The sequence below is a fragment of the Oncorhynchus mykiss genome, chromosome 19 (genome assembly GCF_057628025.1).
Source record: "Oncorhynchus mykiss isolate SJ-2025 chromosome 19, ASM5762802v1, whole genome shotgun sequence".
In the NCBI taxonomy this organism is placed as follows: Eukaryota; Metazoa; Chordata; class Actinopteri; order Salmoniformes; family Salmonidae; genus Oncorhynchus; species Oncorhynchus mykiss.
In genome coordinates this window covers 56,662,878-56,951,235 of record NC_143040.1, presented here as the reverse complement: position 1 = coordinate 56,951,235, position 288,358 = coordinate 56,662,878, and the positions used below count along the sequence as shown (strand labels likewise).

At 42.8% G+C, this 288,358-nt stretch overlaps 5 protein-coding genes, 2 long non-coding RNA genes and 1 pseudogene across 14 annotated transcripts; 4 read left to right on the top strand and 4 right to left on the bottom strand.

The window, feature by feature from the left end:
• Nucleotides 1–3,195: 3,195 nt before the first annotated feature.
• LOC110498039 (SR-related and CTD-associated factor 8) lies at nt 3,196–44,964 on the bottom strand. 3 transcript variants are annotated; one of them, XM_090211425.1, is made up of 21 exons: nt 44,768–44,935; nt 40,288–40,371; nt 38,333–38,424; nt 18,583–18,627; nt 18,277–18,438; nt 17,803–17,959; nt 17,465–17,592; nt 17,056–17,238; nt 16,795–16,874; nt 16,539–16,647; nt 16,170–16,274; nt 15,833–15,951; nt 15,512–15,705; nt 15,261–15,361; nt 14,922–15,035; nt 14,555–14,711; nt 13,273–13,415; nt 11,291–11,429; nt 7,382–7,438; nt 7,026–7,238; nt 3,196–6,865 (listed from the first exon to the last, which is right to left on the bottom strand). In XM_090211425.1, the coding sequence occupies exons 5-21, from the start codon at nt 18,400–18,402 to the stop codon at nt 4,677–4,679; spliced, it is 4,314 nt and encodes a 1,437-aa protein (XP_090067551.1). In that variant the 5' UTR covers nt 18,403–18,438; nt 18,583–18,627; nt 38,333–38,424; nt 40,288–40,371; nt 44,768–44,935; the 3' UTR covers nt 3,196–4,676. The 3 variants fall into 3 exon arrangements, with proteins under 3 accessions (XP_090067551.1, XP_090067552.1, XP_021430259.3); XM_090211426.1 differs by having other exon boundaries at nt 38,333–38,421; XM_021574584.3 differs by lacking the exon at nt 38,333–38,424 and having other exon boundaries at nt 44,768–44,964.
• Nucleotides 44,965–45,099: 135 nt separating this feature from the next.
• On the bottom strand, nt 45,100–122,976 carry LOC110498042 (connector enhancer of kinase suppressor of ras 3). Of its 3 annotated transcripts, XM_036954967.2 has the most exons (26): nt 122,875–122,976; nt 122,722–122,796; nt 101,889–102,052; nt 95,589–95,791; nt 94,488–94,575; nt 87,483–87,524; nt 86,160–86,279; nt 85,852–85,911; nt 84,463–84,531; nt 84,111–84,257; nt 80,885–81,021; nt 80,037–80,230; nt 79,856–79,942; nt 69,693–69,955; nt 66,517–66,554; nt 64,975–65,017; nt 56,457–56,510; nt 55,336–55,375; nt 54,693–54,862; nt 54,178–54,251; nt 53,939–54,010; nt 53,783–53,844; nt 53,491–53,615; nt 52,629–52,980; nt 46,483–46,673; nt 45,100–46,249 (listed from the first exon to the last, which is right to left on the bottom strand). In XM_036954967.2, exons 2-26 carry the CDS (start codon nt 122,780–122,782, stop codon nt 46,043–46,045), a joined length of 3,063 nt encoding a protein of 1,020 aa, XP_036810862.1. In that variant the 5' UTR covers nt 122,783–122,796; nt 122,875–122,976; the 3' UTR covers nt 45,100–46,042. The 3 variants fall into 3 exon arrangements, with proteins under 3 accessions (XP_036810862.1, XP_090067553.1, XP_036810864.1); XM_090211427.1 differs by having other exon boundaries at nt 122,722–122,930; XM_036954969.2 differs by lacking the exons at nt 64,975–65,017; nt 66,517–66,554; nt 69,693–69,955; ... (11 more) ...; nt 122,722–122,796; nt 122,875–122,976 and adding an exon at nt 58,197–58,369.
• A 20,224-nt stretch (nt 122,977–143,200) lies between these two features.
• LOC110498038 (molybdenum cofactor synthesis 3) lies at nt 143,201–149,043 on the top strand. The gene is made up of 13 exons (XM_090211428.1): nt 143,201–143,402; nt 143,732–143,864; nt 143,950–144,042; nt 144,299–144,419; nt 145,098–145,175; nt 145,355–145,469; nt 145,619–145,727; nt 145,811–145,873; nt 146,179–146,342; nt 146,718–146,765; nt 147,346–147,442; nt 147,653–147,760; nt 148,412–149,043. Exons 1-13 carry the CDS (start codon nt 143,313–143,315, stop codon nt 148,567–148,569), a joined length of 1,377 nt encoding a protein of 458 aa, XP_090067554.1. The 5' UTR covers nt 143,201–143,312; the 3' UTR covers nt 148,570–149,043.
• Nucleotides 149,044–149,079: 36 nt separating this feature from the next.
• On the top strand, nt 149,080–217,711 carry LOC110498037 (serine/threonine-protein kinase D3). Of its 3 annotated transcripts, none has more exons than XM_021574579.3 (18): nt 149,080–149,579; nt 150,116–150,876; nt 187,572–187,710; nt 194,434–194,565; nt 197,079–197,242; nt 198,006–198,195; nt 198,331–198,408; nt 198,509–198,689; nt 198,925–199,126; nt 203,117–203,393; nt 205,067–205,122; nt 205,467–205,539; nt 206,848–206,954; nt 213,602–213,763; nt 214,444–214,542; nt 214,649–214,916; nt 215,500–215,585; nt 215,737–217,711. In XM_021574579.3, exons 2-18 carry the CDS (start codon nt 150,568–150,570, stop codon nt 215,908–215,910), a joined length of 2,697 nt encoding a protein of 898 aa, XP_021430254.2. In that variant the 5' UTR covers nt 149,080–149,579; nt 150,116–150,567; the 3' UTR covers nt 215,911–217,711. The 3 variants fall into 3 exon arrangements, with proteins under 3 accessions (XP_021430254.2, XP_021430256.2, XP_036810852.2); XM_021574581.3 differs by having other exon boundaries at nt 149,135–149,570; XM_036954957.2 differs by having other exon boundaries at nt 149,304–149,575.
• Nucleotides 217,712–221,592: 3,881 nt separating this feature from the next.
• On the bottom strand, nt 221,593–223,394 carry LOC149975248 (uncharacterized; annotated as a pseudogene).
• A 7,011-nt stretch (nt 223,395–230,405) lies between these two features.
• On the bottom strand, nt 230,406–233,865 carry LOC149975247 (uncharacterized). The gene is made up of 3 exons (XR_016489024.1): nt 233,108–233,865; nt 231,586–232,862; nt 230,406–231,366 (listed from the first exon to the last, which is right to left on the bottom strand). It is a non-coding gene; the product is annotated as an uncharacterized LOC149975247 (long non-coding RNA).
• Nucleotides 233,866–233,969: 104 nt separating this feature from the next.
• Nucleotides 233,970–253,296, top strand: LOC110498035 (hepatocyte nuclear factor 3-beta). Of its 2 annotated transcripts, none has more exons than XM_021574578.3 (2): nt 233,970–234,175; nt 251,715–253,296. In XM_021574578.3, the coding sequence occupies exons 1-2, from the start codon at nt 234,134–234,136 to the stop codon at nt 252,897–252,899; spliced, it is 1,227 nt and encodes a 408-aa protein (XP_021430253.1). In that variant the 5' UTR covers nt 233,970–234,133; the 3' UTR covers nt 252,900–253,296. The 2 variants fall into 2 exon arrangements, with proteins under 2 accessions (XP_021430253.1, XP_021430252.1); XM_021574577.3 differs by lacking the exon at nt 233,970–234,175 and adding an exon at nt 250,523–250,954.
• Nucleotides 253,297–255,249: 1,953 nt separating this feature from the next.
• LOC110498033 (uncharacterized) lies at nt 255,250–274,145 on the top strand. Its single transcript, XR_002469762.3, has 3 exons — nt 255,250–255,575; nt 270,574–270,807; nt 272,441–274,145. It is a non-coding gene; the product is annotated as an uncharacterized LOC110498033 (long non-coding RNA).
• Nucleotides 274,146–288,358: the final 14,213 nt, after the last annotated feature.

The following is a 288,358-nucleotide window of genomic DNA, read 5'->3' as shown; positions in this document are numbered from 1 at the left end:
TAAAGTGTCTGAAGGTACAAACTCTACCTTCCCAGTGGGCCTAGAGAGCAAATTAAGTGCACTATAGGCCTACTGCTGGCAAATGGGATGGCACAGATGACCGTGTCTGCAGTAACGTAGCAGGCATAAAAGAATGCTACAGCAAAATTGATACTGTGAAATTTCAAAACGTTTAAAACCAAATGTTTTGTAAATAGGCTGTCATTGTAAATAACAATTTGTTCTTAACTGACTTGCTTAGTTAAATAAAGGTTACATTTAAAAATAAATATATAATTTAAAATGTCTAGACACTGTCAACGAATACAGCAAAGAGATGCTGCTTTTATGAGTGAGTTCATGTTTAAGTTCTTACTCAGCTCTGTCAACACTTTGTATTCAACACTTTTAGAAGCCCTAAAATGTGCATTCTTCCTATTTCCACTCAACGCTACAACAAGCACTGCAGCAGTAATGAACGAGTAGGAAAGTGTATCTATAGGCTTGCGTTTTTGTGATTATTAGCAGTTTAGGTGTTTTTTAATATCAAGGAACATTTCACTTTCTCTGTTCATATGAGTAACAACATGAATTTGTGCATGAGGCAGAAATAATGCGGTGCGACTTGAGTTTCACCATCATCTGAAAGACAGTGTCCCTTTTTGGTCAGTGTCAGTGGAGGACAGGGAGAGCGGAGGGATGTTGAGAGGCGGACCCTCAATCTGCTGCTCTCTCCCTCACCTGAGACAGACCATCAGATACAGGCACCATCAGCACAGAAAAATAAAAAGCTAATGATTTAAATGTATGCTCACTCAGCTGTGCTTCACAAGTAATACAACAATGGATCTATTAATGGTGTGATCATATAGCATACCTCAAATTTCTAAATATAATTTTTCAAAATGGCCCGAACAACAATGCATTGGCAGGGCAATTCAAGCAAAGCCAATATGCAGTGATAATGTATTGGGCTTACTGCACAAACCTCAATGCTACAGTACTGTTTTTAAATTAGTTAATGTTGCATAGGCTTATGTAAAAAAAAAAAAAAAAAAGTAATTAGTGGTAGATCTCAGCTTGCATTTTGACTCAGTGATCTTGACTCAAATGGTTGGTGACCACTATCAACGTTTCCCTTTACTGTGGCAATTGTGATCGAATCAACCCAATATTAGCCACTTTCAATGCAACATACCGAAACAAAACAAACTATGCAAGAGATTTTTGTACTCCGCATCGGAGTAGGATTCTATTGCATTGACACGCACTACTCAGCCCGTACTCTACACAGACCAGTGCAGCATAACCAATCAGAGCTGCAGTAGGCCTATATGCAAATAGACAACTGCCATATATGGATCTGTGCAATTTACTTTGAACTGGACTGTGCTTACAGCATGAGTGCTCGTGAGTAGATGTGCTTGTTGTGAGAGCTGCATGCAGCCACGTGTGCACATTTTGTTAATATCCTTTGCTAGTTAGTGAGTTTTTAGCCCAGTTATAGATAATTTGTAGTCAGCAATAGGGGAGTGATTGCTTCCTATAAGAGTATACTAGACATCTTTGAAAAGCGAGTCAGGTAAAGAGCTTTTTTTTTGTATTAAAGGAGCAGTGTTGTATTTTGAGACAGGCTTGAATAAGCTAAGTAGCCAATAGACGGTAGAATCATGTCTGATTCTTTGTAATAATGGTATGGGAATAATGATGCATTTTACTTTGTAAAGTGGTTTCCTGCATCAAACACACACAATAATTGGATAAACAGGTTCATGTCAAACCCTGCATGTTTTTTTCTGAAGTCTCATGGAATGTGGCCTACATTGAAAACCACACGTTGTCTGTTACCATAGGGGCGGCAGGTAGCCTAGTGGTTAGAGCATTGGACTAGTAACCGAAAGGTTGCCAGATCTAATCCCTGAGCTGACAAGGTAAAAAAATCTGTTGTTCTGCCCCTGAACAAGGCAGTTAACCCACTGTTCGTAGACCATCATTGAAAATAAGAATTTGTTCTTAACTGACTTGCCTAGTTAAATAAAGGAATATATATAAATTGATGGAACAGCTATTTCCACGTGAAATGTTTTTGATGGTAGGCCACTTTGGTAGGCCTACATTATGATCAAATAGTCACAGTAGCCTTCTTGGCCTCTGTTGAAACTGTAACTTAAAGCAGGTACAGCCTCAGTGTTCACAGTAAAGGCGCGCTAGAAGTTGCACAGAATTTTCACAAAGTGCCAGCACACCTGAAATTTGCTCAGTGCTTAAAAAATGAGATGGAACATTGGAACTCTTCTTGGTTTGGAACCCCTTCTCCGTTGGCGCCATCATTATTATACCTCCCCCCCCATCCCTCGTAGTCTCTATCCCTCCCAGTCTTCCTTCTGCTCTGCGTGCATATGTCTACGGCCAACACCAGATAGCTGGATTATGCTCATCTTCAGATCACTCTGACAGGAATCATTCTCTGCCATGTCAATATAAAACTTTCTGCATTATGTACTGTAGCTAGTGTTATGTACTGACCTATCACTCACACTGCAACAGTGTGAGTGATAGGTCAGTATTTCATCTCACTGCTAAAACATGACAGTACTGCGACACCTTTATTGGTGTAGGTGTGATGCAGATCAGGGTTACCTAACTGGCGGCCAAGTTTTGTATTTATTTTTTATTGTTGAACATAAAAACACCAGCAAAACAGCTCCAAGTGATTTTAATTTTGAAGATATGTTCCACAGTATTCCCACACATAATATAGAGGTAATGTGATTGTATACAAATGTAAACAACGTTAGAAATGATTATGTTTTAGTCAAATATATCTGTTTGGGCTTCTTGCAGTCAATTTGCAGTCTACAGAATTATTTGTAATTATGTTCCAGCCTCCCTGACCATCTGTTCAAGAATGAAAAAATCCCCTCTGCTGAATCTAGTTCATGATCCCTGATGTAAACAGTGTGGAATTTACCTTTGTATATTTCTGCCAAGTTTTATACGATACGGAATAAAAGTCAAACTCTTGGTAATGTCCTTGATTGGGCCTTTTGAATTTCAAATGCCAGCCATGAAAACATGTGGAATGCCTTCTGTGTTCTAACTGTGCAGCCTGATCTATAGTCCAGAGGCTAAACCAGGGGGTGTAATGGTGTGGAACAAGGATCCTGGTCCCTAATCTACCCAGATTAGGATTTATGACAACAAGGGAAAAAAATGCTGATTTACCTTCAACTTTATTCAACTTCACAACTCTTATAACATTTGCTTCTCTGAGAGAACTTCAGACTATTGAACCTGTCCTGGTAGTATAGTGTCTCAACAGAAATGCACTGAAGAAGTATGAAGTGAACAAGACAAAGGAGAATAAATGGCTACAGGCCGGCATGCACACAACGATGGAGTAAACAGACTGGTTGGTTCCCCGTATACATAGGCTAAATGGTGTATAGGCTGCTCAGCTATGATCACACAGACAAAGGAGATCATTGTCTGTGTTGTCAGCTTGCTGGACAGACTGCTGTCTCTGAGGGGTTGTACAGCCTCAGGGAAACCAAAGCAGCACATTGAGCATAGTGTGGTGTATTTGGTGACATTATGCTGAACAATAATCAAATCAAGAAGGCACAATCCGATCCCAAAGTCACTGACCAAACAGAAGTATAGGGAAGTACAGAGTGCGCAGAAGCTAACATAACAAATTAATCCCATGGTCGCAAACAACACATTTAAGAGCGGTTTAGATAGAATAGATTGATGTCAAAGTACAGGCACTTTTACATCCTGCCTGACTTAATGGGGTACGACAACATCAAGTCAATGGTCTAACTACTGAGTGACACAGCTGTTTGTATGTGACACCACCGCAAAAAGCATATAGTCTGTGTGTAAAACATTATTCCACTGGTCCTGGGTCAGAAAATACAGTCCTAAAGCATTTGTTAACAAACAAAGCATGTTTATTTCAAACTAAAACAGAATGCACCCAACATCCACCATCCTTTAAAAAAAAAAACATATATATATATATTTATATATATATATATTTTTTTATCTCTCTGGCTTACTTTGTCCTCTGAATCACTGCATTATGATGAACAAATCACAGACATTTCTTTTGGGGATAACACAGGTCATGTTTTTAATCTTTTAGGATGTTCCTTTTTAGAAGCAACTGTACGGTTCTTACTGTATGTAGGCTATATTCTGCTTATAGACCAGAAGCATATATATAGGACACCACAAAGGCATTCATTTAAAACTTTGCTGCAGCATATTTTAAAAGAAGAGAAAAAAACAGGCCAGTGACTGCAGTTTTCAAGTATTCCCTCATCTGGATTCAATTCAGTGGAAACAGCCAGGATCCGTACACTCTTCCATAGGAAGGTCAAAGCTCTTTCTCATTTACAATTCAAACATTTTGGCAAGCAATTTTCATTCAAATTCACCAAGCTTTAAATCGTGGGGTGGCATTACAACTTAAAAAAAAGAAAGAAATAAAATATTGAAAAACATAATCACCTACCATTTAATCAGCTAGCGAGCCATCTATTGAAGTACACCGTTATGTGAGAAATAAAATTGGTTGTTAGGTCATCAGACAATATTATGCAAATTACTACCCAGGGTCCCGTGGGTGGCTGACATGAGTACAGAGAAGAGACAACTTTACAAAATGATCTTTACCTACTGAGTGATGATTATGTCCCCTCAGTGTCAGTTTGCTCTACCACTGGCTGTTTCTCAGCTTCCTCCATCGGCTCACTCAGTCCATTGTCCTTAGGGGAGGAGGAGGCATGCTGTGGTGGTTGCTGCACGTCCAGGGGTTCTGGCAGGCATTGGGGTTCCTCAGAGCGATGTGTGAGGACCGGTGACATTGAGAGTGGGGCTGGAGTGGGGGAGAGGGTAGGGGTGGGAGCCCGTTCAGGTGTGGGCTTAGCCACTATGTCAGTGTCCATCCTCAACCCCGTCCCATAGACCAACTGAGATGGAGGTTCCTCTATTGGTTCAGGCTCTTCCATGGGTTCTTCCTGGAGTTTTTCTGGCTCTTCCTGGGTGTCAGTGATCTCCTGGTGTGGCGACGGGGCCTGGGGTGGCGACTGTGCCGGTGGTGGGGACAGGGCCTGGGGGGGCGACTGTGCAGGTGGTGGGGACAGGGCCTGGGGGGGCGACTGTGCAGGTGGTGGGGACAGGGCCTGGGGGGGCGACTGTGCAGGTGGTGGGGACAGGGCCTGGGGAGGCGACTGTGCCGGTGGTGGGGACAGGGGCTGTGCCCATGGCGGGGACTGGGCCTGGGGAGGGGACGGCAATTGGGCCTGAGAGGAAACCAGGTTTTGGGGTGATGACTGGTTCTGAGGAGAGGGTTGGTTCTGGGATGAGGACTCAGACTTAGGGGAAGCATGGGTCTGGGTAGAGGACTGGGACTCTGTCTGGGGCTCAGGCCCGGGGAGGGCTTCATTCTTGGCTTGAGTTGGAGAATGGGATGGGGCTTGAATGAACTTGGTTGGGGCTTGAAATGTTGACCGAGTTAGGAGGGTTGGAGTTTGAAGCAGACCCGGTTTAGTTAGGAATCCAGGTTTAGGTTGAAGCCTGGACTGTAGTTGCAGCAGGGCCTGAGATTTGCCTTGGGTCAGGGAGAGGGTTGGGGTCAGGGCAGGAGTAGGAAGTAGGGGTTGTGGTAGAGGGAGAAGAGGTGTCCAGGCTCCACGCTTGTTACGGTCCCGCTCACGTTCTCTCTCCCGATCCTTCTCCCTCTCCTTTTCACGCTCTCTCTCCCGATCCTTCTCCCTCTCCTTTTCACACTCTCTCTCCCGGTCACGCTCCTGCTCTCGTTCACGGTTGTCACGCTCACGACCATGGTCCCTCTCTCTCTCCCGGTCCCTCTCTCTCTCCCTCTCCCGGTCTTTCTCGCGGCTATCTCTCTCACGGCGGTTGCCGTTCATCTCCTTCCTTAAGTCAAATTCCCTGTCGTCCCTCTCCCGTTGCTGCCTGTCCCAAGCGCGCCGGCGCTCATCCAAGTCCTGTGGCATGTCAGCATCAGCGAACGGTGCTGCAGCTCCACCACGACTCCACGCCGGGCCCCCTCCAACACCCCCGCCACCAGGACCACCAGCACCTACTCCTCCTGCCCCAGCGCGGTTCTGGTTCTGAAAGCGGTTGGGAAAGTTCTGCCCCTGGTTGAAGCCAGGGCGCTCCTCCTGGAAGCCCTTGGAGACCCCGGCTGGTGAGCCCCGCATGTCACGCTCATCAAAGTCCCCTCTAGGTGGCCCCCAGCGACTCTGGGTCTGGGGGGTGAAGCCGGCGAGGGCCTGAAGCCGCCCTACCACGCTGTCTCTAGCTGGCTCCCTCACTGGGGTCTGCAGCAGGGCAGGTCTGCCTCCTCCTCCACCCATAACCCCACCACCAGCTCCCCCACCACGTCCACCTCCACCCATGGACTCTCTGTGCTCCAGGGGAGGTGTCCTCAGCAGGCCTGTGCTCTGCTTCTCCTGGGGCGGGGGGAAGCGGTAGTCTTGGTCCCTCCCCTGCTGGCTCTCGTCTGCCCGAGAGGAAGGCTGGTCTTCAGCCTTAGACATGTTTTCATTTGGGGGGTTGGGACCCCGGTTGAAGGCCCCTTCGGTCCTGTTGAAGTGGTCCATCTGGGAGGCCGCTCTGGCGCGGGCCTGTGCATGGAGGGAGGCATCCAGGATACTCTGTTGGGACAGGCCCTGCTGCATCAGGAGGGGGAAGCGGGCCCCGGCTCCCTGGAGCATACTAGGCCGGAGGTCCAGCGGCATTAGCCCAGGCATCCTCTGGCCAGGCAGGCCCTGCTGTTGTAGGGGGTGGGTGAGGGAGGCTGAGGGGTGCATTCCCAGAAGACCCATACGACGACCCATTGCATTTTGCATACCTAGAGAGAAGAGGAACACAAATTATTTAATGGCAAAAAACAGGTATCAGCAGCAAAGTCTTGAGAAAGTGAGACATTTTTCAAAAGATTTCGAAATGGGTCATTAAGAACAGACAAAAGAATGGCAAAACTTTCACCTGAACCCTAGATTATAGTTTACCTTGCAGTACTAACTCTGCAGCAGCGTCCATGCCATCAGCAGATTGGCCCGTCTTGTCATTGGCTCCTTGCTGCGTCTGGACTCCAGGTTGAAGCGGGTTGAAGACCCCTTGTCCAGGGATGGCAGAGGGCATGAAGCTTCCTGGGACAGTGGCTCCGTACGGGGAGTCCTTCATGCTGTCCTGAGCCTGCGACATGGAGGGCTGCACCAGAGCTGCAGGAGAGGAACAGAACAAACCATATGTCAGATTTGTCTATTTTAAATAAAGCATATCACATAACATTTTAATATTATCTGGCAACATTTACTCAAAAAGTAATGCAACATAATGGTTTCTATAGACATGCTGTACTTACATGTAGGAGCTGAGCCCATGCCTGCTTGCTGAGGAACACCTGCTGCCTGCATGAAACCTACAGGGGGAGATACAACACACCATTATCATTACTTTAACAATAAATCACTATTTAGACCATTCAAACTTCCTTTACTGTTAAACGGATGCCCTGCTTCACGTTTCTCCCCTTATTGAAATATGTATAATTTGGTCAATTTATGCAGTGCTTTGTTCATATAATGCACTGTCCACTTTCCCTTGAGGATTTCCCAAGCTGATGCGCGAGAATCAAAGACCAAACTGCCTCAGATCACTCACTTGTCATGTTTGGGCCTTGGATTGGACAGTGGTACACACTGTGGAGATGTTTCATTTATCTTGCATGCCAGCGTAGCTGAAGCCAGCGCAAATTCCTAGTATTTATGTGTCCAGGATAAACGTGGTGTGGCATCCCTCATTACAAACAGTCGGTTAAATTCACGGTTAATGCATCATTTTCTGACCTATTAGAAGCAATTAATACCTGAAACAATAACGTCATCATGGAACAAAACAACTGGCCAGCGATTAGAGCCCCGTGTCACGTAAAAATCTCCCCAGAGTGAAATACTTCCCAATCGTTCTGATTGTGACGTCATGTAAAAATTCTCAGTATGAAAATGTTCCCAGTTCAATAATTGCACGTGCGTCTCTTTATGTGGATGGCTGAGCTCGTACGGACATTTCTCTCACACTCTACCGCAGCGCCCAAGTCTTTGCAATTGCCAAAAATCATTCCTCACACCAACCAGTGGTGTAAAAAGTACTTAATTGTCATACTTGAATAAAAAGTAAAGATACCTTAATAGAAAAGGACTCAAGTCAAAGTGAAAGTCACCCATTAAAATACTAGTTGAGTAAAAGTCTAAAAGTATTTGGTTTTAAATAAACATAAGTATTAAAAGTAAATGGAATTGCTACTTAAGTATAAAAATAATAATTTCAAATTCCTTATATTAAGCAAACCAGACGGCAACATTTAAAAACATTTTTTTTAAATTTACGGATAGCCAGGGGCACACTCCAACACTCAGACATCATTTACAAACAAAGCATTTGTGTTTAGTGAGTCTGCCAGATCAGAAGAAGTAGGGATCACAAGGGATGTTCTCTTGATTAGTGTGTGAATTGGACCACTTTTGGGTGTCAGGAAAAATGTATGGTGTAAAAAGTACATTATTTTCTTTAGGAACGTAGTGAAGTAAAAGTTGCCAAAAATATAAATAGTAAAGTATAGACACCCCAAAAAACAACTTAAGTATTTTTTTTACTTAAAGTACTTTACACCACTGACATCAACCCTCAGCACTTAAGACGCGCAGGTCCGGGTGTTTATATACTGACCTCACGCCTCAACAAGCTTCTGAATTGGTCAGTGTCAATACTCATGGCCACCATTGACTGGCAGATGTGTGATGCAAATGCACATGCCCACAGAACAGTTTTTCCAGGTCGAGGAAGGGTGTGAGAGAAATATCCGCACGAGCTCAGCCATCCACACATAAAGAGATGAGCTCAGCCATCCACACATAAAGAGATGAGCTCAGCCATCCACACATAAAGGGATGAGCTCAGCCATCCACACATAAAGGGATGAGCTCAGCCATCCACACATAAAGAGATGAGCTCAGCCATCCACACATAAAGAGATGAGCTCAGCCATCCACACATAAAGGGATGAGCTCAGCCATCCACACATAAAGGGATGAGCTCAGCCATCCACACATAAAGGGATGAGCTCAGCCATCCACACATAAAGGGATGAGCTCAGCCATCCACACATAAAGGGATGAGCTCAGCCATCCACACATAAAGGGATGAGCTCAGCCATCCACACATAAAGGGATGAGCTCAGCCATCCACACATAAAGGGATGAGCTCAGCCATCCACACATAAAGGGATGAGCTCAACCATCCACACATAAAGAGATGAGCTCAGCCATCCACACATAAAGGGATGAGGTCAGCCATCCACACATAAAGGGATGAGGTCAGCCATCCACACATAAAGGGATGAGGTCAGCCATCCACACATAAAGGGATGAGGTCAGCCATCCACACATAAAGGGATGAGCTCAGCCATCCACACATAAAGGGATGAGCTCAGCCATCCACACATAAAGGGATGAGCTCAGCCATCCACACATAAAGGGATGAGCTCAGCCATCCACACATAAAGGGATGAGCTCAGCCATCCACACATAAAGGGATGAGCTCAGCCATCCACACATAAAGGGATGAGCTCAGCCATCCACACATAAAGAGATGAGCTCAGCCATCCACACATAAAGAGATGAGCTCAGCCATCCACACATAAAGGGATGAGCTCAGCCATCCACACATAAAGGGATGAGCTCAGCCATCCACACATAAAGGGATGAGCTCAGCCATCCACACATAAAGGGATGAGCTCAGCCATCCACACATAAAGGGATGAGCTCAGCCATCCACACATAAAGGGATGAGCTCAGCCATCCACACATAAAGGGATGAGCTCAGCCATCCACACATAAAGGGATGAGCTCAGCCATCCACACATAAAGGGATGAGCTCAGCCATCCACACATAAAGGGATGAGCTCAGCCATCCACACATAAAGGGATGAGCTCAGCCATCCACACATAAAGGGATGAGCTCAGCCATCCACACATAAAGGGATGAGCTCAGCCATCCACACATAAAGGGATGAGCTCAGCCATCCACACATAAAGGGATGAGCTCAGCCATCCACACATAAAGGGATGAGCTCAGCCATCCACACATAAAGGGATGAGCTCAGCCATCCACACAAAGGGATGAGCTCAGCCATCCACACAAAGAGATGAGCTCAGCTCAATGAAGAGACATGAGAGCAGTTAGCTGTTAGCTACTTTTCGTCATTCTAAACATTATTGTCGGTGAAATAATCTATCCTGTCTCATATTTGACTAGATTGAAACACTTCTGACAATGTTATGATCTTAGCCAGATATGACTGCACTGAGCAGCAGAGCACTAGCAAATGTTAGTGAACAATTTTGTGATACCCGAGCCATGCCTATACCTTAGTTATTGATGGGAAAAAAACTGTCCCTACCCCATCCTTAACCCAATGTATAATGTTGTGGCCCGTCAGGCTCGGGTAGGAGAGCTCTAGCATTCCTCAGCAAATATCCAGTGCAAGCTGATAGTATTTTTGACAACCAAATTGAAGTAAAAATGACTGGCGACATCGAAGTGGCAGCTACATGGTGATTTGCGATTCATAACTTACATTTTACCGGTAGACTACTGCCTGCACAAAGACGGAATGTGTTTGAAGTTATCAAGCGGCGCCGAGAACAGCCCGAATATTCTGTTAAATGCATCGGCAGTGGTATGCACACACTTCACACCGATCACGTTAGGGACTTTTCCTGGCAACCGGAAGAGGCAATCGAAGGAGGGTGCGATGAGTGAATTGACTGTATAGACCTTCTGGCCTCGAATTTAGTAAAGCTTCATTTCTTCAAAGTAAAAGCCTAGTCTGATAGGCCTATTCATAATTGTACTAATATTTTGTTATAGGCTATAGGTAATGAACTCATTATACCGTAACATTTCATTTGATTACAATTATTTGTCAATCTATATTGAATTAGAAAAACAAATATTGTAGTCTATTGCACTATATACAACTTAAATGACGTTTTACCCTGCAGATGATCGGGATTGGATTGCACTTTTTACAGTGCTGCATTCATTGGACAGACCTAACTTGAATGACTGTCCCTCTTTATATACAGTAGCCTATTTCTACTAGAAAGTGTTTGGGGGAGGGGGATTCTATATATTTTTTAGCTCGCTCACAATCTGTTCAATAGACCTTACTTTTTTTGTGCAATACTCTTTACAGACTGCTGTGTCTTACCTGGAGGAGGCTGGGAGGCGTTGAACCCTGCTCTGAGGAAGGTGGGCGGGGGGCCATAGCCTGGCGGGGGCATTGTCATGGAAACAGGGAAGGATGGAGGCACAAGACCCCCAGCAGGGACAGCCTGGGCCACAGGGAGCTGAGACAGAGGATAGAGAGGAGAGCAAACCAGTGAAATGAGTGCTGGGATGAATATGCATGGTTGAGATGTGATCACTGTAATATAATTTAACAATCAAAGAATTTGGAGGAACAATATTTTCCCACTGATAATCATGGTTTAAGACAAATACTATGAGAAACAACAACATTTAAATGCTTTGAGAGTTGAGATGTATTAAACAACGGGTGGGTCTAATCGTAAATGCTGATGGGTTAAAACCACATTCCATTCAGTGTCTCTTCCATAAGTTACCACTGGCTAAATCTATGACGTTAAAATGCTTATTTACTCTGTTCCATCTGACTGACTGTCTCATCAGCCCAGCCAAGCAATTTATAAACTTGATCTCCACTATAAAAAGCATCTAGACATTATCTCACATTTCTTTTAGACTAACATTTAGTTATCAACAGCGGAAATTTGTATAAACCTGTCTCTCCGACATTTGCAACATTGTTTCAATATTGAAATTCAATCTCAAGCTGTCTCATAGTAAATAACGTGTCGGGACGAGACACAGGCAGGCAGCATTTCACAGCCAGTCAAAATCATGAATCAGCTGGCATAATTTTTATGAATATACACAAAGAAAGGTAAAACGAAGTGTAGCTAGTTTGTAGTCTTTCCAGCTCAGTTTGAAGTGATTGTGTTCACTGTGTTGTTGGCTAGCTCCTCTGAACAACAGTGTCCTGATGAGTGAGAACATTTTCTTTGGCAGGCGAAATAGCGCCCCATTAGCTCATTGTTATTGATGCATGCAAATAAATGTCACCAGAAAACAGCTTAAACAAATGCGGCTACTTTGCTGTTATTCTGGCTTTTTGAAGTGACCGTAAATTAGCCGTAGTTAGCTAGCTGGCAAGCAAGGGATAAGAACGTTGCCAACCAGTATGGCAATGGAACATTTAGAACGAACGACTGGGTTGCATCCACAGATTCAGAACAAAAAGACTGAACGACGGTGTCCCCTCTCTGGCAACCTAACCGATAGAACGAACGACCATCCAGCTTGGGTAGCAACCCTAGAATTGTGTCGGGCCTATATCTTGTGGAAGGATGAAATAGTATAAATAAATTCTATGAAAATATGTCAATAAATATTTGAATATGTTGGTAACCGGTTGTATAAAAGTGATAATGCCCTCGAAGCCGGTGTTTGGAGGATATATTGGCAAGTGCCAACAACACCGATGCCAATATATTCTACAAACACCGGATTTATCACTTAAATATCTGACTGACGAGTTGAATAAGGCGTGTGTGGGTAAATTGCATGAATGAGTTTAGTAGACAGATTAACTCAGACAGAGGTGATTTTCTCTGAGCTGAGTTGTATACTAATCCCCAGCCTAAACACTTCCCCCACCCACTGAGCCAACCCTTCTCATTAGGCCCACCCACGAGCAAACAAACACAGGCCGTGCATCCTGCATTCACTGAACAACCCCTCTCAACCCCGTCACAAAGGACTGAATACTTGAGGCTAAGCACCCCATAGACAGGGCAGGAGCTAGCACCAATCACAGGAAGTTTATGGTGTTCAGTTTCACATCACTGACTGACTGGCTCCACGGAAGACACTCAGTACAAAGGAAATGGGAGAGGAACCATAGAAACGTGAAGGGCCCAGTGAATTCATGTGTGATCAACTTGTACCCTAACAGTTATTTTGTAAAATAACCAACTTCACAGCCACATCATGTGTGCATGGGAATTGTAAAGAGTTGATTGATATCAATTTCACAGTGGGTGTTCCACCCTCCGGCACGCTTTCTCACAAAAACACACAACTCTAGTTTTATATTAGATGTTTGGGTACCTGCACAGGCATCATGGAGACTTGTTGGATGAAGGCCTTTTGTTGGGTCTGTTGGGAATTAGTGGCTGCCATGGGTTCAGTGCTAACAGCCTGGCTCACCGCTTCCTTCACTGGCTCTGGTGCATTTTTGGCTGCTTCCCACTCTACAGTTAAGAAAAACAGAGGGGGTTAGAGAAGAAAATTCACTGTACGACACAGTTACATTTACTTTGACCTGCTGGGCTGTATCTCTCCAGTACTATATTTCTCCGTGGGACTTCCTACTCTGATAAACTCCAAATAACCAAACGGCAGTAAATATTTGTGGTTGGTGTTCAGAGAGTTAATGTGAGTGTGTGACGCCTGTTTATGAGTGAGCAGTAGTGTTGGGCTTGTAATTTCTGTGCCTGTCTAGTGTGTATGTCTTTTGTTTGTGTATATATATATATATATATATATATATATATATATATATATATATATATATATATATATATATATATATATATATATATATATATATATATATATATATATATGAGTGAGCATGAGAGTGTTTCTCAAAATGCATACTAGGGTCGGAGTATGAGTCCAAATCAAAGTATGTGAAACTGTGCGCTATTTGGACGCGTACTCCGTTGGTAAGTATTTTGAAGCATGCATCGATGCAAGCTTCAACTGAAAGTATCCACAGAAATATGATGCAACCATGTAAAAAAAACAACATTTATTGAAATCAATTATTTAAGCTGAAGTTAGAAAATAAACCGACTGAATTAAATGTTGCCCATTCACATCTCATATGTTGCCTGACTACAATATTTTATTTTGATACATTAATACATACTCTGTTCATTTTGGCATGTTTACCTGCCTACAATACCCACTGTTGTGTGCATAGAACGCAAGCCCAAGTTAATAGGGTTAATGTTTACTGGTTAGCTACTACTGTTTGCTGGCTAGATAGCCACAACGAATTACCTTGTATGGCATTAGTTTTAAATCATTTTTGCCTGTTAAACTATCTGGTTAGATTATTACGATTCACATCTAGCTAGCTGATAGCTTTGTGTATATCTTGTGTCGTCTCTATTGTTGCCATTGTCCTGGCCGGAAGAAGGTCCAGTGAATGGAGAGGTGCAGCGTGAGGTAATACAGTAGTGAATGTTTTATGCATTCTCAAGAGAATGTCCTCTGAGAATGCACTTGGAGCATGAGTGTGGTGCACGGTAGTATGCATTTTGAGAAACACCCGTAGTGTTAATTTCTGTGTGTGCCTGTGTCCTTTGCTGCGTCTGCTCACCGGCGTTGACAGTCTCCTGGTCGATCATGCCTCCCTCAGCGAAGCCGTCCAGGTCGTCCAGCTTGACCTTCTCCCAGGGGATGTAGGTGACCCCCAGGTCCATGTCCCACAACTGCTTATACTCCTGCTTCACTCCCTTATTCAGCGCCCAAGCGATCTGAACACAAATGTCAGCGGATACATGAAAGAGCAGCAATATCAAGGGTATTTAAGTAGAAACAGGAGAGTAGGAAATATGTAACGGCTGGGTTGCTATGAGGTCAGTGGTATGCTTAGCGAGCCACCCAAGAGATTTAAAAACATTAACACACACAGAGGACATACCCTAACCGCAGTGAAGTGGCAATCACATCACGCCAGACTTTACCTTAATGACCTTGGAGACGATCTTGTGTGAACCAGTGCTGAGTTTCTGTCTGGCTTGGTAGGCATCCTGTCTGTGGACCATACAGATGTAGGCACAGCCACGGGGAGGGATCATCTATAGAATGAGAGTGAGAAAGGGATGTACAGAAAGACAGATGGTCAGAACTTGCTAATGAGAAATGCCTGGCCTGGCTTAAAGAGCAACGGGTGAGTCCTTTAAAGTGGACTGTCAAGATAATAAATATTTCCCTCCGGTCAGAGGTGACAGAGCTTGCGTACCCACATAATGAGCACCAGTTAATGAAGTCAAGCTCAGACAGACAGCGAGTGCTCTACTTACATTGATAGACTCAATCTGACCAAACTCTTCAAACAGATTGGTGAGGTCCTGCGGAGTGGCCTTCTTGTCTACCTGTCCCACCCACAGAGTGGTGCTGCACACTGGGGACACACAGAGAGATGAGAGATGGAGGGTTAGAACACATTTAAGGTACCAAGGATGATAAACAGTAAAAGGAGATTGGAGTTTGGAGTAGTGATACACTAAAACATTAAAAGGTCAGTGAAGCGCTAATCGGGTGCTGGTATTACCACTGAGAAACTTGGATCGGATTGGAGGCAGCCCTTTCTTCTGACGCTCTTTCTCTAGCTCGCGGGCATGTCTCTCGCTGGAGTAGGACCGCGACAACTTCCTCTTCCGTTCTCTGGAGCGTGACCGCGATCGCTTGCGATGTTTCCGTTTCCGAGAGCCTGACCGTGATCTGGACCGTCTCTTCCTGGGAGATCTAGAGTAGAGGGTTATTTTGAAGGTAGTTTGATGCCAGCAGTTGTGGTAAAATCAACATGCGCCTCTACAAGGTGTCTCAAGATGCCTTGTGGACGCTTTCTCTCAGAATGGGTCCATAGACTCACCTCGATCGTGACCTGGACCGTGTTCTTGACTGTGTGTCAATCGTCTTGGACTTCTTGTCCTCTGGCTCGAAGATCTCTTCGTCCATCTCTGGCCCGTCATCCAGGTCCATGTCCATGTCCTATAACACAGGCATCATTACAACAGAGCTCTACTTACAAATACAACTACCACAGAGCTCTACTTACAAATACAACTACCACAGAGCTCTACTTACAAATACAACTACCACAGAGCTCTACTTACAAATACAACTACCACAGAGCTCTTACAATTGCAGTTATATATCCGTTTTAGTCACAGAGAAGTTCATGAGTCAGTGAGGGAAGAAAGGCTTACCTGCTGCTGGTTTTCAATGGAGTCATCAATCTTGTTGTCTGGCTCCGGGTGCTGTGATTGGCTGCTGCTCTGCTGGGGTGTGTTCTCAGACCCAAAGATTCCATCCTGATAAATACCGGATTGGTTAGTGTCCTCGCTACTTTCCTCACAATGGTCTCAAGAGACGAATGTATGGGAAATTAGTAGGAAATTAAACAGGTAGGGGTTCGGAAAGGAACCAGGGCCGCTTTGTTTTGGGAAGTCAATTCCTGTGCATATAGAGGTGATGTAGCAACCTTCTGCTGGTGCTGCTAGTGCTCTGGTATGGATAGGGTGGGCCGTAAAGGAAGGGACTAAGGGTGTCTGTGAAGGTGTGTGTTGTGTAGGTACCTTCTGCTGGTGCTGCTGGTGCTCCATGAGCTGCTTCTGTAACTGCTCTAGGTTCTGCTGCTGCAGCTGCTCTGCCAGCTGGTGGAAGATGGAGTCAGACACCATGGGCCTGGAGGGAAACAGGGAGACAGACAGGGGTCAAGAGTTCAGTTAAATGCTGTGCGTCACACAGGTAGTGGGGAGTGAAAGTCCATACACAGAACCTGTGACATATTCCGCAGGGTCTCAGATTTGTAGATAAAAAAAACATGCTTACATCTGGGATGATTGCGAGTCCTTTTTGGATTCTTCAGAGCGTTCTGAATCATTCCCAAAGTCAAAATGACCCAACATTTTCTGCAACAAATGGAGAAAGACGATTGTCGTTAAAACATAGATTTGAGAGTCACACATAGTAGAAGATAGTTACCAACATCACACAAAACACACACAAATGCGCATTAACAATTTTAAAAAATGTACCCTTAATATCACGGGGACTTACTTCCACTCCATTTCTGTGGCCTTGATTCCTCACCTTGTTGAAGGAGGAAACCCTCTGGTCCAGGGGGTTGAGGTGCATGGGGTTGGCTGAGGCGGCAGCAGTGAGCTGGGCCGTCAGGGCCTGCAGCTGGACCACCAGGCCTGCATCCAGCGCCTGCAGCAGAGACGGCTGGGGCTTCTGCTGCTGCATCTGCAGACTCTGCACCAGCTGCTGGAGCTGTCACACAGATAAAGACAGCCATAGAGAATGATGCACAAAAAGTCTACAGTTGGTCATTTGGAAAGGAAGGAGCACCAGAAAGGTCAGAACACAGACTCAACAAGTGTAAAAGTCAAAACAAAACTAAAGATGCAAAGAGACATTCAGTGTCATTCTCTGAGCTTCAAATTTGATGTTGAGTTAAATTGACTGTTTGAGGACCATGGATCTTCTATATACTGACCTGTTGTCCCTGTGGACTCTGCAGGATCTGGGCCACAGCAGCTACAGTGTCTGTGTTGGAAAACTGAGACGCCCAGTCAGGCAGACTGGACACGATGTTGGCTGGAGTGGCCGGGGTCACTGGGGTACCTGGACACAAACACACAGAGAAAATCCATAATGAGAAATCAATATGAATAATACAACAAACATCTACAATTGAAGTTGATTAGAGAGCAATGCCTGGTCACAAAAAAAGGCCTCAGAACATTGTGTCAGTTCAGGAGAAGGACTGTATTTCGCCACCAGGTGTCAGTATAGAGCTGAATGTGTATGCATGTTATATGTTGGGTGACTGACCAGGCGTAGCGTTGTTGACCGGAGCATCCCTGCTGGTCATGACAGGGGTGACACTGGGAGGGGGTAGTCCTGCAGCCATGTCCAGCAGCGGCTGGATGATGTCACTCTTGAAGACGGCGTTCTTCTGCCACAGGTTGAGGACTCTGACAATCTTACTCTGGAACACAACGGAAGGAAGATCAGACTGACACACACAACCACTCAATCAAAACAAGACCACTGCAGCGAATGAGTCACCGCCTAAAGTTGATGCTGTATACTCTACAAATGTGGAGTATTAAAATAGTATATTCATTGATTTCATTCCCCACTGACACTGAATAATAACGTTTTTCAAACAATGCTACAGATCAGATCTATCACTAACAACAATAGAGGATGTGTAGTCAAAGGTAGAATAGAAGGTGGTAAACTAGAACAGTGTTTCTGAATAGAGAAACCGAGAGAGCCGTCTCTGTTCCCACTGTGACCCACCTTTTCATCTGAGGGGCAGCGGTAGAGGTGCTGGAAGGTTCCGATGATGTTTTTGCTGAAGCGCGGGGCGAACACATCCTTGTCCTGGCCAAACTGGTGTCGTGACTGCCGCACGATGGAGTCCATGACGTACAGGCCTGGGACCTTGTACTCTGGCTTGCACTGGATTGCACAAAAAGGTGAGCGTTTAGCATCTCTGTGGTGATGGGCAAATGAGTGGCAAACAATTCCAAAACATGATTTGCGTAGTACAGATTTTTTATTCTACTTGACTCAGTTTGACTGGTGAAACCAAAATAAACTCACTTTCTGAACAAACTTCTCCACGCTCTGGACAACATGTTTGTAGTACTGAAAGAGAAGAAACACAAGAAAAGACATTGTGATACCCCACCAAAACTACAACCACAGCATCCCTGGAGACAAAGACCTGAAACTGGTCAAAGATGGCGGTTATAGCATTATCAACAGCAGTATGTGAAACCATGAGCAATTCCATCATGTCAAGTGACACAAACAAAATCACATAACACAGAAGTATCCACATTAGAGCTGCTTTACTCCATCAGCTGAGTAATCAAGCATTTTGTGAAATACTGAAATATTTTGAGATAAATCTAATTCCAACACAAAAACAAAACAATTGACGGGGAATTGAATTGATTTCATGTTTTTCTTTCTAACAATGATATAAATAGACTTGTATATGTTTGGATGTCTCAGCCTAGTTATTTCTCGCTCCTTGAAAGGGAAAACACTGGAGAACCCAATAACTTGATTTTTGCATAGTGTGAATCAGTTATCTAATGACCACAGCTCGAAAAATAGTTGTTATACGTTCATTGGCATTGACTCAATGCAATATGCACTGTTACAAAATTAATTCCTTTGCATTCAAGCCATGTTCTCAGCTGCCTTCCGTCAGATTACAGCGTAATTAATTCCTTTGCATTCAAGCCATGTTCTCAGCTGCCTTCCGTCAGATTACAGAGTAATTAATTCCTTTGCATTCAAGCCATGTTCTCAGCTGCCTTCCGTCAGATTACAGAGTAATTAATTCCTTTGCATTCAAGCCATGTTCTCAGCTGCCTTCCGTCAGATTACAGAGTAATTAATTCCTTTGCATTCAAGCCATGTTCTCAGCTGTCACGTCTAATCAAGGTGGATGGAATCAGGCGCAGAGAGCAGATAGCGATATAAAGTTTTATTCTCCGGTGAACAAAACAAACACGGTCAACCCAAACACACACAGGGTGAAATTATCCAACACAGGATAACAGACTAACCGGAGAATAAGAAACACAAAAACACCGATAGACGAAATGAATGACAACATAAACAATCCCGCACAAAACAAGGGTGGGACAACCTACTTTATATACAGACACTAATTAACTAAACAACACACAGGTGCAACCAATCAGACAAAACCAACAGATACACGAAAAGGGATCGGTAGTGGCTAGTAGGACGGTGACGACGACCGCCGAGCACCGCCCGACAGCGGTGCTTGGCTCTCTCCACCGCACGGCAGGAGAGCCAACCTCGGCGGAAGTCGTGACATCAGCTGCCTTCCGCCAGATTACAGAGTAATTCATTCCTTTGATTAATTGTCGCTGTAGCATTTAAGCTATATCCTGGTAACATGGGAAGGAGAGATGGGGACTACAAACACTTTTGGGATGACTCAAGTATGGCGAGAGGTAGGCAATGCTGCCTTAAACATTATGCAGCATGTGTATTTGAAGACTCCACAGAACGTAGGCTATTGGGCAGAATCATTTCACAGGAATTATCACACCACAAAAAGAGAGAAGAGAATAATAATGGAGAGAATGGAAACATATATTTTGGGCCATTAGCAAATAATAGAGATATTAACATCATTATTGGTTTGAACTAATGAGTATTTCTAATTGATTGTAATAGATTACTGCCAACTCATGATGCACTACACCTGTCCCTTCACAGCAAGTGGTGTGTTTACTGCAGTGCTGCTGGGATGAAAATATGTAGGAAAGCATTTACATTTTTAGTCATTTTGCAGACGCCCTTATCCAGAGCAACTTACAGTAGTGAGTGCATACATTTTCATACGTTTTTCCCCCATTCTGGTCCGCCGTGGGAATCAAACCTACAACCCTGGCGTTGCAAGCACCATGCTCTACCAACTGAGCTACATGGGACACCAGTGCTCAACTACTGTGCTTCTGGCCAATAGGAATCAATAATACAGTGTGCATCAGTGAACGCTGTGTAAAGACACTGTGATGTCTGTCTTACACACAATGTCTTTACACACACAGTAGCATTTTTACCCATCTTATTACAGAATAAAAAAGTAAATAGTGCAACATCAGTGAACGCCCCCCTGTGTGGTGAAGCAAAAGGCATATTCTCATATTGGTGTATAAATAAATAAAAATAGGCTAGACCTATGATCTAATCACGCATCCCTTCTACCATCTTTATACTCACAGTAGCATTTTTACCCATCTTATTACAGACTAAAAAAGTATATAGTGCAACATTTATTTCATAAGTGAAAGCTCTCAATAGCTTGTATGAGGGCAAAAACAAGTGATTCAAACATACAAGCGCATCAAGTCAAAGTGGACCACAGGGCTATATGGGATAACTGGGGTCATGAGACCAGCACTAGAACTGCCAGCATGTGGCGCTAAAGTTGCCTTATTTCTCCAGATCACAGTAAGGAGTACAGACTACTCTATGGTACTATACTGTACAAGAATAGAAACACCACATGTAAAGTTTTGGTCCCATGTCTCATGAGAATAAATCAAATGTTCCACATGCACAAAATGCTTATTTCCCTCAATTTTTTTTGCACAAATGTATTTACATCCCTGCAGTGGTGTAAAGTACTTAAGTAAAAAATACTTTAAAAAATACTACTTAAGCAGCCTTTTAGGGTATCTGTACTCTACTTTACTATTTAATATTTTTTCCAACTTTTACTTTACTACATTCCTAAAGAAAATAATGTATTTTTTACACATACATTTTCCCTGACACCCAAAAGTACTCATTACATTTTGACAGGAAAATAGTCCAATTCACACAATTATCAAGATAACATCCCTTGTTATCCCTACTGCCTTTAATCTGGAGGACTCAATAAACATAGATGCTTTGTTTATAAATTATGTCTGAGTGTTGGAGTGTGCCCCTGGCTATCCATAAAATAAAAAATAAAAAAATATGTATTGTGCCATTTGGTTTGCTTAATATAAGGAATCTTAAATGGTTTATACTTTTTACTTTTGATACTTAAGTACAATTGAGCAATTCCATTTACTTTTGATACTTAAGTATATTTAAAACCAAATACTTTTAGACTTTTTCCACCACTGCACCCCTGTTAATGAACATGTCTCCTTTGCCAAGATAATCCATCCACCTGAAAGGTGTGGCATATCAAGAAGCTGATTAAACAGGTGCGCCTTGTGCTGGGGACAATAAAAGGCCACTTTAAAAGGTGCAGCTTTGTTTGTTATATTTTTTTCAGTATAATTCAGACTACAGTTTATCACTGTAAGACAAAATTACCTCAACAGGTTGTCTATACTTTGAGAAACATGTATAACAGTGTCAGCACTTTGGGCACAAAGGTGCTATAACAAAGTGCCAAGTAATTAATACTTGGATACCTTGTCCTGCATGTTGTTCTTAGTTAGAGCTAGTAGGTTTATACCGCACTGTGAGATCATCTCCAAGACTGTGACAGCAAATACACATCTCAGTAACCTGCACACATTCCACAACCAAGTTCACATCCATTCCCAGAGCTGCTAGACATCATATTACAATAGTTTGGCCTAATATTTGGTTGGTTGGTTTCACTTGCTAAAAAAGACAAGGAGGCACACATATTTTAAAAAGACTTGGAACATCACAGAATAATAAAAAAAATACATTAAATGCATAAGAACAGAGAGTGGAATTCCCAACAGGGTAGCCATGTAGAATAGCTAGGCTACATTGAGGGAGGGCTTTGAATGGGACAGAATGCAAGTATCGCAAAATTGAGACAGACACTGCTCACAGCTGCTAAATAACAATTCAGCTATATGATTGAGGTATGTTGTTAAACTACAATCTCCATAGGCCATTAAAACGTTGAAATAACTGCAAACCAATGAAGCAGATAACATGTAGGCTGGATGAGCTCATAGCTCCATCTGAAACTGGTTCAGTGTCAGTGAGCCTGAGGGGCAGATGGCTACAATCACCCCAGCAACGCAACATACAGTGAGAAAGTTATGAAAGGGAGTTTAGTTTAAGCTGTAATGATTGTATGGAATGTAAAAATTACATTTGTTTTGGTCAATCCTGCCAATGTTTCTTGTACTTGGGTTTCTAAACTTGTACTTGGGTTTTCAAAACTTTGATACATGTAATGCAATGCAAACACAGTATGGCTGGGATTTGCCAGGGACCTAACGATACAATTTTATCACGATAATTAGGTGCCGATACCATATGAATTGCGATTGTCACAATAGTATATGTATTGCGATTTGATACTGTGATTTTATTGCGATTTGCTGTTCCAAACATATTGCTCACCATGTCTGCTGTAGAGGTACAAGAGAGAGCCATGAGAAAACAAGTTTTGATCCCTATTTAAAAAGATGGCAAACAAGCTATGCAAAGTTTTGCCGCAGGTACAGCCAACTAGAGCAAAAGTAATATTGCAATAATATCAAAATGAATTATCTTGTAAAAAATAATATATCCCGATATGTAACCGCATCGATGTATTCCCCCATCACTACAACACAGTAAGGCTGCGTTTATATGGGCAGACCAATTGTGATCTTTTTTTCCACTAATTGGTCTTTTGAGCAATCGGATCAGCTCTGAAAAAGATCTAACGTGATTGGTCAAAAAAACAATTCATGAGGGAACTCCCGAGTGGCGCAGCGGTCTAAGGCACTGCAGTGCTTGAGGCGTCGCTACAAATCCAGGTTCAATCCCAGGATGTGTCACAGCCGGCCATGACCGGGAGACCCATGAGGTAGCGCACAATTGGCTCAGCGACCCATGAGGTGGCGTACAGGTTAGGCCAGCTGGAATGTCCTTGTCCCATCGCGCTATAACGACTCCTGTGGCGGGCCGGGTGCATGCACGCTGACACGGTCACCAGTTGTACGGTGTTTCCTCCGACACATTGGTGAACGTGGTTAAGCGACCAGTGGCAGAGTTGTGTTTCGGAGACACATGGCTCTCGACCTTTGCCTCTCCCGAGTCCGTACGGGAGTTGCAGCAATGGGACAAGACTGTAACTACCAATTGGATATCACAAAATTGTGGGAAAAAAGTATTATTAATGGAAAAAATATCCAAATTGGGCTGCCTAATGCAGCCTAAGAGTTGTTTTTCACTCCCTAAGTTGCTTTCAGTCAAGTATTGTAGCAAAAGCAGGAGGCTAGTGTGGAGCAACAAACTCCCATATATTTAGCCCAGGCTATCATTATCATGTTCTAGGAATAAATCCTCAAACCTCAAAATGGCTGAATGCCAACTTCCAATTCACACAATTCAAATATTTGCAAAACATCTTCCACTAAAATCAATGCATGGTTTATGCAAAGGTTCAACTTCTGTGTGCATTAAGTTTGGAAAAGCAAGGCCTTATCTTTCGTTGGAAATCAGGACAAACTGGGTTACATTTAGTAATTGTAACCCCTTGAGAATAGCCCTACAGTAAGGTCAAAATATTGATTCAAATGTTATGGTCATAGAATTTGATGCAACATGATACTTTTTTTCACTCTCTGTGGGCCTGTGTATGATTCTGGCTGGAGTGACGCCCCCAAGTTAAGACCGAGGCTAGGGGGAGAGATCTCGTGTCAAATGTCATGATGACATTTATTCAAGTTCATCAGACTTCAATCGTGGTACACATTCATTTTTGAAGACATGAGCAAGACTGGGTTGACTAATAAACCTAAATGAATGTCATTAACCAAATGAAACACACTAATGGAAAGTATTACTGTGTTATTCACAACTGACCTATTATGCCGAGCAGAAATATAATACAATTATATCTAAACACGAAGTAAAGTTTTTCAAAGAAAACAAAATAGAGCCCATGCTATATGTCAACATTCAGACAATACAGCTGGTCAAGCCAAAGGGACAAGGACACACAGGAAGAGGTTTCGCGGAGGTCACATGGGGTCAACTGGGGTACGGACGTAACAACCAAAGTACCTTTGGCACCGATTACAGCTGTGAGTCTTTCTGGGTAAGTCTCTAAGAGCTTTCCACACCTGGATTGTGCAACATTTGCCCACTGAGCCCCCACTATGCTTGAAAATATGGAGATTGGTACTCAGTAATTTGTTGTATTGGATTTGCCCTAAACATAACACTTTGTATTCGGGAGAAAAAGTTAATTGCTTTGCCAAATTCTTTGCAGTTTTACTTTCGTGCCTTGTCGCAAACAGGACACATGTTTTGGAATATTTTCATTCTGTTCAGTCTTCCTTCTTTTCCCTTGTCAATTAGGTTAGTATGGTGTAATAACTACAATGTTGTTGATCCATCCTTGTTTTATCCTATCACAACCATTAAAATCTGTTTTAAAGTCACCATTTCACCATAGTGAAATCCCTGAGAGGTTTCCTTCCTCTCCGGCAACTGAGTTAGGAAGGACGCCTGTATCTATGACATGAATTTTATATTCATCACAAAATCTGGACGGGAGCCATATAATCCAACAACAAAAAGTTCAACTATGTGTGTTGTTATTGCTTGAATTTGGGCCAAGTTGAACTGGTTCCAATGGAGTCAGGGAGTATATTAGAGGTATAGGGAGTAGGGTCATGGGGTAGGGCTGAAGAGCAGTCAGGGAGTATATTAGAGGTATAGGGAGTAGGGTCATGGGGTAGGGCTGAAGAGCAGTCAGGGAGTATATTAGAGGTATAGGGAGTAGGGTCATGGGGTAGGGTTGAAGAGCAGTCAGGGAGTATATTAGAGGTATGGGGAGTAGGGTCATGGGGTAGGGTTGAAGAGAACAGTCAGGGAGTATATTAGAGGTATAGGGAGTAGGGTCATGGGGTAGGGTTGAAGAGCAGTCAGGGAGTATATTAGAGGTATAGGGAGTAGGGTCATGGGGTAGGGTTGAAGAGCAGTCAGGGAGTATATTAGAGGTATGGGGAGTAGGGTCATGGGGTAGGGTTGAAGAGCAGTCAGGGAGTATATTAGAGGTATAGGGAGTAGGGTCATGGGGTAGAGCTGAAAAGCAGTCAGGGAGTATATGAGAGGTATAGGGAGTAGGGTCATGGGGTAGGGTTGAAGAGAACAGTCAGGGAGTATATTAGAGGTATGGGGAGTAGGGTCATGGGGTAGGGCTGAAAAGCAGTTAGGGAGTATATGAGAGGTATAGGGAGTAGGGTCATGGGGTAGGGTTGAAGAGAACAGTCAGGGAGTATATTAGAGGTATGGGGAGTAGGGTCATGGGGTAGGGTTGAAGAGCAGTCAGGGAGTATATGAGAGGTATAGGGAGTAGGGTCATGGGGTAGGGCTGAAAAGCAGTTAGGGAGTATATGAGAGGTATAGGGAGTAGGGTCATGGGGTAGGGTTGAAGAGAACAGTCAGGGAGTATATTAGAGGTATGGGGAGTAGGGTCATGGGGTAGGGTTGAAGAGCAGTCAGGGAGTATATGAGAGGTATAGGGAGTAGGGTCATGGGGTAGGGCTGAAAAGCAGTTAGGGAGTATATGAGAGGTATAGGGAGTAGGGTCATGGGGTAGGGTTGAAGAGCAGTCAGGGAGTAAATTAGTCAGGGCTTCCCTCAACCCCCCCCCCCCCTCTTCCCTTGTCAAAGAGGCATGTAATACCTACTCACAGACACACACGCTTTAGCCCTGGCATAGTAGCACTGTCTCCAACCAACAGGCCTGGTAGTAACCTAGTGTTGTGACTGCAGACTGCAGTGACAGTTTGTGAAGGGATGACTGCTGTATGACTAGGACACCTCAGTACATGATGAACCACTCTCTGGGTGGTGGAAGGTCAATATGCACTTACTGAGTACATACATGCCTTATGCTAGCATCAAATAGGCTTCCCAAAAATAACATAGTCGCTGTCGTATAACGTTTCTTTTGATTGCAGACTTTCTGCATTTATCCCATCAAGTAGCCTGATTTCAGATGTGTCAATGTAAACAGCGCTTCTTGCAAAGCATGTTGACGTTTTAAATCAAACTATTGGGGCTATATTAATCCAACTATCCACAATAATCATACACCGAGTATACCAAACATTAGGAACACCTTCCTAATATTGAGTTGCACCCCCCCCCCACTTGCCCTTACAACAGCCTAAATTTGTCAGGGCAAAGACTCTACAGGGTGTCGAAAACGTTCCACAGGGAATCTCGCCCATGTTGACTTCAATGCTTCCCACAGTTATGTCAAGTTCGCTGGATGTCCTTTGGGTGGTTCCTGATACACACATGAAACGGTTGAGTGTGAAAAACCCAGAAGCATTGCAATTCTTGACAAAAACCATACCCTGTTCAAAGGCACTTAAATATTTGTCTTGCCCGTTCACCCTCTGAATGGCTCACATACACAATCTATGTATCAATTGTTTCGATGCTTAACAATCCTTCTTTAACCGGTCTCCTCCCCTTCATCTACACTGATTGAAGTAGATTTAACAAGTGAAATCAATAAGGGACCTTAGCTTTTACCTGGTCAGTCTATTTCATGGAAAGAGCAGGTGTTCTTAATGTTTTGTATACTCAGTGTATTATTGTGTGCATGTATCCGTACTCACTGTTTGCTTCCTGTACATTTAGAACGGGTTAAGAAGGAGCAATGGGACTGAGTGTAGACTACTGCAGAATACTGTATATTATTCAAGCTCCACCCAGGCCTCATACAGGTTTCCTATTCAAGATTTGACACAAAAGTAGATACTAGCTATAATAGGACACTAAATATACCTCAAGCACATGGAGAAGTGCCAAGAGAAAAATCACCTCACTGTATTTAGCTGCAATTGGTAAGCAGTAAATGGTATACTCAAGATACTTCTCGCTGCAAGGGTTTGTGTGTGTGTGTTTACGTGCTAGAGAGCAAGCGGGACAAGTGCAGGCCTGTATTGAAAGACAGCCAGCTCAAATGCGACATGTAATTCATTTGATAACAGTGAATGAACACTGCCTAAATCATGAATGATAAAAAAAAATGGCATTGTGACAAGAACTGAATGATCAAGGAGTGGCTCAAGCTCAAATTGTAACACAAGTAAGGCTGTGACGATTATGGAATTTTGGATAAAGATTATAGCTAGTATCTAATTGTCATGCAAATCGCCACGGTTATTTTCACAATTGTCATTTTTGTTGAAAAAAGTTTTGAGCTTGTAATGCTCAAAAATGTCCTACAAAATACCGAATAAATACAACACAGCTTTGAAGACACTTGTCTCAAAAACTAATAGTTTTGACTGTTGGCAACTTTAGGAAATTATGCTTCTCTTCCCAACCCTGCCGTTCTGCTAGAATAATGATTGCCACAAACTTTACTCACTATGTAAAAATAAGAAAAACTGCTAATCCGATAAACTAGATCTACTTGAAAATAAAGTACAATCCCCCCTAAAATAACTAAGGTTATTGCCCATAATTGTTGGTTACATGATTATGTGATAATTGTGCCAGCCATAACAATTGGCTACATTTCATTGACGCTTTCTCCATCAACTTTCAATTTCAGTCAAAATATCCAGTTTCAATGTTCTCTATATCTTTCCCATTGCATCATATATCTTAAACATGAACAATATTTTAGAAAATATAAATTGATATTCAATTCACTAGGTTTATATCCATACCTTTCATTGACTGTCAAATCATTTTCATATATTCGATGCCAACAAAGCATTCCATGGCAGTACCTGCCAGTATAGTACAGTATCAACAGCATTCCATGGCAGCACCTGCCTGTATAGTACAGTATTAACAGCATTCCAACGTAGCACCTGCCAGTATAGTACAGTATCAACAGCATTCCATGGCAGAACCTGCCAGTATAGTATAGTACCAACAGCATTCCATGGCAGCACCTGCCAGTATAGTACAGTATCAACAACATTCCATGGCAGCACCTGCCAGTATAGTACAGTATCAACAGCATTCCACAGTAGCACCTGCCAGTATAGTACAGTATCAACAGCATTCCATGGCAGCACCTGCCAGTATAGTACAGTATCAACAACATTCCATGGCAGCACCTGCCAATATAGTACAGTATCAACAGCATTCCATGGTAGCACCTGCCGGTATAGTACAGTATTAACAGCATTCCAACGTAGCACCTGCCAGTATAGTACAGTATCAACAGCATTCCATGGCAGAACCTGCTAGTATAGTACAGTACCAAAAGCATTCAATGGCAGCAGCTGCCAGTATAGTACAGTATCAACAGCATTCCATGGCAGAACCTGACAGATTAGTACAGTATCAACAGCATTCCATGGCCTAACCTGCCAGTATAGTACAGTATCAACAACATTCCATGGCAGCACCTGCCAGTATAGTACAGTATCAACAACATTCCATGGCAGCACCTGCCAATATAGTACAGTATCAACAGCATTCCATGGCAGCACCTGCCGGTATAGTACAGTATTAACAGCATTCCAACGTAGCACCTGCCAGTATAGTACAGTATCAACAGCATTCCATGGTAGAACCTGCTAGTATAGTACAGTATCAACAACATTCCATGGCAGCACCTGCCAATATAGTATAGTACCAACAGCATTCCATGGCAGCACCTGCCAGTATAGTACAGTATCAACAGCATTCCACAGTAGCACCTGCCAGTATAGTACAGTATCAACAGCATTCCATGGCAGCACCTGCCAGTATAGTACAGTATCAACAACATTCCATGGCAGCACCTGCCAATATAGTACAGTATCAACAGCATTCCATGGTAGCACCTGCCGGTATAGTACAGTATTAACAGCATTCCAACGTAGCACCTGCCAGTATAGTACAGTATCAACAGCATTCCATGGCAGAACCTGCTAGTATAGTACAGTACCAAAAGCATTCAATGGCAGCAGCTGCCAGTATAGTACAGTATCAACAGCATTCCATGGCAGAACCTGCCAGATTAGTACAGTATCAACAGCATTCCATGGCCTAACCTGCCAGTATAGTACAGTATCAACAACATTCCATGGCAGCACCTGCCAGTATAGTACAGTATCAACAACATTCCATGGCAGCACCTGCCAATATAGTACAGTATCAACAGCATTCCATGGCAGCACCTGCCGGTATAGTACAGTATTAACAGCATTCCAACGTAGCACCTGCCAGTATAGTACAGTATCAACAGCATTCCATGGTAGAACCTGCTAGTATAGTACAGTATCAACAACATTCCATGGCAGCACCTGCCAATATAGTACAGTATCAACAGCATTCCATGGCAGCACCTGCCGGTATAGTACAGTATTAACAGCATTCCATGGCAGCACCTGCCAGTATAGTACAGTATCAACAGCATTCCATGGCAGAACCTGCCAGTATAGTACAGTATCAACAGCATTCCATGGCCTAACCTGCCAGTATAGTACAGTATCAACAACATTCCATGGCAACACCTAGTATTAACAGCATTCCAACGTGACTCAGCTGGATTCCTGGATACCTACACAATGCCAAAACCAACACCACACTTCCCACATTACAGGCTGTTACTAGCGGGTGATTTATTTCATTTAACTAGGTAAGTCAATTAAGACCAAATTACAAATTACAATTACGGCCTGGGTTAACTGCCTTGTTCGGGGCGCAGAAAGACAGATTTTCACCATGTCAGCTCCGGGATTCGATCTAGCAACCTTTCGGTTACTGGCCTAACGCTCTAACCACTAGGCTACCTGCCGCCCCAAATATTTGATATTTGACTGGCAGGTACTGCCAGGGAATACTGTTGATACTGTACTATACTGGCAGGTGCTGCCATGGAATGCTGTTGGTACTGTACTATACTGGCAGGTGCTGCCACGGAATGCTGTTGATACTGTACTATACTGGCAGGTGCTGCCATGGAATGTTGCTGGTACTGTACTATACTGGCAGGTGCTGCCATGGAATACTGTTGATAGTGCACTATACTGGAAGGTGCTGCCACAGAATGCTGTTGATACTGTACTATACTGGCAGGTGCTGCCAAGGAATACTGTACTATACTGGCAGGCGCTGCCACAGAATGCTGTTGATACTGTACTATACTGGCAGGTGCTGCCAAGGAATACTGTTGGTACTGTACTATACTGGCAGGTGCTGCCATGGAATGCTGTTGATACTGTACTATACTGGCAGGTGATATTTGTCTCTGAGATACAGAATCCGTCTTGTTCTCCAGGTGGGATATATGTAGGGTGTGTGAAGAAGGCAGTGTTTCCACTAGGAATTTTTCCAGCAGTGGTGGCAAGGGTAGAGGAGGAGGGGAGCTGCACATTGCTGCTAGTGTTAGCTAGCTGTTCCCATAGACGTCCAGTCATTGAGCCAAAATGAATATAGGAGAAACACTGGCAGGGATATGAGGGATAATATAAAGGGATATGAGGAATAATATACAGGGATATGAGGGATAATATACAGGGATATGAGGGATAATATACAGGGATATGAGGGATTATATACAGGGATATGAGGGATTATATACAGGGATATGAGGGATAATATACAGGGATATGAGGGATTATATACAGGGATATGAGGGATAATATAGCCTAGTCTTGCCTAGAGCAGTATTTTCTTAAATCATTTTGTAATGTCAAAAGTCATGGTGTTGTCCATGAACTAAATATCCTATGCTGAACATTTGGAGGGCATCATCTTCATCGGGTGGTATAAACCAACTAGAGGTCGACCGATTAATCGGAATGGCCGATTAATTAGGGCCGATTTCAAGTTTTCATAACAATTGGAAATCGGTATTTTTGGGCACCGATTCTTCTTTACACCTTTATTTAACTAGGCAAGTTAGTTAAGAGCACATTCTTACTTTCAATGACGGCCTAGGAACGGTAGGTTAACTGCCTTGTTCAGGGGCAGAACGGCAGATTTTTATCTTGTCAGCTTGGGGATTCAATCTTGCAACCTTACGGTTAACTAGTACAGCGCTCTAACCACCTGATTACATTGCACTCCACGAGGAGCCTGCCTGTTCCGCGAATGCAGTAACAAGCCAAGGTAAGTTGCTAGCTATCATTAAACTTATCTTATAAAAAAACAATCAATCAATCATAATCACTAGTTAACTACACATGGTTGATGATATTACTAGTTTATCTAGCGTGTCCTGCGTTGCATATAATCGATGTGGTGCGTATCCGCGAAAAAGGACTGTCGTTGCTCCAATGTGTACCTAACCATAAACATCAATGCCTTTCTTAAAATCAATACACAAGTATATATTTTTAAACCTGCATATTTAGCTAAAAGAAATCCAGGTTAGCAGGCAATATTATCCAGGTGAAATTGTGTCACTTCTCTTGCGTTCATTGCACGCAGAGTCAAGGTATATGCAACAGTTTGGGCCGCCTGGCTCGTTGCGAACTAATTTGCCAGAATTTTATGCAATTATGACATAACATTGAAGGTTGTGCAATGTAACAGGAATATTTAGACTTATGGATGCCACCCGGAATGGTTCCGTATTTCACTGGAAGAATAAACGTTTTATTTTCAAAATGATAGTTTCCGGATTTGACCATATTAATGACCTACGGCTTGTATTTCTGTGTGTTATTATGTTATAATTAAGTCTATGATTTGATAGAGTAGTCTGACTGAGCGATGGCAGGCACCAGCATTCATTCAAACAGCACTTTCGTGCGTTTGCCAGCAGCTCTTCGCAATGCCTCAAGCATTGCGCTGTTTATGACTTCAAGCCTATCAACTCCCGAGATTAGGCTAGTATAACCGATGTGAAATGGCTAGCTAGTTAGAGTATGGAATTCACAACTAAATGTTTGCCGGCTAGATATCTTATAACTTAAGTGAATTTTCTAAAATGTGCTAAATTCTCTGCAGTTGTGCATTTGGTTTGCTAACTTAGTAGCCTTGCCATCTAATATTCGTTTTGTCTGTGCCGCAAACAGTGAGTAGCATTTTGAGTTCCTTGAATAACTTTATGAGCTGGAATGTCTGTCCTGCAAATAGTTTATATCAGAGACTGTATGAAATGTTTGCACGCATTCGTTAGCATTTAGCTAGAATTCGCTATGGGATTTTACATGTACCTGTTATTATTGCTAACATTTGGAGTGAAAATAGCACCCCTTGGGTTCAGTGCTGGTATTAACGAATATCCAGGGATGGCACAAGGTCAGAATGAAGGTATGACAATCTGGATACTGCCCAAGCCTAGTGCTGAAGCACAATTTTACTATGGTGTAGGTTATATGAAAGCAATTGGGAGCAGCATATGCAGTGCTTATTCAGCAACATTTTTGAGTAACAAAGTAATGAAGCGTATGAATGGCTACAGTCAGCTAATAATTGAAGCAGCCTGAAATGGCTGTGTTGTGTGGATAGTTCTTATGGAAGAAACTTGACATGACTCATCTGCTGCTCATGCTGTAGCCACTGATTATGCATTTGTTAGAACTATTATGAAGCCGACTAACTTGAGACTTGATAGCTAAACAATTGCTGAACTAATATTCTGCAGCATCACACCAATTCAGAAGAGACCCAAATACATATTAAATCAATTAACTGACATGTAAGGTTCTTCTCTCAATGCTGTATTCCAATAAAATTATCTTGCTTATCTTTCAGCCTGAGTAGACTGTTTCAAGTTCTTCAAAACTGCTAAGACTAAACAAACTGACCAAGACTCCCAAGCAAAGAGGCCTCCGCCTACTCTGATCATTGTTGCTGTACTACAATCATTTTGTAGACTACATGTTTCAAGGGTTCAGAGATATTTAGGTCACCTTTGACCCACATTACTCTCAATACTGGCTAATATAACTTCAGCTGTCGGATATTGGCTTACTAAGTATAGGCTCTGACAGTAGCTCATAAATTGAATCTAGCGTACATCAAAACAAGATGTTATATCTGCATCTGAGGCATCAAATATCCTGCCCAAACATATTGTGTGACTGAACATACAACTAACTACAACTTCCATTCAATGCGCCAGGCTTTGGGAATAATAGAGAAATTCCCTTGTGTAAGTGTTTACAATGCCAACATTTATCCATATCTACAGCTGGATGTTTACTGAGGAAGTTGAGCCTTGTGTCAAGGCAGAGCAGCAGTGTGCAAGAGTAGAGCAGTAGAATGCACATCCACAGGAATTTGAAGTGAAAGGCACAGACATTCAGAGTACGTTATTTGTAGGTGCATTGTAGATTTGCAAAAAAACTCCCGCGCACTGCTCTTGCAAAGTATAACTTATGATACTTTGGTTTCGGCCTTTCGACAGTCTTTCGACAGGAGGTAAGAGCTATATGACGACAGGCTCATTGTAATGGCTGGAAGGGAATAATTAAAACAGAGCAAAACGTGGTTTCCATATGTTTGATATACCATTCCAGCCATTACAATGAGCACATCCTTTTATAGCTGCTCCCACCAGCCTCCTCTGGTTGAAAGGCTGAAATGTCTGCACAATGCTAGCAAAAAGGTATCCTTTGTTAGTGCAGTGTGCAGGAATTAGGGCTGTGAATTGCCAGGGACCTCATAATACTATATTAAAATGATACGACTGTGGCAATACAATAAGTATTGTGATTCTCACAATTCTATATGTATTGCGATTCGATACTGGGGTTTTATGGCGATTCAACGTTCCAAACATATTGCTCACTATATGTAAGCTGTCCCATGCAACAACAAAAATAATAGCTGAAACAAAAACGCTGAAAACAAATTGGCTCCCTATTTAAAAAGAAGATGACAACAAGCTATGAAGGAAAAATACAGGAGTTTTGGTGCAGGTACAGCCAACTAGCGCAATTTTTTTATTGCAATATTGTCACAACGATAAGATACATAATCAAAAAGAATATTCCAATATGTAACTAGGGCTGGCACAATTTCCGTTTTGACTGACACTTATGGATGAAGATTTTATTTTTGCGAACAGCTGACTGAAGACTGGATGGATGGTTGAGTTGAAACTAGCAAACGAGTCTTCGATGCACTAACATTTATTGCATAAACACATTAATTTTCCATTCTAAACTCAAATCTGCTGCCTCTCTGAACTGGATCTGTCTGAGCAAACTGTGTGTCTGTGTAAATTATGAATATGTCTATGGTGTATGCAGGCACCTGAACTGAGCAATAAGGGAAACTGGGCATCTATAACCCCATTATCAGTAAGGGGGTGGCAATGTTTGCCCCATCACTAGAAGGAATCTCCTGACAACAGACTACTTTTTAGTGGTTAGAGCTTTAGGCCAGAAACCAAAAGGTTGCTCAATCGAATCCCCGAGATGACAAGGTAAAAATGTGTCATTCTGCCCCTGAGCAAGGCAGTTAACCCACTGTTCCCCGGGCGCTGAAGACGTGAATGTCGATTATCGCAGCCCCCCGCACCTCTGTGATTCAGAGGGGTTGGGTTAAATGTGGAAGACACGTTTCAGTTGAATGCATTCAGTTGTACAACTGACTAGGTGTCCCCCTTTCCCTTTTCTTGAACACCAGTGGTGTAGTGACATTCTTCTTTTTAGGTACGGGATCTCCTCAAAAAAATATATAATTTCTCAAAGTGTATACCGACAGTCTGTTGAATATAATTATATATATTATATATAACACGCATTAAATTCATCCTCCAATTGCAATGTCTGCCTATGGCAATACATATTCTCTCAAGAAAATGTACTTTTCTATACCCTCAAACATCAAGTTAGGCATACATTATTTCAAAATAGGCCATTATCACTGTCAATCAAAAATGACAATTTACAATCATTTGATCTCAGGGGGTTTCATGGGAACATTTAGATGTTCTTGAATTACTGCTTCGTGAGCAATTACAGCCGATGGTGTTTGTTTTAATCAAAGCATATATCCTGCCCAGTGGCGGGCTCTGCTGAGTTTTGGCCGAATGAGAAAAGAAATGCGACTACTCAGCTTCAGCTCCTAAAATCTCACTAGAAATTAACGTTAGGCCTACTATGCTATTCGGTTCTGTTATGTAAAATACTCAAATTCATCATCATGTGATCTTGAGGGACATTGATTCAGCTTCTGAAATAATTTTTCTGAAATATTTTACCAGCTTGGTGTATTCTCAATTTGAAAAAAGTGCGGGAAAGCCGCTCCCTCGCACTTCGGCAGCACTACATCCCCAATGAACATCAAGCCATGCCAGCCTGACTATTTCAAAACTACAAACAACATAGTGTATTCAAAAAAGTATTCAGACCCCTTGAGTTTTTCCACATTTTGTTACGTTACAGCCTTATTTAAAAATGGCCGTTTCCACTTATCAATCTACACACAATTCCCAGGGATGCTGGCCTTATGCCTTTTTCTTTGCAACTGCCTAGAAGGCCAGCATCCCGGAGTCGCTTCTTCACTGTTGACGTTGAGACTGGTGTTTTGCGGGTACTTTTTAATGACGCTGCCAGTTGAGGACTTGAGGCATCTGTTTCTCAAACTAGACACTCTAATGTACTTGTCCTCTTGCTCAGTTGTGCACCGGGGCCTCCCACTCCCCTTTCTATTCTGGTTAGAGCCAATTTGCGCTGTTCTGTGAATGGAGTGGTACACAGCGTTGTACGAGATCTTCAGTTTCTTGGAAATTTCTCGCATGGAATAGCCTTCATTTCTCAGAACAAGAATAGACTGACAAGTTTCAGAAGCTCTTTGTTTCTGGCCATTTTAAGCCTATAATCGAACCCACAAATGCTGATGCTCCAGATACTCAACTAGTCTAAAGAAGGCCAGTTGTATTGCTTCTTTAACAAAGAACAACAGTTTTCAGCTGTGCTAACATAATTGCAAAAGAGTTCTAATGATAAATTAGCCTTTTAAAATGATAAACTTGGATTAGCTAACACAACGTGCCATTGGAACACAGGAGTGATGGTTGCTGATAATGGGCCTCTGTACGCCTATGTAGATATTCCATTTTAAAACATCTGCCGTTTCCAGCTACAATAGTCCTTTACAACATTAACAATGTCTACACTATATTTCTGATCAATTTGATGTTATTTTAATGGACAAAAAAATGCCTTTCTTTCAAAAACAAGGACATTTCTAAGTGACCCCAAACTTTTGAACGGTAGTGTACGTATTCAGACTCTTTAATCAGTACTTTGTTGAAGCACCTTTGGAAACGATTACAGCCTCAAGTATTTTAGGGTATGTCACTACAAGCTTGGCACACCTGTATTTGGGGAGTTTCTCCCATTCTTCTCTGCAGATCCTCTCAAGCTTTGTCAGGTTGGATGGGGATCGTCGACGCAGCTATTATCAGGTCTCTACAGAGATGTTCAATTGGGTTTAAGTCCGGGCTCTGACTGGGCCTCAAGGACATTCAGAGATTTGTCCCAAAGCCACTCCTCCTCTTGGCTGTGTCTTGTTGGAAGGCAAACCTTCACCCCAGTCTGAGGTCCTGGGCGCTCTAGAGCAGGTTTTCATCAATAATCTAGACCAGAGAATCTTGTTTCTCATGGTCTGAGAGTCTTTAGGTGCCTTTTAGTAAACAAGTGGGCTGTCATGTGCCTTTAACTGAGGAGTGGCTTCCGCCTGGCCACTCTTCCATAAAGAACTGATTGGCAGAGTGCTGCAGAGATGGTTGTCCTTCTGGAAGATTCTCCCATCGCCACTGAGGAACTCTGGAGCTCTGTCAGAGTGACCATCGGGTTCTTGGTCACCTCCCTTCTACCCCCGATTTCTCAGTTTGGCCGGGCGGCCAGCTCTAGGAAGAGTCTTGGTGGTTCCAAACTCCTTCCATTTAAGAATTACGGAGACCACTATGTTCTTGGGGACCTTCAATGCTGCAGACATTTTTTGGAACCCTTCCCCAGATCTGTGCCTCGACACAATCGTGTCTCTGAGCTCTATATACAATTCCTTCGACCTGATGGCTTGGTTTTTGCTCTGACATGCACTGTCAACTGTGGGACCTTATATGGACAGGTGTGTGCCTTTCCAAATAATCTCCAATCAATTGAATTTACAACAGATGTTTCTACAACTTGATTTGAGTCCATCTCAAGGAAGATCAATGGAAACAGGATGCACCTGAGCTCAATTTCGAGTCTAATAGCAAAGGTTCTGAATACCTAGGTAAATAATGTATTAGAAAAATATATATATTATACATTTACAAACATTTCTAAAAAACTGTTTTCGCTTTGCCATTACAGGGTATTGTGTGTAGATTGATGAGGAATCCATTTCAGAATAAGGTTGTAACGTAGCAAAATGTGGAAAAGTCATGTGGTCTGAATACTTTCCGAAGGCACTGTACCATTACTCAAGAGAACTAACAACATGTTTCATCTGTCAGTGATAAAACATCCCCTTCATCTGCAGTATTGTTCTGATGCCAACGGTGACCACCACCACTGTGCAATGCATGGCTTCAAACAGCTACTTTGCATTAGTAACAGGATTTTAAATAAGATACCATTCTTAGTCCACCTTGGTCTAACAGACTCTAAAGAAGGGGGGAAACAGTAGCTGGGCAGTTTAACTCAGACACCCGCATAACATTATTTAGCCTACACTACGGACAGAACACTGATGGACAACTTTTCAAGTTCAAACAACTTAAAAAGAGCCCGAAACAGCTCGGTCTATTCAACTCTGTTCTACCTCAGTCAGAACTGAACCACGTATGAAAGCCAGAGAAAAGAGAAAGTGTTGCTGGGGTAGAGAGCAGGGACTCGAGGAGCCAAGAGCGCCCCAGCCATCCCAAGCTCTCTCTATGAGGGAGACATTTGTGTCTCCTTGGTTTGGCTTCTTCCATGTTCCTTGTTTGAAACAGCCCATCTCCTACCTAAGCTGGTTAGGGGTTCCCTTATCTCTGTTACTCTCTCCACCCCATCCTCCTGCTTCACTTTCAGTGCTTTGGGGGAGCTGCGAGAGCTGCTGAGGGAAGGGGAAACAGGAGTTATTCACAGGCAACACAGGCACAGCAACACCAAGATCACACTAATTCGTACAGATTCAAAAAACAAAACAAAAATAAACATTGATTGACCATCCCCAAAAGTGGTTAGCAATGCACTTCATCGTGGTACAGCTTATTTTGTTATCCGCTGTTAAAAGGTAAAGGAGCTGTTCATAGAGACTGAGAGAAATCTGCGAGAGGTATAGCAAAAGTCATTGGAAAGATGGAGAAGGCAACGAGCGATACGATTATTTTAGCGATAAGATGTCTTTGTAAGATTGGTCTATGACTTGAAAGTCAAGGATTCTTTCTGTTTAAGTGTAACTACCCAGGAAATGATTGATTAGGATGCATACAGATGACTACTATGAAAGAGTTTGGTTCAAGGTTTCAGCCAGCAGTGAATTACCAGCACTGTGAAAGTATGGGAGCTCTTAGGAAGAGGACATCCTTCTTAGATTGTAGCCAATACAAAAAAGAAAGCATATTTTGTGTTGGGACTACATTTCCAAAGTTGATGCTATGTTCATCTCCCTTTTCTCCTCTGTCTCCTGAATGTTCATTGCCTGTGTTTGTTTTTGGTAGAAGTTTGAGTACTGCTCTGCAATAGATGATGCCCCCCAGAGTGAAAAGCTACTCCTACTGTCTAACATGCCATGCAAAACCCAGGAGAGCCCGTCAACTGGTTGTCTCTCTATTCAGAGAGCAACACACATCCTGTGGTGTCTGAGCTCACATCACAGACACTAACTAACTTCACAGATGAGTTATCAAAGTATGGCTGGGCAGGAGCTGGCAACACAATCCATCAAAGGTTATGAGGGTATATGAAATGTCCAATCAAAGAGAAGCAGCTTATCAGCATCAATCTGCATGTCAAGCTAAAATCTGCTTACACTAGTGTTTCCACCCATTTCTAGTAATCAGCATTAGGCACCGTCTGTCATACCAGTATGGAAAGAAAACAAGAGGACTTGAACAGATACCATAAAAGGTGAGATCTCATGGGAAATAAGGTTGTGATTTAGGCCTATTGAAGCACTCATCAGTTCACCCGTCCTGGTGTTTTATTCATGCTCTTGCTAACTCAGACAGCAGAAGTAAATTACTATCTAGCGTAAGAAAATACAATCGCTTCTATTTGAGAACAATGTTTGCGCCGTGGCGAACACGAGTTGGAGTTTAAGTACTGCCAACAACACCTGACAGTAGCACACTATTATAATTAGGTTTACAGATAGTGCTCTCAGTTGGAGAAAAATTCATGGATTCACAGGAAAAGTGTAACAACCTCTCCATTACCAACCAAACATTTAGCTTATCTACGTAGCTACTGGTAAGTGGCTACCACCTCAAACGGAATTATCAACATTGTGGCACATTCTTCAGTGGCACCTTCAACTGTATTTCATCAGGCCTAATTATAAGCATGTTATACCAGCGTTAGTGACAGCACAGTTTATGACGCATTTTGAAATTAGTGTTATCAAATACAAATGACACAGAATTGGCCAGTCTGACAAAAAGGCACTACATTTATTTTTTTAAATGAATGGCTAAAAGTGTTATATACATATATTTTGGTTAGAGTGAATAGGACGACTGGTAAACTCCCAAACACACCGGCTGACATTTATATTACTTCCAAAGATTGGGTTTTATCAGTTTATGCAAATTAACCAAAGAGTGCATTGCATGAACATGTCAGAATGACTAGGAGCTTAGTTAGTTCGGGTAAGACAAGGATTGATTGAAACCCAATCATTGTATGGCTGGGAAAGAGGCTCGCTGTCTGCGATCACCCCAACTCTGTCTCTTTTCATTCATTTCTACATACTTACTTTTATAGCTTTTATTGCAGACTTGGTAATATTGGTCATCTTGGCCTTGGAGATCGGAGGCTTGTACTCATTCAGAGAGTAGAGCTGAAACACAAAAAGCGATGGAAACAAACCCTTTAAACATCTAATATAATATACAGTCATTAAATCAGACAAGAAACAATTATCAGGGCTAAGGCTTCAGAGAAATGGCAAATATTTAACTTGAAATGCATTTGAAGAGTTTGTACAGTAGGCTACATAGGCCAGGGAAGGAGTGTAGTCAAGTGTTTTAAGACACTTGGGGCTTCCTTTATTATGAACACAAAGATCAATCAAGAAATAGCCTCCAGTCTACTATTTACTTGTTTTTTTCAGTAGCTGAAAAAGTAGTTTGTGTGTTGATACTATTGTGGATGATGCTGATCTTTTAATTTTCTGTATGTTGTCGATGGTATCTGATTTAATGGTTCATGTTATGTAATTCTACACAGGCACACCATGTCATGTGGCCACATCCCCAGTTGTAAGGCTTGTTGCAACATCAGTCCTAATTTTGCATGTCCGTTATCCAGATCATGAGTATCTAGCTATTGAGTGCTAGCTTACTAGCAAGCTAGTAAGCTACACCACAATTCAACACCAGTTGAATTGTGCACTGTCGGACTAGTTTAGACATGCATTATTGCTATAGAGTTCTCAACCAGATAGCTGTGTGTGAACTAGATGGTAATTGTACATGAAGTACAATTAGTGGGACTTCCTTTACCATTTAAAAATTATTTTTGTGGTAGAATTTTTTTTTTTTTAAATGTACTATTTAAAGCAAAGCCGCATTAAAGTATTTATGGTTTTGAAAAATGTCATAGTAGTGGTAGTGTTGGTGACTGGGTATATTTGAAAAAGTAGGTGGATGAAAAGTTAGGATAGCCTGAACATATTAAAGTTGGTTTGCTGTACCAAGCTTGAACGGTTCGAGGTTACTGTTGGTGGATTATGTTATGCTAATTTATGCACATTTATATAGGATAGTCTGGAAAACATGTTTAGTTGGGATAGTCTGAACATGTGAAAGTTGGTTTGGTGTCCCTAGCTTGAACAGTTCAAGATTGACTGTTGGTGAGTTATTTTATAAATTGCTACCTCTGTATTCCTGTGGTTCTCATTCAAACTCATGTTAATTTATGCACACTTTAAGCTTAAAGTTAAATTATATACAGCATCAAAAATATTTTGACAAGCAATCTGAGTAGAGAGCGTTAGTCTGGAGTTAATAGCTTAAGCACTGAAACAGGAGATCTATGATTTTAGATTAGTTTACAATTCTAGTCTATGGCCCTCTTTTTGCCATAGCAAGGGCTGCTTAATGACGCAATATGAGAGAGGTGTTAGTTGTTGTTAGCTATGTGCTTTTCGTCACTCTAAACTCTGACAAACAGTTGTAACCCTCTACCCTAAGTTTGTGAGAGTATCCTTTGCAACAGCTCCGCCTGAGTTGCTCAATGATGAGACATAAGAAAGCGTATTTTTTCGGCACTCTAAACTCCTACAAACACCTGGAACTTTTTATTGGTAGAATATATTTTTGTTCAAAAGCCAAATTTGAATAGCAGTGAAGTAGAGGAGTTTGTCTGACTTGTTAGAGTGGTCAAAACAGCAGTGTTCAAAAATACAGTCAGAAAGAATTCAGACCCCTTGAATTTTTCCACATTTTGTTACGTTACAGCCTTAATATAAAATTTATTAAATTATTTGTTTCCCCTCAATCTACACTGTCTATAATGACAAAGCAAAACATTTTTTTTTTTAAATTGTAGCAATTTTTTGTTTATTTTTTATATTTTTATACATTGGGCTCCCGAGTGGCGCAGCGGTCTAGGGCACTGCATCTTAGTGCAAAAGGCTTCCACTGCAGTCCCTAGTTCGAATTCAGGCTGCATCAGATCTGGCCGTGATTGGGAGTCCCATAGGGCGCCGCACAATTGGCCCAGCATCATCCGGGTTTAGCCATCATTGTAAATAAGGATTGGTTCCTAACTGACTTGCCTATTTAAATAAAGGTTACCGTAAATAAAAATAAATGTAAACATAATTATTCAGACCCTTAGCTATGCCACTTGAAATTGAGCCCAGGTGCATCCTGTTTCCATTGATCATCCTTGAGGTGTTTCTACAACTTGATTGGAGTCCACCTGTGGTAATTTCAATTGATTGGACATGATTTGGAAAGGAGTTCACCAAAAGACCTAAAAGACTCTGACCATGAGAAACAAGATTCTCTAGTCTGATGATTCAACTCTTTGGCCTGAATGCCAAGCGTCACATCTGGAGGAAACCTGGCACCATCCGTACAGTGGAGCATGGTGGTGGCAGCATCATGCTGTGGGTTGGTTTTTCAGCGACTGGGAGACTAGTCAGGATCGAGGAGAAGATGAATGAAGCAAAGTACAGAGGTCCTCGATGAAAATCTGCTCCGCAGCGCTCAGGACCTCAGACTGGGGCAAATATTCACCTTCCAACAAGACAACGACCCTAAGCACACAGCCAAGACAAAGCACGAATGGCTTCAGGACAAGTCTCTGAATGTCCTTGACTGGCCCAGCCATAGCCCGGAACCCGATCATACATCTCTGGGGAGACCTGAAAATAGCTGTGCAGCGACGCTCCCCCATCCAACCTTGAGAGGATATTTGATTTTTTATTGTATTTAACCTTTAACTAGGCAAGTCAGTTAAGAACAAATTCTTATTTACAATGATGGCCTACCAAAAGGCAAAAGACCTCCTGCGGGGACAAATACCAAGCATGTAGCGTCATACACGAGAAGACTCAAGGACTTAATCACTGCCAAAGGTGCTTCAACAAAGTACTGATGAAAGGGTCTGAATACTTATGTAAATGTATTTTTTAAATACATTTGTAAAAATGTATAAAAACATGTTTTTGTTCTGTCCTTGTGGGGTATTGTGTGTAGATGAATGAGGGGGAAACTATTTAATCCATTTTAGAGTACGGCTGTAACACAACAAAATGTGGAAAAGGTCTGAATACTTTCAGAATGCACCCGGTTTAGTCCGGTCAGTGTTTTGCTTGGCACTTGGGCCTAACAAATCCTACCACTTAGGCATACAAGCATAGTTTTGTGATATTTTATTCAGTTCCAACCATGGCCGTTATTGGTCCAACTGGGATTCTTGGGAGGTCCATACCCTATTGGATATGACATTTAAAATGGTTAGGGTTACGGTGGAGGTTAGGGATGTCCCATGGATCCCGGAAGGCACTAACTACACGTGTTTGCTTTGTCATCATGGAGCATTGTGTGTAGATTGATAAATAAAAACATTTCAGAATAAGGCTGTTAAGTAACAATGTAGAAAAGGGTCTGAATACTTTCCTAATGCACTGTAGTTAGAGAAAATGTTGATGCTTTTTTTTGTCTAAATCGTTTGCGAAGTGATCAAAGCTGAGGAGTCAAAAGTTGCATTGTTTACAGTGAGTGGTGGAAGTGATTATGTAACAATGGGGAGCTTTAACATGTTGAAAAAAGTCCTATTAAAGTTAATATGGACAAAGACAAAGTGTTTAAAATGTATAAATATCAAAAATAGCATACTATTCCAGACCAGTCTTCACATTTTAAAGTTTGAATTTTTCCAGTTTAAATGGTGTAAAACGTGTCGCGTGCAGAAGAATAAGAATGAGGAAAATGTAAAGTTGGGACTTGAGAAACCAAAAGTCCCATCTAATTACTGCATTCCAGTCAGACGAATTGTGACTCGACCACTTGGCTGCACGAATTGTGTGCGCAAACTGGCAAGGCGCTAGCGCACGCGCGATGTCCAGGGAAAATACGTTTGGATTAAAAATATATTTGCTAACTTTCTACATACAGTGTAGGTACAGTCAATTATTGGTTTGCTGCATAATTTACTAGCTAACTGCACACGGCCACCACGCTAAAACATAACATTAGCTACATGGCTAACGTTAGCCATTTTACCCGGCCTTGCTAGGCACAGCTTGGCTAACATTGTTAGTTAGCTCGCCAGCAAACCTTCACAGTTGAATGTGACAGCAAATAAATGAACTAGTTAACTAAATAAGATTGGGCGGTGTACACGGGTTGTAGCTAGTTATTTTTACGCTTTTTGAGTTAGCTTCGCTGAGTGAGTTTAGCTATTACGTCAGCTAACATTAGCTAAACATTCTTAGCGCACTCTGCCAGATTACAATGTGGCTAACAGTACAGTAGTTGGTACAGTACCTAGCTACAGTTAGCATAATTTAGCATAGTTATTTCTGACCAAATGACGAGATAGCTTCGCTTACACGTACAAATACTAAATGGGTGGTAAATATTCATAGGCGAAGCAAACCGTGTCTACTGAAAGGATGAGGCCTTGTATCTAGTTGCCCTTCTCCCCATTTTCTACTTGACGCCAATCATACAATTCGCTAACAGTCACTTCCATTGAAATGGGGGAGAAATCATACAAACCTCGTCGTTGAATGCTTTGACTGCCTCCATGTTGTTGTATTTTGGGTTCGCTGTAAAATGTTTATATTGTTCTCAACAACCGGCTTGATGCATACATGCTCTGGCTTGGTGAGATGGAGGAAATTGCCAATATGGCGCACAACCACAACGAAATCCAATACGAGCAGTACACAGAAACCAGCGAACCCTAGTGTCACACATTGGCATTGCAGGTCCAGTAGACATATGAAAGTAATTGGCGACGACTCGTGGCCAAAAAATACTATAACACCTCGATAGTTTATTCAAAAAAGCATACGCTGTCAGAGGAATAAAATACAAAGACAAATATATTTATAACGCAGAGCATTTAAACGCTTTAATACTCTTACAGGCAATTAATGACAATTTACCAATTCAAATATAGAATTTTACACACCTTACACTTATGTACAATTATTTTATTTAAAATATTTACCACAGCTAAATCATCTCAATTACAATTCGTGATGAATTGTTGCTGGCACAAAATGTTATGATTGCATAACAACATCTCCATGAATCTGAATGTAACATCTATCACATACAGCAATGTTGAATGAAAATGTATCTAAGCAAACCCACAAAAGTATCATGATCCTAATGTAAACAAGATAAGTCTAAGTCACAGTACTAGTCAAGGCAGTACTAGTGCATGTCTGTGGCACTGTTAGAAAATAAAACCTTGTCCTATGGGCTACTGACCATGTTGCAAAATAAACACTTGGAAATACATTTTCTGAGAGATGGTTCACATGTACCCAATGTTCCATCACTCACTACTTAAAATATCACAAAAACAAGCAAACACAAATACTGTACACATTAAAACAGAATTGAAAAAAAAAAAATGGAAAATTGTTAGATCTCTAAACATAAAAAGATAAATTACAACATTAACAATATAAAACCATATAATTTAATCCAATCAACCAAATGTTTGCATCAACTCCATTTAAGAACTTTAAAAAAATATATACATTATTCTTATCATGAGTCCACTTAGTGGCAAGACAACATGAGCTGCTTCCTACTGTATATAGTTTGATAAAAACGCAGCCTAAGTACAACTATTAGTGCTACTGGGTTATGGGTAGACAATGGCAGTGAGTCTTATAAAACGCTCTGAGTAAAAGTTGCCCTTAGGCACAGGTCCACAATCAGCTCATCCATCCCAAATCCTATTCATAAGCATTAGTGGGAGAAACTCAAAACTGACATTAGATCAGTGTTTAGGGGCAACTTCATCCTACTCCCTTATAAACTGGTCTCCACAAAGGAGACAGCGATGGCATTGGCTGCTGCTGCGGAGGGCTCTACCTGTGCTGCCACCTGGTGTACATGCTTGAGACAGATCTCCTGGAGCAAAGGTGTGTTGGCGTCTTTCCATTCCCTGAATCTGGGCGAGGTGAGGTCAGGGTCTGACAGCACCTGCTCGATGGTCAACAGGTCTGCCTCCTTGGCCTGAGTCAAAGGGGAAGAGAGAAAGAGAGAGAGAATGAGTGTGAGTGAGTGAGTGAGTGAGAGTAACTATGCTCAAGAGTCTCAATACTTGCAATACTATTCAAAATGATGCATAAATAGCACATACAATTTCTGCAGAAAACAAGGACAACAATTTGATACTGCCACCTATGTGGTGATAAACTGATAAAAACAAAAGCATACAATAATTCTAGTCAAGTTGGCAGATATACCTTTAGCGTGCTGTTGAGGGTCCTGATGAGGTGCAGTTTCTCGTTAACGTCCTGGTTTTTGCATCGCTTTATAAAGGAGGCTCTGAAGTCCCTCTTGGTGGATGGTTTGCGGTCTCCTATGGGAGAGAGGCTGGCCTGCTTGAGGTGGATGTACAATCTCTCCATCTCATCAGACGAGGCTTCGTGGTTCACTGCAAGAATAAAATGGACCTTAACAACTTTACATTTTAGCAGAAAAATATTGGTATTTTACTACTTTTCAAAAATCCCTAAAGATAAAGTAGGATGAGGTTTGGGGTCAATTTCCTTACTCAAAAATGGTTAAACAGAATATTAAGTGATTTAAAGCTCATTGACAGTATTAACATAGTTTTGACTATAACTGCTTCGGTTAATCTTTTTTTCCAACTGGTTAATTATAAAATGCACTGTATTCTTAGTGCAGGAGGCTGCTGAGTGGAGAACAGCTCATAATAATGGCCGGAACAGAGCAAATGGAATGGCATCAAACACCATGAAACCATGTGTTAGATACCATTCCACTTATTCCGCTCCAGTTATGACTACGAGCCCATTCTCCCCAATTAAGGTGCCACCAACCTTATGTGATTATCCAAAACTGCGAAAACAGGACAATAAACAGCAACTTTTCATGGCTGTTTATTTACCACCACAGACAAATGCTGGCACTAAGACCGCACTCAGTCAGCTGTATAAGGAAATAAGAAAACCACTCACCCAGAGGCGGCGCTCCTAGTGGCCAGGGACTTTAATGCAGGGAAACTAAAGTTAAATAAATTTCTATCAACATGTTAAATGTGCAACCAGAGGGAAAAATAATTCTAGATCACCTGTACTCCACACACAGAGACGCGTACAAAGCTCTCTCTCGCCCTTCATTTGGTAAATCAGACCACAACTCTATCCTCCTGATTCCTGCTTACAAGCTAAAATTAAAGCAGGATGCATCAGTGACTCAGTCTATAAAAAAATGGTCAGATGAAGCAGATGCTAAACTACAGGACTGTTTTGCTAGCACAGACTGGAACATGTTCCGGGTTTCTTCTGATGGCATTGAGTACACCACATCAGTCACTGGCTTTATCAATAAGTGCATCGAGGACGTCGTCCCCACATTGACTGTACGTACATATCCCATCCAGAAGCCATGGATTACAGACAACATTCGGACTGAGCTAAAGGGTAGAGCTGCCGCTTTCAAGGTGCGGGACTCTAACCCGGAAGTTTACAAGAAATCCTGCTATGCTCTGCGACGAACCATCACAGGCAAAGCGTCAATACAGAACTAAGATTGAATCATACTACAACGGCTCAGGCGCTTGTCTTATGTGGCAGGGCTTGCAAACTATTACAGACTACAAAGGGAAGCATAGTGACACGAGCTATATCACTTCTATGCTCGCTTCGAGGCAAGCAACACTGACGCATGAATGAGAGCATCAGCTGTTCCGGACGACTGTGTGATCATGCTCTCCGTAGCCGACGTGAGTTAATCCTTTAAAACAGGTCAACGTACACAAGGCTGTGGGGCCAGACGGATCATCAGGACGTGTGCTGACCAACTTGCAGGTGTCTCCACTGACATTTTCAACATGTCCCTGATTGAGTCTGTAATACCAACATGTTTCAAGCAGACGACCATAGTCCCTGTGCCCAAGAACACAAAGGCAACCTGCCTAAATGACTACAGACCCAGATGATGCAATCTCTATTGCACTCCACACTGCCCTTTCCAACCTGGACAAAAGGAACACTTATGTGAGAATGCTATTCATTGACTACAGCTCAGCGTTCAACACCATAGTACCCTCAAAGCTCATCACTAAGCTAAGGATCCTGGGACTAAACACCTCCCTCTGCCACTGGATCCTGGACTTCCTGACGGGCCGCCCCCAGGTGGTGAGGGTAGTTAGCAACACATCTGAAACGCTGACCCGCAACACTGGAGCTCCACAGGGGTGCGTGTTCAGTCCCCTCCTGTACTCCCTGTTCACCCACTGCTGCATGGCCCGGCACGACTCCAACACCATCATTAAGTTTGCAGACAACACAACAGTGGTAGGCCTGATCACAGACAACGACGAGACAGCCTATAGGGAGGAGGTCAGAGACCTGGCCGTGTGGTGCCAGAATAACAACCTATCCCTCAACGTAACCAAGACTAAGGAGATGATTGTGGACTACAGGAAAAGGAGGACCGAGCACGCCCCCATTCTCATCGACAGGCCTGTAGTGGAGCAGGTTGAGAGCTTCAAGTTCCTCGGTGTCCACATCAACAACAAACTAGAATGGTCCAAACACACCAAGACAGTCATGAAGAGGGCACAACAAAGCCTATTCCCCCCCAGGAAACTAAAAAGATTTGGCATGGGTCCTGAGATCCTCAAAAAGTTCTACAGCTGCAACATCTGCCTGGTACGGCAATTTCTCGGCCTCTGACCGCAAGGCACTACAGAGGGTAGTGCGTACGGCCCAGTACATCACTGGGGCTAAGCTGCCTGCCATCCAGGACCTCTACACCAGGCGGTGTCAGAGGAAGGCCCTAAAAATTGTCAGACCCCAGCTACCGCATGGCAAGCTGTACCGGAGTGCCAAGTCTTGGACATAAAGGCTTCTCAACAGTTTAACCAAAAACCATAAGACTCCTGAATAGGTAATCAAATGGCTACCCGGACTATTTGCATTGTGTGCCTCCTCCCCCCAAACCTTATTTTTACACTGCTGCTACTCTCTGTTTATCATATATGCATAGTCACTTTAACTATACATTCATGTGCATACTACCTCAATTGGGCCGACCAACCAGTGCTCCCGCACATTGGCTAACCAGGCTATCTGTATTGTGTCCCGCCACCCACCACCCAGCAACCCCTCTTTTACGCTACTGCTACTCTCTGTTCACCATATATGCAGTCACTTTACCCATATCTACATGTACCCACTACCTCAATCAGCCTGACTAATTGGAGTCTGTATGTAGCCTCGCTACTGTATATAGCCTGTCTTTTTACTGTTGTTTTATTTCTTTACTTACCTATTGTTCACCTAACACCTTTTTTGCACTATTGGTTAGAGCCTGTAAGTAAGCATTACACTGTAAGATCTGTTGTATTCGGAGCACGTGACAAATAAACTTTGATTTTATTTTGATTGGAAGACTTGGATGTTTTGGTATTCAAATCTATTAAAGAAAAACTCCAAGGGGGCAGGATGTGCAGGCAGACATGCAGACTAACTCACATCTTCAGATATACACTGCTCAAAAAAATAAAGGGAACACTTAAACAACACAATGTAACTCCAAGTCAATCACACTTCTGTGAAATCAAACTGTCCACTTAGGAAGCAACACTGATTGACAATAAATGCATGAGACGGAGTCTACAACCCACACAAGTGGCTCAGGTAGTGCAGCTCATCCAGGATGGCACATCAATGCGAGCTGTGGCAAGAAGGTTTGCTGTGTCTGTCAGCGTAGTGTCCAGAGCATGGAGGCGCTACCAGGAGACAGGCCAGTACATCAGGAGACGTTGAGGAGGCCGTAGGAGGGCAACAACCCAGCAGGAGGAGCACTGCCAGAGCCCTGCAAAATGACCTCCAGCAGGCCACAAATGTGCATGTGTCTGCTCAAACGGTCAGAAACAGACTCCATGAGGGTGGTATGAGGGCCCAACGTCCACAGGTGGGGGTTGTGCTTACAGCCCAACACCGTGCAGGATGTTTGGCATTTGCCAGAGAACACCAAGATTGGCAAATTCGACCACGGGCGCCCTGTGCTCTTCACAGATGAAAGCAGGTTCACACTGAGCACATGTGACAGAGTCTGGAGACGCCGTGGAGAAGGTTCTGCTGCCTGCAACATCCTCCAGCACGACCGGTTTCAAATCAAATCAAATCAAATTGGCGGTGGGTCAGTCATGGTGTGGGGTGGCATTTCTTTGGGGGCCCGCACAGCCCTCCATGTGCTCGCCAGAGGTAGCCTGACTGCCATTAGGTACCGAGATGAGATCCTCAGACCCCTTGTGAGACCATATGCTGGTGCGGTTGGCCCTGGGTTCCTCCTAATGCAAGACAATGCTAGACCTCATGTGGCTGGAGTGTGTCAGCAGTTCCTGCAAGAGGAAGGCATTGATGCTATGGACTGGCCCGCCCGTTCCCCAGACCTGAATCCAATTGAGCACATCTGGGACATCATGTCTCGCTCCATCCACCAATGCCACGTTGCACCACAGACTGTCCAGGAGTTGGCAGATGCTTTAGTCCAGGTCTGGGAGGAGATCCCTCAGGAGACCATCCGCCACCTCATCAGGAGCATGCCCAAGCGTTATAGGGAGGTCATACAGGCACGTGGAGGCCACACACACTACTGAGCCTCATTTTGACTTGTTTTAAGGACATTACATCAAAGTTGGATCAGCCTGTAGTGTGGTTTTCCACTTTAATTTTGAGTGTGACTCCAAATCCAGGCCTCCATGGGTTGATGCATTTGATTTCCATTGATAATTTTTGTGTGATTTTGTTGTCAGCACATTCAACTATGTAAAGAAAAAAGTATTTAATAAGAATATTTCATTCATTCAGTTCTAGGATGTGTTATTTTAGTGTTCCCTTTATTTTTTTGAGCAGTGTATATAGAAAAGTTATGTGGACACCCCTTCAAATTAGTGGATTTGGCTATTTCAGCCACACCTGTTGCTGACAGATGTATAGAATCGAGCGTACAGCCATGCAATCTCCATAGACAAACATTGGTAGTAGAATGGCCTTACTGAAGAGCTCAGTGACTTTCAACGTGGCACCGTCATAGGATGCCACCTTTCCAACAAGTCAGTTTGTAAAATGCCTGACCTGCTAGAGCTGCCTCGGTCCACTGTAAGAGCTAATATTGTAAAGTGAAAATGTCTTGGAGCAACAACCTATTCAGCCGCAAAGTGGTAGGCCACACAAGCTCACAGAGCGGGACCGCCGAGTACTGAAGCGCGTAAAAATCATCTGTCCTCGGTTGCAACACTCACTACCAAGTTCCAAACTGCCTCTGGAAGCAACGTCAGCACAAGAACTGTTCGTTGGGAGCTTCATGAAATGGATTTCCATGGCCCAGCAGCCGCACACAAACCTCAGATCACCATGGGCAATGCAAAGCGTCGGCGGGAATGGTGTAAAGCCATTGGACTCTGGAGAAGTGAAAACTCGTTCTCTGGAGTGATATATCACATTTCATCAGATGGAAGTCTGATGGACGAATCTGTTTGGCGGGTGCCAGGAGAACGCTACCTGCCCGAATGCATAGTGCCAACTGTAAAGTTTGGTGGAGGAATAATGGACTGGGGTTGGTTTTCATGGTTCGGGCTAAGCCCCTTATTTCCAGTCAAGGGAAATCTTAATCCTACAGCATACAATTACATTCTAGACAATTCTGTGCTTCCAATTTTGTGGAAACAGTTTGGGGAAGGCCCTTTCCTGTTTCAGCATGACAATGTCCCCGTGCACAAAATGAGGTCCATACAAAAATGTTTTGTCGAGATCTATGTGGAAACACTTGACTGGTCTGCACAGAGCCCTGACCTCAACTCCATCGAACACCTTTGGGATGAATTGGACTGCCGACTGCGAGCCAGGCCTAATTACCCAACATCAGTGCCAGACCTCACTAATGCTCTTGTGGCTGAATGGAAGCAAGTCCCCGCAGCAGTGTTCCAACATCTAGTGGAAATCCTTCCCAGAAGAGTGGAGGCTGTTTTGGCAGCAAAGAGGGGACCCACTCCATATTAATGCCCTTGGTTTTGGAATGAAATGTTCGACATGTAGGTGTCCACATACTTTTGGTCACGTAGTGTATTTTTACTGTCAGCTCTATTATGCTCCCAAAGACCAAAGCTGTAACATTATACAACCAGAGGCAACATGAAGTGTGGTCTACTTGCACTTCTCTTATCCACAGGTCTGATAACATAAGAACAAAAGGCATCCAAAGGCCACAACTACTGCTCTCACTTTTCCTTAATATCATATAAATTGTGAGATGGGTGGATTTTCCATTTTCTTCTCAATTAATTAACTAATATGCTACCCTTATTTAAGTCAACAATTGTTTAGAAAAAAAACAGCTAAAGAAGCCTCCTCACCATCTTCTGTCCTTATTTCTAGCACAGCCAAGTCCTCTGTCTGCTCCCTGGAGTTAAAGTCTTCCCTGGCTGTGCTCCCTGGGGGGTCCTGGAAGGACGAAGCCTCCTGGTGGTGCTGTAGGGGCCCCTCGTTCCTCTGATGCTGTGGGGGCTGATTTGTGTGGACCTGCACAGAGCACACCACCGTTTCCCCGGCAACAGGAGAGGCCTGCGAGACCAGGTCCAGCCAGGACTGACGATGCTTGGCCAGAGAGGACACGGAACTCTGTGATGTTATCGTGCTGACAGGTGAGGAGAAGGATCCATTGGTCTCGCTGGGAGGGGAGAAGGAGTATGGGGGAAGGAGGCTACCCTGGGAGACATGAACATTAAGGGTGTTTCAGCAGGGTTAATAGATGTCCTCTAGTGATTATTTTTTACTTTTACTGTTGAAAAGCGATAACCCAAGTATAAATACAGTAAAGTACACCCACTAAAAGGGTAAAAAAAAATGTTAAGGAAAATAATGTTAAGACAACTGCAAACTTTAAGGAGTAGGGCATTCAAGGAGTTGGTCTGATGGGAACCTGTGATGTCATTGGCCTCCCCCCTTGTTTGCGGCGTAATAGACAACAAAAGAAAAGCCCAACTTGTGATGTCATGACATATCTGGACCACCTATTGAGATGTGCCTTTTGTTAAGTAAATCAGGTGTTAAATGAGGTGAAACGACTGGAGTGCCACTTTAATGCTCAACACTTTGCAGAAAAAATGCAACACGGTGTAACTAGGGCCCAAAGTTTTTCTTGGTCAGGTCACACGATTAGGAAAAACTCCTAGCCCTAATTACCAGGGCTTCCTCAACAACCCAGTGCCTACTGACCTGATGTCCACTGCCATGTGGACCACCCACATCCGCAGAGTCCTGGCTCATCTGCTCTGAGTATGGGGGAGGGGGAGCCTCTATTGTCTCAGCCTCCTCGTGATCACTCGCCTCGCTGTAGCACTCTGAACAGAGTCAAAATGCCATTAGGCTACATACTCCCCAGTCTTCGCTTGACAAACAGTAATCAGCAGTGATACTGAGGCAATAGTAGTAAAGAACAGAGTGAGTCAGTTGGTGGAATTGACTGATAAATGATAAACCATTCTGACTGATCAACATGAAAACCTACCAGCAGTGTTGCCCTCTGCCAATTCATATTGGATTGAAGCGAGCCCAAGCTTATTCAACCATCTGCAAAAGACAAAGAGAAACGCTCACATTTCTCACACTGCTTCTATGATGACACTCTTAACTTGACTTACATGACTCTCTTCATGTGACTTACATGTTCATCTCCTCGTAGGTATCAGCTGCAAAGTAAAACATCATGACTTGTGGGTGACATGCTTTGATGGCACTGCAAGAGAGAGGTGAACATTTACTTTCTCACTGTGTTCAATCACTCACACTCTGCTCAGACTGAAAAAGTGTCAGTAAATGTTCAATGATTTCTTGGAATAGACTATTTGACATTTTTACACCAACAGTAGCATGATTTTGTAAAATAAGAAAAATGTTAATTACAATTTTTTCTTGCACTCCAATGCTCTGTCGATCATGAAGTCAGTCAGGTTAATGTATCCCTCTGCTTTCTCTGCCTAAAAATAAGACCGGATTGACAGATTCTTAGCATTAAAGCAATAAAAAAATGAAACACTATTCCATGCACCATCACCTAATTCATAACACCTTAAATTCTTGATATTGATTACTGCATTGTTGGGTTTGGAGCTTGCAATAAAGGCTTTTCACTGTACTTGTGCACGTGACATTAAAACTTGAAACACCCGTCACCTTTTCTCAATTTCTAGTTCCCTCAAATTTGTTTTGACACATGGTAAACACAGGCTTTATTAATTCCTCCATCACGCCAATAAGTCATGCAGATCACGTCAGCCTCTGTAGAAGAAACTGACACACTGACATTTCCAGCTTCAGGAAACACCATGTCAAACTCCAACAGTGACGAGAGGCAGCAGGCAGCTGTGGCAATGACAGGATGACTCTGCGTAGCGGGCTAAGTGGTGAGCGTTACTCACCAGCGGATTCGTGTACCAGTACAGAGAAGTCTTCTTCAGCACAAACCAGTACTTCTTCCATTTGAAGCCCAGGAAGCCCTTTCCTTCCTTCTTCCTGTAGAGCCAGCCCTGGTGGTCAGATTCCCCCAGCTCTTTAACCGAGACCCTCCGCCTGCTCATTGCCACATTACCTGAACATAGAAACACACACAGAGGAGATAGTTCCTGAACATGCATCGTGGTTGGATGCAACAATAAACCCTCCATTTCAATGTATTGCAATGCAGGCATTTTAATACGACACTTTGATTGGTCTCATAAATAATTTTTATGTACAGCAAATTCAGAATCTCTTTTAACCACTTTCAGCCTACCTGTGTCACATGTAAGTTGTCAGACAGGAAGTAGTCAAAAAGGTCTTCCAAAGGATTATATCACACACAATGAAGCACAGACTGCTCAGCATACAGTAACTGCCCATGAACAGAAGGCTAATAATACTGGGCTCTCTTGCTGAGATTGGTCTTAAGGCATTTGCAACACAACCCTCCACACACACACTCTAATCATCCTGTCACTTCACACACGCCCACATCAAGGGGCCAAATTACAATTGAGCTGCACAAACAGCAAGCAGCAGAATCAGGCCTGGATAACAATTTACCTCCTCGAGTCTTCCTCCTGGACTTCTGTCTCAGGGAAACCTTGGAGAACAGAAGGTAGTAAGAGGTCAGATAGTCACTAGTTCAGGAGATGGGTGATTGAAGGTAGTGCTCAATCAGACAGTCCCTCACCCAACTACCTCAAATATAGTCTCTGGAACATCCTGTTTCACACCAAGTGTCAAATGTGTCTCTCTTGCTCTCTCTCGAAAATAATTATTTGTTGACATCTTGTGCGTGCATTCTCTCTCTCAAACATTCTGTTCTGTTTCTTTCATGTTTTCATTCTCTTTCTCTCTCTGATATTGTAAATGTGGTATTTACAAGAAATAAAAAACGTATTTTTTATATATACTGAATAAAAATATAAACTCAACATGCAACAATTTCAAAGATTTTACTGAGTTCATAAGAGGAAATCAGTCAATTGAAATAAATTAATTAGCCCCTAATCTATGGATTTCACATGACTGGGAATAAATATATGCATCTGTTGGTCACAGATATCTTTTAAAAAAAAACTATGGGCCTCGATCTTGTCACGGTTTTTCTGTGCATTCAAATTGCCATCGATAAACTGCAATTGTGTTCGTAGCCCATAGATTATGCTTGTCCACCATGGGGCACTCTGTTCACAACGTTGACATCAGCAAACCGATTACCCACATAGTGCAATACGTGGCCTGTGGTAGGGTTGGACGTACTGCCGAATGCTCTAAAACCACGGAGGCAGCTTACGGAAGAGAAATAAACAGCATGCCAATTGCACGCTCCCTCAAAACTTGAGACATCTGTAGCATTGTGTTGTTTGACAAAACTGCACATGTGTAATGATCATGAGGTTTAATCAGCTTCTTGATATGCCACACCTGTCAGGTGGATGGATTATCTTGGCAAAGGAGAAATGCTCACTAACAGGGAAGTAAACAAATTTGTGCACAATGAGAGAAATAAGCTTTTTGTGTGTATGGACATTTTTTGCAATCTTTTAGTTCAGCTCTTGAAACATGGGATCAACACTTTACATGTTGCGTTGATATTTTGTTCAGTGCATAAAGTTAATTTATATATTTAATGATGACATCATATAAGAAAGGAATTATAGATCATCTCCAGTACTTACAGGGTTGTAGTCATCAGCTGCCATGGAGGGAGCCAGAGATATAGGGAAGGCAGCCTGCAGAGAGAGACCTTTTTAGTTTATTCACAGACCTTAAAATACTAATGCACCGTCGTTGGATGCAACAAGAAACAAAACATTATTTACCCTCCATTTTAAATCAATAGACTGAGTACAATACTAAAAATGTCAGAACGTCAACTTGTTCTCTCTGGATTCAGAAAAAAAGGGGGAACTGCCTCACATCATGGATGAGTAGGTAGCCATTTAAAGCATGTACACTGTAAGTTGCATTTCGCCCCCATAGGTCAATTTTCACATGATTGTGTCAGCAGGTAGTCTAGCGGTTGCTGGTTCAAATCCCTGAGCAGACTAGGTGAAAAATCTGTCAATGTGCCCTTGAGCAAGGCACTTAACCCTAATTGCTCCAGTAAGTCACTTTGGATAAAAGTGTCTGCTAACGGACAAACAAAAGTGTAGTCAGTCCTTTTCATTACAGCAAAACATCTTCAAACCAAACATGGAAACCGACATTGTCACAGGCAGAAACACAGTTCTATGCATTGACATTATTGACCAACTTCCTCATAGGATACTCCCTCAAGGGAACTGGGTTCCAAACAGAGAATAACTGAAGGTTTCGATGGTGGGACCCTAACAGACCCCATAACCACACAAACCAAAAGGTACCTTGCAGGTGATAAAAGCATGTCAACTAAGGAAACACTCATTCCAGATCCATAATAGATCCATAGTAAATACATCCAATTCAGTAAGATGTATGAATTGAAAACTATTTTTAAGTACTGGCAGCTCAAAAATCCCATTCCTATAATACCATACTACATTAATAATACAACAAATTATATCAAGATGGTACATTGTTTATAAATCAGTACCTGCTGCTTTCAAACCAGGTTAAGAGATATACACTTCAGAGTCCTGCTTCAGTTAAACTACCTGCATCGTAAGGCTGGTCCTCACCAAATGACACATATCACAGAAAGGAAATCTACCCAGCATACACTTCTCCCTCAGTCTTGCTCAACACACTTGCATTTCAGTCAGCAACATGTTTCCGGTTCGCGGTGACCATGAGCTAAACTGAATGATACCTCACTGTTACCACAGCTGCAGCCTTATGCAAGGTCTATGAACTTCACTCTATGGATCCACTAACCACAGCTAAACAGATGAACTAACTGCGCCAGTTATCAGATTACAGAAACTATGTAACAACCAGCTCTAGAGAGCAGCATAACCACATCAGAGAGGTCAAGAGGGGCAAAATGCTTCCACACTCAATCACTGCTGGTTAGTGCTATCTGGGGGATCCATGGGACTTCCCTACCCTAAAACCTAACCTAACTCTAACCATCTTCAATTTCAATAGGGTAGGGACCTCCCAAGAATCCCGAATAGGACCAATAACGGCCATGGTTGGAACTGAATACAATATCACAAAACTACGGTGTAGGATTTGTTATGCCCAAGCGCCAAGCAAAACACTGACTCGACTAATCCCGGGTTCAGTGAACCTTTTTATGCCTAGCCATTTACTAAAATGTGTGTCTTTCTATGATGTATTGACTAGTTAAATTGTTTAACCAAACCCCGTGTTTGTGTAAAGATCATATTGGCCTATAATAATGCAGTTTTAACTAACAGGGCAACGAAAAAAAACAATTGGTGTTCAAACATTAAATTGAGTCAAGTACTCAAATATATCACCCCAAAACATACCTGCAACCTAGATTTGAAAATGCGTATTTTAACGACGATAACGTTTCTGTTGAAGGAGAGTTTGCAACGTCGAAACTCCGCTAAAACGTTGTCGAACATTAGGGTCGTTATAAAGTATCAGTGATTCAGAATTCTTACACTTGAGTTAGTGTGTGCGCCACCACCCAGTAACCACTAGATGTCCCTCTAGCCAGCGCATCAAATGTGTAAAGACCGCATACACTTGTGTATAATACGCCAAACCTGTTGATTTGACTTTCATTGAATTGTAAAACTCTTGCTGTAGCCCATATATATCCACAGTCTGTGCAAACAATTACAAGTACACTTGCCATAATCATGCGGATATTAGTCTATCAAAGCCATCATTACTGAATGAATTTCATAAAATATACTATAACGGAGGTGCCTTAGGAAAAAATAAATACATGTGTCAGATCATCAGAAGATTGCGGGAGCTGTATTGTTAGACTTCCGTGCAGCCTTTGATATTATTGACCATAATCGGTCATTGGAAAAACGTGTGTTTTGGCTTTACATCCTCTGATATATATTGGGTTGAGAGCTATCTATCCAATAGAACACAGAGGGTATTCTTTAATGGAAGCTTCTCTAAAGTAAATCATGTAAAGTGTGGTATTCCGTAAGGCAGCTCTCTTGGCCCTCTACTGTTCTCTATTTTTTGTACTAATGATCTACCTCTAGCACTAAGCAAAGCCTGTGTCTATATATGCTGATGATTCAACATTATACACGTCAGCAACCACAGCTAGTGAAATCATTACAACCCTAAACAAAGAGTTGCAGTCAGTTTTGGAATGGGTGGTAAGTAATAAACTAGCACTGAACATTTCTAAAACTAAAAGCATTGTATTTGGTACAAATCATTCCCTAAGTTCTAGGCCTCAGCTGAATTTGGTAATGACTGATGTGGCGGTGTCATTTTTATTGAAAAAAATAATATACAAGGTTTCTAAACACTTCAACAATAATGTGGATGCCTCCGTGATTACGGATAATCATGAAGGAATTGTAGATAATGATGAGAAAGTTAGACGCAGAAATATCATACCTCCCATTATTGTAATGGTGAGAGGTTAGCATGTCTTGGGGTATGATGTGTGTGTGTAACTTTCTCACTCATTATTTACGATTTATTCAGGATTATCCGTAATCATGGAGGCATCCACATTATTGTACAAGTGTTTAGAAATATTTTCTATTCTTATTTACTATAAAAGTGACCCCAAAATGCAACAATACTTTACTTACCAATCATTTCTATGGAGTACAGAGCCCCACCCCCCAACATATGGGTCACTGTCCCAATTATTTTGGAGCTCACTGTATGTATGCAATTAACTGTCCGTAGGACCTTTTTTTAGTAATATTGTTCTTATAAAAAGTGTGTAGTTCAGTCCTTGCCTATTGATATGTATTATGTCATGTTTTATGTGGACCTCAGGAAGAGTAGCCGCTGCTTCAGCAACAGATAATAAAACACTAGATCAGAGGCAGAGAGTTCCCTCTTGGTCCACTTATGGTTTTCTGGGAGGAAATATGTGGGAAAATCAAAACTCTTCTCTCCCTGTGGGGAGCACAAGCCGTAGCCATAACATTGTCTGCATGCGGGAGCAGATCTAGCGCTCTGACTGGGGCTGTAATGTTTGTGGATGGAAGCTGCTATCTGCTCCGAGGTTTGAATGTGGTGGGTTCTCCCAGTGCTGGGAGACTAGTGGCAAACCAGACATATTCCTGGAGAGGACAACTATAATATAGAGGTTACCCTCCTCCTCGTGTCCCCCCTGACCTCAACTCTCATGGGGCTCATTTCATGCCCCATTGTGCCCAAAAAGTGACAGGCATAATATAGGGACATACAGGCTACACTTGTGTATAATACGTCATCCTGTTGACTTGACATTCATTGAATTGTCACACACTTTGCTGTGGATCATATACAGTATACCCACAGTCTGCGCAAACAATTACACTTGCCATAATCATGCTGGTATTACATTCTACTAAAGCCCTCACTATTGAATCAATTTCACAAAATATACCATTATGGAGGTTCTGTCCCTCCCTCCCTCACAGTGGGGGAAATTAAGTAAGCCCTCCGCCACTCATGTCAGAGTCCAATAGCCTTCCTGGGAATGTAGATTTGTCACAGCATTGTGGGCTAAAACTCCCGTCATGTTCCATTCTGATAATTGTCACGGCACTTATCTAATATTCCCGAGCCCTGCTCCGGAGCAAGGGGCTTTCACTGGCAGACAGTGTCTCTTCTTTACCTGGGGTCTCTCATGCTGGGCTTGGGCCCCGGGCTGCAGATGGTATCAGGTTCTTTACACTGCTCAGTGTGCTGTGACTACAGGAGGTTGGCAAAGGCCCCACTGCACTGTAAGACCCTGTTATAGGTATTGCCCTGTGCCGGGCATTGTGGCACTATTTTCACAGGGAACACAGAGTGCTGCAGTGGTCCATAATTTGATGAGCAATGATGATCCCCCCACCTACATACATGATCCCCCGCTCCTTCTGAAAATATTCAGAGGGAAGAAATGAAAATGTATGACTTACACAGCACCCCCCCCGGCCTTGACAGTTAGGTCTTCTTGTGTTAAATAAGTCATGGACAGCATGCACCTGCAGTGCACTAGTGATACGTTCCCTTGTCACTAGGCCCCGTGGTCATTTATCAGACCCCACTGGATGTGTATGTCTGTTATGTGTGATTTATGGATTGATATTAACTAACTCATTTTTTTATTTTTTATTTTTTATTTCACCTTTATTTAACCAGGTAGGCTAGTTGAGAACAAGTTCTCATTTGCAACTGCGACCTGGCCAAGATAAGGCATAGCAGTGTGAACAGACAACACAGAGTTACACATGGAGTAAACAATTAGCAAGTCAATAACACAGTAGAAAAAGGGGAGTCTATATATACATTGTGTGCAAAAGGCATGAGAAGGTAGGCAAATAATTACAATTATGCAGATTAACACTGGAGTGATAAATGATCAGATGGTTATGTACAGGTAGAGATATTGGTGTGCAAAAGAGCAGAAAAATAAAAATAAATAAATAAAAACAGTACGGGGATGAGGTAGGTGAAAATGGGTGGGCTATTTATCAATAGACTATGTACAGCTGCAGCGATCGGTTAGCTGCTCAGATAGCAGATGTTTGAAGTTGGTGAGGGAGATAAAAGTCTCCAACTTCAGCGATTTTTGCAATTCGTTCCAGTCACAGGCAGCAGAGAACTGGAACGAAAGGCGGCCAAATGAGGTGTTGGCTTTAGGGATGATCAGTGAGATACACCTGCTGGAGCGCGTGCTACGGATGGGTGTTGCCATCGTAACCAGTGAACTGAGATAAGGCGGAGCTTTACCTAGCATGGACTTGTAGATGACCTGGAGCCAGTGGGTCTGGCGACGAATATGTAGCGAGGGCCAGCCGACTAGAGCATACAAGTCGCAGTGGTGGGTGGTATAAGGTGCTTTAGTGACAAAACGGATGGCACTGTGATAAACTGCATCCAGTTTGCTGAGTAGAGTGTTGGAAGCAATTTTGTAGATGACGTCGCCGAAGTCGAGGATCGGTAGGATAGTCAGTTTTACTAGGGTAAGTTTGGCGGCGTGAGTGAAGGAGGCTTTGTTGCGGAATAGAAAGCCGACTCTTGATTTGATTTTCGATTGGAGATGTTTGATATGGGTCTGGAAGGAGAGTTTAGAGTCTAGCCAGACACCTAGGTACTTATAGATGTCCACATATTCAAGGTCGGAACCATCCAGGGTGGTGATGCTGGTCAGGCGTGCGGGTGCAGGCAGCGAACGGTTGAAAAGCATGCATTTGGTTTTACTAGCGTTTAAGAGCAGTTGGAGGCCACGGAAGGAGTGCTGTATGGCATTGAAGCTCGTTTGGAGGTTAGATAGCACAGTGTCCAAGGACGGGCCGGAAGTATATAGAATGGTGTCGTCTGCGTAGAGGTGGATCAGGGAATCGCCCGCAGCATGAGAAACATCATTGATATATACAGAGAAAAGAGTCGGCCCGAGAATTGAACCCTGTGGCACCCCCATAGAGACTGCCAGAGGACCGGACAGCATGCCCTCCGATTTGACACACTGAACTCTGTCTGCAAAGTAATTGGTGAACCAGGCAAGGCAGTCATCCGAAAAACCGAGGCTACTGAGTCTGCCGATAAGAATACGGTGATTGACAGAGTCGAAAGCCTTGGCAAGGTCTATGAAGACCGCTGCACAGTACTGTCTTTTATCGATGGCGGTTATGATATCGTTTAGTACCTTGAGCGTGGCTGAGGTACACCCGTGACCGGCTCGGAAACCAGATTGCACAGCGGAGAAGGTACGGTGGGATTCAAGATGGTCAGTGACCTGTTTGTTGACTTGGCTTTCGAAGACCTTAGATAGGCAGGGCAGGATGGATATAGGTCTGTAACAGTTTGGGTCCAGGGTGTCGCCCCCTTTGAAGAGGGGGATGACTGCGGCAGCTTTCCAATCCTTGGGGATCTCAGACGATATGAAAGAGAGGTTGAACAGGCTGGTAATAGGGGTTGCGACAATGGCGGCGGATAGTTTCAGGAATAGAGGGTCCAGATTGTCCAGCCCAGCTGATTTGTACGGGTCCAGGTTTTGCAGCTCTTTCAGGACATCTGCTATCTGGATTTGGGTAAAGGAGAACCTGGAGAGGCTTGGGCGAGTAGCTGCGGGGGGGGGGGAGCTGTTGTCCGAGGTTGGAGTAGCCAGGCGGAAGGCATGGCCAGCCGTTGAGAAATGCTTGTTGAAGTTTTCGATAATCATGGATTTATCGGTGGTGACCATGTTACCTAGTCTCAGTGCAGTGGGCAGCTGGGAGGAGGTGCTCTTGTTCTCCATGGACTTCACAGTGTCCCAGAACTTTTTGGAGTTGGAGCTACAGGATGCAAACTTCTGCCTGAAGAAGTTGGCTTTAGCTTTCCTGACTGACTGTGTGTATTGGTTCCTGACTTCCCTGAACAGTTGCATATCGCGGGGACTATTCGATGTTAGCGCAGTCCGCCACAGGATGTTTTTGTGCTGGTCGAGGGCAGTCAGGTCTGGAGTGAACCAGGGGCTATATCTGTTCTTAGTTCTGCATTTTTTGAACGGAGCATGCTTATCTAAAATGGTGAGGAAGTTACTTTTAAAGAAAGACCAGGCATCCTCAACTGACGGGATGAGGTCAATGTCCTTCCAGGATACCCGGGCCAGGTCGATTAGAAAGGCCTGCTCACAGAAGTGTTTTAGGGAGCGTTTGACAGTGATGAGGGGTGGTCGTTTGACTGCGGCTCCGTAGCGGATACAGGCAATGAGGCAGTGATCGCTGAGATCCTGGTTGTAGACAGCGGAGGTGTATTTGGAGGGCCAGTTGGTCAGGATGACGTCAATGAGGGTGCCCTTGTTTACAGAGTTAGGGTTGTACCTGGTGGGTTCCTTGATGATTTGAGTGAGATTGAGGGCATCTAGCTTAGATTGTAGGACTGCCGGTGTGTTAAGCATATCCCAGTTTAGGTCACCTAACAGAACAAACTCTGAAGCTAGATGGGGGGCGATCAATTCACAAATGGTGTCCAGGGCACAGCTGGGAGCTGAGGGGGGTCGGTAGCAGGCGGCAACAGTGAGAGACTTATTTCTGGAGAGAGTAATTTTCAAAATTAGTAGTTCGAACTGTTTGGGTATGGACCTGGAGAGTATGACATTACTTTGCAGGCTATCTCTGCAGTAGACTGCAACTCCTCCCCCTTTGGCAGTTCTATCTTGACGGAAGATGTTATAGTTGGGTATGGAAATCTCAGAATTTTTGGTGGCCTTCCTGAGCCAGGATTCAGACACGGCAAGGACATCAGGGTTAGCAGAGTGTGCTAGAGCAGTGAGTAAGACACACTTACTTACTCATGGCTCTCTTGGATATGACAGGAGGGGAGGAGGCAGGAAAGTGATGGCCAGTGCCCAATATTTCAAAAGTTATCCATCTGGATTTCACCTATCAGATAGGATTAAATGCATAGAAATAGAATGACTAGAACGAGTCCCCAATCAAGTCAACGATTGGTAAATTCTATTGCTATACATTTAATCCTATCAGATAGGCAAAATCGAGATGGATAACTTTTGAAATACTGGGCCCATGCAGAGGCTTGGCCGCTGAATATTACGATACACACACACACACACACCACCCCCCCCACCCAGCCAGGTAATCCAATACTTAGATCTGTCATAACCAATCAGTGGCAGGTCCATTTCAACAATGGTTCATTTTGAGACATAACAGTTGGTTATGTCCCGCTGCTGATAAGAGCCTCCAGAATGGCCACTTTCATGGTTAGCCATTAACTGATATTATTAAACTGGCAATGAAATGGCCACCATTATGAAGACCATGAAGGATATGGATAATGGTTTAGCGTTTGTACCAGGTCGCTTGTTAATCTGTGGTTGATTCTCTCACACTCGCTCTCACTCTTCTCCTCCAAAAACAACCCTTTAATTGATAGATTTAGAACTCTGCCATACTCTATCACTGTTCATTGAATTGTGAAATCAATGCTAAGTATGTGTGCTTCATTCATCACATGAGTACTCCAGGGCTTCTCATCACCATTAACAGGATCATGGAGGATTGGGATGTGGGGATGGAGACCAGGAGCCACTCTGAACCAGTGGGGTAGAGAGAGTTCATGGACACAAAACAGATTATTTTAAGGCTCAAGGTTCAGACATGTCCTTACCGCTTGGGAGAAGGACCAGGACCGAATATGAGGTTGGCTGTATCTGGTGAGAAGAGAGGAGGCGGCAAGATTAGAAACAAAGCATCTAGCATAGAATCTAGACTAATGACAATTAGTCAGTGGGCACATGGGTAATATTCACTTGTCCAAACCACTCATTCTACCCCCTGCATCAACCTCAACATACCACATACACTTACTATACCATTTTGGTTTTGGATGACACATACAGGAAGTTGAAAATCACCAACACATACTTAGTGCATCCTTGGCTCATACATAGGCACTTACTGTCTTTATCTAGCCTCCATTTCAGTTAACTTTCATATACAATTTGCGCTGACAAAATGGGTATTGTGGCCAGATTTTTTTCTCTGTGTCGGGAGGACACAGACAGGCAAAGAGCCACGTGTTTTTCCCTGTCTGATGATTCTTTCCCCCCAGTGTCAGTAAATTCAAAACTTGTTCGATGGTCTCAGAAGGTTGGTTTAAGATGGCTGAGACATGGTGAGATTTATGATCAGTCCTTCAGCTAATACGTCTGTGGATGTGCCCGCCTCTGATTTTTTTTAGAAAGGGCTACTGAAAATAATTAATTTGTTGTCTGTAAGTGGATTAGCTAGATACTTGAGTGTCCTAAACTTATTGAATATTCATAATCAAGTGTTTCTGCTGTTACATGCAAATAATCACTCAATTGTCTACTATATAATGTAACAGTGTGATCTGAAATATGTGCAATTAGGACAGATAAGGGTCTTAATGTGTGGGCACTCATCATGTGTGACAAACAAGCAGAGAATGAGGGGGTCTTAAAATAGCAGTTTGGGGTGTGCGAGTGTGTTGGGATTAGTCATCAATCCCAGTGTTAATGAGTGCAGTCACACCTCCTCAGGCCCAATGAGAGGCTCTACCAGACAGACAGGGTGATCCTTCAACCATCGTCAGTCAGTAGGTTGGAGTAGCTACAGTATTTATAGTTTGTTTGGAAAATGTTTTGTTATAACACGGTCATCATTTATGATTCCTCTTGTAGGAGGTCACCGAAGTGAGGTTAATTTCATTTCAATAAGGGGAATAAAATATGATTGGTGATGTCTTCAAAGATTAAACCCAAATCCCTAAAATAAGAACTATCCTCATTCAGAGCCCTCTATTCCCACACAGAAGGATCTGCCCTATTCCTTCTGGGTCTTAATCATTCAAAGAAAGTCATGCCTTGCGGTTGTAACACTACCTGTCTGATCTAGCATGTGGTATCCCAGTAGTCTGTTGGTCTTCTTGTCTGGTCATCTGACACCATGAGGCTGAGGTTAGTTTTTTCTACCACACTTTTTCATTTGTCGTTAAAATCCAGTTCAGAGCACCCGCCCCTGGCTTGGTTAAAAACATGCCACTACTGGGGGCTCCAGTCAGATGTCACCAAATATCAGGGGTATTTGTCCTATCTGACCTCATACTTCACATGCTTACAGTACAACACACAAGCAATTGAGAATGGGTTGTTATGAGTGTTATGATTGACGTAATGTGACCACCCACCTGTTGGGGAAGCCACTGCTGGAGCGCCTGTCAGACACCTGTGAGTGACGGACACAAAGAACGAAGTTAACTCATTCACTACCCAGACAGCACTGGTCAACAGTTACTGGACTTCTGAGTCACTTTCTCTACATCTTCTGTTCTTGTGGGTTAGAGACTACTCTAGTCTGTCTTGCCCATATCGTTGAAAGGCATTGGAGGCAAGACCTGCTCTACAGTCACTTAAAAATCCTTAAATGTTTTAAGAACATCTATGTGGCTAATTTAGAAGTTTTGATTTACTAATGTGTTAAGTTGGACAAATCGCTGATTCGCCTCCAAAGCTTAACATGTAAAAAAGAAAAATAGAGAGCATGTCATTCAACACACCAACATTATTTCCTTCAAAGAAAATGGTGAAAAGAAATACATACAAATCTGTCAACATGCATAACATCTTTCCCTTTTCACATGAACATAATGCATGGCCGTGGCTTTTGTTAGAAGTGAGCAAACAGTGCAGGGAGAAGCAAAGAGCAGGCTGTATTTTCCCCCACCACAAACATGCAGATTAGTTAAGGACCGCAGGTTGCCATAGCTAGGCAGGCTAGGGCAGGGCACAAAAGGTTAGAAGGAAGAGAGACTAAAACAGAGACAGGGGGCACCCAGACAACCGGTATAATCATGCAGGGAAAAGGTAGAGGGGGAGAAAGTAGTGAGATTAATGTAGAAATATGACAAAGTTAATGTTGTTCTTCTTGTCTAGTATTATGATTTTCAAAAGCCAAATTGGTCTGCCAGCTTTTTTGATCAAATGTAACAAATAAAATAAAGTGAGTCCCGAGTGCAATTCAGATGTAGGTGAAAAGGCGTACAGAGGTTAAGACTATATTTTAAGCAAGATATCTTGACAGTACAATAAGACATATGCTTCAATCTCCTTAATTAGAACGTAGGGTCCATTTAAGTTTGAAATAAGGCAGTTGCAGAAGCATGGCCAGCAGAGAGAGAGAGACATGGTAACTTTAGCTTGACGGTCCAGTTTCAACACATGCTTCAAAAAAACAGAAGTAGAGTTCAGTCTCAAAAGGTCAAAGCAAATTAGGCCAGATCATAACAGCTTTAAGCCCCTGAAGGTCCCCTTCCAGGGTGAATAGCCACTGAAAGTAACAATCCTAACACCTTTCATGCAAATGGTTGGTGTGGAGATTTGACAGATCACCAACCTATGTTTAATCTAGTTCTTCAGTAAAAATAAATTAAATAAAGACAAAACAAATGAGAAATGGAATCAACTGGACCTTTAATAATATACTATCAAAATGTTACAAAAAAGGTACAATTGTGTTTGTTACATTTCTTGACATGTCGTGGTATTGAATAATATTGTCCGTTAAACTCTGGTGTTGTTACACTTGTTATAAGCTATCCATGTAGTCTTACTAAGCTATCTGTGTTGATTACAGAAGACTGCCTGGCCAGTGACTCCAGAGGCCTAACCTACACACCTTTGTTCCCAAGGCTGATTGTAGACAAGCAGCTGTTCGCATCCTTTGAGCAGGATGATCACAGAGCAGTGTGTCTACAGAACAAGGCAGGACATGGGACTGTACAGAGGAGTGCATAGCCTTGAACCCAGAGATAATAATTGCTGGTGATGTTGAAACAGTATTTTGTCACCCGCCATGCAGCATCAATCTGTGATAGTAGAGAGTTCCGATATGCATAGCTTTTAAAAAGGCCACCATTGGCAGTGTAGTTTAACTGAATGGTAACAAGGGCCTGACATGTAGAGACAAACAGTAGAAATACAATAGAAACCTGGAAACTCTTTTTTTCTTTGTATCTCAAATAAAAAAAACACAGTTGGAATTCAAATCTAAAACTCCCTGCAAAAGTGTATGATTGTTTCTCAAAGATACAGTGCATTCGGAAGGTATACAGACCCCTTGACAAGATTCTCTGTTCTGATGAAACCATGATTTAACTATTTTCCCTGAATGGCAAGCGTCACATCTGAAGGAATCCTGTCACCATCCCTACGGTGAAGCACGGTGGTGGCAGCATCATGCTGTGGGGATTTCTTTCAGCGTCGGGGACTGGGAGACTAGTCAGGATCGAGGGAAAGCTGAACGGAGCAAAGTACAGAGAGGTCCTTAACAAAAACCTGCTCTAGAGCGCGCAGGACCTCAGACTGGGATGAAGGTTCACCTAACAGGAAAACGACCCTAAGCATACAACCAAGACAACGCAGGAGTGGCTTCGGGACAAGTCTCTGAATGTTCTTGAGTAGCCCAGCCAGAGCCCGGACTTGAACTCGATCTAACATCTCTGGAGAGACCTGAAAATAGCTGTCCAGCAACTCTCTCCAGCCAACCTGACGGAGCTTGAGAGGATCTGCAGAGAAGAATGGGAGAAAATCCCCAAATACAGGTGTGCCAAGCTTGTAGCGTCATACCCAAGAAGACTCGAGGCTATAATCACTGCTAAAGGTGCTTCAACAAAGTACTGAGAAAGGGTCTGAATACGTATGTTATTTTAGTGTTGTTTTTGTTGCAACACACCTTTTTCTGCTTGGTCATTACGGGGTATTATGTGTAGATTGAGGAAAAAATGAATCAATTTTAGAATAAGGTTGTAACGTAACAAAATGTGGAAAAAGGGAAGGGGTCTGAACACTTTCCGAATGCACTAAGTAAAAACAAATATATTTAAAAAAGTTCCCATGAAGATACAAGGCTGATATGTCCCAAAACATTCCTCTTGTCCATTTGTAGACAGATAGACAGACATTTCCTTTTGGTAAAACCTCTAGCTCCAAATATTATTGTTCTCATGCATGTGCTGGGTGTGGCAACCAGCGCACTAAATATTCTTATATTTATCTGATTGTGTGGCTGAGATGGGATTGGTTGGTAGTCGGTGGAGGACTGGGATTGGTTGGTAGTCGGTAGGGGACTGGGATTGGTTAGGAGATGATGTATCAGAATGCAGTGAGTTAACTACTAAAGCAGTTTGGTTGTGGAGCAGTACAGTAGCAGTACAGTAGTAGTAACACCGGGAAGGCAGGGAGAAAGTGAGAGAGAAGGAGAGCCCACTGCAAACAGTCGGAGGACAAAAAAGCACTGAGGAGGACAAAAAGAGGAACAGGAAGCCCATCAGTGAGTCAATAGCTTAAGCCGTGTGATCCAACTGACCAGAAGCGAGGGCTCTGCCGGGGGGCGTTTGGAGGCGGGGGCTATGGGTGTCTTTTTGCTGTCCAGGTCATGGTCCTGGTAGGGGATGGTGGCGCTGTGGTGGAGGTCCTGGTTGGCAAAGTAGTGGCTGCCCCGGATGTGGTCCACCCCTCGGACCAGCTGCCGTTCCCCCACTGGCCTGTAGGGCGGCGCCACTGATGTGACCTCCTCAGCGATGGTGGGGATCCGCTCATTACTCAGGTATCTGTACAGTAGATCCTCGCCTGGAGGGGAGCGTGGAGGGAAACACACATCTTTAGTACAATTGATTAGAATGTAATGTACAAACACACATTACTGAGAATAGGTTGTTGATTTTAAGGCTTATCTTCAATAGGTCTAAACTGCATTAAGAGAAGCACTATTAAATTAAATGAGTACAATTGATCTCTACAGCATGTGTTAGCCATGCAATGACAGAGCACTGCACAGGCATCTAGGCCAATTAAATCATTCTCCCTCTCCTCTACCATTGCAGTGTAATTGGGTTTCCAGCAGTGAGAGACTGTTTGATAGCTCTGTCTGCATTCACAACTGTCTGTCCTCTCCAGGGGATGAAGAACTGATCTTCTCGGTGTAAACCAGGGGTTTAAAAAAACAGAAAAGAACGAAGATCAGAAGTGGGAACAAAAGTGATCTATACTGTTGATCTATACCGGAACAGAACTGTTATTTTAAAATGGGAACTGCGTAACAATGTTATTTTACCTTCTATACCAGGATATATGGAAATAGCCACAGGATGGTTTTTCAATAACCTTCTAAACTTCTATAAATTGACATATTTGTAGCTACTTTAAATAAATACCTGCAGTCAACTTGTGCAATACGTCAGGAGATAGATTGCCTTCTTCATTTCACCTGTCACATTCTTATACATAATGAAGCTTACCGTAGCTCCCCAGAACACGTGTTTTTGTAAATCGCACAATGGGAGAAAGTGGGTAGCAGGTGAGTCCAGCTGTGTATTGACAGGGGTCGTGTTTTATATTGAAAGTATGTTTTTTTGCTTCAATAGACTGATCAGGGACGTGTAACTAAAGTCTTCCTTCACAGAAAATACATTAGCGCAACAGATTGGGCAGAAAATAGCTTAATTGTCATCAGATGACAACAGAAGTGCAACACTATTTGGCTAGCAGCCACACAAGTAAATGAGCTTACAATGCAAAAAAAAAAAAAAAAAAATGCATGGCCATCATATTTTGTAATGTTTATCATTGAAAGAGAGGAACCAGCTACATTTCCTAATGTTTTGCTTAAATTTAATCTTGCATTTTACAGGAGAAAAGTAGGCTGGCTACACCGAGAAAAGTACCAGAGAAAAGTAGGCTGGCTACACAGATAAAAGTACCAGAGAAAAGTAGGCTGGCTACACAGATAAAAGTACCAGAGAAAAGTAGGCTGGCTACACAGATAAAAGTACCAGAGAAAAGTAGGCTGGCTACACAGATAAAAGTACCAGAGAAAAGTAGGCTGGCTACACAGATAAAAGTACCAGAGAAAAGTAGGCTGGCTACACAGATAAAAGTACCAGAGAAAAGTAGGCTGGCTACACAGATAAAAGTACCAGAGAAAAGTAGCTACACATCAGTCAGAGGGCTGTCTTTTGATAGAATGCCCATTCGGGAATTATCATCCGAGTGCAGAAGTGTAACTTAAGCACAAAATGTATTTGATGCTGAGCAAAAATTACAATAACACGAATTTTAGATCTGCATATACAAAACGCAGCAAGATATTTCTTAGGCGTTTAATCTTTTTTTCCTGCGTGAAAAACAAAGTACTATGAGTTAGGGCGACCCTTAAGTTTAACCTGCTCGTTATCTATACTGAACAAAAATATAAATGCAACATGTTAAGTGTTGGTCCCATGTTTCATGAGTTGAAATAAATGATCCCAGAAATATGCACAAAAAGCTTATTTCTCTCAAATGTTGAGCACAAATTTGTTTACATGCCTGTTAGTGAGCATTTCAAGAAGCTGATTAAAAAGCATGATCATTACACAGGTGAACCTTGTGCCGGGGACAATAAAAGGGCACTAAATCTGCAGTTGGGCCTTTCTCCCAAGTGGGTGGGACTTCGCCCACCCATGGCTGCACCCCTGCCCTGTCATATGAAATACATAGATTAGAGCCTAATTTATTTAAACTGATTTCCTATATGAACTGTAACCCAGTAAAAGTTTAAATTGTTGCATTTATAGTTTTGTTCAGTATAAGTGGCTGAAATAATGTCACGGGCAATGTTCCCTCTAAGCACGCAGCTCCTCCAGGACTGCAGCACAAAATAAAATAGAAGCAGAGAGATTGAACTTCACTCAACTTTCTAGAGTTTTTCCCTTTAGTTAAAAGGAACGGTTCACCCATTTTGAATGTTTATATTGTTTTTATGCATCTCTGAGCGATGTTCTATCGATTCCCTGGGTCAATTCATGTTTCATGCATATCTGAGATATTGCTGTTCAAGCAGGCAGAAATCTGTCCGGTTTGACGTAGCACCGTGATAAAGTCGCTCTCACTACACTGGAAGTTAATAGGAATACAACTTTTAGATTACGAAAACATCATACATGTCAGATTTCAACACTGGCCGGTGTCATAACGCAGTAGGTTCTCTTCTCTCGAATGAGGCATTGATCCTACTTTTGCGTTATTCCTACCTCGAGAACTTTAAAAGCTATACAATACTACAGATTGAAAGATAATTCTCACAATTCGGAGAAGATTTGTAATGCTGTAATTCGTGCTAATGTTGGGTTTGAGCTAGCGCACAATAGACTGAAGGTAGCAAGACCAACTTTTGCCAGGACTTTGAAGGAACACTAGGAGGAACACTCAACCACAGGAGCAAGAGCAATGGACACCCCGCCCAGACCAGCAAGACACTATTCAATTAGTCAAAACAGGAAAATGTGGCTAGAAATCAATAAAGAAATTCTCAAAAGAGAAATGTTCTCATGCGTGCTACCTATAACGCAATGGGACAAGGAAATCTCGGCTGGCAAAGCCCTCCCCCGGACAACGCTGGGCCAATTGTGCGCCTCCTCATTGGTCTCCTGGTCACGGCCGGCTGTGACACAGCCTGGGATCGAACCCGGGTCTGTAGTCACGCCTCAAGCACTGCGATGCAGCGCCTTAGACCGCTGTGCCACTGGGGAGGCCCTCAGTGGCACAAAAAACAACCAACCAACAAAAATGGGTCATAACTCATGCAGCTCTGTCGCACGCTGGGTCTGTACATAGTCAATGGTAGGCTTTAAGAAGACTCCTATGGTAGGTACACGTACAGCTCATCCCTTGGCAGGAATACTGTAGATCACTGACCTCAACCCAGAGTCTCTGAGCTTTGTCAGCCCACTGATGCTCCTATCAGACTACAGCAAAATCACAGTCTACTTGAACAGAGCAATACTCAATAAAAGCCCAAAACTCCACAGTATTAAGAAATGCTATAGATGGAAGGAAAGTAGTGTAGAAACCTACCAAAAAACAATTAGGCAAAAACAAATTCAATCTCGTTTAGACAACTTCCTGGACAAAACATTTCACTGTCATAGAGAAGGTATAAACTTCACAGTATAAAGCCTAAACAGTATATTTGACCTTTAGCTTCCCTATCAAATCTAAAAATGTCAAGTAGACAGCCTAAGAAAGGAAAAACAATGACAAAATGGTTTGATAAAGAAAGTAAGAAATTGAGGAAACTATCCAAACAAAAACAGAGACGAAGAAAACCTGAGTCTACACCTCCACTATGGTGAATTACTAAAACAATACAGAAATACATTATGGAAAAAGAAGTAACAGCTCAATATAATTGAAGAACCCATAGACTAACCACTTCTGAGGAAATTGGAAAACACTAAACAAACAACATGAAGAGTTAACTATCCAAAACAGAGATGTATGGGTAAACCACTTCTCCAATCTTTTTGGCCCTATAACAAAGAACAGCAAAAAATATATACATGATAAATTACAAATCTTATAATCAACTATCACAGGCTACCAGAATCCACTGGATTCTCCAATTACATTTAATGAAATACAGGAGAAAATGCAAACCCTCCAACCCAAAAAGGCCTGTGGTGTTGATGGTATCCTAAAAGAAATGATAAAACAAACAGACCACAAATTCCAATTGGCTACAATTAAACTAACAACATCCTCAGCTCTGGCATTTACCACAATATTTGGAACCATGGACGGATCACCCCAATCCACAAAAGTGGAGACAAATGTGACCGCAATAACTACCATGGGATTTGCGTCAACAGCAACCTTAATGATAATGCCAAGAATTTTCCGACCAGCAGACACGTACATTTCCTCAGTGAAAATAATGTACTGTGCAATTGTCAAATTGGCATTTTACCCAATTACTTTGACAGACCACGTATTCACTCTGCACATCCAAATTGACAAACAAACCAAAACAATAGCAAAGTCTTCTCATGCTTTATTGATTTCAAAAAAGCTTGACTAAATTGTGCATGAGGGTCTGCTACACAAATTGACAGTAAGCAGTGTTAGGGGAAAAACATTTTTTGTGCAGTTAAAATGATTGAAAAAAAAAATCCAGAGGAATGTGGGGTGAGACAGGGATGCAGCTTGACATATATAGTCGTGGCCAAAAGTTGAGAATGACACACATTTTCAAACTCTGCTGCCTCAGTTTGTATGATGGCAATTTGCATATACTCCAGAATGTTATGAAGAGTGATCAGATGAATTGCAATTAATTGCAAAGTCCCTCTTTGCCATGCAAATGAACTGAATCCCCAAACATTTCAACTGCATTTCAGCTCTGCCACAAAAGGGACCAGCTGACATGTCAGTGATTCTCTCGATAACACAGGTGTGAGGGTTGACGAGGACAAGCCTGGAGATCACTCTGTCATGCTGATTGAGTTAGAATAACAGACTGGAAGCTTCAAAAGGAGGGTGGTGCTTGGAATCATTGTTCTTCCTCTGTCAACCATGGTTACCTGCAAGGAAACACGTGCCATCACCATTGCTTTGCACAAAAAGGGATTCACAGGCAAGGATATTGCTGCCAGTAAGATTGCACCGAAATCAACCGTTTATCGGATCATGAAGAACTTCATAGAGTGGTTCAAAATGTTGTGAAGGCGGCTTCAGGGCGCCCAAGAAAGTCCAGCAAGCACCAGGACCATTTCCTAAAGTTGATTCAGCTGCGGGATCAGGACACCACCAGTACAGAGCTTGCTCAGGAATGGCAGCAGGCAGGTGTGAGTGCATTTGCACGCACAGTGAGGCGAAGACTTTTGGAGGATGGCCTAGTGTCAAGAAGGGCAGCAAAGAAGCCACTTCTCTCCATGAAAAACATCAGGGACAGATGATATTCTGCAAAAGGTACAAGGATTGGACTGGGGTGAAGTAATTTTCTCTGATGAATCCCCTTTCCGATTGTTTGGGGCATCCGGAAAAAAAAGTGTGTCCGGAGAAGACAAGGTGAGCGCTACCATCAGTCCTGTGTCATACCAACAGTAAAGCATCCTGAGACCATTCATGTGTGGGGTTGCTTCTCAGCCAAGAGAGTGGGCTCACTCACAATTTTGCCTAAGAACACAGCCATGAATAAAGAATGGTACCAACACATCCTCCGAGAGCAACTTCTCCCAACCATCCAGGAACAGTTTGGTGACCCACAATGCCTTTTCCAGCATGATGGAGCACATTGCCATAAGACAAAGTGATAACTAAGTGGCTCGGGGAACAATGGCCAGGAAACTCCCCAGACCTTAATCCTATTGAGAACTTGTGGTCAATCCTCAAGAGGCGGATGGACACACAAACAAAAAACAAATTCTGACAAACTCCCAAGCATTGATTATGCAAGAATGGGCTGCCATCAGTCAGGATGTGGCCCAGAAGTTAATTGACAGCATGCCAAATGTTGACTCCTTGCATCAACTTCATGTATTTGTCAATAAAAGCCTTTGACACTTATGAAATGCTTGTAATTATACTTTAGTATTCCATAGTAACATCTGACAAAAAATATCTAAAGACACTGAGGCAGCAAACTGTGTAAATTAATATTTGTCATTCTCTCAACTTTTGGCCATGACTGTACAGTGAATTTGGAAAGTACTCAGACCTCTTGACTTTCCACATTTTGTTACGTTACAGCTTTAATCTAGAATGTATTAAATTGTTTTTTCCCCCCGCTCATCAAATCTACACATAATGACAAATATATTTTTAAAAAGTAGAGTCTTCAGACCGTTTACTTAGTACTTTGTTGAAGCACCTTTGGCAGCGATTACAGCCTCAAGTCTTCTTGAGTATGACGCTACAAGCTTGGCACACCTGTATTTGGGGATTTTCTCCCCTTCTCCGCAGATCCTCTCATGCTCTGTCAGGTTGGATGGGGAGTGTTGCTGCACAGCTATTTTCAGGTCTCTCCAGAGACGTTAGATCAAGTTCAAGTCTGGGCTCCTCAAGGACAATGACTTGCCCCGAAGCCACTCCTCCATTGTCTTGGCTTAGTGCTCAGGGTCATTGTCCTGTTGAAATTTGTATTTCTTTTTTAAATGTAACCTATAGTTAACTAGGCAAGTCAGAAGCACAAATTCTTATTTACAACGACGGTCTACTGGGGAACAGCCTTGTTCAGGGGCAGAATGACAGATTTCTACCTTGTCAGCTTTGGGATTCGATCCAGCAACCTTTTGGTTATTGCCCAACACTAACCACTAGGCTACTAACCTGCTAAACCGTCACTAACCTGCTGAACCTTCACCCCAGTCTGAGGTCCTGAGCGCTCTGGAGCAGGTCTTCATCCAGGATCTCTGTATTTTGCTCCCTTCATCTTTCCCTCGATCCCGACTAGTCTCCCAGTCCCTAAAATACATCCCCACAGCATGATGTTGCAAACACCATGCTTCACCGTAGGGATGGTGCCAGGTTCTCTCCAGATGTGATGCTTGGCATTCAGGCCAAAGAGTTCAATCTCGGTTTCATCCGATCAGAGAATCTTGTTTCTCATGGTCGGAGTCCTTTAGGTGCCTTTCGGCAAACTCCAAGCGGGCTGTCATGTGCCTTTTACTGAGGAGTGGCTTCCACCTGACCACCTTACCATAAAGGCCTCATTGGTGGAGGGAGTGCTGCAGAGATGGTTGTCCTTCTGGAAGGTTCTCCCATTTCCACAGAGGTACTCTGGAGCTCTGTCAAGAGTGACCATCGGGTTCTTGGTCACCTCCCTGAACAAGGCCCTTCTCCCCCGATTGTGCAATTTGGCATGGCACCCGGCCCTAGGAAGAGTCTTGATGGTTCCAAACTTCCATTTAAGAATGGAGGCCACTGTGTTCTTGGGGACCTTCAATGTTGCAGAAATGTTCTGGTACCCTTCCCCAGATCTGTGCCTTAACACAATCCTGTCTCAGAGCTCTATGGATAATTCCTTCGACCTCACGGCTTGGTTTTTGCTCTGACATGCACTGGCAACTGTGGGACCTTATACGGACAGGTGTGTGCCTTTCCAAATCATGTCCAATCAATTGAATTTACTGCAGGTGAAATCCAATCAAGTTGTAGAAACATGAAGGATGATTGTCATGACGTTGCCCTCTGGACACAGCAAGCACCATCCCCCTACCTCTGCACCATCTCTCTCTGTCTCCTACACCCTGGCTGCTGTGGTCAGAGAGGTTGTACATTCCTGGAAGAGACCATCTCCTCATAGCCAAAGTAGAGAGCGAGAGAGTGAGTTTTCATAGAGAGAACAAAGGAATTTCTTCCACCTCACAGAACTGGAGGTCCGAACAATATTTATGTTCTGGAGAATGTATAAAAGATCGGTGAAGAATCCAGCTACGAACTGGTCCGTTTGGTACAATTTTGTGAAACTCACGAGAGACAATACGGCCACATTACCATAACACTGTTTATACAATAGCCTCAGTTATGAGGCTTACATCTAATTGTTGTACAAAATGAATGAGTAAAGATGATACTATTTGTGAAATGACGGATGCTATGTAATGATGTTAATGTGAGAGAATTGTATTTCTGTTTAAAGTTTCACTAAGTCATTGGCACGCCCCCAGGGGCAGACAGGACCTGGCGTCATGACAGCTCTTTTCGATGTTCTGAATAAAAACCCCACTTGGGTTTTCTATCACCAGACCAGTACTACCTCTATCATAGAGAGAAATAAGGTTTAAATAGATTGCTTAATCTTTTAACCATCCCACGTGGTTAAACTCTTAGACTATCGATACCGACAGAATAAGAACAAGTCTGATATTATTTACTAGTCTGCAGCTAGGAATTCGGTATCATTGAACGCGAAGACCGACAACCGCCGAAACATCTATCTATAACGACATAAATGAATGTCACTCTAAACTATCCATTCTAACCACGACAGAGAGAGAGGGCGGACAAACTCGACAACAGAAAAACTTTTCAACTGAGATCCCGACGACACACTGAGCGTAAATATATTGATTGCAATTATTTCCGAATGAGTGAGCGTTCATGTGCAAAGGATTAGCATTTCAATTGTTATAATTATCAACTCTGTAGTGTCTTCTCAGCTGACCCCCACTCCTTTTGTCTAACAAGCCACCATGCCGGTTTAGCCCACTAGGGCACATTTCCCCTATCATTTCTTTGTAACCATATCTACTTTGTTTGTGTTATGCATTTCTGTGAGTACTTAGTAAATACATGACTTTAAGACAATTGATGTATGGCTGACTCAGTGAGGGCTGGGTTCGTGCAGATATCCAACAATTTATGACGTTTGTAATGAGACTAACGTGAGGTAAAGAATAATTCATTAATTAGAAGACTAAGTGATCAGATATTAAAATATCTTAAAGTTAGAACTTTGTAATTGAATATTTTCCTTGGTGCCCCGACTTCCTAGTTAATTACAGTTACATGATTAATCAGTTTAATCGCGTAATAATAAGAGTTATTTGATAAATACAGTGGGGCAAAAAAGTATTTAGTCAGCCACCAATTGTGCAAGTTCTCCCACTTAAAAAGATGAGGCCTGTAATTGTCATCATAGGTACACTTCAACTATGACAGACAAAACGAGAAAAAAAATTACAGAAAATCACATTGTAGGATTTTTCATGAATTTATTTGCAAATATGGTGGAAAATAACTAGGATATGAAAATCTGGATACCACCCAAACTTACTGCCTGTCAAATGAAAATCTTTGCCAGTGTTTGTGTGTGTTTTGGCTACCTGCCACTCCCCCTCAAGCATTGGCTACTGTAGCGTGATTCAGAAATTAGGGAGAGATTTTTTTAATTACAGAAGAATGGATTAACTTTCTCAATGCTAGTTAAGGTACTATATCTGTTCCACTTTGGATTTATTAACTAAAATAAAGCAAGACGTGTTTTTAATTCAGGTACCGCTCTGCACACACAAGCTTGTTAGCTAGCTAGCTCTGGTCCAACATAGCCAACTCTCGGAAGTTCAAAGACGTTCAAAAGTCCTGTATAGAAGCCTCCACTCCGTAGGTATATTTCTGTGGGCCTAATTCAGTTAATGCATGTCATAAGATGCCCAGCGCTTCAGGCCAAGCCTCCTCCAACACCCTCTCTCACCATAAACTTTTCTGTCCATCGTGCATTTAAACAACTATTGCTTGCTCGCTCCTAAGCGGCTCTTTCTGCACTGATTGGTGAAGTAATTTAATGTCAAGCTAACTGTTAAAAAAATTAATTGATTTCAGAGGTTTAAAAAAGGAATCGAAAATAATTGAATAAACTTACTTTTTTTTGGTTCTAACCATTTCATAACTTTATTTTGCAGGTTTGAACAGTAAAACGGAAGAAAAAAAGGGAACAAAATGGTGGTTCCAATCCCTAGTGTAAACTCTAGTAAACTCTGGCTCTCAGTTGACACTAATCACATGGTTCATTCATTGGTCAATTAAGTAGAGGTACCAGTCCTCCAAGGTCATCAGAGGGGTACATTCTACCATGTGTTCAATTATTTAACCGTTGAAGGTGTGAATTGGATAATCTGAGGTTGTGGTCAATTAGTTTACTGTTGGTTGATTACTGTCAATTGTTGTTCTGAAATTACTCAGAAGATGGGTGGCTGGGCATGTGTTTCTTACCTTTCTGGCCTTGTGCCCAGGGCTTGGCATAGGGGTCTGCAACTCCAAGACAGGTGTCCACTGGCATGGAGAGGGGGCGTGGCTTACCTAAGCAGGAAGAACAGAATTGTTTTGAATATTGGCTTGAATTCTAGAATGAGTGGGCCTTGTGTATGTCGTCATTGTGGGGGATAACACTAACCACGAGATGAGGTGTTGCGTTGCCTCATCCTGGGCTGAATGACATTGGCCTCGATAGGGTAGACCACGCCCAGCTTGTCGTAATCTGCGATGGTGAAGCGTCTTTGACTCTCCAGGTCCAGGAAGGAATTGGGCGACTCTGAACCCTTTGGTCTGATCTTATTGATACTGGAGTAAGAGCTGATCTTACCCTCTCTGTGGAAAGAAAATGATCAGCATTAACGTCCCATTTCGAATAGGTGAGAGCACAAGGAGATCAAATTAGTACAATTTGTTTTATGCTGTTGCTCAGTCCCTAACTAAAGTTGCTCTGGATATACGAGTTTGATAAATCGATAAAACTTAAATTCAAGATGCATACAACAAAATCAACAACCTGTTGAATATGATTCACCATCTGAACATAGCAACAGCCTGGTCACTGCCATACACAGAGGGAAGGAGAGAGACAGCGAGAGAGCGAGAGAGATGGAGGCAGATGAAACAGAGGCTGTTGCATAACGTGTCTAGCGGAAAGGGATGAATGTGCTCTGTTGTAGGGGTTTATGGGTGAAAGGCCAGAGATGGGGGGATGAAACACTCCTTTTCCAGACCTCAAAGGCAGGGAAATGGAGCAGGAGAAGGTAGCTGGAGAATGGAGCACCGGCTGTCTATGGGTGCGCGGCTCCCTCAATGCAGGGTTACAGGGACCCACACATACGTCTAACTCACCCTGAGGTGTAGATTCAGGCCTGGAGTTTTTACAGAACCCAAAGTACTCTAGGCTTATGACTAGGCCTGGTTAAATGCCTAGGAAGACCCCTGACCCTAGTGTATGGCAGTGATTGGAGAAGGGGGTGCAGGACTTACAGGGGTACACAGCGTGGGGTGTAGGGTACCGAGGGGGGAGGGGGGATGTACAGGTCCAGGATAGCGGGTTTCTCCTTCTTGGTGGCGCTGTCTGTGGAACAACCTGGAGACTGGGGTTTGTTCAGGGAAGGCGTGCTCTGAAAAAAAAACATTCAGTCAGAAAATGCTCCCCTCAGAACCTATTGTAACTGTTGGTGGGCAAACGGCCAGCAACATAGCTACAGCAAATGGATAGATGTCTCAAGAGGTATCTACTTTCTAGGAAATCTACTAACTTGTTGGCAAGGAACAGCGTTTCTCCCATGTCACATCCTATTGTCTACTCTAGCTAATTGCTTTTGTCTTTTTAAACTTCCAACATTCATCATCAAAATTGATGGCTTATTATCTCAATTGTCTGCTACTGTATTTACATTCCCTGGCCAAGGACATTTAAACACTACTTGTTAGGAAAGTGATGGCTCAAGATATGGCCGGTCCTACATTATAGCTGCATGCCTGTCTCTTTACATCTACAGTGCATTCTGAAAGTATTCAGACCCATTCACTTATTCCACATATTGTTTCATTACAGCCTTATTCTAAAATTGATTAAATATGAAAAGAATCCTCAATCTACACACAACTGAAAATTACAAAGCAAAACCTTTTTTATAAACAAAAATACCATATTTACACAAGAATTCAGACCCTTTGCTATGAGACTCGAAAATTGAGCTCAGGTGCATCCTGTTTCCATTGATCATCCTTGAGATGTTTCTACAACTTGATTGGAGTCCACCTGTGGTAAATTCAATTGATTGGACAATATTTGGAAAGGCACACACCTGTCTATATAAAGTCCCACAGTTGAAGGTGCATGTCAGAGCAAAAACCAAGCCATGAGGTCGAAGGAATTGTCCATCGAGCTCAGAGACAGGATTGTGTCGAGGCACAGATCTGGGGAAGGGTTCCAAAACATGTCTGCAGCATTGAAGGTCCCCAAGAACACAGTAGTCTCCATCATTCTTAAATTGAAGAAGTTTGGAACCACAAAGACTCTTCCTAGAGCTTGCCAAACTGAGCAATCGGGGGAGAAGGGCCTTGGTCAGGGAGGTGACAAAGAACCCAATGATCACTCTGACAGAGCTTTAGAGTTCCTCTGTGGAGATGGTTGCCCTTCTGGAAGGTTCTCCCATCTCCGCAGCACTCCACCAATCAGGCCTTTATGGTAGAGTGGCCAGACGGAAGCCACTCCTCAGTAAAAGGCACAAAACAGACCACTTGGCATTCGCCAAAAGGCACCTAAAGGACTCTGACCATGAGAAACCATGAGAAAGATTCTCTAGTCTGATGAAACCAAGATTGAACCCTTTGGCCTGAATGCCAAGCGTCATGTCTGTAGGAAACCTAGCACCATCCCTACGGTGAAGCATGGTGGAGGCAGCATCATTCTGTGGGGATGTTTTTCAGCGGCAGTGAGGCTAGTCAGGATCGAGGGAAAGATGAACGGCGCAAAGTACAGAGAGATCCTTGATGCAAACCTGCTCCAGAGTGCTCAAGACCTCAGACTGGGACGAAGGTTCACCTTCCAACAGGACAACGACCCTAAGCACGCAACCAATACAACGCAGGAGTGGCTTCGGGACAATTCACTGAATGTCCTTGATTGGCCCAGCCAGAGCCCGGACTTGAACCCTATCAAACATATCTGGAGAGACCTGAAAATAGCTGTGCAGCAACGCTCCCCATCCAACCTGACAGAGTTTGAGAGGATCTGCAGAGAAGGGAGAAACTCCCCAAATGCAGGTGTACCAAGATTTTTGCGTCATACCCAAAAAGACTCAAGGCTGTAATCGCTGCCAAAGGTGCTTCAAAAAAGTACTGAGTAAAGGGCCTGAAAACTTTCTGCTTTGTCTTTATGGGGCATTGTGTGTAGAGTGATTTGTTTTCTTCTCCTCATCAATCAATTTTAGAATAAGGCTGTAACATAGCAATGTGGAAAAAGTGAAGGGGTCAATAATTATATTTGGGAAAATGGAAGGATTTTAATGGGAATCCAAAACAGCTGCTGCGGCATACATTTAAGAAACTACACCATTCTACCACAGCTATGGCGGCATTTTAGAGCCACACTACTTGGTAAATTGACCATGTTCAGTTTCACTCTCCATCAAGCAGATCATAGTACGTCTCCCCTCTCCTCCTCCCCCAATAAACAGCCTACCTGTAGAATCCAGTGTCACTCCGGAATCACTGTGTGTTCCATCATTGTTTAACACACTGACACATCTCTCATCATAAAACCCAAGATGTGGCGCTTTTGATTCCTGACACCTTGTTCAAACACGACGGTGAACAAGTCCCGAATGATCCAGTATCTTTGTGATGAGAGGTTCTTTGTTAAGTGAAACCAGCTCTGCTTTGATATTATGTGATCTGATCTTCCCAGGGCAGAAGAAGCCTCCAGAGGCATGACAGGGCAGTGCCAGGACCAGCACACAGGTTGGGTTACAACAGCGTATTGTTCCCTATGGAGACCCAGTCACTGCAGGCAGGGCTCAGGTGCTTGGCTGTGGCTAAGAGCTCAGCAAAGTCATAATTGTCCACATATGAGAGAGTGGTGAATTGGATTACCATTACATAACTTCATTAACACAGGATTTGTCTGAACCTTCTGAGACTTGATTCTCCTCTATCTCAAATATTAGGGGTTTTGACCTTCTCAAAAGAGGGTGTACCCAAGCCATTTGTGAGCTGAACCATTGAGCGGCCCACTGAGAGACTTGTCTTCTATGGAAGCTCGCCGACTAGCCAACCTAACCCACATAAATACAGCATGGATCACTAATGATTCCCACCCTACATTACTGCCAGATGTTGATCTGGTTCTACAACCACCACCACCACATACACAAACCACTCAGACATTTGTTCCTCTGTCTTCTACTCACCACTGTCCCCAGTGGTGGGGAGCTCCTGTCTCTGCAGACTGACTCACAGACTGCTGGCTGCAGCCACTGATGACCCAGTAAGAGGGACATCATCATCATCACTTTGAGAGTACAGTAGTTGTCCTCAGCCCTGTGGCCCTCTCTCTGGGTGGTTCCTACACTTGTCTAGACTTGTTACAAACACATTTCCCTACTCCCCCATAAGGCACATTTAACAAAAGGTAATATGAACAATAACAATCACACTGCCTTAGTACATCAAAGTAAAAGATGAAGGGGTTTAGAAGGTTCACCTGAGCCATGGGCGGTTTCCAACGCATGTTCTTGAGGGGGGCCGGTGTGAACCCACAGGTGCCTGTAGGTCTCTTCTTCAGCAGCAGGACTACACCTTTAGGGTCCTCTCTCAGCTTCCCCACCAGGTTCTTCAGCTGCCAGCCCACCTGACAACACACAGAGTGTCAGCAATATATCCTTCTGTAGCTGTGTAGTGAACTACAAGGGCCAGATTCTAACTTGAGACACAAATGTGTGGTTTTAAGTGAACGTGTGAGCCGTGGACAGTCTCAACCCTTCTATAGCACTATAGTCAATTGGAGGAGTGGTGTGTGTGACAGGTGTCAGATATAACAGGTGCTGGGTGCTCACCACCGTCTGCTGGTTGACCTGGATCACCTCGTCACCTCCATGGATCTTCCTAGTCATGTCCGCGGGAGACTGACAACACAAAGGAGAAGATTAGTCTACCAACAGACATCACCTACATGTAATATTAGCTCCTGGATAATTCCACATTTATCTGTGTTTGCTTTGTCAGAAGTTCCACGTATGGGCTTGTTACGAAACAGACCCACTTCATAAGCCCCTGAGGAAATATACCTTCAATATAATTCTGACTACATAACACAAACACCCTTCTTAATGAATGGGTTGTCACATTATACATGACACATTTAGCATGAGAACGTCAAAGCAATTAATGAGTCATGAGATATGATGAATTAGGGTTTGATAAACGACGGAAGGCATGATAATTAGGCTGTATTAGCTAGCGCTGCCACATTACTCAGTGTTCTTCTGATGCGGAACACTAGGAGGATATTTTACTGTTGGAGTTTGGGGTTCTAAAATGGATGACGGAGATGGGAACAGCTATATTATTCAACCCATACAAAACTCCATCCCTCTCTTCACTGCTTGGTAAACACATGTACACTGGTATCCTTGCTCTGGGGTAAACACTTCTGCCCTCGACCCCCCTTCACATGGGAGGAGGGCGGCAGGGTGGGTTGTAAAGGGGATGGATTGTTTGAAGCCCACCCTTAACTGTCCCCAGTGGTGGAAAAACTACCCAATTGTCATACTTAAAAAGTAAAGATAATACAATTAAAAGATAATAAAATAAATGACTCATGTAATATTTCTACTTGAGTTAAAGTATTTGGTTTAAACTATACTTAATATAAGTATCAAAAGTAATTTCAAATTCCTTATATTAAGCAAACCAGATGGCCCAATTTTTTTTAATGTACCGATAGCACACTAACACTCAGACATAATTTACAAACAAAGCATGTGTGTTTAGTGAGTCTGCCAGATCAGAGGCAGTAAGGACGACCAGGAATGTTCTCATGATAAGTGCGTGAGTTAGACTATTTTCCTGTCTTGCTAAGCATTCAAAATGTAACAAGTCCTTTTGTGTCAGAGAAATTGTATGGAGTAAAAAGTGCATCATTTTTTTTAGGAATGTTTTGAAATCAAATTAAGAAGTTGTCAAAAATATAAATAGTAAAATACAGATACCCCCAAAACTACATAAGTAGTACTTTAAATGATGTTTACTTAAGTACTTTATACCACTGACTGTCTCCCCCTCAGAACTTGGCACATGGCAGCCAGTATTTACGCATAATATTAAGAGTTGGTATACCAACTGGATTTATATTGAAACATGGCGCGTTGACCAGGATGGTGTTCACTAGGACTGCGTGTTGACTAGGATATACTCAAGTATTCCTCTGTGGCCACTATACTTACATGCTCTGTGGTGCCTGTGATGACATGAAGTCCATCATAGGTGGATTTGATGTACATACCCTGTACAAATATGAACATGAGGAACATGAATTATCATTTGTGAGATGGTTGAGTTTGTCTGGTGCTCAACTTTCTTACACACAGAGCCAGTAGTCCAGACACACAGAGCCAGTAGTCCAGACACACAGAGCCAGTAGTCCAGACACACAGAGCCAGTAGTCCAGACACACAGAGCCAGTAGTCCAGACACACAGAGCTAGTAGTCTAGATGGTTTGGGGTTAAACTGAAAACAGGCAGCATTCCTCACCAGTCCCTCCCCAGGCTTGAGGTTGTTGAGCTGAACTTCATCCAAGCATGCTGATTGGCTCATCAGAGGGTCAGAGGTGGTTCTCACGGTCTGGTCACAGATGCTGTTCAGAACCTTGGACTGGAACGAGAAAGATCGGAGGGGACCCTTTTAAGCAACGCAAGAAAACCAAAACAAACAACCCAAAGAATGAAAACAAAATCAAATGGAATCTCATGAATCCATCTCATCTCGTTGCTTGTTCCAGTGACTCGATGTGCTTTCCTGATGGCTGTGATTACACGACCAACCCAGTAATGTAATGTCCCGTCACGTGACTGATTCTGTAGCTACCGCCTGTCACCTAAGAGGTGTTGTGTCTGTGGCTGTGTTAGAGGGTTGGGCTGGCAGGTCGGCCAGGCAGTCAGGTGACAAGAACAGTCAGTCACTCTGGGGCAATTATCACACTCCCCCAGGGAAGAGGGGAGAAATGAGGGGTGAGGGTCATTAACGTTAACATTAGCTGGTTCTTCAGATACAGCACTGAGAACATGCGGGGGATCCGCCTACCCCCCTCTTCTCCATTCTAGGTCATTATGGACAATCTCACCACCTTGTCATCATTAGTGGGGGCATTTTAGTGATGCTCTGAGAAAAAAAATAGCTTTTTCTTCAGGCGAGTAACAAGCATCATGCCTAAAACACGCACAACACATTTGTGCTTACATACAGATGCGGACGGGACTCGAGTTAAACCAACTGATGCACTGAACCAACCTTATTTTAGCTCTAATTGAATTTTGTGTTGACCACACAAGTCTATAACTAGATCCCTTGACAGGAATTTGTAAACAAACCAGAATCAGTGAAATGCTACTCACACACTTCAGAATATTCACCATAGATAGGGACCAGTCTGTAACTACAATAGTTTTTCTGGTGCACTTACTTGAACAACAAGTTCAACATGGAGAAGACTTCTAAACAGTGTAGAGATTGAGATCTAGCTATTGTGTGTGTTCCTGCAGCAGAGTTCACCGACAGTGTCTGAGAGGGAGGAAGTTCAGTGTGAGCTGTAGAGTCTGGACTGTCAGTGACAGGAAACACTGATTGATGGCCGGGGTGTATTTTAGCCACCTCTTTTACCAGAGGGCCCAAGCCCATGGCCCTGCCTGCACTATTAACTCAGAGGGAGACTGCGCTGAAAGCATGCCACCTAATCTCCATATAAGACATTAGAGATCAACATCTACCCAAACGTTCAAACAGACTTTACCTGAGTGCTCCCATAGGAGGTGGGAACTCATTCTAAAGTTTACATAAAAGGAGAGGAGATATACTTACAACTTCCAGGATCTTTTCTTCCATCTCGTAAACAGTATAGTCCTGTGGAGGAGGAGACAGATAGGCGGCCTTCTCAATACTCCATCAACAAACAGGAAGAGGTTCTTTCCCCAAATATATAGTTTTTATTTACTAAGTATAGTGAGTCAGTAAATATGATATAATCAAAGATCCAGATATAGGACTGTGGGAGATGGAGAATGGCCTCAAATAGCATTCTGAGTCAAATTACATCTCCATATGAACTCTTGGGGACAATATAATTGCAAAACGTGGTGTGGTGTTACAGTAAACTATAGAGTAGTGTAAATGAAGGAACCTTGCATCTAGAAAACAACTTGGAGGCGGCAAAGTGTTACACTGTAGAAACCATATCATCTAACTTCAAGGTGACCAAAAACCCGTATCCAATCCCATATTATACCATTTTAGTTTAATAGACTTCAGTAAACAAAAAACACTTTAGCACTGGGTTCCCATGCATTTCATCCTCTAACAACTCAGTCATCATAACCTTTCATCACCTGGTACTGTCCTATCTCAAAACCTCTTGGTCTGTGGACGACACTGTCAACATGGGCCTACACTACATCCTCAAAACACCTTGATAACCCAAAGACATACGCAAGGATATTGTTTGTGGACTTCAGCTCTGCGTTGAATAACATCATCCCAGAACCACTACAAGACAAACTCTCCCAATTGAATGTGTCTGGCTCCATCGGTCAGAGGATCATTGACTTCCTGACCAAAAGGACGCAACACGTGAAGCTGAGAAAACACCTTTATCCCTCTTTAGCCACAAGGACACGTGTTCTCACCTCAACACCGATAACTGTACCTGTCAAACTACTGAAGTTTGCATATTATACAACTGGTCGGTCTCAACACCGACGGCGATGAGTCCATGTACCATGGAGAGATGACCGGCTGGTGGCCTGGTGCAGTCACAATAACCTAGAACTCTACACAGACAAAACCGTGGAGATGGTTAACTTCAGAAAACATCCCCCACCTTCTCCCCTTCGAGATGAATGGCTCAACTGTTAGCACGGCTGAAAAACTCGAATTCCTGGGAACCATCATCTCCCACAACCTCAAGTGGGAGGACAACATCAGAACAGTTACCAAGAAGGCACACAAGCGGATGTACTACATTGTTGACCCCTCCCACCACTTACTCTAAAAATGGACCTCTGGCAGGCGGTTCAGGTCACTGACCAGAATCTCCCACCATCCGAAAAGTTTCTTTCCCTGGGCAGTGGACCTCACCAACCAACCATCTGACCCACAGAGACCAAAGGACTATGCACTCTATGCTGCATACCACATCAAGCCATCTCTGAACTGTACACTAAATAACTACACTTGCACTCTGTTCATCTCTCTGCATTTAAATAGTCATAGTGACACTAAGTCCACTGTATATCTGCTCATTCTCTGATAGCTCTATGCTCACTACCTAGTTGTATATAATGTATGCTGTCTGTATTCTTTCTCTAAAATGTTGTCTATCACTAGCAGCACCATATGACCAAGTACAATTCTGAGTATATGTAAATGTGATTCTGATTGCTAGGTAGGCGAGTCTCTCCTGCAGTAAAAGTATGTTTATTTAACTAGGAAAATCAGTTAAGAACAAATTCTTATTTACAATGACAGCCTACCCCGGCCAAACCCTAACGACGCTGGGACAATTGTGCAAACAAGAACTTGAGGACCCAGGATTTGTATCCTCGTAGTAAAGTTTGTGTGCGCGGACATCTATCAAGTGTTATTGGTCACATACACGTGTTTAGCAGACGTTATTGCAGGTGTAGCAAAATGCTTGTGTTTCTAGCTCAGACATTGCAGTAATATCTAACAATTTCACAACGTATACCCGAAACACACAAATCTAAGCAAAGTAAAGGAATGGAATTTAAGAACATATAAATATACGGATGAGCAGTGTCAGAGCGGCATAGACTAAGATACAGTAGAGTAGTATAGAATACATATGAGATGAGTAATGCAAGATACTTAAGCATTTATTAAAGTGGCCAGTGATTTCAAGTCTGTATATAGGCAGCAGCTCTGTGCTAGTGATGGCTATTCAACAGTCTGATGGCCGTGAGATAGAAGCTGTTTTTCAGTGTGTCGTTCCCAGCATTGATGCACCTGTACTGATTTTGCTTCTGGAAGACAGCCGAGTGAAAAGGCAGTGGCTCGGGTGGTTGTTGTCCTTGACGATATTTTTGGCATTCTTGTGACAACGGGTGCTATAGGTGTCCTAGAGGGCAGCTAGTTAGCCCCTGTGATGCATTGGGCAGACCACACCACCCACTGGAGAGCCTTGCGGTTGTGGGCGGTGCAGTTGCCGTACCAAGCAGTGATACAGCCTGATAGATGCACAATTGAGAGCATCCTAAGTTTGTGAGGGCTTTAGATGCCAAGCCAAATTTCTTCAGCCTCCCGAGGTTGAAGAGGCGCTGTTGGCCTCTTTCGCCACACTGTACATAGAGGTTGCTATATACATAGACTTGACATCACTGGCCACTTTAATAAATGTTTAAGTGTCTTGCATTACTCATCTCATATGTATTCTATACTACTCTACTGTATCTTAGTCTATGCCGCTCTGACATTACTCATCCGTATATTTATATATTCTTAATTCCATTACTTTGCATAGATTTGTGTGTATTGGGTACATGTTGTGAAATTGTTAGATATTACTTGTTAAATATTACTGCACTGTCTGAGCATTGCTACACCTGCAATAACATCTGCTAAACACGTGTATGTGACCAATAACACTTGATAGATGTGTACGCCGAGGAACTTGAAGCTTTCCACCTTCACTGCGGTCCCGTCGATGTGGATAGGTAGGTGCTCCCTCTGCTGTTTCCTGAAGTCCACAATCAATTCCTTTGTTTTGTTGACGTTGAGTGAGAGGTTGTTTTCCTGGCCCCACACTCCCAGAGCCTTCTCCTCCTCCCTGTAGGCTGTGTCGTCATTGTTGGTAATCAAGCCTACCACTGTTATGTCGTCTGCAAACTTGATGATTGAGTTAGAGGCATGCTTGGCCACACAGTCATGGGTGAACAGGAGGGGGCTGAGCACACACCCTTCTGGGGCCCCAGTATTCAGGATCAGCAAAGTGGTGGTGGTGTTTCCTACCTTCACCACCAGGGGTGGCCCGTCAGGAAGTCCGGGATCCAGATGCACAGGGCCAGGTTCAGACCCAGGGCCTCGAGCTTAAAAGATGAGCTTGGACGGTACTATGGTGTTGAATACTGAGCTATAGTCAATTAACAGCATTCTTACAGATATTCCTCTTTTCCAAATTGGATAGGGCAGTGTGATGGCAATTGCATCGTCTGTGGATCTATTGGGGCGGTAAGCAAATTGAAGTGGGTCTAGGGTGACAGGTAAGGTAGAGGTGATATGATCCTCGACTAGTCTCTCAAAGCACTTCGTGATGACAGAAGTGAGTGCTACGGGGTGATAGTCAGTTCAGTTCCGTTTGCTTTCTTGTGTACAGGAACAATGGTGGCCACCTTGAAGCACATGGGGACAGGAGACTGGGATAGGGTGAATGGACAAGGTTTGCCAGCTTATTTGTGAAAACCAAAGAGGCGGACTACAGCACTGGTTTGTCCTTTAGGGCCAAGAGTTTTTTCCAGTAGTCTCTCTCTATGGACTCATCTTATGATCCGCACTGAGCTGAATATTTTCTTTTGGGATACCGATGCACATAAATAAATAAAAATGTAACTAGTGAAACCAACAGAACAAACATGGAGGAAAACTAATAAGCATAAAATACGGTTTCAGTTTTGGTACCAAAACTATGTTTCCCCTCAATTACTGTCCAACACGGCCAAGGACGTGTGGTGGTTTTGAAAGGAATTTGGCATGACCTCCATCAGAAGCTGGCATATATTTGCCATAAATAGGTCTATATTTGGATGAATACGTCAAGCTGAAATGCATTTTTCATGCCAAAAACAGATATGCTAAAAAGACAGATTTAGTAGGTTTGAGGTCAAAAGCGGTATCATAATAAACTGCTTTCTTACATGCAGACTGTTTTATATCAAAAGTAGCCAATGATCACAATGTGAATATAATGCTTGTTGGCATAATCTTTCAGATCTGTGTTTTTTGACAATCCCCTTGAAGTATCAAACTTTCAAAAACAGAACAGAAGCAGTATTCATACAAAAGCCAGATGGAAACCAAGATCAGAGTGAAAGACTGAGGAAAGATTCCCTGGGTAAAGCAGCCGATCCTCAGCCTCCTCATGCCATGGTGGTCCTCCCACAGCAGACTAGGATCAGATGACTCCCCAGGCGGCCCTGCAGCCTTTGATCTGTAACCAGAGACAATTTGTCCAGCCGAGCGATGAAGTTTCAAAAAGAGAAGGCTGCTGGACACCAGTTCAACAAGGAGCCAGTTACACAGCTGACCAGACTGGACAAATGAAGAGGATCTTACAGAACAAGAAATTAAAACACAATGTGAGGACTCAGACCTGCCCTCAAGACTTCCCTTCCTCCTACAATGTCTCTCCACCTCTTTACTGAGTGTTACCCACACCTTTTCTGATCCTTCATGCAGGAAGACAGAGAGGGCTCTGACCTCACGGGTCAGATGAGGTGGCTGCAATGGCAGCAGGTTTGCCGTTTTATTGCTATGCTCGATTGTGTGTGTATACATCGAGTTCATTCAGGCAGAAGGACATAAAGCGACCATCTTTAAAGCCCTGTTCTTGGCGGAGGTTCATTAACAGGCTGTGTAACCTCATGAAGCATGCCCACACCATAAAATCACAGTTACACTCCCCCTCAGCACCTGCCTGGTCTTTCATCAGACAAACACCTACCCGAAATCTGCTGGGATGGGAGGGTCCAGGAGTGTCTAAAGCCTATGTCAGATACACAGGTCTGTGAGAGCATTGGAGGTATCTTCCTTCATGTGTCTATGACAGGATAAGGTGGCCCCTGGATGGACTGAAGACATATCCACCTGGGTCTCTTACAGCTGAGTGCCATCAAGGCCAAGGTGTCTGCTACAGTACACCACAGTAAAGCTGCAACAGGCAGCCCTGGAGTACAAGGCTCACGCCACACAAAAACCCTTCACTTCAAACACCTTTGTGGGAAATGCCTCCCCTCAACTCCCCACTCCTTCTCCTCCACACCCAGGGTGAGACTCACCACAGTAAATCACCAGAGCTCTGAAATCCCAGACGTCAGCAAGGCAATCAGCACCCTGGGAACATAATGTACTCTATAAAATAACCCTTCAAAAACAGTACCTGCAATCTCAATAGCCACTTTCACTATGGCTGTAAAATGTAAAGGCGGTTGGCAATTGTTGGGATACCCTGGGGGGAAAAATGGTCAAAAAGCAGATCGGCACTTTGTGCTTGGGTTTTTAACTGGCTTAGTTTGTTTTCTTTCAGAGCTGACTCTTACATAACCAGTTCGGACAACAAACTGGAAATATTAATTCTATAAATCTGATAAAAATAGTACCCGACAACCCACGGTCAAATCAAACACATTTAACATGGAATGTTTGCTGATTTTTAAAGAGGGGTAAACATCTAATGTGCGTCAGAGAAGGAGGGGTAAACATCTAATGTGCGTCAGAGAAGGAGGGGTAAACATCTAATGTGTGTCAGTGAAGGAGGGGTAAACATCTAATGTGTGCCAGTGAAGGAGAGGTAAACATCTAATGTGTGCCAGTGAAGGAGAGGTAAACATCTAATGTGTGCCAGTGAAGGAGGGGTAAACATCTAATGTGTGCCAGTGAAGGAGAGGTAAACATCTAATGTGTGCCAGTGAAGGAGAGGTAAACATCTAATGTGTGCCAGTGAAGGAGAGGTAAACATCTAATGTGTGCCAGTGAAGGAGAGGTAAACATCTAATGTGTGCCAGTGAAGGAGGGGTAAACATCTAATGTGTGCCAGTGAAGGAGAGGTAAACATCTAATGTGCGTCAGTGAAGGAGAGGTAAACATCTAATGTGCGTCAGTGAAGGAGAGGTAAACATCTAATGTGCGTCAGAGAAGGAGGGGTAAACATCTAATGTGTGCCAGTGAAGGAGAGGTAAACATCTAATGTGTGCCAGTGAAGGGGAGGTAAACATCTAATGTGTGCCAGTGAAGGAGAGGTAAACATCTAATGTGTGCCAGTGAAGGAGAGGTAAACATCTAATGTGTGTCAGTGAAGGAGAGGTAAACATCTAATGTGTGTCAGTGAAGGAGAGGTAAACATCTAATGTGTGTCAGTGAAGGAGAGGTAAACATCTAATGTGTGTCAGTGAAGGAGAGGTAAACATCTAATGTGTGCCAGTGAAGGAGAGGTAAACATCTAATGTGTGTCAGTGAAGGAGAGGTAAACATCTAATGTGCGCCAGTGAAGGAGAGGTAAACATATAATGTGTGTCAGTGAAGGAGAGGTAAACATCTAATGTGTGTCAGTGAAGGAGAGGTAAACATCTAATATGTGTCAGTGAAGGAGACCAATGTACCACCTCAACCCAATGTGCATTAACCCTCCACAGGACGTAAACACAGAAAGTATGCTCTCCCGCTGTGAGCATCTTGCAGCAGGCAAACAGAAACCACATGGCAGGGGGAATAATGCAGCACGCATAATGTTGGCAGATGCTTTTAAAAGAGCGCCAGAGGTTTTCATTAAAGTGTAAACTCAGTGGCTGCAATTGCCGTTAAAACACCACCATGGTTGGGGTCTCCTCATTAGCTAACCTGAGGGGGGGGACGGGGGACCAAAAACAGACCAAAAACAAAACAGCAGAAGCAGGCTTGCGATGTTCATAACCCCCTGCCCCTCGACTTAAATCCCACATGTGTCTGCCCTCAGGCCAGGCTGCCCTGAGTGGAAAGAGCTATGGTGTGATTTTTCCAGGGGCATGCTGCATGTGCACTGTTGAGATGGAGCTGGAGCAAGAGAGAGGGGAGGTAGAGCCAGCGAGAGAGCAACATGCCGACCTGTTGAACTGTGGTGGTGAGGTCCAGACACAGCTGAATGATCTTATTCTTGATGCTGGTGAAGTCACTGATCCCAGTCAGGGGCGTCCTGCAACAAGAGAGGAGAGAAAAGATTGAGATGCCATTTTATCATGACATTCTACGGTCCGGGTTTTGTCCCTGACCGTACTGATATTCAGTAGCAGTCAGGAGAGCTGGATAAGGGAGTAAACATCACAGTGGGACAACAGTGCGACAGAGCCACCTCTAGGAGGCTGTTAATAAGGAAAACAACAGTACTGGTGAACCTTGCTCTACTTTGCGTGTGCCTAGGATAGAAGGCTCTGTGGCCACAGACAATGATTGGAAGGAACACAGTCTGTCTCCATGTTGGGCCACCTCCTCCATTCCTTCTCTAAAATACCCACCCCTGAACTCCAAAACACATCTACCGCTAGCCCCTCAACACCATGCCACCCCCAAATACGTTGGGAGAAGTCATCACAACACACTTTTGATCTTGAAACAAACCTCAGAAAATAAACAAATCCTTTCAGCTGTGAAGGTCAACATGGTGACATTAATACTACTTCCTGGTTTAGTTATAACTGACAGAAGGGGAGAGAGATCTTTAAAACAAATGTAGGAAAATAAAGCAAGCACTGTACATGAGCAGTAGAGTACGTGGATATTCTGGAGGTTCTTACAGCTCATCTGGATATTCTCTAGACAGAGGTAGAGGAAACCTACCAGACTGTATACAATTTCATTTATATGTCCTCAAACCCTTTCTAGAAGGCTCTCCTGAGAGAGAAGAGCTGTGTTTCTGCTATAGTCTGTAGAGGCTGAGGAGAAACAAATGCCTGTAATGTGTAGCGTAGCAGTATATTCTAGTCATGAGGTGATTCAGTGAGCTTAATGACTCCTATGCGTTGGAAAAACTAACATTACAGCTAACCCCAACGGCAGTCCAGGAGCTTGAATGTATATAGAAGATTTTATGTAGCTAGGACAGCTATGCAAAGTTACCATGGTAACCCTACTCTGTACATACAAATAGAGTACACTGAATGTTTTTTGCTCGTGGGGACAGCCTTCCCAGAATGCTGTGCAAGGCCTTACCTGTCCAGCCAGGCCAGAAGACTCTTGGCAGCTCCGATGAGCTCCACCACAGAGGTGAGGAAGTCGTTGGGGGGTTTCCTGGAGGTGCTGCCGTCGTATGTCGGGCTCTTCCTGCGGTCTGACGTGGACATGTGCAGGCTGTTGGTGGCTGCTCTCATCCTCACCACCAGACCCTTCAGATTGTCTGTCTCCACTCCATAGTTCTGAGAGGGGAAGAAAGAGCAGAAGAGTTGAGCTTGATTTATCAAAGTTATAGTTTGTCATAAAACAATGTGTTTTTTATGTGATTACAGTGAACGTCAAATATTTTTTTGGGACAAAGCATTCCTGATCGAAACTGTTTTTCCAGATTTTTATGGCTCTGGATTTCATTTCACAGACAAACATGTTTCCTGCAGAGTAAATGTGGGTTATTAATTGTAATGGGCTAAGGACGCATGATTTAAGAGGCCATGTCTCTACCGGCACCTCTGGGGAGAAATTCCCCTGCATTCTTCAGGCACGTCTGGCTCAACCCTCGGGAGAGAGCCGTGCACGTGCCATCACCTGATTCACATCAAGCAAGCAAAGTTTTCATTCCTGAGCCAGTAAGTTGAGGGCAGACGTGTAAGCCTGGTCACAGATCTGTGTGTGCTTAGGCTACTGCTCTGTCGACTGTTTATTCCTACTGCCCTTACAACCCTGACCTCGCTGAGCTGCTCCAGGGGAAGTGATTAGGCAAATGATTGACGGACACACCCAACCTAGTTTTTAACTTCCAACTGTGTAGAAAAATATTATATTTTGAGTTTTACGACCCAGAAAATACCTATAATATATAATTCCTCCTAATGGCCAAAGAAATCCTTATTTGAGGCCAAAGTTGTGTCCTGTACCTGCTGGTCCCTAGCTCTGCTCCTACTACAGGGATATTTTGTATGAAATAAAGCTTTAGATATACATTGTTAGTACAGTATGAGCAGGCCAAGTAGCATTTCTTTACGTAAGCACCCACAGCACCTCACAAAGCCTTCATCATAGCGCATAGTACATTTCACTGCGAGCAATGTGTCTGATCTCAGGGAGCATTGGATTTAACACTGACCTATGGTCAGGTTCAGACTAATGCTCTCATCAAACACCACGATGGCCACATTCATTGTGACGTCAGTCAGCTGCCGGCTCTGCTTAGTGGCTTAATTTAGGATGGCTTAATTTAGCAACTAATCCTGGCAACTCACGCACGCTCCACTTAAATATTGCGAAAAGAATGTGTTTGGAGTGGAGTGCTAGTTAAAGGAGACGAGAGGGGGGGTAGCCTAAACTCCTGTTCTGGCAAATATCAGCTCACATGGTGTTGCATCCCTGCCAGCCTCTCTGGCCTCAGTCCGACTGGCACGCTAACAGCTAAACACGCTAAAGATCAGAAAATAGCCTGCGCTCGCTCGGCCCTGCTCCACACTGAGGAAACCTGCAAGTGATCAGCGGCTAACTCCACTCAGCTGCCGTTTTATATCAGGAGCATTTACTCAGGAACCGATTATATATTACCTCACCCTAAAGTCGTCCCCACGGAGCTGCATGGAGCTGAGGCAGAAGCCATATGTGCAAACTGATAGAGCATGTTACATTTCCTACATCTCAGTTGGCAAATCAAACATCCAAATGGCTCTTTTCAGAGGTCCACGAGACAGAGATTGAGGTCATTATGGGAACCTCATGAACCTTGAGCAGATTTATACTAGGAGAAGAGATGAGAGAAGGTGCATATAACTATCTCAGATGCTCTAAAACCACACACTTGTCCATTATAAGACACAGCAACTGTGTTGAACCAAAACAGAGTGGCTTTGAAACTAAGCCATGGAGAACCAATCAACATCAAACAGCACTGCTGGCTGTGTCATTAGTGAGCCAATAACACACAGAAAACACCAGCTCTGACTGGTAGGCAGATGTTCAACACCTCTTTGTTCCATAGCTGTAGCAACTTATAGGAACAGGGACCAGGTAAATAATGGGCGTTTTAAATCAAATTCACTCCATTTCAAAGTGACTGTTGTGAGCAGGATCTGCTTGGGCCTCCAGATAGGTCCTGTATCCTGACATGAACAAGTGTTCTCAGGAGACCCGAGGAGGGCTATCGCAACAGGTTCTTCTTGCCCCTCACCACATGGGCCCAACGATACGCATCACCTGACACGACCAGAGGAACATGGCCCAAGAAGGGCGTTCCCACAACTCTCAACCACAGACAGGAGGCTGTTGCCAGGTGGGGGCCCACATCGGTTTTCTGCTCCTGGGGAGATAGGTACGCACCTCTAGGGGACAAGTCCACAGTGGACAGTAAAACACCAATCATAGCAGTTGCCACACACTACTTGGCTTCTGCGCCTTGAATATAGACAATAGTTGTGCTTTATTCCTGTGAGCTGGATGCTGGGTATCCAAAGACAATCAGAGGTGTTGGGTTTCAAGATGGGTCTCTGCAGAAGTCATGGATTTAACGAGAGTCCCAGTTTCATTAATCAACATGTCCTTCGTCGGTCTACAGAGACTAGTTTGCTCTGATCTTTTGGCTGGTGTGAGCTTTAATCTGAGTATGTCAGTCTGTCTAACGTCCTGCTGAGGGGGAGGAACTCTGAGAGTCAAGCTAAGACACGTGTCATACAAGGTTCTACTCATTTATGAGATGAAAACAAATACACAGCACTGACATAAGAACATGCTCTCCAAGAGTATTCAACCGAAAAAGAGAAGGTTCAGAGCATCTCATCTCCTGATCACCTATTCAAATGGCTACATGACCGACATCCTGTCTACCCTGAAAGGACGGTGTGACCACAAAGAGAAGAGTTGGACTTGAACCGTTTGACCCCACAGCAGAGAGACACTAATGAGGGGGGAATTGGCTGTCAAAGTGAGGGGGTCTGGTATTTGTCGGCTGTGTGTTCCCGTCATAAGCCATGACCTCTCCTGGGGCCAAAGAGAGAGGGGCCTCCATGTTAATAAAGTAGGGATGGGCACGGTTATTCAAAGTTATGACAGTTATGAGTGTGCCCCATAAAAAAAAAGACATATACCGGTAGCCTAAACACTTTTCACATGTGTAGCTTGTCATTGTTGGTCAATCAAAGCAGCACTACCGTCAGAGGCTCCATGTATGGCAAGTGAAGTGGGAGATTTCCGCTAAATGGAATTAAGTTAGTTAGTTAACTTCTTGGATATAGGGGGCGCTATTTACATTTTTGGATGAAAACGTTCCCGTTTTAAACAAGATATTTTGTCACGAAAAGATGCTAGACTATGTATATAATTGACAGCTTTGGAAAGAAAACACTGACGTTTCCAAAACTGCAAAGACATTGTCTGTGAGTGCCACAGAACTGATGTTACAGAAAAAAAACAGATAAAAATCCAATCAGGAAGTGCCGCATTTTTTGAAACCGCCTCATGGCAATGACTCCTTATATGGCTGTGAAGGAGCTAGGAGTCAGCTTACGTTTTCCCCAAGGTGTCTGCAGCATTGTGACGTATTTGTAGGCATATCATTGGAAGATTGACCATAAGAGACTACATCTACCAGGTGGTCGCTTGGTGTCCTCCGTCGCAATTATTGCGTATTCTCCAGCTGCAGTATTTTTCCGTTTGCTTCTGATGAGAAGCCAACTGCCACCACTGATAGATTATCGAATAGATATGTGAAAAACACCTTGAGGATTGATTCTAAACAACTTTTGCCATGTTTGTCGATATTATGGAGCTAATTTGGAAAAAAGTTTGGCGTTGTGACTGCATTTTCCGGTCTTTTTCTTAGCCAAACGTGATGAACAAAACGGAGCTATTTTGTCTACACAAATAATATTTTTGGAAAAAATGAACATTTGCTATCTAACTAAGAGTCTCGTCATTGAAATCATCCGAAGTTCTTCAAAGGTAAATTATTTAATTTGAATGCTTTTCTTGTTTTTGTGAAAATGTTGCCTGCTGAATGCTAGGTTTTATGCTATGCTAGGCTATCAATACTCTTACACAAATGCTTGTGTAGCTTTGGTTGAAAAGCATATTTTGAAAATCTGAGATGACAGTGTTGTTAACAAAAGGCTAAACTTGTGTTTGAATATATTTATTTCATTTCATTTCATTTGCGATTTTCATGAATAGGAAACGTTGCGTTATGGTAATGAGCTTGAGGCTATGATTACGCTCCCGGATACGGGATTGCTCGACGCTAGAGGTTAAATGAGGAGTAGGCTACAATGATCAACCAAAATGTTGGCTGTTTAATATGAATGGAGTTATTGTAAAAGCATTTCGACTATCCAGATATCTGGAAAAAAATGCATATCCCTATTAATAAGGAGAGCCACAGCAGATCATCACGTTTACCCAGGGTTCAATCACAGGTGTGAGGGCAGTTCCAGGCATTCCAAACCAAGTCTGACTAAACATCCTCTCGGTCGTCCATAACATAACTATCCTCTCCCAACAGACTTTCAATTTATTTTGAGAAATAACAGAGGCCCTGCATTGGGGGAAGACATATTAAAGCTAACAAACACACACTGGAGAAACAAGGGAGCACAGGTTAAATATATGAAGCCCATCAAGAGAAAACTGAGGCTTCAGTAAATTGCATGGGGATGAGCAGAAATCTGGGCCCAATTACCCTGAGCAGAGGAAGGGATGCAGGATGTACGGTATGGTAAATAAGGTAGGACACATAGATTAATCAAACCATTAGACATACCCTCTCACCCCTGTAATAAGCGTTTCCACGTGTCCATCCATTCCCAATAACCACAGAAACGTTACCGCCCAGGGTCTTATCTATTCAAGCTGCCATCACCGTCTCCTCTCCAGAAAGGGATGCTCAGACATTATCCAACAATACTTCCCTTGGAGATGATGAATCAATGAACCCCAGACTTCAGAGGTCCATCCCAGGATAAGGATCTCACAGCTGGACACAGACATGGGGCTCAGGACACTGACTGGCAGCTACCATGCTGAGGTTAATCTCCTCATTTGAATCTCAAACTTAAACATTAGGAGCAAACTAACCAGGATCAGATGTTAAAGGGCACGAACACGACTGGTGTCTAACCACAGACCAGCACACACTCCCACAAGACCTTTCTAAACCACACTAGGCCCCTCAGGCATTTAGATGGTGGGCCAGTGCCTGCTAAATTAGATCGGTTTGGGCACAGTAACCTGTTGGTCTACTGAACTTCCTTCTTTATAGAATAAATAAGATCAGTGAGGATAAAATCTAAATGGATATGCTCTTTTTAGGAACTTGATAGAGGACAAATCATTAATGTGAGCTAATTTAAAAGGAGCATAAGGATTTGACAAAAGAACGCTGACACTGATAAAAACTCAAGACTGCAATCTGGGTTTATATGACACAGGAAGCGATAAAAACCCAAATCAATCCCATCTGTTTGAAAAGATCAGACTGAAACAGAACCAGGTTGTGTTTTAAGAGAGGCTCTATCCCAGTCTTTTGGTCTCTCCCTCTCCTCTCTAGGAGCTTTAATACAACAGTGTTGACCATAACTCTTCACCTGGCAGCTCTTCTGATGGACGGCCCATCTCCCAGTCAGATCCCAGCCCAGCTAGTAGGCTGTAACTACATTCCCATGAGCCACTGGGGTAAGAGACAAGAGGCCAGGAGTGCACTGGGAATGTACAGCTGACCTGACATTTCTCTCTGTATGTGTGTGTGTGTGTGTGTGTGTGTGTGTGTGTGTGTGTGTGTGTGTGTAAGAGAAAAAGAGAGGGAGAGAAACTGAGAGACCGAAAGCAAGCACACTAACCCATTTCGCCACTTCATGTCCTGCCTCCCTATCTGTGGGAATGTTTATTAATTTTAAGTCTCTCTGGACAAGAGCGTCTGCTAAAATGTAAATGCACTACTAATCATCAGCTCACATTCAACCACCACACCAGACCTGGGACCCATACAGCCTGATTTGACTCCATCTCTGGAGTGAAACTGATAGCGTTTCCTACTAATATCCTGGAGCAGTGTTCCACATCCCATTGAGCTCTGTGGGAAATGAGAGGTTCTGCAACACTGGATCTGTTGGCTGCCAACTATATTCTGGGCATATTTCAAACACACGCTAGCACTGCGAGAGCAGGGTGGCAGCAGGGCTGATGACCTAAGCTCCATGAGACTCACTAAACAACCAGCAAGTTCATGGTCCCACCATCTGTTTTTATCTTAAACTAGAAACAACCTATTGACATGCCGGTGGGGGGGGGGGGTGGGGGGCAGAGAGAGTAAGATGTGGTGTGAGCAGCCCATACCAGAGCACAGAGCAGGTCGACAGCCTCCAGCACCAGCTCCTGGTGTCCAATGCGGGCCACACCCAGCTCCTCCAGGTCCTGATGGGAGATCTTCAGCAGCTGCTCCCCACTGATTTTCTCCTGCTCAAAGTTAGCTACATACTGCTGCAGGCTGTCATCCAGCCCTGGGGGGGGGAGAATCCATTGATTAGATAAAGATCACCTACAGCAATAATCCCTCTAAACAGCACGTGCACAGAAGCAAGAGATTTAAGTGAAGTTCACTTTATAGAGTTTTCCCCGTTCATGAACACTATCAAAGTTTATTTTACTGTGGGAATTGTGATCGATTCAACACAATTAGTTATTTTCCATGCAACATACTGAAACAAAACGAACTAAGCAAGAAATTCTGTTCTAGGCAGAACGCACCGGAGTAGGATTCTATTGTATTGACAGACCCAACCTCTACACAGACAGGTACGCCATAACCAATCTGAGCCATATAGGCCTATATGCAAATAGACCATTGCCACATATGGATCTGTGCCTTTCACTTTGAACTGGACTGTTTTTACAGCATGAGCGGTTATGAGTCGATGCGCTTGTTTTGAGATCATAGCGAGAGCTACATGGAGCAACGTGTGCACATTTGTACGTGTTCATATAATTTGCTATTTAGGGACTTATTAGCGGAGATCGATCATTTGTAGTCAGCAATAGGGGAGTGATTGCTTCCTACAAGAGCACAAAATGTGTGCATTTCTAGACATCTTTGAAAAGAGTCAGGTAAAGAGCTTTGCGTCATTTGTAATGTTGTATTTTGAGACAGGGTTGAATAAGCTAAGTAGCCAATGGGCAGAGGGTAGCATAATTTGCCTGATTCTCCAATATTGGTATGGAAATAAATCATGCATATTTTGTAGAGTGGTTTCTTGCGTCAAACAACCATTTCCAGTCACCTTGTCTTAGGGACAAGTGGATAAACCAGTTCATTTGCTTCAAAAGTTTAAATGGAATGTAGGTCTACAATGAACAACACACACTGGCTGCTACTGTAGGCTGAATGATAGAACAGCTACTTCCATGTTAAAATGTTTGAACTATCTTCGCCATTGTTTTTTATGGTAGGCCACTCTGGTAGGCCTACATTATGATCAAATGACCACTTGACCAGTGCTAAAACTGTAACAAAGTGGGTACAGCCTCAATGTTCACAGTAAACGCAACAAAAGTTGCACAGAATTTTCACAACGTTCAAGTTTGCGCTGGGCAAAACTGAAATTTGATGATGAGGGAACGTTGCCTATAAGGAAGACCTTCGTGTGGAAAGACTCAAAAGATAACATATGAGAAAATAGTAAAGCAATTAATCCTGCTTTGATGCAGGCCTCCTGGCTCACTATAGCATTCAGTACCGATTCCTCATTAATCCTGCTTTGATGCAGGCCTCCTGGCTCCCTATAGTATTCAGTACCGATTCCTCATTAATCCTGCTTTGATGCAGGCCTCCTGGCTCACTATAGCATTCAGTACTGATTCCTCATTAATCATGCTTTGATGCAGGCCTCCTGGCTCACTATAGCATTCAGTACCGATTCCTCATTAATCCTGCTTTGATGCAGGCCTCCTGGCTCACTATAGCATTCAGTACCGATTCCTCATTAATCCTGCTTTGATGCAGGCCTCCTGGCTCACTATAGCATTCAGTACCGATTCCTCATTAATCCTGCTTTGATGCAGGCCTCCTGGCTCACTATAGCATTCAGTACCGATTCCTCATTAATCATGCTTTGATGCAGGCCTCCTGGCTCCCTATAGCATTCAGTACCGATTCCTCATTAATCCTGCTTTGATGCAGGCCTCCTGGCTCACTATAGCATTCAGTACCGATTCCTCATTAATCCTGCTTTGATGCAGGCCTCCTGGCTCCCTATAGCATTCAGTACCGATTCCTCATTAATCCTGCTTTGATGCAGGCCTCCTGGCTCCCTATAGCATTCAGTACCGATTCCTCATTAATCATGCTTTGATGCAGGCCTCCTGGCTCACTATAGCATTCAGTACCGATTCCTCATTAATCCTGCTTTGATGCAGGCCTCCTGGCTCCCTATAGCATTCAGTACCGATTCCTCATTAATCCTGCTTTGATGCAGGCCTCCTGGCTCCCTATAGCATTCAGTACCGATTCCTCATTAATCCCTGTAAAGACGCAACAGCCTTGTATTGACAAGCCCAGTTCTAATTGCGGACTTGACACCGGCCAACACACAAACCAACAGCAGAGAGAAAAACAGGTGCACCAGATCTATCCTCAAGATAAACACACCATAAACAGAAGAGGTTAAACCTGACTGAAGTCTGTTTGGCCAGTTAAACAATATATGGCTCTCGGGTCTGATTACAGTTGGAGAATGTCTCATCTGCTATTCAAATCCCTACACTGTTGGATGAGTTGTAACGATCACAATACCAGCCATTCTGCCCACTAAAGGATAAGAAATCCATACTACATTAGTGACACTTAGTAAGGTCTCAGCTGGATCAATTGGACCAACAAAACGTGGTTCATATTTTACAGGCCTGTGAGATTGACCCAGCGGTTGTGAGGCGGCAATAGACTTTTCTTGCCCAGTGAGGCTTTTTATTTGAAAGTGTGGAATAATGCCAGCGAAACTTATAATATTTAAACAAGAAAACAAACTGGACATAGAACAATAGATCAAACCTGAACTGAATCAAAGAGCATTTAAAAGAAATCAGGCATTGCTGAGGCCTGGGTTAACTCGGCAGCATGCTGACCTTACCCTGTCCTCGGCTCTAACCATGAAATTACAGGATTTAAAAATAGGGCTACCTTTTATTTATTTTTTCATAATCTTTATTTAACTAGGCATGTCAGTTAAGATCAATGACGGCCTAGGAACGAACGGTGGGTTAACTGCCTTGGTCAGAGGCAGAACGACTGATTTTTACCTTGTCAGCTCGCAGATTCGATCTTGCAACCTTTCGGTTACTAGTCCAACGCTCTAACCACTAATCCCTCATGCCTCTGACCAATTAACATCAAAAGCCAAAACATTACAATACACCCATGTTCAGATCAGAAACCAAGCACAACTGTGCTAACCCACATTATAAATAATAACTAAATGTGCTGCTCATAAACTGTTCCATAATCAATGTCTGGTTCTTCATATAGACATGCATTTAGATTAAGTGACGCATGACATTATGATAATCGTCACAAGCACTCTTCGCAGAAGTCTGTGTGGGTAATGTGGAGTGCTTTAGATAATAAAACATGTGACGTGTAATTAAAATTATTTTTGGGGGGAAAGGACAAAACAGCTCCAGCAAATAAAAAAAGTCTCCCTTAGAGCCAAACAAAAATGCTTCTTGTTCTAAATAAAACCTGACTGCAACAATCACAAACCCCTCTCATTTGGGCCGGTAAGCAGTGTTGTGACAACAGAGTGAAGAACAGGCCTGTGTGTGGTAGAGGAGGCATGGGCCAGAGAGGAAGGGAGGAAACACCATCTTGCTTATCAAAGAGGGCACAGAGAGGGGCAGCTGCAGAGCTAAGGCCCTGAGCCCTGGTCCCCTGAATGGCCTGTCAGCTGCACAACACACACACACACACAAACACAGAGCACTTTGGATTCTAGCATTCTTTCCAGTCTAAACTGCAGCCATAATAACCACACTCCGTATAGGAATATACTACATATAGTGTATGTAGAGCATGTGTGTGTGCAGACAGGGTGCGTTCTGTGGTCAGAGGCCATCTTTATGAATGGCACCTCATATTTATGCCTGTGTGACAATCAATATGTGTGTGGAGTGCTGTTGCTAAGGCAAAGTGTGTGTGTGTGTGTGTGTGTGTGTGTGTGTGTGTATTGAATGGTTCAGTGCTGCAGGAGATCCGGTTACAGATACCAGAGCAGACTATTAATCTGTCTGGCCTGCAGAGCAGAGAGACAGACACAGGCTCTCAAGACTGACCACAGAGGCTGCTGTGCCAATCACATCTACTGGATTGCAGCAAGTGTAGTGTGTGCATGCTGCTGTGATGGACTGTCCACATCGCAACCACACACACATTCTGTACATTCATAGAAACAATTACATTGACATTAGACCTACATTCAAACCCAACAACTCGGAACAGTCAAGTCTTGCACAAAAAAACGAAATACTACAAATGTGCAGAAGAATCTCTTTAATATACCATTAGCTGTGCTTTATTGCATTTTTAACAACATATAAAACACAAACATGTTTAGGGAAAGTCTGCAAGGCTTCTGCAAATGAATCTATCAAACTGCTCAAGTATAACACAACCAGTCAAGTACATTTACTGTCTAAACATCTTTCCCATTCCTATGTTGAGAATTCCCAGGGCAGACTTGACAGTTCTGGCTTAACCCCTTAGATTAACCAGGTTCAGGCAGCACAGAGGGAACTCACTTCATAGACCCAGTGGAGGAGAGTATGAGTGGGTCCCAGCGAGCGCTGTGCTGCCGTGTTGGCGGGCGGACTGAACCCAGCCCAACACAAACACAGACTATGCCTCTGACTGGGCCAGCCGCTGGTAACGGGATTAAAGAGAAACAAAAAGGATGGAAACCATGGGCTAAGGTCTCTCCTTCCTGCATTACCCTCGCCGTGTTAAAAGGCATTTCCTGTGGAATGATTCCATCCTTCTGCGGAATGATTCCATCCTTCTGCGGAATATCTCCACGGATGAGTAAAGAAGGGAAGAGGGGAAGCTTGAGGTTTAGGTTACCAGGCCTGCTCTGGTTACCAGGCCTGCTCTGGCTCAGACAGTGCCCGTTTTCCTTCCCATCCTTAAAGCTAGAATCCATAGTTGAATCAATAACAAAGCGGCCGCCTAGCCTCTGTTTTGGTAAAAAGCTGAGGGATGGGCCTGAGAAAATGATAACTCAAATTCATATATAATCCTTTCATCTGTTGGTCTGAATATCCATGATATCAAAAGGATAGCTTTAACCATGATCAAAGGCTGTTTGTTTACATTACATTGTTGACAAACATTGGCGTAAAACAAGCATATATATTTGGGGTTCTGATGGGGTATGACAGTTGAACTAAGCTCATGAGGAATTTATAAGTTATATTCTTCAAAAATAAATGGGTATATAATTGATTCATAAGTACAAAAATGTATGTAGCAACTAAGGATTCTAGATTTAAACAGATTAACCTCTCCCGAACAGCCCATGTAAGAGCCGATTACAAAGCTTTGGGTAGACAAAAAAAAAAACTTCCCAAAGGAGAACTTTTGTTACACCAATATAGAAATTGGTTGATTTGTTTGTGTTGTTCCCTAATTTTTCAAATGCCTCCAAAATCCCTCTAAGAGCACAGCCTTGAATTTGGAATCCTGGATCATGTCATGGACAGTGTGAACTAGTCTGGCACTTCAAACAGCCTGTGTGTGTGTGGGGGGGGCATCCCCTCTAAAGATTTGGAATGGATCGATAGACTAGAGTAGAGTAATGATGTGCATCATGCACAATTAGTGCATTTCAGTTAAGCTTATTCAGTAGCACTTGGAAACAAAATGCGTTGCCAACTATTCACATCGGATAGTTACGTCGCAATCACTAGGCAGCCAACTGCCTATAGTGGGAACCAGTTATCAATAAGACAATTACACAACATGAGTCACAACCCCACGATAGTTCAATGACAATAAACAGAACATTTATCATCATTCAGAACAGTAAAAACGTTCTTCTTTTTTAAGTGCGATATAAATTTGAACTTTGGAAAAAAGTGCTTTCATAAATGCATTGCGCAGGCCTCATTTCACGGGATCATTGTAAAATAAGCTCTCTCAATGAACAAGCCTTACATAAGAAAATTGTCAGTCACATTGTCCAGTGCCAAATTTTCCTACTGGAAACCCTGGTGGGAACATGGGTTCCCCCAGTCAGATTCCATTATTCCCATTGGAACCACACACAGCACTATCCCTATAGTCATATAAGTCATAGTGGATTTATCCCATAGGAGTCACAGCATTTGTTCCCAGAGGCTTCAGGTACTGAAAATCTGTTTTCTGCCCCTGAGCAAGGCAGTTAACCCACTGTTCCACAGGCACCGAAGACGTGGATGTTTATTAAGGCAGCCAACCGCACCTCTCTGATTCAAAGGAGTTGGGTTAAAATGCGGAAAACACATTTCAGTTAAAGGCATTCAGTTGTACAACTGACTAGGGTATCACCCTTTCCCATGTTCTCTGGCCTGTACCCTTGCCACAACCAGAAGAAAATATGCCCTTTTTCCACACACACACACACAACTATCAATTTCCATTTAGGACATAAAAACAAGTGAGGGCGGTTGGGTGTCACATTGTGAAATGACGAAGGAGATGAGTGGGGGTGTCTTTTCAGAGTATGTGAAAGCTCTTCAAAGGGGTAACCAGGCTCAAATGCTTTAGAAATGTTTTACTGCCTTCCTGAAATCAACACTTAACACACACTTAAATGCAAAAGCTGAGATGAAGTGAGAAGCAACATGCATAAACTGACTAATTCTGTCTCACTAACCCAGGTTTCTCCTAATTTGAACATCAGTGTGTATGTATTAGTGCCAACAATCCAATTGACTCATTACATGAGAGGCCAAACATATGGTTAAAGCCAAGTGTGTTTTCAATGTAACATAATAGGAGGAAGTTCCGTTTCAAAGCAATTAGACTGAGTGATCTATTTTCACAATATGGGGGATGAGTAACAAAGCTAGACCTGATGCCCACAGTCTATCATTACCCCACCCACTCTGGAGCAGGGGGCCGGATGGACGGGCACCTGCTGTTACTGTGCAGGTCCTGCTGTCACCCACTACATCCAGTCATTTGGACCTGGAACTATGTACAACAGGTTATCAACAAAACAGCTTCAGTCCAGAAGTGACAGGAGTTGACACAGACAGGCATGATTCTGGACAGCTGGGAAAAAGCCGAGAGGCTGAGGCTCAGTTTGGACTTTAGAAACGGATCTGGATTCCACTGAAAGTCCTGTGTGGCTCAGTTGGTAGAGCATGGGGGGGGGGGACCAGTACGAAATTGTATACAATCACTACTGTAAGTTGCTTTGGATAAGAGCTGCTAAATGACTAAAACGTAAATATAAGGCATTCTTAAAGGGATACTTAAGAGATTTTGGCGATTAAATGAACTTGTGGACATTTTTATGTCTCTGCGTGCATTTTGAAGGAAGTTGCTAACTAGCATTAGCGCAATGGCTGGTAGTCTACGGGTAACATTAGTTAGCATTCACTCAAACTACCTCTAAAACGTCCTTTATACTGGACACAAAGACATACACTTGGTTTCCACAAGTTCATCTGACTCTGGGGAAGTAGATAAAAGGGCCTCAATGACAAAATCTCAAAGTATCCCTTTAAGGCTCTAAGCACAAGTTTTTGGCCATGTAAACACTGTCATTTTGGCAGCCAACAGCCTGGCTAGTGTGATAATCCTAACATTCCTGGTTCACATCCTTACTGAAGCACTAAAAACAGCAGGTTTCCTTTCAGAAGCCAGAACATGACAGTCCATGGAGAATCAAAGAATAATCAGGCGAGTCAGACACTGGAAATGCTAACAAGTATAGAAGAAAAAGGCTACACAGAGCCCCACAGCATGTAGACTCGCTAGTATACTACTGCAACATTTTTGGAAGCAGATACCATGTGTAAGGTTATTTACTTTACAATGAAATCCAAATGCCTTAGATAGTGGGTGCTATTACAAGAGAACACTGCGTCTTTTTCTTATCTGAAGCAGACCTTGATCAAAACACCGGTAAATCCTACATAATTGATTATGTGCTGCAGATTTAGGATGACATGCACATCTGTTCCTTACAACAGTATATAAACACACTGGTGCACGTCCACTTGCATGCACATAGCCCTCCTCCTCTCGCCCCTCCCAACGTCAGGCTCACATCCGCCACCAAGCCCGGTGATACTCTGGCAGGCTTAGCTTGGGTTCTCAGGGGTTTGATTACATGAGAGAGAACAGTCTTTCACCTCCCACAGAAAAAGCCTTCCCTCCTCTCCTCACTGTTTTCCAGGGGGACTCTGGCCACCTGTCCCCTTGTTGTCTCCTCCCTGGTCCTACTCTGCCTGGGCTGGACAGCGGGAAAGCTGCTGGGCGTACAATAGCAGTGCCACTGTAACTCTCCCCATTTTATTTAGCCCGGCAAACCTGTGGGGAATCAGAGGAATAGCCATTGTTCTCAGGAGGCGTGTCATTGTGGGAATTCCAACATTCCAGCACAATGGCTCTGGGCAGCCTGGGTTGTAATTTAAAAAGAACCTCAAAGAAAAGTGCTAAGCCTTCCTCTGATGCAGGACTTTACTTCACATGAGCAAAACAAAGCCCATACACAAGACAGTAGCTAGTGTGAAAGGGACAGTTGTGCAACAGTACCATTCTCACTGAGCATCTAACCAACTGTGCACATTGAGTATCTATCTATAAGGTATGCCCCCTGGGCTATAAAGAACATTTTTGGGGAGGACTTTATCCAAGAGTACAATTTCACATCATGGCCCATCCTGTTTACTGTCTGTAAGCTTAGAAGATACCATCACCAGGAGCAAATGTGTGCCCTCATCAGTTAATCCATTGGTGTGTTTCTGTAGGCTATTTGTGTACGGTCCTAAGTTTAACAAAGTGTATTTTTGCCTTGCAGGGCTTATCTTGAACAAAGATTACACTTTTAACCTGGTTCTCCAACATGATTAATGTCTTGAGAGTGACAAAAAAAAAGCCCCGTCTGTCGAGGGGAGATGGACGATGACGGCGCAGAGATCACACTCATGTCGTGTGGTAAGATAAACACAACCTCATCCTGGCCCTACTCCCCATGCAGGCTCCAGTCACACTGGGGATACCTCACTCAGCAGATAAGGTGGCGAGACACTGACAGAGGTCAAGGAGGTTGGATTCTAGGGCTGTGATGGAAAAGGAAGGGGAGTTTTGACCTGTGGATATACTTGCTGACCTGCAGGCATGTGCCAAAGATGGAACGATAGAGAACTACACCAAGGGGAATGAACAACAGAAAGTACCACAGGCTCATAAACTCTGACAGTCACTCCTGGCTGAGTTCCCAAGCACCGAACACGTCAGTCACATCCACGTTTCAACAGGACATAAACGGAAAGACCAGTTATGGGTTGCTGAGTTTCTTCCTGTAATGGAGATCCAATGAAGTCCTTTCTCACAGCTCAGAGAGGCTGCCCCTGCATAAGCTTGTGTACAACAATCAGAGGTCATACACGTCAATGCGCAGAATGACTTCTATGGCAATTCTTATTCAGTGAGGTCTGGGTCTCAGACTGGAGCAGGAGCTGTGTGTAATGCTGTGGTTCTAGAACTACCTCTCCCGCCTACTAAACACTGCACTGCAGCCAGCCAGCTAGCCACGCTGCTCATTACCTCGCACGTAAACAACCACTAAAGAGAGTAACAACGGGCCAAAAAAAAAAATGGCAGAAATTCCCTGTCACTCCACCACGCCCCAGCTTTCTCCATGCTTATAATGTTGTTTGTTTGTTTGTTTGTCCTGGGACGATTGTTTTTTAACAAAGTCTTTGTGCAATTGTAACACACCTCCCAGAGCTTGCCAAAGTCATCTGAGGCAGAGGAAACCTATCATGCCCAGCCATGTAAAAAGGGACCTGACCAGGAAACACTCCTGCCCCTTATTTATAGACAGACTGCCTGTACAGTGAGTGACCTTTATTTATAGACAATAGACAGACTGCCTGTACAGTGTAGTGAGTGACCTTTATTTATAGACAGACATAGACTGGCTGTGTAGTGAGTGAGTGATCTTCTCTCCTCATGTCAGGTGTATGATCATGGTGGCCTGGCCAGTTTAACAGGGATGTCATAGGACTACCTTTAAGATTATCTCTGAAGGGGAACAAAGGGAGTACACAACTTTCCAAAGCTCCAAATCTGGCTTTTAGTTCAGTTCTAACAGGCTGTTAAAACAGTCAGAAAGGACCAGAAAAAATATCTGCCATTAACTGCCAAGCAAAGAGGAGAGTATTTCCTCATCCAAATCTAAAAATGAACCTGGCATCCCATTTCTGACCTCCCCATAATCGGGCAGGCCTGCCTCCTGCTTGGCCCAGGCACACACACTATTTGTTTTTACCCACGATGTGCATTCTCTCAGCTAAACCAGGCTTTAGCAGTAACCCTGCCTTTTGTGCCGGTCCCAAACACTCACAATGACTGCCAGCGCAGCCCTCAACCACGGCTGGGCCCGGTAAACAAACAACGGGAGCGTAGCCATGATAACGGGTTTGGTGGGGAGTTGGAGACTTGAGATGGAGGGGAAAGAGAACGGACATTCCGTTTAGAAAGATTTACAGCCTACACGCATCCAGATCAGGGAAGGAGACAAGGGTCAAAGAGATTGAGTAACTTTACTCTGTCGTCCCTCCCACTGAAGACTATTAAGTCGTCAGCACACACAGGACATACATACACACACAACAAGCAATAAGCTGAGAACCAACACACCACAATGGTTGTACTGCTTTCATTGAGATTTCACAGCCACCCAAATGTTCTCTTCCTCAGATTACATGCTGTACATTACAGCTGAATAGAAACAACTACGCAATAGGAATCCCCCGCAGCTAGCACTCAGATCCTGTGGAACAGAGAGAACGAGTTGAAAAGAGAGCGGGGCGTTGAGATGAGTCGATCCTGTTCTCCATGTGGGAGAGAGTGAAGGTGAGTCATCTTCAGTGGGATGTCATCTGTGAGCGACAGCGTGACCAGCCAGTGTGACACCCACAGGGCACGACGCAGACAGCTATCCCACTGCAAGGCAGTGACGCACCAGACTCCTACTCTGCCATGTTAATGACCTACCTGTCTCTCTCTCCCTCTTTGACACACACACAAAATAATGTGTTTCTGGATCTCTTATGATATGTTAGTGACACAAAGAAATATACTCTCACAAATCATGAATGATTGAGTAGTTCCTTGTGAAGGCAGGACAGACACACAGCAATCCTTTTTCACCACAAAACACACCCTGTTCATTTCCTGTTCCGCGTCACCCAATACTGTCGTGAATAAGAGTGACTGACCAAGTTACTGTCATTTTAACCCACAGAAATTCTGTCAACATAAAATGTACTGTTGACTGGAAATTGTTCTAAAATTACAAACAGAGGTGAAAAGAGTCCTAACTATAGGATTGTGTTGGACCACTGAAAATGGCACTATTTTCCTTGAGATGGGAGATACCAGTAGTTTGAGCAGTAATATATTATATGCAATACTACAATACTACATGGGTTAATGTCAACCAACCTGAGGAATGCAATCTCTAGGTTACTGCCGGTGTTTGGTAGAATGTAGATGTGCCTATATGGCCTTAAAGCAGTAATCAGCAATTTAAAAAATAACAATGCCCCATCCCTGTTTCGGTAAAAAGCAGAGAGATGGGTCTGGAGAAATGTAAATCACTTTCAAATTCATAGACAGAGCAATTTTTTTATTTACCTTTATTTAACTAGGCAAGTCCGTTATGAACAAATTCTTATTTTCAATGACGGCCTAGGAACAGTGGGTTAACTGCCTGTTCAGGGGCAGAACGACAGATTTGTACCTTGTCAGCTCGGGGATTTGAACATGCAAACTTCCGGTTACTAGTCCAATGCCACTAGGGTACCCTGCCGCCCCTATGGATGCATTGACTGACCATCCATGATATCAAAATGACAGTTAACCATGTTGAGGCTTTAGTGTTTATTTACATTTCCTGTGTTTACAAACATTGGAGTGACAGTTTGACTTCAATGGATGAAGCAAACGCAGACCGCAGACAACCCCTTTAACATTACATACAACCGTGGTGAAAGAATGACTGTTTACGCCTATTTCAGAACTACAAAATACTTCTCAATTATACAACGTGTTCATTTTGTTTTAGCATGAGAGCACCTAAGATAAATGAGCTAACACCAACAGGTTACGGCAGAATGAGAAGACTAGCATGTGTATAGGAAGTGTGTTCTTAACCGAGAGAGGCTGAACAGTCATTCTAACTCAGGCATTTAAATCCTTTTAAAAAATGAAACTGGTGGTATAAGAGCATTAAAGGACAGTGCTTGTTTTCACTGCTGATTCACAGAGGCAGTAGTTTGGTCCAGTAGCAGAACACATTCCTGTCATATCCAGTGGCTGTTAGAGCATAGTTCACTCCATAGTGCTTTAATAGTACCAACACCACCACGGTAGTGAGCATTGAGGCCTTACAGGCCTGCCCGCACTGTACGTCGGATTCCTAACACCAGCTACACCATAAAGGCTCAAAATGTCTGACGGAACTTTGTCGGAGCCTACGACAGTACGTCGTGGTACTTCAAAATCGGCAGACCTAGTCACGAGGAACGAGCAAAGACCACGACAATTGTTTGCAACTTAAGAGTTCGCCCACGACGTGGAAATTGTCTGCCGCTGCAAAATCATGCCTATACAAAACATGTCGTTAACATAGACTTTCTACGTTGAGGTCAAAATAAATACCAACCATTCCGATTACAACAGTCCAGGAAGTTGAGGTACACCATCTCTCACAGCTCTCTGCATGGGCAGTTAGCCACTATGGCTGCAGTGACCCATCTATGCCCAGAGCAGTGCCACCTAAGGTTGAGATTATTCCCACAATGTTAAGCTCTGTGTTTCAGAGGCCAATGCTCTTAGGGCAGACTGAGGCCAAACCTCTAGAAGCACCACTAAGCTCAGATGATCTGGGAGATTTGCAATTCACATTGGGATTTGAATGAAAAGCTAACTGCCCTGCCCAGTTTGACAGAGGCACAAGGAAGGTGACCCCCTCTAACCTTCCAAAGCATTATAAAATGAGCGTCAACCAATTCTGGTTTACAGTTTGGAACCTTTTATGAGCCTCTCAGACAATATAGTCTTCATTGTGTACGTTCTAATTAAAATCTTTGGCCTAACCACCAACCCAATACTGTTGCACACAACAAACTTGACAATGGAGAAATATAATCTATTGGTGACTGATTGAGAAGTCCCCATATTGCAAGCTCTTCCACATCAGGTTAACACATGGGCTTGTCAGAAACAGGACAGGCAGGGCGAAACCACTGCGATCACATTCAGGTTCCTGTCCCTTAGGGAGAATCCTCTTACACAGCTTCCCTGAAGTCTAAAGCCTTTTAAAAAAGGGAAGTTACACATATCTCTAGATCAACAGATTACAATAGGTCCACCCTAAAAAGGAGAATGAGAGGATTACTGGACATTCGTTTCTGCCAAAATTACAGTTATCTTAACGATTTCCATGGAATAACCTGCCTCTTTCTTTACTTCCTTCTTTGAACATGGACCCTGGTGTGTGGAGGGGGGGCAGTCCTGTGGTACTTAGCCCAGTTTAGTTAAAATGAACACATGCTTCTCTACTGGCTGTATACATAGTCGCTGCAGGTTATTACAGGGGATTAATAAAGCCTAGGTCATTGTGAGGACTTTTTTTTAATGCAGCCATGCTGGTACAGAAGAGCGAGAGAGAGGCATTATCGTGTGTGGTAGAGAGAGGCGTTATCGTGTGTGGTAGAGAGAGGCGTTATCGTGTGTGGTAGAGAGGGGCGTTATCGTGTGTGGTCGAGAGGGGCGTTATCGTGTGTGGTAGAGAGGGGCGTTATCGTGTGTGGTAGAGAGGGGCGTTATCGTGTGTGGTAGAGAGGGGCGTTATCGTGTGTGGTAGAGAGGGGCGTTATCGTGTGTGGTAGAGAGGGGCGTTATCGTGTGTGGTAGAGAGGGGCGTTATCGTGTGTGGTAGAGAGGGGCATTATCGTGTGTGGTAGAGGCATTATCATGTGTGGTAGAGGCATTATCATGTGTGGTAGAGGCATTATCATGTGTGGTAGAGGCATTATCATGTGTAGTAGAGAGGCACATGCCTCAATAAGCTCTCTGTTCTGAGTCTGTTCACACCGCCACCCTGTAATTGCCTGATAAGGATCATGAAGATCAATGCCAACACCTCACTATCACCTCACAAGATAAGGCCTCAGACATCCTCCAGAGGCAAAGCCACTGGGCAATGGGCACTTCACACTAAAGTACACACACAACACCAATTTGGCATGTCAGTGCTATTCTAAAAAAATGACACCCTCCTCCTCTGGCTGGTACAGTCCTGATTTTTGACACTTCCATCCTGTGACCACATTGGGACAGATGTAGGCCACTAGATCATCTGCTCTCTAATCGTGGTCCATTGCTTAAGAACAAACCTGTCGCTACATTTCTCACACCAAATTACAACAGTCTGCTTGCAAGAGTCTTTGATTGGAGTATTCTATTGTCAAACACTGAAAACGTCAGACATACTGTAACACTATACTGCTGATGTCTTTCTTAAACTAAAGTCAGTAAAACTCACATTACTATGAACGCCGCTTCTTACTCACCAACTTGAACAGTAGTTGTGATTGCATATTTGGAATGCCTGAGCAAACCTGGTAGACTCTGCTGTGAGTAGGAGGATAATAAAGTGAGTTTGTAAGTGTGAAACTACTCAGCTGAGATTTGGACTAAACATTCTCTGAACAGCACTAACTCTCCTCAGTCTGGGCATTAGGAGCAGCAGGTAGACTAGTGGTTAAGAGCATTGGGCTAGTAACCCAAATGTCGCTGGTTAGAATCCCCGAGCAGACTAGGTGAAAAATCTGTCGATGTGCCCTTGAGCAAGGCACTTAACCGCTCCTGTAAGTCCCTTTGGATAAGAGTTTCTGCTAAATTTCTTAAATGTAATGTGAATGGATTCAAGATTATATTTGGGAAATGACTAGTCTGCCATCAACTTCAACACCCAGTGTGGTCCTGCTAGTGTTATTGGGTACAATTGCTAAAGAAAACATAAAAATAGATTAAAAATGTATTAAAGTGAATTTCGCAATATTAGTGCATAGTAGGATAGTCTGCTTGAAGACCTGGCGAGAAAGATGCTGCAGGACATCAAGTCAAAAACAATGTTAAATTGAGAGATTTAACTGACCTTTCACTCAATATACACTGCTCAAAAAAAATAAATAACACATCCTAGATCTGAATGAAATATTCTTATTAAATAATTATCTTCACATAGTTGAATGTGCTGACAACAAAATCACACAAAAATGATCAATGGAAATCTAATTTATCAACCCATGGAGGTCTGGATTTGGAGTCACACTCAAAACTAAAGTGGAAAACCACACTACAGGCTGATCCAACTTTGATGTAATGTCCTTAAAACAAGTCAAAATGAGGCTCAGTAGTGTGTGTGGCCTCCACGTGCCTGTATGACCTCCCTACAACGCCTGGGCATGCTCCTGATGAGGTGGCGGATGGTCTCCTGAGGGATCTCCTCCCATACCTGGACGAAAGCTTCCGCCAACTCCTGGACAGTCTGTTGGTCGATGGAGCGAGACATGATGTCCCAGATGTGCTCAATTGGATTCAGGTCTGGGGAACGGGCGGGCCAGTCCATAGCATCAATGCCTTCCTCTTGCAGGAACTGCTGACACACTCCAGCCACATGAGGTCTAGCATTGTCTTGCATTAGGAGGAACCCAGGGCCAACCGCACCAGCATATGGTCTCACAAGGGGTCTGAGGATCTCATCTCGGTACCTAATGGCAGTCAGGCTACCTCTGGCGAGCACATGGAGGCTGTGCGGCCCCCCCCCCCCCACACCATGACTGACCCACCGCCAAACCGGTCGTGCTGGAGGATGTTGCAGGCAGCAGAACATTCTCCACGGCGTCTCCAGACTGTCACACGTGCTCAGTGTGAACCGTGTGAACCGTGTGAACCGAAGAGCACAGGGCGCTAGTGTTGAATTTGCCAATCTTGGTGTTCTCTGGCAAATGCCAAACGTCCTGCACGGTGTTGGGTTGTACAAGCACAACCCCCACCTGTGGACGTCGGGCCCTCATTACCACCCTCATGGAGTCTGTTTCTGACCGTTTGAGCAGGCACATGCACATTTGTGGCCTGCTGGAGGTCATTTTGCAGGGCTCTGGCAGTGCTCCTTCTGCTCCTCCTTGCACAAAGGCAGAGGTAGCGGTCCTGCTGCTGGGTTGTTGCCCTCCTCCACGTCTCCTGATGTACTGGCCTGTCTCCTGGTAGCGCCTCCATGCTCTGGACACTACGCTGACAGACACAGCAAACCTTCTTGCCACAGCTCGCATTGATGTGCCATCCTGGATGAGCTGCACTACCTTAGCCACTTGTGTGGGTTGTAGACTCCGTCTCATGCTACCACTAGAGTGAAAGCACCGCCAGCATTCAAAAGTGACCAAAACATCAGCCAGGAAGCATAGGAACTGAGAAGTGGTCTGTGGTCACCAACTGCAGAACCCCTCCTTTATTGGGGGGTGTCTTGCTAATTGCCTATAATTTCCACCTGTTGTCTATTCCATTTGCACAACAGCATGTGAAATGTATTGTCAATCAGTGTTGCTTCCTAAGTGGACAGTTTGATTTCACAGAAGTGATTGACTTGGAGTTATATTGTGTTGTTTAAGTGTTCCCTTTATTTTTTTGAGCAGTATATATATATATATGTATATACAGTGCCTTGCGAAAGTATTCGGCCCCCTTGAACTTTGCGACCTTTTGCCACATTTCAGGCTTCAAACAAAGATATAAAACTGTATTTTTTTGTGAAGAATCAACAACAAGTGGGACACAATCATGAAGTGGAACGAAATTTATTGGATATTTCAAACTTTTTTAACAAATCAAAAACTGAAAAATTGGGCGTGCAAAATTATTCAGCCCCCTTAAGTTAATACTTTGTAGCGCCACCTTTTGCTGCGATTACAACTGTAAGTCGCTTGGGGTATGTCTCTATCAGTTTTGCACATCGAGAGACTGAAATGTTTTGCCATTCCTCCTTGCAAAACAGCTCGAGCTCAGTGAGGTTGGATGGAGAGCATTTGTGAACAGCAGTTTTCAGTTCTTTCCACAGATTCTCGATTGGATTCAGGTCTGGATTTTGACTTGGCCATTCTAACACCTGGATATGTTTCTTTTTGAACCATTCCATTGTAGATTTTGCTTTATGTTTTGGATCATTGTGCTGTTGGAAGACAAATCTCTGTCCCAGTCTCAGGTCTTTTGCAGACTCCATCAGGTTTCCTTCCAGAATGGTCCTGTATTTGGCTCCATCCATCTTCCCATCAATTTTAACCATCTTCCCTGTCCCTGCTGAAGAAAAGCAGGCCCAAACCATGATGCTGCCACCACCATGTTTGACAGTGGGGATGGTGTGTTCAGGGTGATGAGCTGTGTTGCTTTTACGCCAAACATAACGTTTTGCATTGTTGCCAAAAAGTTCAATTTTGGTTTCATCTGACCAGAGCACCTTCTTCCACATGTTTGGTGTGTCTCCCAGGTGGCTTGTGGCAAACTTTAAACAACACTTTTTATGGATAGCTTTAAGAAATGGCTTTCTTGCCACTCTTCCATAAAGGCCAGATTTGTGCAATATACGACTGATTGTTGTCCTATGGACAGAGTCTCCCACCTCAGCTGTAGATCTCTGCAGTTCATCCAGAGTGATCATGGGCCTCTTGGCTGCATCTCTGATTAGTCTTCTCCTTGTATGAGCTGAAAGTTTAGAGGGACGGCCAGGTCTTGGTAGATTTGCAGTGGTCTGATACTCCTTCCATTTCAATATTATCGCTTGCACAGTGCTCCTTGGGATGTTTAAAGCTTGGGAAATCTTTTTGTATCCAAATCCGGCTTTAAACTTCTTCACAACAGTATCTCGGACCTGCCTGGTGTGTTCCTTGTTCTTCATGATGCTCTCTGCGCTTTTAACGGACCTCTGAGACTATCACAGTGCAGGTGCATTTATACGGAGACTTGATTACACACAGGTGGATTGTATTTATAATCATTAGTCATTTAGGTCAACATTGGATCATTCAGAGATCCTCACTGAACTTCTGGAGAGAGTTTGCTGCACTGAAAGTAAAGGGGCTGAATAATTTTGCACGCCCAATTTTTCAGTTTTTGATTTGTTAAAAAAGTTTGAAATATCCAATAAATTTCATTCCACTTCATGATTGTGTCCCACTTGTTGTTGATTCTTCACAAAAAAATACAGTTTTATATCTTTGTTTGAAGCCTGAAATGTGGCAAAAGGTCGCAAAGTTCAAGGGGGCCGAATACTTTCGCAAGGCACTGTATATATATATATATATATTTAAGAATATTAATGCAACAATTTCAAATATTTTACTGTGTTACAGTTCATATAAGGAAATCAGTCAATTTAAATACATTCATTAGGCCCTAATCTATGGCTTTAATATGACTGGGAATACAGATATGCATCTGTATATCACAGATCTATGTATCACAGATACCTTAAAAAGGTAGAGGCGTGGATCAGAAAACTGTTTGCCTCATGCATCTCCGTCGCAGAGAGTTGGTCAGGTTGTTGATTGTGTACTGCGGAATGTTGTCCCACTCCTCTTCAATGGCTGTGTTAAGTTGCTGGATATTAGCAGGAACTGGTTCAAGCTGTCGTACACGTCAATCTAGAATATCCCAAACATGCTCAATGGTTGACATGTCTGGTGAGTATGCAGGCTGGGACATTTTCAGCTTCCAGGAATTGTGTACAGATCCTTGCGACATGGAGCTGTGCATTATCATGCTGAAAAATGAAGTGATGGCGGTGGATGAATGGCACAACAATGGGCCTCAGGGTCTCGTCACAGTATCTCTGTGCATTCAAATTGCCATTGATAAAATACAATTGTGTTCATTGTCCATAGCTTATGCCTGCCCATACCATAACTCCACCAACATGGGGTACTCTGTTCACAACTTTGACATCAGCAAACCGCTCACCCACACTATGCCATGCATGTTTTCTGTGGTTGTGAGGCCAGTTGGACATACTGACAAATTCTCTGAAAGGATGGAGGCGGCTTATGGTAGAGAAAATAAATGATCTGACAACAGCTCTGGTGGACATTCCTGAGTCAGCATGCCAATTGCACACACCCTCAAAACTTGAGACATCTGTGGCATAGTGTTATGTTATAACTGCAAATTATCCCCAGAACTAGGTGAACCTGAATAATGATCATGCTGTTTAATCAGCTTCTTGATATGCCACACCTGTCAGGTGGATGGATTATCTTGGCAAAGGAGAAATGCTCACTAACAGGGATGCAAACAAATGTGTGCACAAAATTGGAGCGAAATAAGTTTTGTGCGTATGTAACATTTCTGGTGGGATCTTTTATTTCAGCTCATGAAACATGGGACCAACACTTTACATGTTGTGTTTATAGTGTTGTTCAGTGTAGATTAATGGACCACTACTAATCAGCTTCATAAAATGAAGACAACCAACAACTTTTGACCCAACACACACAAACGTAACCATGATCCCTCCGAAGAAAACAACCGTAGGGCGATTAGCACAAGCAGCATTGGTGTTTGCTGAGTTTATACTGCATGTGAAGCACCAATGGCATGTTGTCATTTTAGGCACAGAGGCTGTCTTATGGCAGTCCAGTGAACAGAGCCAGTGGTAAGACCCTCCAATAGAGAACTGCCGAGTCAGATAGCCAGAGTGAAGACTGACGAGTAGGGCCTGTCTACTGAACAAATTGTCCCTCCATCCACTGGGCACACAGGGTAACCCCCCACAATCCCTTTAGCACATTATCTACACACAGGCACTGAACAGAAACACTAGAAGGCCTACACACCAGGTTTGCATCATTCAGCAACTACTGAAGAGTAGACGGATGTGGGTGTTCAGTCTAGGGCAATGAAATATGTAGGAACTATCAAATAACTTTACTCTGGAAAATGAAGGCCCTAGGATATATCAAACAACATTTCAGATGCTGTTTCTTTTGACATAAAGATTATTCACAAGAGGCACTTCTATCCTCCTATGATGTTTCATATAGGGGAGTGTTGCTGCGTATCTGTGACTGCCGATACTTCTCATGCCAGTAGTAGCAGAGTCACTTTGCATGCCAATGCTGTGACAAGGTTCAGGTCGTTAAAAGAAAATAGTCCTTAGGTGATGTCATACATTTCCATAACCGGCATTCCAGGTTTGATTCTCACATTAAGAATATGCTGGGTGTACCAATACAGCATTGCGCGAGTTGTGCTGTGTGTTTAACCAAATATTACAGGAAAATAGTTTGTGGTTTCCAGTGTTAGAGATTATTGTATCAGCCATCAGACAAAATTAAGACAATTATGATTCAATTAATTCCGTTTATAATCTTCAGCTCCATTGTGCCTCCAGTAAAACAAACTGTTGTAACACATTGTGCTTGCCAAATAGAGATATAAAAATAACTGCACTGTTTTTGGTTAATACTGTTATTGCAAAAGTTGTCTCCTCAAAGAACAGTGCAAGAGGCACAGCCAGAGGCAATTTGTCTGGAAACGTTGGTCCACCTGTGTCATAATAATTCTGAGTGTTTGTCAAAGATCACACAGCTGTTACGTGTTAACTTTTTAAATTAAACTCTCAAACATTAGAAATATATTATTTCCCTTTGTTCCCTGTGCAACAAGTTGACGACGATAGTTGGCGGCAGCACATAGAGGCAGTTTCTACGAAACATGAGCTTTAACAAAAAGCGCATGCATTGCAGGGGTCCGCGAATGAGGCGGATTGAGTTGTTTCAAGTTTCAGATAGCGGTTAACATGGACAATTATTGTGAATTGGGCGGTGTGTGAAAGTGATCCAAATGTACCTTTCATCCAGTCGACAACTTGCGTTGGTGTCCACTTCGTTATTGGATCCATTGCTTGCATTCCCAGGAAGCTATCTAAAACAACAATTAGAAATCGATACTATAAAACACTGCTTTCGGTTGTCTACGATTGTCAATGTATTATAAAACTACCATTGCTTCTCTGTATAGCAGCTGTCTTTCTCTATGTGATTCTCTTCACTCTAGCTCGTATTCTCAGTGCACTCAGCGATTGGGAACTCAATCACATCACACATGGTTGGAGGCAGGAGTGAAAACCCCCATAGCTCGTCACTGGGCTTGGGATCAAGTTGCATAGTTTCGCTCAGCTGAAACTACTGAACAGGGCGGAGCAATCAACAACATTGCACCACAAATATGTATATATCTTACTACATTGACCACCGATAATAAATGTAGCCCTATGGCCGATAATCACTATACTATAATAATACATTATTGCATTCAAAAGTTGAGGGGAAAAAAGTACATTCTTGAAGTGCATAGTTCGTTTTTTTCTTTACTGTGTGTTTCTGTCTCTGCAGCTTCATATAGCATTTGTTATGGGTAATTTAGCCTTTTTTAAATATATCATAAATATTATAGACCATGTTTCATCATATCACATAACTTTTCGCAGCCTACACTTCGATCAGAGTCATTCTTATCAGGCATTGTTTCACAGAACGTTAGAACAGCGCAGTTTAGAAACAGTTATTTAACAGACTGGTGACAAAGAAAAGGGTGACTTGAAACAGTGCGATTGAGAGCATATCAGCGAACGGAGCAATTTTACAGAAAGAGGAACAGCATAACCTGTTCCTTCTTCAGGCCATATAAAATAACAAATTAAATTTCCCTCTTCCACACTACCATTGGTTGCGGCTCACGGCTGCGCTCTGTTGGTGAGCTAACGTTAGCTATTGCTCAGCAGGAAACTATAAACCACTTCTGCATTGTACTACTACAGTGCCTTCAGAAAGTATTCACACCCCTTTACTTTTTCCACATTTTGTTGTGTTAAATCCAGAATTTTAAATGTTGTGTCACTGGCCTACACACAATATCCCATCATGTCATAGTGGAATTATGTTTGTATATATATTTTTTTTGATTTAAAAAAATGAAAAGCTGAAATGTCTTGAGTCAATAAGTAATCAACCCCTTTGTTATGTTAAGCCTTAATAAGTTCAGGAGTAAAAATGTGCTTAACAAGTCACATGATGTGTTGCATGGACTCACTCTGTCTGCAATAATAGTGTTTAACATGATTTTTTAATGACTACCTCATCTCTGTACCTCACACATACAATTATATGTAAGGTCCATCAGTCAAGCAGTGAATTTCAAACACAGATTTAACCACAAAGACCAGGGTGGTTTTCCAATGCCTCGCAAGAAGGGCACCTATTGGCTGTGATAGGAGAAAACTGAGGATGGATCAACAACATTGTAGTTACTCCACAATGCTAACCCTATTGACAGAGTGAAAAGAAGGAAACCTGTACAGAATAAAAATATTTAAAAACATGCATCCTGTTTGCAATAAGGCACTAAAGTAAAACTGCTCAAGAAATAAACGCCTACAACAATTGGATACCACGAAATTGGGGAGAAAAAGGGGGTAAAAATTCAAAAAATAATAATAATAATTAAGAAACGCCATGTCCTGAATACAAAGTGTCTCGTACTACCTGGTACGAGTCTTCATATTTTCAAGCGTAGTGGTGGCTGCATCATGTTATGAGTATGCTTGTCATCAAATCAAATCATCGACAAGGACTAGGGAGTTTTTTGTGATAAAAAAAAATTGAATAGCGCTAAGCACAGGCAAAATCATAGAGGAAAACTTTGTTCAGTCTGTATTCCAACAAACACTGGAAGACAAATGCACCTTTCAGCAGGACAAAAACCTTAAATACAGGGCCAAATATACACTGGAGTTGCTTACCAAGATGACATTAAATGTTCCTCAGTGGCCTAGTTACAGTTTTGTCTTAAATAAGCTTGAAAATCTATGGCAAGACTTGAAAATGCCTGTTTAGCAGTGATCAACAAGCAACTTGATAGAGCTTGAATAATTTTTTAAAGAATAATGTGCAAACATTGAACAATCCAGGTGTGCAAAGCTCTTTGATACTTACCAAGAAAGACTCACAGCTGTAATGTATGCCAAAGGCGATTCTACCTTGTATTGACTCAGGGGTCTGAATACTTATATAAATGAGATATTTCTATATTTCATTTTCAATAAATGTGTTAACATTTCTCAAAACCCATTTTTACTTTGTCATTATGGGGTGTTGTGTGTAGACGGGTGAGAAAAGCTGTAAAACAACAAAATGTGGAATAAGTCAAGGGGTACGAATACCTTCTGAAGGCATAATATGCTTTCCATATTATAACAATGGGGACTTTTTGCCAGATAGGAAAGCTACAGTTCTTTCATAATACCAAAGATGTGATTGGTTCTGGAGGTAATACAAAAATGTTAAAGGCAACATGCATACAAAGGCTCATATGGGAAGCAACAGATGATGTGTGAAAGAATAAAGGCACATATACAGTGCATTCGGAAAGTATTCAGACCCTTTGACTTTTACCACAATAAGACCACAGTCTTATTCTAAAATTGATTGAATTTTGTTGATCCTCAATGTTGTTCCTCATTAATCTACACATTATTGTCATTATTGACAAAGGAAAAAAACACATTTTTAGAAATGTTTGCAAATGTATATAAAAAAACAAAAAATACCTTTTTTACATAAGTATTCAGACCCAATTTCTTTTTACATGTAACTAGGCAAGTCAGTTAAGAACAAATTCTTATTTACAATGACGGCCTACCCTGGCCAAACCCGGACGACGCTGGGCCATTTGTGAGCCGCCCTATGGGACTCCCAATCATAGCCGGATGTGATACAGCCTGGATTCGAACCAGGGACAACAGTGCCTTAGACCGATGCGCCACTCGGGAGCTCAGGTACATCCTGTATCTATTGATCATCCTTGAGATGTTTCAACAACTTGATTGGAGTCCACCTGTGGTAAATTCAATTGATTGGACATGATTTGGAAAGGCACACACCTGTCCATAGGTCCCACAGTTGACAGTGCATGTCAGAGTAAAAACCAAGCCATGAGGTAAAATCAAATCAAATGTATTTATATAGCCCTTCGTACATCAGCTGATATCTCAAAGTGCTGTACAGAAACCCAGCCTAAAACCCCAAACAGCAAGCAATGTAGAAGCACGGTGGCTAGGAAAAACTCCCTAGAAAGGCCAAAACCTAAGAAGAAACCTAGAGAGGAACCAGGCTATGAGGGGTGGCCAGTCCTCTTCTGGCTGTGCCGGGTGGAGATTACAACAGAACATGGCCAAGATGTTCAAATGTTCATAAATGACCAGCATGGTCAAATAATAATAATCACAGTAGTTGTCGAGGGTGCAGCAAGTCAGCACCTCAGAAGTAACTGTCAGTTGGCTTTTCGTAGCCGATCATTAAGAGTATCTCTACCACTCCTGCTGTCTCTAGAGAGTTGAAAACAGCAGGTCTGGGACAGGTAACACGTCCGGTGAACAGGTTAGGATTCCATAGCCGCAGGCAGAACAGTTGAAACTGGAGCAGCAGCATGGCCAGGTGGACTGGGGACAGCAAGGAGTCATCATGCCAGGTAGTCCTGAGGCATGGTCCTAGGGCTCAGGTCCTCCGTGAGAGAGAAAGAAAGAGAGAATTAGAGAGAGCATACTTAAATTCACAGAGGACACCAGATAGGACAGGAGAAGTACTCCAGATATAACCAACTGACCCTAGCCCCCCGACACAAACTACTGCAGCAGAAATACTGGAGGCTGAGACAGGAGGGGTCAGGAGACACTGGGGCCCCATCCAATGATACCCCCGGACAGGGCCAAACAGGAAGGATATAACCCCACCCACTTTGCCAAAGCACAGCCCCCACACCAGTAGAGGGATATCTTCAACCACCAACTTACCATCCTGAGACAAGGCAGAGTATAGCCCACAAAGATCTCCGCCACGGCACAACCCAAGGGGGGGCGCCAACCCAGACAGGAAGATCACATCAGTGACTCAACCCACTCAAGTGACGCACCCCTCCTAGGGACTGCATGAAAGAGCACCAATAAGCCAGTGACTCAGCCCCTGTAATAGGGTTAGAGGCAGAGAATCCCAGTGGAAAGAGGAGAACCGGCCAGACAGAGACAGCAAGGGCGGTTCGTTGCTCCAGAGCCTTCCGTTCACCAGGTCGAAGGAATTGTCCATAGACCTCCGAGACAGGATGGTGTTGAGGCACAAATCTGGGGAAGGGTACTAACACATTTCTGCAGCATTGAAGGTCCCCAAGAATACAGTAGTCTCCATCATTTTTAAATGGAATATGTTTGGAACCCCCAAGACACTTCCTAGGGCTGGCCACCTGGCCAAACTGAGTAATTGGGTGAGAAGGGCCTTGGTTAGGCAGGTGACCAAGAAACCGATGGTCACTCTGAAGGAGCTCCTGAGTTCCACTGTGGAGATGGGAGAATCATCTCTGCAGAGATGCACTCCTCCAATCAGACCTTTATGGTAGAGTACTCCTCAGTAAAAGGCACATGACAGCCTGCTTGTAGTTTGCCAAAAGGCTCCTAAAGACTCTCAGACCATGTGAAACAAGATTCTCTGGTCTTATGAAACCAAGATTGAAGCAAAACCAACCAAAACCTGGCACCATCCCTATGGTGAAGCATGGTGGTGGCAGCATCATGCTGTCGGGATGTTTTTCAGCGGCAGTGACTGGGAGACTAGTAAGTTTTGAGGGAAAGATGAACGGAGCAAAATACAGAGATATTCTTGATGAAAACCTGCTCCAGAGCGCTCAGGACCTCAGACTAGGGTGAAGGTTCACCTTCTAACAGAACAACAACCCTAAGCACACAGCCAAGACAATGCAGTAGTGGCTTCGGGACAAGTCTCTGAATGTCCTTGGGTGGCCCAGCCAGAGCCCGGACTTGAACCCTATCGAGAGACCTGAAAACAGCTGTGCAGCGACGCTCCCCATCCAACCTGACAGAGCTTGAGAGGATCTGCAGAGGATCTGCAGAGAAGAATAGGAGAAACTCCCCAAATACAGGTGTGCCAAGATTCGAGTCTGTAATCTATCCCAAAGGTGCTTCAACAAAGTACTGAGTAAAGGGTCTGAATACTTATGTAAATGTGATATTTCAGATTTTTGTTTTATAAATTAGCTAACATTTTTATAAGTCTATTTTTGCTTTATCATTATTGGCTATTGTGTGTAGATTGATGAGGTAAAATAACAATGTTGTCCCTTTTAGAATAAGGCTGTAGCGTAACAAAATGTGGAAAGTCAAGGGGTCTGAATACTTTCCGAATGCGCTGTATATGCTGTTAAAGTAAACAACGCAGTTGATACAATAACTATTCACTTGTTTGAGTCTATATTTATCCCAACTTTTACTCGATTTTACTTACTTCCTATCTATCCCCATAACTGTCTAACAATGAAACACTTAAAAACCCATGAGGCAGGGGTCAGAAACTAGTGGTCCGTGGGCCAAATCGGCCCGCGAGTAAAACATTAGATTTTTTTTTATAATCACCAGGAATTCAGATTTTTTTGGGGGGGATATCTGTTCCAAAGTTATAAAAAAACAGAAGTGATCGTGTCTCAACCTAATCAGGGAATTCAATTGTTATTTTCAAATACAGTCTCTTTTTGGCCTTAGTTGTAATCAATTTGCAGTGTACAAATTATTATAAATATTTTCCTCCCCCGACCATTCACTCCAACAAACATCGGCCTGCGGTTAAATCTAGTTACCTACCCCTGCCATAAGGCGTATTCCAGCGACTTTCCGTAATTAGATCCTGCCTGTTATGATTTGTTGAACCCTTTCTATTCATGTTTTGGGTGTTGGCTGACTTTTATATGTTTCCAAAGTTTCCCAGAGACTGATGAAGGACTGTACAAGCGACCAGGCGACCACACAATGAGTGGGCTACCGTGCCTGTCCCACAATCCTCACTGACACACGCTCAAAGGATGAACATTGATCCCACCAGAAAGGAGACAATTGATTATCCCATTATATACAATGACATTCATTTAATTAGGAAATACTGTAAGTCCAACGCTAGAAGGTAGCATAATTGTAGTTTGGGTTCAGGGAAAAGACCCAGGGCTGACAACATAAGGTTAAACTATGCTTTGTGTGACTGTTTACAAAGACAACTGTATGATATAGTGTATTTATTGACTTTATTTGATGTGTTTGTAAATGGAATAGCCCAAACTTTATTTCACTTTATTTGCCTTATTGTGAAAATGTTGTACCGTACAGTGATTAATACATTCTGGGGTGGTATTACAGTGTTTCCAGTCAACAGCAGGATGAGGGGAGTGTCTGTTGTATCTGTCTTTGTTCCCACAGTTAGCAATAGTACAGTAGCCAATGGCAGAGAGGCAATAGGGCCTAAGCAACAGATGGTTTCCTAAACAAACCCAATATATTTGCCTCAACCACCTCCCTCTCTCCAAAACACACCTTGCTAGGGAGAGTCCCCTACTAACCTTCTTCTCAGCACAGCTGGAAGGTAGAAGCTACACTTTAATCATCAGACAATTACAGTTCAGCTTCAATTACACCTGAGCACATATAACTCTGCTGCCAGGCAATAAAATACTGGAAACCACAATCAGTACTACTCTACTATTACTTCTGCTTTCTCTCCTCCTCCCTGTTTGAACATGCTGCTCTTTATACCCCTTAAACTGAACGACAGGGCCAATCCACTTCCCTCATGAAAAAATACTATAGTGTACTATGATATAAATACTATAGAATTATATGTTTTTGCAGACTTTGCTGTAGTATTCACTGTACTGTTTTTGCAGACTTAAGTTAACTACAGTTAAATACTGTAGTGAAAGAAAACCATAGTATAGGGCGGCAGGTAGCCTAGTGGTTAAGTGTTGGGCCAGTAACCAAATCGCCAAGCTGAATAGGTGACACATCTAGAGATGTGCCCTGAGCAAGACACTGCTCTGGATAAGAGGATAAACTAAATTATGTAGTTTATGGTTTGTTTTTGCGGATTGTAGTATTTACTGTGGCGTTTAGGTAAGGCTGGATTCTGTACAGATAGTTCCGTGCTTCTGCTCTTTTACATAACTTGTATTGAGCATAATACAGTACATGCTGTACACTTGGCATGTAGGCTTTTCATTCATTGGTGGCCCAAATTGGGATATGGGGGATGGGAATGGGTGGAATATATGCAAATTAAATACTGTAGCATTACAATAGTAAAAACACTAGTGTTTTTGTGGACTGTATTATTTTGGACATTACTGTAGCAGTTACTCATGTTTTTTTCAGATAATACTGTTGTATTTACTAAAGTATTCTCCAGTGTACCTCAAAATTCTGTAGTAAGTACTACACAATTGAGGGATACTACAGTGTGTAGTATAATATTCTACAGTATACTACAAAATGATATAGTAAGTACTACACGTGATCAGGGATACTACAATGTGGAGTAGAGTATTCTACAGTATATAATAGTTTACCACAGAATTCTATAGTAAGTACTATAGTGTTCTAGAGTAAACTGTAGTATTTTTTAATGTGGGTAACCCCACCACCCACCACAAATAGAGCTTCAACTCTTCAACGACAGGAATAATTCATGTAAATTAAGAAGGCTAGGCTATAATGACAGGGCCTAGAGTGGCATGGTGCGTGTCAATGCTCTTCTCTCCAGTTAGAGGGAAAGAACAAAGGGCTGGATCAAATAGATTTAGACACACTATTCTGATCAATCACCTGCACAACGTACCATGAAATGCTTCCAGTCTATCACCAGGAGAAACAGAATGCCAGGATTTTGGAGGAATTTGAGCGGGTATGCAGATCTAGTCCGGTGTTTTGACCAGTTTGACTGTGACTACATTTTTAAATGTTTTTATTTTTATTTAACCAGGCAGGCCAGTTGAGACCAAGTTCTCATTTACAACTGCGACCTGGCCAAGATAAAGCAAAGCAGTGTGACACAGACAACAACACAGAGTTACACATGGAATAAACAATAAACAAGTCAATGACACAGTAGAAAAAAAAGAAAGTCCATATACATTGTGTGCAAAAGGCATGAGGAGGTAGGCAATAAATAGGCCATAGGAGTCAATAATTACAATTTAGCAGATTAACACTGGAGTGATAAATGAGCAGATGATGACGTGCAAGTAGAGATACTGGTGTGCAAAAGAGCAAAAAAAGTAAATAAAAACAATATGGGGATGAGGTAGGTAGATTGGGTGGGCTATTTACAGATGGACTACATGTATACATAATGTATACATAATGGTGTCGTCTGCATAGAGGTGGATCAAGGAATCACCCGCAGCAAGAGCGACATTGTTGATATATACAGAGAAAAGAATCGGCCTGAGAATTGAACCCTGTGGTACCCCCATAGAGACTGCCAGAGGTCCGGACAACAGGCCCTCCGATTTGACACACTGAACTCTATCAGAGAAGTAGTTGGTGAACCAGGCGAGGCAATCATTTGAGAAACCAAGGCTGTTGAGTCTGCCGATAAGAATATGGTGATTGACAGAGTTGAAAGCCTTGGCCAGGTCAATGAAGACAGCTGCACAGTGCTGTCTTTTATCGTTGGCGGTTATGATATTGTTTAGTACCTTGAGCGAGGCCGTGGTTCACCCGTGACCAGCTCGGAAACCGGATTGCACAGTGGAGAAGGTACGGTGGGATTCGAAATGATTAGTGATCTATTTGTTAACTTGGCTTTTGAAGACTTTAGAAAGGCAGGGCAGGATGGACATAGGTCTGTAACAGTTTGGGTCTAGAGTATCACCCCCTTTGAAGAGCGGGATGACTGCGGCAGCTTTCCAATCTTTAGGAATATCGGATGATACGAAGAGAGGTTGAACAGACTGGTAATAGGGGTTGCAACAATGGTGGCGGATAATTTTAGAAAGAGAGGGTCCAGATTGTCTCGCCCAGCTGATTTGTATGGGTCCAGGTTTTGCAGCTCTGTCAGAACATCTGCTATCTGGATTTGGGTGAAGGAGAAGCTGTGGAGGCTTGGGCAAGTAGCTGCAGGGGATGCGGAGCAGTTGGCCGGGGTTGGGTTGCCAGGAGGAAAGCATAACTAGCCGTAGAGAAATGCTTATTGAAATTCTTGATTATCGTGGATTTATTGGTGGTGACAGTGTTTCCTAGCCTCAGTGCGGTGGGCAGCTGGGAGGAGGTGCTATTATTCTCCATGGACTTTACAGTGTCCCAAAACGTTTTGGAGTTAGAGCTACAGGATGCAAATTTCTGTTTGAAAACGCTAGCCTTTGTTTTCCTAACTGACTGCATGTATTGGTTCCTGACTTCCTTGAAAAGTTGCGTATCGCGGGGACTATTCGATGCTAGTACAGTCCGCCACAGGATGTTTTTGTGCTGGTCGAGGGCAATCAGGTCTGGACTGAACCAAGGGCTATATCTGTTCTTAGTTCTACATTTTTTGAAAGGGGCATGCTTATTTAAGATGGTGAGGAAAATACTTTAAAAAAACGACCAGGCATCCTCTACTGACGGGATGAGGTCAATATCCTTCCAGGATACCCGGGCCAGGTCGATTAGAAAGGCCTGCTCGCAGAAGTATTTTAGGGAGCGTTTGACAGTGATGAGGGGTGGTCGTTTGACCGCGAAACCATAGCGGATGCAGGCAATGAGGCAGTGATCGCTGAAATCCTTATTGAAAACAGCAGAGGTGTATTTGGAGGGCAAGTTGGTCAGGATAATATCTATGAGGGTGCCCATGTTTACAGATTTAGGGTTGTACCTGGTGGGTTCATTGATAATTTGTGTGAGATTGGGGGCATCTAGTTTAGATTGTAGGACTGCCGGGGTGTTAAGCATATCCCAGTTTAGTCACCTAACAGAACAAACTCTGAAGATAGATTGGGGGCAATCAATTCACATATAGTGTCCAGTGCACAGCTGGGAGCTGAGGGGGTCTATAACAGGCGGCGACAGTGAGAGACTTATTTCTGGAGAGATTCATTTTTAAAATTAGAAGCTCGAACTGTTTGGGCATAGACCTGGAAAGTATGACAGAACTTTGCAGACTAACTCCTCCCCCGTTGGCAGTTCTATCTTGACGGAAAATGTTGTAATGGGGGATGGAAAACTCCGAATTTTTTGTGGGATACCTAAGCCAGGATTCAGACACTGCAAGGACTTCGGGGTTGGTGGAGTGTGCTAAAGCAGTGAGTAAAACAAAAATAGGGAGGAGGCTTCTGATGTTAACATGCATGAAACCAAGGCTTTTACGGTTACAGAAGACTTGTAGACTTACCTGTCAGGGAGTTTCCTGTTTGATCAGTGCGCTAACAAGGATTTGGGAGGGGCAAATACAAAGAAAATATGACAAAATGGCGACCAGAAAAATTATCCTGAAGTGCGTATAATTCCCGGTGCCTAACCCCACCACAAACACAGTTTCAACTCTTCAACAACTGTAGGAATAATTCAGTAGGTATTGTTCAAAATAACAAGGCTAAATTGGGCTTTGATGAGTATGCGGATCAAGGAAGTCATCATCACTCACATCACTGTATGTCAGTTCAATTTGTGCACATCACACACACAGGTTAAACAAAGGCATTGTGGCGTATAACTTGCTGAGACATGATGGGAACAATTAGTGTGTGAGAAAACACAGGCACGAATCACCCAGGGAGGCCAAGGAGAGAGAGTTCTGTAATATCACAGAAATATGATGAAGATCAAGAGATGCTGAAGAAGAGAACTCTTCATAAGAGGCATCTGGGGCTCTGCACGAGTAGTAGCTCAAGTCAAAGCAAATTATATTTGTCACATGCTTTGTAAACAACAGGTGTAGACTAACAGTGAAATGCTTTCTTACCAGCCCTTCCCAACAATGCAGAGAGAAAAATAGTAAAATAATAGAAAAATCACACGAGGAATAAATACACAATGAGTAACGATGACATGGCTGTATACATGGGGTACTAGTACTGAGTTGATGTGTAGGCGTATGAGGTAATTGAAGAAGATATGTACATATAGATAGCGGTAAAGTAACAAGGCTACAGGATAGATAAGAAACAGTTGCAGCAGTGTATGTGATGAGTCAAAATAGTTAGTGTAAAAAGGGTGAATGCAGATGGTCCGGGTAGCTAACTACACTGAACAAAACTATAAACGTAAAGTGTTGGTCCCAAGTCTCATGAGCTGAAATAAAAGATCCCAAAAATGTTCCATCGTTGTGAACAGAGTGCCCCATGATAGCGGTGAGGTAATGGTATGGCAGGCATAAGCTACGGACAACAAACACAGTTGCATTTTAGAGATGGCAATTTGAATGCACAGAGATACCCTGACGAGATCCTGAGGCCCATTGTCGTGCCATTCCTCCAACTCCATCACCTCATGTTTCAGTATGATAATGCACTGCCCCATGTCGTAAGGATCTGTACACAATTCCTGGAAGCTGGAAATGCCCCATACTAACCAGACATGTCACCCATTGAGCATGTTTGGGATGCACTGGATTTACGTGTATAACAGGGGCGAGGAGGCGGAAGATGAGGTGCGGTGGGGGTGAAGACGGGGGAGATGGGGAAGATGGGATGAGGAAGGGTGTGTGGTGGAGATGGGGTTGAAGAGGGGCAAATGGGGGTGAAGAGAGGGGACATCTGGTTGAGGGGGAGATGGGGGTAAGGAGGGGGAAGATGGGGGTGATGAGGGGGAGATGGGGTGAGGAGAGTGATAAAGAGTGGGGAAGAGGAAAGGTGAGGGGTGGGATATAGGGAACACCTGACTCAGACAGAGCACAAGGCTAATCTGAGCGATGGGCTGAGCTGAGGAGAATAGCAGAGTTGTCATCTCTTCCTGTTTTTGAACAGGATTTCAATAAGAAGTTGTGCTTATTCCCATAAAGCCCAGGCCACCTATGTTCACAGCTCTAACCTGCTGTCACACAATCAATGTCAACTGCTTTTCTTTCACTTTTGACGTCAAAAATACCGGCAACACCAAAGTAAAAAACAAGATCTTCAAAGGTAAACGTGAGGAGAGGCGTTCTTTTTTTTGGATCAACATTTATTTCAGACTCAATTAAAGGATGTACATTTTTTGCAGTGTGTATTATTCCAAGACCAGCATCAATCAATCATTCAAACAAATATATTTATAAAGCCTTTTTACATCAGCAGATACAGAGACCTAACCTGAAATCCCAAACAGCAAGCAATGCAGATGTAGAACATCAAAACGTAGCTAACATTGTCATAAAAACACAGCAGGCTTTTCACCTTATATTTCTATGTGACCTTGCAGGATATAAGGAGAACATGAAGATGACATATTAACAATACAAATATACATATTATCTCCTGACCTCTGAAAGTTTTTCTATGTTAATATGAACTGGACAGTGTAAGGTCATGTACATTCAGACACAAATAGCAAGGCCACAGCAGATCTTTGTGTGATCGTATAGAATTACAAAGCTTCTGGGAATGACGTCAGGCTCTGTACGTTAACGCACCAACATGAGCCACTGTCTCCTGCCACAGCTCTTCCAAACCCTCCTCCAATTAATATTGAAATGATCTCCATCCCTCTGGAAAGCAAGGGAATAGGCCTCTCTGTTACTGTGTATTATCAGATAGAAGGCAGGCAGTAATGTACCAGTATAAACAACAGAAATAACACAATAGCAAGTCATACGCCACTACTTTAAAAATATACAGTTGAAGTCAGAAGTTTACATATACTTAGGTTGGAGTCATTAAAACTCGTTTCCAACCACTCCACTAATTTCTTGTTAACAAACTATAGTTTTGACAAGTTGGTTAGGACATCTACTTCATCTGCATCATCTGCATGACACAAGTAATTTTTCCAACAATTGTTTACAGACAGATTATTTCACTTACAATTCACTGTATCACAATTCCAGTGGGTCAGAAGTTAACATACACAAAGTTGACTGTGAAATGTCCTCTGGTCTGATGAAACAAAAATAGAACTGTTTGGCCATAATGACCATCGTTATGTTTGGAGGAAAAAGTTGGAGGCTTGAAAGCCAAAGAACACCATCCCAACCATGAAGCATAGGGGTGGCAGAATCATGTTGTGTGGGTGCTTTGCTGCAGGAGGGACAGGTGCGCTTCACAAAATAGATGGCATCATGAGTAAGGAAAATTATGTGGATATATTGAAGCAACATCTCAAGGACATCAGTCAGGAAGTTGAAGCTTGGTCGCAAATGGGTCTTCCAAATGGACATTGACCCCAAGCATACTTCCAAAGTTGTGGCAAAATGGCTTGACAACAACGTCAAGGTATTGGAGTGGCCATCACAAAGCCCTGACCTCAATCTTATAGAAAATGTGTGGGAAGAACTGAAAAAGCATGTGAGCAAGGAGGCCTACAAACCTGACTCAGTTACACCAGCTCTGTCAGGAGGAATGGGCAAAAATTCGCCCAACTTATTGTGGGAAGCTTGTGGAAGGCGATCCGAAACGTTTTACCCAAGTTAAACAATTTAAAGGCAATGCTACCAAATACTAAGTGAGTGTAAGTAAACTTCTGACCCACTGGGAATGTGGTGAAAGAAATAAAAGATTAAATAAATAATTCTCTCTACTATTATTCTGACATTTCACATTTTTTAAATAAAGTGGTGAACCTAACTGACCTAAAACAGGGAATTTTTACTAGGATTAAATGTCAGGAATTGTGAAAAACTGAGTTTAAATGTAGTTGGCTAAGGTGTATGTAAACTTCCGACTTCAACTGTATATTTAACCAGGCAATCAGATAAGAACACATTCTTATTCTACAATGACGGCCTACCAAATTCAAACCCTCCCCTAACCCGGACAACGCTGGGCCAATTGTGTGCCGCCCTATGGGACTACCGATCACGGCCGGTTGTGATACAGCCCGGGATTGACCCAGGGTCTGTAGTGACACCTCTAGTGCTGAGATGTAGTGCCTTAGACCGCTGAGCCACTTGGAAGCCCCAATGTTTATCTTGTTAGTCTATCTGCATGTCTGTCTATTCTTCCTCTTGGCTAGTGGGGCACAGGCATAGCTCCTCAGAAAGAGAAGGGGATGTGGGGACATAAAGAGAGCACTGTGGAAGCAGACACACAGAATATCCTGTGTGGTAGTCTGGAGGCTAAGGACAGAGCATCGATAGGGCTTTGTGTGTGTGTTGGCCCTGGCTGTGAAGACAGGGAGCTGAAAGGAGGGTGTGAGAGCGAGGAGAGCGCAGTGGATAGGGATCTTATGATAGCTGTCCTGCTTTCCACAGGATACCACTTCACTGGGCTTGGTATTTTCATCGCTTTGGGATTTTAGGAGGATTGCAAATGTTTTTCCAAATGTAGACATTACTTAACAACATCAAGAATGTTTACCTTTACACAGCTTCATGTTTTCAAAACAAGAGACATCCTAAACCCTGTCATATGTGATGTGTGTAGAGAGAGCTGTGGTCCCACTAGAACCAGACAAGCCCTAACATTTAGGGGGTGCTTTGGGGGTTCAGGGATTAAGGATTTATATTGAGGTACTTCAGCACAAACACCTGCAGGATCTTGTTGAGGTTCTCGATGGTGGAGCGGTCCAGGTTCTCCTCGTTGTCATCAAATGTGTTCCACACAGAGGGGAAGGGGGTGGGGATGAGATAAAGGATGTGCACACCTGAGATGAAACCACAATACAATGTTCATTTATACCCTATAGAACACATCCAAGTCGGTGTCAGACCCAGTGTGTTGTGTGTTAGTTTACCTCTTAGGAGGAATGGCATGTGGTCATCCTGCACCGGACCCACAGGCATATCAGGCCAGCAGTAGTCATTTGGATGCTCCTTCAGATGGCCAATGTGGTGCAAACGATGCTCTGAAAAGAGAGGGAACATTCAACACAGACAGACAGACAGACAGACAGACAGACAGACAGACAGACAGACAGACAGACAGACAGAGGCTGATAGAATGACAGAGATCATAGTCTGTGAGCTCTCACCAATGTTCTGCATTCTGGTGAGCCACCAGGCAGTGTTGGGGAAATGGTTGCCAAAGCGAGGGCTAGGGCCTCCAATCAGGTCTAAGAGCACAAACAGGTCATGGAGGAGAGGGAGAAAGAAGGGAAGAAGAAGAGGAGGAGAGGAAGAAATAGGATCCCCTTAGGTCAGTGTATGAGAGGGTCCACCAGCCAGGTCTCATGGGAAAGTAACTCTCCACAGCCTGGAGATAATTCCCTAAAAGCCCACTGCCTGGAAGCTTTGAGCTTAAGGATGACATCGTGTGTTCTTCCGTGTGTTACATTAGCACCATGCCCAATGCATGGCTCCTTTCTAAAACACACACATACCTCACTGCAGGACTATGAGCCTCTCAGAAATAGTCTCCTTTATCTCTCTTCCCTGACATAAAAGGTGACAGCAGGTGACAGGAAAGGTGCTCTATTTGTTTAAACAACAGTAGTACTATATCTCCATAGCTTGGATACAGATCGGATACAGAATAACACATCTTACATTTATTTGAGATATTGTTATTGTAGATGACATGATGAAGGTCCAAATATATCCCACTACTCACACCTCCTTAATGGTTGCTTGTCAAGGCTGTAAGGTATGTTTATACTGTAAATCAAACATATGAGTCTTAAGATAGATGTTAAGATAGCCCATCCCTGCTGCACTGCAACCAGGTGAATCTTAGGTCCTGATAAGTGCTGAATTGGCTGAATTTGTGCTTGGGTGTTTAAATATGTGCCTGTAATGCCTGACATACAATGCATTTGGTTGGTGTCTGTGGCTGGCTCCAGGTGGGTGTGCTGTGTTCTCCATCTCCTGAGCTGACTGGAGCCGTACAGGGAGTCTGTAGCGGTCCACTGGAACAGAGCTTCCTCACCATCAAAGAACAATAACTGGAGACAGGTTGGGATTGGATTCCTGAGAGAGAATGAGAGAGAGAGAGTGAGAGAGAGAGTGAGACGGAGACAAAAGAAGGGGAGTGAAAAATATGTACTACACACACTACTTTGGGAACTACTGGTGTGAACTTTTAACTTTGCTGCCACCTATTGGTTTAAACAAAACACTGCTATATGAAGAAATCAGTATTCATGGAGGCATTTGGCACTATCTGCACAGTCAGATAAACATGTCCCCTGGCCAGGCCATATGGCAGTCTCTGTCACTCAGGACCCATCCCCTCAGACTGAGGTCAGCTGACCCATGGAGAAGGGCAGCAGAGACAGCAATGTGAGCGGTCTCTGTGACTGTGACTGCCAAGTGAATTCCATCTCTTTTATTTTCTCAACATCCTGCAATTCTTTGTTGATCTTGGCTACAGCTGTGTAAAAACTTTGAGTGGGTTTTACAAACTTTTCTGATAATATGGCTCAGAAAACTATTCTACATTATATAAATTATTCTACAGACTAAAGTGGACATATGAGAAAATTCTCCACCTTTCCCCACCTTTAGAATCTTTAGCTCGCGGTCCAGAGCCTGTACAAGCTCCAGCATCATGGCACAGGGCACAGATGAGTCCGTGGCACCCAGGAACTCACACCCATGACACTGGAGAGGGTAGTACTTGGAGTCATAGTGGCACGCCAGCACCAGACGACACTTGGCGGAGGGGTTGAGGGTAGCAATGATGTTGTTGAAAGTCATGGGACCGTAAGGGGTGTGTGACTCAAACGTGTTCTCCTTAACATCCCAGCCTGCCCTCAGAGAACCCAGAGTGCTCTTGATGTGCTATTGGGAGACACACATTGCACAGTTAAATAGACAAAGCATCGGGAAACACTTATCAGACGTCATCCTGGTAAATGACTGAGAAGAACTGACTAAAACCCCTCTCCTACATTGATTGACTAGTCTAATCATCTCTATGATGTTATAAGTAGACCACACACAGCCGATTGTTCATGCCATCGGGATACCGACCTGATGCACTGCCAGGCTACCTGCAGAGTTGGGGTACCATGACACTAGCAGAGGCCTGAGGTCCCTCTGCCACATCTGGTTCAAGTCTGTGTGTGAAAAGACTCTGGTAATGTCACTGGAGCTGAGGGAGCTGGGCTTGTGGCCAATCTAGGCAGAAGAGACGAGAGGGACAAGATAAGACAAGAGAATCAGAATTATAGCTGCTTCTCAGATATCAATGAGGATCAGCCTGTGCGTTTCCTTACCAGCTGTTATAGTTGAGAGAAGCCCTGGCAGAGACTCTGTCATTGAAAAAAGGCATCACAAATGCTAGAAATCTCCTCATTAATCGCAGTTAATTCAACCAAGGAGGTAGATTAGTTTAAGCATTTGACGTTTTAGTAGACGCTCTTATCCAGAGCGACTTACAGGAGCAATTAAACCAGCAACCTTTCGGTTACTGGCCTAACTGCTAGGCTTCAACCTTTCACAAAGCTATCAATAAAGACATCCATGCAGGGAAACTAATACTATTGCTAATCACTACCATCTTGTTCCAATATCTACAGTGTGTAGAAGGAAATATACAGTTTAGAAACTGTGAAAGAACATTGTGATACAGTTGCAACGTGCAGACCTTCAAAGTAGAAAAAGGGAAATCTCCCCTAGTGATACATTCAAATTGAGGAACAAGCAGGAAATACACATGATGCATAGATCATCCCTGTCTCTAAATACTGTAGCTGTGTGGGATATCTATCAGTACATGATGTATTGTAGAATTTCAAACTGTCAGTTAATTAGCCATTATGAATTGCTACATTGTGTTACTCTGATGTCTGTTGTTTACAACACCTTGCTATGTGATCATCTGTATATTCTGTCTGGCTGATGTGCATCATCAAGACAAGCTACATATCATCCGACAGGGTTACCCCATCATCAAATCAAAGACTACAGTTGGTCCTGTATGGCTCAGTTGATAGAGCATGGCGCTTGCAAAGCCAGGGTTATGAGTGTGATTCCCACGGGGGACCAGTATGAAAGAGAAGGTATACACTCACTACTGTAAATGACTTCAATGTAAATATAGGAGATAATAAGGGAGAAAACAAACCGGTCCTAAATCTGTCTATAACAAACTCAGCTTAAATATCATTTTGGAAAGACACACATGGACATTGAATAGGGTATTGATCGTATTCCACTGACCCAGGTCATTTTCGTTTGGTCTCAAAGTTCACCTGCCTCTTGTGCAGTGATCATCTGTTGTCCTGGTAACCGGGACTGAGTGCCAGCACAGTGATAAAAAAGATGGTTTATGAGAGAATAACAGCACCCTTCCCCTGTAGCTTACACTGTGCTCTGAAGATCAGCAGCTCTCTATTGTTGCAGGGTATAGTTGGCATGTGGTGATCTGGCTGAGGAGATGACTATGATTCTCATGTGTATTCTCTGGGACTTGACCTGAAAGGTCAACATCAATATGAACAGAGCATGGTCTTTCTTCTCTCTCCATTCAGCAGCCTCCATTACATGTACATTTACATTTAGCAGACACTATTATCCAGAGCAACTTACAGGAGCAATTAGGGTTAAGAGCCTTGCTCAAGGGCACATCAACATATTTTTCGCCGAGTCAGCTCAGGGATTCGAACAAGCAACTTTTCGGTTACTGTCCCAACCTCTTAACCGCTAGGCTACCTGCTGCCCTTTACAGAAGGTAATAGTAACACATGGGCTATTAACCAATGCAATAGAGTAGTAAACTGGTTATGATCACAGAGACTTAAAACCAATACTGTGGGGATCTTGTATTAGAATATCTCTTTCCTAGATGTATGCTGCAGTGAATGGGCTCACACCATGGGTCACACATGAGGTTGGTGACACCTTAATTGGGGAAGACGGGCTCATGGTAATGGCTGCAGGGTAATGGATTCTATGTGTCCGATGCTATTCCATTTGCTCCGTTCCAAACATTATTATGAGCCATCCTCCCCTCAGCAGCCTCCTGTGGTAAAAGGGGTTTGATTTAAGATTTATAAATATCAAGATCTGCAATTGGTGGATCAATGAGGATGACTGTGCTGCCATAGCAATGAGACGAATAGAAGAGAGGATGAACAACATGCGACCTGCATGGCCAAGCGCCTTGCATCACAAAGGAATTACACAACATCTACACTCTTAGAAAATAAGGTGTTATCTAGAACCTAAAATGGTTATTCGGCTGTCTCCATAGGAGAACCCTTTGAATTACCTTTTTGGTTCCAGGTAGAACCCTATTGGGTTCCATGACTAAACCTGCCACAGAGGGTTCTACATGGAACCCAAAAGGGTTATCCTATGGGGAAAGCTGAATAACCATTTTAGGTTCTAGATAACACCTTTTCTAAGAGTGTGTTGCAAGTGAACAGCTAATAAAATACCATTTGAGATCAGAGTTGTAAAAACAGACTGGCTTTATTGTTACTTTGCATGGATTATACTATTTTACGTAGCTAGGCTACAAACTCACTTTGAAATAAATGGTTTGCAATATTATTAATTATAAATATGAAATGTCAATATGTGGAAAATATTCTAGATACTGCCTGTGTGTTTATCTCATTGCCCATCTATCTATTCATTGCATTTTTCCCATTGGGAATTTTGCCCAGGCAGCCCAGCAATCTTGTTACAATAGAAAAATAACATTTTGTATTAATTTAGGCTATAACAATCACACATGCAACTGAAAACGGTAATCTAGAAAATTAAAACAGGTAACTTTTTAAAAATAAAAGCAACAAGAACATGCTCACATAATCATTGAACAATATAATGTCGTGTTTTTATAGCCTACCTTCTCTTGTGTCCATGGGATGTGTGCCTTCTCTCCATTGATATTATCGACAAATGTTGCACAAATTCCTACTACATAAAACAAATGCATAAACGTTCAACCATCGCCGCGGTTTCTCTCACTGAACATTCCGAGGCTCTCCTCTGTGTAATCTACAGTGCGTCACTGTTTTTATTTATTTATTTATCCCAAGGCGCCAGAGAGAGCAGATGGTATATTTATGAATTATTGGTTTGTAAAATGTTCCCTTTGGTTTAATGTTGGATTTTTTTATGAAGGCTTCAATTCAATTTATGATTTTACTGATTATAAAATTTGAACAAAGCTTGCATCTCTAAATCTGTCTGCATTTTAGGTAAACTAGTGTCAGTACAAATGTAAGTATAGCCTTTCAAAGTGATTTCAAAACGTACATTTCCCATTTTTAAATGATTTGAGCGGCTTATAGATGGATATACTAGTAAAGTAATCAAACTGTGGGAACGAAACTGCGCAGTGACAGCAGCGCGTGTAGTGCCTTGATCAACCACGCTAGATTAAACCTGGCGCTGGAACGCACCTCCAACTGGCACGTGGTCTCATTACACGTGATCCTCTTCTGTAGACCAGGAAGTACCGAGTGCTACAAATCACCACAAACATCACTGAAACTGTAACAGCCAGCAACGTTGTGACAGTTTCCTGTCGCACGTGTTTTCTATCGTATTGTAATAATGGCGGAAGAGGTTTCCTGCTTGAAGGCACGGCTTATGGAGAAAGAAAAAGAGATAGTTGCATTGAAGAATAAACTGGCATTAGAAAAGGTAGGCCTATGACACTATTTAGCTTTTACATTGAATATCAGGAGGTAGCTGTAGCCTCGTGCTTGCAGTGGCTGTTTAGCAGCAGCGCACGTTATAATGTAGCTATATGATTCAGAGTTTGAGCAACGATGCTTTGGTTTGAGCAGTGAGGAAGACATCCTTAGTTTGAGTCAACAAGAGGAAATTTGGATGGATAGATTCGTGAGGCTAACTAGCCTACAAATCAATTGACTTTATATCCCTTGACGTGTTATATTTGGTTATTGTCTAAAATAATAACAACAACTTTAACGTATTCTAAACCACCACCTTTTCTCCACTGAAATCAGAACAGTTTGATAGATCTGCAGCTGCAGGAGAAAGTGACAACACTTCCACCTCTGAAACTCAAGGCAACCCTGTCCAATGAAGACATCATGCGCTACAGCAGACAGCTTATACTGCCAGAGTTTGGTGTACAAGGTAATAATGGCAGCTTTCACCCAAACTCTGATTGACGTAAACACTATTGAAAAACACTATTGAAACCATCATTTGATCTCTGCAGGTCAGCTAAACCTCTCCCAGACATCAGTGCTGGTTGTGGGGTGTGGAGGACTAGGCTGTCCCCTGGCACAGTATCTAGCTGCAGCAGGAATCGGTAGGTAAAAATGTGGGGAAAGAGAATTTCAGTAAGTTATACCCTCAGTAACGGTCAATGATTCATATGCTGTACATCCAAATAGATGAACAAGTCCCTTGAATCTGTACACATCAATAAAGCATTTGAGGATGGCATAACTTCACAAAGTATTAGGTAGGCCTACTACATATAATATACCTGTGAACCTTTAGGGATATGCAATACTGATGTGTGTGTACACTGTTATAACGTGTCCATCCCTCTATAACCCCAGGGCGTGTGGGTCTTCTGGACTATGACGAGGTGGAACTGAGTAACCTGCACAGACAGGTGCTCCATGGAGAAGACAGCCAGGGACAGGCCAAGGCCCAGTCTGCTGCCCATGCTGTCAGAAGGTACAGGAGGCTACTGGGGCCTGCACAGGCTGATACATAGACTGTAATCATGTCAGTCACTAGCATGTAGGCCTACCATAAGTTGGTGCATTCGCTGCCATCTCACTACATTGTCACAGGTTGTATTACACTGTTGTTTTGACTGTCCACGAATACCCAACTATCTTTCTCTGTTGATTTATTTTCGAAAGCACTTATTGTGGTCTTTCACTCAATGATGCTGCAGTACTGTGAAGAACTTCCACAGCATAGCTATAGCCACTTGGTGGTGCCATTTACTCAAACAGCAATAGCTTGCTTTCAGATAACTGTATAGGTATAGTCACCACTCTTATTTGTTAGTGTACATACAGTACATTAATGGCATTGCAATTGAATGTTAAAGTCCTACTCCCGTCTCGTTTTCACTTCATGTAACACCTGATTTACTTAAGGCACATCTCAATAGGTAATCCAGATGTCTCATGACATGGCAGAAGTGGGGGTATTCATACGTGGGAAATCTTTTTTTCAACAGGAAAAGTAAAACAAATCACTGGAGGGTGTTTTTAAGGTTTTGGCATTCAGAGGAAAAGAGAATTAGCGAGCCTATATTCTGTGCAGTAGTTCTTGCTCTCCAAAATGAGTATGAGGGGTTGAATGTGAATGGCCTTGTCTGTCCTTTTTATGTGTGTACAGGTTGAACTCCACAGTAGAATGCATTCCCTACCACCTCCAGCTCTCTCCAGAAAATGCTTTACAGCTCATCCAACAGTATCCTCCCTCTCAGCCTTGTGCCTTCTATTATCTTCCAGGGGGTAAAGAAGAGGTTTTACTGTTTGTCATACAGGATTTTCTTGTCATCAAATCCAGAGTCAAACATTTACCATAACACTGACATTTTGAGGGAAGAAAATCACTGCATCTTTACTCCTTGACATTATCCACCTCATGTACGACATTGTGGCTGACTGTTCGGACAACGTTCCCACCCGGTATCTGGTGAATGATGCCTGTGTCCTCAGTGGCAAGCCCCTAGTATCTGCCAGTGCCCTGAGAATGGAGGGCCAGGTAAGGATCTAGTTACATTTTAGTCTCTATAATTAAGTCCCCACATGCTAACTGGATTTACATCAATGTCTGACAAATGACTGACTAGTAAATGGAATATGTTTATTGCTTTTCCTTTGTGCATAGTAACCCCTCTTGTCTGTGTCTAGCTGACAGTGTATAACTACCGTGGAGGCCCCTGCTACAGGTGCCTGTACCCAAAGCCTCCACCCCCAGAGATGGTGACTAACTGCTCTGACGGAGGGATCTTAGGAGTAGGTGAGTCCTCTTCTAATTTGTGTCTTCACTGTTAGGTAGAGAGAGGAATTGATTGTTGATGTTTCACTCTTTTTTTTTCTCAGTGCCAGGGATCATGGGATGCTTCCAAGCATTGGAGGTCCTGAAGATAGCCTCAGGACAGGGCTGTATCCTTCCCAGTGAAAGCTCCCTGAGTCACTCCACTGCCCCACTGCTTAGCTACTGCACAATGAAACAACACTTTCTGCTTAGTCATGGTGCTGACTAGATGAATGAAAGCATGAATGAGTCAGTGTAGCATGGGAAGGAAGGGGTGTTTTTCTTCATGACCATGCCCATCTGATAACACTTGACTAAAAGAGAGGAAATTCTGTGAAATTTCAGGACCTTTGAGGTCTGTTTCTGAATATACAAAGAACATTGTGGTGTTTGTTAAGCCAGACAGGAGCCTTTTCCTTGACCGAGGTGACAGCTTCCTGTGGCCAACAGCTGTTGATGTTTGACGCCCAGGATGCCAAGTTCCGGTCCATCAGGCTGCGGTCCAAGCAGGCCAGCTGTGCTGTGTGTGGAGAGAACCCCACTGTCACACACCTTGTAGATTATGAGAAGTTCTGTGGGTCTGCTGCCACAGATAAGGTCAGGGGTCACTGAGAAGAGGGCCAAGTGGGCAAACATCTTGCATATTGAGTTGCAATTTAATACTGTTCAAAGGGTTAAGTTACCATTTTAAAGTAAGAGGAGGTGGTGTGTCCCAATCTAAAATGACCAGAGTGAGTGTCATCACTACACCTTTGATGGCTTAGAACTACACGTAGCACATGGAATGTTGTGCCAGGAAAATGTGTTAATTATCCATCATTTAGATAAATAGCAGAGATATGCACTGTATGTCAAAATGAGTTTTCTGTACTTAGCTCAACTAAAAAAAATGTTTTCCATCAATTATAGGACAATTTTAGTTTCAATGTTTGCTTTGAATATTTACCTAATATTTTCTGGGTTTTCTTTCAGTGTCGAAGACTAAACCTTCTCTCCAAAGACCAGAGGGTAACAGTGCAGGTGGAGTATAGTTGATTACTTTCTGTTTTATAATTATGATTACACTTGATTGTCTGTGATTCGTGTGCATTCATAAACCCAGATTAAATCTAAAAGCTGACCCAACCCTAAATGGGAAATGACTAAAACTCGAATGTACGTTTTCTACGGAAAATAATCATGTATTTGTTTGTTGGCACTGACAGAAATGGTGGTGGTTTGGGAGTTGTTTGGGTTTCTGCTAAATTACAGTTTTAAAAAGAATTGAGCCATTAAGATGAAGATCATGATTGATTAGGCCTAAAATAGATTATTTAATGCATGCAGTCAGAAACAGTTTTATTTCCTATAATTGAAATAATGTGACAAAGTTAAACTTACTCCACCCTACTCCACTCAAAGAAGGCAGCCAGTTGTGCCATGCATATGGTGATAGGCCAAAGCAACTCAACCAGTCTATGTGCCATCTTTGTGTCATCTCACAAAATAACAGCAACTTTAATTCAGACGTGACAGACCTTTTAAACACTACACTGTCTAACAAAGTAAGTGTTGTAGGTGACCACTGACAACCATTGTAATTTCTCCTTTCTATTGCCAGGAGTATAAATCTATAGTGGACAACACAGCTGCTCATCTCCTGCTGGATGTTCGCCCTCTAGTGGAGGTAGATATATGTCACCTACCCACCTCCCTCAGTATCCTTTTGCTGGCTGAATGCCCTCCTGTCATTGTACTCCACTAGCTATATAGTTACCATTTGCAAGATATGGAGTTAGTGAGGAGGATATAAATACTGCTATTAATGACGTCAGTCATCCCTGTGCTTTCATAAGTGTTCTGAGCTGCGTTAAGTAATTGTACTCAATTCAATGGTACAATGTTTAATTTCCTTAAATCATTGCTAGACATCCCTCTATCCAGTTTAGAGGACAGAAAAAGTGAACATATCCGAGTGCTGAAGGAGAGAATTGGCAGAGTGAAAGAGGAGATGTTGAATGAATCCCAGGTCCCAGGTAATATGACTGACAATAGGTCTTCATCTAGCTACTCAGGTCACAACACACAGTGGCTCTTCCGTAGCTAGCTAGGTGTATGGAGCAGCCCATATTCACTGAACAAAAGAGGGGTAATTTGAGTGCTAATTAAGTCTGTGTAGCCTTGTCCTGTGAGAGTATTTTGGACAGCCAATGATGGGAGGTGGAGTTGCTAGGTAATTATTTTTCTAACACAAAAATATACCGTCATCGTGAACAGCTGGCCTCTTTTTATTGAATAGTCATCATGGTATTTTTTTCTGCAGTGTATTTCCAGCAAGCCTGTGTATATTTTGTTATTAATGAGCTATTTTAATGGGTAATTCTGGGAACGACAGTGTAAACAGTAAACGCAGACCTTTAGTTGAACACCTGACACCCTTGAAAGTTTCTAATCGATTCAGGTTTCAAGAGTGAAAGAAGGGACCTGAGTTTACAAGTCATATCATGTCCATAACACATCCAATAGTGAATTAGAATATCATCCCATAACTCTGCTTCTAGCTGAGCATTAAACAATTGTTCTTGCCCATTTTATATATTCAACTCACCTAGTCAGGAAATTGCCAGGAAATGCCAGGAAATTGAAGCTACTCATCAATTTGATCTGTTTGTGTTTCCATACTGCAGTATATGTGATCTGTAAGCTGGGTAATGACTCCCAGAAGGCAGTTCAGGTCTTGGAGAAGATGTCAGGCTCTGAAGTGGACTTTGTCACTGTTAAAGACATCTGTGGAGGGCTGATGGCCTGGGCACAGAAGATAGACCCCTCTTTCCCACAGTATTGACTCAACGTCACAGGTTCTGCACTGTGGATTCATGACTTTGTTAATAAACATGTTCATAAATGTCATCATAGCGACCATTTTTCTACCTTGTTTTATGTATGCTGGTTGCATTGGACATGGCAAATATGACAGACAGATTAAATTGCAGTTACATCTTAAAGGTGAAAAGTGAAAGAAATAGTCATATCTGCTGTTCATGTTTTCTGGGCTGTATTATATATATATATAACCTTGTTCCAGATTGTAGAATTTTTATAACCCCAATTCATCGTGAAGGGGATGCATGGTAATATGTGTGTATGTGTTAATTCATTATGAATTTTTAGCTATTTGTTATTACACATCTATACATTCATAATGTGTTGCCAGTTTGGATAGGAAACAATGAGTAGCTGATGCATGTCAGCATCCTCTCCAAAGCAATATTAGAAGCAACACTGCGACAGTGTAAAGAATAAAGAATGATGACATGTTTCTCCCTTGTCGGCAACTTATTTTCAGAACTGAACCAATCGAGGTAACTAGTTTTTTCCCCCTGCATCTGCCCGAATAACGGAAAGGATGTAGATGAAAGAGGCATGCGCAACGTAAAGTGAACCTTTTAGAGACGCCATTGCGTTTGTGAGATTGTAGTTTGAATATTTCTCTTCACCGATGGAAACCCAATGAAGCAAATAGGTGATCGAACTCCAAGCCCCAGGAACCTTTCTCCTGTTTTTTTTCTGTCAGAATAGGGGGAGAAGTCACAGCTGGGACGATAATAAAATGCACATGAATTTACTATCTAGCAACAACGAATAGACTACAAGAGGAAGTTTCAAAAAGCGGAGAACTCGGTAATGTGAGTCTTAGCGAGCGTTTAAACATGTGTACAAATGCATGTGGTTACATCGTTTTTTATCGATAAGGCAACTTGAATCTTCGTTTTCTTCGATTGTTGGAGTTTTTGGAGAAGTTTTTGCTGTCCACGGATCCAATGTTGCCTTTTTCAGAAGGTGAAGGTAATGTAGGTATGTTGTTTTAGACATGTATATACGATTGGAATAGTTCATTCATAGTGAATAATATTTGAAGAAGCTTTCACTGCAAAACCAGGTGTTGTATAACTTGTTTGGTTGGCATTCGTGGACATGTAGTTTTCTGCCAGCAGTTCAATCGAAAGCGGGAGGATGTTGAGAAGCCTTGATTCCAGATGTTGGTTCTGCATGAGAATAGATAAAACAGATAACATGCCCTAATGTATGGTTCTAAAACGTGATGCATTGTTTGTACTTGCGCACCTACATTGTAAGGGTTGTTAACAATATAATCGAAGTTTCAAATTAGGTCTACAATTATTTAATTTGTTTATTGTATGCAAACCATAGCCCTACCATGTTTATTTCCCGTAAGTTCTCAGCTTTGACGTCATGATTTGTTTTGCTGAATTTGTTCAGTTAGGTTGAATAATGTAAAATGACGACTTTTATGGCCTACTTCCATTTCCACAAACCCAAACATATTATATTCTACCATCATTACATTTACTGCATCTGTTTTGTGACAGGTTTTCTGTGGTCAGGGCGGATTTCTGACTCCAGTACTGTGAGGGGACACCATTCAAGAACATGACGTTTGGAATGGTGACCGCCTCTTGCAGTGAGCGTTGGGGAATCGATCTACCACGTCCGGAGCATCCACAATGCATACTGCACACATCTCTTGCCTTGAAGAGTGAGTGGAGGCCATTTAGTGCAATCAATAGGCTTTGTCCATGAATTGATTGCCAGGTATCTGTCTGAGAAGTCAATGGGGAGGAAAGTTTGACTATTGCTGTTGACGAACACTGCTCATGATACTTTGAAGACCTTGCATTTCATGTCTCCTAGAATGAGTATTGAGTGTTCCTTCAACCTAGTGTCTGTGCTTAGTGTTTCAGTGGTGCCTCATTTAACAAGGCATCACTGACAGTTCCATTACTTTACATTTTGCATCATCTCTGCCATTGGAAGAAACCCAATGTCTGCCTGCAGCAGCTCAACTCCTCCGTCCTTTCCTAAAGCCTACCTCCACTCACAACTCCCAGTCCTGCCTCCGACCCCCTCACCATCGCCAAGCCCCCCAGCACCCCTCTACAGCCGCCTGTCCAACGGGAGTCACAGAAGTCACACTCACAGCGCTCCCAGTCCCACCAACTCCCGCAGCTCTTTCCATGGAGTGTCCTTCCTCCTCCAGATTGGCCTGACCAGAGAGATGGTGAACCTGGAGAACCATGACCTGTCGCTGTCTGCTGTCAAAGACCTGGTCTGCTCTATTGTTGACCAAAAGGTAATTACACAACTCTTCCTTGTTTTAACACTTGACCTACTGCAGCTAATGCATAATGACAGAGTGAAAAATGGTTGACTTTTACGGATATTTATAGAATGAAATGCAATCGATAGGCCTGAGCAAGAGAAAGCAAATTCACTGTAAATCCTAAAAGCTTAGTTGTCTTTTTGTGGCTCAAATTCAAGTTTCAAGAAAGTTTGGAAAGTCTTCCATCAGGCATACTGCTAAGTAAATCAGGGGCATATTTCCTTAACACTGCTCTTTGGAATGTTGTTCTGTATTCTTTGCTGTGGTTGCAAGTTGAAAGAACACAGTTTAAATGAACAGGGAGACAGTTATATTGCAGACAGTGTTGCCCTGAAATGCATAGCATCTGTGGTTTGCCATTTCTGTGCCATACTCCTCTGTTTAGGCTTTGTTTTTGTAAAGCAGACATCTGTGTCTCGTGCACAGAGTGAGTTTTATGCACCACAGCAGCACGCTCGGCAGCAGTGAAGCCTCTCAGGCTGCCGCGCACGATCTAGTAGCATCAGCTATTTACATTGTGGTGTACTCTCACTGGAGACACAAACACTGAACCACTCAGTGGTTTATTCCTCTCAAAGTCATCCATGATGTAATGTTCAAGCGAGGTTATTTTCCATGACAATGGTGGCTCTTAGTAATGACTTTGGGTTATGGCCCCTGCATGAGACGAGTCTTTGAACATATAGGCTGTATCAACAAACAGTGGTTGTCCATGTACCACTGACTAGAAAGAGGCAGAAGCAAATTTGGAAAATCAAGAGTAAACCAATGGAACCAAAGGTAGTTTGCTGATTCCATTTGTTTGGAGTGGCCTTGGCTTAGAATACAGATTTCAGATTCACATTCAGATGTTCCTATCCAACTGATACCATACATTAGACTGCTTATTAGATCATGAACGTTTATATATGTATGTATGTATGTATGTATGTATATACACTGCTCAAAAACACTAAAATAACACATCCTAGATCTCAATGAATGAAATATTCTTATTAAATACTTCTTTCTTTGCATAGTTGAATGTGCTGATAACAAATTCACACAAAAATGATCAATGGAAATCAAATTTATCAACCCATGGAGGTCTGGATTTGGAGTCACACTCAAAATTAAAGTGGAAAACCACACTACAGGCTGATCCAACTTTGATGTAATGTCCTTAAAACAAGTCAAAATGAGGCTCAGTAGTGTGTGTATGACCTCCCTACAATGCCTGGGCATGCTCCTGATGAGGTGGCGGATGGTCTCCTGAGGAATATCCTCCCAGACCTGGACTAAAGCATCCGCCAACTCCTGGACAGTCTGTGGTGCAACGTGGCGTTTGTGGATGGAGCGAGACATGATGTCCCAGATGTGCTCAATTGGATTCAGGTCTGGGGAACGGGCGGGCCAGTCCATAGCATCAATGCCTTCCTCTTGCAAGAACTGCTGACACACTCCAGCCACATGAGGTCTAGCATGGTCTTGCATTAGGAGGAACCCAGGGCCAACCACACCAGCATATGGTCTGAGGATCTCATCTCGGTACCTAATGGCAGTCAGGCTACCTCTGGCGAGCACATGGAGGGCTGTGCGGCCCCCCAAAGAAATGCCACCCCACACCATGACTGCCCCACCGCCAAACCGGTCATGCTGGAGGATGTTGCAGGCAGCAGAACGTTCTCCACGGCGTCTCCAGACTGTCACGTCTGTCACATGTGCTCAGTGTGAACCTGCTTTCATCTGTGAAGAGCACAGGGCGCCAGTGGCGAATTTGCCAATCTTGGTGTTCTCTGGCAAATGCCAAACGTCCTGCACAGTGTTGGGCTGTAAGCACAACCCCCACCTGTGGACGTCGGGCCCTCATGGAGTCTGTTTCTGACCGTTTGAGCAGACACATGCACATTTGTGGCCTGCTGGAGGTCATTTTGCAGGGCTCTGGCCGTGCTCCTCCTGCTCCTCCTTGCACAAAGGCGGAGGTAGCGGTCCTGCTGCTGGGTTGTTGCCCTCCTACGGCCTCCTCCACATCTCCTGATGTACTGGCCTATCTCCTGGTAGCACCTCCATGCTCTGGACACTACGCTGACAGACACAGCAAACCTTCTTGCCACAGCTCGCATTGATGTACCATCCTGGATGAGCTGCACTACCTGAGCCACTTGTGTGGGTTGTAGACTCCGTCTCATGCTACCACTAGAGTGAAAGCACCACCAGCATTCAAAAGTTTCCAAAACATCAGCCAGGAAGCATAGGAACTGAGAAGTGGTCTGTGGTCACCACCTGCAGAACCACTCCTTTATTGGGGGTGTCCTGATAATTGCCTATAATTTCCACCTGTTGTCTATTCCATTTGCACAACAGCATGTGAAATGTATTGTCAATCAGTGTTGCTTCCTAAGTGGACAGTTTGATTTCACAGAAGTGTGATTGACTTGGAGTTGCATTGTGTTGTTTAAGTGTTCCCTTTATTTTTTTGAGCAGTGTGTGTGTGTATATATATATATATATATATATATATATATATATATATATATATATATATATATATATATATATATATATATATATATATATATATATATATATATATATATATATATATTACAGTACCAGTCAAAAGTTTGGACATCTACTCATTCCAGGGGTTTTCTTTAGTTTGACTATTTTCTACATTGTAGAATAATAGTGAAGACATCAAAACTATGAAATAACAAATATGGAATCATGTAGTAACCAAAAAAGTGTTAAACAAATTAAAATATATTTTATATTTGAGATTCTTCCTTGTTGACAGCTTTGCACTCTCTTTACATTCTTTCAACCAGCTTCATCAGGTAGTCACCTGGAATGCATTTAAATTTAACAGGGGTGCCTTATTAAAAGTTAATTTGTGGAATTTCTTTCCTTCTAAATGTGTTTGAGCGAGTTAGTTGTGTTGTGACAAGGTAGGGGTGTATACAGAAGATAGCCCTATTTGGTAAAAGAACAGCTCAAATAAGCAAAGAGAAATGACAGTCCATCATTACTTTAAGACATGAAGGTCAGTCATTACGGAAAATTTCAAGAACTTTGAAAGTTTCTTCAAGTGCAGTTGCAAAACCATCAAGCGCTATGATGAAACTGGCGCTCATGAGGACCACCACAGGAAAGGAAGACCCAGACTTACCTCTGCTGCAGAGGGTAAGTTCATTAGAGTTACCAGCCTCAGCCCCCCAAAAATGCTTCACAGAGTTCAAGTAACAGACACATCTCAACATCAACTGTTCAGAGGAGACTGCATGAATCAGGCCTTCATGGTCGAATTGCTGCAAAGAAACCGCTACTGAAGGACACCAATAAGAAGAAGAGACTTGCTTGGGCCAGGAAACACGAGCATGTGACATTTGACCAGTGGAAATCTGTCCTTTGGTCTGATGAGTCCAAATTTGAGATGTTTGGTTCCAACCGCCGTGTCTTTGTGAGACACAGAGTAGGTGAACGGATGATCTCTGCATGTGTGGTTCCCACTGTGAAGCATGGAGAGGAAGGTGTGGGGGTGCTTTGCTGGTGACACTGTCAGTGATTTCTTTAAAATTCAAGGCACACTTAACCAGCATGGACACCACAGCATTCTGCCACAATACGCCATCCCATCTGGTTTGCACTTAGTGGGACTATTATTTGTTTTTCAACAGGACAATGACCCAACACAACTCCAGGCTGTGTAAGAGTTATTTGACCAAGAAGGAGAGTGATGGAGTGCTGCATCAGATGACCTGCCTCTACAATCACCCGAGCTCAACCCAATTGAGATGGTTTGGGATGAGTTGGATGACAGAGTGAATAAAAAGCTGCCAACAAGTGCCTAGTATATGTTGGAAAAGCATTCCAGGTGAAGCTAGTTGAGAAAATGTCAGGAGTGTGCAAAGCTGTCAAGGCAAAGGGTGGCTACTTTGAAGAATCTCAAATATAAAATATATTTGGATTTGTTTAACACTTTTTTGGTTACTACATGATTTCATATGTGTTATTTCATAGTTTTGATGTCTTCACCATTATTCTACAATGTAGAAAATAGTAAAAATAAAGAAAAACCCTTGAATAAGTAGGTGTCTCAACTTTTGACTTGTACTATATATATTTTTAACCCTTATTTTACCAGGTAAGTTGAATGAGGACACATTCTCATTTACAGCAACGACCTGGGGAATAGTTAGAGTGGGTAGTTTGTCAGCTTATAAAACATACACTTTGTTCCAAGGTCATTTATGGTAAGTCTTACTCACTCTTTTGATGTTTGTTACTCAATTACATTTTGTGCTTTTCTCTCTCCATTTTGAGTGTTTGGATTCCTATTTGATAGATCTGGTGTAGGTCCTACTGTTCTTATATGTGGATGTTCTTATCACAAACACCTGTGTTAATGAAATGGCATTCACACATTCATCTATTGTATTATCGTCTTACACCCATAATGAAGATTACTCTATTTGTGTCTGTAGTTAATCGGAGACTAAGTGAGTGAGAGATGAGATTATAGAACTCATTCCATCAGGTCTAATGGGTAAAGAGAAGGGTGGGTTGGAGTCACAGGGATCAGGTATTTTGGAGAAATGGGGGCATGAGGGTTGTAGTTAGAAAGAGGAGGTAAAACGCTATATTTTTCTCTGTGCTTCCTGGCTGCCCACACAGTCACATTTATAGATACTTTGTTCACTTCACACCTCCCCTTACTTGTCACTTCTAGAATGCAAATACTCTGTAACCTTTTCCTCTCCAGAGATTCATTGTTCTCAGAAAATGGAGCAGCTTTGAGCTACAGATGTAGGATCTTCATTTGATCACTCTGTTGCAGGATAATTTTCCTGCAATGTGGGAAATGTAAAACTTGTAGTGTATTTGAGGTTTAAAACGGCTTCTGAAGCTTGTAAATTCCACATTTGAAATTTCAGACTTGATTTTCCCTTATGAAAAATTGATCAACTGCTGCAAAAATGTCAGTTTTAATTGTAATTCACATAATCATTCACATTTCATTTTCCCGCTGTAGCAAACTGGCTCAAATTAAGGTCCTACATCTGCATTGAGCTGACACGTCCCATTCAGTACGCCTGAGCTAGCTGATCATCGCTATCTTATTCTTATCCATATTTTTTTAAACTGCATTGTTGATTAGGCGCTCGTAAGTAAGCATTTCACTGTAATGCTGTTGTATTCGGCGCATGTGACTAATACAATTTGATTTGATAAAAGGAACATACTGAGAACCATTCAAAATTGCTAAAGCCCATATAACCACCAGTGCTAATTGTACAACAAAGTGGAAATTGAATTAATCATTGAGTGTCTCGCTTATGTTCTGTAATGGAATGTAGTTTACATTCACATTCCCCCAGGCCAGTGTAATGTTGTTGTTCTTTATGGGTTATGATGATACTCACTCACTAGTTCTAGGGATTTCTGATCTGCAGAGCAGAACATCTGATTACTGCTGATATTTGCATAGATCTGGTAATGTATTGGCAAGTTTGCAAAGGTTTGTTACAAGAGCTAAAGAAAAAGGTCATAAATACGATATGAAGAAAATGCTTAAATAAAATCTAAACTGTCTGTTTGCATTAACCTTAAAGATGATATTACTTTTAAATATGCTGCTTACATTAAAATCTGCTAAATAGGCACTGTACTTTGTGTTACCCTTCAACAAGATGGCGCCGACAGACATGGCAGCTCTGTTTCTGGCTCCTAAGAAACTTCACAGTATACAGTATCAGTCAAAAGTTTGGACACACCTAATCATTCCAGGGTTTTTCCTTAGTTTGACTATTTTCTAATCGACATTGTAGAATAAAAGTGAAGATATCAAAACTATTAAATTACACACATGGAATCTGTAGTAATAGAAAAAAGTGTTCAACAAATCAAAATGTATTTTATATTTGAGATTCTTCAAATTAGCCACCCTTTGCCTTGATGACAGCTTTGCACACTCTTGGCATTCTCTCAACCAGCTTCATGAGGTATTCACCAGGAATTCATGTCAATTAACAGGTGTACCTTGTTAAAAGTCAATTTGTGGAATTTCTTTCCTTCTTAATGCGTTTAAGCCAATCAGTTGTATTGTGACAAGGTAGGGTTGGTATACAGAAGATAGCCCCATTTGGTAAAAGACCAAGTCCACATTATGGCAAGAACAGCTCAAATATGCAAAGTGAAACGACAGTCCATCATTATCATTTTAAGACATGAAGGTTAGTCAATCCGGAACATTTCAAGAACTTTGAAAGTTTCTTCAAGTGCAGTCACAAAAACCATCAAGCGCTATGATGAAACTGGCTCTCATGAGGACCGCCACAGGAAAGGAAGTCCTAGAGTTACCTGCAGAGGATGAGTTCATTAGAGTTACCAGCCTCAGAAATTGCAGCCCAAAAAAATGCTTCACAGAGTTCAAGTAACATACACATCTCAACATCAACTGTTCAGAGGAGACTGCATGAATCAGGCCATCATGGTCGAAATCCTGCAAAGAAACCACTTCTAAAGGACACCAATAAGAAGAAGAGACTTGCTTGGAAACAAGAAACACGAGCAATGGACATTAGACCAATAGAAATCTGTCCTTTGGTCCGATGAGTCCAAATTTGAGATGTTTGGTTCCAACCGCCGTATCTTTGTGAGACGCAGAGTAGGTGAACGGTTCCCACTTTGAAGCATGGAGGGGAGGTGTGGGGGTGCTTTGCTGGTGACACTGTCAGTGATTTATTTAAAATTCAAGGCACACTTAACCAGCATGGCAACCACAGCATTCTGCAGTGATACACCATCCCATCTGGTTTGCACTTAGTGGGACTATCATTTGTTTTTCAACAGGACAATGACCCAAAACAAACCTCTAGGCTAAGTAAGGGCTATTTGACCAAGAAGGAGAGTGATGGAGTGCTGCATCCCATGACCTGGCCTCCACAATCACCCGACTTCATTTGAGATGGTATGGGAAGAGTTGGACCACAAAATGAAGGGAAAGCAGCCAACAAGTTCTCAGCATACAGTGGGGAGAACAAGTATTTGATACACTGCCGATTTTGCAGATTTTCCTACTTACAAAGCATGTAGATGTCTGTCATTTTTATCATAGGTATACTTCAACTGTGAGAGACGGAATCAAAAACAAAAATCCAGAAAATCACATTGTATGATTTTTAAGTAATTAATTTGCATTTTATTGCATGACGTAAATATTGAACACCTACCAACCAGTAAGAATTCCGGCTCTCACAGACCAGTATCCCTCCTGTTCTCCACTCATTACCTGTATTAACTGCACCTGTTTGAACTCGTTACCTGTATAAAAGACACCTGTCCACACACTCAATCGAACAGACTCCAACCTCTCCACAATGGCCAAGACCAGAGAGCTGCGTAAGGACATCAGGATAAAATTGTAGACCTGCACAAGGCTGGGATGGGCTACAGGACAATAGGCAACAGCTTGGTGAGAAGGCAACAACTGTTGGCGCAATTATTAGAAAATGGAAGTTCAAGATGACGGTCAATCATCCTCGGTCTGTGGCTCCATGCAAGATCTCACCTCGTGGGGCATCAATGATCGTGAGGGATCAGCCGAGAACTACACGGCAGGACCTGGTCAATGACCTGAAGAGAGCTGGGACCACAGTCTCAAAGAAAACCATTAGTAACACACTACGGCGTCATGGATTTGAATCCTGCAGCACACGCAAAGTCCCCCTGCTCAAGCCAGCGCATGTCCAGGCCCGTCTGAAGTTTGCCAATGACCATCTGGATGATCGAGAGGAGGAATGGGAGAAGGTCATGTGGTCTGATGAGACAAAAATAGAGCTTTTGGTCAAAATTCACTCGCCGTGTTTGGAGGAATAAGAAGGATGAGTACAACCCCAAGAACACCATCCCAACCGTAAAGCATGGAGGTGGAAACATTATTCTTTGGGGATGCTTTTCTGCACAGGGGACAGGATGACTGCACCGTATTGAGGGGAGGATGGATGGGGCCATGTATCGGAGAACTTGGCCAACAACCTCCTTCCCTCAGTAAGAGCATTGAAGATGGGTCGTGGCTGGGTCTTCCAGCATGACAACGACCCGAAACACACAGCCAGGGCAACTAAGGAGTGGCTCCGTAAGAAGCATCTCAAGGTCCTGGAGTGGAGTGGCCTAGCCAGTCTCCAGACCTGAACCCAATAGAAAATCTTTGGAGGGAGCTGAACATCCGTATTGCCCAGCGACAGCCCTGAAACCTGAAGGATCTGGAGAAGGTCTGTATGGAGGAGTGGGACTGCTGCAGTGTGTGCAAACCTGGTCAAGAACTACAGGAAACGTATGATCTCTGTAATTGCAAACAAAGGTTTCTGTACCAAATATTAAGTTCTGCTTTTCTGATGTGTCAAATACGTATGTCATGCAATAAAATGCAAATGAATTACTTAAAAATCATACAATGTGATTTTCTGGATTTTTTTAGATTCCGTCTCTCACAGTTAAAGTGTACTTATGAAAAAAATTACAGACCTCTACATGCTTTGTAAGTAGGAAAACCTGAAATTGGCAGTGTATCAAATGCTTGTTCTCCCCACTGTATGTGGGACTCCTTCAAGACTGATGGAAAAGCATTCCAGGTGACTACCTCATAAAGCTGGTTGAGAGAATGCAAAGCTGTCATCAAGGCAAGGGGTGGCTTCTTTGAAGAATCAAAAATATATTTTGATTTGTTAAACACTTTCTTGGTTACTACATGATTCCATATGTGTTATTTCATAGTTCAGAATGCAGCATTCTGCAATTCTGGGACATAGACGTCTTATATGGGCAGAAAGCTTCAATTCTTGTTAATCTAACTGCATTGTCCAATCTGGCATTCATACCATGTTTGTATTATCTTTTACCAGATCTATATATATTATTACCAGAATTTATATTCTCCTACATTAATTTCACATTTCCACAAACTTAAAAGTGTTCCCTTTCAAATGATATCAAGAATATGCATATCATTGCTTCAGGTACTGAGCTACAGGCAGTTAGATTACTGACAATCTGAAAGGTATGAAGTTGAACCCAGGATTTCAGTGTCACCAGGGAGCGGACAGGGAAAGTGTTTTATGTTCTACTATCTCAGTAGATAGAGTCTGGACAGAACTGTGCCCCATTGAGGGACAGTTTAATGGGTAGGTGATCCACCAGTACGTCACTGAGCCAGGCAACAAACATGGAGCAACATCAGTCAGGAGTATACGCTGTTGGAGCAGTTGATTCCCTTCAATTTTTTAAAAAACAGATTAGTATTAGATTTTCATTTGCTTTGTCCTTGGCCTAGTCCTAGATTGACATTGTCGTTGCTCTCCCTTGTTTGCACAGAATACACACATTGACCTGCGTTGTTATCTTTACAGATGCTTCCTTGTGGTATTTCAATGTGTATAATCAGCATTGACCATTTATCTCTTGGCTGAACCCTCATTTTGAATCAGACTAGTTAGAGAATGCAATCAGTTATAATAGCTGTGTATTCTATGGACTCCATGTAGCTCATTCATCATCCAACTGACTGCCAAACTACAGGGCCCCCATGGGATGTGTTATGAAGTTGCCCTTATTCACTGATCCAAGGTCTGTTTTGGCTCTCTATGGTTAAGATAGGTAACCGACCGTTAAGGGAACTTTTACAAAACCTCGTAATGATTAAGATTGACCATGGGATAACCTGATCCTAGAGGTTATCGTAGATTATAACTTCTTCCTGAAGCCCTCTGCATAGCTGTTGCCCTCTCTGCTCCACTTCAGTCAATGAGATGATGGGGGTCCTGACCCTTTTTGAGAGTATCATCAGTTGGCGTGAGAGCACCACCTCACCAACGCAGACCATGCTCCTCTGGGACTGTGAGGAGACACAGCAGAGGGAGTGAGTGACATGACCCACCCTGAGGGGCACCAGGCGGCCCAGGCTTGGCTCTCTTCTGTGACTGCCTGCCACCAGACTCTGGGTCTGTCTCCCTAGCCCTGGCTATTTGGTTGGGGTGTCTGGGGGTGATGAATGGGGGGATAAACAGCGATAGTGTCTGCTTGTAGAGCCGCTTCCTGTTTGGTGTCGCTCAAGTCCTCTCGTGCAGCCAGAGAGGGAGCAACCACGAAACAAAGGTTCACGACTCCCTGAGAATGACCTTTCTCCAGCAGCCTGCCAGACCAGCCAACAAGCATTCCTCCGCTTCCCATTCAGGCATACTTGGAGGATGATGTGATGTTGTTGGGATGGGATGCCATGAAATTAAATATTTTCAGCTATAGCACTGGGTTTTTGTATCTCTTCTGCCAAATTGTAGAGGAGTGTGTAATGGTTATGGCATGCTCGACATAGGATATTGAGCTATGTTTATGGCGTGCTTGACATGCCTTAATAGCCTATAAATGCAGGATTAAATAACAGGTGGGGGTGTTTGGAGGCGAAGGTTGGGAAACGTTGCCTCGTCAGTTGAAACGTTGAAAGTGTTGGATGTAAAATGGAGGGTTTAAAGTGTACCTTGGCCTTCAAGTTATCGGTCCTCTCTAACTGTCAGAGGGGATGATAAAGCTTGCAAAGAGGAAGGACATTTTAAGTCCTTTTGGCAAAGGCAATGGAAAAAAATACTACTTTTCCTCAAAAGGCAGTTTTATGAACATCTCTACCTTACCCCTAGGATATTCCTACTCTGTTCTGAACATATTCACTACAGCTGGAAATACTGTGCTGTGAAATGTTGCTGTCTCGCACAGTACAGACTTGCTTTCCTACTGGTTTGTTAGTGCAGTAGAGTAACTCCCAGTTTCTGGTTGAGAGTGGCACTGCTGCTTGTGTAATTAGCTGAACAAAGGCCTTTTGAGAAGCAAACACTCCATTAGTCAAGTTTTATTTATTAACCTTTATTTAACTAGGCAAGTCAGTTAAGAACAAATTCTTATTTACAATGATGGACTACCCCGGCCAAACCTGGATGACGCTGGGCCAATTGTGCGCTGCCCTATGGGACTCCCAATCACAGCCGGATTTGATTCAGCCTGGGGCTGCCTGATTTGATTCAAACCAAATCTATTTATTCTCAAATAAATATTGAAACATGTTCAATTTGGTTTAAATAATGCAAAAAAAAGTGTTGGAGAAGAAATTAAAAGTGCAATATGTGCCATGTAAGAAAGCTAACGTTTAAGTTCCTTGCTCAGAACATGAGAACATATGAAAGCTGGTGGTTCCTTTTAACACGAGTCTTCAATATTCACAGGTAAGACGTTTTAGGTTGTAGTTATAATAGGAATTATAGGACTATTTCTCTCTATACCATTTGTATTTCATTAACCTTTGACTATTGGATGTTCTTATAGGCACTTTATTGCCAGTGTAACAGTATAGCTTCTGTTCCTCTCCTCGCCCCTACCTGGGCTCGAACCAGGAACACAACGACAACAGCCACCCCCGAAGCAGCGTTACCCATCGCTCCACAAAAGCCACGGCCCTTGCAGAGCAAGGGGAACAACCACTTCAAGTCTCAGAGCTAGTGACGTTTGAAACACTATTAGAGCACACCCCGCTAACTACCTAGCCATTTCACATCGGTTACACCAGCCTAATTTCGGGAGTTGATATGCTTGAAGTCATAAACAGCTGCTGGCAAACGCACGAAAGTGCTGTTTGAATGAATGCTTACGAGCCTGCTGCTGCCTACCATCGCTCAGTCAAACTGCTCTATCAAATCATAGACTTAATTATAACATAATAACACACAGAAATACGAGCCTAAGGTAATTAATATGGTGGAATCCGGAAACTATCATCTCGAAAACAAGACGTTTATTCTTTCAGTGAAATACGGAACCGTTACGTATTTTATCTAACGAGTGGCATCCATAAGTCTAAATATTTCTGTTACATTGCACAACCTTCAATGATATGTCATAATTACGTAAAATTCTGGCAAATTAGTTAGCAACGAGCCAGGCGGCCAAAACTGTTGCATATACCCTGACTCTGCGTGCAATGAACGCAAGAGAAGTGACACAATTTCACCTGGTTAATATTGCCTGCTAACCTGGATTTCTTTTAGCTAAATATGCAGGTTTAAAAATATATACTTCTGTGTATTGATTTTAAGAAAGGCATTGAGGTTTATGGTACACATTGGAGCAACGATACGCACCGCATCGATTATATGCAATGCAGGACATGCTAGATAAACTAGTAATATCATCAACCATGTTGATTGATTGATTGTTTAATGCTAGCTAGCAACTTACCTTGGCTTACTGCATTCGCGTAACAGGCAGTCTCCTCGTGGAGTGCAATGAGAGGCAGGTGGTTAGAGCGTTGGACTCGTTAACTGTAAGTTTGCAAGATTGGATCCCCCGAATTGACAAGGTGAAAATCTGTCGCTCTGCCCCTGAACGATGCAGTTAACCCACCGTTCCTAGGCCGTCATTGAAAATAAGAATGTGTTTTTAACTGACTTGCCTAGTTAAATAAAGATTAAATAAAGGTGTAAAAAATACAGATTTTGAAACTTTTTGAAACCGAACTTGAAATCGGCCCTAATTAATCAGCCATTCCAATTAATCGGTCAACCTCTAATGGTTACATGTGGTCTGCGGTTGTGAGGCCAGTTGGACATACTTCCAAATTCTCTCAAATGACGTTGGAGGCCGCTAATGTTAGAGAAATGAACATTAAATTATCTGGCAACAGCTCTGGTAGACATGCCAGCAGTCAGCATGCCAATTGCACACTCCCTCAAAACATGTGACAAAACTCCATCTTTTAGAGTGGCCTTTTATTGTCCCCAGAACAAGGTGTACCTGTGTAATAATCATGCTGCATTTTATGCGTATGGGACATTTCTGGGATATTTTATTTCAGCTCATGAAACATGGAACCAACACTTTACATGTTGCGTTTATATTTTTAGTATCTCATTAGCTTATGACACTTAAGTCGCACATCGCACACTCATATTGTTATGTACTGTACTGTGTACTGTACTGTATGGCTGTTGTGTTTAAAGACAGTGTGGTGTTTAACGTAAGTATGGTGGTCAGAATGAGTGGCACGTCCTTAAATGTCAGAGGGATGTACAATGTGAAACCGTGCAGACATGTTCTTCTATTGCTAAGCTAACACCTAATATTAACCACATATTCGATTAAGGATTAAAGGATTTGTCCGAGCGACAGGAGCAGAACTGCTTTTTTGCTTAGTAACACAATTTCTCTGCTTTATCATTCTCCTGTTAGGGTCATATGGAGGAGAGATGTCAACGTGGTCAATTGTTGCCAAGGCAATAGAGGCCTGTGTAAATCCCACAGAGAGAGAGAGAGGGAGAGACAGAGAGGTGAACTCAGAACATGGGTAAAAGAAAAGGGGTAAAACAGAAGGAGAGAGAGAGTGCAGATGGAAACTGGAGAGTGCTCCTCTCCCAATGGCCAAAACTAACTGGAACTCACAGGAAATAAATCACGTCCACCACCCCTTCCCATCCCCTCCTCCATAGTCCTGAACTCAGCCCAGCTCTGCTTAGCACACATCTGCATGTTCCTATGGAACAACCAGATTGGTTGGGCTCAGGATGGTTGGGCTCAGCTATGTTATATACATGGGGCAAGCCACTCCCTGGAAGTCACATTCTGCAGCTTCTCATAAGAAAAATCACATTTGAGTCAACCTGTCAGTGTTGTAAGTTAGGGGCTTCTGGATGGAGACTGATTTTAAGGTTCATTTTATCAGCTTAAATGTTTATATTTCAAATGAAAATCTTTTTAGGCTAGCGCAGACTAAATGATGGTTATATATGAATGCTGCAACTGAGGGATACCTCACCAAAAGCCTTCACTTATGTCTGGGAAAAACCATGTTGTGCAGGCAATCTATCAATGTGTCCAGTCCTGAGTCATTTGCGAAAGAAGAGAGGAAGGGAGAAAAAACCCTCTATAGTAAAGTGAACTGAGTCATTTCTCTAGTCTCCATCTCCCCAAATGCAGAGTGGCATGGTAGAACAGAACACCCACCCACAACAGTCACAGAATGACAGACTGGGGCAGCGTGACTGGTGAAGAGAGGTCCTCCCTTGGGAGAGATGGGAGGACGGCTAGGCGGCAGGCCTGCACTGGTGCCTGGTTTGTGGCCTGTTATTTGCCCACTGGTGCCCTGCTGTGTGGTAGGAGCCAGACCCAGCCATGGAATTCACAGATGTCCTTCACCATCCTCTGACTGTACTCTGTCTGTAAAATGGTTGCTAGAGATAATCTAGTATTTCTCCAATCCCCATAGTCAGGGTTCAAACGGTGATTATAATAAATACGCATGTGTATAGATTTTCAAGCACTTACTGTACAGCACGGTTATTATAGTTCTGTTTTTCTATTCGTTTTTACATTTGAAATCCAGTTTAGTTTCCAGTTCGTTTTCAGACCTGATTTGCTAGTTTTTTTAGTTGTATCCATTTCAAAAATATTTGTATTTTATTTTACTGAAAACTCCATTTGATTTTTACCCAATGTTTAGAAAAACTAATAGAACTGAACTTAATTCATAATAGTTTTTTATTTCATTTTGGAGTCAAAGATAGTTTTAGTTTTTCAAACAGTTTTGTTAATTATTTTATTTCCGTGTACCCCCCAAAAAAATCATGGTTAGTTTAATTTTAATTTCAGTTTTAGATTACTGTAATAAGCTTTCTGTAAAGTAATCATCCTCAAACTACCTTGTATTTATAATTGTGCTGATCTATTCCTTTAGTACAGCCAACGTGAAATTATTGGGGACAGATATAGAACTAGAAATTAAAGTAATGTCCCCTCATAAATCTTATACAGGTGTTCGTATATTCCTGTTTATAGAAGGATGTCACGGCTGCTCACTTAGTCTTGGAGTTACAGTATACTTCCCCCTCTGCACGGACAGGCATTCTACCTTGCCTGCACTCTCTAGCCTGGCCACCTCAGCAGCACACTTAATGGATTAAAGCCATCACCAATGATGAGGGCACTTGCAGGTTGGCCCATTGCCAAGTTCACTCCTTTTCATGTCCACAGAGAGAGAGGAGTCGGGCCTGGCCTGGCCCTAGGTTGGTTAATTTGTCGTGTCTCTTTACAGTTAAACCATCATTTACTGGTCTCGGCAGAATAATGGAGGTCAGTGTCCACAGATGTCATGGAGACACTGTAACAATGCGGGAACTGTTAGTGCTCAGAAACAATATAATCGATCCCAGAGGGGGTGGGGGGCAGGTTGGAAATGCTGCACTCTGAGGTGTTTTCTCAGCACTGTTTTCCTTTCCTGTTTGTCTGATTGATCAACCAGGCTGATAACAAGGTGGCAGAGGAAGTGCAACAGGGCCTCGATACCAGGCAGCACTAAACCCATAACCCATTGAGAACATAAAGGACATGTATGACACTTTAATGGTGACATTGAGCAACAGCAGACATGATCTGATCTCACAGAGGTTTAAAAAGCAAATGAAACCAAAAATAATAATATCTTTCAACATCTCTGATCCCGTGTGTGTTTAACTTATGTTGTGTTTACTTCTGTCTCGACCACAAGTGATCTAGCCAGTCAGTCAGTTGGCTTGATCTGTCACAATGTCTCCACAACCTGTATGCTCTTAGCTCTAGTCCCTCTCCAGAGCCTCTCCCTGTTTCCACAGCAGGCTCTGTTTTCTCCTGCTCCTCAATCAGCTGCCTGCGGTTAGTGGAAGAGTACAGTGTGTTCAGTGGCTTATTTAGTCGTCTGTGTGGCTCTGGCTCTGTCCAAACGGATTTTCTGTCCACTGCAGTTTCTTTTATTCCCGTCTGTCTCTGTGAATGAAAGTGATCATGAACAAAATAGATTTTTACAAAATGTTGACCTCATTTTACTCACGTCTGCATGTATTCCTGTGTTTTGTTTAGACTCCTGTTTTTTTAAGCATTTAAACTGATAAACAGTGAAGATGGTCAGGAATAACCCTTTGATATGGAGTTATGGTCTCCTCGTCTCCTGTCAAATCCTATGTTTCTTTGTGCTAACAGAGCACAAAGATAAGCTATGGATCACCATCAATATAATTTTGCCTAAAGCAAAATCTTCATACGATTATTTACACTGTGTTCAGAATCAGACCCACCTGGCCGGCACTAGTCCCCTGTCATTCCCAGACAGAGAGGATAGAGTGTTCATAGTATATCTTCACTGGGCTGCAGAAGCATCACCATGGGCCCATAACTCGGAGCTCAGGGCCTAGCAGAGCTGCTTAGATCACACTGCTCTCTTCCTCTCTTCCTGAGAGGGCTCAGATCCTGTGACTCAGCCTTCCTCCTCTCCTCTCCTCACCTCCTCCCAGACCCTGGACACACTCACTCGCTCATACACTCACGAGACGACCAGAGGAAGGGAGCCAGTCTCTCTCTGTCATCTGTAAAGAATGGACCGTAGCTCTCAGAAAGCTCTCGTTAAAGACTCGTTAAGGAGCTGGCCACCAAGTAGTGACCATCTCCTCTGCACTGAGGACTGGAGCACTTGTTGCTCTTGAGGCAACATCAAATTGTATTAGTCACATACACATGTTTAGCAGATGTTTATGCGAGTGTAGCGAAATGCTTGTGCTTCTAGTTCCGAATATATCTAACAAGTAATCTTAACAATTCCTCAACAGCTACCTAATACACACAAATTTAAGTAAAGGGATGGAATAAGAATATATACATAGAAATATATGGAGGAGCGATGACCGGGCATCATAGGCAATAGATGGTATAAAAATACAGTATTTACATGTGGGATGAATAATGCAAGATATGTAAACATTAAAGTGGCATTATTAAAGTGACTAGTGATCTATTTATTAATGTGGCCAATGATTTCAAGTCTGTATGTAGGCAGCAGCCTCCCTGTGCTAGTGACGGCTGTTTAACAGTCTGATGGCAGTCTGATGAGACATAAGCTATTTTTTAGTCTCTCCTCTGAATATTCCCCAAAATGTGCAACCCTAGATGGAGGTGATATGATCCTTGACAAGTCTCTCAAAGCACTTCATGATGACAGAAGTGAGTGCCACAGGGCGATAGTCATTTAGTTCAGTTACCTTCGCCTTCTTGGGTACAGGAACAATGGTGGCCATCTTGAAGCATGTGGGGACAGCAGACTGGGATAGGGAGAGATTGAATATGTCCGTAACCCTACCAGCCAGCTGGTCTGTGCATGCTCTGAGGACACGGCTAGGGATGCAGTCTGGGCCGGCAGCCTTGCGAGGGTTAACATGTTTAAATGTCTTACTTACGTCGGCCCACAGAGAAGGAGAGGGAGAGCCCCGCAGTCCTTTGTAGTGGGCCACGTCAGTGGCACTGTATTATCCTCAAAGCTGGCAAAGAAGGTGTTTAGTTTGTCTGGAAGCGTGACGTCAGTGTCCATGACGTGGCTGGTTTTACTTTTGTAATCCGTGATTGCCTGTAGACCATGCCATGTACGTCTCGTGTCTGAGCCGTTGAATTGGGACTCCACTTTGTCCCCATACTGACATTTTGCTTGTTTGATTGCCTTGTGGAGGGAATAACTACACTGTTTGTATTTGGCCATATTCCCCGTCATCTTTCCATGGTTAAATGCGGTGGTTCGCGCTTTCAGTTTTGCGCGAATGCCGCCATCTATCCAAGGTATCTGGTTAGGGTAGGTTTTAATAGACACAGTGGGTACAACATCTCCAATGCACTTCCTTAGTGTTGAGTAATTTTGAGTCTAAATCCACACTGCTGAAAGGGCAGTAATAGAGCACAATGTTAGTTAAAGGTCCATGGGTTTTATTTGGAAGAGTCTCAAATTAAAGCAGTAAGACTGCCATGAACAGGAAGAGAGGAGTATCATTATCCCAAATGTAAATTAAGTAATGGGAGTAGCTCCTACGGTTTGTCATGATAGTGGAAGCAGGTCCATGCTGACAGGTGTATGGCCTCTCTTCACGACAGCACTGCTCTGGGGTTCTTGAGAGAGGCCTAGATCTAAGCTCCCTGGTTTGCACTGTAATTTCATCTTGTCAGCACTTGGTATGTACAGGGCTCTCGAGGTAAGGGCGCCACACCAGCACTGAATTAGTTACATATGAAGGTTTGGCATGTTTTCAATCTCTGTTTTTCTCATCTCACAGAGTGGGCTGAACCTATAAGGTTGTGGTGTTCACACTTTTCTTGAAATATTGTGAACATTTGTAGAAGAAGGAGCTAGTGCAGTATAGCGCTCTGAAAAGTTGCTCAGACAATAAGTTACTCTGTCATTATGGTGACCTTTGCCCACAGACTGAATGTGTCAGTTCTGCCTTTTTATTCTAAATCTAACAGATACATGGGAAATGTTAGAAAAGTGTGGCTTTTAGTTTCTTGGTCTTCTCACTAATACAAACGACCTTATTGTGCGCTGATTCATTCAAAACTATTAATATTCACTTTTTCCATAGGACTACACTGTCATTCATTTTCAGATGTATCTGAATTGTCATACCACGTGGAACTGCCGTTATGGTCATAACCTCGAGCAAGAAGAACGTCTAAAAAAAACATCAACACTCCCCCGCCACATGAATTTCCTTTCCACCGCATCTCTTTGCACTGGGCTCAGTTTGTTACCAAGATGGATTTTCTTCTTGTTTATTTTTCCTGCTGTGGAAAGTAGCTGCTATGGCCTGCAGAAAAGTAAATATGAGAATGTGTGAGAGTAATGGATATACAAAGGGAAAGAGAGAGAGAGAGAGGGAGGGAGATGCTGATAGTTACAGGACCAACCAACTCCCTAAAACAGCAGTATGTGTCAAACGTGGACCATATGAAGACTATAGTGCTATTGCAGATGGACTGTGCAGTTGGCTGCTCGCTGTCTCTCTGCCCCTCTGCCTCTCTGCCCCTTTGTTCCAGCTGTAGTGTGTTTTCTTTGGCTCCAGCCTGCAAAATGGGGAGCGAATAGTTTTATGTCATGCACTGTAGAAAGAAAGCATGACCCCCCCCTCACCCCCCTCGCTCTCTCTCCATCCACTGGCTACTGGGCTTGGTGTAAGGGAAGGCACATACTCGTCAGACGATTATGGGAGCAGTGCATTATATATCGGTCTGACTCGGCATGTACAGTATACAAGATGTACTGTATATAGGAAGATGGACAGATGCATTTTCTATAGATTATCAACATACTCAAGCTCCAGGGAAGCAGCATCATTCTACTCTAGGCTACTGTGCTTTACGTGTCCCAAGATTCGCCTTGGCTTCGTGTGGCCTACTCATTAGTTTTACAAATGGACATAAATCTCCTAAAGCATCAAACGATTGTGGACGCTTGACCTTTTCCTACACTTTTGACACTGTCCTCAGGGCTTGTAGCATCCAGCTAGCAGTCGAGTGTGTTGTATGGATCAGTCATGAATACCACTATCCTTTCTGAACAATGGCTGCTGCCCCATTGTGGGTGGGGGGCTCACTGATCAACAACGTTGTCAAGAGAGAGGGATGAATTTTGTGCTTGTTTTCATGAAAGCTCAATGAGATGGTGTTTGTGTTGTGTTATTTTTGAACACGATCAAGAAGACTGTTCTAGCGAAATTAGACAAGCAAATTACATGGTAAATGACCAGTCATGGGGTAGCACTGAAAAGCACATTATGGTCAACAAAACACTCCAAACACATTGACGTTTCAAGTGGTTTGTAATGAACATCAAGATCAAGATCTGAACTAAGATGCCTAAAACCAGTAGTCTGCCAACAGAAATGTTATATTTTCACTTGTGTACTAGTCTGTCTTGTAATTTTGGTGCTCGTGGATAGGCCATGTTTATGCTCCAAAATGAGCAGCTTGTTCATATTCCTTCCAGCCTCTATGCCTGCTCAAATTCCTCCTGAAATTCTTTGTATAATGTGTCCAGTAGGCTTGGGCAGTATCCAGATTTTCATACCGTCATTCCGTTTTTCTGCCATCCCGGGATTTACGGTATTACCAGCATAGCACACAAGGGGGGCACTAAAAACGCAAAAAAAGCCCATAGGGGATCAATTATCAGTATGCTAACAAAATGAGCAAAATAATAGCGAATTCTCATGGATGCCTTTAGCTAAATGCTAACGAGCGCAAACAAACTAATTGCAGACAGGCAAATCCAGCTCATAAAGTTATACAAGTATATATAGTAGCCATTTTCAGTGAGTGTGGAAATTTACAAGTGATAATGAAGGAGAGAAAGAACAGCATGTGCACATGGAGCAGAAGGGAGAATTAAAGATAGGAGATAAAAAATGCTAGTGGGAACCACATGGAAAAAACGGGCGCTGTACAGAACATATCCAGAGCTCTTTGCCTTCTCAAACACGGCAGAAAGCTAACATCCCGTCTCCTTATTAATTCAGCCATTTAATTATCAGACTAACAAGTCACCAAATGCGCAGCTGGAAAGTATAGCACATCTTAGACAGTTCTAAGATATCTGATGGCAAACATTTAGTAGTACATTTCATACCAGTGTAACTTCATCACATCATGTGCGCGCCGCACAATAGAGAGAGACTCACTGATAGATATAGAACGATATGGACTCACCGGTTCCCGCTTTCTCCTGTTGTGCTCTTTACAACGTACACGTACGTGACTGGCTGTTGTTCTGGGGAACTACGGTAAGCTTCATAATGAAAACTTATGTGACAGGCGAAATTAAGAAAGCGATCTGCTTTATCTCCTAACGCAGTGGTTCCCAACCTTTTTATAGTCCCGTACCCCTTCAAACATTCAACCTCCAGCTGCATACCCCCTCTAGCACCAGGGTCAGCGCACTCTCAAATGTTGTTGTTTTTGCCATCATTGTAAGCACTCTACGATACATTTATTAAACATAAGAATGAGTGTGAGTTTTTGTCACAACCCGGCTCGTGGGAAGTGACAAAGAGCTCTTATAGGACCAGGGCACAAATAATAATCAATAACTTTGCTCTTTATTTAGACATCTTACATATAAGACCTTATTTGTTCATAAAAAATGGATGGATGTGCTTTAAAGAATGCCCGTAACTCTGCAATGTTGGGTTGTATTGGAGCGAGTCTCAGTCTTAAATCATTTTATAGACACAGTCTGTGCCTGTATTTAGTTTTCAGGCTAGTGAGGGCCGAGAATCCATTCTCACATAGGTACGTGGTTGCAAAGGGCATCAGTGTCTTAACAGCGCGATTTGCCAAGGCAGGGTAGTGCAGCCCAATCCAGAAATCACATTTGACATTTTCCGTAAGCTTGAGTTCGTTTGCACACAAAAAAATCATACAATGATGGAATACCTGTGTGTTGTCCTTGTTAATGCAGACAGAGAAGAGCTCCATCTTCTTAATCATAGCCTCAATTTTGTCCCGCACATTGAATATAGTTGCGGAGAGTCCCTGTAATCCTAGATTCAGATCATTCACACAGATAAGCCAGTCGTGGGAAACTCGTCATCATGCAAGCGGTCAGACATGTAAAAATTTTGGTCAGTAAAGAAAACTTTAAGCTCGTCTTTCAGATTTAAAAAAAAGTGTCAATACATTGCTCCTTGATAACCAGCGCACTTCTGTATGTTGTAAAAGCGTTACGTGGTCGCTGCCCATATCATTGCATAATGCAGAAAATACACTAAAGTTCAGGTGCCTTGCTTTAACAAAGTTAACCATTTTCACTGTAGTGTCCAAAATGTCTTTCAAACTGTTATGCATTCCTTTGGCAGCAAGAGCCTCTCGGTGGATGCTGCAGTGTACCCAAGTGGCGTCCGGAAGTAACTGCTTGCACGCGCGTTACCACTCCACTATGTCTCTCTGTAATGGCTTTTGCGCCATCAGAACAAATAGCAACACATCTTGACCACCAAAGTCCATTTGATGTCACAAAGCTGTCCAGTACTTTAAAAATATCCTCTCATGTTGTCCTGGTTTCCAGTGGTTTGCAGAAGATAATGTCTTCCTTAATTGACCCCCCACCCCCATAAACGTAACGGACATATACCAGGAGCTGTGCCAGGCCCGCCACATCTGTTGACTCATCCAGCTGTAACGAATAGAATTCACTGGCTTGTATGCGAAGCAGTAATTGTTTCAAAACATCTCCTACCATGTCACTGATGCGTCGTGAAACAGTGTTGTTTGATGTAGACATTGTCTGTATAGGTTCTTGGCCTTTTCCCCCAGCATTGTCCCAGCCATATTTGCGGCAGCAGGAAGAATGAAGTCCTCATAATAGTATGCGGCTTGGTTTCATTGAGTTGTGAGATAGTACTTATGCACATATAACACACTGTGGCTGAGGAAAGGCACTACTCCCAATATGAGTAATCCCCAAGTTGAATTCCCGTGAGAGAGTAACGGTTAATGTGATTGGATGTTAAATATTTGACTAGGCTACCTGTATTTGACATTGTGTTGTTATTTCGCTAGATGGTTTAATTTTATTTTTGGCAGTGAAACGAGGCTACTCAACCAAATGTAAAGCCCCGTTGGAAAATCTAAATAGACTGTTTGGGGGTACGCGTACCCCATTTTGAGAATACCTGTCCTAACGTATTGCAGAAGTTGACTGCAGGTATTTACTTAAAAATAGCTATAAATATTCAAATGTATTCAAAAACGTTGAAGATATACACTACCGTTCAACATTTTGCGGTCACTTGGAAATGATTCTTGAAAGCATACATGAAATGAGTTTCAAAATGGATAGGAAATATAGTCAAGATGTTGACAAGGTTATAAATAATGATTATTAATTGAAATAATAATTATGTCCTTTAGAGGTCGACCGATTAATCGGAATGTCCGATTAATTAGGTCCGATTTCAAGTTTTCATAACAATCGGAAATCGGTATTTTTGGACACCGATTTGGCCGATTTTATCTATATTTTTTTTACACCTTTATTTAATCTTTATTTAACTAGGCAAGTCAGTTTAGAACACATTCTTATTTTCAATGACGGCCTAGGAACGGTGGGTTAACTGCCTCGTTCAGGGGCAGAACAACAGATTTTCACCTTGTCAGCTCGGGGGATTCAATCTTGCAAACTTACAGTTAACTAGTCCAACGCTCTAACCACCTGCCTCTCATTGCACTCCACGAGGAGACTGCCTGTTACGTGAATGCAGTAAGCCAAGGTAAGTTGCTAGCTAGCATTAAACTTATCTAAAAATCTATCAATCATAATCACTAGTTAATGGTTGATGATATTACTAGTTTATCTAGCGTGGCCTGCGTTGCATATAATCAGTGCGGTGCTTATCGTTGCTCCAATGTGGACCTAACCATGAACATCAATGCCTTTCTTAAAATCAATACACAGAAGTATATATTTTTAAACCTGCATATTTAGCTAAAAGCAATCCAGGTTAGCAGGCAATATTAACCAGGTGAAATTGTGTCACTTCTCTTGCGTTCATTGCACGCAGAGTCAGTGTATATGCAACAGTTTGGGCCGCCTAATTTGGCAGAATTTGACCTAATTATGACATATTATTGAAGGTTGTGCAATGTAACAGGAATATTTAGACTAATGGATGCCACCCCTTAGATAAAATACGGAACGGTTCGGTATTTCACTGAAAGAATAAACGTCTTGTTTTCGAGATGATAGTTTCCGGATTCCACCATATTAATGACCAAAGGCTCGTATTTCTGTGTGTTATTATGTTATAATTAAGTCTATGATTTGATAGAGCAGTTTGACTGAGCGGTGGTAGGCAAGCAGCAGGCTCGTAAGCATTCATTCAAACAGCACTTTCGTGCGTTTTGCCAGCAGCTCTTCGTTGTGCGTCAGGCATTGCACTGTTTATGACTTCAAGCCTATCAACTCCCGAGATTAGGCTCGTGTAACCGATGTGAAATGGCTAGCTAGTTAGCGGGGTGCGCGCTAATAGTGTTTCAAACGTCACTCGCTCTGAGACTTGGAGTGGTTGTTCCCCTTGCTCTGCATGGGTAACGCTGCTTCGAGGGTGGCTGTTGTCGTTGTGTTCCTGGTTCGAGCCCAGGGAGGAGCGAGGAGAGGGACGGAAGCTATACTGTTACACTCGCAATACTAAAGTGCCTAGAAGAACATCCAATAGTCAAAGGTTAATGAAATACAAATGGTATAGAGAGAAATAGTCCTATAATTCCTATAATAACTACAACCTAAAACTTCTTACCTGTGAATATTGAAGACTCATGTTAAAAGGAACCACCAGCTTTCATATGTTCTCATGTTCTGAGCAATGAACTTAAACTTTAGCTTTTTTACATGGCACATATTGTACTTTTACTTTCTTCTCCAACACTTTGTTTTTGCATTATTTAAATCAAATTCAACATGTTTCACATGTATTTATTTGAAGCTAAATTGATTTTATTGATGTATTTTATTAAGTTAAAATAAGTGTTCATTCAGTATTGTTGTAATTGTCATTATTACAAATACATTTTTAAAAATCGGTCGATTAATCGGTATCGGCCTTTTTTGGTCCTCCAATAATTGGTATCGGCGTTGAAAAATCATAATCGGTCGACCTCTAGTGTCCTTCAAACTTTGCTTTCGTCAAAGAATCCTCCATTTGCAGCAATTACAACCTTGCAGACCTTTGGCATTCTAGTTGTCAATTTGTTGAGGTAATCTGAAGAGATTTCACCCCATGCTTCCTGAAGCACCTCCCACAAGTTGGATTGGCTTGATGGGCACTTCTTTACGTACCATACGGTCAAGCTGGTCCCACAACAGCTCAATAGGGTTGAGATCCGGTGACTGTACTGGCCACTCCATTATAGACAGAGTACCAGCTGACTGCTTCTTCCCTAAATAGTTCTTGCATAGTTTGGAGCTTTGCTTTGGATCATTGTCCTGTTGTAGGAGGAAATTGTCTTCAATTAAGCAACCTTCCACAGGGTATGGCATGGCGTTGCAAAATGGAGTGATAGCCTTCCTTCTTCAAGATCCCTTTACCCTGTACAAATCTTCCACTTTACCACCACCAAAGCACCCCCAGACCATCACATTGCCTCCCCACCATGCTTGGCAGATGGCGTCAAGCATTCCTCCAGCATCTTTTCATTTTTTCTGTGTCAAACTTAGATTAGTCTGTCCATAACACTTTTTTACAATCTTCCTCTGTCCAGTGTCTGTGTTCTTTTGCCCATCTTAATCTTTTATTTTTATTGTCCAGTCTGAGAAATTGCCTTTTCTTTATAACTCTGCCTAGAAGGCCAGCATCCCGGAGTTGCCTCTTCACTGTTGACGTTGAGACGGGTGTTTTGCGGGTACTATTTAATGAAGCTGCCAGTTGAGGACTTGTGAGGCATCTGTTTCTCAAACTGGACACTCTAATGTACTTGTCCTCTTTCTCAGTTGTGTACCGGGGCCTCCTACTACTCTTTCTATTCTGGTTAGAGCCAGTTTGTCCTGTTCTGTGAAGGGAGTAGTACACAGCGTTGTACGAGATCTTCAGTTTCTTGGCAATTTCTCTCATGGAATAGCCTTAATTTCTCAGAACAAGAATAGACGGATGAGTATCAGAAGAAAGTTACTTGTTTCTGGCCATTTTGAGCCTGTAATCGAACCCACAAATGCTGATGCTCAAGATACTCAGCTAGTCTAAAGAAGGCCAGTTTTATTGCTTCTTTAATCAGAACAACAGGTTTCAGCTCTGCTAACATAATTGCAAAAGGGTTTTCTAATGATCAAATTAGCCTTCTAAAATGATGAACTTAGATTAGCTAACACAATGTGCCATTGGAACACAGGAGTGATGGTTGCTGATAATGGGCCTCTGTATGCCTATGTAGATATTTCATAAAAAATCAGCTGTTTCCAGCTACAATAGTAATTTACAACATTAACAATGTCTACACTGTATTTCTGATCAATTTGATGTTATTGTAATGGACAAAAAATGTGCTTTTCTTTCAAAAACAAGGACATTTCTAAGTGACCCCAAACTTTTGAACGGGAGTGTAGTTTGACTGTATATGAAAATCATCCCATGTGTATTTCCCAATACCCCGGTGTACGGTATATACGGTATAATGTCCAATAACCAATAATATTAAGTAGAACCAAGTGTCAAATGTTTCTTTGCCAGGAGGTGGGTTTCAATATGAATACTGTTGTTTCCACATGTGGTTTATGTTAGTGCTCTCTTGGCTATGTGTGCTATAATATGACCAATTATATGAATCATCTAATATAAGACCAATGCAATCAGTTCACAGGAGACAGCGGGACACTTCATTTAATAATTAACACAGTTTGCCATTTCCACTAAATGTGCTTGATGTGAATCTTACACTCCAATTACATTCCCCAATGCCACATAGAGCACAATTAGCTTTTCCTTTGTGCAGATTTTGGACTGTGTATTCAGCACATTTTCCACTGATGTGGTCCGTGACATGTGCCACAAAGTTAAACAACAGTTTTGCATTTGACATCAAAACAATTTTCCTCTTTGTCGTAGACTTTCCGTCTCACTTGGATTCATAGTTTTGTTCCTTTGCACTTAAACCACACAGTACATGCAGCTCTGCTCCTCTCCACATTTTGCATTCAAGCCACTGAGTCACATTTGGAATTGAACCTTTAACCTGTAGCGGATCCTTCTCTGACCAATCGCTCCATCTATAATGCCTTACCACCACAACACGACAACAGTGACACATCCACAATCAACATTCTAAGGTCTGCTTCCTCTATGGCTTCATCAAGACACCTTAGTTCACCAGGCCACGAAAACAACTAAATAACATCTTGTGCTTCCCGGTAGGTCGGTCGGTTTGGGGTTGAAGGGCCAGGCTGTTCTTTGTGCTGATAAACAATGTCATACGCAGCTATGAATGGCTGCATTATGGCAGATAAAACACCTCGTTTCACACTCCAGTCTTGTGATGGGTTTTATTGTGGCCAGAGCTTACTTGAAAAAGAGATGTAAATCTCAATGTGACTTCTCTGGTTAAATAAAGGATACATTTAAAAAATGGTCTCACCTCTGGCGCTCAGTACCTTGGTGAACCTACAACACTGCACTCAATGTGATTTGAGTGTTTGCTAAAAGTCATAGAGGACATTTTTGGCCTATTCATGAATTAGCATTACAAATTCTGCAGGAGACCTTTCCATTAAATATTTAGGGCTCAATATCACCCGTACCTTGTCCTCTCTCCTGGATGATAACTTTACTTTATTCCCCTGATTAACAAACTTAAACTAGAATTTCAGAGATGGAGTATTCTCTATCGTACTTTATTTGGTAAAGGGAATTCCATTAAGATTAATGTATTGCCCAGATTTCTGTATTTGTTTCAATGTCTCCTTTTTCTACCCAAGTCTTTTTTCATTTCAGTAGCTAAACATATGTGTTCGTTTTTATGGGGTGATGGCAGTTCAAGAGTACGTAAAGCATTCCACCAGAGAGAGAGAGAGAACACAGAGGATTAGCCTTTCCTGACTTTATGTATTGGGCCTCCCGGGTGGTGCAGTGGTTAAGGGCGCTGTACTGCAGCGCCAGCTGTGGCGGGCCGGGCGCACTAACCAAGGTTGCCAGGTGCACGGTGTTTCCTCCGACACATTGGTGCGGCTGGCTTTCCAGGTTGGATGCGCGCTGTGTTAAGAAGCAGTGCGGCTTGGTTGGGTTGTGTATCGGAGGACGCATGACTTTCAACGTTCGTCTCTCCCAAGCCCGTACGGGAGTTGTAGCGATGAGACAAGATAGTAGCTACTAAAACAATTGGATACCATGAAATTGGGGAGAAAAAGGGGGTAAAAAAAAAATTGAATGAAAAACTTTATGTATTATTACTGGGCAGCAAATATACAAAATATTGTTTACTGGCTTTACACTCCAGAAACTGACTGGTGTCAAACAGAAACCAACTCCTGTTTCTCTTCCTCTTTGTCAGCATTAATCACCTCCATTCTTCCTCTCTTAGCTTCGCGCTACTCATCTTATCCAATTCTTATCAGTGCTCTTAAAATGTGGACTCAATTTCTTCAACACTTTAAACTCTGATTTCTCTATTCAAGGTCCCAAATGTAATAATCACCTATTCCTTCCAGCTAAACTAGATTCCGCTTTTAGGCTTTTGGCCTCCTTTTGCCCTTAGAACAGCCTCAATTCCTCTGGGCATGGACTCTACAAGGTGTTGAAAGCTTTCCACAGGGATGCTGGCCCTTGTTGACTCCAATGCTTCCCACAGTTGTGTCAAGTTGGCTGGATGCCCTTTGGGTGGCTTTTAAACGGGCTTTTAAAATTCAACATTGGTGCACAATTTCTAGTTAAAATATCAAATGGACACAAAATGTGCTCTTTTCCTGAAGCAACCCAATAATATTCTACTAAAGGTTAACTGTAAGTCTTCTGTGGTTCTGAAATGATTGTGGCACTAACTTATTGGTAGCCTAGTGGTTAGAGCATTGGGCCAGTAACCGAAAGGTTGCTAGATCGAATCCCCGAGCTGACAAGGTAAAAATCTGTCATTCTGCCCCTGTACTAGGCAGTTCATCCACTGTTCCTAGGCTGTCATTGTAAATAAGAAATTGTTCTTAACTGACTTGCCTAGTTAAATAAAGGTACAAATATATATATAATAATATTGACCATGTAATGCTTAGTCCTGGTGTAGAGGCTATACCCTCACAGGAATCACATGATCTCACTTCTCTGTATGTTGCTGCAGAGTTACTAGTGGAAGGAAATTAATTTGCACAACTGAATGCATTCAACCAAAATGTGTATTTTGCATTTAACTCTGAATCAGAGAGGTGTGGGGTGCTGCCTTATTTGACGTCCATGTCGTCGGCACCCGGGGAGCAAGTGTTGTTGGGGGTTTTCCTGCCTTGCTCAAAGGCAGAATGGTTGATTTTACTACCTTGCTGGCTCAGGGATTTAACCTTTGTGTTACTGACCCAACACTCTTAACCACTAGGCTACCTGCCACCACTGGAGAGAGAGAGGAGTGCCAATAAAGTAACAGGATTGACCATAACAGGGTTGAGGTTTTCATCTTAAATCAGCCATGAATCAGCCATATTTAGCTAATTTGATTTATTTGTTTTCACGTTCTCCTTGAGTATCATCCTTCATATTACACAGCCAAATAGCAGTACCAGTTGCTTGTTGAAACATGGGTTTGGTTAACCAAACCCTGTGCTGTAGCTGTCCATCACTGTAGACTGGCCCAGGGCCAGCCTCATAAAGGTGTAAGGCAGCCTGGGTCAGACAGCACACCTTCCTCAGTCTAATCATGTGTCCATCTGTCAGACCCTGCCAGCTCCCCTCTCTCCTCTCTGACAGGGTTTCCCTGTTACCACCCTCCTCTCGCCCTGATCACTGATACCCTTTGGACCCCCACACGCTAACACACACACATATAGACGCACACACATACACACACACACCAGCATAGAGCATGCACTACACATCCCATTTCCTTCCCTGAGTTAGAAAATATTTGAGCTTTTAACACATTGAAGGAATGTTTTACATTGGTGCCACTGATCACTATACATGTTAAGATACACCAATCATGATGGGTGATTTATGACAACATCAATTCTCAAATTCAGTAGCATCTTAAATTCAGTGTTTTGAAATTTGTTGCAGTTAAACAATAAGTAAATCTGGTTTCTCAGAGACTAACTACAGCCTGACGGGTTTGTTCATTCAAATCAGAACAGTTGTGTCAGACTCGATTTTCCATGTCTGTTCTGAGGCTATTTGTTTTTGGAACTCATTGAAATGTATCATATTTTTAATCTGCCCCGTCCATCCCTCCCTTCCCTCTCTTTCTGCCTCTAACAGGATTTAGCATATCAATGGCAGATTAGTTAGTTTAACAAAGGCTTACCGTGGTGAAGCTCTTTTCCACTCTGCTTTCTAGTGTGCCGCACGGACCTCACACATTGATTCGTCATGTTGGTGTCTTTGGTGTGTGTGTGTGGTCGCCTGCATGTCTTTGTGCATGGTAGGGCTGAATGGTTGTGTGCTGTTAGCCCCACAGTGTGTGTTGATTACAAAGGCCATGCTTAGTCACTATGGGACCTGACCCAAGATGTGTGTGCCATTTCTCTAACCAGCCTGGATGCCACTCTGTTATGTTAGTCATCTTTATTGCCTAACAACAACACAGCTACAATAGAGCTTGCCAATACAAGTGCCTCAGTGCAACCAATCAATATGTTCAAGTATATATATAATCAATATATTTACAGTACTAGTCAAAAGTTTGGACACCGACTCATTCCAGATTGTTTTTGCTTTATTTGGACTATTTTCTAGATTGTAGAATCATCATTAAAGTCATTAAAACTATGAAATGGAATCATGTAGTATCCAAATAAGTGTTAAACAAATCAAAATATATAATATTTGAGATTCTTCAATGTTGCCACCCTTTGCCTTGATGACAGAGTAGGTGAACGGATGATCTCCGCATGTGTGGTTCCCACTGTGAAGCATGGAGGAGGTGTGTGGGTTCTTTGCTGGTGACACTGTCTGTGATTTATTTAGAATTCAAGGCACACTTAACCAGCATGGCGACCACAGCATTCTGCAGCAATATGCCATCCCATCTGGTTTGCACTTAGTGGGACTATTATTTGTTTTTAAACAGGACAATGACACAGCAGACCTCCAGGCTGTGTAAGGGCTATTTGCGCAGCATTTGTGGGAACTCCTTCAAGACTGTTGGAAAATCATTCCAGGTGAAGCTGGTTGAGAGAATGCCAATAGTGTGCAAAGCTGTCATCAAGGCAAAGAGTGGCTACTTTGAAGAATCTAAAATGTATCTTTTGATTTGTTTAACACTTTTATGGTTACTACATGATTCCATATGTGTTATTTCATAATTTTGATGTCTTCACTATTATTCTACAATGTAGAAAATAGTAAAAATAAAGAAAAACATTTGAATGAGTAGGTGTGTCCAAACTTTTGACTGGTACTGTATACACAATCAATATATGATATATGCCATTCAGCAGAAGCGTTCATCTAAAGTTCCTTATAGTCATGCATACAGTCATGCATAAATTTAACAATCACCAGGCTATACCCCATTTTGGATCTATTAAGTACAGTAATACTACCCAGCCCTCTACCCAGCCGTCTATAGGGTCAATGGAGATAGTCCGGGTAGCTATTTGGTTGACTATTTAGCAGTCTTATGGCTTGGGGGTAAAAGCTGTACAGGATCCTGTTGGTTCCAGACTTGGTGCATCGGTACCGCTTACCATGTGGTAGCTGAGAGAACAGTCTAAGACTTGGTAGGCTGGAGTCTTTGACCATTTTTAGGGCCTTTTCTCTGACCCTGCCTGGTATAGAGGTCCTGGATGTCCGGAACCTGGGCCCCAGTGATTTATTGGGCTGTACGCACTACCCTCTGTAGCGGCTTGCTTTTAGATGCCAAGCAGTTGCCATACCAGGTGGTGACGCAGCCAGTCAAGATGCTCCCAATGGTGCAGCTGTAGAACGTTTTGAGGACCTGAGGGCCCATGACAAATCTTTTCAGCCTCCTGGGGGGGAGAGTTGTTGTCGTGCCTTTTTCATGACTGTGTTAGTGTTAATTCCTTAGTGATGTGGACACTGACCTGATCACTACTCTCCAGAGCCCTCTACCCAGCCGCCAACCCAGCCCTCTCCAGAGCCCCCTACCCAGCCCTCTCCAGAGCCCCCTACCCAGCCCTCTCCAGAGCCCCCTACCCAGCCCTCTCCAGAGCCCTCTTCAGAGCCCCCTCCAGAGCCCCCTACCCAGCCCTCTCCAGAGCCCCCTACCCAGCCCTCTCCAGAGCCCCCTACCCAGCCCTCTCCAGAGCCCCCTACCCAGCCCTCTCCAGAGCCCTCTCCAGAGCCCTCACCCAGCCCTCTACTCAGCCCTCTCCAGAGCCCTTGCCCTCTCCAGAGCCCGCTACCCAGCCCTCTTCAGAGCCCGCTACCCAGCCCTCTCCAGAGCCCGCTACCCAGCCCTCTCCAGAGCCCTCTACCCAGCCCTCTCCAGAGCCCTCTCCACAGCCCTCTACCTTGCCCTCTCCACAACCCTCTACCTTGCCCTCTCCAGAGCCCTCTCCACAGCCCTCTACCCAGCCCTCTCCAGAGCTCTCTACCCAGCCCTCTCCACAGCTCTCTACCCAGCCCTCTACACAGCTCTCTACCTAGCCCTCTACACAGCCCTCTACCCAGCTCTCTACCCAGCCCCCTCCACAGTTCTCTACCCAGCCCTCTACCCAGCTCTCTCCACAGCCCTCTACCTTTCCCTCTCCAGAGCCCTCTCCACAGCCCTCTACCCAGCCCTCTCCAGAGCCCTCTACCCAGCCCTCTCCAGAGCTCTCTACCCAGCCCTCTCCAGAGCCCTCTACCCAGCCCTCTCCAGAGCCCTCTACCCAGCCCTCTCCAGAGCCCTCTACCCAGCCCTCTCCACAGCTCTCTACCCAGCCCTCTCCACAGCTCTCTACCCAGCCCTCTACCCAGCCCTCTACACAGCCCTCTACCCAGCTCTCTCCACAGTTCTCTACCCAGCCCTCTACCCAGCTCTCTCCACAGCCCTCTACCCAGCTCTCTCCACAGCCCTCTACCCAGCTCTCTCCACAGCCCTCTACCCAGCTCTCTCCACAGCCCTCTACCCAGCTCTCTCCACAGCCCTCTACCCAGCTCTCTCCACAGCCCTCTATCCAGCTCTCTCCACAGCTCTCTCCACAGTTCTCTCCCCAGCCCTCTACCCAGCTCTCTCCATAGCCCTCTACCCAGCTCTCTCCACAGCCCTCTACCCAGCTCTCTCCACAGCCCTCTACCAGCTCTCTCCACAGCCCTCTACCCAGCCCTCTACCCAGCTCTCTCCATAGCCCTCTACCCAGCTCTCTCCACAGCCCTCTACCCAGCTCTCTCCACAGCCCTCTACCCAGCTCTCTCCACAGCCCTCTACCCAGCTCTCTCCACAGCCCTCTACCCAGCTCTCTCCACAGCCCTCTACCCAGCTCTCTCCACAGCCCTCTACCCAGCTCTCTCCACAGCCCTCTACCCAGCCCTCTCCATAGCCCTCTACCCAGCTCTCTCCACAGCCCTCTACCCAGCTCTCTCCACAGCCCTCTACCCAGCTCTCTCCACAGCCCTCTACCCAGCCCTCTCCATAGCCTTCTACCCAGCCCTCTACCCAGCCCTTTCCCCAATACAGAACTGTTCCAATCTGTAGACCTGAGCTGCAGGCAGCTGGAATGGGAACTACGTGCAGTAGAAAGTGTTGCAGTAAATGCCAACAGGAGGTGAATCCAGCTGGCCAGGTTTCAGAGCAGGGCAGAAGGGGGAGTGGAGGGGGATGGTCCCGGGGCCCCGGGTCTGGAGATGAGGAATGTAAGACGTGTTGAGGAAAACCTCACCCTGACAATGCTAGAGCCATGCAATGAATCACTTTAAGGTATGACAGGGTTTAGGATGTCTCTTGTTTTGGAAACATGAAGCTGTGTAAAGGTACACGTTCTTGATGTTGTTTAGTGATGTCTACATTTGGATAAACACCAAGCCCAGTGAAGTGGTATCCTGTGGAAAGCAGGACAGCTATCATAAGATCCCTATCCACTGCGCTCTCCTCGCTCTCACACCCTCCTTTCAGCTCCCTGTCTTCACAGCCAGGGCCAACACGGCAACACACACACACACACACACACACACACACACACAGAGGCTTTGCGGTCACTTCTCCCCACCGGGGAATCTTATCTCTTTGTTCCCTGCTCTCCGCAGGACCCCAGCTTATCTCAGCTACATTAAAGCCAGAAGCAGTAGCCCTAACACTGGGGTCATTGTTATGGTGTGTGTGAGCACCCTCCCTCTCCCTTTTCCCAGCCTTCTCAGCTCTCCTTCCCACTAGACGCATCTAGGAGCCTAGTACTGGCCATGGGTGGATTAGGCTAGACAGACCAAAAGCATAGCGATGCTTCAGTCTATGGACCTTCATCAGACTGAATCAGGCTTACAGGAGGAGATGCAGACTGGTCTACTGTGTATAAAGGCAGACTAGATGCAAGGACTACCCCCTCAGATTAGAGCCAGAGCCTAGGCCAGCCGGGAGCGCTGGATGATCATGCAGTTATGTAAGGCAGCTGCTAACAGACAGAGCCTTTCATGTTCCATATGCATTAGGCATAAAGGAGGCCTTTTAAACACAGGAGTTTATCAGTGTTTACATGACTGGGCCATTTATTGGCCTTCAGCAAGGCTCTGCTCTCTGCTCTGCTGCTCTGGGAACTAGGCACATTGAATGTGCTGTTTAGGGGGGGGGGGGGGGTGTATAATAATGTGTATGTAAGGGTTAATTCAGAACAGTAATTCTGGTTGATGCTCATTTAAAAGCAGTTTGCATAGTTTGTCAGTGTAGCCCCTAACCCTGTCCTCTTTCCTGGTGTCCTCTTTTCTGGTGTCCTCTTTCCTGGTGTCCTCTTTCCTGGTGTCCTCTTTCCTGGTGTCCTCTTTCCTGGTGTCCTCTTTCCTGGTGTCCTCTTTCCTGGTGTTCTCTTTTCTGGTGTCCTCTTTCCTGGTGTCCTCTTTCCTGGTGTCCTCTTTCCTGGTGTCAGCCTGGAGCGGTGGCTCCACCACCCTGGAGAGAAGCATTTTAGGAGCTCCAGCTGTTCCCCTCTCTGCTGTATCGTGTGCCAACCCTGGTGCCCGTGGGCCTCATTGGCCGTTGTGTTACTGCTCACATTGTTCCGTGGGCATTGTGTGTGACCCTGACAGGGAAGCAGCTGTGTTAGGTGAGCCTGCCAGAGCAGCCATGTTGGCAGGGAGAAGCAGCTCTGTAGGGGGCCTCCGCCAGGGGCCCGCTTTGATGAGCGCCACACAGGATGGCCCGCTACATCCATCCATCCCTTCTTTGGCTCTCTTCTGCCCTGACAGCCCCTATTGACCCTTACATCTGAATATGACACACTGCTGATGAAGGTAGGCTTCTCTTGACTGGCTGGCTGGCTGGCTGGCTGACTGGCAGAAGGGTTGGGGAAACACACTTTATCATTTCATGAAGGGAGAGATGAGAGGAGTGAAAAACGGCATTGCTGCCCTTCACAGAAACTGGGCATTGTTTTCCTGCCAGACAGAGGACATGACGTCCCCTGCAAGGGAAGATGGTGAGTGAGAGATCCATGGTTACAGTGTCATACAGTGTAGTCAGGCATAGCAAGAGACAGGCTACTTTTCTTATACAGAACTCCATGTCCAGTGGAAATGTTGGACTGAGAAACCTCAGGAAGGTTGTGAAATGTCCACTTTGCTACATGACACCACAATGGATGTGTGTATGAAAAGAAGATATGCTGTAGCCAGGTGAGCGGGTGTGCGGACGCCAGTGATTTAGTGAGTGTGTGCATGTATGTGTGTATAACCTGTGTGTGTTTAACCTTTGTGTCTTGACACGAGCAGTGGAAGTTGTGTGGAAACTGTGGGTCTGGGACCAGGAAGTGACTCAGTATTGACTTGGCTTACTTCCTGGCTGTGTTGCAGGACGCTGCTGCTCCTCTGTCACTCCTCTCAGGATGTTAACCCCTCCTCCCCTATCCTCTCCTCTCCTGTTTCCCTCACTGCTTGCTGTCTGATGGCCTGGGCCATTATCTGAGAGTCCAGAGCATTACCTGGCCCAGCCCTGACGGACTGCCAAGCTGGAGGTTACATCACAGCTACTGGAGAGCATTGTTGAAGTGAGCTCACCTCAGACTGTCTGCTGAGAACCAAGGCTTGCAAGACGAGCAAGACAGTTCTGTCTTTTCTAGCAGATGCTTAGTTGTCATTTTGCTCCTAATGCTGCTGGATAGAATTTCTGCAATAGTTAAATGATTACTGACAGTCAGTAACTATTCCACATCGTCGACTAGAAAGGTTATTACAATGTTATTACAATGGCTTTGTCAGTGCGGTTTTGATATACATTTTTCATTATCAATAGCCTCCACCTAATGGCACTCTGCCTACTTGTATTGCTGTATGGAGAAGAGTGGCATGCTATAAGCCATTTGATAGTTTTTTCCTTCCACTGTAATCAGTGCATTCCACTGTTTCAGGGGATAAAGGTGTTTGAATGTGAGATCTCTTCCTGAGCCAGTGTGTTTTTGAATTCTCCTCCATCCTCCACGTTGACTGCTGATGTGAGCCACAGGAAGTAGTTAATGGGAGCAGGAGTGTGTGTGTGTGTGTGTGACTCATTGTAGCTTGGGTGGATGAAACAGCTGTGTTTCCCTCTCTCTCTCTCTGTGGTGATATTCAGCCGAGTGTTCATTCCACACACACACCCCCGTTCCATTCCTACACCACAGGCTTGCTGGCTCTGGCTATGATGACTGTATAAAGGCAGCCATTACTCCGTGAGTCAGAGAAGGAGCTCTATACAGTACTGTATACAATATAAACGTATATTTATCAGATGGGGGCCAACCATAAATTAGTAGCACTTGTCAAGTAAATATGGCAAACCGCATTGAACATAATCATAAATGTCCCCAAACCACATGAGAAGGGAAAAATAAAGAGTAAACAACTGTTGAATGAATATTAAGACAGGGTCTTGATCAGCTGATGCCAACTTCAAAAAGTGTATATGAGTTATTGTGTGTATATTGTTGGTCGAGCCAGTAGATTATACGTGTTCCAGCCATTGCGTTCTGGATATAGTGGATACTCACAAGCGTTTTTCTGTTTCTTCCTCACCAGTTCCCGGAGTGTGGCTTCTTTGGCATGTATGACAAGATCCTGCTCTTCCGCCATGACCTGACCTCTGAGAACATTCTCCAGAGGCTGACGTCAGCAGAAGATATCCATGAGGGAGATCTGATAGAGGTGGTGCTCTCTGGTGAGTAGTTCTGAACTGGGTTCAACCCTAATGGCTTTTATTAACATTTTGACTTTAGGCTATATGTACTAATTTAGTAAACAACATTTTCTGTAATTCAAACCTGTGTGTTGTACAGTGCTGTTTCACGCCTATCTAAAGCTCACCTCCAGAGAGACAGGTGGCTAGTTTCCCCTCTCTTTTCCTGTCACAGATGATTTCAGTTTCCTGCTGACTATTGAGTCTAACAAACACTGGCTCGTAAAGGCATTCTTTTCGGTTCCATCTGTCTTCATTGGGAAGCACCTCACAGTCCCACCACCTGGACTGGACATCCCCCTCCTCCCTCTCTCTCTCTCCGGGGTAGAACTAGAAGCATTGTCTGCATGGATCCAGACATGAAATAACTCTGGGGCCGGATGGATCTGATCTGCTGGTGTTTAGCAGTGAGCCCCAAATGAGTGTATCCAGGAGACCTCTGTCTCCTTCCCTCTGGGTTCAGACGGTTGACAGGTTTCAGCCTCAGTGTTGCACCTGGATGGCTGTGTGAGGTCAGAGTATTGTCACATCCACAAGCTCTACATCCACCCTGCTTCCTCGTCTTAGCCTTGTAGTTGGTCTGCATATGCTGAGGAGATCTACATGTGTCAAACTGGTGCAATGCAAGCTCCGATATGCTTTGCTGTTCTAGTCTGGCACACTGAAAATATGAATTTTTAAAATCATACTATTTATCCTTCCCTTAGTTGCTTCTAATTTACATTAATTCAATATTTTAAAGACACCATTGATTCCTATAAATTCTTTGAGACCTGTTGTTCAGTTCTGTGGCTGTGAGAGACAAACAGCTCAGGGTTCTCTTGGCGCTGGACTCAAAGGGCCTGGCTTGTTTTCTCTGCAGTAAGTGATTGTAGTGGACCCACTGAGTATAAACATGCTGGGCTGTGCAGGGCGGCACTGGAAATAGTGGACAGGCCATCCCTAACCAGGGGGTTGGACATGGAGAGAGGGCTGTTTGGTCCAAGAATCCCACTCGCTGTTTGTTTCTCACTCAGCATCCCTCTTATTTGACAGGATATGGCATGTCTGATGGACACTTGTGATGCCTGATTAGTCAAAAATGAAAACAAACAGACATCACATTGATGTCAGGCCTGCTGCTTGTGAAAAACTCTTTATTGGCTCAATCTTCTATGGTGTTTGATGCAAAACATCTCAACAACCATTTCATAAAGTTGAGGCCGTTAATAGGCTGTGCGTTTTTTTCCTCGATGTGTTTGAAAAGCCCATGAATGCCTTCTTTCATGTATTTTTTTTTGCCAGGGAGCTATGACCAGTGTGGTGGCATGTGACTTTCTTGAGTTCTTTTTACGCTTTGAAGTTCGACTCACGCCCGAGTTCATTAGCAACTAAATTAATCTATATAGCTAGTTAATGAAATATATATTATTCATATGGAGGTGCTGTGTGTCCATATGCATCATTTTAACATGGAAATCAACAGTGCTGCTTTTTAAGCTTGGACCTTTAGATTTGACAGTCCAAGGACCTGCAGTAGAAAGTCATAAGGTGATCTGTGGAGGTCCCACTATCGCTCATCTGTGTTCCTCCCCGCAGCCATCTGTTTTGCTCTCCCTTTCTTCCTGGTGTCTCTTTCTCTCTCTTATCTTCCAAAGAATGTTCTCTCTTCCAGGTATTTGGGGATTGTCAGTAAAGTTAATTTTATTCCCTAAGTGGATAGATGTCACATTTGTTGTTCAGAGCTGCATCTCGTCATGGCAACAGCTACTGAGAATGTCCCTGGTGTATCCTTCATTGAATACTTGTATGTCAACTTGGTCTTATTGTAAACCTGGATCAGAAAAAACACCCACTGAAACACAAAAACACACACAAATAATTTGTGACATTACACAGGGTTTTCCACCTACATTCTGGCGTAAAAGATTATGATTCCCTTGTTGGTCAATGGGAAAACCACAACAGCATAAATGATTGCAAAAGAACTGTGAGAAAGAGATTGATCTCTTTTCTCTCCAGTGCTGGGGGGGATGCAGTCACACAGGTTTGGTAGCGAATAGCGATCTCTTATTCACATCTTGGATGAGTCACTCCTGTGAACTAACTGTCCCTTCCAAGAATGACCTCACTCATATACCTCCAACACAAACCACAGCAGCAGATGGAGAAAAGTTCCCTGAGTAATGGCTGGGCCTACCTTGTGTTTCAGTCCAGATAGGAAACAAACCAAACCATACTATGAACTAGCTTATTAAAGAGCATCATTATCATGGGATGTGGTCTTCTCTGGTCCTGTTCTGTTGAAAGAGACGGTCTGTCTCAGTGGTCTTTAGTGTGCTCTGTAATGCCATACCACTCTGAAACAGGTGATGTTGTAGACAACCTTGTAGCCTGTTGTTAGTTTCTGCTGTACCGCCTCCTACTGTAAGTAGCTGTTATAGCACTGAGCTGTTAATGGGATGTTATAGCACTGAGCTGTTAATGGGATGTTATAGCACTGAGCTGTTAATGGGATGTTATAGCACTGAGCTGTTAATGGGATGTTATAGCACTGAGCTGTTAATGGGATGTTATAGCACTGAGCTGTTAATGGGATGTTATCGCACTGAGATGTTAATGGGATGTTATAGCACTGAGCTGTTAATGGGATGTTATAGCACTGAGATGTTATAGCACTGAGATGTTATAGCACTGAGCCCTAGTGAGAGAAACCACAACCTCGGAACAGAACAGCTTTCCCCTCCAGCATCTCTTACTGTACATAACTGCCTGTTCTAAGTTACTTCCCAGGTCAGACTCTGATATGGATGCATTCTATGTGAACAGTTTGTTCCCTAGATCTGAGTTATAGTTTGTTTTATGCACACAGACATACCAATAACACAAGTGCTGATGGTCCAGTAAATCATCTGACTATTATCGGCTGACAAAACAGCATAAAATTCCTTTACATTACAGTGTACACCCAGGGATCTTTTTTAACAAACTAACGCAGTGGTACATTTTTTGCGATAGCGCTATAGGTCCAGGGCTGTCAGAAATATTTTTGCTGTTTTGACTTCAAGAATAATGGGCGCAGTAGCTGGCGGTGGCGCGAAAAGGCTGGGTTTTGATGAATAAACAGTGTCTCCTCACTGGCCAATCAGAACATGCTCCTTGGCTAAATATGTGGTTGCTTCAAGTTGCGTATTTATGGTATTTTATGTACTGCGTTGTCATCAATTCCAGTGTAGTCCATAATAGCCTAGTTTGGTAAATAAAATAACTAAAAGCATACAGAAACAAAATAACATGTAGGCCTATCCCATCTCTGCTAAATATGTTGAACATGTTTTCAGTCCACATTGTTTGAAGTAAATGCTTGGTTTCAATATGGAAATATATTGTTAAACATAGCATTTACACTGATATAGGGGCTAGCATACTGTAAATTGCATTATGGTTGAGCCATGGATATGCCAAACATTGTCAATAAGCAAGATTAAATTCACTATTGATAAAGCCTAAAATGAGAGTGAATAATTCTAATCGAAACAACTAGTTTAAAATAGGCTGTCTAAATACAGTTACAGGCGCCATCATTTCTCCCTGTAGGCATATACAGTGCCTTGCGAAAGTATTCGGCCCCCTTGAACTTTGCGACCTTTTGCCACATTTCAGGCTTCAAACATAAAGTATAAAACTGTATTTTTTTGTGAAGAATCAACAACAAGTGGGACACAATCATGAAGTGGAACAACATTTATTGGATATTTCAAACTTTTTTAACAAATCAAAAACTGAAAAATTGGGCGTGCAAAATTATTCAGCCCCTTTACTTTCAGTGCAGCAAACTCTCTCCAGAAGTTCAGTGAGGATCTCTGAATGATCCAATGTTGACCTAAATGACTAATGATGATAAATACAATCCACCTGTGTGTAATCAAGTCTCCGTATAAATGCACCTGCACTGTGATAGTCTCAGAGGTCCGTTAAAAGCGCAGAGAGCATCATGAAGAACAAGGAACACACCAGGCAGGTCCGAGATACTGTTGTGAAGAAGTTTAAAGCCGGATTTGGATACAAAAAGATTTCCCAAGCTTTAAACATCCCAAGGAGCACTGTGCAAGTGATAATATTGAAATGGAAGGAGTATCAGACCACTGCAAATCTACCAAGACCTGGCCGTCCCTCTAAACTTTCAGCTCATACAAGGAGAAGACTGATCAGAGATGCAGCCAAGAGGCCCATGATCACTCTGGATGAACTGCAGAGATCTACAGCTGAGGTGGGAGACTCTGTCCATAGGACAACAATCAGTCGTATATTGCACAAATCTGGCCTTTATGGAAGAGTGGCAAGAAGAAAGCCATTTCTTAAAGATATCCATAAAAAGTGTTGTTTAAAGTTTGCCACAAGCCACCTGGGAGACACACCAAACATGTGGAAGAAGGTGCTCTGGTCAGATGAAACCAAAATTGAACTTTTTGGCAACAATGCAAAACATTATGTTTGGCATAAAAGCAACACAGCTCATCACCCTGAACACACCATCCCCACTGTCAAACATGGTGGTGGCAGCATCATGGTTTGGGTCTGCTTTTCTTCAGCAGGGACAGGGAAGATGGTTCAAATTGATGGGAAGATGGATGGAGCCAAATACAGGACCATTCTGGAAGAAAACCTGATGGAGTCTGCAAAAGACCTGAGACTGGGACGGAGATTTGTCTTCCAACAAGACAATGATCCAAAACATAAAGCAAAATCTACAATGGAATGGTTCAAAAATAAACATATCCAAGTGTTAGAATGGCCAAGTCAAAGTCCAGACCTGAATCCATTCGAGAATCTGTGGAAAGAACTGAAAACTGCTGTTCACAAATGCTCTCCATCCAACCTCACTGAGCTCGAGCTGTTTTGCAAGGAGGAATGGGAAAAAATGTCAGTCTCTCGATGTGCAAAACTGATAGAGACATACCCCAAGCGACTTACAGCTGTAATCGCAGCAAAAGGTGGCGCTACAAAGTATTAACTTAAGGGGGCTGAATAATTTTGCACGCCCAATTTTTCAGTTTTTGATTTGTTAAAAAAGTTTGAAATATCCAATAAATGTTGTTCCATTTCATGATTGTGTCCCACTTGTTGTTGATTCTTCACAAAAAAATACAGTTTTATATCTTTATGTTTGAAGCCTGAAATGTGGCAAAAGGTCGCAAAGTTCAAGGGGGCCAAATACTTTCGCAAGGCACTGTAATATTAAGGCAACGCAGACAATGGAGGGTTTTACGCACATCCACACTTTTCACAGAATCTGAAAAAGAGAATATTAAGATCATGTCCCAAATACAGTATAATGTTTAAAAAACGTAATGGAACCATCTTACAGATGGCATTCACACTTCTCCAGAAATAGCAGACGGCTCCTAAATTCCATTGCATGTGAGCTGGTTCTTAATCAAATTAAACGAAAAATAAGCAATCCGTTTTTTTAAAACAACAATACATTTGTAAATAGCTTGGTCAGAAGCTATGGAACAAGAGAGGATATGTGTTTTTTGTACCTGTAACCCTCGTAGTTATAAACGTAAAAAACAAAAGGTTTTTCTCATTTGGGTCTCATTTAATTAAAAATCAACCAAGTAGAGACCTATTGCCTCCCCTGCCTCAATGAAGGCTGTTTTTTTGTTTGCCAAGTAGCCAAGCCTATCAATGAAGGTTTTGGCTCGTGAGACTGCTTTGAAATAAATCTTAATCAACAAAGCTTTATTAAAAGATCAAGTTTGGGAGCAGTCACTCCTCTCTTGTTTATTTTTTTAACTAGCTCAAGGGCACTGTGCGTCACGGCTGGATAGGTTGTGCTCCCGCTCACAAAATCCATGCTATTACCAACCGTGTTACCGCTAAGACCTGCTTTTCGTTGTTCTTAAAGGACACACCTCAAATGTTGCCACTCCGCCCACATCAGTGCAAGCGAGCTGATATTAGACAGGTACATTTCTGAACCTGGTGAATGGGGTGGAAAACACAAGAGCGGCAGTTTTTACATGCTGAAGTTGAAAACAAGTGAGCGTTTAGCACTTGTGCAGTTGTCGCGGCAGGCAAAAATGGAGCCCGAAACCTCTTAACTATACGGACAATAAAAGGCCATTCTAAATGTGCAGTTTTGTTACACAACACAATGCCACAGACGTCTCAAGTTTTGAGGGAGCATGCAATTGGCATGCTGAATGCAGGGATGTCCACCAAAGCTGTTGCCAGATCATTTAATGTTAATTTATCTACCATAAGCCACCTCCAATGTCATTTTAGAGAATTTGGCAGTATGTCCAACCGGCCTCACAGCCGCAGACCAAGTGTAACCATGCCAGCCCAGGACCTCCACATCCAGCTTCTTCACCTGCGGCATCATATGGGATCGTCTGTAATAAATCCCTTTTGTGGATAAAACCCATTCTGATTAGCTGGGGCTGGCTCCCCATCCATGGCTGCACCCCTGCCCAGTCATGTTAAATCCATATATTAGGGCCTAATGAATGTATTTCAATTGACTGACTTCCTTATATGAACTGTAACTCAGCAAAATCTTTGAAGTTGTTGCATTTATATTTTTGTTAAGTTTAATTTTGATTTCATTTTTTTGTAATTCCCATTATTTGGTTTCAGGGTTTTTGTGTTTGAAGTTTATTTGTTTTGCTTTAGTTTTGTTTGCCATGTTCTTGTTTTTAAGTTGTGTCTGAATTGCAGCTTTAGCCACAGTAGAGGACTTCCAGATCCGCCCCCATGCCCTCTATGTCCACTCATACAAAGCCCCCACCTTCTGTGACTACTGTGGGGAGATGCTATGGGGCCTCGTCCGGCAGGGGCTCAAATGTGAAGGTAAGCACACAAACACACACACACACACACACACACACACACACACACACACACACACACACACACATCAAGCTCTCTCTCACATCAAGGCTGGGGTGCACTGTGAACCGAAAGCCAAGGTGTCAAATGTTTACCCGACTCGTACACTCATACACACACAAATCGAGCATGCCCTTCTCTTGGTCCAATCTGAGAGGTACATTAAGGCTGGTAGCGCTGTGCAGCAGTAAGCCTCAGTGGAGTGTATGACTTCCTCTCATTACTAAAGAAGGTCTTTGAAGAGATGGCCGGCCTGGCCTGTTTGAATTGAGCCCAGTGTGCTGATGCCAAGCGTTGGACTCAGCCTTCAAAGGCTCTTTAGAAAGCATGTGCTGCTGCTCTACTCTAACCCTCTCTGATGGATCCAGCCTGTCCCTCAGTACAACACAACCTGCCCCAGGGCCAGCCGGGACAGGAATGCAACAGGCGCTCCAATAGGATGAAAGATTTGGACTGGTATACCTAGTCAAATTGCAATTAAATGTGGAATTGTGGAATGTAGAATTGCATGTGATTTGTGATTATTGGATCAGATCTATTTTATTCCATGCTATGTCTTTGAAAAGCATTTGAAGCTTTCTATGAGGAAGGATGAGATCAAATGACTGCATGTAGAGCCCTCATGTGGACGTTTAAGAGAATGAAGCTGCTGGGTAGAATCAAAGTAGTGCTTTCCTACCGTATTCATTGACTTAGTTTCCTTCCTAAGACGTGTTAATATATCTCAAGATGTCATCACAAATATGTCTTAATACATGTCTTAAGATGTCTCAAGATGGCTGGGTATGAAATGTTGCTGAGTATCAAGCCCAACGCTGACATCCAAAGTCTGTTTGTTTGTTACATACAGTCGTGGCCAAATGTTTTGAGAATGACACAAATATTAATTTCCTCAAAGTTTGCTGCTTCAGTGTCTATATATATTTTTGTCAGATGTTACTATGGAATACTGAATTATAATTACAAGCATTTCATAAGTGTCAAAGGCTTTTATTGACAATTACATGAAGTTGATGCAGAGTCAATATTTGCAGTGTTGACCCTTCTTTTTCAAGACCTCTGCAATCCGCCTTGGCATGCTGTCAATTAACTTCTGGGCCACATCCTGACTGAAGGCAGCCCATTCTTGCATAATCAATGCTTGGGAGTTTGTCAGAATTTGTGGGTTTTTGTTTGTCCACTCGCCTCTTGAGGATTGACCACAAGTTCTCAATGGGATTAAGGTCTGGGGAGTTTCCTGGCCATGGACCTAAAATACCGATGTTTTGTTCCCCAAGCCAATTAGTTATCACTTTTGCCTTATGGCAAGGGGCTCCATCATGCTGGAAAAGGCATTATTCGTTACCAAACTGATCCTGGATGGTTGGGAGAAGTTGCTCTCGGAGGATGTGTTGGTACCCTTCTTTATTAATTGGTGTGTTCTTAGGCAAAATTGTGAGTGAGCCCACTTCCTTGGCTGAGAAGCAACCCCACACATGAATGGTCTCAGGATGCTTTACTGTTGGTATGACACAGGACTCTGATGGTGGCGCTCACCTTATCTTCTCTGGACAAGATTTTCTCCGGATGCCCCAAACAATCGGAAAGGGGATTCATCAGAGAAAATGACTTTACCCCAGTCCTCAGCAGTCCAATCCCTGTACATTTAGCAGAATATCAGTCTGTCCCTGATGTTTTTCATGGAGAGAAGTGGCTTTGTTGCTGCCCTTCTTGACACTAGGCCATCCTCCAAAAGTCTTCGCCTCACTGTGCGTGCAGATGCACTCACACCTGCCTGCTGCCATTCCTGAGCAAGCTCTGTACTGGTGGTGCCCCGATCCCGCAACTGAATCAACTTTAGGATACGGTCCTGGCGCTTGCTGGACTTTCTTGGGCGCCCTGAAGCCTTCTTCACAACAATTGAACCGCTCTCCTTGAAGTTCTTCATGATCCGATAAATGGTTGATTTCGGTGCAATCTTACTGGCAGCAATATCCTTGCCTGTGAATCCCTTTTTGTGCAAAGCAATGATGACGGCACATGTTTCCTTGCAGGTAACCATGGTTGACAGAGGAAGAACAATGATTCCAAACACCACCCTCATTTTGAAGCTTCCAGTCTGTTATTTAAACTCGATCAGCATGACAGAGTGATCTCCAGCCTCGTCAATACTCACACCTATGTTAACGAGAGAATCACTGACATGATGTCAGCTGGTCCTTTTGTGGCAGGGCTGAAATGCAGTGGAAATGTTCTTTTGAGATTCAGTTCAGTTGCATGGCAAAGAGGGACTTTGCAATTCATCTGATCACTCTTCATAACATTCTGGAGTATATGCAAATTGCCATCATACAAACTGAGGCAGTAGACTTTGTGAAAATTAATATTTGTGTCATTCTCAAAACCTTTGGCCACCACTGTATAGCCTGTACTGTACAATATGTGTTTTGTTCTTCATGTGTAATTAGTGACCACTGTGTCCTGTGTACTTCCAGGTTGTGGGCTGAACTACCACAAGCGCTGCGCCTTTAAGATACCCAACAACTGCAGTGGGGTGAGGAAGAGACGTCTGTCCAACGTGTCCCTGCCGGGCTCTTCGCTCTCAGTCCCCCGGCCCCTCCCCGGTCCCACTGAACATGCGGTGGTATTCCCGGAGGAGGTAAGACCTGTGCTTCCATTGGTGTAGAGAGATGTTCTGTGGTAAAGATACATTCTGCACAATACAAAGAGCTTTAAGACCCTGTGAAAGTGGCTATGTAAACACAATCCCTTATAAAGTTACACCCAAGCACAGTTCATTGCTTGCAAGGCGGCAACGTTGTCCGTCTACGCCCCTTGTGAAAGTACCATAGGATTTTAATTTTCAGTACAGTTACTAACCAGTTCTATGTGATTGGCTTAAAATTTTGTTCACTTTTGACGGAATCTAACTGTCATTCCGATTGAGACATATTTGTCAGTTGGCAGTAAATTAACTACAAGGTCATGCCTTGTTGTTTCTTAACAATTGTCTATGTTTGTCAGCCAAATCTATTGGAGTATCTTACTATCTTGATGTGAAACACCACAAAGACGCAGCAAATTGAATTGGATTAACTGGATGGTATGATGGCCTCCCCTAAGCGTGTGAAACGTGTTTGTTTGAAGTTAGCTGGATGGAATATTCTCCTTGGTGACCAACGCTTATGAAAGGTCCATGAAAATACAATTAGGCCAATTAAATTAAACCCTTGTCAATTCTAGCCCATGTTTGTGTATTTGGTCCTTTTTGGTCCCTCCATCCCTCATCTTCTTCCCTATTTTGCTATCTCCTTCCTTCCCTGGTTTATTTTATCTCTCCCTCACTCCCACTGGCTACAAATCTCTCCATCCCTACATTCTGTGGTTACCACACTTGCTCCATCTGCCTCTCCCTGCAACAGCGCTGCCACCAGGAGGCAGGGAAGAGGATCCTGTCGTGGAGTGGCCGGCCCATCTGGATGGAGAAGATGGTGCTGGGGCGAGTCAAGGTGCCTCACACCTTCGCCATCCACACCTACACGCGGCCAACCATCTGCCAGTACTGCAAACGCCTGCTCAAGGGCCTCTTCCGCCAGGGCATGCAGTGCAAAGGTGAGGTGCCACCTCCCTTCCTCGCAGTTTGTCTGTATGTCTCTATGTCCATATCGGCCTAGACCTCTTTACCTTTCTCCCTCTAGAGTTCCATGTTGTGTCATTAAATCCATGTTTTCTGTACTTTCTTTTCAGATTGTAAATTCAATTGCCATAAGCGGTGTGCATCAAAGGTACCAAGAGACTGCTTGGGCGAGGTTTCCTTCAATGGAGGTAGTTTCTGCTGTCCTATTTTCACATTCCATGTCCATTTATCATGGTAAGATGTAACTGAGGGACATACTCATATTTGTGTGATCGTGTGTGTCCACAGAGCCTGCCAGCCCAGGGCCTGACTCTGACAGTACCATGGAGGTGGACAGTAGTGATGTGGAGAGCACTAGAGGACTACTGGATGACTCTGACGAACCTTCAACCCCAGACGACAAGATGTTCTATATGGACTCTCCTTTTCTGGACCGCGAGAAGGACGAGGAGCCCATCAAGACCATCAGGTATTATAAAGCAAGACACCTTACATTACTGGGACATATTTAAGCTAACTTGGAGTTTAACTTATGTAATAGTTGTGTAAAAATAGACCATGTAGTTATCAAACAGGTCTGCGTCAATGGACCTTCTTCCTTGCCATTGTTGCTTCTGCTTGCTCTTCTCACACTCAGGCCCGGGTTTCTGCTAAGCACTTTGTGACAAATGTTTTCATAAAAAGTGCTGTGTGTGTGTCCCCAGCCCATCCACCAGCAGCAACATCCCTCTGATGCGGGTGGTCCAGTCCATCAAACAGACCAAGAGGAGGAGCTCCACCATGGTGAGGGAGGGCTGGATGGTCCACTACACCAGCAGAGACAACCTGAGGAAGAGACACTACTGGAGGTTGGACACCAAGAGCCTCAGCCTGTTTCAGAACGACACTGGAGCCAAGTTCTATAAGGTGAGAGAGCAACACCACATATCATCTATTACCTGACAGAGGCAGATGCATGGCAGAATGAAATGGGCACCAGAGTCTGCATTTACATTGATGTCACAGAACAACGTAAACAGATCAGTAATTCTCAATCTTTACACTGTCTAAAACCAAATGGTTTCAACCAAACGCTGACAATAAAACACAGTTATATATATATATATAAATGTGTTTTATTGTCTTGGGTGTATAGTGTGTTAAAAGGGCCTGCCCAATGTAATGGTGTATGTAATGGTGTGACTAAGAATGGGGGCTGCTGTGTCGCAACTGTAAACTACAGTTGGCCATTAATACACAGAGAAATTCCCCCAGCCTGCCTCCTGTGGTTTCACAGGCAGTACACTGACATTTCTCCAAAGTCGCAGAGTGAAAGTTTTTTTTCTAGGGCCACGTTGTCATCAGCAGTATTTGTATCTGAAAATGTTATGGGTTTTTGCTGGGGAAATCTGCCTGAAAGGGACGTCCAACACATACAGTGGGGCAAAAAAGTATTTAGTCAGCCACCAATTGTGCAAGTTCTCCCACTTAAAAAGATGAGAGAGGCCTGTAATTTTCATCATAGGTACACTTCAACTATGACAGACAAAATTAGATGAAAAAATCCAGAAAATCACATTGTAGAATTTTTAATGAATTTATTTGCAAATTATGGTGGGAAATAAGTATTTGGTCACCTACAAACAAGCAAGATTTCTGGCTCTCACAGACCTGTAACTTCTTCTTTAAGAGGCTCCTCTGTCCTCCACTCATTACCTGTATTAATGGCACCTGTTTGAACTTGTTATCAGTATAAAAGACACCTGTCCACAACCTCAAACAGTCACACTACAAACTCCACTATGGCCAAGACCAAAGAGCTGTCAAAGGATACCAGAAACAAAATTGTAGACCTACACCAGGCTGGGAAGACTGAATCTGCAATAGGTAAGCAGCTTGGTTTGAAGAAATCAACTGTGGGAGCAATTATTAGGAAATGGAAGACATACAAGACCACTGATAATCTCCCTCGATCTGGGGCTCCACGCAAGATCTCACCCCGTGGGGTCAAAATGATCACAAGAACGGTGAGCAAAAATCCCAGAACCACACGGGGGGACCTAGTGAATGACCTGCAGTGAGCTGGGACCAAAGTAACAAAGCCTACCATCAGTAACACACTACGCCGCCAGGGACTCAAATCCTGCAGTGCCAGAAGTGTCCCCCTGCTTAAGCCAGTACATGTCCAGGCCCGTCTGAAGTTCGCTAGAGAGCATTTGGATGATCCAGAAGAAGATTGGGAGAATGTCATATGGTCAGATGAAACCAAAATATTTAGTTATATTTTGGTAAAAACTCAACTCGTCATGTTTGGAGGACAAAGAATGCTGAGTTGCATCCAAAGAACACCATACCTACTGTGAAGCATGGGGGTGGAAACATCATGCTTTGGGGCTGTTTTTCTGCAAAGGGACCAGGATGACTGATCCGTGTAAAGGAAAGAATGAATGGGGCCATGTATCGTGAGATTTTGAGTGAAAACCTTCCATCAGCAAGGACATTGAAGATGAAACGTGGCTGGGTCTTTCAGCATGACAATGATCCCAAACACACCGCCCGGGCAACGAAGGAGTGGCTTCGTAAGAAGCATTTCAAGGTCCTGGAGTGGCCTAGCCAGTCTCCAGATCTCAACCCCAGAGAAAATCTTTGGAGGGAGTTGAAAGTCTGTGTTACCCAGCAACAGCCCCAAAACATCACTGCTCTAGAGGAGATCTGCATGGAGGAATGGGCCAAAATACTAGCAACAGTGTGTGAAAACCTTGTGAAGACTTACAGAAAACGTTTGACCTCTGTCATTGCCAACAAAGGGTATATAACAAAGTATTGAGATAAACATTTGTTATTGACCAAATACTTATTTTCCACCATAATTTGCAAATAAATTCATTAAAAATCCTACAATGTGATTTCTTCTCATTTTGTCTGTCATAGTTGAAGTGTACCTGAAATTACAGGCCTCTCTCATTTTTTTAAGTGGGAGAACTTGCACAATTGGTGGCTGACTAAATATTTTTTTGCCCCACTGTATATACAATACATATTGTAACAAGTTGCATCACTCATAACAGATATGCTCTTTCAAATGTCTTACCATACCTTCACCATAAACTTTTGTTGTCAAGTTTGAATAGATTTGATTCATGCATTTTGACATTGATTTCCAAATGCTATATCTCCAGCTTCAGAGAGTGTGTGACAGTTCCATGGTGACACCAGTGGCGTAGCTGTGTAATTAGACACTTGGCACTAAGGCAGCCAGGCAGTCCTTGTTCCCTCTGTGTAAAGGCTTCCACATGTTCCGTACAGTCTTGCCTCTGTGAGCCTGTCCCGTGTGGGTGTGTTACTCTGACGCCTCCCCTGATTGTGGTGAGAGATGTGACGCAGCTGGAGGGTGTTTATGGTGCTATGGTTTCTAACAACTTTTGTTTTGTGAGATGTAGCACATTCAGTGTGTGTGTGCGTGAGAGAGAGAGAGAGAGAAAGTGTGTGTATGTGTAGGTAGACACCTAATTGCCAGGCTGTCATCTAATATTATTCTGTTTTAAAGCTCCACTCTCCGAGTGTTACGGCTGTGATGGACACACCCTCCATCTTCCCAGCAGTGAAACAGTGGAGAGGAAACCCCAGTCTTTTATACAGCTGGGATTGAGACGTTCAGGGTGTGTTTAGAGGCAGCTTTATATGGTCGTTTATTATCAACTTGCCACTTAGCATAGCACTCAGGAGACTAATTGAAGACTAGCTGTTCGCCAATGTGTTCTTTCTCATTCTCTCAAATCTCGTCATATGGGTCGTTCTGTTTTATTTGTTGCTAGTGTGTGCTCCATAGATTGAGCCAGTGGTCACATTAGGTTATCTACCGTAGCCTCTGAGTCTCGGGTGTTTTCCCCCACTGTCTCTCTCTCCTTCTCTCTTGTTCTCCTGTCGTGTGGCTGTCCTCTCCTCTCTCTACCTCCATTCATCTGATTAGCGGTGGTGGTTGTGTGTCGATGCATCAGATGACTGCCATTTTCAACATTTGGAAGTCATATAGGCTTCTCTTTTGAAGATGAGACCCCTGTACTTGTGGTTTCCAAAACCCTTTTATGGGGGTAAGGGGCCTTCACTCAGTCTCTAGCTCCCCCGCCCCGCCCCTCTCCCCAACCCCCCGCACCGGGTTTTTGTTGTCTGATAGTCTGTGGAACAGTAGTCACTGTGTCTTGCGTCTCAGTGGCTGGCAGCGCGGCTCGTGCTCAGATGGGGCTCTCGTGTCCTGCCTTGTAATCATGGGGCCTCTTCTCTTCAATGGGCCCAGGTCTGGTTCACGTGGGCCGGCCCTACTAACCACTTCATCTGATACTCTGTGGTGAGCCGCCCTCAGGGGACCCAGAGGAGACGCGGGGGGGGGAGATGGGGGCGAGGCACTGCAGGGGCTTCTATTGGCTAGGGACTTCCTTCTTCTTCTTTGATTTGCATTTGACAGTGAGGCAGGAGGGAAAGAGGACTTTTAAAGTGTGCTCAAACTGCCCCTCGTGCCACTTCTGTAAGGGTCTGTCAGACAGAGGCTGTGCACTAGGCAGGGGCTGTGGATACACTACACTGTGGGAAGGGACTTGGTCTAACTTTGGGTTACTCTTTCTGGTACGCGTGCTAAGCGTTAGAGCATTTTTCAGCGGTTACCTCTGAACTCTGCAAAGGATTTGGTGTCTGCTTACATCTGATCTGACTTTCTGTCTTGCTAGTGATTGATTCAGTGACTTGTCTTTCTCAGTTTGACTGTTCACTAGGCTGTGGTATTTTATCTATCATGTCTATCATGGTTGTATTTGTCTTCTGTGTCTCTCTCTCCCCAATCACTAGCGGTGATGGCATGGCTCTCTTTGTTTGTGTCTGTTATGACCCTGGTGTCTCTCTCCCTCCTTCCCTCATGGCCCACAGGAGATCCCTCTCTCAGAGATCCTGCAGGTGGAACAATCAAGTGACTTTAGCAGCCTAGCCCAGAGCAGCAACCCACACTGCTTTGAAATCATCACCTCCACCATGGTCTACTATGTAGGGGAGAACCACGGAGTCCACTACAACAGCCCCGCTTTGGCAGCTTCAGGCGTGGGCATGGAGGTGGCCCAGGGCTGGGAGAAGGCCATCCGGCAGGCCCTGATGCCTGCCACGCCCCAGCCCAGTGTGACCACCGCAACCGGGCAGAGCAAGGACCACAGTGAGTACAGTACCATTCTCTACTGTTAACATGGAGACATCGCTTTAGGCTACTGATCATGTGTGTATACATTAGTTATTTCTATTGGAAGTTGCATTGGCATATATTTGACATATTGTAGATAATGGCACGAGCACTGGAAAGGTGGTATGAAATTTGGTTATGTGAGCGATGGAAATAGTACTATTTATGCACATAAAATGGCTAATCCCATATTGTGGTCGTTTGGTGGTTTGATTTTTATATGTGTGCAGTGGGTCAAAAGAGTCCCCATTAAATGCTTGAATCCTGAGTTAACGGTCAAGTAAGGTGAGGTGATGTTCTGAAGTGAGTAAGCAGTCAGTCTTGTTTTGAGAACTACAATGGCATTTGACATTTAGCAGACACTCTTATCCAGAGAGATTTACAGTAGTGAGTACATCATTTTTTTTGTAGCTGGTCCCCCGTGGGATTTGAACCCACAACCCTGGCATTACAAGCGCCATTCTCCACCAACTGAGCCACAAGGGAACATCACCAGAAATGACTACTTATAGACACAGCAGAGCCTTGAATTGAGAAGCCATGGTTTACCTCTTCCCTGCTATGATGATGGATGTTAATGAATTTGATTATAATAATTATGATGATCTTAGGGGCTATAGAGTCAAGGTGGCACATTCAACCTGTTGCTCACCTGTGGGCACATGGCGCGACACCTGAAACCTGACATAGATTCAGGGGATTATATGTGTGTGTTAAAATGCACCTTCCTCTTCCATCACATCCAATACAGTAATGCACCTTAATCTAATAATGAAGATGGCCCGAATCAGATTAGTGGTATTTTTTTACCTTTAGGTTATTAAATAAACACACTTGTGGTTCAGTGCCCACAATCACCAGGGCAGGTTTTAATCGTTTTAAAGTGGAGATGAGATGAGGTCTAAATAACCCCTGGAGGTCATTTAGCTGGCCATGAATTGTGGTGTAAATCAGATAGATGGTGAGGGTGATAATGCCAAACAGATGAGGCCCACCATTTTATTACCCATCGCTATCCAACCACTCTGAAATAACAAGCTGCAGAGACTCAGCCTCGTGCCCAATAGTGCTATACTATGCTTCTTACTCAATGACAAATACAGGAGGACACACATTGTTGATCATAAGATTATTTTTCATTCATTTTATTTAACCTTTATTTAACTAGGCAAGTCCTTTAAGAACAAATTCTTATTTGCAATGACGGCCTACACTGGCCAAACTCGGATGACGCTGTGCATCACCCTATGGTACTCCCAATCACAGCCGGTTGTGATACAGCCTTGATTCAAACCAGGGTGTCTGTAGTGACGCCTCAAGCACTGAGATGCAGTGCCTTAGACCGCTGCTCCACTGTGTGGTAAAACATGACTTTGAAACCCCATGACTGAATATTGGCCTCAGGGAGGCTCCCATAACACTTACTATGAAATGCAACTCATAGCTATGCCGTTCAATAACACATATCTTTCCTAATCAATTTGAAAGGGTCATTATTGTATCTGCTGTGTGTAGTCCAAGCAGCTGTGATAGGCTTTAAGGACGTGAAAACGTGAGAAATGTATCTCTGTTTTTGATAAGTTAGGGATACATTGAGTACTTTCTGCATTTGTACTGTTTATAGTGAAAACTTGTGTTTCCTCCACCAGAACAGGAGTTGTCTGTCAGCATATCTGTGTCGAACTGCCAGATAAAGGAGAATGTGGTGAGTATGGTAACTTTTACGGACAATCTTGCACAATTTCTCTGTATGTGCGTGTGTGCAGTCCAACATTTTCCTCTTTTACTTCTGCATTCTTCATTGACCATTAAACATTGCATGTATATAAAATATATATATATTTAAAAAGACATTAAGGAAGTCACAGATGCCCTTGTTATGGGAAATGGTGATATTCGTGTGTGCTATACTTCTGCATTGAGTGAAAGTGACCCATTTGGCATCTGATATAGCAGTGTAAACATATAGCTGTGTATTAGCACTAGTATTACCCTTTACTAATAGATGTAATAAACTTTACTATTACTAAAGCGTTTTCCACTCTGTAGGATATCAGCTCTGTGTACCAGATCTTCTCTGACGAGGTTCTAGGATCTGGTCAGTTTGGGATTGTGTATGGAGGTATGTGCCTGGATATCCATGTTTTGATTAATTGTATTCTCTCAACCCAAACATATCTATCTTTATGATACTATATATACACTACATGACCAGAAGTATGTGGACACCTGCTCGTCGAACATCTCATTCCAAAATCATGGCCATTAATATGGAGTTAGTCCCCCTTTGCTGCTATAACAGCCTCCACTGTTCTGGGAAGGCTATCCATTAAATGTTGGAACATTGCATTTGGGACATGCATCCATTCAGCCACAAGAGCATTGGTGAGGTCAGGCACTGATGTTGGGCGATTAGGCCTGGCTGACAGTCTGCGTTCCAATTCACCGCAAAGGTGTTCGATGGGGTTGAGATCAGGGCTCTGTGCAGGCCAGTCAAGTTCTTCCACACCGATCTCAACCAACTATTTCTGTATGGACCTCGATTTGTTCACGGAGGCATTGTCATGCTGAAACAAGAAAGGAACTTCCAAAAACATTTGCCACAAAGTTGGAAGCATAGAAAAGTCTACAATGTCATTGTATGCTGTAGCGTTAAGATTTCCCTTCACTGGAACTAAGTGGGCTAACCCGAATCATGAAAAACAGCCCTAGACCATTATCCCTCTTCTATCAAACTTTACAGTTGGCACTATGCATTCGGGCAGGTAGCGTTCTCCTGGCATCCGCCAAACCCAGATTCGTCCGTTGGACTGCCAGATGGTGAACCGTGATTCATCACTCCAGAGAGCGTGTTTCCACTGCTCCAGAGTCCAATGGCGGTGAGCTTTACACCACTCCAGCTGACACTTAGCATTGCACATGGTGATCTTAGGCTTGCGCTCAGCCATGGAAACCCATTTCATGAAGCTCCTGACAAACAGTTATTGTGCTGACGTTGCTTCCAGAGGCAGTTTGGAACTCAGTAATGAGTGTTGCAACTGAAGACAGACGATTTGTACGTGCTTCAGCACTCGGCGGTCCTGTTCTGTGAGCTTGTGTGGCCTACCACTTTGTTGATGAGCCGTTGTTGCTCCTAGATGTTTCCACTTCATAATAACAGCACTTACAGTTGACAGAGGCAGCTCTCGCAGGGCAGAAATTTGACCAACTGATTTGTTGAACACTTGGCATCCTATGATGGTGCCACGTTTAAAGTCACTGAGCTGTTCAGTAATGCCATTTTATTGACAGTGTTTGTCTAAGGAGATTTTTACATGGCTGTGTGCTTGATTATTTTTACACCTGTCAACAACGGGTGTCCAAATACTTTTTAAAATATATATATATAGTGTATGTACACTGTTACATACTTATTTATTTCTGTTGGCAGGGAAACACAGAAAGACTGGAAGAGATGTTGCCATCAAGGTGATTGACAAAATGAGGTTCCCTACCAAGCAGGAGAGCCAACTGAGGAATGAAGTGGCCATTCTCCAGGTAACACATAGAACATGTTGTAACAGTCAGATGTATTATAGCCCGAATGTAGTAGGGATTGATTGAAGCTACCGAGAACCACATACCGGATTTTTAACACAGTCGTTAGCAAAATAAAATGTCTTGCCCAAGCCTAGCTCAATATCTAGGCGTCTGATTACAGCGTCCATAAAGAGAACATTAGACTTGACACCTTTCGGACTGAATGCGTTTGTATGGCAAAAGTTGTAATTAAATGTACAATTTATCGCTCCCACAATCCAATATTGAACCAACGATATGCTACCTTTCTGTAGCATTTCTGACACTGCTAATATATTTTCAGAATCTCAGATTTCTAAAACCGGGACCAGCAACTCGGTTGCTGCGCAGCAGCTAGCTAGCGAACACCAGTCAGATGAGAAGCAAGCTACAAGCAAAGGAAGCTAGCTAGCTAGGTATATTTAAACTAAATCAGACCACAAATAAGTAAGCTAGCAAAAGTCCCCGCTGCTATAGCCTGTTAGCTAGCCAACTAGCCAGTAGCTACAGGTACACGCCAACGAGACTATAACATAGCTTTATAGATCGTAGACTATAACGCAATGTTGATAATATATCATAGCTAGCTACATTCTTCCATAAAGCAAAGCTGGCTAGCTAAGTAAAGTTTGTCAAGATCAAACTTTTTGAACTTTTGGAAACGCTGCTAACTGGGAAACTGCCACGCTACTCAGGCATGTAGCGCATCGGCTGTGCATTGTAGTAAGTGAACACAATTAGCTAGATCAACACACGAGACCGAGACGTCGCTGTTAGAGCATCCAGAACAAACTCAAGCTCTTACCTTATGATGCATTAATTCAGTACACTGCCTCCTTTGTCATCGATCAAATTTTCTTCATGCCATAATCAAAATTTGCGCTGACTGATCATCAGTGTCAAGTTACTTCTCAGTATGCTACCAAAAATTTGAACAAAGTAAGCAAATTTACGTTTAAAATATGTATTTTTCAGACATTGAAGTTATTGAAGGGTAATTTTAGGTTCTAAATGAACGGTGAATATATGTATTTTTAGGAACTTTAAAAGATGTACAGTACCATTCAAAAGTTTTGACACACCTACTCATTCGGGTGTTTTTATTTTTACTATTTTCTACATTGTAGAATAATAGTGAAGACATCAAAACTATGAAATAACACACATGGAATCATTCTTCACAAAATAACACATGGATTCTTCAAAGTAGCCACCCTTTGCCTTGATGACAGCTTTGCACACTCTTGGCATTCTCTCAACCAGCTTCATGAGGAATGCTCTTCCAACAGTCTTGAAGGAGTTCTCACATGTGTTATTGGCAGTCACAGAGAGACAACTTGATTCTATGTTTAGCGGAGATCTTCTGTTTATAAAGTGAAGCGGAAGAGCAACAAAGCATGTAAAGACCCTGTAATTAAGCTGTTCTATAAGTGGTCTGAGGCAGTCGGTAAATAACAAGTGTTTTCAAGTGCAACTGTAGTAATGGTGGTTTTGGGAAACAGCTCGGTGATTTAACGATGTGTCTACGAAGGTTCTAACGATGAAGTTAGCCTTAAGATGCTTTTGGGAAACTGGGCCCTATTAAAATAATATATACAGTTGAAGTTGGAAGTTTACATACACCTTAGCCGAATACATTTAAACTCAGTTTTTCACAATTCCTGACATTTAATCCTAGTAAAAATTCCCCGTCTTATGTCAGTTAGGATCACCACTTTATTTTAAGAATGTGAAATGTCAGAATAATAATAGAGAGAATGATTTCTTTCAGCTTTTATTTCTTTCATCACATTACCAGTGTGTCAGAAGTTCACATACACTCAATTAGTATTTGGTAGCATTGACTTTAAATTATTTAACTTAGGTCAAAGTTTTCAGGTAGCCTTCCAAAAGCTTCCCACAATAAATTGTGGGAAGCTCAGTTCTGCTCACAAATTTTCAATAGGATTGAGGTCAGGGCTTTTTGATTGCTACTCCAATACCTTGACTTTGTTGTCCTTAAGCCATTTTGCCACAACTTTGGAAGTGTGGTTGGGGTCATTGTCCATTTGGAAGACGCATTTGCGACCAAGCTTTAACTTCCTGACTGATGTCTTGAGATGTTGCTTCAATATATCCACATCATTTTGATGCCATCTATTTTGTGAAGTGCACCAGTCCCTCCTGCAGCAAAGCACCCCCACAACATGATGCTGCCACCCCCATGCTTCACAGTTGGGACAGTGTTCTAAGGCTTGCAAGCCTCCCTCTTTTTCCTCCAAACATAACGATGGTCATTATGGCCAAACAGTTCTATTTTTGTTTCATCAGACCAGAGGACATTTCTCCAAAAAGTACGATCTTTGTCCCCATGTGCAGTTGCAAACCGTAGTCTGGCTTTTTTATGTCGGTTTTGGAGCCGTGTCTTCTTCCTTGCTCCAAAGGCCTTTCAGGTTATGTCGATATAGGACTCGTTTTACTGTGGATATAGATACTTTTGTACCTGTTTTCTCCAGCATCTTCACAAGGTCCTTTGCTGCTGTTCTGGGATTGCACTTTTCACACCAAAGTACGTTCATCTCTAGGAGACAGAGCGCGTCTCCTTCCTGAGCGGTTTGACGGCTGCGTGGTCCCATGGTGTTTATACTTGCGTACTATTGTTTGTACAGATGAACGTGGTACCTTCAGGCGTTTGTAAATTGCTCCCAAGGATGAACCAGACTTGTGGAGGTCCACAAGGTCTTGGCTGATTTCTTCTGATTTTCCCATGCAAAGACGCACTGAGTTTGAAGGTAGGCCTTGAAATACATCCACAGGTATACCTCCAATTGACAGCACAATGCCACAGATGGCTCAAGTTTTGAGGGAGCATACAATTGGCATGCTGACTGCAGGAATGCCCACCAGAGCTGTTACCAGATAATTTCATAATTTCTCTCTCATAAGTTGATTCCAATGTCGTTTTAGAGAGTATGGCAGCACTTCCAACCAGCCTCACAGATGCAGACCACGTGTAACCACACCTGCCCAGGACCTCCACATCCTGCTTCTTTACCTGCGGGATTGTCTGAGGTGGTGCTGAGGAGTATTTCTGTCTGTAATCAAGCCATTTTGTGGGGAAAACTTCAATCTGATTGGCCCACCCATGGCTGCGTCCTTGCCCAGTCATTTGAAATCCATAGATAAGGTTCTAATTCATTTATTTCAATTGACTGATTTCCTTATATACAGTGCCTTCGGAAAGTATTCAGGCCACTTGATTTTTTCCAAATTTTGTTACGTTACAGCCTTATTCTAAAAGAGATTAAATAAAACAATTTCCTCAGAAATCTACACACAATACCCCATAATGACAAATCAAAAACAGGTTTTAATTTTTTTTAGCAAATTTATAAAAAAAATATAAAAAGCATACCTTATTTACATAAATATACATACATTTTGCTATGAGGCTCGAAATTCAGCTTAGGTGGATCCTGTTTTCATTGATCATCCTTGAGATGTTTATACAACTTTTTATACAACTTTTTTTTTTTTTTCACCTGTGGTAAATTCAATTGAGTAGACATGATTTGGAAAGGCTCACACCTGTCTATAAAAGGTCCCACAGTTGACAGTGCATGTCAGAGCAAAAACTAAGCAGTGAGGTCAAAGGAATTGTCCGTAGAGCTCCGATACAGGATTGTGTTGACACAGATCTGGGGAAGGGTACCAAAACATTTTTGCAGCATTGGTGGTCCCCAAGAACAGAGTAGCTTCCATCATTTTTAAATATAAGAGGTTTGGAACCACAAAGACTCTTCCTAGAGCTGGCCGCCTGACCAAACTGAGTAATCGGGGAAGAAGGGCCTTGGTCAGGGAGGTGAGCTCTAGAGTTCCTCTGTGGAGATGGGAGAACCTTCCAGGACAACCATATCTGCAGCACTCCACCAATTGGGCCTTTATGGTAGAGTGGCCAGATGGAAGCACACGACAGTCCACTTGGAGTTTTCCAAAAGGCACCTAAAGACTCTCAGACCATGAGAAACAAGATTCTCTGGTCTGATGAAACCAAGATTGAACTCTTGGGCCCGAAGTAGCCACGCTTTTCCTTGATTTGTAGCTTTGCAAATTCTTGGCATTCTCTCAACCAGCTTCACCTGGAATGCTTTTCCAACAGTCTCGAAGGAGTTCCCACAAATGCTGAGCACTTGTTGGCTGCTTTTCCTTCACTCTGCGGTCCAACTCATCCCAAACCGTCTCAATTGGGTTGAGGTCGGGTGATTGTGGAAGCCAGGTCATCTGATGCAGCACTCCATCATTCTCCTTGGTCAAATAGCCCTTACACAATCTGGAGGTGTGTTTTAGGTCATTGTCCTGTTGAAAAAGAAATGATAGTCCCACTAAGCGCAAACCAGATGGGATAGCGTATCGCTGCGGAATGCTGTGGTAGTCATGCTGGTTAAGTGTGCCTTGAGTTCTAAATAAATCACAGACAGTGTCACCAGCATCCCCTCACCATCACACCACCGCCTCCATGCTTCACGGTGGGAACCACACATGTGGAGATCATCCGTTCACCTACTCTGCTTCTCACGAAGACACTGCGGTTGGAACCAAAAATCTCAAAGGACAGATTTCCACCAGTCTAATGTCCATTGCTTGTGTTTCTTTGCCCAAGCAAGTGTCTTCTTCTTATTGGTGTCCTTTAGAAGTGGTTTCTTTGCAGCAATTTGACCACGAAGGCCTGATTCACGCAGTCTCCTTTGAACAGTTGATGTTGAGATGTCAGTTACTTGAACTCCGTGAAGCATTTATTTGGGCTGCAATCTGAGGTGCAGTTAACTCTAACTTATCCTCTGCAGCAGAGGTAACTCTGGGTCTTCCTTTCCTGTGGTGGTCCTCATGAGAGCCAGTTTCATCACAGCAGAGGTAACTCTGGGTCTTCCTTTCCTGTGGTGGTCCTCATGAGAGCCAGTTTCATCATGGCGCTTGGCGTTTTTTGCGACTGAACTTGAAGAAACTTGAAATGTTCGATATTGACTGACCTTCATGTCTTAAAGTAATGGACTGTTGCTTCTCTTTGCTTATTTGAGCTGTTCTTGCCATAATGTGGACTTGGTCTTTTACCAAATAGGGCTATCTTCTGTATACCAACCCTACCTTGTCACCACACAACTGATTGGCTCAAATGCATTAAGGAAAGAAATTCCACAAATGGACTTTTAACAAGGCAGTTAATTGAAATGCATTCCAGGTGACTATCTCATGAAATTGGTTGAGAGAATGTCAAGAGTGTGCAAAGCTGTCATCAAGTGAAAGGGTGGCTACTTTGAAGAACCTCAAATATAAAATATACTTTGATTTGTTTAACACTTTTTTGGTTACTACATGATTCCATCATTTTGATGTCTACACTATTATTCTACAATGTGGAAAATGGTAAAAAAAATAAGAAAAACACTGTAATGAGTTGGTGTGTCTATCTTTTTTTTTGACTGGTACTGTATGTGGACACCCCTTCAAATTAGTGGATTCTGCTATTTCAACCACACCTGTTGCTGACAGTTGTATAAAATCAAGCACACAGCCATGCAATCTCCATAGACAAACATTGGCATTGGAATGGCCTTACTGTGGAGCTCAGTGATAGCATGCTACCTTTCCAATAAGTCAGTTAATCTAATTTCTTCCCTGCTAAAGCTGCTTTGTTATTATTGGGTATAGTGTGTAGATTGATGAAGGGGGGAAAATTATTTTATCAACTTTAGAATAAGGCTGTAATGTAACAAAATGTGGAAAAAGTCAAGGGGTCTGAATACTTTCCGAATGCACTGTATCTCATTGGGCTGTATGTATATTTAGAAATTGGCCTATTGTAAAAGTGTATTATTGTAGCGTCACCATCTTTATTGCAAAAAATAAATAGAAATACATACAACTTTAAGGTACGTAGTCATTTGACAGAGGCAATAACCTGCTCATTGATCAGCACGGCAATTGATAAAACTGAACCATGTTTGCAGAACAAGTGTTTCTGAGCTTATGTAAATATTACACAGGTAAGCTAACGGTTACAGAAATCAGGAATGCAAACAGGCTCTATAGACCTCTATATATGAGTGACTGTGCTCAACACACAACAACTGTTGTGATAAAATAAAGGTTTAAGGAAATACAGGCAGGCATCACATTACTACAAGCATAATAACTTGCTCAAAGTATGCTTTCATATCATTTTAAAACGATTGAAAAGTCCGCGGACTGGGATTAGTACGGTGTTTGAAGAATCCAATACTTTAAATTGTATGTGGCACAAATCACATTATTGTGGGAGCACCTCCTCTAAGAGTATGAATTAGGCTGTTTGAGAAGGTTTGAATCCTAAGCAACCTTCCTACACATAGTTTGAAGTACAATAGACCAACGTAACTACTGTAGTAGGTCAAAGCTGTGTGCTGGAAAACCTTGGTAGAGCATTGGTGAAGAAGGCATTGTGGTGCTCATGTGTATTTGCTTGCTTTTTCGGCTTCAGACAAATCCCTACTTCTCACTTAACACTGTTTATTGTTTTTAATGCAGTAGTCATTCTTGCTGAGTTTCGAACGGTGACACTGAAATATGGCACAGGATAGAATGTTGACTCTGAGGTTTGCTCCCTCGTTTAGAACCTTCACCATCCTGGCATCGTCAACCTGGAGTGTATGTTCGAGACGCCAGAGAGGGTGTTTGTTGTCATGGAGAAGCTCCATGGAGACATGTTGGAGATGATCCTGTCCAGTGAGAAGAGCAAGCTCCCAGAACGCATCACCAAGTTCCTGGTCACACAGGTCTGTCTCTTTCTCCCATTCTTGCTTGCTCTACTTTTCTCTTATCTCATCTCTAACTCCCCCTCTATCTCTCTGTCCTTGCTCACTTTCTTTCTCCCTCTTTTCCTCCCTCTCCCTTTCTCTATATAATCTGTAGTAGACTCAACCCCGGGCCTATTTATTCTTGCGGTGTGTGGGTATGGGGGGGATTGTTTACGGGGACCGCTGGTCTGGATGGCATCATCGCCGTATCCCTCCCGGTGGATTACAGCCTGCGGTGGCATAGTGGTGCGCGTCTCTGCTCTGGTCTGTGGGCTAATTAGAAGAGAGGGGCCCCGGGGCCAAACACGAGCTGGTCCATTAGGCATGGCTCTGATGTGGTTTATCAGGACTTTGTCAAAGTCAGGAGTCGGGCAGCAGTGTGGAGTGTTTAGATGACCTCAGCTACATGCTTGCAGCGGTAGCAACTACAGTTTATGCTTACACCACAGCAGAGATGAGATCATGTCTCCATATGGAACCTAAGAAAGTGACCAACCTAGAAATAGCTTAGTTAACTACTAAAATACTAATGCAACTCCCGTTATTTATACATTATATTTTTTGAGTGAGCCCATAAGGTTGTATGAATAGGTCATTGTGTGGTATGAAGTGGTTTGATATAGCTAACCCCATGGGCTTTGGGCTATGTTCTGTAACAGATCCTGGTGGCTTTGAGACATCTGCATTTCAAGAATATCGTCCACTGTGACCTGAAGCCTGAGAATGTGCTGCTGGCCTCAGCAGAACCCTTCCCTCAGGTAACAACCAGTAATCTTTCTAGTAAAATATTTATTGTATGTGTATAAAATGTGTGGAGGAGACAATGTAGCATTCTCATGTGTGTGTTTGTTTTTGTCCTTGCAGGTTAAACTGTGTGACTTTGGCTTTGCGCGTATCATTGGTGAGAAGTCGTTCAGGCGTTCGGTGGTGGGTACCCCAGCCTACCTGGCCCCAGAGGTGCTGCGTAGTAAGGGCTACAACCGCTCCTTGGACATGTGGTCAGTGGGGGTCATCATTTACGTCAGCCTTAGTGGCACCTTCCCCTTCAACGAGGACGAGGACATTAACGATCAGATCCAGAACGCTGCCTTCATGTACCCACCCCAGCCATGGAAGGAGATCTCTGCAGAAGGTAGGAAGGAAGGAAGGCAGGCTGTTTAATAATATTTAAATGCATGAATGCTAAGTGACGACACACATCTCTGTAAAGTGTGTAATGTAACTACAGATGTAATTTGATCACCCTGATGCAGGAGAACTTTCCTGCAATGCATGAAATGTAAAACTAGTAGTGTATTTGAGGTTTAAAAAGGCTTCTAGAGTTTGTATTTTCCACTTTGACATTTCTGACCTGATTTTCCCTTACAAAAAATGTATCAACCACTATAAAAATGTCCATTAATTATAATCCACATAATAATTCACATTTCCTGTTGTAGGACAAGGGTTTTGCAAACTCGGTCCTGCCCCCCCCCCCCCCCCCCCACCAAGTTGAACTATGATTTCTAATATACAGTAGTGTAGGCCTATGTGGGGGATATTTAGATGGGGCTGCAGGGAGATTTGTCAGTGAATCATGTAAACCACACAGGTCAAAGAGCCACAGGGTCTGAAACCCACGCTGGTAGATCCAGACGTGTGGGTAGAGAGACAGCAGTGATGTTGCATGTCTACCTCAATTCGAGACTAACATTACATCTCTATTCCTCTCACAGCTACTGATCTCATTAATAACCTCCTACAAGTGAAGATGAGGAAGCGGTACAGTGTGGACAAGTCTCTCAGCCATCCTTGGCTACAGGTAATAAATATTAGCCTAATTATACTGTAAGCAGTGCATAGGCACATCTAACAAAACATTTCCACACGTTTCATAATGTGATTTAGAAAAGGGCAGACATTGTATTGGATCCCTGCTAGAACTCCTGTTCCTCTCTCTCTCTCTCTTTCAGGACTACCAGACATGGCTGGACCTCAGGGAGTTTGAAACACGGCGTGGCGAGCGTTACATCACTCACGAGAGTGATGATGGGCGTTGGGAGGAGCATGCAGACGAGCACAGCCTGATCCACCCAAAACACTTCATCATGGCACCCAACCTGGACGATATGGAGGAGGACCCCTAGTGGCCTGTAGGACATGTTACAGGCTACAGGTGTCGTCAAGAGGAAAACCATAGGAACCTCTGCAGGTTATGGACCTTTGGAAGCATTCCCTTTAAAATGGTTGGGAAAGGATCAGACACCCATGTGCAGGGGCTGTGTGACAGGGAGACATTCTGACCCAAGACTCTATGGTTGGACACTGCCACAGGGAACAGACAGGTGGCACTGTGGAGGCGTCTGACTCTATGACACGGCAGTGTAACCAAAAACGTTGGGTGAAGGACTTTTTTACATGACTTTTTTTTATTTTTTTTATGTTGTAGAATCATTCTATGATGAAGCTTAATTTCATTGCTCCTTTAAGGAAATGCATCATCATTGCAAGGCAAATGACAATTAAGAAATACAATTTCCTCAACATAGGGAGTGAAAGTAATGGTATGCTATTCTACCTGTGAAGGGCTTACAGAGTGAGCTTAAAGGGCACTTTTTACAAGGGATTTGTATCCACAGAAAGATTGGAATGCTTAGGTATTTGCAAACATAACTTTGTGCTTATACCAATATTGTTTTTAAAGTCCTTTGACGGTATGAAACTGGAACTCTCATGTGTATGTTATATTTGACTAATGGGGGTACATTTTTTGCACTATACTACCATCCACCCTAACAATTTGAAGATGAAAAGTTAGCGCTGCTACATCAGGTTCAGGACAGAAATGGTTGACTGCGTCTCAACTTGACGTTTGTGGTAAGAGCTTGATACAGTAATTCCTAAAGTAGGTGAGTAGTATGAAGTTTGTGAAAAAGGCTGCAATACAAAGCCATTAGTAGAGCACCTATCAAATAAGCAAGTCAATTTAAAATCTGAGGGACAAAAGACTCCAACTCGTTGATATTATTGATGTTCCATTTTCCTGGTTTTTCACAGCCCATGACCAATAACTAATCGTTTTTTATAATGACAGTCTTATCATTGTCTCACTCTACTTCATTGACGAAATGGATTTACTACGTACATTCCATGCAGGGTTGAAAGCAAGACTGGTGATGGGACTACCACACCTTCAAGGTATTACAGTAGCTGTCTACTGTATGTGAAAGAGACTTGGTTGAACCAAGGCCACTCCAGGTCCTTGTATCAGGCTATGCCAGCTGAATAGGAGGGACTGAGAAATGGGCTTACTACGGGGTTTATCATGAGGGGCCAAGCCTTCATTACAAGGGCTCCATCATGCCAATACCATGCATGGGTGCAAGGTATACAACATTGTTCTATCCGTTCATTTGAATTTGTGAAGCAAACGGAGAGAAGAGAAACACATTTTACTCATTGGTGAGTGTTTGGAATAGCCTATTGTGAGCATCTATTGTGTTTTTCTACATCTTCTACTTTCATGGAGTTGATCTTGAATATCACAGTGAATTACAGCCCTAATTCTGGAATATGTCAGTGCAGTACACTGTTGGTTTCTCAATGAACATTCCTGTTCTGCTTTATGTCTCCCCCAAGGTTACCAAAGTATGTTTCACCCGTAATTACATTTTGATTTGACGACCATTAACTACATTTCAACGCCTGTGTCCATCTCAAGCAGTCCCTATGCCCAGAGGAAGCTGTAGCCGAAAGCCTATGGTGTTAGTGGGCTATTAAGTGGGAGGATAGATCCTGGTTCAGGCTCTACTGGTCGTTAATCTGGGAAAATGAAGGTGGATCTATTTGTATTGTCCTGTTCTTGTCTGTGTTGCCGCTGGATTGGCAGGTGTCAGTGTTTTGTATATTTTAGTACATACACATTTAATAAAACTCTACTTCTTTACATACCTATTGATTATCAGTTTGTGTGTGTCATAAAACTGGATTTCTCCAACCTTCAAATCTAATCAACAACAACAAAAATGGTTATTAAAGTTGTATTTATTTTTTACAAACAGAAGAAGAAAAACAACATTGTACAGCATTAAAACATTGTGCATGAAATCCAGACAACTTGTTTCTATCAGTAATCCTATCAAGCATTTGTTCATAAAATGCTACAGTTGAAGTCGGAAGTTGACATACACTTAGGTTGGAGTCATTAAAACTTGTTTGTCAACCACTACAAATTTCTTGTTAACAAATTATAGTTTTGGCAAGTTGGTTAGGACATCTACTTTGTGCATGACACAAGTAATTATTCCAACAATTGTTTACAGGTTAATTCACTGTATCACAATTCCAGTGGGTCAGAAGTTAACATACACTAAGTTGACTGCCTTTAAACAGCTTGGAAAATTCCAGAAAATTATGTCATGGCTTTAGAATCTTCTGATAGGCTAATTGACATAATTTGAGTCAATTGGAGGTGTACCTGTGGATGTATTTCAAGGCCTACCTTCAAACTCAGTGCCTCTTTGCTTTGCATCATGGGAAAAGACCTCAGCCAAGACCTCAGGGAAAAAATTGTGGACCTCCACAAGTCTTGTTCATCCTTGGGAGCAATTTACAAACGCCTGAAGGTACCAAGTTCATCTGTACAAGCAATAGTACGCAAGTATAAACACCATGGGACCACGCAGCCGCCATACCGCTCAGGAAGGAGACTCGTTCTGTCTCCTAGAGATGAACGTACCTTGGTGGGAAAAGTGCAAATCAATCCCAGAACAACACCAAAGGAACTTGTGAAGATGCTGGAGCAAACCGGTACAAAAGTATCTATATCCACAGTAAAAAGAGTCCTATATCGACATAAGCTGAAATGCCGCTCAGCAAGGAAGAAGACACTGCTCCAAAACCTACATAAAAAAGCCAGACTACGGTTTGCAACTGCACATGGGGACAAAGATCGTACTTTTTGGAGAAATGTCGTCTGGTCTGATGAAATAGAACTGTTTGGCCATAATGACCATCGTTATGTTTGGATGAAAAAGGGGAAGGCTTGCAAGCCAAAGAACACCATCCCAACTGTGAAGCATGGGGGTTAGCAGCATCATGTTGTGGGGGTGCTTTGCTGCAGGAGGGACTGGTGCGTTTCACAAAATAGATGGCATCATGAGGGAGGAAAATTACGTGGATATATTGAAGCAGCATCTCAAGACATCAGCTTGGTCACAAATGCGTCTTCTAAATGGACAATGACCCCAAGCATACTTCCAAAGTTGTAGCAAAATGGCTTAAGGACATCAAAGTCAAGGTATTGGAGTGGCCATTACAAAGCCCTGACATCAATCGTATAGAAGATTTGTGGGCAGAACTGAAAAAGCGCGTGAGCAAGGAGGCCAACAAACCTGACTCAGTTACCCCAGCTTTGTCAGGAGGAATGGGCCAAAATTCACCCAACTTATTGAGGGAAGCTTGTGGAAGGCTACCCACAACGTTTGACCCAAGTTAAACAATTTAAAGGCAATGCTACCAAATACTAATTGAGTGTATTTAAACTTCTGACCCACTGGGAATGTGATGAAAGAAATAAAAGCTGAAAGAAATCATTCTCTCTACTATTATTCTGACATTTCACATTCTTAAAATAAAATGGTGATCCTAACTGACCTAAGACTGGGATTTTTTACTAGGATTTTTTACTAGGATTAAATGTCAGGAATTGTGAAAAACGGCATTTAAATGTATTTGGCTAAGGTGTATGTAAACTTCCGACTTCAACTGTACCTCCAACATTGACTATATTCACTGTTTCAGAGTAGGAGTGGAATGACCCTTCTAAATTATAAGGATTACTCTAGCTGCTGTAACCATACCAACAGTCATCAGTGCAAATTCCTACTTTGTTACATTAGGTAACTCTGTTTTATCGCCCAAGACATATTCTCGGTGAAACTGGAATTGTTAAGCCCAACCATTCCTCCAGACATTTCAAAACATCCTTCCAGAAAGGTAGCTGTAATGTACATTACCATATTGCGTGTACAAATGTCCCAGTGTCATTTTGGCATTTCCAACACAGAGAACTGTTGGTCATCCACATCTGATGAAGCCTTGTTGGGGTCCAATAAAACCGATGTTGTATCTTATATTAAGTAAGTTTCCCCCTGGACAAGATCTTCAACCAGGTATCATCCTCAATTTGCCATATTGTTCTGAGGTTTTTACAGTCTTTACTCTGCAGATGACTAAATATTGAGTAAAAAATGACTGCTTATCGTTTGGGGTTTTCCAAATACTCAGCTATTGGGTTCTTTGCTGGATTTTGTTGACAGCCGGTTAATAAATATTTCCAGAAATGTCCCTTGTCTCCCACATATTTTTGTAGCATATGAGTATGACATTAAAACTTCATTGTACAGATCACCTATAGTATGAATTCCTTTCAATAGCCATTGTTTCCAGTACACAGACTTCTTTCCTATCTGTAGCCTAGGATTGTACCACAATGAGTGTCCTTGTTTTAGATGTGAAAATCCACATTTCTTGTGTCCTGGTCTCCACACCTCTTTTGAGTATAACAAAACAGAGTATCAACAGACCTCTGACCTGTAAGACTATGTAACAGAGTATCAACAGACCTCTGCCCTGTAAGACTATGTGACAGAGTATCAACAGACCTCTCCCCTGTAAGACTATGTAACAGAGTATCAACAGACCTCTCCCCTGTAAGACTGTAACAGAGTATCAACAGACCTCTCCCCTGTAAGACTGTAACAGAGTATCAACAGACCTCTCCCCTGTAAGACTATGTGACAGAGTATCAACAGACCTCTCCCCTGTAAGACTATGTAACAGAGTATCAACAGACCTCTCTCCTGTAAGACTATGTAACAGAGTATCAACAGACCTCTGCCCTGTAGGACTATGTGACAGAGCATCAACAGACCTCTCCCCTGTAAGACTGTGTAACAGAGTATCAACAGACCTCTCCCCTGTAAGACTATGTAACAGAGTATCAACAGACCTCTCCCCTGTAAGACTATGTAACAGAGTATCAACAGACCTCTCCCCTGTAAGACTATGTGACAGAGTATCAACAGACCTCTCCCCTGTAAGACTATGTAACAGAGTATCAACAGGGGTGGAAGGATAACTTAGTTCCCGTTCTATTGTTATCCAATCCAAGCCAGCACCCATTTTGCCCCAATGCTTCACCAATTTAGCCATTTCAAATGGTAAATTGGACAATTTAACATCTGGTAAAGCCAAGCCTCCTACATCCCTTGGTGAGCACATCTTCTACATATTAATCCTGTTTTTTTTCCTATCCCACAAAAAGTACTTAGCAGTTTAATCACTTTGACCTTAATTGCCATATTGTAAGCTATAGCAAGTGCCAGCAGGGTTCAGATATGCAGCCTTGGTACAGTCTTGGAGATAAAGCATTTTTCACCTTTCATATAGTAAGGATTCATTCCTTTGGGGAGACTATCAGGGGAACCCTGATATCCATACGTCCGCATCGGTGGAGGTGGTGGTGCAAGCTTGTTTTTAAATTCTTAGTACCATTCTCACAGTTGAAATACAACAGTCATTCACTGCTTTAAGTTTAATTGAATTTAAGTGTATACCTCAGACACGGGCTCAGTTTTGGATCCCAGTCAATCTAAGGAAGAAGACAAGAACAATGTGAATCAAGCCGCATATAAAAATATTAATCCACTCAATTGTTTATATAAATAGTATAAATAACAGCTTCCAGACAGATTTGCCTCTATCCTCAGGTAGATGAACCTCATTAACCTTTCCAATCCCAAAGACCCAGCTGAGCCAGCAGGCATCTATGGCTGAGACACCGGGCAACTGCAAGTCTGGCTCTGAGGGTTGGCCTCTGGTGCCACCATGGGGATGATGGGAGGTGGTTGTGGAGGATTGTTTCCATTCTTCACAGGGACGCTGGCTGTGGGGAGGATCCCCTCACTCTGTGCAGAGACGCTGGCCGTTGGGAAGGATCCCCTCACTCTGTGCAGGGACGCTGGCCGTTGGGAGGATCCCCTCACTCTGTGCAGGGACGCTGGCCGTTGGGAGGATCCCCTCACTCTGTGCAGAGACGCTGGCCGTTGGGAGGATCCCCTCACTCTGTGCAGGGACGCTGGCCGTTGGGAGGATCCCCTCACTCTGTGCAGAGACGCTGGCCGTTGGGGAGGATCCCCTCACTCTGTGCAGGGACGCTGGCCGTTGGGAGGATCCCCTCATTCTGTGCAGGGACGCTGGCCGTTGGGAGGATCCCCTCACTCTGTGCAGGGACGCTGGCCGTTGGGAGGATCCCCTCACTCTGTGCAGGGACGCTGGCCGTTGGGAGGATCCCCTCACTCTGTGCAGGGACGCTGGCCGTTGGGAGGATCCCCTCACTCTGTGCAGGGACGCTGGCCGTTGGGAGGATCCCCTCACTCTGTGCAGGGACGCTGGCCGTTGGGAGGATCCCCTCACTCTGTGCAGGGACGCTGGCCGTTGGGAGGATCCCCTCACTCTGTGCAGGGACGCTGGCCGTTGGGAGGATCCCCTCACTCTGTGCAGGGACGCTGGCCGTTGGGAGGATCCCCTCACTCTGTGCAGGGACGCTGGCCGTTGGGAGGATCCCCTCCCTCTGTGCAGGGACGCTGACCGTTGGGAGGATCCCCTCACTCTGTGCAGGGACGCTGGCCGTTGGGAGGATCCCCTCCCTCTGTGCAGGGACGCTGGCCGTTGGGAGGATCCCCTCACTCTGTGCAGGGACGCTGGCCGTTGGGAGGATCCCCTCACTCTGTGCAGGGACGCTGGCCGTTGGGAGGATCCCCTCACTCTGTGCAGGGACGCTGGCCGTTGGGAGGATCCCCTCACTCTGTGCAGGGACGCTGGCCGTTGGGAGGATCCCCTCATTCTGTGCAGGGACGCTGGCCGTTGGGAGGATCCCCTCACTCTGTGCAGGGACGCTGGCCGTTGGGAGGATCCCCTCACTCTGTGCAGGGACGCTGGCCGTTGGGAGGATCCCCTCACTCTGTGCAGGGACGCTGGCCGTTGGGAGGATCCCCTCACTCTGTGCAGGGACGCTGGCCGTTGGGAGGATCCCCTCACTCTGTGCAGGGATGCTGGCCGTTGGGAGGATCCCCTCACTCTGTGCAGGGACGCTGGCCGTTGGGAGGATCCCCTCCCTCTGTGCAGGGACGCTGGCCGTTGGGAGGATTTTATTTAACCAGGCTAGTCAATTAACAAATTCTTATTTACAATGATGGCCTGTGATGAGGCAAATAGCCTCCTGTGGGGATTGGGGCTGGGATTTAAAAAACTAAAAACTATGTAAGACAAAACGGACAACACAGACAACAGCACAAATACAACAGCAAAAAAACTGTGGATGTTTTATTTTATTTAACTAGGCAAGTCAGTCAAGAATAAATTCTTATTTTGCAGCCTACCATGTGTGTGAAATAAAACATGCATCCTTACATAAGACAAAGCAAACTAGTGACAACTAAAAACTACATGTCTCAACAACCTGTTCATCTATTTGTCCTTTGAACTCCTCCAGGGACACCAGGTCCTGGAATTTTAGGTTGGCTTTGAGGGAATTCCAAGGCCAGGGGGCTGAGTTATGAAAGGACATTTTTCAATGCTCGGTTCCAATTTTCGGTACTCCTAGGATTTATGGTTGTTCAGCATTGAAACATTCAGCACACCATGACTATTGAACAGTAAAACAGTCAAACCATGCTTCATTGTTGGTCGTTCACATTCATTTCCATTGGCCATATAATGATTCCCATATGGTGGATGGTCCTTCCCTGGGGAAAGAATAACAACAGCTGGGGTTTACACTCTCACTTTTAGATAAAGTAGCCTAATACAATTGTTAGACCCATCAGAAGTGTAGCCCCCAGGCTACTTTACTGTCAATGTTGGGCCTGGAAAGCATAGAATGAGAATTACTATTGTGATGCATAATTGCCATGGTAATTTGGAATGTTCAGTCAATGAGCAAATGCTGATGGACTGAGACACATTCCATGCGTCAGTGTCTGTGTAAATGTCTATTCTCGTGGTGCGAGACCATCTGTCCAGGTCAGAATAAAGCTGCAATTTCATTCAACTTAAGTCTCTTGATTTGTCACAAACGTTGGTTGTTTTAACTGAGCATTCCAAACTAAAACATTCAAATGAAAAAGTAACCTAGGCTGTATCCAAAAGGCCTATCCAGTCACGAGTGAAGATACCAGTTGAGCAGAAAGAAGCGCAAGACCGTAAGTTTACCTGAGACACGCTCTGTAGAGTGAATCTGTCACACTTGATCAAAGCATAACCACATGTACTGTATAATGTACACTCTAGAAAGCCATTCAAGCCAATTAGAATCGAGTATTCAACAATGCCTTTTAGTAGTGCATGGTTACATGAAACGTAACAATCATATTTGGCCACTCTTTTGCGTCCCAAGTTACAGTGAACATGGGGTAAAATAGAATACAGTAAAATAGAACAGAACACAGTATAATAGAATACAGTATAATAGAGTAGAACAGAATAGAATATAGTAGAATAGAACAGTATAATAGAACAGAATACAGTATAATAGAACAGAATCAAATACAGTAGAGTATAACAGAATACAGTATAATAGAACAGAATAAAATACAGTAGAGTATAACAGAATACAGTATAATAGAACAGAATCAAATACAGTAGAGTATAACAGAATACAGTATAATAGAACAGAATCAAATACAGTAGAGTATAACAGAACACAGTATAATAGAACAGAATCAAATACAGTAGAGTATAACAGAATACAGTATAATAGAACAGAATAGAATACAGTAGAGTATAACAGAATACAGTATAATAGAACAGAATAAAATACAGTAGAGCATAACAGAATACAGTATAATAGAACAGAATAAAATACAGTAGAGTATAACAGAATACAGTATAATAGAACAGAATAAAATACAGTAGAGTATAACAGAATACAGTATAATAGAACAGAATAAAATACAGTAGAGTATAACAGAATACAGTATAATAGAACAGAATAAAATACAGTAGAGTATAACAGAATACAGTATAATAGAACAGAATAAAATACAGTACTGTGCATTGGGGTCTCAAATGTCTGATGGTTCCAAAATTATGCTCATCGGCAAGATCGTTGGCTGAGTTTGCAATCACGACAGGCTCATTGTAACTCAATCATCTAATCGCTACTGGTAAGCAGTAGCCTGAGCCTCCCCTCCTATCCTTGGGCTGAGGAGCTCTTGGCTATCAGCTCAACTGAAATTGCTTCAAGATGAGGGCAGCAACACAAGGCTCACTGACCCCATTCACCCAGAGTTACACACGCCACTCAACAAGAGTGTAAGACATGGAAACCCTGTTTCCCACAACCCTCCAAAAGGTAGACGTACACATCAGCAGAGAAACCCCTGTCAATGGCCTCTGAACTATTTCCTAAGAGGTCAAAACAGAGTACTTATTTATTTTGGACTGCCTTAAGCTGAGAGAATCCATTTTGAATGAGTTGCACCACAAATTAAAAAATGTACAGCTATCTGTGTAATCACAGACGCTAACTGAGCTAGGGAGCATTCATATCAAATGTACAGTTAAAGTCGGAAGTTTACATACACCTTAGCCAACTACATTTAAACTCAGTTTTCACAATTCGTGACATTTAATCCTAGTAAAAATTCCCTGTTTTAGGTCAGTTAGGATCACCACTTTATTTTAAGAATGTGAAATGTCAGAATAATAGTAGATAATTATTTATTTCAGCTTTTATTTCTTTCATCACATTCACAGTGGGTCAGAAGTTTACATACACTCAATTATTATTTGGTAGTATGGCCTTTAAATTGTTTAACTTGGGTCAAATGTTTTGGGTAGCCTTCCACAAGCTTCCCACAATAAGTTGGGTGAATTTTTGCCCATTCCTCCTGACAGAGCAGGTGTAACTGAGTCAGGTTTGTAGGCCTCCTTGCTCACACACACCTTTTCAGTTCTGGCCATACATTTTCTATAGGATTGAGGTCAGGGCTTTGTGATGGCCACTCCAATACCTTGACTTTGTTGTCCTTAAGCCATTTTGCTACAACTTTGGAAGTATGCTTGGGCTCATTGTCGATCTTTGTCCCCATGTGCAGTTGCAAACCATAGTCTGGCTTTTTTATGGCGGTTTTGGAGCAGTGGTTTCTTCCTTGCTGAGCGGCCTTTCAGGTGATGTCGATATAGGACTCGTTTTACTGTGGATATAGATACTTTTGCACGCGTTTCCTCCAACATCTTCATAAGGTCCTTTGCTGTTGTTCTGGGATTGATTTGAACTTTACGCACCAAAGAATGTTGATCTCTAGGAGACAGAACGCATCTCCTTCCTGAGCGGTATGGCGGCTGCGTGGTCCCATGGTGTTTATACTTGCGTACTATTGTTTGTATAGATGACGTGGTACATTCTGGCATTTGGAAATGCCTGAAGGATGATCCAGACTTGTGGAGATGTACAATTTTTTTTCTGAGGTCTTGGCTGATTTCTTTTGATTTTCCCATGATGTCAAGCAAGAGGCACTGAGTTTGAAGGTAGGCCTTGAAATACATCCCACAGGTACACCACCAATTGACTCAAATAATGTCAATTAGCCTATCAGAAGCTTCTAAAGCCATGACATAATTTTCTGGAATTTTCCAAGCTGTTTAACGGCACAGTTAACTTAGTGTATGTAAACTTCTGACCCACTGGAATTGTGATACAGCGAATTATAAGTTAAATAATCTGTCTATAAACAATTGTTGGAAAAAGTACTTGTGTCATGCACAAAGTAGATGTCCTAACAGACTTGCCAAAACTATAGTTTGTTAAATAACAAGAAATTTGTGGAGTGGCTGAAAAATGAGTTTTAATGACTCCAATGTAAGTGTACTGTATGTATACTTCCAATTTCAGCTCTATTTAACCTTCTGAACAGTATACATCATCTCACTAGGCACTGACGTCAGTTTGTCTAGTTTTGATTTACATTTGGTTGAGCTAACGTAAATTCAATGTGAAATCAACAAAACATAACATTCACCATGTTATTGGATTTAGGTGCAAAACATACGAAATGTTGATACTTTTTGCAAATCCAGTCAGTTGATTCAATGTTGATTGAATGTCATCACAGATTTTGGGGGTAGAAATGACATGAAAACAACTTTGATTCAACCAGTTTTTGCCAAGTGAGATGAGTCAACTTAACACTTAAGCACCAGCTCCACAAAGAGATCATGTGTAATTCGGCTCAGTTAGGAGCGTGATGTTGTGATTCAATTTCTTGGCTTCTCTCATCAGCCACCACTCATACCCTCTAAAGAAGTTCTTATCGTTCTTAATAAATCCTCTTTAGGATCGGATCCTTTTTTTCAAATTTTCCCCTAAAATGACATACCCAAATCTAACTACCTTTAGCTCAGGAGCTGAAGCAAGAATATGCATATTCTTGATACCATTTGAAAGGAAACACTTTGAAGTGTGTGGGAATGTGAAATTAATGAAGGATAATTTAACACATTAGATCTGGTAAAAGATAATACAAACAAAAAAACATGCTTTTTCAATTATTGTTTTTTTCTCCCATCTTTGAAATGCAAGAGAAAGGTCAAAAAATAATATTGCAGTTTAGGCGCAATTTAGATTTTGGCCACCAGATGGAATAAGTGTGTTTGCAAAGTGATCAAGTGAAGCGTTGCAATACAGGACAATATTTTGTATCAAGTCTGCCAAAATGTGCCGAATTGGTCAATTGATACATTTAAGTACATAACTATAGAGAATATACAAAAATGATACGGTAATACAAAATGTAAGTTAACACACTCCCAGGAATGTCTTACATGATGGCTCATTAGCTTATAAACTAACTTTCACACATCTAGATGACCAGGAGGGGTGGTGTGGAGCCAGAGACAGCAGGGGTTCAAACTGTAGAACCCAGTTCCTACATTTGAATCTCTGGGACTCTCAGGATGACAAATCAGAACAAGATTACTGAATGTAAGTACTTTATTTACCTTCAGAGGTGAATGTATCGAACCAGTTGCAGTGAAGTTGTTGTTGTTGTGCACTCTCCTCAAACAATAGCATCGTATTTGTTTCACTGTGAAAGCTACTGTAAACTGGAGAGTGCAGTTAGATTAACAAGAATGTACGCTTTCTGCCCATACAAGACATGTCTATGTCCTGGAAAGTTTGCTGTTACTTACAACGTAATGCTATTCACATTAGCGCACGTTGGCTCAACCGTTTCATCTGTAACCGTTCCACATGTTATGTCATAATTGATAAACACATTTGTCCAAAATGGCACCCCTATTCCCTATATAGTGCAATACTTTTGACAGGGCCCTGGTCAAAAGTAGTGCACTATAAAGGAAATAGGGTGCTATTTGGGAACCAGACAAAGGAATGAAGGGAACATTTTCCATGTTTACCTGTGGTCTGTCTGGATGTCACCTCCAATTTGTCCTTTGTAGAGGAGCCCCAAAGTTTGGCTGGAGACAGCAAATAAAAGTTACATAGGCCTACATTTACACTACACACACCAAGACAAGGGTAGCGCATGGTTATCCATGAAATTAGATTAGAAGAAGTCAGATATAACAATGAATGTAAACCGCTGTAGACCTTGAAGAAATTGTCCAATATCAGGCTGCGGTAGGGTTCAGCATAGCTCTCAAAAACCCTTCTCTACGTAGGGTTTTCAGCGGTTAGCTTTAGCCACGGCTATCCATATTTTTAACATCAGAGAGGAAGATTATTTAAAATAAAGATACTTACTGTAGCAGATTTGCACAGATCCATACGCTGTGGGCCTCCACGTTGATGAACTACAATTCCTCCCCAGTTACGCTTACACACAGGTGTTCGCAGCACGCTAGATAGCTAATTATCCCAGGTGGTCGTCTGTCTTCCGTAAACAAGCCCTGTAACATTTTAGATAAGGCCTTGTGGGAACACTAACCCTATTAATTAAGGTGTTTAGTCATTTAAACTTCTTTCGGTTGAAAATTATTTATTGCTGATATGCAAGATGAGTTCTTTATGTTTCCAAAACCATACCGCAAGTGAAGCTTGTCAATGTTTAGAGCAAGCATAGGGGCTCTTAGCAAAAGTCCCCAGGAAGAAGACACCTTCATTAATAAGCACTAATGGTAGTTGGCATCTGTAAATGGGTGTAGGTTCTGCACAATTCACCAACAGGGAAAGGTGGCAGAAATGTTTTTTTTTGTTGCAAATTGCAAGAGTGAATTTACAAATGCACCCAAGTATAAATGGAGGGATTTATTCTAATGAAATCTAAAATCTCTAGTGAAGTGTTTTGTCCAAAGAATGGTCCAAAATGAACACATTTTTCCCCTCCAGTCTCCATCACCTGACACCAATGAGGTAGGGTTAGACTAGGTCATATGCCAACTGGGAACTTGGAAATCTCTGACTTAAGAGCATTCAAGACAACTGGGAACTCTGAAAAAACAAGCTCAGACTGAGAAAATGGGTTTTGAATGTCCGAAACACTGTCATGTTTCTAAGAACTGTTTCTAGAACGACTTTCCGACCTTATGAATTGACCTAGTTTCTTCTTGACTTCCCAGTTGTCTTGAAAGCATTCCCTCCCCTGCAATGATTGTGTGCGCTGTCATCGACTGTGCCGTCTGACACCAGATTGCTATAACATAAACTCAGCAAAAAAATAAATGTCCCCTTTTCAGGACCCTGTCTTTCAAAGATTATTCGTAAAAATCCAAATAACGTCACAGATCTTCATTGTAAAGGGTTTAAACACTGTTTCCCATGCTCGTTCAATGAACCATAAACAATTAATAAATGTCGTTAAGACACTAACAGCAATTAAGGTCACAGTTATGAAAACTTAGGACACTAAAGAGGCCTTTCTACTGACTCTGAAAAACACCAAAAGAAAGAGGCCCAGGGTTCCTGCTCATCTGCGTGAACGTGTCTTAGTTATGCTGCAAGGAGGCATGAGGACTGCAGATGTGGCCAGGGCAATAAATTGCAAAGTCCGTACTGGGAGACGACAAAGACAGAACTACAGGGAGACAGGACGGACAGCTGAGGCAGACAACGTCCTCGCAGTGGCAGACAACGTGTAACAACACCTGCACAGGATCAGTACATGCGAACATCACACCTGAGGGACAGGTACAGGATGGCAACAACAACTGCCTGAGTGACACCAGGAACTTACAATCCCTCCATCAGTGCTCAGACTGCAATAGGCTGAGAGAGACTGGACTGAGGGCTTGTAGGCCTGTTGTTAGGCAGGTCCTCACCAGACATCACCGGCAACAACGTCACCTATGGGCACAAACCCACCGTCGCTGGACCAGACAGGACTGGCAAAAAGTGCTCTTCGCTGACGAGTCATGGTTTTGTCTCACCAGAAGTGATGGTCGGATTCACGTTTATCGTTGAAGGAATGAGCTTTACACCAAAAAAGTAAAGACACCTTACTTGAAAATTACTCAAGTAAAAGTCACCCATTAGAATACTACTTGAGTAAAAGTCTCAAGTATATTTAATATCAGTTGCTTTAAGTATAAAAAGTTTAAGAATGAAACGTAACAGCCGTAAAGCAAAACAGCCAGACCTTTTATTTGGTTTGAGCTTTTACGGATGCAAGAAGAGCTCAGATTTTTTTAAATTATGAGGATTCTCAAATAGGCAACACTTCAAAATATATCTTACAGACAAAATAGAATGATGCCTTTATGAAGGAATATAGCCAGTAAACGTAAGCTTACAATCACAGTCACTTTGCTTTAGAAAAAACATGCTATAATAGACCCCATACATAAAATAAAAAAGTACATGTACAGAACTACACACAACCTCACTATAGCAGTAAGGACATCACCACGGATGGAACTGTATTAGAAATCAGTGTGTCAGGTCATGCCTTTGTAACAAGGACATCTATAACTGGTGAAGTTTTTAAATAAATGAACAACACGCATAAGGCATCCGTGTCCTTGCTAGCATTAAGCTGTCATTATTTGAAGTTGAAGGATTTATGGTTCATCTTCAGTAAAAGCTGGTTTTCAAAGTTTATGGAATCTACCCTTGCTCTCCTGGGGCTGAAAACAAGTCCTGCAATGCTGAACAGCCTTTCAAAGCCAGTTGATGCAGGTAAGGGTGTGTTTAGCCTCAGAGACGGCTTACAGACTGCCGGGAAGGACTTGAGCAACTCCATATGATCAGTTGAACAGGCCAGGTATCCGTCCAGCTGTTTGGAGCTTTCTTGTGCTTGAGATGTCTTAATTTATTTTAGGCAAGGCAAGTCCGTTAAGAACAAATTCTTATTTACAATGACGGCCTACACCGACCAAACCCTAACCCGGACAATCAATCACTGCCGGTTGTGATACAGCCTGGAATCGAACCAGGGTCTGTAGTGACACTTCTAGCACCGAGATGCAGTGCCTTAGACCGCTGCGCCACTCAGGAGAGAAGAAGTCCTCATCTGATGAACTGGTGCCATCACCTAGCTGCAGCAAGGATTCTTCCAGGTGGTCCTTGATGTTGTCCATTCCTGAAATACAAGGAAGATGACAATAGAAATCATGTAGATATGAGTCTACATGAATCCATCCCTATCCCCCATCTATATAAACCCAGCAACAGGGCTGAACCACAAAGTCAGGATTGTAGTTTAAATGGGTGGTTCTCAAATCTATGAAGTGTCAAAATGTACACAACACACATCTGTTTATGAATAATAAAATGCTGCTAATTAACCATGTTGTCTTACCCATTCTGATGGTGGCGTCATCCTTCGTTCACGTTGTTTTGAATTTGGGGATAAGGATTGCAGCTGTGATCAGCTGGGTTGAGTCACTGATGTGATCTTCCTGTCTGGGTTGGCACCCCCCCCTTGGGTTGTGCCGTGGCGGAGATCTTTGTGGGCTATACTCAGCCTGGTCTCAGGATGGTAAGTTGGTGGTTGAAGATATCCCTCTAGTGGTGTGGGGGCTGTGCTTTGGCAAAGTGGGTGGGGTTATATCCTTCCTGTTTGGCCCTGTCCGGTGGAATCATCGGATGGGGCCCACAGTGTCTCCTGACCCCTCCTGTCTCAGTCTCCAGTATTTATGCTGCAGTAGTTTATGTGTCGGGGGCTAGGGTCAGTTTGTTATATCTGGAGTACTTCTTCTGTCTTATCCGGTGTCCTGTGTGAATTTAAGTATGCTCTCTCTAATTCTCTCTCTCGGAGGACTTGAGCCCTAGGACCATGCCTCAGGACTACCTGGCATGATGACTCCTTGCTGTCCCCAGTCCACCTGGCCGTGCTGCTGCTCCAGTTTCAACTGTTCTGCCTGCGGCTATGGAATCCTAACCTGTTCACCGGATGTGCTACCTGTCCCAGACCTGCTGTTTTCAACTCTCTAGAGACAGCAGGAGTGGTAGAGATACTCTTAATGATCGGCTATGAAAAGCCAACTGACATTTACTCCTGACGTGCTGACTTGCTACACCCTCGACAACTACTGTGATTGTTATTATTTGACCATGCTGGTCATTTATGAACATTTGAACATCTTGGCCATGTTCTGTTATAATCTCCACCCAGCACAGCCAGAAGAGGACTGGCCACCCCTCATAGCCTGGTTCCTCTCTAGGTTTCTTCCTAGGTTTTGGCCTTTCTAGGGAGTTTTTCCTAGCCACCGTTGTTCTACACCTGCATTGCTTGCTGTTTGGGGGTTTAGGCTGAGTTTCTGTACAGCATTTTGACATATCAGCTGATGTACAAAGGGCTATATAAATAAATTGGATTTGATTCGATCAGCTCAGGGTCGTCAAATATGTGGCTGAAGCGCTTCTTCAGTCCCAGTTGTAGCACATCCACCAGAGGCTTACAGTACTTCAGAGACAACTTGATTCGGTCAATTTTTGTGATCAGCAGGTTGATAGTAGGAAGTAGCCACCACATCTGGACATTGATTTCAGCCTGCAGGATGTTGATGGCATTTGCAACTGGGCTCATGGTAGAAACATACTCTGTGAGGAAGGATGAGTGCAGCTGGATTGAACCTGTAAAAAATAGATAATAATACTACTACTCTGCTTCCTAACCCTATACAAAGGGGACTACTAACAATTTCACCTGATTTAACTGCAGTAATCAATGGCTGGATGTGTAGTTTACTAAATGGATCAATTTAGTGTGTGGCTACAACATGTGAAATAGTTATTAGTCCCCAAGCAAAAAGGTCAGAAAACACTGCAACAGATTTAGACAACATTAAATTATGACAAAATACATCACCCTTACTTACATTGGAACCTCAAAGTCTGTGCAGGGAACTCTGATGGCCGCCTCTCCTTTGTCGATCCTCAGGAGTCTTTCTACAGCCATGAACCAGGAGTTCCACCTCGTAGCATTTGGGTGCAGCAGCTGGAGGTTGCAAGCATCTTCAACCGTTTTGGCTGCAAGTGTGTATCTTCCGCATTTGTTCCAAAGTGCTTGGCACTGGCCAAATGTTAAATGGGACACTTTTTTGTAAGCCTCAGTGGATGTTGCTTCAGGGCATCGACTGTAGATACTAAGTTGAGTAGGTGGTAAGCACAGCGCTGGTGCTTCTGCAGTCAGTAGTGGTAAAGCGATGTCGGACATGATTGTGTAACTCTGTGTTGTTGTATTTGTCGAATTGCTATGCTTTATCTTGGCCAGGTCGCAGTTGTAAATGATAACTTGTTCTCAACTAGTCTACCTGGTTAAATAAAGGTGAAATAAAAACATATTTAAAAATTGTGCGATTTCGGACATACTTAGGCAAAGTGCTGCTGAGTGGATGGCTGTTCTGGGTTGGCAAGTAACGTGAACAGGCTCCCGATGGGTGGGGTTTACACGTTAGGACCCTTGGATTTGCCCAAACTGGTGAGGATTGAATCAACTCTGCATGTCGTCGCCTACTGCCTTGCAAAACAATTTCCCCCATGAGTGTACCGACTCGCCGATGTTGCTTTCATCCAACATGAATGATTCGTATTTTTCTCCCAGCCTCAGATTGATTTTTATTTTTTTGCGAGTAACGAATGTGTTAGGGGAAATGTATCGGAGTACTTGCATACTTTTTTTCATTTTTTATGTAGTGAAGTAAAAATCGACAGAAATATGAATAGTAAAGTAAATTACTGATACCCAAAAAAAACGACTTAAGTACAGTAACGAAGTATTTCTACTTTGCACAACTGTAAAATACATATCCACGTGTTGTAAAATCTACCAGGCGTCAGCAACGCGACCAATATCTGTTTGGTTGAAACGCTATCAATCCTGGGACTATTTGGCGGGGAAGAAAATGGAATGTTCTCGATATCCCGCTGTACTACAGAGAAATAGTGTAAGTGATTTCTTACCAAAATGAAGTAGCCATGGCAGGAGTGTTCCATACAATGGCATTGTATTTATACCAGTTGGCCTTAGCCTCTGGTCTCCAGCCAAGGTTTACTACCATTCCATTACTTATGATGTAGGCCGAAGGCTTGACAGTGCATCAAAACGATTCAAAATATTTCAGAGAGCCCAGATCAAGCAGGTTGGTACGTATATATTATATAAATATAGGTAATCAACTCCAGATGTAGTCCCCAAGTGATCATTTCTACGGCTCTTTTATAAAGTGTAATGGCTCCCCCCTCGGGACACATGCAGAACAACATAATTGAACCCTCTCATTGCCTTGCCACCTGGTGTTGCTTTACATTAGAGGAAAGTCAGGTCAGGGACCTGTAGCTCCGGTGAAACTATCCTTAAAATGTATTTCTCTCGCAAAATGCTGCATGTAACATATATCAGTTCAACAATGATTGTGATGTCTCTCAAACGGAGGTGGTGGATCTCCCATATCATGTCTTTAACATGGTTCAATGGCGCCGTAACAGATGGCTGCAGTTTTTCATGTTCAAATAAAATCCCATTTTATTTGTCACATGCGCAGAATTTTTTAAATGTTGTATTTTTTTTATTTAACCTTTATTTAACCAGGCAAGTCAGTTAAGAACAAATTCTTATTTACAATGATGGCCTATCAGGGAACAGTGTGTTAACTGCCTTGTTCAGGGGCAGAACGACATATTTGTACCTTGTCAGCTCCGGGATTTAATCCAGCAACCTTTCGGTTATTGTCCAACACTCTAACAACTAGGGTACCTGCCAAATACAACAGGTATTACAGTGAAATGCTTACTTACAAGCCCTTAACCAACAATGCAGTTTTAAGAAAAAAACAAGTGTTAAGTAAAAAATAGATAAATAAAAAATAAAATCTTCGTACTGGACAAAGATTTTTTCTTTAACGAGTCGGACACAAAGTATTTCCTTCAGACACCGGATAAGGCCAAAATCTCATGTCCTTCACATGAAGAAGACACAGAGATATAGGGGACGTAGGTCTGGGTGCCTTATAAGAATCCGACGACAAGTGTGTAACCCGCCTCTATCATCCATCCTTTTAGCCAACGTGCAATCATTGGATAATAAACTGGATGAGCTTCGATCAACACTATTCTACCAGCGGGACATTAAAAACTGTGATATCTTATGTTTCACTGAGTTCTGGCTGAACAACGACATGGATAATATACAGTTGAAGTCGGAAGTTGACATACACTTAGGTTGGAGTCATTAAAACTTGTTTTTCAACCACTCCACAAATATCTTGTTAACAAACTATAGTTTTGGCAAGTCAGTTAGGACATCTACTTTGTGCATGACACAAGTCATTTTTCCAACAATTGTTTTCAGACAGATTATTTCACTTATAATTCACTCTCACAATTCCAGTGGGTCAGAAGTTTACATACACTAAGTTGACTGCCTTTAAACAGCTTGGAAAATTCCAGAAAATTATGTCATGGCTTTAGAATCTTCTGATAGGCTAATTTACATAATTTGAGTCAATTGGAGGTGTACCTGTGGATGTATTTCAAGGCCTACCTTCAAACTCAGTGCCTCTTGCTTGACATCATGGGAAAATCAAAAGAAATCAGCCAAGACCTCAGAAAGAAAATTGTAGACCTCCACAAGTCTGGTTCATCCTTGGGAGCAATTTCCAAATGCCAGAATGTACCACGTTCATCTATACAAACAATAGTACGCAAGTATAAACACCATGGGACCACTTAGCCATCATACCGCTCAGGAAGGAGACGTGTTCTGTTGGCAAAATGGCTTAAGGACAACAAAGTCAAGGTATTGGCCATCACAAAGCCCTGACCTCAATCCTATAGAACATTTTTGGGCAGAACTGAAAAAGTGTGTGCGAGCAAGGAGGGCTACAAACCTGACTGAGTTACACCAGCTCTGTCAGGAGGAATGGGCCAAAATTCAGGGAAGCTTGTGGAAGGCTACCCAAAATGTTTGACAATTTAAACAATTAAACAATTTAAAGGCAATGCTACAAAATACTAATTGAATGTATGTTAACTTCTGACCCACTGGGAATGTGATGAAAGAAATAAAAGCTGAAAGAAATCATTCTCTCTACTATTATTCTGACATTTCTCATTCTTAAAATAAAGTGGTGATCCTAACTGACCTAAGACATGGACTTTTTACTAGGATTAAATGTCAGGAATTGTGAAACTGAGTTTAAATGTATTTGGCTAAGGTGTATGTAAACTTCTGACTTTAACTGTATCTGTCTATTTACCACCACAAACTGATGCTGGCACTAAGACCGCACTCAACGAGCTGTATAAGGCCATAAGCAAACAAGAAAATTCTCATCCAAAGGTAGTGCTCCGAGTGGCAGGGGACTTTAATGCAGGGAAACCTAAATGCTTTTTAACTAATTTCTACCAGCATGTCACTTGTGCAAAATAACTTGAGACCACCTTTACTCCACACACAGAGACGCGAACAAAGCTCTCCCTTGCCCTCCATTTGATAAATATGACCATAACTCTATCCTCCTGATTCCTGCTTACAAGCAAAAACTAAAGCAGCAAGTACCAGTGACTCGCTCAATACGGAAGTGGTCAGATGACGCAGATGCTAAGCTACAGGACTGTTTTGCTAGCACAGACTGGAATATGTTCCGGGATTTTTCAGATGGCATTGAGGAGTACACCACATCAGTCACTGGCTTCATCAATCACTGCATCAATGATGTCATCCCCACAGTGACCGTACGCACATACCCCAACCAGAAGCCATGGATTACAAGCAACATGCGCACTGAGCTAAAGTGTAGAGCTGCCGCTTTCAAGGAGCAGGACTCTAACCCAGACGCTTATAAGTAATCCTGCTATGCCCTCCATAAAACAGGCAAGCGTCAATACAGGACTAAGATTGAATCCTACTACACCGGCTCTGACGCTCGTCTGATGTGGCAGGGCTTGCAAACTATTACGCACTAAAAAGGGAAGCACAGCCGCGAGCTGCCCAGTGACACGAGCCTACCAGACGAGCTAAAAGACTTCCATGAGTGCTTCGAGGCAAGCAACACTGAAGCATCCATGAAAGCACCAGCTGTTCCGAACGACTGTGTGACCACACGCTCCGTATCTGAGTGAGTAAGACCTTTAAACAGGTCAACATTCACAAGGCCGCAGGGCCAGACAGATTACAAGGACATGTACTCCAAGCATGCGCTGACCAACTGGCAAGTGTCTTCACTGACATTTTCAACCTGTCCCTGACCTGTCCCTGACCAAACCTGTGCCCAAGAACACCAAGGTAACCTGCTTAAATGACTACCGACCCGTAGCACTCACATCTGTAGCCATGAAGTGCTTTGAAAGGCTGGCCAAGGCTCACATCAACACCATCATCCCAGAAACCCCAGACCCATCCCAATTTGCATACTGCCCCAACAGATCCACAGATGACACAATCTCTATTGCACTCCACACTGCCCTTTCCCACCTGGACAAAAGGAACACCTTCATGAGAATGCTATTCATTGACTACAGCTCAGCGTTCAACACCATACTGCCCCCAAAGCTCGTCACTAATCTAAGGACCCTGGGACTAAACACCTCGCTTTTCAAATGGATCCCGGACTTCCTGATGGGTCACCCCAGGTGGTAAGGGTAGGTAACAACACATCTGTCACACTGATCCTCAACACTGGGGCCCCTCAGGGTTGCGTGCTCAGTCCCCTCCTGTATTTCCTGTTCACCCATGACTGCATGGCCAAGCACGACTCCAACACCATCATTAAGTTTGCCAACGACACAACAGTGGTGGTAGGCCTGATCACCTACAACAGCCTATAGGGAGGAGGTCAGAGACCTGGCAGTTACAAACTCTCCCTCAAAGTGTTCAAGACAAACGAGATGATCGTGGACTACAGGAAAAGGAGAGCCGAGCACGCCCCCATTCTCATCGACAGGGCTATGGTGGAATAGGTTGAGAGCTTCAAGATCATTGGTATCCACATCACCAACAAACTATCATGGTCCAAACACACCAAGACAGTCATGAAGAGGGCACAACACGCCTATTTCCCCTCAGGAGACTGAAAAGATTTGTCATTAGTCCTCAGCTCCTCAAAAAGTTAAGCAGCTGCTACTTTGTAGCGCCACCTTTTGCTGCGATTACAGCTGTAAGTCGCTTGGGGTATGTCTCTATCAGTTTTGCACATCGAGAGACTGAAATGTTTTCCCATTCCTCCTTGCAAAACAGCTCGAGCTCAGTGAGGTTGGATGGAGAGCATTTGTGAACAGCAGTTTTCAGTTCTTTCCACAGATTCTCGATTGGATTCAGGTCTGGACTTTGACTTGGCCATTCTAACACCTGGATATGTTTATTTTTGAACCATTCCATTGTAGATTTTGCTTTATGTTTTGTATCATTGTCTTGTTGGAAGACAAATCTCCGTCCCAGTCTCAGGTCTTTTGCAGACTCCATCAGGTTTTCTTCCAGAATGGTCCTGTATTTGGCTCCATCCATCTTCCCATCAATTTTAACCATCTTCCCTGTTCCTGCTGAAGAAAAGCAGGCCCAAACCATGATGCTGCCACCACCATGTTTGACAGTGTGGATGGTGTGTTCAGGGTGATGAGCTGTGTTGCTTTTACGCCAAACATAACGTTTTGCATTGTTGCCAAAAAGTTCAATTTTGGTTTCATCTGACCAGAGCACCTTCTTCCACATGTTTGGTGTGTCTCCCAGGTGGCTTGTGGCAAACTTTAAACAACACTTTTTATGGATATCTTTAAGAAATGGCTTTCTTCTTGCCACTCTTCCATAAAGGCCAGATTTGTGCAATATACGACGATATACGATTGTTGTCCTATGGACAGAGTCTCCCACCTCAGCTGTAGATCTCTGCAGTTCATCCAAAGTGATCATGGGCCTCTTGGCTGCATCTCTGATCAGTCTTCTCCTTGTATGAGCTGAAAGTTTAGAGGGGCGGCCAGGTCTTGGTAGATTTGCAGTGGTCTGATACTCCTTCCATTTCAATATTATCGCTTGCACAGTGCTCCTTGGGATGTTTAAAGCTTGGGAAATCTTTTTGTATCCAAATCCGGCATAAAACTTCTTCACAACAGTATCTCGGACCTGCCTGGTGTGTTCCTTGTTCTTCATGATGCTCTCTGCGCTTTTAACGGACCTCTGAGACTATCACAGTGCAGGTGCATTTATACGGAGACTTGATTACACACAGGTGGATTGTATTTATCATCATTAGTCATTTAGGTCAACATTGGATCATTCAGAGATCCTCACTGAACTTGTGGAGAGAGTTTGCTGCACTGAAAGTAAAGGGGCTGAATAATTTAGCACGCCCAATTTTTCAGTTTTTGATTTGTTAAAAAAGTTTGAAATATCCAATAAATGTCGTTCCACTTCATGATTGTGTCCCACTTGTTGTTGATTCTTCACAAAAAAATACAGTTTTATATCTTTATGTTTGAAGCCTGAAATGTGGCAAAAGGTCGCAAAGTTCAAGGGGGCCGAATACTTTCGCAAGGCACTGTACATGTACGTATTACTTCAATTACCTCGACTAACCTGTGCCCCTGCACATTGACTCTGTACTGGTACCCCCTGTATGTAGCCTTGTTCCTTTTATTTGATTGTTGCTATTTAATAATTTCCACTTTTTCTATTTTCTTTTTTTTTACTCCAGTTTATTTTAGTAAATACTTTCTTAACACTTGTTTTTCTTAACTGCATTGTTGGTTAAGGGCTTGTAAGTAAGCATTTCACTGTAAGATCCTGCAAGTTCAGGGAGTGAGTGTTTTAATAAAATTAATGGAACATAATACAAAACAAGAAAAACTAACAGCACACAGACATGAAACAGAAACAATAACGCCTGGGGAAGGAACCAAAGGGAGTGACATATATAGGGAAGGTAATCAAGGAGATGATGGAGTCTAGGTGAGTCTGATGACGCGCAGGCGCGCGTAACGATTGTGACAGGGGTGCGCCATAACGAGCAGCCTGGTGACCTAGAGGCTGGAGAGGGAGCACACATGACAATACCTTGTATTCGGCACATGTGACAAATAACATTTGATTTGATTTTGAACATACCAAATATTTTGTCTTTAGCGAAAGGAAAATACATAATCCTCTGTGAGACAGCTTACATTGCACACAATGTGATGAATGATGTCCTTATGTTTCATGATACTTTAGATGAGAAATGCATATTTTTCCCACACAGCAGATAACACAATTCACCCTCTTTCTGTGTCTACACATTTACACACAAGTATAGTATGTGGAGGGAAAAACCATTCATTTTTTCATGTAACAAAGGCTCATAGAGACGGGAGTCTGTCTTGGTGGGGTACTCATGTCTGCTTGGATTTGAGAGCAGCTTTGCTCAATACAATCACTGTACTTCTCGTCACCTCCTGTGGAGGTCTAGTGATGGCTCGTGCCCCTTCTTTCTCCATTCAGGGTGTCCATGGGTATAGACCAAATAAGCAAACAAACAACACAAGAGCAAACCCTTTCACAGACAAGATTCGTCTGGGATTGGGGAGAAATCTTGTTTGCACTGTGGTGGGCTGGTTCCATTTCAGTGTGATGGCATAGGATCCCTCTCAGGTCAGGCCTGGCCAGGCCTGTTTTTTTTTGTTGTTATGTCTGGGTGATACAGCCTCCCTCTATATTATAGCGCACCAGCAGACCCAATACACGTAGTTATAGACCTAGTCTTTATGTAAGCTAATCATAAATGTCTTTAAGATTATACAGCATTCCGCTCGTATTAAGAAATCTTCATCTCAAGATAGATTGTGCTGTAGCACTCACTCATCATCCTTCCATCCTGCCACACATCATTTGATTAGCCAGTCCAAGAATGACATAGTGTGAAGAATTTTTTTTTAGCATATAGAGTCTATTATAAACCATCCACAATATACCAAAGCACTCTTACCAGGTAGCCTGGGAAACCAAAATGATGTGACACACTGAATCAAACCGACAAATAAACCGACTTCGCTACAATGTTTACTCCAAAGGTTTAATTCTGTATTCTTTTAACATTCCCTATGTCTTTGTTTCTGCTGTCCTTCCTGGAGGACAAACAGGAGCAGGTAATGTCCATGTCTCAAATCTCTAATGCAATCTCACAGCCGACATTATTTATTTTCCCTATCTTTTTATTCACATTAAGGCCCAGGTGAGAATTGAAAGCAACGACTGGGGGCATTTACACCTTTGTGTATGTGTATTAGGGACAAAGGTGTTTTAAAAATGGCGAGTGGCTGACAAGATCAACTTTAAATTCCCCTGCCTGTTTACCTATCCGCAACACAGCCTAATGACGAGAGTCATGGGAGTAGCATATGTGCCCATTTTCAATAAAGGCAAATAAAGTAGCATGTATGTTAGAGAATAAATAATGAATTAGGATAATAACAAGGGTTTTGTCACTAAAGTCAGGTTTTTGCTATGCGATGCCAGAAGCAATCTCTGACCACTGGAGTCAGAAGAATGCAAAATGTCCAGGTTTACTTCTTGATATACTACAGTGACTGTGGAGGGTGACAGAAGTTTATTGTCCATTATATTTTTGCGATGACTTTTGAAACTGCATTGTTGGTTGTGGGCTCGTAAGTAAGCATTTCACCTGTTTTATTTGGCGCATGTGACTAATACAATTTGATTTGATTTGATAATGAATGATTTCCTCAATGCTGGTGAATGCAGATTTGTTGAGCCCAGCTGTGGCTGAAGGTTTCACATAACTTGACACTGGCAGGGCTGCTGCGTGGGGCCATATGTACACTCCTGCAAGCAGGCACAATACGCACCCCAGAATGGGATGGCCATTGAACTCTTAGGCAAGTGGCAATATTTGCTCACCTGAAATACCCACATCTTGCCGGTTGGGGTGGGGAAGGGCCCCTGGTGCAGCTGTAGCCTGGAGAAAAGGCAGAGCAGGAAGTTTTGTTGGGGGCTCCCCTGCTGAGCGGCTGTTTAGCGGTGGCTGCTCCATTGTGTTTTATGTGAGGCAGGGCCATATTTGTCCGAAGCTGCAGGAGGCTGATGAGGTGCAAATCTGTTGAGTGACTGTGTCATTGGACCTCCTTTGCCAATGGCCTGTTAGCTGTCAGGGACGGTAAAATGCCAAATTTACAGTCTCACTAAGACTCTGCCAAGAATGTTCACGGGTAAACTAACACAGATTGGGGACTTATGTTGTTGGGCAGGCAGGGAAGCTTTACCGCCAAGATCCTGGAGTGACACGTAGGCAGATCTGTTTGAGCCTTCTTCATTACCCAAACTGCCCCCGCTATGTTCCTCAGTTAACACTACAAATGACACATCTACATATGGATGGCTACCGGAAGATAAGGGTGCTGGACGACTGAACAGAGATCAGCTCTCCACGGACACACCAGCTTTTAATTTCACTCTATTGTGTTTAATCACAGATGTTACTTATAAACCGAGGTAGTCCGGTGTGATGGTAGAAATGCATTTCTGCCTCTGAGCCAGTGTGATCTAGTGGAGAGCTTCATAGTAAGTTGAATGAAAGGCTCGGCTTTGCGTCTGTGGCGGCAGGCTCAGGTCATCCGTGGCTGTGTCAGAGGTAATACCAAACTTGAAATTCCCCATCAGCCTAGAATACAGATAAGACAGCTGCAGATATGGGACTGATGGAAAAGGAAATGGCCAAATGCCCCCGACAGGCAGATGAATAACTGATACGTGAATGTTTTCTAAACAAGTCCCTTTTGTTTCTCAGATTCAGCTCAATGGATTTCGAGATCTGAAGTCGTGGGGATGATTGGAATAAGCTGTTATGTTTCAGACTATCACAATGTCTGTACTTGTATGTGCTCAATAATATAACACACAGAATGTGTTAAAAAAAAACACAACATGAAGCTATGAAATTTGCATTTGACGATAACAAGGAATAGCTGGTCAATTATTCCATATACAGTGCCTTGCGAAAGTATTCGGCCCCCTTGAACTTTGCGACCTTTTGCCACATTTCAGGCTTCAAAAATAAATATATAAAACTGTATTTTTTTGTGAAGAATCAACAACAAGTGGGACACAATCATGAAGTGGAACGACATTTATTGGATATTTCAAACTTTTTTAACAAATCAAAAACTGAAAAATTGGGCGTGCAAAATTATTCAGCCCCTTTACTTTTAGTGCAGCAAACTCTCTCCACAAGTTCAGTGAGGATCTCTGAATGATCCAATGTTGACCTAAATGACTAATGATGATAAATACAATCCACCTGTGTGTAATCAAGTCTCCGTATAAATGCACCTGCACTGTGATAGTCTCAGAGGTCCGTTAAAAGCGCAGAGAGCATCATGAAGAACAAGGAACACACCAGGCAGGTCCGAGATACTGTTGTGAAGAAGTTTAAAGCCGGATTTGGATACAAAAAGATTTCCCAAGCTTTAAACATCCCAAGGAGCACTGTGCAAGCGATAATATTGAAATGGAAGGAGTATCAGACCACTGCAAATCTACCAAGACCTGGCCGTCCCTCTAAACTTTCAGCTCATACAAGGAGAAGACTGATCAGAGATGCAGCCAAGAGGCCCATGATCACTCTGGATGAACTGCAGAGATCTACAGCTGAGGTGGGAGACTGTCCATAGGACAACAATCAGTCGTATATTGCACAAATCTGGCCTTTATGGAAGAGTGGCAAGAAGAAAGCCATTTCTTAAAGATATCCATAAAAAGTGTCGTTTAAAGTTTGCCACAAGCCACCTGGGAGACACACCAAACATGTGGAAGAAGGTGCTCTGGTCAGATGAAACCAAAATTGAACTTTTTGGCAACAATGCAAAACGTTATGTTTGGCGTAAAAGCAACACAGCTCATCACCCTGAACACACCATCCACACTGTCAAACATGGTGGTGGCAGCATCATGGTTTGGGCCTGCTTTTCTTCAGCAGGGACAGGGAAGATGGTTAAAATTGATGGGAAGATAGATGGAGCCAAATACAGGACCATTCTGGAAGAAAACCTGATGGAGTCTGCAAAAGACCTGAGACTGGGACGGAGATTTGTCTTCCAACAAGACAATGATACAAAACATAAAGCAAAATCTAAAATGGAATGGTTCAAAAATAAACATATCCAGGTGTTAGAATGGCCAAGTCAAAGTCCAGACCTGAATCCAATCGAGAATCTGTGGAAAGAACTGAAAACTGCTGTTCACAAATGCTCTCCATCCAACCTCACTGAGCTCGAGCTGTTTTGCAAGGAGGAATGGGAAAACATTTCAGTCTCTCGATGTGCAAAACTGATAGAGACATACCCCAAGCGACTTACAGCTGTAATCGCAGCAAAAGGTGGCGCTACAAAGTAGCAGCTGCTTAACTTTTTGAGGAGCTGAGGACTAATGACAAATCTTTTCAGTCTCCTGAGGGGAAATAGGCGTGTTGTGCCCTCTTCATGACTGTCTTGGTGTGTTTGGACCATGATAGTTTGTTGGTGATGTGGATACCAATGATCTTGAAGCTCTCAACCTATTCCACCATAGCCCTGTCGATGAGAATGGGGGCGTGCTCGGCTCTCCTTTTCCTGTAGTCCACGATCATCTCGTTTGTCTTGAACACGTTGAGGGAGAGTTTGTTGAGGGAATGTCAGTCTCTCGATGTGCAAAACTGATAGAGACATACCCCAAGCGACTTACAGCTGTAATCGCAGCAAAAGGTGGCGTTACAAAGTATTAACTTAAGGGGGCTGAATAATTTTGCACGCCCAATTTTTCAGTTTTTGATTTGTTAAAAAAGTTTGAAATATCCAATAAATGTCGTACCACTTCATGATTGTGTCCCACTTGTTGTTGATTCTTCACAAAAAAATACAGTTTTATATCTTTATGTTTGAAGCCTGAAATGTGGCAAAAGGTCGCAAAGTTCAAGGGGGCCGAATACTTTCGCAAGGCACTGTATATGCATCAAAACAAGTGCAAAGGTAGCTTTTTGAGAAATTCCTTGATAATGTTTACCATTAGATGGACTAGTAACTGATTGATTCATTTCCAATCAGCCCTGATTGCAGCCTGTGATTTTAGAGCATAGCAGGTGAATGTGAATGACAGTACCTGACAGTTTATCAGGGCTGGTTGAAGTGATATTAGACACAGTTCTTCCCATGGTATCACACCAGGTTAATTAGCATAGCACTACTTGGCCTCACGTTTAATTGCCTTCTGTCTGTGATTAAATGTGTATTGACTCTGCTAATGAATAAATCAAATCAAATTGTACTGGTTGCATACACATGTTTAGCAGAGCATATGTAGGCAATATTACATATTTTGCCCTAATACACATCAGTTCAAATGGTTTAACATAACATGCTGGAGCAATATGCAAGTTTGTTGTGTCAAAGCAATTGTACATACAATATTTCACCAAAAAATGGAGGCTCATGGACAAAGATAAGAATGGTTCAGTAGCTAACATCACAAAGCACGCTCCACACATGACCCTGTACCTCTTGTTGTATTATGTCTTTCAAAGTCCTTTGCTCTTAACAATTTGAGCATCTGACTGTTGCATCTCAAGATGTTGGGTCCCATGATATCTCCTCCTGTGGTCCACTGAGTAGACACTAGACAGTCACCTTGTTTGATCGATGCAGAGCATCACTCAGCTTAGGCCTCCTTTTTACATGACAAGAGAAAAGTATCACAAATGAAATAACCAGGCCCTAGATACAGCAAACATAAAACATAGGCTATTGCGTGGCATTCCTCAGTGCATTCCTCTCAATATCAAAAGGTACGTATTTGAGGAAATCCTTAGTCCATTTACGCCCGTGTTTGCCCCAGGACCCAGTGGGATGAGTCCGTGTAATAACTGCTGCCCCCTCCCTCTGAATCACATCACTATGGCTGTCCTGTCTTCATTTAGCCGGGTTGTATGCCTTCCCCGTCTAGTCGCTTTTCAGATTCATTTCCAGGTAAACACACTGCGGCAAGCCGCAAACCTGCAGCCAACAGGCGTTGTCGCAGCTGTGGCAGATAATGGTAAGTCCAAACCCAGGGCCTGCTCTGGTATGTTTACTGTCACCATGGGCACTTGCTAGCAAATATTTTTCCATCACTTTCTGAAGAAAGAGGATCTTTATTCATTTTATTTTGATGATTCGCAAGCTTAACCTATTGGCCCCAGTGTTTTGTATGAGGAGGTGCCTCAGAGGAAAGTAATGCAATAAAAACTCAAAAGGTGGAAACTAAAGTGAAAACTGATGCAGCACAGTGGAAAGAAATCCTACTTTGAATGTGAAACTTAAAGTAACACATTCCAGCCAACAACTCCTAGGTGTTTGAAAGAATGTTAGATGGTCCCGCCTTTCTCACGGAGCAGAAAGTGCTAAGTTTTCATCCCCCAGCCCAGCTCTGTTTCCATACCTCTCTCAGGCACTTATAGATGACCCTGAGGTGAAGGGGATCCAGCAAACTAAGCTTTGTGATATGGCATAATAGGACAGCATAATAGGATGATGTAATAGGATGGCATAATAAGACGGCGTAATAGGATGATGTTATAGGATGATGTAATAGGATGATGTTATAGGGTGAAATAATAGGATGATGTAATAGGATGGCGTAATAGGATGATGTTATAGGGTGAGATAATAGGATGATGTAATAGGATGATGTTATAGGGTGAAATAATAGGATGATGTAATAGGATGATGTAACAGGATGATGTTATAGGGTGATGTAATAGGATAATGTTATAGGGTGAGATAATAGGATGATGTAATAGGATGGCATAATAGGATGACCGCAATAGGATGGTGTTATAGGATGATGTTATAGTGTGATGTAATAGGATGATGTTATAGGGTGAGATAATAGGATGATGTAATAGGATGGCATAATAGGATGACCGCAATAGGATGGTGTTATAGGGTGATGTAACAGGATGGCGTGACAAGATTATGTGATGGAAGGTGTGTTGTGATAGCACAGGTGTCAGACTGTCACTTTGTGTTTGTGACCGTTGAGATAAAATAACCCTGGGGAAACTAAGGTTTTCCCTTTATAGTTCCTCAAGGACATCTTTAGTTTGGAAATAACTAGAGGATTCAACTCAGGTTCTTTAGGGCCACAGTGTTTGGAAGTGGCCTTTGAAGCCTGGAGCTGTGCACCTGTGGGCTAGAGACATAAATTCAAGTGCTGTAGTATCATAATCATATTCAATGTTTCATTCATGGAGGCAGACAAGAAATAATTGTATCCCAAGAGCTGCCTTGTCCCCTTAGTTTCCAGTACCTGGTATGAATGACAAATTGTCCGAGAATAGAATTCAAGATCTCCATAAAATCAAAGCATAATGTGCCTTTATGTTAAGCTGACCATACCAACCAGTTTGTAAGGGGATATTGCACTGCGATGCCAGCGTTAAAGAACTATAGCACAACCCCTTCTGTGAACTGTGAAAAAAGTGTGGGATCCTTTTCTGTCACCTATTGGACAAGTTATTATTGCACTCATCGCCATACAAGCAAACATGACAAAGGACTGATGGATGTGTAAGTCTCAGTTTGTTGAAATGGTCTAAATCCATTGTTATATGGCAATTATAATGTTATGTTGTAGTTTTGTTTTTATAAAACAAACCAATTTGTGACCTTTACATGAGAGTACATGCTTCGGGGATATGCTTTTTAACAATTAATTACAGAATTAATACTTTTTAATGTCCAAACCATGCAGATTGAGGCTTATGTTATGCTTCTCAATAAATTAAAGTAAATGTTTCCTTAAACATAGCAAGAGGTGCACGATCTAATTACCAAGTTAAGAAGACTGTCTGTTGGCCCCTCGTCAACATGGCACGGTTTACTCTCCTTTAATAATGGGTTTTACCGATAGTTATGTTCTTAGTCTATGTACAGTCAAATAGACGTTCAACCAACCAACGGCACGTGGCTGGCACCACTCTGTCCTCGCCTTGATACAGTAAATATTTTATTAATGTCCCAAATGCTTGGGCCAATGACTCGCTGCATGACAGGGAGTTAGTAAAAAAATCAAATGAAATTGTATTTGTCACATCAACTGGTGTATACTTTACCATGAAATGCTTACTTACGAGCCCTTCTCAACGATGGAGAGTTTAAAAAATAATAATATAAATAATAATAGTAACACGAGGAATAAAATGAAATAGAGGTATGAGGTATTTGAAGTAGATATGTACATGAAGTCAGGGTAAAGTGACTAGGCATCAGGATAGCTAATAGGTCCGGTGTGGCTCAGTTGGTAGAGTATGGCACTTGCAACGCCAACGTCATTGACCTGTTTCCAAACTTCTCAGGTCTGTACATAAATAGGGTCAAATGTGACTGGCCAGACTGTCACAAAGGAATGTTGAAGGAAAGTCATTATGAAACACATTTTATGGATGACAATTTGCTTTATACATGACCAACTGGACAACATAATGTAAGATATTTAGCTAATTCTGTAATTAATTGTAAACCAGCATATCCCCTCCACACATTCGCTCATGTAAATGTCCCAAATTGGTTTGATTCCCGCCAGGGACAAGTACGAAAAAAAAGTAGGTAAAACGTATGCAGCCACTACTGCAAGTCGCTCTGGATACGAACGTTTGATAAATGACTAAAATGTAAAATAATAATACGCGTAAAATAAAGAACAGATTAGCAGTAGCAAAGGAGTGTGAATGTGTTTGTGTTGTGTCTGTTTGCATATATATATATGTGTATGTATGTATGTATGTATATGTATGTATGTGTAGTGTCTGAGAATGTGTGTGTGGGTTTTGTGTTGGAGTGTCTATGTAGTGTGTGTGAGTGTGTGTGTATATAGTCTAGTGAGTGTATAGATAGATGTTAAAGGGTGTTGTTTTATGACCAAATGCGCCGAACTATTATTGTTGGACAAATATAACCAAGAGAGGGCGCTATGAAACTTCAATCTTCTTAAACAAACCCATAGAAATAGCCTAATTAAAAAACTATTAATTTTCGTTTGATTTGATAATAGAGAAACCTTAAAACATTGTCGTTATTATGTTTTATGAAATATGTAGGGGGGAAATGTGGACAGGGAGAAAATATGGACAATTATAATATTGATTATTATAATTGGCTGGATGATTTTATTCTAGCCTAAATCATTCTCCCTGAGCCTTCCTACCTTAATTTTTTAAAATGTTGTTTTATTTAAAATGTATTTAACTAGGCAAACCAGTTAAGAACACGTTCTTATTTTACAATGACGGCCTACGTTGAGGTGATCCGTTAAATCGTCAGTGCTCAAACACATTGAATAAACTTTACTTTGTTTAAATGTATCTAGCTAACAGCAGCGCGTGTGTCCTCAGCAATCAATAGTCCACACCTTGACCCTCACGCGCGTACACGGACTATACTTCATCTGGCCTATTTTAGTCCACACATTTAATAGCAATAGAAGCAGCCAAGTGAATAATACCTTATTAAATTAAAATAAATATAAACTGGCAATATGGAGGTTCCCGAGTGGCGCAGTGGTTTAAGGCACTGGTTGCGAATCCAGGCTGTATCACAACCGGCGGTGATTGGGGGTCCCATAGGTCAGCGCACAATTGGCCCAGCGTCGTCCGGGTTTGGCCTAGTTAAATAATAATATAATATATATATATATATATATATATATATATATTAATATATTATTATTTACTTATTACTATTTAACTATATATATATATATTAATATATTATTATTATATATATATATATATATATATATATATATATATATATATATTTGCTATACATATTAGGCCCATGTGGGATTATTGCTTGCGCAATAGGGGTTTAAAATATCAATATTATTCTTCAGGGGCCAATAATGAGTTCTTACTGTAAAACTGGTTGAATACCCTGAATGTTTAGTTTAGGCTACAAATGATATCGACTAAGTGATACATTTAAACTACATAATTGCTCTATCGCCTCACCAAAGCTATTTTTAATTCGGTTAATTTGTTATAACACTTCAATAAGAAGGAGTAGACTAGTGAACAAGTACATTTCCTCGTCAAATACTGATAAAGACCTCAGGCCTTGATGGGAAAAACAATTACGATGCTTTTAAATTACTTTTTCAAGCAACGTCTGAAAAATAACATCACAGGATAAATAACGAGCACGATGAAAAAGCAGCGTTAAAGCAGCACTTAACCCCCCCCCCCCCCCCCCCCCCCTAAATAAGATTAGTTTATAGTGAATCTTTTCATGAGGCTGTTCTTTTTAGTTCGCACAGGTGTACAATAGGGGGCAAGTCGATGAGTCTCACGCCTAGGTGTGAGGAGATTATTCAAATAGGGCAAGCGAAGAAGTAGGCTAGGGATTGGAGGCTCGACTGGCGCACAGACCTATATCATAGCGTTTACAACCAGCTTTGAACGTCATTTCAACTCCAGTCATCACCAGACGCTTTTCAGCGCCCCTGGGCACGGCTGGCTGAAAGACAGACCACACATGCGCCAGTCCTTGACAGAGCATAGGCTACCATCGACCCGAATACCCCGTGGTCCCAAATCACCGTCTGTTAGAGCGCGTTTTGCCATTTCTTCTGCGGAGAAACGGTTTGAAAACTATTCGGAACTTCCATGATGCTTGGAGCAGTTAAAATGGAAGGACACGAACACACAGACTGGAGCACCTACTACGGAGAGCCCGAGGTGGGTACCTGAAATATATGTTTTCGTCTAAAGCCGATCCCATTTTATACAATTCAATATTAGCCCAGAGATAATATTAACTTTGTGATCAAATATTGACTTGAGGCGCCTCCAAATCCTGCTCCATCTCAACTCACGGCACTATCCTAACAAAGATGTTCTTGACATGTTGGGGAAACGTTTTACTCAGATTGTAATTGCATATGTCTACATTTATCTTTACAAAATCATACACAGTTGAATTATTATTATTTTTACCCATGGAGCAAATATTTGTGTTGCAGGTTCTTTAGCCTAATATCGTCCACATATAGCTATGCTTATTACACACTAGAATTTACACACAAGTTGATCGAGTTTCTATTTTTAAGATGTTTAGCTGAGGTAAGACATGGTGACAACTCTTCGTTTTTACTTGCTTGATGTTGGCTAGACATTACAATTGGTCACATCATTGAGTGAAATTATATTACTGTCAAGAAATGTTCTTTACCAAATGTAGACTTTCAACAGAGCACGAAACTGCAGCGGGATTGCTTGCTTTCACACCAATTTATTATCACACCGTTTAAATAATAGGCCTAATGATGATCGTATTGTTGTTGATTGTTATTATTATTGCTGATAGTAGGCTACTGTTATTATTTTAGTAGCATAGCTATATTAAGTATACTACACATCTATAGGCTGTAGTGCCAAACTTCCTAAAATCTCAATACATAACAGGCTAACAATCTTTGTTTTCCGTCTTGCTTTCTAGTGTTACTCCTCGGTTGGCAACATGAACACAGGCCTGGGCATGAACTCAATGAACACCTACATGAGCATGTCGGGCATGAGCACCACGGCCAACATGGCAGCCAACTCCATGAACATGTCATACGTGAACACAGCCATGAGCCCCTCCATGGCCGGCATGTCACCAGGCTCTGGAGCCATGAACAGCATGGGCGCGGGCATGACAGCCATGAGCGCTGCGCTCAGCCCCAACATGAGCCCCATGACCGCGCAGCCTCAGTCCATGAACTCCCTAACCTCCTCCTACGCCAACATGAACGCCATGAGCCCCATGTATGGACAGTCCAGCATCAACAGATCTAGGGATCCCAAGACATACCGGAGGAGCTACACTCACGCCAAGCCCCCATACTCTTACATTTCCCTCATCACTATGGCTATACAACAGTCCCCCAGCAAGATGCTAACGCTGGCTGAGATCTATCAGTGGATCATGGACCTTTTCCCGTTCTACCGACAGAACCAGCAACGCTGGCAGAACTCAATTCGCCACTCTCTATCCTTCAATGATTGTTTCCTCAAAGTGCCTCGATCCCCAGATAAGCCTGGAAAGGGCTCGTTTTGGACCCTCCACCCGGATTCGGGGAACATGTTCGAGAACGGCTGCTATCTGAGGAGGCAGAAACGGTTTAAGTGTGCCGGCCAAAAGAAGATGTGCAAGGAGTCGGGTCGGAAGACATCAGAAGGCGGCTCCAACAGCAGCTCGGAGAGTTGCAATGGCAACGAGTCCCCCCATTCCAACCTGTCCCCCAACGACCACAAAAGGTCTCTGTCAGACATGAAGTCGACCCAGGCTCTGAGTCCAGAGCACGCTACCTCACCGGTGTCCCATTCCCAGGCACATGGACACCTCATGTCCCAGCATCACTCGGTCCTCGCACACGAAGCACACCTGAAACCCGAGCATCACTACTCGTTCAACCACCCCTTTTCCATCAACAACCTTATGTCCTCTGAGCAACAGCATCACAAAATGGATCTAAAGACTTACGAGCAGGTGATGCACTATTCCGGCTACGGTTCCCCCATGGCCGGGGCGCTATCCATGGGTTCAATGGGCAAAACGGGCTTAGATTCCTCGTCAATACCCGCTGATGCATCTTACTATCATGGCGTCTACTCCAGGCCTATTATGAACTCCTCATAAACGTTGACCCCAAACCTCAAACAGACCTTTTTCAGCAATTTGTACATTTGTAAAATTATAGTTTGTGCATATTATGTAGGCCTATTCCATATATTTTTGACGTTTCCCACTGATTTAGTTGTCAAGTTGGTTTAGTAATTATTTTGTAAAGGAATGTTAATAATAATGTGTCAAACATCTGTTTAAAAGTCTGCTTTGAGAATGGACCAAAAGATGATTAGCCTACTGTAAAATGCATCTGAATAGCGGGAATTTTAAATGATTTTAATGCATTGTGGGAGACTGAAGTTCTTCAATCAATTGTGTAATTCTTATTTATGGCTTGTAAATGTGTATTGTTGTAGTTGACAACAAGAACAGAATCTATATTAAAGTGTTATTTGGATTTTCTTCTGAACACAATGGTGGATTTTTAAAAAAATGTATAGCCTACGCAGCAATACAATTATGATAATAATAAAATATTAAATATTATTATTAGTAGTGGTTGTAGTAGTTGTATGCATAGGCCTATACCAGTAGCAGCATCAACAGTGGCAGCACCAGATAAACCCATGGATATGTCTTATATATTTGACTTAGAATGACAATATTCGTTTTTATTGAAAATATCAACATCAGCATCTCTTAACTATTAAAAAAGGGGTCTATTATGTCGAAGAAAAACACTTGTAGGATGAATTACTTCAAACATTACACCACGAAAAAAGCTGTTTTTTTTTTATCTTGTCACCCGTGTTCATAACGTATCGAGATGTCTATATCCAGTTGTGTATTGACGATGGAGGAAAAAAAGGTTTTGATCCTCCCAATGACTACAGTAAGTGGCAACATATTTTGACAAAAAAGAAAAGGCCTATAATAGTTTTTTTTTTAACGATGCAAGAAATAGACTAGATTTATATGCAGAATATATAGCATTTCAAATGTCTTGGTTTTCTTTGACTGCAGTGATTAGTCTATATCGAGATCTGCACCTTCATGTCCCCTGAACAAAAATGTCTAAAAAGGGCCTTAGGTCACACAACTCTTTTTTTGTGCCTGCCATGGGTAACAAGTAGACTATTCTCACCTTGGCCAAATATGTTTGATTGAATTCCATCTACCATTTTATATTGAAAATGTTAATGATATTAATATAATTAATACATGTATTAATATCATTAATAAATTAATAAATGCTATAATATAATTAATATTTACACAATTCCTATGCGAAAGAAACCAGCAATATTGACCTATTTATCCACATGGCTCCTAGATATTTAGCAAACAAGAACAGGAAAAACATAGGCTAAAGTATAGCTTAATGATTTGTCACAAACTTTAGATTCCAAATGACAGTTGTGAAATAGGGGTGGAGGGTGGAGCTGCTGGCGATATGGCCACAAGCAGTCAAGCTATGATATACAGGTGAGGACATGCACCAAACAATATTCTCCAGCTCAGCTCAACACAGTCATGTGTTTTCTGTCATCATTATGGTGTCGATCTTTTTCAAACGTACAGTCGTGTATGATACCATATAGTCAAGGGCAGCTCAATGTCAAAAAGCAGAAACAACAACGACAGATCTACATCTTAGTACAGAATGAAAACAAATGTTAAAATGTACTTAATATCCTAAGGGCTCAATACATTTATTAGGCCTATATTAATCATTACTATTCACGATTACTAGTAAATACATTGGCACAAGGCTTTCGCTAGTCGTGTCTATAGACGATCTTACAACATAATGCATTATCACATTTATTAAATACAGTATCTCTCTCCCTCTTTAACACACACACACACACACACACACACACACACACACACACACACACACACACACACACACTAAAGTTGAGATCTTTCAAGGAAATTTGTTTCATTATTACATAAAAGTATCCCGTAGCGTCAGAGAATAGTTGTGGGAAAGGGTGCTGATTGAGAACAGTGTCTACTGAATGTGATGCTCTGCCTGCTTTGTTCTGTATCACTAAGCCATTGTCTGGGGATTCTTTTAAACTACTTGGAGATCCCTTCTCAATGGGCCTAAAGATAAGATATAGTTGTATTCGAAATGAATCAACATTTTCACATTCCCAACACGGCAAGACGCCCAATCTTTCACTCCACAGACCGGGGGATACCAAGCCCCTGCCGATGTGCTTGGAAATCCAAGGGCAGAGAGGAAGTTTGTCTCCATGCCAGATAGGACACCGGTTCACCTTCTGAACACGTAAAGGGTGCATTTATTCTCCAGTCCCTCTCACAAATCGTACTTTAAACACCAGTGATCTGCGAATAAACAAAGGCAGTAAACAATGGAGTCGAGGCTATGCCCACAATATAGGAAGTGTACATGCACAACCAAATTGCAGGAGTGTAAATTTGAATAGGACGTCACCGCTCAGTAAATTTACACAGACATTACATTTCGTTCTCTTGTTTTTAGACATAATGCTAAGCTGTTTTTTTTTATAGCACACTGATCGATATCTTGGTAAAATAATATTTTTTTGTTAAACTAGCGGGGCACTGAAATCTTTGCTTTGTGCTAAAGTCAACAGTGGCAAAGTTTGAGCTCAAATAAATGCCGTGATGTCTGCAGCCCTTTGCAGTAGCTGAAGGCGAGGTTCCACAATGGGCTCCGGTAGCTTGCCAGTAAGCATCGACTGTATTGCACAGGTATGGACATTTGATTTGATTGTATATTTCCTACATTTATTTCAATTCAATCGTTTTGTGATATGAGTTATTTGTTTGGGGAAGGCAAGATGAGAATTGAGCGTTGGCTCAAATCCTGGGCTCACGAGAAAGGTCCTCGAGCAAGCGGGATTGGATTCTATAACAACGGAGTTTAAATCTTCAAAAAGGCTGAGGTGATTTGCAAGTTCTGTGATAGAGGTGGCCTCGGTGTCTTTAAATGGCGTGTCAGAGAGCTATTACAGCTGATAGATATCATTGATGTCATCAGAGGAGCACTTGCTCTATTGCGTATGGAACTCAATTTTACACCATCAAACCCTGCGGCTACAACATTGAAATGTTAGCGTTCGGTTGGTTTATAGCCTATCTGTTTTAAACATAATTTTACGCATACCGCTTGAGAACAATTCAAACACTTTAATCAATAGGCCTATGTGGAATTCTAAATGTCAATTTTTTTATTCCATTAATTAGCTATCATACATTATCCTCATTCTTTTCACCATCTCATTGGTACCCATTTACAATTGGTTAAGGACTTCTAATGATAATCTATGGCTAATAATAATAAGAAGAAGAAAACAAGGCTTCATTTATTTCTGCTTAATAATCTTACTGTATAAAAATATACCATTGTGTTTAGAAAATAATAGTAATAGTAGTAATAAAATATGTAATGTTGAGATAAAACCGGGGACAGTTTTTCAATAATTAATTCCCCCCCAATCTCGCTCACACAAGGAGCAAGAGCCCTCGAAAATACCTATTACCCATTATTAAATGAGCGTATGCCGAAACTCTTCCTTTGATTGAGGGGATAACCCCAGTCAAGCCTCCTCCAGAGTGGAGTGAAATGGGAATGGCCTTTTGGAACCCTGGTTCAAAGGTAACCGGCCTCAATCTGCACTGGAGAACCTTTTTACCCAAAGTACACGAGCGTTTATGCCACTGACATCAGGTCCTAGGCCTACATAACACAATTTAGTTACCTGAGATACATGACATGGCGAACCTTCATTATTGTGTAGGACCATTTATAAAGGCCTACCTCTGAAAAGTTGTTTTCGCTCAAATAGGAAAAATGGGCAATAGAGATAATGTGCAGATGCCCTGACCAGGTAGTCGCAAGGACGCGTCCACACAAACACACACACACCAAAAAGGGTTTCAAATGTCTGCAGAGAGAGAGATGCCTCTGCTAAGGTCATGGGCGCACCATCAGTAGCAACCTCTTCACGGTTGTTATAGCAACAAGATGAGCGATGGTACAGCTTAAATTGGTAACCCAATTGAATTGCAGTTCTTACCGGTCTTCTTATTTGCATATTTCTAGATTAGGAACCAATGGCACTTCTCCAGACTGAAACCTAGTCTGGAATTCTTGGAACAAGTTGTGGTCAAACTTGGATGAAATTCCTCCTGCAGTGATCACGACAGGTTTTGTCCATTCATGCTCCCCTCTAGAGTCTGAGGCTGGATTTGCTGAAAGCTTATCTGTCCTTATGTTTGCTTTTCTATTGCACGAGCTTTGGAACAAAACTGGGATAAGGTTTCTCATAACACTGGGATAAATCGATATTAGGCCTACAAGCATCAAAACAAATGTCCAGGTTTGAAACAGGTTTGAAATAGGTTTTTATTTTTAAAACATATATTGTTTTTGATAATCTAAATTGCCATAGTTCAAGTTCTTACTGGAATTAGAATTGCATCAGTTGAATAAAGACATTTCTAGCAGTAAATTCACATAGTCCCATATAGGCCTACATTAACACCTGTGTTTTGATGGGTTTCCAACTCTGGCCCTATATTCCCTTTGAAAGCACTAGTAGCCTAAGCTCACATTCAGCCACCAGGGCCTGGAACACCCAAGTAGAACGGTCTCCCGGGTGATATCGGGACACCGGTCTAACAAGCTGTAATTCTGTTTCAGCCTATTGCAGGGGTGGGACGGTCCACATACCCCGACTTAACTCCTCTTTCACGCGAAATACTCCTAATCCCATATCTTAGCAAGGGAAACTGCTATCCCACAGTATATTAAAGGACAACAAAGTCAAAACTCAAAGCCACCCATGGTTTCTCAGCAGTCAGTTCCTCTCATGATTTACGCTCATCGTGTCCACCCATCTCGCTTCAATTATCAATAACATTAGTGGCCATTTTCTCAATTAGGCAAGTTGACACTTTGCATGAATACTTTTCAATGCTATTCAAATAAGTGTATACGCTTAGGATACAATGCATCTAGGCCTATACATTTATATAGGCCTGCAATTAATTTAGCTAAATAGATTCATTAAAAAAAAGGCAACATAGGTTGTCTGCTACTGGCGGCAAACCTATTTTTCCACTGGGAGTAATTAATCATATTTTTGTTTTTTATTATGTTTATGATGATGATGATGATGATGATTGTTATTATTATTGTTATCATCCATGTAGACTATTGATATGATTACTCCTTTGAAATGGATGATCAAATTAAATTGGTGATCAAATATGAGACAATGTTTATATGACCTCCTCTCAAACAGCCCCTTATTTACCACTTATTCGCAGGTATACCCCTTTTATAAATATCAGTGGGTAACTGGTCAATTGGGAGAGGTGGGGGTGTTGTAAAGGTCCAATGCAGCCGTTTTATCTAATTATTAAATCCTATTCAGGCTAACAAAGTACGTTGCTGTGATTGTTTTCAATTAAAATAGTAAAAAATAAACAAAAATAGGTTGTTAGCAAAGAACAATTTTTAAAACAAGAATTTTGCTAAGACTGTCTGGAAGTGATCTGAGTGGGGAGCTAGCTGTTATTAGCAGAGAAGTTTGGAACTCTCTTTCTTATTTGTCTATTAACTAATTCATCACCTGGTGATGTCACCAGGCAGGTCAAAACTCCATCCCACCAAAACAGGCAAAGATTTCAGGCAGACTTCTCCAACAGCTCCAACACAAAAAGGGGATTATCATTATTTTCACAATATCACAGTATTATTCCAACCTCATTGTGTGGAAATATATATAAAACACTGGCAAATCACGTTTTTGTCTGCACTGGGCCTTTAAACCATGGGGGCGGTTTGCAGTTCAAATTAGGGAGGTGTTAAACAATGGAAGTGTAATGAATCAGAAGAAATCAGAGAACCATTCACACAGACCCTATACCTGTATTTTGGTTACAGGGTTTGTGAAATTTCAGGAATCGTGAGTAGGTCTTTAGGTGGCTTTTATTTTTCCATGTTTTTTACCGCCAACCCCTTTCAGATATATGAAAAGGTTGGTATATAAATGCAGGCATGGTAAATTAGTGGGATTTTGGTCTGTGTATGAAAGGGATATATACACTGAACAAAAGTATAAACACAACATGTAAAGTATTGGTCCCATGTTTCATGAGCTTAAAATCCCATAAATGTTCCATTCACACAAAAAGCTTATTTCTCAAAAAATTTGTCCACAAATTTGTTTATATCCCTGTTAGTGAGTATTTCTCCTTTGCCAAGATAATCCATCCACCTGACAGGTGTGGCATATCAAGAAGCTGATTAAACAGCATGATCATTCTACAGGTGCACCTTGTGCTGGGAACAATAAAAGGCCACTTTAAAATGTGCAGGTTGGTCACACAACACAATGCCACAGATGTCTCAAGTTTTGAGGGAGTGTGCAATTGGCATGCTGACTGCAGGAATGTCCACCAGAGCTGTTGCCAGATCATTTAATGTTAATTTATCTACCAAAAGCTGCATCAAACGTTGTTTTAAAGAACTTAGCAGTACGTACAACTGGCCTCATAAAAACAGACGATGTGTAACCTTGCCAGCCCAGGACGTCCACATCCGGCTTTAACACCTGTGGGATCGTCTGAGGGAGGTGTGGGGCGCTGAGTAATAAAGCCCTTTCATGGGGAAAAACTCATTATGATTGGCTGGGTCTGGCTCCCCAGTGGGTGGGTCTGGCTGCCAATTGGGTGGGACTATGCCCTCCAAGGCCCACCTATGGCAGAACCCCTGCCCAGTCATGTGAAATCCATAGATTAGGACCTCATTTATTTATTTCAATTGATTGATTTCCTGATATAAACTGTAACTCAGTAAGATCTTTGAAATTGTTGGATGTTGTGTTTATATTTTTGTTCAGTGTAACAAATATTGTATAAGACCAAGAGGCGCATACGAAAAATAAACATTCAATATTGATTAAGGTAGATAATAGATTTTTTGAGAATAACAGATAACAAAACCAATTGATTTACTGATTATTACTAATAAGAATTTTGAGTAGCCTACTTTGGCCATTTCAATATGAGGCAAAACTAGGTGTCAGACAACCATTTTTGTTTTTCTTTTCATTTTATTTTATAAGCGAAAATATATCAAGTTAAAAAGAACTTGCACTTTTTCTTACAATATTTCTAATTTGGAATGATAATTATGCATAGTAAAAAACGGAAAAGGATACCATATATACAGTAGGCTACCTTTTATAAATGTGAATGCATGGCCAGGTTTTCCCTTACAAATTCACAGGTTCAATGCTTTGATGAGCCTATTCAAATAATTTTTAGTAATATTTTCAATGAATTTCCCAATTATTAATATCGGAAGTCATAAATACTGAAAAAAAAGTATTGGTTCCATGTTTTATAAGCTGAAATAAAAGATCCCAGAAATGTTCCATATACACAAAAAGCTTATTTCTCAAAAATGTTGTGCACAAATTTGTTTACATCCCTGTAGGAGAGCATTTCTCCTTTGCCAAAATAATCCATCCACCTGACAGGTGTGGTATATCAGGAAGAACCTTGTGCCGGGGACAATAAAAAGACACTAAAATGTATAGGTTTGTCACACAACACAATGCCACAGATGTCTCAAGTTTTGAGGGAATGTGCAATTGGCATTCTGACTGCAGGAATGTCCACCAAATCAAATCAAATGAAACTTTATTTGTCACATACGCCGAATACAACAAGTGTAGACTTTACCGTGAATTGCTTACAAGCCCTTAACCAACAGTGCAGTTCAAGAAGAGTTAAGAAAAGATTTACCAAATTAATTAAAGTAAAAAATTATAAAAAGTAACAATAACAGGTTAGAGGGTACAGGTTAGAGGTAATTTGTACATGTAAATAGGAGTGAAGTGACTATGCATAGATAATAAACAGCGAGTAGCAGCAGTGTACAAAAACAATGGGGGGAGGGGTGTTCAATGTAATAGTCCGGTGGCCATTTGATTAATTGTTCAGCAGTCTTATGGCTTGGGGGTAGAAGCTGTTAAGGAGCCTTTTGGTCCTAGACTTGGCACTCCGGTACTCCTTGCTGTGCAGTAGCAGAGAAAACAGTCTGACTTGGGTGACTGGAGTCTCTGACAATTTTATGGGTTTTCCTCTGACCGCCTATTATACAGGTCCTGGATTGCAGGAAGCTTGGCCCCAGTGATGTACTGGGCTGTACGCACTACCCTTGCGGTCAGATGCCGAACAGTTGCCATACCAGGCTGAGCTGTAACCTGTCAGGATGTGCTCGATGGTGCCGCTGTAGAACTTTTTGAGGATCTGGGGACTCATGCCAAATCTTTTCAGTTTCCTGAGGGGGGAAAGGTTTTGTTGTGCCCTCTTCTCGAATGTCTTAGTGTGTTTGGACCATGATATATCGTTGGTGATGTGGACACCAAGGAACTTGAAACTCTCTTGAAACTTGAAACCAGAGAATTGAATGTCAATTTCTCTACCTTAAGCGGCCTCCAATGTCGTTTTAGAGAATTTAGCAGTACGTCCAACCGGCCTCACAACCGCAGACCACCTGTAACCAAGCCTGCCCAGGACCTCCACATCCAGCTTCTTCACATGCGGGGTTGTCTGAGACCAGCCACCCGACAGCTGATGAAACTGAGGAGCATTTCTGTTTGTAATAAAGCCCTTTTGTTGGGTTAAAACTAATTCTGATTGGCTGGGCCTGGCTCTGCAGTAGCCACGTCTCTCCTATACCTCTGTCTCTATAGGCTGCACACGTCTCTCCTATACCTCTGTCTCTATAGGCTGCACACGTCTCTCCTATACCTCTGTCTCTATAGGCTGCACACGTCTCTCCTATACCTCTGTCTCTATAGGCTGCACACGTCTCTCCTATACCTCTGTCTCTATAGGCTGCACACGTCTCTCCTATACCTCTGTCTTTATAGGCTGCACACGTCTCTCCTATACACACCTTCCTCCCAGACACATCTCTTAACTCTACACACCTCTTTCCCATACACAAGAGAATGTCTGAGATATGAATGGAAGAAAAATATATAGAGACAGTTTTGAGGAAACAACTGCTATTTGAAGTACAGGTAACACTATACATTACAGTTGGCTTCTTATTTATTGACATTCTCAGAAGATACATTCCAGACATCATTTCGGATTTCACCAAGCAGAGCAGAACAGGTAGTGGTCAGAGGGTCAGTATAAATACCTGTCACGATAGGAAAAGGAGGAGGGGGACAGGGTGACTGTGATGTGTCTGTACCTCTCTAACACGGCGATGTGACATTTCAGACCAGGGATTCCTGAGCCAGGCCGCATGGCCTTGTGGTCCACACACACACACACACACACACACACACACACACACACACACACACACACACACACACACACACACACACACACACACACACACACACACACACACACACACACACACACACACACACACACACACACACACACACACACACACACACTCTCACAGAGAGGCCAGTCAACAATGCCCATTGACTGCCTGGAGGCAACAGCTGACGGGACAAGCACTGACCTGAAGACAACCTATTCAGGGCAGGATCGGGTGCCTCTCAGTCCCCTGCTGCTTTTGTATCACTCAGAGTGGATGGATTGTTGGTGCTTGTCCTACAGTACGCATTGTAGGTCATCATGGTGAGGAGAGATATTAACCGAAGAGTCATATACGCAGTGATGTGGATACGAAGTAATCAGTAATACAGAATGCACAGCCTTGTGTAAAAACAGGATTAAGTGAGAAATAAGAACCAAAATGTACAAGTGGTGTTGATTCTTATTGAATAAAGCAGAAGAACATGAAATGGGGAGCACAGGCAAGGCCTTTGTCTCTGGAGGAGAGAACAGTGAAGAGAGGCTCAGGCATGCTAGGATGGAAGATTAGCTTCTCAAAGAGATACATGAAGCTCAGGAAGCCCACGGCAAGATAATACATGTGTTCAACCATGCAGCAAGACACTGTATTAAATCAAGATTAGCGAAGTCCAAAATATGAATCTAGGTATTACCGGGACTGAAATGGAGAAGTTATGCATGTGTGTTGTGTTGTTTAAGTGCTTCTATAGCCTTTTTCTCTTACGTGTATATAGAATTTGTCAGAGTCACATTTCTCTATGGGTTTGATGCAAGTGTTTGAGAGGGAACCATGTTGGAACACCACCATAAAACATTATTTCATTCAGCTGTGGTAAAGAGATTTCTTCTCAGTTATCATTGGTTGAGCCGACATGATTCCTTTATTCCCCCTGAAGCCTGAAAACCTTAGAGTGGGGTTTTAAATTCAGACTGGCATAACTGATGGATATCTAGCTGAAGGGTTCTCTGCCTTGGACTCAGGACTTGTATTTCCTTTTCCTGTGTCCATCCAGTGCAGACGTTCACAGGAATGGCTGCTAAGCTCTCTCCTCACCCACCTCCAATCCTAGGGAGCTGAGGCCTGAGCCCACAGGCCAGTCAAAGCGAAGGACATACAACTCATTAAAAGTTAATGAAACCTATAAACGCAGTGCGCCAGCGATTCATTTAAACCCCAAAGCAATCTCCTCTTCCAGCAAAGGCAAACAAGCCCGTGTGGCCCCCCAACGCTCTACTCTGAATAACAAACTACGTAATATTTTCTTCTGTATAAGTTCCCTATGCAGACATGTTCAGTGTGATAGGCTATCTTACAATGGGACTTGTCCAATTTATTGAACGCGGGGAAAAAGTGTTCTGCAGGGGTGAATTCTGTAATCTGCTTCCAAGTTGAATTTAATACCTTTACTTTACACTGCCTCAGCTTGTCATATATGCCTTTTCAACATTCATGAGAATCAATGACATTCAAATAATGTGCTCATTTTAATACCATACGAGTGAGAAAAAAATCATTGTTAAATCCTGTATTTGTTCTCCTTCATGGTATAACAGTACGGAGGACTGCTCCTGATCTGTGCATTGTTTACCATGCATAGGCTATTTCAACCCTTTAAAGCAACCCACCCCTCTCAGTCTTGCCCAGGGAAGCCCTCATATAATAATAGTTCAACTCAATTTAATAACAACCAATCGACAGCAATAACATGTAAAAGTGTGTAAAGATAAGTGTCAATTGAAAACTAAGTGTAGAACAATAACCACCCACTTTAACATGACCTCCCACGGCCCATAGAGGTATCCTCCAAGGATTCAAATTAAATTCCCTCCATGTGTAGCAGCACTGTCAGCCATTTAATGAATTCTCATACCCTGACTTGAGTTAAATGAATCGCCAATTGAATCCCATATAAATGTCATTTATCATGTACAGGCTGATGCTCAGCTGAAGGGTCCTGGAAAGCTGGTTGGTGTCTATAGAGCAGTTGAGCAGATTACCATTAAAAGACAAGAGCTGTACATTTCCTCTAACAGAGTATTCCCCTGATACACATGATTTAACCCATCGCCTGTTCACCGCTGTCTGTGAAATAGTCTGGAGTGGGGTTTAATATCCTGTCTGATGAAGAAGTCACCCATCCAGATGTATGTGTCATGATCGGATACCTTTATTTTCCTATGTGCTATAGCGGCAAGTATTCAACTGTTTATACCAAAGACACATACAAAAATGTTATTTCTGGTTTCTTCAATGTATTGGTGTAACACACCATTGACATTGTTTCTGAAAAATATTGTTTCCACTTACAGTAGCGGTGTGTTTGGGATTGTCTGAGGTTTCAGAGACTGTTGCGTTACTATAATGATGCAAATTTCAGGTGGGGTCATACTTAAAATGAACATTGAGTCAGTAAGCTGATGTATACCACTGGGCAGATTGATGATTGTCAGTGATCTGTTTATGAAAGGTAGTTTGTAAAGGACTAATCCATACAAATGCTACAGCATCGTGTGGGACAGTGCTAATTAGTTGAGGATGGAAATGCACACCAGCCTCTCACAGAGGTTTGAAGAACGGTGTGTTTTGGTTTTCATGATTAGAAAAACTACAAGATCAACACATACAATTCTACTGTCATAGTCAGGATGGCGTCGTATGGCTTTTGCACCGTAAAACAATACATTTCTGATGATAGAGGAGTTGTTAAGTAGGACTGAATAGGAACAGTTGTCTGGTTTGTTGTCTCTGGCATTAGAAACCAAGCATAGTTCGCAAACAGATATAGCAGTGTCACAGATCCAAAATGTTTCATATATAGTTGCTAAGTAAGCAGTGATTTGGGATGATTTTGTGGGTGACAGAAGGTTCTAAGGTTACTTTGGCTGTTCTGACGGAGGTTCCAGACCCTATGTCCCATTCCACCAAATGTCTGACCAGATATGCTTCATGACAGCATCTGCAAGCTCTGTCAATTTTCTGCCAAGCCTGAGTCACGTACCTATCATCATCATCATCATCATCATCATCATCGAAAAAAACAAACAAGAAACTTTTCAATTCACCCCCATAACCCCAAATCCTGGACAGAAGTTGATCCATCACTATTCATACCATTGTACTGCCATTACAACAACTAAACACATCATTTGTGTTTCCGAAATCCATCCAGTATGTATCCAATACCAAATGTCTGGTGACTGAAAGCCTATACGTAGCGAGCAGGGGTGCATAATTGCTAGGAAACATTTGACTGAACATTTGGTGATAAAACGCAGTGGTCGCCCCACCCCCCCCCCCCCATACCCCAGCTTAAAACTAATTAATTCGGGATCCTGACATAAACTCTCCAATCCTTTGACAGCTTGGAGCTGAAATAAAAATGCTAGTTCTCCTGGGAACGGCAGGAGATAGCCGGCTCTTTTCTGGACTGTTTGCTCACAGGCCCTGAGAGCAATCTTCTCCAGTCAGAATGAAATGCAAGGACACAAACAATGTACCACGGAGAGAATGGGAGATGGGGAATGAACAGTTTGGACTATTTGCTCAGCAGAAGGGCAGTCACAATGGCCGGCGGATGGCTTTCCCATGCATCAAGCCTCTTAGTCTTAGGCCTCCCTTTGTTGCCGGGTTTTTCGCCCTGGCCAGATAAGAGCCCAGCTGCCCTATACTTTTAATTCCCATTGTACACCGTACTGTATCGTCATTTATCTGCCTACATACTGCCTGCCATGATGTTGCTGTCTAATTGAACGGGTTATCGCCTATGTATCTCGGTGGCTAAGGATCACCTTAGCTTGTGCTGCCGTTTAAGGCCTGAATCCCTTTCTCTTCGGTAAACAGCAGAGAGGTGGTTAGGGTGGAGGAATAATGTCTGACCCCTCTTCTCTCCAGAAAGGAGGCAGCACAAGTCAAGCACAGGATATGATAATGATACCCATTCACAGGTCTTTCATACTGCATATGTATAGTTCATAAGGAGCTGGGCTCACCATGAAGGAAATGCAGCTCAAATACACAACTAAGACACAGGGAGGAGCCACCAAAGTGAAATAGACATTTCAACACTGTTTTTCAGTCTCAGACGTTGACAGAGATGTCCTTTAGGCTCCTATGCTGCTGAATACTGCAGACGGCCCTTGAGAGAGCGATCAGATGCAGTCATTAAATTACCTAATGCCAACTCAAGTTAGAACCAAATAATGCCAGTAGTTGCCGTGACTGAGACCAGGATCCACATTGTGGTCTTTTGTTTCAGTTTGTTAGTTTGTGTTTGCGTTTACATTGACTAGTTATTAGTGGAATTTGAATTCAGACAGTTCGTTTGTAATGTCTATTTGACAGGCACAGCAATTACTACAGTTCCCTCTAGTAGTATTCTGAGGAAATGTAAAAAGGGTAACAATTTCTCTAAAAAACATCTGATATCATACACACACACTCAAATACACACCCATCCCCCACCCTAAAGGCTGTAATGTCACAGGGCCCTGTGGGTGGTCAGATCCAGATGCTGAGAGGATGGTGGTGGAACATGTTGCCGTTAATTCAAAGTTACAATGAACCTTGTGAGGTTGCTGCCATTTTGTAGGTCATTCCTGTCATTGACTTGTCAATTTCTATTATGCATTTTATGCATGGATTATAATTCAGAAGGACAGCATGTGAGCCTCATTATCCCAGTGTAAGAATGGGCAATTACAAGCTGGTCATGTTTCAAAGAGATGTGCTAATACCTGCTCCAAATGGACTCTGGAACACCATGCAAGTGGAGCTAAATATCCAAAGAGGGAGCCATTTTATTTCAATGATTTTACAAAAGAGATCAAATATAAAATATAGATCAAATGCAGCTTGGATATTAGCAAAGAGAAAATCTTCTTTAAGGAACAATACGTGCTTGTTTTGGTTGAGAGTGAGCAGCTTGACAGTTTGTTGTGCCTCTGAATGTTTGGTGAGCATGTCAGAGCTCAGGTATGGGAGGAGAAATATGTGTGTTGCTGGGCTGTGTGAGCGGAGCGGCAGCAGCCTGTGGGGTGGGTGGTGCTGGGCTTGGCAGCCCTCTCAGCTTCACGCTCCAATGACCCTGAAATAAAGCTATGTTCATGGCATTTTAACACTGCTTAAGGTTGTCAGTGGCCGTGTAATTTATGACTTCTGAGAACATCAGTTTTGGGTTCCGTACAACACATAATCTCCCAGCATTCAAACATGGAGAAAGAGCCAGTGAGTCACACAAGATGAAATGTACAACACTCCTCCAATTACCCCAAGCACTGTCGACCTCTAGCTCACCATGCTGTTGTCTTGTGTGTCAGAGAGCACTCGGAGGACTCGCACAGAATTTATGTTATGATGCTTCAGGCCTTCTGACATGTACTGTGTTCTAGGTGGTCTTTGTCACCTGTGTGGTTGTCTAAAGCCATGAGGCTATATTCACAGCCGTGAAATATCAGGCCCTGCAGCTCCTAGTGGATGTCCAGAGGCAGAATTCATTGTCATTGGCTTCTCCTTTGACAAACCAGAGCAGAGAATGTTAGCTTCTCCTGAAGTCGAATGAGGAGATGCACTTTGCATTGTGTGTATTTAAAAATGCATGATTTATTGGCAATATTAGTTTGCCATTGTATGGGAAATGCAATCAAATGTAAATATATAGTTTCTCTCTTCAAATAAGTATATACTTTCAAGGGCATTATTTGCCTTTTTTCTTAAATTGCAAGTTGTGGTGGATTGAATTAACAGCTGATTCAACAATGTATGTCAATGTTCACTCACAATTTGGTAACCACTAGAACATTTTGTTGAATTCAATTGCAGAACAAGATATTGATAAATAGCCCTTTTCTATTTTCTTAACTAAACCATATCTCACAAAGTAAGACATTCATTTAAGCTCTCCTCACGATACGTTGATTTGATCAACTGAAAGACTTTGTACAATATAACACAATTTTTACTTGTTTTTATGAAGCATCTTACAAACCTATAAAGCTAGAATCTGTAGTTGAAACAATAACAAAGCGGTCTACCCACCTCTGTTTTGGGAAGAAGCTGAGGGATGGGCCTGGGAAAATGTTCATCCTCAAATTCATAGACAGAGAAATGGATGCAAGGGCTGACGATCCATAATATCAAAATGATAGTTTAAAATGATTTTTTTTTAGGCATTTAATTTGTTTACAAACATTGGAGTAAAAAAATATTATATTTTGGGTTCTGATGGGATACAACAGTTGAAATAAGCTCATGAGGCATTCTTAAGTTATATTCTTCAAGAATCAATGGGTATATATCACTAATGTTTATGTCCAAAAATGAATGCAGCAACTAAGGATTCTAGCTCCTATAAGGAAAATGTACAATTATGTACTACAATTAGGAAAACTACAAGTTCTCCTTGAATATTATACAATTTAGAGGCAAATAGATACTTAATGAAATGACTTCACTGTGTGGATAATATTACACGTCTTCTGTAGGACTACATACTATTTACTTTTACCAGAGCTATAGAAAATGAACAAGAACATTATTCCCCACGGAAGAATGTCAAACGAAAAGGAAAGCATTTCTTAGCGCTCTATAAATGCAATGATTTATTTCTTTATTTCTATTTTTGTGAGATAGTTACGAGGTTTTCATAGGATATTGAGAATAATTCAAGTCAATATACTGATCCATTTGTCAACAAATTGTCTGGGGGTTTCATAAAGTTACTATTTCAATTACAAGACATTTGACTATAATTATGTAACGGTGTTGTTTTTCTTGAATTCTATAAATAGAAAATTAAAACCAAATTAATTAAATTAGTAGAACATAATTGAAAAATAATTTAATATGTCTTGGAGTTGTGTTAACAGAGAGAAAATCAGCAATTTTTCTTCCTCAGCATGCAGGGTCATAATATAATTCTGAGATATCCCAAAATGGTACATAATTCTGAGATATCCCAAAATGGTACATCATTCTGAGATATCCCAAAATGGTACATAATTCTGAGATGTCCCAAAATGGTACATCATTCTGAGATGTCCCAAAATGGCACAGAATTCTGAGATATTCCAAAATGGTACATAATTCTGAGATATCCCAAAATGGTACATAATTCTGAGATATCCCAAAATGGTACATCATTCTGAGATATCCCAAAATGGTACATAATTCTGAGATATCCCAAAATGGTACATCATTCTGAGATATCCCAAAATGGTACATAATTCTGAGATGTCCCAAAATGGTACATCATTCTGAGATGTCCCAAAATGGCACAGAATTCTGAGATATCCCAAAATGGAGGTAATGTTGACTGAGTAATTGACATAAGAGCAACATACATCCATCCCTCAATTTCTAAAAGGATGACAGTTGTTTATCTAAGATTTGTTGTTGTATTCAAGTTATTTTTCCTTTCCCTGGTCTCAAAGATCTTATTTCTCTATTTATGTATACAGACAAATGACCATATATTATATAAATGGGAAACTTGCATATTTTATGACTGCAATTGTATTTTAGATCATGCTCAATATTCTATATTTATTTTATGCCAGTGTGCCTATTGTGTGGCACTTGTTTTGTGGAATTTCAGAGTATATGTTTATACTGTGCCTCTGCATTGGGTCCGCTAAACACACTGAGTACTCAGCACAAGCAGCCCACTGACCATGTCGTTCACATCACTACTTTTCTCTCTATGCGGAGGTGTCAACACCCTGCAAACACCTTTGACACACGTGCTTGAATATGGCGGGCAAGTTGGCTAAACATTCCTGGGTGTTCCCCATTCTCCTCTCTATACCTGCCTACCACTACCCACACTGAGCTGCTTTAGTTCTGTCTCTGTCTCCCACAATGCAAAGTTGACTTTCTCACAGAGAATACAACAATTTACCTCTATTCCACCTGTTTTTTTGTGACAATTTCAAAGCTAATGTTAAAAGTTGTATGCATGTATATGTTGTGTTATTACCAAAATATTAGGATAGACATTGGTATAAAACAGCATTAAGAAGTCAAATGTGTATTTAAAACAAAATATTATTTCACCTTTATTTAACAAGGAAGGCCAGTTGAGAACAAGTTTTCATTTGTATAATCTGTGAGATTTCTCTTTGCAATAGCCTATATACTGTATGTTCTTAACTGTGACTGGATAAAATGCTATGCTTTGGGAATTCAATGTTGCTATCCCATGCTTATCGGCACATCCAGCCTATTTGAGTGGTTTTGAAATGCTTGGTCTCTGAGGACGGATCACAGCAGAGCTATAACCACACATCAAATAAAGAAGGGAAAAGGATTTATGGAGCTTCTCTCTTTCTTTCTGTCTAACAGGTCTCTGCTGGGGAGGGCTCCATGGCTGTGGCGTCGGAGAGGTGCCTTCGGAGAGAGGATGGATAGGGAGGAGAGGAGGCCTCAATGTAAGGAGGGATAACGAGTAGAGGAGGCCATAATGATACATAGAAGGAGAGTACTGATTCGGACAGAAGAAGCAGATGGATTTGACTGCCACACTCATTGTCCCTTCAGTCGTGGGCTGTGCTGTGACTGCCCCATGGCACCCGCCAGGTATGTCAGCCGTGTTTACCAAGCCATCCATCTCCTACCTGCCCTTCTGGAACAGGAACCTTTGTTTGAACCATACAGTCGTTAAGCCACCCTTTGACTCGGCTTAACCCAATTTATTTCCTGGTGGGTGAAGCAGCATGGAATTGATTGGCACCTTAGTTTTGACCATTCTTTTTTTTTACAATGCTAATGTATTTAGATGACTCAGAGAAGAGTGGGTGATTGTGGTCAGGAGAGGTGGTGAGTTATAGAAAGAGGTTCTTATCATGGGTAACCAGGATTAGCAAATAAACTGGCCATGGAAGACAACACACACGTACTGGGAGGATTTCAACTCTATGACGTTCAGACATGCCTGTTATAAACAAGCACATGGTTCAAGGGTATGAAATTGAAAAGAAAATGGCTAACAACATAAGACAAACAATATGGATAATAGGATCTGAAAGGAAGGAAGCAATTATTTCCAAGTCATTAGAGCTAATAAATGGATAAATATTATTGCGGCTGTTTACCAATTGCTTTTGAATGTTGTTGTATCAGTGATGAAGTGAGTTGAGGCCAGGAGAAATTGGGATGTGAGGGGATGTAGTAAAAGCTTTTCAGTCAAGGCAACAACATCAGTTGTTCACAGCAGTGCTTTATAAAACTGCCATTAATACGATCTCTTACTCTTACCTGAATGAATCAACTTTACCTAATTGTTAATGGAACAAAGGAGGTGACATTTTCTGAGTGAAAACTCTTTAACTCTAGTTTCTCTACTGCTGTGTACCAAGCACTTTTAGTTCCATCTTCACACTGTTCCTTAAAACACAAACCTCCATTTATCTCTCACTTCTCCTCACTTGGAGAGAGCAGAAATCTCTGAATACGCCGCGCTAATGATTGACTCGTAGTTTGCAAAATACCATACAAATGGCAGCCACTTTGCTCACTTACGTTTCACTATATTTTCCGCCATACACCCTTCCACAACCTTCTCCAACTCTCATACAGTATTATTGGATTTGGGGGTTGGGGTGGGTGGACCGTGACAAACTCTTTTTTAGAAAACCATCGGCAAGTTCAGGCAAATGGGAGATAAGGGCTGTCGCTGCCCCTTTTAGTGGGTTATAAGAATGAGGCTGTGCAGACTTCATTCCCGTAAGATAAATGTGGCCTTTCTGAAAGCCATTCCATGATTCCCCTTTCTGCCATAAAGCCCACTTTTACAGGCATGAAATGAGCCCTGGACTTCTCATTCACATCATGAACTAGGGAGCAAACCAATAATATGGTACTTTAATGAACCCTGGGTGGGTAAAACAGGATCACACTTTAAATGACTTGTTCTGTACATGGTTATCATTTCAGGGTCCATGTTGGACAAAAAGAGAGATGCTCCTGATTAGATTCGATCAAAATACACATTTATTGGGAAATGTCAAGCTCTCGTTCTTATCACCAGACCATTTCTGACACGATATGACATATTGAAAGCTCAGTGATATGCTATAATAGGTGAAGTCTTGTGCTGTTGTATATTTGAGGAAAGCAGTGTTGCAGACGTTTTTCTGAGAGATGTGTAAAATGGCAAAGGTGTTTTGTTGGGGATTAACTCTTTGTGTTATTTTGGCTTTATCCTCCACAGATGGAGATGGCCTAACTTGACTTATGTGTGGAATGGGACCAATGGGATCAATGCAGTCCTGCCTACGACCTTCTCCCCGCATCACCACAGAACCACAGACACATAAAAGGCACTTTCCTCTCTGAGTGCCTATGTCTACCTGGCTACGTCTGCATCTATGAAATATCAAAGCTTGTGTCAGGCAGCGCTGAATAGAGACAAAAAAGAATCACCATTAATGATTAACTGTTCTAAAAGTCCTGGCTTTTTTATTCCCATGGTTCCCGGGTTATCTTGCGGCCATGTGACTTGCTCGCAGTGTTTTTCAAGCAGATTGGGGGAAAGCTAGTGAGCAAACACAGGTGCTTTGGACTGGAGTCGCAGACGCTGTCAGGGACAACCACAAACAAGAGCAGCAATGCCTGGCTAAATGAGAGCCCATCCCCTTACTTACTCCCTGACTAGCTTAGCTTTGTCACTGACCGCAGTGGCTGGAGATACTCACCACAGCCCAAGTCCAATGTCCTCCTAGTGTTCCACAACTTTTCCCACTCTCCAAAAAAACAAACAAATAAAATGTGAGGATTGAAGCCCACTTGGCATTCGCTCTGGTCTCGAGTATAGAGGGAGAGCAAACAAATGAATGGTGTTCCATTTCTCCCTTTCTAAAACAAACCAAATGGGGTTTTCCTAAAGTGGGGCAATTCCAGTGACCCTGGTGTCAAACAGGGTTCAACACTCCGGTACTTGAGAAGTGTAGTGGGAAATGAGAGAGAGATCTTCAGAAAGGTGCTATGGGTTCTCAGAAATATGCAGGAAGACAATCTGATTCTCAGAAAATGGAGTGGTTGATTTGATTGTTTCATGAATGTTTCATGACAGGAAGATGACGAATAAATCATGAATACATAAAAGCATATTTTCTGTCAACAAAGTATACTTTTTCGTTGTTCTGATTTGATTGAGTTCTGAAAATGTTCTTGAGTTGTTTTCAAGGTTCTATAAACACAGTCTGGGCACTTAACCCTTTTCTTTTCAATAACGTCTGTCCCTTTGTAAAACGACTGAGAGCGTTCTGTAGCACAACTTTGATAACACAATCATATGATATGTTGGCGCTATCTGAACACGGCTTTCCGGCAGCGAGATAAATGAACAGCATGATAACGTGAACAAAAGTGTGGTTCTGATTGGTTGGTCTATGAATAGAAAAAATGCAGCATGGAAAGTCTCCACAATAAGGGCAATTCATTAGATTTGTAATTTTCTACAATCTACATGACCAGGGTCCGACAGACAGCTTTTGTTTCAGTCAAATATTTATTTGTGTGTTAGCAAGTCTTTCAGTTCATACCCTGCAATTACAGTGAGCCTGTAAAGCTGAGATGATAAAAGTGTTTAAAAACAAACACTCCAAATCAACAGGAGAGGAAATGAAGCTGGAGAGAGATAGAGGGGGGGGGGGGGGGGGGGGGGGGATGAGAGAGAGAGAGAGAGAGAGAATGAGCTGGAGGTCAAAACTAGTTTCCTCTGAGGCCAGCAGTACCTTCGGAACTCTACGATCTAGCTGACTTTTTGAGCCCAATTCTCTGAGTTTGTGTGTGTGTACACAATCCAGGGACTCACTCAAAGCTGTGTTTGCTCTCCTCCAGAAACTGATTGAAGAAATATTGGGGTCCTGATGTAGAATATTGGAAATGGAAAACAATAAAAACACTATCTATAATTTAAAGTATTATTTTTTTAAGAAATATGTTTTCTACCTTTTATTGCCTGAAATTCTTTGAAACTGTTTATTGTAGCTACTACCTGCCATTTTCAATTTGCTAAAATGTTGAAAAAGAAGATGGACAGTTGAAAGAATGTTTCACTTCTTGTAAGCTTTCTTTGTGGACATGCTGTCCAGGCCTCAATAGAAACTAACTAAGGAGACCCATCTGATCAGCTCAACTCATGTCATGCAGTAGATCCCTGTGGGGATTTAATGTGAGGTGATTGTGAACAGTTTGATCTGAGGAGTTACAAATCCTCACTTTCAGAGATCTTACTGTAATTCACATGCAGGATCTGAGTCAAAGCGTGGGGCGGGTGAGTTAAAGCATGGGGGCCAAACATCTCGAGAGGATTTTAGACAACAGCTTTGTTGCCAAGTCATTGTGCTACTGTCAAAGTTGTCTAGCCTATTGTCGGACGAAACTCGGCTCAATCAAATAACTATTTCCAGTAATGAGGTAAGAAGATGAAAGCTCATTGAACATAGCGACATGCTCAAAGGCCCTTTTGATGTCGCAGGCACAATGCTAAAATTTGAAAAGAGCAAAGCGTGCCCTAAGCTGCAATGCACTGCATTAACCCCTAGTCTTTTGTCAGGCCTACACTTTCAATTAAGGAATATTCCATTCTATGGAAAATGTCATTCATGAATGACATGCTCTTTGAAAAGAAAGTTTACCACCAATGTACTTGACTCCTCTCTAGAAAAGATGATCAAGGGATGGATAGTGTTGACTTGTATTTAAAGGAAATATGCTTGACTTTGCTATATAATGAAATCACTTTCCCACAAATGCATTGAAATATTTCACATGAAGACCTTAAATTCCACAAATGAACTTTTAACAAGGCACACCTGTTAATTGAAATGCATTCCAGATGACTACCTCATGAAGCTGGTTGAGAGAATGCCAAGAGTGTGCTACTTTGAAGAATCTCAAATATAATATATATTTTGATTTGTTTAACACCTTTTGGTTACTACAAGATTCCATGTGTTATTTCATAGTTTTGATGTCTTCACTATTATTCTACAATGTAGAAAAAAGTAAAGCTATAGAAAAAGAGGGTGTGTCCTAACTTTTGACTGGTACTGTACGTACAGTGCCTTCAGAAAGTATTCAGACCCCTTGACTTTTCCCATATTTTGTTACGTTACAGCTTTATTCTAATTTCTTTTTAAAGTCATCATCAATCTACACACAATATCCCATAATGACAAAGCAAAAACAGGTTTTTAGAAATATTTGCTAATTGATAAAAAAAACAAACAGATATATAACATTTACATAAGTATTAAGACCATTTACTCAGTACTTGTTGAAGAACCTTTGGCAGCAATTACAGCATAGAGTCTTATTTGGTTTGACGCTACAAGCTTGGCACACCTGTATTTGGGAAGTTTCTCACATTATTCTCTGCAGATCCTCTTAAGCTCTGTCAAGTTGGATGGGGAGAGTTGATGCACAGCTATTTTCAGGTCTCTCCAGAGATGTTCGATCGTGTTCAAGCCCGGGCTCGGCTCGGCCACTCAAAGACATTCAGAGACTTGTCCCGAAGCCCTTTCTGCATTGTCTTGGCTGTTTGCTTTAGGGAAGGTGTTGGAAGGTGAACCTTCGTCCCAGTCTGAGGTCCTGAGCGCTCCGGAGCAGGTTTTCATCAAGGATGTCTCTGTACTTTGCTCCGTTCAACTTTGCCTCGATTCTGAACAGTCTCCCAGTCCCTGCTGTTGAAAAACATCCCCACAGCATGATGCTGCCACCACCATGCTTAACCGTAGGGATGGTGCCAGGTTTCCTCCAGATATGACGCATGGCATTCAGCCCAAAGAGTTCAATCCTGGTTTCATCAGATCAGAGAATCTTGTTACTCATGGTCTGATAGTTTTTAGGTGCCTCTTGACAAACCTTTTACTGAGGAGTGGCTTCCGTTTGGCCACTCTAACATAAAGGCCTGATTGGTGGAGTGCTGCATAGATGGTTGTCCTTCTGCAAGGTTCTCCCATCTTTACAGAGGAACTCTAGAGCTCTGTCAGTGTGACCATCGGATTCTTGGTCACCTCCCTCACCAAGGCCCTTCTCCCCCATTGCTCCGTTTGGCCGGGCGGCCAGCTCTAGGAAGAGTCTTGGTGGTTCCAAACTTCATCCATTTAAGAATGATGGAGGCCACTGTGTTCTTGGGGAACTTCAATGCTGCAGACATTTTTTGGTACCCTTCGCCAGATCTTTGCCTCGACACATTCCTGTCTCGGAGCTCTACTCTAACTCTTTTGACCTCACGGCTAGTTTTTGCTCTGACATGCACTGTCAACTGAGTGACCTTACATAAACAGGTATGTGCCTTTCCAAATCATGTCCAATCAATTGAATTTACCACAAGTGGACTCCAAACAAGTTGTAGAAACATCTCAAGGATGATCGATGGAAACAGGATGCACCTGAGCTCAATTTCGAGTCTCATAGCAAAGGGTCTGAATACCTACGTAAATAAGGTATTTCTGTTTTTTCTATTGAATACATTTGCAAACATTTCTAAAAACCTGTTTTCTCTTTGTCATTATGGGGGATTGTGTGTAGATTGCTGATTTTTAAGATTTTATTTAATCCATTTTAGAATAAGGCTGTAACGTATAAAACAAGTGGAAAATGTCAAGGGGTCTGGAAGCTTTCCGAATGCGCTGTATATATAACCTGTTATCAGGTGTTACATTTATTGGAGGTGGCAACATACACAGCAGTCACGCTTGTCATGGGTCAGGTCACCGCAGGGCCAATCTCTCCACATCAGGCATCTGCAGACTTCTCTCCAGACAAGAAGAGCAATTAAACATACCTATTTTTGTTTAAGAGATTAGGTTGCAGGATTTGACCCACACAGAATACATAAAATGACACATGCCCAGTGTAAAAATAGATCAGCTTTGGACATCAACTTCCCTTCATTGATTGTGTTACTTAGAGTTCTAGTTTACATGGTTCGGCCAGATACCACTGCTGTATATCATCATAAAGAACATGGAAGAAAACGTAACAGCCGGTTTACTGTGTAGCACCATATGAGCTACATAAATATTTACTAATTAAACTAAAGTAAAAACATTTTTTTTACAATAAAATAACAATAACAGGCTATATACAGGGGGTAAAGTGACTATGCATAGATTACAGATAATAAACAGCCAGTAGCAGCAGTGTAAAAAAAGGGTAGGGGTCAATGCAAATAGTCCAGGTAGCCATTTGATTAGCTGTTCAGCAGTTTTATGGCTCGGGGGTAGAAGCTGTTAAAAAGTATTTTGGAACTAGACCGTTTGCAGTGCGGTAGCAGAGAGAACAGTCTATGACTAGATTGGCTGGAGTCTTTGGCAATTTGTAGGGCCTTCCTCTGAGACCACATTGTATAGAGGTCCTGGATGGCAGGTATCTTGGCCCCAGTGATGTACTGGACCGTATGCACTACCCTCTGTAGCACCTTGCTGTCGGTGTCCGAGCAGTTGCCATACCAGGCGGGGATGCAACCAGTTAGGATGGTGCAGCTGTTTAACGTTTTGAGGATCTGTGGATCCATGCTAAATCTTTTCAGTCTCCTGAGGGGGAATATGTGTTGTTGTGCCCTCTTCATGACTGTCTTGGTGTGTTTGTTGGGATGTGAACAACAAAGAACTTGAAGCTCTCAACCAGATCCACTACAGCCCAATAGATGAGATTTGGGCGTGCTTGGCCCTCCTTTTCCTGTAGTCAACGATCATCTCCTTTGTCTTGATTGCGGTGATGGAGAGGTTGTTGTCCTGGCACAACTCTGTCAGGTCTCTGACCTCCCTATAGGCTGTCTCATTGCTGTTGGTGATCAGGCCTACCACTGTTGTGTGGTTGACAAACTTAATGATGGTGTTGGAGTCGTGCTTGGCCATGCAATCGTGGGTGAACAGGGAATACAGGAGGAGACTAAGCACGCACCCCTGAGGGGCCCCAGTGTTGAGGAACAGTGTGGCAGATGTGTTGTTGCCTAACCTTACAGCATGGGGGTGGCCCATCAGGAAGTCCAGGATCCAGTTGCAGAGGGAGATCTTTAGTCTCATGGTCCCTAGCTTAGTGATGAGCTTTGAGGGCACTATGGTGTTGAACTGTACTCAATGAACAGCATTCTCACGTAGGTGTTCCTTTAGTCCAGGTGGGAAAGGGCAGTGTGGAGTGCAATAGAGATTGCATCATCTGTGGATCTGTTGGGGTGGTATGCACATTGGAGTGAATCTAGGGTTTCTGGGATGATGATGTTGATGTGAGCCATGAACAGCCTTTCAAAGCCCTTCATGGCTACAGACATGCTACGGGTCAGTAGTCATTTAAGCAGGTTACCTGTGTATTCTTGGGCACAGGGACTATGCTGGTCTGCTTGAAACATGTAGACATTACAGACTAGAACAGGGACATGTTGAAAATGTCAGTGAAGACTCTTGCCAGTTGGTCAGCGCGTGCTCTGAGTTCACGTCCTGGTAATCCGTCTAGCCCTGTAGCCTTGCGAATGTCGACCTGTTCAATGGTCTTAGTCACATCAGCTATGGAGAGCGGGATCACACAGTCATCTGGAACAGCTGGTGCTCTCATGCATGCTTCAGTTTTGCTTGCCACAAAGCTTGCATAGAAGTCATTTAGCTCGCCTGGTAGGCTCATGTCACTGGGCAGCTCTCACCTGGGCTTCCCTTTGTAGTCCGTAATAGTTTGCATTCCCTGCCACATCCGACGATCGTCGGAGCCGGTGTAGTAGGATTCAATCTTAGTCCTGTATTGATGCTTTGCCTGCTTGATGGTTTGTCTGAGGGCATAGCGGGATTTTTTCCAAGTGTCCGCGATAAGAGTCCCACTCCTTGAAGGCGGCAGCTCTACTCTTTAGCTCAGGGCAGATGTTGCCTGTATTCCATTTCTTCTGGTTGGGGTATGTACATACGGTCACTGTGAGGACGACGTCATTGATGCACTTATTGATGAGGCCGGTGACTGATGTGGTATACTCCTCAATGCCATCAGATGAATCCCGGAACATATTCCAGTCTGTGCTAGCAAGAAAGTCATGTAGTTTAGCATCTGCGTCATCTGTGTGGAGTAAAGGTACTCTCTCCTTTGGGTGCACATGTGACATGCTGGTAGAAAATAGGTCAAACGGATTTAAGTTTGCCTGCATTAATGTCCCCGGCCACTAGGAGCACCACCTCTGGATTAGCATTTTCTTGTTTGCTTATGGCCTTATACATCTCTTTGAGGTGGAGGAAAACCTTGAGACTTCCTTAATATTAGATTTTTCTCACAAGCTGTTATTGACAAATAGACACAGACCACCACCCCTTGTCTTACCAGAGGTTGCTGTTCTATCTTGCCGATGCATAGAAAAGCCAGCCAACTGTGTGTAATCCATGTTGTCATTCAGCCACGACTCGTGAAACATAAGATAATACCGTTTTTAGTGTCCCATTGGAAGGATAGTCTCAAATGGAGCTCATCCAGTTTATTCTCCAATGATTACACGTTGGCTAATAGGACAGAGGACAGAAGCGGGTTACCCACTCGCCAACAAATTCTCACAAGGCACCCTTACCTGTGTCCCCTGTTAAGTTTAGGCAGTCATTACGAATGGTTATGGTAAGGGTTAAGGTTTGTGATAGGGTTAAAAATATGCCCCCTCCCCCCCAAAAAATCTACCTTCTGATACAGAGTCATGAGATTACCCAAGTTTACTTGATGGTAAGCACAGCCCTCTTAGCTGTACCGCCATCACGCCTCTAATAACCTCTCATTCACTCAATCACTCTGTCTCTTCTTTATGATTACAACATAGGCTATTTGGGCTCCCGAGTGGTGCAGCGGTCTAAGGCACTGCATTTCAGTGTAAGTCCCTAGTTTGAATCCAGGCTGTATCACATCCGGCCGTGATTAGGAATCCCATAGGGCGGCACACAATTGGCCCAGTGTCGTCCGGGTTTGACCGTAGGCGGTCATTGTAAATAAGATTTTGTTCTTAAATGATTTGCCTAGTTTAATAAAGGTAAAATAAATAATTAAATAGGCCCCTTCCATTCAATTACTTGAGTAAATACTGATCTGTTGGTCTCCTGCAAATAAGGCAATTCATAAGGTACATCTAAGGGCCGAATGTTATGACCGTCACAACGGTGCATGGAAAATTACAGTGACAGATGATAAATCTACCATTCCAGCCAACTCATTAGAAGAGATATATAGTCATTATAATGAACAGACAGGGTGTCAAAACATCAGAAATCTAGTGAACTGCATTCAATTCAGTTTTATATATTATAATAGCTAGATGCAACAAAAATGTATGGTGTGGAGTGGAGAGTCACTTTTTTTGTTGAACATTTGTTTGCGGGGGGGAGGGTGCGTGTGTATGCTTGTGTGTGTGTATGCGTGCATGCATGTTTGTGTGTATGTGTATGTGTACGTATGCATTTGTGTGTGTGTGTGTGTGTCTGTATGACAGCTGTTGAGGTAGGATCATAAAGGAAGCAGCTGGGCTGGCTCACCTGTTGTATAAATGAACATGACCAATCCCTTCCATCAGCAGTAGAGAGGCAGGAAAAGCCTGGACTAAAGCACCCAGAGACATCTAACAAAAGGCCTGCAGGGGAGGGGGAGGGAAGGATGCAGGAGCAGAACAACCTGGGAACAGGCATCTTTCAGCCACTTACTTTGTGTCTTATAGTCTGAATGGAATATCATCACCTTTTTTATTGGAAATTTGTTTCCAATTACTTACCTGGTTAAAGGTTGAATAAAAAGTTATAACAGCCACAGTACATCACTTAATCCTGTAAAACAATAGGAAATGGGAATACTGATTAAAAAGTTGAATAAAAGGGACCAAAATGACCCAATTATAATTTATTCACTTTACAATTGTTGGGAGAGAAATCTTCTACTGGATCAGGTGAAAAAGTGTAGAGGAAAATGTAGAATGCAGTTTTTCAGTGATGCAGGGCCTCAGCAGCATGAACGATTAAACAACAGACCTGATCAAGAGATGACAAAAGAGATAAGAGGCACTTTGGTGACTTTCAGATCCTCTCTCTCTCTTTCTCTATCGGCATAGGGTTTGTTTTCAAATTCTTTGTGGATCTGTGTAATCTGAGGGAAACGTGTCTCTAAGTTGGTCATACATTTGGCAGGAGGTCATGAAGTGCAGCTCAGGTTCCACCTTATTTTGTAGGCAGTGTGCACATAGCCTGTCTTCTGTTGAGAGCCTTGTCTGCCTACGGCAGCCTTTCTCAATAGCAAGCTATGCTCACTGAGTCTGTACATACTCAAAGCTTTCCTTAAGTTTGGGTCAGTCACAGTGGTCAGGTATTTTGCCACTGTGTACTCTCTGTTTAGTGTACTCTCTGTTCCAGTTTGCTCAGTTTTATTGTTAATTCTTTCCAATGTGTCAAGTAATTATCTTTTTGTTTTCTCATGATTTGGTTGGGTCTAATTGTGTTGCTGTCCTGGGGCTTTGTGGGGTCTGTTTCTGTTTGTGAACAGAGCCCCTGGACCAGCTTACTTAGGGGAATCTTCTCCTTCTTCATTTTTTTGTAGGTAATGGGTTTGTTATGGAAGGTTTGGGAATCGCTTCATTTTACGTGGTTGTAGAATTTAACGGCTCTTTTCTGGATTTTGATAATTAGCGGGTATCGGCCTAATTCTGCTCTGCGTGCATTATTTGGTGTTTTACATTTTACATACATACACAAATTTTGCATGCAGAGTCTCAATTGGGTGCTTGTCCCATTATTATTATTATTATTATTATTTCTATTTAACCATAATTTAACTTGGCAGGTCAGTTTAAGAACACATTCTTATTTACAATGACGGCCTACACCGGCCAAACCCGGACGACGCTGGGTCAATTGTGCCGCCCTATGGGACTCCCAATCACGGCCGGTTGTGATAGAACCTGGATTCGAACCAGGGTGTCTGTAGTGACGCCTCTAGCATTGAACTGCAGTGTGAGTTCTTGGGAGTGAGTTCGTGGTTGGTGAGCAGACCCCAAACCTCACAACCATTAAGGGCAAAGAGTTATATAACTGATTAAAGTATTTTTAGCCAGATCCTAATTGTTATGTCAAATTTTATGTTCCTTTTGATGGCATAGAAGGCCCTTCTTGCCTTGTCTCTCAGCTTGTTCATAGCTTTGTGGAAGTTACCTGTGGCGCTGATGTTAGGCCAAGGTATGTATAGTTTTCATGTGCTCTAGGACAATGGTGTCTAGATGGAATTTGTATTTCTGGTCCTGGCGACTGGATCTTTTTTGGAACACCATTATTTTTGACTTACTGAGATTTACTGTCAGAGCCCAGGTCTGTCAGGGCCCAGGTCTGACAGAATATGTGAAGAAGATCTAAGTGCTGCTGTATGCCCTCATTGGTTGGGGACAGAAACACCAGATCATCAGCCACCACTAGACATTTGACTTCAGATTCTAGTAGGGTGAGGCCGGGTGCTGCAGACTGTTCTAGTGCCCTCGCCAATTTATTGATATATATGTTGAAGTGGGTGGGGCTTAAGCTGCATTCCTGTCTCACCCAGGGCCCTGTAGAAAGAAATGTGTGTTTTTTGCCAATTTTATCCGCACACTTGTTGTTTGTGTACATGGATTTTATATGTTTTTCCCCCAACACCACTTTCCATCAATTTGTATAGCAGACCCTCATGCCAAATTGAGTCAAAGGCTTTTTTTGAAATAAACAAAGCATGAGAATACTTTGCCTTTGTTTTGGTTTGTTAGTAGGTCAATTAGGGTGTGCTGGGTGACTACGTGGTCTGTTGTACAGTAATTTGGTAAAAATAGAATTTTACATTTGCTCAGTACATTGTTTTCACTGAGGAAATGTACAAGTCTGCTGTTAATGATAATGCAAAGGATTTTCCCAAGGTTGATGTTGATGCATATCCCACTGTGGTTATTGGGGTCACATTTGTCTCCACTTTTGTAGATTGGGGTGATCAGTCCTTAGTTCCAAATATTGGGGAAGATAATGTTAAAGAGTTTTAGTATAGCCAATTGGAATTTGTTGTATGTATATTTCAGCATTTCATTGAGGATACCATCAACACCACAGGCCTTTTTAGGTTGGAGGGTTTGTATTTTGTCCTGTAGTTCACTCAGTGTAATTGGAGAATCCAGTGGGTTCTGGTAGTCTGTAATAGTTGATTATAAGACTTGTATTTGATAATACACTGCTCAAAAAAATAAAGGGAACACTTAAACAACACAATGTAACTCCAAGTCAATCACACTTCTGTGAAATCAAACTGTCCACTTAGGAAGCAACACTGATTGACAATAAATGTCACATACTGTTGTGCAAATGGAATAGACAACAGGTGGAAATTATAGGCAATTAGCAAGACACCCCCAATGAAGGAGTGGTTCTGCAGGTGGTAACCACAGACCACTTCTCAGTTCCTATGCTTCCTGGCTGATGTATTGGTCACTTTTGAATGCTGGCTGTGCTTTCACTCTAGTGGTAGCATGAGACGGAGTCTACAACCACACAAGTGGCTCAGGTAGTGCAGCTCATCCAGGATGGCACATCAATGCGAGCTGTGGCAAGAAGGGTTGCTGTGTCTGTCAGCGTAGTGTCCAGAGCATTGAGGCGCTACCAGGAGACAGGCCAGTACATCAGGAGACGTGAAGGTGGCCGCAGGAGGGCAACAACCCAGCAGCAAGACCGCTACCTTCGCCTTTGTGCAAGGAGGAGCAGGAGGAGCACTGCCAGAGCCCTGCAAAATGACCTCCAGCAGGCCACAAATGTGCATGTGTCTGCTCAAACGGTCAGAAACAGACTCCATGAGGGTGGTATGAGGGCCCGACGTCCACAGGTGGGGGTTGTGCTTACAGCCCAAGACCGTGCAGGACGTTTGGCATTTGCCAGAGAACACCAAGATTGGCAAATTCGCCACTGGCGCCCTGTGCTCTTCACAGATGAAAGCAGGTTCACACTGAGCACATGTGACAGACGTGACAGTCTGGAGACACCGTGGAGAACGTTCTGCTGCCTGCAACATCCTCCAGCATGACCGGTTTGGCGGTGGGTCAGTTATGGTGTGGGGGGGTCATTTCTTTGGGGGCTCCATGTGCTCGCCAGAGGTAGCCTGACTGCCATTAGGTACCGAGATGAGATCCTCAGACCCCTTGTGAGACCATATGCTGGTGCGGTTGGCCCTGGGTTCCTCCTAATGCAAGACAACGCAAGACCTCATGTGGCTGGAGTGTGTCAGCAGTTCCTGCAAGAGGAAGGCAGTGATGCTATGGACTGGCCCGCCCATTCCCCAGACCTGAATCCAATTGAGCACATCTGGGACATCATGTCTCGCTCCATCCACCAACGCCACGTTGCACCACAGACTGTCCAGGAGTTGGCGGATGCTTTAGTCCAGGTCTGGGAGATCCCTCAGGAGACCATCCGCCACCTCATCAGGAGCATGCCCAGGCATTGTAGGGAGGTCATACAGGTACGTGGAGGCCACACACACTACTGAGCCTCATTTTGACTTGTTTTAAGGACATTACATCAAAGTTGGATCAGCCTGTAGTGTGGTTTTCAACTTTAATTTTGAGTGTGACTCCAAATCCAGGCCTCCATGGGTTGATACATTTGATTTCCATTGATAATTTTTGTGTGATTTTGTTGTCAGCACATTCAACTATGTAAAGAAAAAAGTATTTAATAAGAATATTTCATTCATTCAGATCTAGGATGTGTTATTTTAGTGTTCCCTTTATTTTTTTGAGCAGTGTATATATGTTTTTGCTGTTTGTTCTTTGTTATAGGGCCAAAAAGATTGGAGAAGTGGTTTACCCATACATCTCTGTTTTGGATAGTTAACTCTTCATGTTGTTGTTTGTTTGGTGTTTTGCAATTTCCTTAGAAGTTGTTAGAATCTATGGATTCTTCATTTACATTGAGCTGATTTCTGATGTGCTGTTCCTTCTTTTTCCGTAGTTTATTTCTGTATTGTTTTAGTGATTCACCATAGCGAAGGCATAGACTCAGGTTTACTGGGTCTCTGTTTTTGGTTGGATAGCTTCCTCAATTTCATTCTTAGGTTTTTGCAATCTTCATCAAACCATTTGTCATTTTTGTACATTTTCTTCAGTTTTCTGTTTGACATTTTTAGATTTGATAGGAAGCTGAGAGGTCAAATATACTGTTAAGGTTTTCTACTGCCAAGTTTACACCTTCACTATTACAGTGGAACATTTTGTCTAGGAAGTTGTCTAAAAGAGATTGAATTTGTTGTTGCCTAATAGCTTTTGGTAGGTTTCCACATTACATTCCTTCCATCTATAGCATTTGTTAATATTATTCAGTTCCTTTGGCTTTGATGCATCATGATTGACTATTACTCTGTTCAAGTAGATTGAACAATTTCAATTAAATTTCAGTTTCAATTAAATTCTCTGTGTGTGTGTGTTCTCCTGGCATGACCCAGGCCCCAGAAAAAGTGAGAGAGCCCTGGAGCGAGAGAGAGAGAACAATGGGAGACGGTGTCAAATGACAAGCAAGGTAAACGATTGCTTCCTAAAAGCGCCACATCTGACAGAGCGGGCTGTGCCATGGAGACGAGGATGTCCTCCCCATCCATTAACCCAATGAATGACTGGCTGCCTAGCGCTGATTCATTAATACACTGATGAATAACTGCTCCATGGGTGGGATCCATGTATGTACCTGTACCTGTACGCTCAGAGGCTCTGAGTCAATCTCTTGAAGGATCAGATGTGTCATAGCTGACAGCACAATCAAAACAAACACTTGGCTATTCAAAATCACCTGACCACCTATGAAGATTGGATTAAGTCATTGCATTTTAATTTGACTCTTAAGTGAATTGAGAACATTGTGTTTTACTGAATAAAATATAAATTTCCCTGCCATTTATATTATGAGTCAAGAGAAGGTTTACCTGTCATTTGTAAGGCTGTAATGGCCAACCAAAGAATCAAACACAGTAGTGAATGATTAGTCTGATTACCTACGTGGGTGAACGGGTGAAACGTGCACAAAGAAAGGTAAGGAGGAAATTTTCCAGAAATAATCTTTAGTGACAGACTGACAGGCCAATGAGTGATCATATATTTATGGATAAAGACACAAAACAAGAAAGTTCCCAGTGTTCATTGAAGGGCAGTGAATCCAAAATGAACTCTTTTTATGAGGCTGACTTTGCCAGTGTGATGACGCTACTACAAAGCGGGTAACAAAGCAGGCAGTAAAGGAGGAGTTGTGACAAGATAGCGGCACAATGAAAGAATCAACTTTCACGTGGCTGAATGGAGGCAGGAGCCTGGCCCAGCCTGGCGCTGCATTGACTGGAGGCAGGCTAATTTTAACCGTGCGCATCGCTCCTTTCAGACACGCACACAAAACCCCCTTTTCACAGAGCTTTGTCAGTAACCTGCTGTGACCTGTATTCAAAGCTGCATCAGGGTCCCCTGCACAAAAGGTGCCAGTGAGGGGGAGTTGCAGCTGGATGATGACCACTCCAGGCCTCGCGCCCTTAGACCCCCCATCCCCCTCCCCCAGGATGGACAATGGATGGGAGAGCAGAAAAACGACCTTCTACTTGAAAAGTTGAAGAAAAAGTGTACACAGACAGAAGTACATAAACCTGCACACACATTTATTCTCTATTCTCTCTAACACACACACGTGCATGCGTGCACATGCACACACACACACACACACACACACACACTCACACACACACACACACACACACACACACACACACACACACACACACACACACACACACACACACACACACACACACACACACACACACACAAATAATTACAAAAAGCTCTGGAAACAAAAGGGCTCTTGTAACAAGGCTCGGCATCTTGATGAAAAATTCAAACAATATTAAATGGAGAACGTCAACAGCAGACACACTCCTGGTGAGGGCCTTACAAACAGACAGAGTAACTCCGCACACACATTATCCCGCCACAGCTCAAACTCTCAACATAATGATGATGGCTGTTTTAACTTCGGCCTAGCTTTTAAAACCTTTACACACCACTTCTGAAGGGGTAAGAGGTCAGGGTGGGGCGAGAGGTGTCCAGGCCTGTCCTCTTCTCCAGACGTACCTGCCAGCCAGCGTCATGGGTCACCTGTGCCCCCCCCCCCCCCCACCGGTGACCACTTCCTCAAAGACACAGATTAAGATATCAGTGGCATTCCAACTGTCCTCCATCACAACATGGTCCTATAATACCTCCTGACAGGAGAGCTTTACGACCAGGCATCAGATTCTCACATCTATCAGTGAACCCTCTTCTTAGGGAATGGAGAAAAGAAGCAACTCACAGAAATGTGTGGAACCACTCAGAGACCAGGACCAGGGGACAAGGTAGCCAGTAAAGGACAGAGAGTAGAGTGAGTGCTCGTGCGTGTGTGTGAAAGTGAGAGAGTGTTTGTGGCGTAAATGTGTGTGCATGCATGCATGTCTGTGTTTCCTCATGTGTGTATGTGTGTGTGTATGCACGTGAGAGTTTCGCCTCATGGTGACTCACCCAGCGGTCACTCTGAACAATTTCAGTGTCTCAGCACGTGGTGCCAGACTGCTCTCTGCTAGGCTGACAGGCAGGGAGGGAGGATGGGAGAGACCACATCCACTGAGCCAGATCTACAGCCAAGGACATAGACAGGAAGTAGAGGCAGCAGGAGCTTTGTTATCATCTCAGTGGAAACACAAGCCATGGAATAGTTTAATCAACAGGAAATTAACCATGTGCCAGTCAGGGCATAGTACACTACAGTCCAAGTTCAAATCCTAGCCCCAAGCATAAATGATCTTGTCAAATTAACTGTGGGACATTCCTCAAGAAAGTTTGCTGGGAGACAGTAATGATGATTAAGAGTCAAGGTAAATGCAAAAATAGCAAGTATCTTACAGAGGAGAACAAGACAATAATTGTTACATTTTAGATGGCCATGGCGAGGTACTGTACTCTTGAGAGTGATGTCAGGGGTGAGACAGGCTATTTTGGAAAATTTATTTTCAAATGCTTTCCCTAGCAGGAGTATCCCTGTGTTTCAGAGCATGCTCTATATAGACTCATACCAGTGTGACATTTACAGGCTGCTGTTTTGAAGCGGAGCCAATT

Excerpts from the sequence above, each read along its gene's own strand:
- LOC110498039 (XM_021574584.3), bottom strand. The coding sequence starts at position 44,797 with ATGGAGGCAGTCAAAGCATTCAACGACGAG. Across the intron at positions 17,593-17,802 it reads GGTCAACAACGCTACGCCTG|GTACCCCAGTGACCCCGGCC; the intron begins GTCAGTCACCCA and ends GTTTGTGTCCAG. Across the intron at positions 17,239-17,464 it reads AGAGTCCACAGGGACAACAG|CTCCAGCAGCTGGTGCAGAG; the intron begins GTCAGTATATAG and ends TCTGTGTGACAG.
- LOC110498042 (XM_036954967.2), bottom strand. The coding sequence starts at position 122,782 with ATGCAAGCAATGGATCCAATAACGAAGTGGACACCAACGCAAGTTGTC. Across the intron at positions 85,912-86,159 it reads TCAAGCCTGGGGAGGGACTG|GGTATGTACATCAAATCCAC; the intron begins GTGAGGAATGCT and ends ATATTTGTACAG. Across the intron at positions 80,231-80,884 it reads ACCCCACGCTGTGTACCCCT|AGAGGGTAAGATCAGCTCTT; the intron begins GTAAGTCCTGCA and ends TTCTTTCCACAG.
- LOC110498038 (XM_090211428.1), top strand. The coding sequence starts at position 143,313 with ATGGCGGAAGAGGTTTCCTGCTTGAAGGCACGGCTTATGGAGAAAGAA. Across the intron at positions 145,470-145,618 it reads CCCTGAGAATGGAGGGCCAG|CTGACAGTGTATAACTACCG; the intron begins GTAAGGATCTAG and ends GTCTGTGTCTAG. Across the intron at positions 145,874-146,178 it reads GATAGCCTCAGGACAGGGCT|CTTCCTGTGGCCAACAGCTG; the intron begins GTATCCTTCCCA and ends CCGAGGTGACAG.
- LOC110498037 (XM_021574579.3), top strand. The coding sequence starts at position 150,568 with ATGTCTGCCTGCAGCAGCTCAACTCCTCCGTCCTTTCCTAAAGCCTAC. Across the intron at positions 198,196-198,330 it reads CCAGGGCATGCAGTGCAAAG|ATTGTAAATTCAATTGCCAT; the intron begins GTGAGGTGCCAC and ends CTTTCTTTTCAG. Across the intron at positions 203,394-205,066 it reads CGGGCAGAGCAAGGACCACA|AACAGGAGTTGTCTGTCAGC; the intron begins GTGAGTACAGTA and ends TTCCTCCACCAG.
- LOC110498035 (XM_021574577.3), top strand. The coding sequence starts at position 250,883 with ATGATGCTTGGAGCAGTTAAAATGGAAGGACACGAACACACAGACTGG. Across the intron at positions 250,955-251,714 it reads CCTACTACGGAGAGCCCGAG|TGTTACTCCTCGGTTGGCAA; the intron begins GTGGGTACCTGA and ends CTTGCTTTCTAG.